Source organism: Ceratotherium simum, chromosome 13 (assembly GCF_057802395.1).
Source record: "Ceratotherium simum simum isolate JZ-2026a chromosome 13, ASM5780239v1, whole genome shotgun sequence".
Lineage (NCBI taxonomy): Eukaryota > Metazoa > Chordata > Mammalia > Perissodactyla > Rhinocerotidae > Ceratotherium > Ceratotherium simum.
This window is the reverse complement of record NC_141912.1, coordinates 22940431-23194294: the sequence shown is the minus strand read 5'-3', so window position 1 is coordinate 23194294 and position 253864 is coordinate 22940431. Positions and strand designations below refer to the sequence as shown.

General features: G+C 41.3%; 4 protein-coding genes across 11 annotated transcripts in view; 3 read left to right on the top strand and 1 right to left on the bottom strand.

Moving 5' to 3' along the window:
• Nucleotides 1–14332: 14332 nt before the first annotated feature.
• RIPOR2 (RHO family interacting cell polarization regulator 2) lies at nucleotides 14333–234091 on the top strand. 7 transcript variants are annotated; one of them, XM_087438101.1, is made up of 22 exons: nucleotides 14333–14436; nucleotides 177884–178010; nucleotides 179343–179498; nucleotides 180224–180302; nucleotides 182109–182132; nucleotides 183214–183267; nucleotides 186729–186878; nucleotides 190864–190927; nucleotides 198440–198483; nucleotides 199703–199828; nucleotides 200141–200289; nucleotides 202854–202983; nucleotides 206652–207320; nucleotides 210306–210490; nucleotides 213028–213196; nucleotides 216270–216405; nucleotides 217675–217836; nucleotides 219326–219484; nucleotides 221709–221911; nucleotides 224296–224379; nucleotides 227868–227958; nucleotides 232013–234091. In XM_087438101.1, exons 1-22 carry the CDS (start codon nucleotides 14361–14363, stop codon nucleotides 232111–232113), a joined length of 3138 nt encoding a protein of 1045 aa, XP_087294227.1. In that variant the 5' UTR covers nucleotides 14333–14360; the 3' UTR covers nucleotides 232114–234091. The 7 variants fall into 7 exon arrangements, with proteins under 7 accessions (XP_087294227.1, XP_087294230.1, XP_014644197.2 ...); XM_087438102.1 differs by lacking the exon at nucleotides 14333–14436 and adding an exon at nucleotides 126321–126501; XM_014788710.2 differs by lacking the exon at nucleotides 14333–14436 and adding an exon at nucleotides 148432–148593.
• On the top strand, nucleotides 35940–38166 carry LOC106802123 (uncharacterized). Its single transcript, XM_087437890.1, is given in 1 exon segment — nucleotides 35940–38166. A coding segment is annotated over 1 exon segment (1968 nt). The 3' UTR covers nucleotides 37908–38166.
• Nucleotides 234092–237396: 3305 nt separating the features above from the next.
• Nucleotides 237397–240065, top strand: ARMH2 (armadillo like helical domain containing 2). Its single transcript, XM_014788712.2, has 2 exons — nucleotides 237397–237669; nucleotides 239638–240065. Exons 1-2 carry the CDS (start codon nucleotides 237408–237410, stop codon nucleotides 240063–240065), a joined length of 690 nt encoding a protein of 229 aa, XP_014644198.2. The 5' UTR covers nucleotides 237397–237407.
• An 8700-nt stretch (nucleotides 240066–248765) lies between these two features.
• The window catches only part of GMNN (geminin DNA replication inhibitor), a 9429-nt gene continuing 4330 nt past the window's right edge, over nucleotides 248766–253864 (bottom strand). For both annotated transcript variants that reach the window (XM_087438100.1, XM_004432068.3), the window contains exons 3-7: nucleotides 253103–253180; nucleotides 251910–252057; nucleotides 251012–251094; nucleotides 250592–250702; nucleotides 248766–249206 (exon numbers count right to left, since the gene is read on the bottom strand). In XM_087438100.1, the coding sequence (XP_087294226.1) occupies nucleotides 249045–249206; nucleotides 250592–250702; nucleotides 251012–251094; nucleotides 251910–252057; nucleotides 253103–253180 (582 nt within the window). In that variant the 3' untranslated portion in view covers nucleotides 248766–249044. The remainder of the gene's footprint in view (nucleotides 249207–250591; nucleotides 250703–251011; nucleotides 251095–251909; nucleotides 252058–253102; nucleotides 253181–253864) is intronic.

The following is a 253864-nucleotide window of genomic DNA, read 5'->3' as shown; positions in this document are numbered from 1 at the left end:
GGCTTTCTATTGGCTTTCAGTCAATATGCTAAGACTTTAATAAGCATTGTTTCGTTTAATCACCAAAAACAATCCCCATAAGATAGATATTTATTAATTTTGTGGCCTGGAGAAGTTACTTAACCTCACTGAGCTGCAGTGAATGCAGTGTTACAGATAGTACCTGCCTCATAAGGTTGTAATGACGATGGAATTAAATAATCCATGTAAAGAGCTTAGCCCAGTGCCTATGACAAAGTAAGAGCTCAGACAGTGGGTGCTCTCATCCCCACTTTACAGATCAGGAAGCTGAAGCCCAAAGAAATCTTACCTAAGGTCACATAGCTGAGATCTAAACTTCAAAGTGAAATCCGTTAACCACTCTGCTATACTGCCTTGCTTAGTTAATTGTTGGTTTAATTAAATAAGTTAATAACTTAAACTGTGTCTTTTGTCCCCTGACTATACTATGTCTGGAGATAAACTTGGTTGGACAGAGAACAGGGCTGCAAAGATCAAGGCCAGTTGGTACATCCCTCACCGGCCGTCCTGCAACCCACAGAAGGATGGATGGAAGGGCTGAGGGGCTCTGGATGAATCTACGCATATCCATTACCGCTGTTAGGATAAAGCCAGGCTCTACAGTTAGTAGGTCCAGTTAGGGTGACCCTGTGTCCTGTTTGCCCAAGCTGCTCTTGATTTATTACAGTTTCCTGGTATAATTATTAACAGTGCCCTCTCACTCTCAAAAAGTCTTGGTTTAGACAATCAAATCTGTGGTCACCTTACCCATAGTGGTCTCATCGTTAGCAAATAACGGGCAGCATGTTCTCATAAACTGTTGGCTCTGTGCCACTGTTCACAGACTGTCAGCAGCCATGTGTTATACACCTGGATTTTTTCTCTACCCCTGATTGCTGATTGCTTTAAACTTCAGTCTTTTCTCCTTGTAGTTCTTCCCTCCGTACTTCCCCAACTCTTCCTGGTTTCCAGTTCTTGGTTGTGGCGTGGGGTTTAAGGATGTAGGCTCTGAGGTCCCATGACCAAGGTCTCTATCCTGGCCCCAACAGTCACCGGCTGGCAAATCACTTCACCTTTCTCCAAGTCCTGGTTCCTCACCTGTAAAGTGGACCACTAGGCTAGACCTCATGGGGTTGTTATAAGATGGTGCTCCGTAAATCTTAGCTGCCTGTTAGTCATATTATTATCCCTTTATGGGAACAACAAAAAGAGATGATGAGATAGTCCTGCAAATAGGACAGAATGCCCTTCCTAGTTTTATCCCAGCTGTCCCTGCCAGGCACCAATACACCGCATGAAGCATGATGAAGGATCTTTGGATTAAGATAGAGAAATCTTTAGTAGATTACTTCATTCCTGTTAAACAAGGCTGAAGGCTGAGCTTACAAATCAGAGGAAGCCTATTGGTATGAATTGTGAGCTGCAATGCTGGCCCCTGCCCAATACCTGTCAAGCTATCTGGAACTCTGTTGCTACTTTTTGCATGGTCTTGAAATTCTCTCAGCCTCTAAGAGTGTACCATTAAAATCTCAGAGCCCCTGGGTTGCCCCCTAGCTCCTCAAGGAGCCCTAATGCAATACAGTGCCGCTTGCTCTAGACTTGTCTTTACAATGTCTGCTATGCCTCACATTGTTGGAAGCTGCTCTCTGCTAGTTATTACCGTGGAGGTATGAAAACTGATAATAAGTGTGGTGGACAGGTGTTGGTTTACCTTCCTATTACCCATTCTCTCTTCTCTTGGCAAGAATGCATAAAGTTTTCTTTGTTCAACCACTCCCTCCCACTCTCTGGGCGGGGCTGTACCCTCTTCCCCACTCCAGCCATTGGCACATGACCGAGGCCTCATGTCAGAGTCACAGTGATTGGTTCATGGAGACAATGTGACTCAATTTGAGCCAATGAAAAGCAGTCCTGAGATGGGATGGCAAGGCAAGAGGCACTCCTTCCTTTGGGATTGCTAAGGGAGTAGGGAGCTGCTGGAGGCCATCTTTGCCACTAGAGAATGAAGCCAACACAGAGGAAAGCAAAGGTCACGAATGGAAAAAAGATAGTTTTCCGATGACATTGTTTTGCCACCTGATCTAGCTGTGCTTGAAGCCAGTCTACTCTGGTTACTGAGCCAATTAAGTCCTGTTTTATGCTTATGCCATTTCAAGTTAAGTTTTGGTCACTTGCGGCCCAAAAAGTCCTGGTTAATACAACAAGGAAATGTGTTATACCTCTTGAAAGGTTTACATTTCTACAACAGACATGTTTTCAGCCCGAAGAGATGAATTTGTGCGGTAGAATTTCAGTCATCAGTGTCAAGCTGAGGTGGCCAGAATATTTTGAAGTGGGGTTAGGAACTAGAGACACTCAAATTCCACCCCACCAATGGCTGTCTCATCTGCCTGACATTGAGACTGTCCCAGCTCAAAGGACTGACGCTGTTGGTCCAAAGGAGCTCCTTGGTTGGCTTCAGGCCCGAGGAAATAGCCAGCCCCATGTGATCCCTCATTGTGAGAACATTTCTCATTGAAATCCACTCCAAGTGCTCGTCCTTATAATCAGCAGTAACAACCCCAAGGATAAGAATTGGGAGTATTACTCCGTGAGAATCAGCCAAGGTGGCAGCTTATCCTAGAAATGTCATCTCTGATCCTGCCTCCATTTACTGGCCTTCCCATGTTTAGCTTTCAGACAGGCAGCCAGACTTGGCAGGAAGAGTCTATTTTTCTGAAAGTTAAAACTGTTCTCCCAGCTGGTGTGGGGAAAGGGGGCAGCAAAGAAGATCAGGTCACATACCAGACCAAGCTTCTTTTTTTTTCTTATAAGAGTGGCTGTCTTCCTTGTTTTCTTTGAAAGAAGATCATTTTCTGAAGGCAGAGAGATCAGCCTCTCAGTGGGTGGGTCCCACCGAAGAATGCAAGGGTGAGACAAGAAATCAAATCTCAGAGGATTGAAAGAATCCCTCTCACATGGACATCAATTACATTCATTAATGGCTCACAAATGAGTGCAGGCTCATTTTTTGATCCGTGGGATTGTTTTAAATTCAGCTGCGGAAACAGACCCTGAGAGCAGGATTCATGTGTAAGTGGTTTATTAAGGAAGTGCTCTCGGGGAAGCCAGGAGGGTGGGGAAGCCCGAAAGAGAAGGGGAAGAACCCAAGCAAAGTGCCATCTCCGGGAACTCCCCACCTCAGCCTGATCGCCCAGGGGAGCTCTGGAGGGCAAATGATGTCTCAGAGTGCTTCCCCACTCAGGGCAAGGGACCTGGACTTTTAGACTCCCTCTGTGGCAGTTGACAGTTCCCGGCTAAGGGCCACCCTGGAGGAAGGGAGGACACAAACTCCCTGGCCCTTCTGGCTCTCCGCACTTGTGAGCAAAGTGACTCAGTAACTCAAGGACAGTTAGGAGCAAAGACGCACAGAGGAGTCGGGGGAAGCAACACACAGATGCGGCAAAAGGATGCAAGGTATGGGCACCAACAGTGTTTATCAAAGACATCACAAAAGCCTACAATATGTAGAGTTGCTGGGCTCACCCCTTTGAGGAGGATTCACCAGCCATACAGACACTCTTTCTTTCTTTAAGAACTACCACCATCACCTCCACTCCCCATCCCTCCACCTCCATGCCCACACACACGACATCATCCTCCACAGCTGAGCTCATCTGCCTCCATGACCACAGCTGAGCCAAGGAGATTCTTTCTCCTAAGCTTTGGTTTGGGGGCTGAGAGAATCACACGCAGCCTGGCTGTTGGCCTGGATGGGGGTGGTATGGACTTCGAAGTGAGGTCGCCACTGTGGGGTGGCCAGGCTTGGACATAGGCCCAGCGAAACAGAGAAGACCAATCCACAGAGACAAAGAAGAGGATATAACCAGATTAATAGCAAATAAATATTAAACGCTGGCTATGCACCAGACACTGTTTTCCCACGGATCAGCTCATCTGATCCTCACTACAACCCTATGGGGTAGGGACTGCAGTTGTTCTCATCAAAGGTTGAGGACACTCAAGTCTCAGGTGGTTTAGTAAATTATCCAAGGTCACACAGCTTGAAAGGGTGCAGTCAGGCTTCAATCCTGTGCTTTACCTCCAGAGCCGTGCACTGCCCAGAAGGCCAGGAGGGCAGCTGAACACTCAGAAGCCCAGAGGAGATTGTTGTGACTCCTGAGAGTAAGTGAAGGGCAGGCAGTGTCTGCCCAGGTTGCTGCCCAGGTTCCCAGCGGCGGTTCTCTCCCTCAGATCCTGCTTGAAACCTTTGCCCTATCATCTTACAATGAATACCCTCCCCTCACTTTAAAAAAGAAACAAAAAACTCAGCTTATGTTTATGGTGTATTTCAATTGCTTGCAACTAAAAGACTCTTAGAGAGGACACCTGCTCTTGATGAAATGAGAAAAAACCCTGAATTTGTTTTCAGTTTCTTGCAACTCCAAAAGTTCCTTTTCCTGTGCTCGTGTCCTAGGTTGGATGCACGGGGCTTCCCCCAGGCTAGACCATAGGATGTCAGAAGAGGCAATGCCTGGGCAATGTGATCTCAGCAGGTGGACCGCCTATGACATCTCCATTGCAGCCTCATCTTTGGACCCTCTGAGTGTGAAAATGAAAAACCCCCTGGAAGACAAAATTCTCGCAGGACAGATGAGCCTTTTCACATGGAGGCTGTGCGAGGGAGAGACGAGGAGCTACCTCCAACGCGAAGAATTGTCAAAGAAATCATGCTTTGCATTGCGTTTGGATTAAGTCAGAGGGGCTTTATTTCATTTCTACAGCTGTAAGAAGAGCCAGCCAAAGTGCTTTCTGTCTGACAAGAGAATCTGAGCACTGTGTATAGCGGAAGAGATAATCACACATGGCTGATAACGTCATTTATAGTGTAAGCGAGAAGATTCAGTTTCCTGTAAGTCACATTCTACAGCCAATGGAACAAATATAAATTTCCTATTACAAGCACATATTACAACCTTTATAAAGGATTAAACAAAATTTTATTCTGAACTATTGAATAGTAAAGGGAAGTTATAATAATGATTATAAGAAATAGGATATATAGATGTAAATTTGAGTAAGATCACTCCTTCTCGGTAGTCACTTTGTTTACAAAACTCCTTAGATGTAATATATACATACTGTAATATATAGATATATATAGACAATGTGTAATACTCACTAGAATGTAAATATTCTTTAATCATCTTTTCTTTATCTTTGCTGAGCAAGAGACGCTCAACAGAGTATTTACATTCTTTGGGAACTTATATCAACAATTATTCAACCCTTGATATCAAAGACAATTATAGCTTATATTTCTAAAATTAAAGTTAAAGAAACATGTCTAAAATTTCTGATTTCCAGAGTTAAGCTCACAAAATCAACACCTTAGCAAAAGATACCTTAAAAATGACAATGTGGTTCTAAAACAAAAGAAGAAAGACACGGTTTTGTCAATAGTCTTAAACACAGATGGCCGAAGTCTGGCAAAACAGCATTTGTTCTCTCTCCGGTACCATAACAGAGATCCCCAAACCGTCAGAGCAGTCTTGCTCCCTGAGCCTGGATGAGATCTCAGAATTCTTTCCAATACAGCATTCCAGGAAGCCACTATTAAGCTGTTGGTGATGGCATCCTATTTACCCTCGGTATCAGAATGTTTTGGTTGCAAATGACAGGACCCTCTGGCTAATTTATGCAAAAGGAGACTTATGAATTGTTACTAACAGCTCATAAAATCATTGGGAGGGCTGATGGTACACAATCCGGCCTGAACTCCTCAAATGAGCTGTCCTGCTAAGGGAGCTGTTGCCAGCGGGGCCTCGGAAGCAGCATGCGTCTGCCATGATCAGGAAGACTCTCAGTCCAAAGCTGCCCTGCCCTTGCTGGCTTCAGAAGAAGAAAAGCCACTGCGCTTGCCAGAATGTCCACTCTCACTGCACAAGGCCAACAACTTGCTTTGCCCACTTGCTCCTTCAAGACTCACATCAGGGCACCAGCTTGGCAGAGGCTGTCACGTGAAAAGCTCTAGCTGTAGGTGAGTCTGCAGAATGCTTGTAGCTTTTCACCACCTCAGAGCAGGAAGGCACACTGGAAGAGGCAATGGTACTGAGTGAGCCCATCTGTAGGTCTGCTTCACCATCTCAAGACGAGTATTTGGTGTTAGATATAGGAAGAAAGCATGGGATACTTGGAAAGCACTGTAGGATACAAGAATTGGAAATTGGCAGTGTTCATCCAATGCTGTCCACGAGACAAGGTGCCTTGATGAGACAGATGTCTGGCCCTCTCTCCAATGAAACCCTAAAAGGAGGAGAGAGAAACTCCAGGCCATTGTAACTTGATGTAGGGTGATCAACCATCCCAGTTTCCCCAGATGTGAAACTTTCAGTGCTAAAACTGGGAAAGTCTCCAGCAAACCAGGATGAATGGGTTACCCTACCTAGAGGACACTAACCATTGGCATCAGCCACCTAACTCACTTCATTCAGATTCTACTCTCACCAAACAAATTTCTAATTATAATTTGGCTTTCCAGGTGTGTGGGAGATAATGCCCCCCCCCCCACAAAACATTTAGCACAATGTCTGGCATACAGTAAGCACTCAATAAGTGCTTATATTTTTGTATTTTAAAAGTTTATTTCAGTTTTAAATATGTTGACCAGTTAACCCAAATGTTTCATTTTTCTTAGCAGTTTTTCTTCCTCTTCGTACATTAACGCATTTCCTTTCTGATTTATATCTACCTTTCTGTTGAGATTTTGCTTGGTGTGAGGTAGTTCCCAGAGACAGGTCTTCCGTTGATGTCTTGCTTCTCCGTTAGGCTCGGAACCTCAACACCACGCCTTAGAACACGATGACTCCATGAAGGCTGATGGCCCTTCTCTGAGGCTCTGAGAGGGGCAGCTGCTGGTCTGCCCAGATATCACCTTACTCTGACTCCTTCACATGGCAACACCCTGTGGTATAAATGAGCATCTTTGATACTTCCTTGTCAGGCCAGCTCTGGGGAAGGGAGGGAGCGTGAGAACTATAGACTCCTGAGGAGGAGGCAGAACTCCTAAGTGGTGAGGGAGGTCCATGGGTGCCAGACCAAGTTCCCCTTCTTTAGTGCAACTAGAAGGGCCTGTTCTACCCCCGGCTGTGGAACCTCCCCTCAGCCCTACCTTTTCAGGCTGCACCCTCTGCTCGCACCCTTCCCTCTTCCTTTCACTCCTTTCACAACGTACCTGTCATTTACTGCCATGCCTTTGCTCATGTGAGTCTGTGGCCTACAGTGTTTATTTTCTCATTTTTCTCCACCCCATGACATCCGGCCCATCTTTCAAGGCACAGCTCAAATGCCACCTCCTCCCCAAACCCGTCTTGGTTTTCCTCTTCCTGTCAGAATTGGTTCTCTATCATCCAGGCTCCCAAATGACTTAATGCTGCTGCTCTCACACCCATCACATTGGGTCTGGTATAGTTATTTATACGTCTGTCTACATTCCGCACTGGATTTTAAGCTTTCCAGGGCAAATCCACATATTATTCATCTTTGTATGGACAACCTCCCTCAAGAAGGCTGGACAAATTCCCGTGAATCCAGGACCCTTGGCAGAGACGTCAAGGAGACAAGATTCCCTCACTCTTTCTTTCTTTCTCTCTCTTCAATCTCTTCCCCCTCCATCCTAAAAACATATAGAAATACACATTACACCAGTCAGATAAATATCCTTTGGGAGCAAGCTGCATGAAACTTTTGAGAATCTCTAGTTTCATAGCACAATTTTAAAATATAGTCCCTGCTGTGCTGTTTGCTCACACATAAAGTATAATGTTTAAAACATTGCTGAAAAACACATATATCTAAGAGGTCTTTGTAATGGCTCGTGAATATGGAAAAAGCCCTAAAGTATAAATCAGAACAACAACTGAGTATTAATATTGCCTCAGGAACTTACTAGTTTTGTGCCATTGACAAGATGTGTATGACATACATGAAATGAAGAGGTAGGGCAGTGATATTTGAGGTCTCTCTATCTCTGAAGTTCTGGGAGATTCTGATTCTATGATTTACTTAAGGTATAAAGAAGCTGCCTTCGAATCATGGAGTCCTTTACCCCTTTCTCTTTTGACAAGGCTGGAAAGAGTCCAAATCCAATGACATTATGATCAAAGAAGAGTTGAATCTTCTAAAACTAAATATAATACGGAAATATTTCTCCTCCACATCTTGAGTATCCCCAGAGGAAGCCACCACAAAGATTACACAGATGACTGCTTTAGCATTTGTCTTCTGTCTCGGTCAAGGCTGGTCCATTGGGCTGGTATAGTCAGCTGAGGAAACTGAGCTTGCTATTGTCTGTACTGTGCCATGTAAAGGCAACTCTGCTCCGCTGATGTCAATCAGTCACTATTTGCATAATAAATTAGTTTAAGACTTAAAATATCTGGGCCCTTAATCACAGAAGAAAAGAAGACTCTTCAGTGAGGCCTCACAGGCATTGTAAATTTAGAGGGCTATTGCGACAGACATTGAGTAGCGAAATTAACAAGCTCACACCCAGCTGCTGTCATAGTTATTCCTGTATCTGCTTCTCCGGGCCTTGTCTGGGTCTCCGCCTTCTGAAGCTTAACCTCAATGCAGTGGCACTTCCTCTCTTCTGCGCCTAGGTGGTGACTCCTTCAAACCAGACTCCTGGACGTCATCTCCCAGACGGCTCCTTTGTCTCTCTCCTCCAACAAATCAATCATCAATTCCATTGGTTTAGCATCTTCATGACCTATCTCGTCTTCTCCTCTCTCACAGGAGTAGTTAGCTTGTAAGTGAGGTTAAGGAATTTGGATTTTATCCTGAGAGTAATGTACCTTACTGAAAAGTTTTAAGTGGTGGCAGTATATAGTCATACCTGCATTTTCAAAAGATTACTCTGGCTGTAAATAGCAAATGGATTGGTGTGGGTGGCAAAAATGGGACATGAGGACACCAATTAGGAGATTGTCAAGGCAGGTCATGTGACAGGTGATGGTAGTTTGGGCCAGGATCGTGACTGTGGGGATAGCTAGAGAGAAGATCTAAGAGGTAACCAGGAGGTAGAAGCCACTGGGTCAGCTGTTGGCTTGAATGTGGAGCATGAGGGCTAGGGAGCAAGGAGGATCAGCTGTGGAGACGCTGGCTCGAGAGGGAAGGAGAGGAGGAGCGAGGGAGGGCAGTGATGGGCAGCGTCTGACTAGAAGAGAGCCCATAAAATGCAGGCACTGTCCTCTCTCTTTAGCATCACTGCCTGTCTTTCATAGTCTGAATCAAAATTCTATCTCTACTCCACAAAAACCATCCTCCAAAAATGTTCTAGGCCTGGAAACTCCTGTGAAATCTGATCTCAGCAGCAGTGGAAAGAACACTGTATTGAGGTTTGGGGATGGAGTGTGTTAAGATTTGGCCCTAATCCACCAACCTGCTGTGCAAACTTGGATGTTGTCCCCTAACCTCTCTGAGTCTCAGTTTAATTTTCTCAAAAATTAGACTTTTGGATGTGATGTCTAAAATAATTCTCTAATAGTTGTCAAATGTTCTAATTCTTTATTATTCACTAATCGTCTTTGCCAAGGCTACATGGTGCATATTTCAAAAATGAAACCAGTATTGCCAAACAGAAGAAGCACTGACTATGTAGAGCATAGTATGTAATTATACTGTAATGTTTCTTAATTACTTAATTTGAAGAGTTAATATAGGTTGTGATTAAACATAGAGCCAGGTTGTCTGAATTCAAATCCCATTTCAGTCACTTGCTAGGTGTTTGACCTTGGCAAATAACTGAACTTCTCTGTGCCTCAGTTATCCCATCTGAAAAATGGGCACAGGACTATCATGACAATAATATGAATTAATATATGTAAAGTACTGTATGTATTAGACAATTACTATTTAGAGCAACTACTCTTTTGCTTTTTTTTTTTTTGGTAAGGAAAATTGGCCCTGAGCTAACATCTATTGCCAACCTTCCTCTTTTTGCTTGAGGAAAATTGTTGTTGAGCTAATATCTGTGCTAATCTTCCTCTATTTTGTATATGGGACGCCGCCACAGCATGGCTTGATGAGTGGTGTAGGTCCACGCCCAGGATCTGAACCTGCGAAACTCAGGCTGCTGAAGCGAAGCATGCGAACTTAATCACGACGCCACCGGGCTGGCCCCTAGAGTAACTACTCTTTAGCCTTCACTTTTTTGTCTGTAAAATGGGATTACTGATAACTACTTAAGAGTATGGGAAAAATTAAATAAAATCGTATATCTACTTAAAGCAAGCAACACAAAGCCTATCTCTTCGTAAGTGTGATCGATGTTTCGAGTAAGATCACACTTACTCGATCAATGTGAGTGGATAGACCGCCAGAGAGCCACAGCTAGAACCTGGGTCCCAATGCCATTTTAGTTTCCAAAGAATACACTGAGCCTTTATGTCCTTTCTGCATGTGTTTGTGGCAGGAGAGAAAGAAGTCAGGGGCTGTGCTGTTGTTTTCCTCCTGGTGTTTGATAAGCTTTTATTTTAAAATAATACCAAGTTTTCCTGAGTGGCTTTCTTTGAAAGCAGCACAGTGCGCCTTGGCTCAGGAGCTTTCATCCTCCGCTGAGTCATTGAAGGTCTGTTTCTCCCCAGGACCGTTGGAAAGCAGAAACAGACGTGCTGGTGCTCTTTCTCCTGAACCTAACATCTAGCTTCCATTCATTGAAAATGAGTCGCAGGAAACATGGAGAAAGGATCACATAATTATGCTTTTTTCCATATTCTTTGTAACACGTTGATCCTAGCAGAATCTCTGCATTTTGCCGTGAAATTCTGTAACTTATGAAAATTTAATAGCAACATAAGCCCAAAGAAGAGTAAAAATTGATATTCGACACTTCACACAAATGAAAATGTTCCTTGGGAGAATAACGCTCCACAGACAATTTATTCCAGGCATTTGTGAGTGTGTGCTTGAGAAAAGAAAAGATAAGTCTTGAAGAGTCAGGAAAGCGAACCATATGGTGTGAGCCACGGGTCTGCAGCATTGCTATCTGACCCGAAAGTTCAACAGTAAAAGATGGTGGCGAGTCCTCTGCTTTTCTTTACATCCTCCCACCCCCGCATCTCTCCATGATTATAATGAGTAAACTATCAAGATTTGTATTTAAATTCACAAGAGAAGAGGAAATGCAAACTTTTCAACTGCCTCTCATTTTGGACCTAACTACTTTCCGCCCCCTCTGGCCTACTGTTCCCTCTCATCTGCTGCTGTAAATTATGTACAGCAAAAAAGCGGTGACTCATGCAGCAAAGACTTGAGGAAATGTGTGGCTTAATGAGGAAGAAAGAAGGTCTGATATTGATTGAAATAGAAAGAACTTCATTTTGTATCACATTCTCCACGTTCAAGTTCATTGCGGGCACAGACTTTGGAGAGCCAAACAGTGAAAGACAGTGTCAGAAGGGAGCCTGGCGACACTCCCTTGCAGCCTCTCTGACTTTCCCCTCATTTCTAATTTGCCTAGTTGGCGGCTACCTGATTTGATTTATGGTAAGTGCCACGTGGAGCAGAGACGTGTTGCAATTAATGATTATAGAAGTCAAGAACAGATGAGACTGTTAGAACATGCATTCCTCGGTTTCTCAAATATATGGTTTTCATGCTGTATTTGCCATTCTAGGGAATTGTGTCCAGTTGCAACAATCAATAAAACCTTGTCAATGGCTACCTTACATGGATTTTGTCCTAATCTTGGTCTCTACCCTCCCCTGCTTCAGAAAACGAAACTTGGGGAACAGGCACATCAGTGAGGGGTCAGGGTCCAGCAGTGATTGTCTAGACCAGGAAAGCCCCATGTGACCCACAATGGCCAAGTCACTACACTTGGTGTGAAGGCCCAGGGTGTAAAGGTCCTCAGGCTAACAAAGATAACCTGGAAATAGATTCAAGGGATACGAGCAGCCTCTAGAAGCTGCTCTAGGGGAGGGTCTAGGGACCCTCCCCTAGAGCCTCCAGAAGGAATGTAGCCCTGCGGGCACCTTGATTTTAGCCCTGTAAGTCCCCTTTCAGACATCAACCTCCAGAACTGTAAGAAAACACATTTGTGTTGTTTTCTGCCACTAAATTTGTGGCAATTTGTTATAGCAGCAATAGGAAACTAATACCCAGGACTCTTGATATAATGTATCCCAGACCCCCTCATTTTGCAAATAAGGAAACGGAGGCCTAAGGAATTTCCCAACTTTCATGGAATCGCATGGTCAGTTAATAAAAGCCGCTGACAACACGGAGCAATCCTCTACGCTAAACGTAATTCTAAATCCTTTGCATGTGTTAACTCCTGAAATCATCAGCATAACCCTAAGACAGCAGCTTTCATCTCCACTTACAGACAACGTACAGTGAGGTTCAAGTCATGAAGCTACAAAGCAGCCTACTAAGAGTTTGCACCCAGATATTTCGGCTCTGGAATGTACTCTCTTCACTACCAGGCATAGTGCTAGTTGGAAGAGGAGCCTGAGCTCCTGGGGACCAGTCCAATACTCTACCAAGCCCTACAGAGTTATTTTACCTTTATCTCATTTCTTCTTGATGGCCCTGTGAGGTCTGTAGGTTATTTCCATTTTAAGATGAAGAAAACAAGGCACAGAGTAAGAGATGTACCTAAAGCCCACCTCTGGTTAGTTGTGATTATGACACTCCCCACTCCCATCTCTCAGCAGGGTGCCACCAGTCCGTCTGTTCATGGCACCATGAGAGACACAAAAGATAGGTGACAGAGTATCTGCCTTCATCAAGCTTATGGATTATCTTGGGCTAAATATGGTAGGTTGAGTATCACTTTTTCCAGCTCTGACCTCATGGCAAGGGTATTCCTGAGGCCTGATCCATAACTGCTGTCTGGAGCAATCTGACCTTGCATGGGGAAGAGCTTGGAATGAAGTAAGCAATCAATAGATAGAGCGTCCCCTCCCAGGCGCAGCTCTAGAATGTCTATATAAGGGGGCTTCGAGACGGCCATCTGTTTGGGGGGTGGGGCGCAGCAAGTAGGGGTCGTGTATTGATGCTGTGTTTTTATAGCCAATACAATGTATTTCGCTAGACTGTATATGGTTTATATACATATATGGTTTAAAGAGGGGCTGATGGAATTTGGGGGGCACAGACTAAAGCTGCCCCAGCCACTTCTTTTTTTTAAATATATATATATTTTTTTAATTTTTTGTTTATTGCAGTAACTGGTTTATAACATTGTAAAAATTTCAGGTGTACATCATTATACTTCTATTTCTGCATAGATTACATCATGTTCACCACCAAAATACTAATTATAACCCATCACCACACACATGTGCCGAATTATCCCTTTCACCCTCCTCCCTCCCCCCTTCCCCTCTGGTAACCCAGCCACTTCTTGATGCCACCAATTTCCCGTGCAAACCACTGGACTTGGCAGCTTGAGGAGAGGGATGCACAGTTCCTGCCACCCAAGAGGAGTACTTACTATTTAGACATACACATTAAAACAAACCAGCAAGCAAACCAAAGCTCTAAAAAATTAGGGCCGTCCAGGCATGAGCCAGAGGAATGTCAGAGGCACAGGTGCATGGGGACCAGCCCATCAACGTGGGTTCAGAAAAGTTTCACAGGAAAATGGGACTTTGAAGCATGAATGGGTGGGTGAGGAGGGTCAAATAAGCATATTTGAAGACAGTGAATTGAGCAGATTAACTAGTGTAAAGGACTCGTGGGCGCAGTCAAGTCCTTATGTTGGTTATCACCATTCATTCATTCAACAAATATTCATTGTTCGCCTACCCTGTGCCAGGCACTATCCTAGGTGCTAGGGACCAGCAGTCAATAAATCACGTGCCCTGAAGTATGAGGGCTGTTGCCCTGATTTGGGCTCCAGCAGCCCTGCCCCATGGTCCTGGCAGCCAGGCTCCCGTCTTCAATTCTGCCTGCAGAGAGGGATTCCCATTTCAGGCCGTTCTTCGCGCAGACAGATCCACCTGCCCTCCCCCAGCCCTGGTCCGGCTCCTCTGACGTGGGGCAGACACAGGAGCCCGGTGATCGGCTCCGCTGGAATAAATTACCGCCCCATCATCTTCATGCATAAAACATGGCCCAGGAGCCCGGGAGAGACTCGCTGGGCAGCCCAGGACGGCACTGCCTTCGGGCCAGGCGGGAGTTAAGGGAAGAAAAGGAAAGGCAAGTTACAAGATAAAAGAAGTCGACGGAAGCCTCGGATATAAAAAAGGGAAGAGGGTTTTTTTTTTTTTTTTTTTTTACATTTTTATACGTCTGGACTTGACTTCCGGCATCGCTGCGAGACTTTTTGTTCCTCTACCATGAGAAGGTTTTAGACAGCTCACGTTGGGACCATGGTGTTACCTTCGCGATTACACTGGATCAGAAACAGGCCATGGAGGGACAGGATCCGGAGGCGACAGCTCAACCGTGAGTGTCCCACGGATGTAGCCCGCTCCTCTCTCCTCGCTGCCTTCCTCCTCCACACCTTCTGCTTACACACTCATTTCTGCCCTCAGGCAAATCCGCTCCAAGCATCCCCCCTTGGTCCCCTCCTTCACTGCCCTGGGCACCGTCTTCCAATGGGCTTTTCTTAATTTTCATCCACTCCTTTCTCTCACCCTGTTTCCTTCCTACAGCTCTATCCTAATTAGAGGTAACTAAATATGCTTTGTTTCACGTTGCCAGCCAGAGAGGGCCTCTTTTCTTTATTTCTCCATCAAATGGAAAATACAAACAAATATTTACAGCAGTCAAGGAGTTGTGTGAATCGGAACTTTCGTTTATGACAGCAGGGAAAAATATAATGTTTGCATCAAACAGGTGTCAGCAGTGTAGCTAGAATTGGTGAAACTCAAGAATCAGTGAGTCATAATTCCTTTAAAGGACCCAATCATATGTTTCTTAAATTATCACACTTGCTAAGGTTCCCCTTGAGTTGATGCGAACTCTAACCAAAAGGGAGATTTTAGTGTTGACGTAATCTGAGAAAGAAAAAGCATTCCAAGTATATGCCAAGGCTATTACTTACCAATAAGTAACGTATTGGTGGGTGTCTGTAGCTGGAAAGGTTAATTTAACTCCAATGTCAGCAAATTCAAATAGTTAGAGGGGTGAGGCCGCTGAGGTCAATGTGAAAGGGCTGTTTTCACCGCTGTAAGGAATAGCTTACTTTCTTCTTATCTCTATCATGAGAAAAACAACAGTAAAAGCATGATGATAAATTACAACTGACATTTGGCCTCAGAGTGAGTAGGCAATAGGGGATGGGAGAGACTGTGGTAAATGGGAAAGCACTTGTCCCACCATAGAAGGACACTCACCATTTCATGTCATCAGATTGTTTTCATGAGAATGGGGATCTGACATGTTGCTTGGTTTCCCAACTTTTTGAGGAAAGCAAAAAAAATGCCAATTTCTAAGTGAAAGCTCTCAAGTTTAAACATTGGAGGTTAATTCTTTAAATTTAAAATACTATAATAATCAATAGTGTGCTCTGATGCAAAATGTGACAGCTGTGGACCACTAAGCCCTGGTTTGAGTGCTGGTGTTGTTCTCATTAGAGGCCCATCACACGATGTTATTTAAGCCTAGTTATATGTTGGTGAGTCTTTCTTGTGTGTTAAAAGCCCCTGGTGAAGACAGTTAAATTAAGATGAATGAGTGGTTTAGGAAAATAAATAACAAACATAGGCATGGTCTATTAGCTTAGGAGGCCAAGCTGGGCTGGCTGGATTCCAAATGGCACCCCACATACAAGGAATTGCACCCTGCAAAATTTTCCTTTAATATAACTGCAGAAGCCTTTAGTAATTTTCTCAAAGCCTTCACCTTCTTATTCCTCTGCTGCTTTCAGTTGAGCCTAGCTTGGGTTCAAATTCCAGTTTTTGTGACACCTCATTCTGTGTCCATAGGAAAATAGTTGTGGCCCCACAGATTTAGGACGGCACCTGTGCTGTGGGATGTGTCAGTGAGAAAGGATGGAGTATGATCTGCGTCGTTGCATACTGATGGGGAGTCGGCCTACCCTCTAAAAACAGTAACTTAGGGGAAAGTCATGCTTCATTACAGAGACTTTACTTAAATTATGAGACTAACATCTGGGTACTGTGATATGATTCCTGCGTGGTTTTAATATGAAATGACGATGTGTTAATAAATGTTTAATCCAAGCTTGGCATTCAGCAGGCTAGTCCTGAACTCTTTGGCCTAAGTGTTTGAGGGAGGAGGGGATTCTGACATTCCTCCAGGATGGTCAAGAGCCTGCTGTATTAGAGTCAGAGTGAGTTAGAAGTAGCAGTGGGATCAAGTAACATTGTTTTGGATGGATTTTTCCAACTCATGGAACACCTGCGCATGTTTGAAGGCAGAGAATTAGAGGCAGTGGAAAGGGAGAAAGAGTGAAGACGCTGAAGAGGGAAGGAACAATGGAGAACTTCTCACTGCAAATGCCAGCCTGTAAAGCTAGCCCTGGATGTTGCTTTCCAATTGCTATAATCTGCCTTCGATAACTTTTCCTCTCCTCTTTCTGAGGCTTTTCTTACAGGTCAGCCTCCCCTCTGACTTGGAGACCTAAGCATTGTTGCCCCTTAGGGTCATTCTGTCATTGAGAAAAATAAGTTATAACCCTTTTTTCCTCAAATATACAAAGGGACCTTGAGTGGCAATAGGAGGTACACATGGCACCACTCTCCTCTTCCATGCCCGTGCAGACATTGCTAATCAATCACAGCTCTCTCTATATCTTTCTCTCTCAAGAAGGCCAGGCCCAGTCTTATAATCCTTTCCACTATAGTGCTGCTATTTCTAGTCAATTAGAATTGCCTCAACAGTTGAAAGCTGTGTTTGTTTTCTATTGCTTCATAACAAATTACCACAAGCTTATTGTCTTAAAACAACATACATTTATTATCTCACAGTTTCCCTGGGTCAGGAGGCTGGGCATGAATTAGCTGGGTCTTCTGCTCACAGTCTCTCAACACTGCAGTCAAGGTGTCAGTCAGGACTGTGATCTCCTCTGAGGCTCGAGGTCTTCTTCCAAGCTTGATGGTTGTTGGCAGAATTCAGTTAATTGTGGTTGTAGGACTGAGGCCCTCCGCAGCTAAAGGCTACTCGTTCTTCCCTGCCACCTGGCCCTGTCTACAACATGGCAGTACCACTTCCTCAAGGCCAACTGGAAAGCGTCTGTTGCTGCTTGTAGTCTCTCCTTTAAAGGGTTCAGCTGATTAGATCAGGCCCACCCAACATAATCTCTCTTTTGATTAGTTCAAAAGCAACTGATCAGGGACCTTAACTACACCTGCAAAATCTTTACTCTTTGCCGTATAACATAACCTAATCATGGAAGTAAAATCTCATCATATTCGCAAGTCTTGCCCACAATCTAGATGAGGAAATAATACACAGCATGTATACCAAGGGGCAGGGTTCATGGGGCCATCTTAGAATTCTACTTACCACAAAACACAGTTGTCATCCTTGCAACAAAACCTGGATTTTGAGCTACTAGAAATCTTTGTTTTTCATTTCTACTTTTTATTATGAAAATGTTCAAACACACAGAAAAGTAGAAACAACAACAAACAATCACAAAGAGACAGAGATTGGATTGGTGGTTACCAGGGGGAAGGGGGTGGGAAGAGGGTGAAAAGGGTGATTAGGCACATGTGTATGGTGATGGATTGTAACTAGTCTTTGGGTGGTGAACATGATGCAGTCTACTCAGAAATCGAAATATAATGATGTACACCTGAAATTTACATAATGTTATAAACCAATGTTACTGCAATTAAAAAAAAGTAGAGAAAATAGCATAATGAATCCCATATACCCATCACCCAAATTTAACAATTGTTAACGTTTTCCATATTTGCTTCATCTACTTTCCTGCTGAAATATTTTAAAATAAATTGCAGACATTCTGACATCTCAACCCCAAATATTTTAGTAAGAGCATCTTTAAAAAATAAGGACCTTTTTCTACATAACTGCCTAATTAAATTAACAATAATCCCCTAATATTATTTGATACACAGTCCATATTCAAATCTCCCCAGGTAGAAACCAGTTCTTAATGTGCTCTGTATGCCTATAACCCTTAGCAAAATGCCTGGCACCTACCGTACTCACTAAAGTTTTGAATTCAATCAAAAGTATATTCATATTAGAGCAATGACTCCCAAAGTCCATCTTCCCTTTGTCCTCCTCACTTCTGTTCACTCCCAGAGTCTGTAATGAGATATTTACATTATTTACAGTCTATAGTAGTATGGGGTGGAGAATAATGGAACCAAGGTATGAGAGCTGTAATGTGTTACCCTTCCTAGGGATATTTGCATTTAAAAGAGGCCATCAGAGGGACTGGCCCCCTGGCTTGGTGGTTGAGTGCGCACGCTCCCCTGCTGGCAGCCCGGGTTCGGATCCTGGGCGCGCACCACTTCTCCGGCCATGCTGGGGCCGCGTCCCACATACAGCAACTAGAATGATGTGCAGCTATGACATGCAGCTATCTACTGGGGCTTTGGGGGGAAAAAAGTAAATAGATAAAATCTTTAAAAAAAAAAGAATAAAAGAGGCCGTCAGAGAAAGATCCAAATACATGACGGTGGGCAGACATTTTGAGGAGGGGCCCATCTGACACCCTGAAAACCGTGTCAAGCGGCTTATCTGAGAGCTCCCTATGTAAAGAGGGGTACAGACACAGCAGTAGCTCAGAGGGTCCCTGGACATTCTGAATGATGACAGCAGCGTCAGGGCAGGGCATGGCAGTCGGGGGGAGCACAGATAAGAGGGTACCCTGTGTCCCTCTTTTCCTCTGGTCTGCCACAATTCAGGGAGGTTAGAGGACAGGCCTGGAAAGTGTATAAACTTTGATAACAGGGAGATTTGGCTTCAAATCCTACCTCTACAACTTCTTAGCTATTGGCCTGTGAGCAAGTCACTCCCTCTCCCTGAATGTCCACTTCCTTAAGCATAAAATGGTTGTTATAATGATACCAACCTCACAGTGTTATTGGGGGGATTAAAAGACATAAAATATATTGGGATCTGAGAGACTAGAAGTGGTGATGGTGACATTTGGGGCAGTATGAAAGGGCTACCATTTGCACTACTACATTTTTGGTCTGGGAGGAAATGCCATGCTGAAGAAAGTAGCCCCCTCTTCATCAGCCTCTAAGATCACCCCACCCCACCTCCATATCCAGCCAGTTTTCACCATACCAGGCAGGCGGCAGCCCAGCCATACCAGGGAAAACCCACTCTGGCCCAATGAGGTGCAACTAACTCCTGTTCTGGGAAGCTAGGGTGAGTGTGTTTCCCCCACTGTGGGTCCCTAGGCTGTTTCCAGTTTAAGTAAATGCGTCCAGATGACACAGCCCAAGTGAAACTTATTGCTTCAGCTCCTTAAAAGGTTGAATCCATGTCTAGGTTGAGCTTTGATGGAAGAGGCCTCAGGATGACACCCTCGAAGGAACAGAAACAAGTTCTCTCTGCCCCTGGAAAGACAACAGTGACAAAGCTGATCCACGTTTGAGATGAGGGAATGCTGCTGTCCCAAAGATAACCAACCGCTGGTGACTTCCTTCCTAGTGTTAATGGGACCTTGTTGTCTTCTTCTGCTGCTTTGGCCATTCTCCTGACTCAGTGTGGTGCTATTCATAATTGTGACTGGGCGAGAAGGGGACCTGTAGGCAGCTGAGTTCCACAGACCTATCCCTGGACTATGGTTAGGAGCGCAGGTGTGATTTCGAGGAGGCGCGCTCCTGTCTGAGGCTGTCCTGGACTGACAGCTCTACCCAAGGAGGTAAGAACTCAGCCAGTTATTCCTTACCCCGTGTGGCTTTGGAGGGCACTCTGGTTCATAGAAAGGTCTTGGAATCTCTTCTAAATACCTCTGTGTCTCCAAGTGAAGATGAGGCCAAGGGCCAGTGCTGGGCAGCCCCAGGGAGCCAGAGGGACCTGTGGAAGGGGCAGTGTGCAGGGAGCCTTTCCCAGCAGCCTCCATCCACACAGGGCCACCCACTCTGCAGATGGCCCCTGCTTGATGAGAGACCCAGCATCATCTTACAGAGCAGCCCAGCATACTATCAGCTTTCTGCACTGGCTTACCTGTTATCTGGCCAGGGTCGGCAGACGCATTGTCAGGCCTGGGCGACTCACATTTCTCCCTAGGGCTCCTCCCCTCTGGGATTTTGCACTGGCCTGGGGAAGCCATATGGCTGCAGATTGAGGTTTTCAGCATGGATACAGACACCCAAATGTCCTAGACCAGAGCAGAAGTCATGTCGCTGCCTTTCCCAGCTTGCTGCCTTGGTATCTTGCTGCTGTTCTGACTTCATCAGAATTGCTCCCAAATGTCAAATTCCTTGTGCCGCAGTGGCTGCTCAGGCTGGGTTTCTCTGTTCTATCTTACGCCAGGCAAATTCCTCTCTTGGTTTCTGTTTCCTTTAAAGCCAAAGCTTAAAGATTTGGGAAGAGGTAAGCAAGGAGGTCACCCCAAATATAAAAAACAAAGAAAGAAGCCTTATAGAACATTCTCTATAATCCGCGGGTCACGTGCTTTCCTACGCTCCAGCCTAACCACCTGCTAAAAGTTGTCCATTAACAGCCTCAGTCCAGACAGCCAGCAGGCCAGCACCCCAGGGCCTCAGTTTCTTCCCAGTTCCACATCTTGTTTACCAGCAGTTCTGCCAATTACAGAGAACTGGACTGTATTTTGTCTTAGGGAACCTGGTATTCATATTGGTGTAAGAATTACCTACAAACATGGCATTGCCTATTTTCTCGTCATCCAGAAGAAGAATTGCTTCCATAGAAGCCTTACCCTCCTCCTTCTTGCCTGAATGATTGTGTCTGGGAGTGCCGCTGCCAAATGCCCCATTCCAGCTTGTACTGTCAAGGAAAAAAAGATGGGAAACTCGAGAAAGGGAGATACTTTGAATAATTCAACGGGGTTCTGCTGGTTGAGAAAGTGCTTTCTTTGTATGTACATTGATCTGGACAGATATTTTAGCTGTCTCCAGCCAAAGACAGACAAAAAAGAGGGTGTGGAGGGGAAAGGGAAGGAGAAGAAGAAACAAATACAACTAACCAAAATTAAAAAGAATGAAAGCAACAGCGCTTGGTGACGGGTCCCGAAGCCTTTTATTCTCGGGTTGTAGAATATAGACAGATCTAAAGATCCCAAAAGTTAATCACTAGAATAACAACTTGGTCTCTGGTTGGAAGCAGAAAATTACCAAAATAACAAATTTACTCAGTAGCATTAAGCTAGTCTATTAATTTGGAGGGGAAAAAGGTCTTAGGGCATGGAAACCATCTTGACATATGTTAGCCCTAAATACAACACACTATGTGAGAGCCAGTTTTTCCTATGAAATATCAAGATGCAAGAAATTGTTTAACTGCATAAGGGTATGTGTATATACACACACACATACACACACACACACACATACACACACACACACACACCTCAGTTGTAAAGACTGTGAGCTTAGGAAGTGGCACTAAAAAATAAATGTCTTTGTTTTGGTCTAATACAAAGCTGTTACATCTTTGTTGGATAAAAATCAAACAATACAGATACATATAACAGAAGGAAAGTCATCTAGAATTCCCAGTCCCCCTACCATACAGCATAGTGCTCCCATTTCTTTCTAAAGTATACTAAATATATGATTTTCATAGGATGTATTCTGAAACTTGCTTGTTTCGTTTAACAACATTAACTTGAATACCTTTCTATGTCAGTCGATAGCCATAAATATCTTTAGACGGGATCCATACAGCCAGAACCAAATGAAGGCTTGCAGAATTTGGGCAGTTTAAGTGTATCTAATCTGATTCACTTAAACATATAAAAAAAATTTTATAATTGTAAAAATGGATTGTATTGGATGGGGACTGAAATGCCCACTTAATTTTTCATGTAGCCTGGATGTCTCTGACTCTCCAGCCATGCTGTGCTGCCCTCTCTGTCCCCAGATGGTACCACTGAGTGTTTAAAAGGTCAGGGTGTTCGGGAGAGGGTTTGTGTGTCTATTTTCAGAAAACTGCCTCACACACACTCCTTGAGGGGTAAATCTTTCCAGGTGATTTGGAAACAAGACCATTCCCTGTGGCAGGTTGGTCCCCATCGGTGCCTGGTTTCCAAGGCACCAGAGATGTTCTTGTGCTAGGAGGGGGTGGCTTGGCACTTGTCTCTATCATAGAATGGAATGGAAAGAGGCGACTAAGGTTTGAGCCTACAGAAAGAAGAACCAGGCAAGATCAAGAAAAACAGAGTCCGGGATATTTGCTAACTCTGAATTGCTGCTACCCAAAGCTTTGTTCCCTGAGGATGTTACGAATAGAGTCAAATTAATCCAATCCTTCAATTTTCAAGCAAGTGACAAAAAGCCATAAAAGATTTGCCTGTTAATACTATGCCAAAGGGAGGATGATAAATACATGTGAATGAGCCTGCAAAGAACCTCAAGAGATTTTCCTCCTCTGGACCAAGAGGAAGCTTTGCTTCTGTCAGTATGGTTTCAAAGGGAGAGAAAGGATGCTCTTTTGAGCTTATCAGAGAGTATGAAAGCAATATTGTGTGTGGGGCTGCAAGCTCCCCTCTAAATGGTACAGATGATGAAGGAAATGTTAGATGTATTTTTTAAATGTTTTCCCAGATTTCAGTAGTAACAATTTTCACATACAGAAGAGTTGAAACAATTATAGAGGGACCATCCATATAACTACCACCTAGATCCCATCACTAATATTTTTCTATACTTGCTTTATCTCATATCCATCCATATATCCATCCCTCCATTAATCTGTCAATAAATCTTATTTTTAATGCTTTCAAAGTAAGTTACAGACATCCATACACTACACTCTAAACACTTCAACATATATATCATTTAATCTTTGTTCATAGTTCTTAAAAAAATTTGAGTCAGGTTTATTGATGTTTAACTTACACAGAGTATTTTTTTGTAGAGAGTACTTTTACTTTTTAGTGTAGAGTCCCATGAGTCTTGACAAATGCCCATGGTCATGTAACTACCACAACAATCAAGATACAGAATTTCCACCACCCCAGACATTCCCTCATGCCTGTTTGTAGTCAACTCCTCTCCCCAGCCTTTGTCAACCAATGATCTGTTTTCTGTTCTTACAGTTTTGTCTTTTCCTGAATATCTTATAAATTGAATCATATAGTCTATAGCCTTTTGAGTCTGGCTTCTTTCATTTAGCATAATATATTTGAGGTTCATCCATATTTTTGCATGCATGTGTGTTCCTCTTCATTGCAGAGGAATATCCCATTATTAGATGTATTTTTATAATTGTTTGCAGGTGGTAAGATCTGTAATCACCAAAAAGCAAGGGGAAACAGCGATCATCAGAGTGGACAACCTCTGAGGTCTCAGTGGTCTTCATGGCTCTGTTCCCCTCTCAGGGGAAGCTCTAGGCACATCACGGACCATGAACCTCTCTGGAGTCTCACTATGCCTCATCTGTACCCTGGGAATATCAGTGGTAACTACTCAGGGACACCTCATTCAATCTGCAGTAAATGCTATGGTTCAGAATGTATCAGACCTGTTGTCAACCCTACATTTTTTTCTTTCACACTATATGTGATTGCAGAGCCTGTACACAGGACAGGATTGTTTTCCCCAATGTGAGACCTAGAGCCAGGCTGACATAGAAGAGCAGAGACAAAGGGATGCAGGAGAACCGGGACAGGAGAGAGGGAAGAGCCGTTCTCTAGTGGAGGCTGTGCTGGCCCTGACAAGCTGACGCACTTGCAGAGGATCCAGGAGTCTGGCTGGGGTTGAAGAGCTTTCTGGCTGCCCAGTTCTCCCTCTCCATTGTCTTTCCCTAACTCAAGTTAAAATTCTGTGTTTTGCATCTAAAACAACAACATCCTTCACACGGAAGCAAAAGAGTGAAAGAATGTCTTGATTTCTTCAGGAAATCATGTAGTTTAGCTTTCTGCTTTTAATTCTGCTTTTAACTGAGTAGCCCAGACATTGTTATAATTCCCCCAAAGGACAAAAAATCGATTTCCTTCTATTTCCTCCACAGTTAAAATGAAGTTGTTTGGTTTTTAAGATGAGAAACGGAATCTTCAGGGTTAGACTACATATTTTTTTCTTCACTCTCACTCCTAATGCAGTCTCCATTTCTGTATCATCTGAGAAGGTGATGGGGGCTGGGGGGCTGTGAGAGTCCTGGCCAAGGCCATGGGACATGTTTCTCCATCTTGCCTCTGGTCATCTGTTAGACAGAGTCAGACCTCTTACCCTCTCAGCACACTCAATACACAAACATTCTTTTTCGCCCAGGCCAGAAGTTTCTTCAGCACCCCTTCTTTCATCACTTTTTTGAGGGTAACCTCTTCCAGTACTCTGCTACCTCCAGTTGTATTAATAAATGGTGTCTCCCTCAGTCCTAGACAAACCCAATTCTCAGGGCCTTGCCTTACTTCTTCCCACGTCAAGTCAAATGCACTCGTCTCCATAGCTTCCTGACACTGTGTGGCCCAGATGATGGGTCTTAATGTGTAAACTTGATAAAAACGATTCAAACCTTACATTCTTATGGGTAGAGGTGACTTCACATACATTGTCTCACTGGAGACTCACAACTACCCTGTGAGGTTTGAAGGATTTGTATTATTATCCTCTTTTTACTCATGTGGAAACTGAGGCTCAGAGAGAAAGGAATAAGAGGGAACATCTATCGTGTTGGGGACAGAACCTGTGCCGGGCACTGTCCCAGGTGCTTACTCAGGCGTGCTTTCAATTCATCCTCAGCCCAACCTATGAGGTTGGTCATTGTACCCATTTTGCAGGTGGAGACTTGGAGGCTCAGAGAAGTTAAAGGACTTACTAAAAGTCACACAGCTAAGTGGCAGAACAGAGCCAAGATTCGAAGTCACTTCTGTACAAGTCCAGAGCAGTTTTCACTGCTAGAATTGGTATCGCCGGGACTCCATCTCAAATCAACTGACTCCCAATCTAGCAGTTTTCCCAGCCGTCTGAGTTGTCTATTCAGAAAGTCCATCTTAGCATGCCTCCCCGGGTCTCAAAGGCTGGGCCCAGCTGAAATGCACATGGCTCTGGGAGTCTCCTAAAGATGGACTGCAGGGCTGGCGATGTCCGATGGCAGTAAAAGAGCTATTTGGTGTCTTTCCATGCTGTGCTAAATGCTCAGGTGCCTGAAACATACGCACAAGGAAACCCTAACCAAATGTCAAAATCTTTATGGAATATCTACCCTGAGTCTCTGAATTCTTTTCTATGCTAAACAAGGGTGGCGAGGCCCACTCAGAAAGAAACTTGAGCACCCAGCACCCTTGGGCGTAAAGCTGATGCTTATCTTGGGCAACCAGACAACTTCCGGCACACAGGTCCCTGTGTCTCCTCCAGAAGCAAGTGAAAGCCGCAAGGCTCCACCTCCCCACTGCCTCTAGGGTTCCGGCCCAGTTCCGTGATCCCCTGACCCACAGAACCTGCCTCTTCCCACTTGTTCAGTTGGTTTCCCATCCTGGTGGTAGCTTCTGACCACTGTGTCCCCCCCTACCATGGCCGCAGAGGCTGAGTTGAGGTGCAGAATAGGGCAGGGCAAGAACTCAAATTGCACCAGGATGTGGTGACCCATATCTAGGGGGCCTCTTTCCTCCTCAGCACAAACTTGGTTCAGGGCTGCTCCCACGCTCACCAGAAGATGCCTCCCTCCAAACCCAAAAGGGGCCCAGCCCCTAGTTTGCTATTGGTAACATGGGCACCGTGAGGCTGGTGACCTGTTTACTGGCAGAGCTGGGACGATGAATACTTTCCCTTCTGCCGCCCAGCATGGAGAAACAGAAACCACGCACAGCACATCTGTCTTTATAGCCAGGGCACTGACCCTCCCGCAGAGGTCGTGCTCGTAGACATCCTTTCTGACCTTGGGGATGAGTTTGTACTTCACCCTCGAGCTCCTCCCCTTCCCAACCCACAGTAGGCTCCGCCACTGATTAGCTCTGACACCGTGTGCTTCCTTTAACTTCTCTAGGCTCGTCCACAGAACCGAGCCAATCGAATCTACCTCCTGCAATAGTGAGCATCAAGTAAGAGAATGCACGTGACAATATTTTGTCAGCTGTGCAGAACCATACAAATGTCTCTGTACTTAGTCTAGCGGTTTAGATTATATCTTTAAAACTTATTTTTTTATTTTAAAAATATAATTTATCAGAAAGTTCTTAGTGGGCTTACTCTTTTTTTTTGTTTTAATATTTGAAAAATTGGACAATTGCTTATAAGAGACTTGTAGATCCAAAAAATGCCATTTGGCGAAGTGGTTCCTTTTGGCCTTGCTGTGTCAGGTCTTGGGGGGCCCCCTGGATGTCAGCAAACCGACCTTGACCCACAGCTCAGCAGCCATGGAATGGCTGAGGGGCTACAGAGCAAGGACAGACAGACCTGCCTCCCCCTGCCCTCAGCTTCCACTGGAGAACACTGTTATTTATTTCCTCCTGGCCTTCAGCCTCTTATCTCCTGCCAGCATCCTTTCAGAGGGAATTCCTGCTCCATACCTCCTGATTTTCCTGTTTACTTTCTTTAAAATTGTCATGATTTTGCAGTTAAGACCACTGTAATCTTCATTATATCGTGAACAGTCACCAATTCAAAGAAATCTCAGGAGAATTCGTATTCTAAATTCATACAAATGATTTCTTATAAAGTATACATTAATTTTTTTATTTTTAAAATGTACAGGAAAAGAAAAAATGTACAGCAACTCAAAATAGAGTAACAAAAGTATTGCCTTCTAGAAATTCTCAGGCTTCTTGTTTTCAAAGAGAAAGAAGGATTTATAGTTAGTGTCTTCACTTTTCGATCTGCCCTTCAGACCTTTATTTTTTATCTGCTAAGGAAGGGTACACTTTAGCCTATCTTTATGTGAATTATCATAAATCTGAATTAGTGAAACCTCAAACAATGACACTAGGCTCTCCTTTATACATGTGACAAAATGCATACCGATATAAAGACCTAATAAAAGCGCACTAACAGCCAATACAACAAATGGAAGCAATTTCCCTCTCTCCTGCACACAATAGCCCTGATTAATCAGCACTGAAAAATAAAACACCTTTTTAGTGGTTTTTGTTCACCTTTAGTTTTACCTGTAAGTAGTACTCATTTATGAAACTGTCTTTCTGAACACAATGCTTTCAAAAATGACTCACCTGTGACTCAGAAAAACCGGCAATCTCTGTAACTTGTAATCCCATGCAATTTCTTCATTTTCTCTTGTTCCTGAACACACTTACAATTTGGTTTCAAAATACCATGTGTTAAAGCACAAACAAAACATCACTTAGAATCATAAAGAAGCTCATCAATGCATCACAGTCCTTCCGTTCAAACCTATAATTCCGTCTCCTAAGGCTCTGATTCTTGACCTCTAGGAAATTCAACCTTTCTCTTCTTGAACAATTACTCATTAGAGGGACTAAGTGAATGATTGCTCCTTGAAGTCCAAAAACAATTTCCAAAGCCGTGTTGGAATATTCGTATTCATCACATCACAGAAAACATCTTTTGAAAACCCTGCGTGCATTTTCTTTAGTTTAATTTGTATAGTCTTCTCACTTCCAGCAACAAATTTTTATTTTAATCAATTATATTCTGAAAAGAGTTTTTAATGAATTTTTTGTCCTCAGAAATTCAGTTTAAATTCAAAAGATCTTTTGCTTTTCCCTTCTTTTAAGGCACAGCTATTGCTGGGCGGGTGGGGAGGGTGGACAGAATAAGCTTCCTTATCTGTTCCTGTCATTTTTTAAAGGCCCCGTTACTTTACATTTCTAACCCTAAAAAAGTCTCATTGTCGTGAGACCCAGTGTCCCCCCAGCTCTGGCCTTCCAGAGTACTGTTGTCCAATAGGTAGTTTCTGTGTAAATCCAAGGTATTATCTTCAAAATTTAAACCCCGCTGGCACTTATTTGAATTTCTTTGTCTAGAAGAACCCTGGAGAAATAAATAAGTAGAAGCTTTTAAGTTACCTTTTTTCTCCTTTGACTGTACCTGAGATCAAATTCTTAGCGCTCTCACCACCACATGAACACCAGGACCTGTGGGTGGGAGTGCACACGAGGTATGCTGGGCTTCCCATGACAGTTGAATAGATAAATAAATACCTCTACACGTCACCTCTATCCACCCTCTCCCTCCTCCTGCTCCTTTCCCCCATCTTTCATTCTTGGCTCTTCTTCCCTCCGTTTAGTGTGAATATTTGGAGATTAACTGAGCATGATCACACATGTCTAATTACTCACCTAATGATATCAACCCAGAGTCACAAATTTGGCCTCCGAGAGTGTTGTGGGGCTGAAAAGAGGGCAACTTCGTTTTTTGAATTAGTAACTAGAAACCAAAAAAACAATGGCTTTCCATGTCATCAAAGGACACTGTGGTAGGAAGGATATCAATGGATTACAATGAGCAAAACAGGTACTGAAGACAAAGCATTGGCAGGATCTAGAAACAACATCAGCCTTAGCTAACTGAATCCAGTGCTGCTTTGGCTCTGTGGGATCATGAAGCAGAAGAGGCAGCTCTATAGGATCCTCGTGGGGGATCAAAGTCAAAGGCTGTCCTTCCTCTCTGAGGCTCTGTTGTCAGTGTGGGGCCGGATACTCCAGGACACAGAACTGGAGACCTTCAACCATTCTCTTTCTCAGACTGCTCTGAAAGTGAATCTACTGGATAGTGACATTCATATTTCTAAAATTAATTTATACTGTGATATATTTATATCTCTTTTTCCTGTCTTCACCTGTCTTTGACAATTAGTGAATAAATCTTTAAACCTTAGAAATCCTCTCTTGGCTGATCGAAGGTACAATATTAGTTATATGTGTTACATTAAAAAGAAATATATTGCCCTAAATTGTGGGTGATAAAACAAACGGTGGTACATCTACACACTGAGGTACTACTCAGCAATGAAAAGAAATAAACTAGTGATGCAGGCAACCACATGGATTATTCTCAAATGCATTATGCTAAGTGAAGGAAGGCAGACTCAAAAGGCTACATACCATGTGATTCAACTTACGTGACATTTTGGGAAAGGCAAAACCATAAGGACAAAACACATATCCTTGGTTGCCAAGGGCTGGATAGAGAGGTTGACTACAAAGAGGTCTAAGGGACCTTTTTTTGTATGATGGAACTCTTCTATATCTTGATTGTGACAGGGATTACACTATTGTATGCATTTGTCAAAACTCATAGAATGGTACACTAAAAAGGGTAAATTTTACTCTATGTAAATTACACCTAAAAAAAAGAAAAGAAAGAAAGAAAGAAATTTATCTAATCCATCAAATTTATGGGTTTATTTCTATATAATTACAGAACTTTTTTGTTTTGTTTTGTTTTTTGCTGAGGAAGATTTGCCCTGAGCTAACATCTGTTGCCAATCTTCCTCTTTTTTTGTATGTGAGCCGCCATCACAGCATGGCCACTGACAGATGAGTGGTGTAGGTCCATGCCCAGGGACTAAACCCAGGCCACTGAGGCAGAGCATGCCAAAGTTAACCACTAGGCCACTGGGGCTGGCCCATGAGCATTTTCTTTTTAAGTCTAATATTTAGGTCCCCTTGCCACCAACCTTCATTATAAACCAATTATTCGATTCAAAGAATTAAGGAATTAGGGGCCGGCCTGGTGGCGCAAGCGGTTAAGTGTGCATGCTCTGCTGCGGCGGCCCAGGGTTCGCCGGTTCAGATCCCGGGCGCGCACTGACACACCGCTTGTCAAGCCATGCTGTGGCGGCGTCCCATATAAAGTGGAGGAAGATGGCCACAGATGTTAGCCCAGGGCCAGTCTTCCTCAGCAAAAAAAAGAGGAGGATTGGCAGATGTTAGCACAGGGCTGATCACCTCACACACACACACACAAAAAAGTCAAAGAATTAAGGAATTTAAGGCTATTTTATATAATAATAGGATAGATTTCAGTCTGGTCCCTTACCAACTCATGCTATTAACAAACTCCGCAGTCAAATATTGGGACCCTCCACAGTCTTGCCACATTTGCCACACCTTTCTCCCCTAATTCCCCCACAGGATCCCTCTTATCAGGTGGAGCTGGTCTAATACTCAGAGCTCCTTCCTCCATCCATGCATTTTTCCATGTAGTCGCCCTGTCCAGGAATGCTTTCCTTTTCCCTCCCTTCTTCTTCCTCTTCACCTCACTTCTATCATCAGTAAACACCCAGGATATGAGCATTGTCCTCTGTGCAAAAGAAACAAAGAATAAACTAGATGTAAATCTTTTCTCCAAAGAGCTTACAGACTAGTCATATAGATCTAGGAAATAGGATTTATGCCAACATTTTAAAATTGTTTTGACAGAATTATTTCTGAATTTTATTTTCTTTTAATTCATTGGGGTTATCTAATTTGTTGACATTGAATACTTATTACTTTGTTAATAAGAAGGGAAAGCAGAAATTAAGGGCTTAATAAATGGTTTGGACCAGAAGTTGTCAGACTTTTGGAAGTGACAGCTAGGCGTTAGGATGTCAAAAATTAGAAATTGTCAGTATCAGAAAGGAACTGGTGGGAGGGAGATGCCCTGTGGAATCCCATTACAAATGGCAGACACATCCATCTCACTCCATGTGGATGCTCTCATTCACAGTGAGAATCAAGCTGAAATATCAGATCAACTTATTGGATAGCACAGGGGAAGTTTACTTTTGGAGAAGCGTAATCAATTGCAATGAGAAGATCCTAGGAGGGAAAATATAACGTATCTCAAGAAGGCTTCTGTATGTTTCATTTCAAATCCAGCTCAGTTTATTTTCATTCTTTAAGTCAGACAATCGCTTGGTTGAGGAAAAAATGTTCTTTGTTTCTTACACAATTTCCACTAACACAAAAGGAGACATTTACTTAGGTTTATTATTCAACGAATAACAAATCAACATTGCTCACAAACAAATTTCAATACTAGCTGCTTTTTAATAAGATCTATTGTGATACATATTATTGGAGATAACTTGTAAAATAAAGAAAAATACAAAGGAGACATAAAAAATAACCTATTTTCCCACCATCTAAATATATCTATTAACATTTTGGAGTATATCTTCCTGTCTTTTGTTTATATACATATTATATATAATAATTGGGATCATATTATATATAAGATTTTGGTAATCTGCTTCTTTCAATTAATATAATATCATAAAAATGTCCCCATGGTAATTAAAATTCTTCAAAAGCTGGACTTTTAATATGGTAGCTATAGTATTTCATGATACAAATGTATCAAAGCCTATTGACATCTCTTTCTAATGGTTCACTAGAAATAATATTTTTGTACAATTATTGTCTACATCTCTGATTATTTTCATAGAAAATATTTCTTTAAGTATGATATTAGGGTATAAATCAAAGGGTATAAATATTTTTAAGACTTCTGATACATGTTGCCAAATTGCCCTTCTTGAAAGTTGTAACAGTTTGTCCTGAGAGTGTAGGAGTGTGCCTGGTTCTTTAACAGCTTTGCTGCATATTAGAGTATTTATGTTAAAAAAGATACATTTTGGTCAAAGGTGGGACAATTTGGACATCAAAAAGAAAAATGTTTGCTATCAGTTATAATACATCAAATACATAGCAATCTATGAATTCCTAAAGAAACACACACAAAACATCATTTGTCACCTTTTGGGGATTGCTAGGACACTTAACTTATTATCCTAAAAATATTTTTTAAAGAGATAAATCACATATTTGTTCTTTCTTTCCTCTATGAACTGTATTTCAAGCCATCTAAATAGATTATGGAGGAATCCCAGGTAATAAATGTAGAAGGGATAGTGGAATTTACAAAATCATCATTTTGCAATGCTCATGAAATAATGGGTGGAGACAATGATCATCAGTGGATGTTCCAAATTCTCAATAAGAAGTTATTGGGGAACTTCATAGTGCAGGGATCCAACTGACATCATGTGAACCCACCAATAGATCTTAGTAAGTCTCATCAGTAAGATGGGACAGCTAGACACATATGCCATGGGAGTTGATGAATAGGAAGTATACAGCATCACCTATGAGTAGTCTTACCAAAAAAATTGAACTGGAATCTAATCAACATCTCATCTAATCTAGATCTTACTACCAGTTTATAGAAAATGCAAGGAATAGAGGAACAAGTTAAGCAACACCATGAGGGAGTAATCAGCCCAAACCCAGGATGTGGAAAATTCTGTAGGACAAATTTCAACAAATAGTATTTGTGGGCTGAAGTGCTGGGGGGTATGGTGTAATCAAACAATTGATGAAAGAAAATTCTGTGTAGAAGAATCCCCGCTTTCTAAAAAAATGGAGAAAGAATAACAGAATAAGAAATTCTTATTTATTATATAATGGAAATACAATATCATCCAATGAATATTATATGCAAACTCTCTTTTTTGATGGTAGATTATTCTGGATATTACTGGGTTTGCTTCAGCCAGAATTTTAAATGTTTTCTCTATGTTTTTGATTTTCTAGTATTAGTTTGCTACTTTAATGTAAAGCATTAATAAGAAGTCTTCTTGAAATAGTCAAGATCACTGCTTGTATTTGAAATTGCAAGGCTAATTCAAGCACTTTGGGTAGTAACCACCAGATGGCACCACTTTATAGCTTTTCTAAATCCAACATTAAACAGTTCTTCAGGCTTTAGTAGAAAGAAGCAAGAATATAACACATTATCTGCTCATATCATTTTTCTATAAAAGCATAGCTCCTTATTAAGTAATTTTCTATAATGATCAACTTTTAACTTTTATTGGCAAACCTAAATCCTGGTTATGAGCTCTTGTCACTAAACACAGCTGTCATCAAGGATTGTTCAACTAAACTTATTTTTCTTAAGAACATTTAGCGTTCTCTCACTTTTGAGATTTTCCCAGGATGTATGTATATTTGACAACTCTATTTCATATTGCACAGTAGTGAAACTACATTTCTTTTTTCCCTCTTAGATTGTGACCTTCTTGGGGACAAATATAACTTTATTTCTCTTTGTAATCTTGTGCTTGGCAATGTGGGTTCATGGTAGACACTTGGCACATGTCTACAGAGAGAAACAGTAGAATCAGGAAGGGTATGAAGTGCATCCCTAACTTTACATTTCACAAATCCGAGCTCTTCCTGCCATTGCTGTCTTTCTTGCCGAGATGTGACTTTTTTTTCATTAATGCAAGTAATAGCTCTTCTGGCTAAATCAATTATAATTGTCCTCCACGTGGTGGTCTGCAGAGAAAAGCAAAAAGTAAACACGACTGCATACATGTATCTGTACCTTAATTTGTTTTTCAGTACCAATAAGTCTTTATGCATTCATTGTATTTTTTTCAGGGAAAAAAGAGAGGAGAGGGAGAGAGTTGGCATGTGTTACAAAATGACAGAAAGAGGGGCTGGGCCCGTGGCATAGTGGTTAAGTTTGGCATACTCCACTTTGGAGGCCCAGGTTCGCAGGCTCAGATCCCGGCGCAGACCTATACCACTCGTCAGCCATGCTGTGGCAGCAACCCACATACAAAATAGAGGAAGATTGGCATAGATATTAGCTCAGGGCGAATCTTACTCAAGCAAAAAAAGGGGAAGATTGGCAACAGATGTTAGCTCAGGGTGAATCTTCCTCAGCAAAAAAAAAAAAAGACAGAAAGGAAAGGAAGTTCCCAGTAGAGCAAAAGCAACCGTTTAACAAATACCCTCCAGTAATGGGGTCACTAAAGCCCAAGTTCAGTAATGAGGGGAAGGGGAAGAGGAAGGGATCCGAGAATGAACAGACAGGCTTTCCCGTTCTCTCTACATCTCTCTGCCTCCCTCCCCCATAAATTCAAGATTTTCCACAAAGCTTTCGTTTCAAGTAGTAAACACGGTTTTACATTCATTTGCCTCCTATTGAACAATTTTATGGCCACTTTGACCTAAGTTTCTTGCAACCACATAAATATGAATGACATAGATATACATTCATCTTCCTTTTGTCAGTCTCCCACAAGCACTTTATATGTGGAAAGCCCTGCCACCCCCCTGCCCCCACTTCTCTCTACCCTAGATTGGAGAGTAAATAGATTTGGTCCATCCATACAGTAGTATGTGTGTTTCATGTGAATTGCAGCAAGAAATGGGCTTAACCAGCAGGATTGGGAATGAGGGATGGAGTGGTCCTAGTTTTTTCAGGTTTTCCATACAAATTGTTCAAGAGTTATGGAGTCACAACAACACTTAAATGTGTATGAGTGTGTAGATTGGGGCAAAGGGGACACACCTTGATTTTTGAAGTTTTAGGTCTTTCTAATCAGTGGTTTCTCTGGCAATACACTTCTATCTCACTGTCATATCCTTTCTTAAAAAATAATTGATCTTCATGTTCAAAACCAAATGCTGCTTTGCTGTGGCAACTTCTTATCAGATTCCTTAATTCTATAAATAATTTTAGAATATCAGTAAATAGAACACAACTGTTTTTTTTTTTTTTGGTAAGGAAGATCAGCCCTGAGCTAACATCCATGCCAACCCTCCTCTTTTTGCTGAGGAAGACTGGCCCTGAGCTAACATCCATGCCAACCTTCCTCCACTTTATGTGGGACGCCACCACAGCACAGCCTGACAAGCAGTGCGTGCCCAGGATCCGAACCCGGGCTGCCAGCAGCAGAGCGCAGGCACTTACCCGCTGTGCCACAGGGAGGCCCCAGAACACAACTGTTTTAAAACAGAATTATATGGTAGCTTCCTTACCTACTCCAAGAAAACCAGTCATTTTCTTGGGTGTTGAATTATTACATTTCTGTTCACTTGGTAGTCAGAATAATGCCCCCCACCCCAAAGAAGTCTACTCCAATGCCTGGAACCGTGAATAAGTTAGGTTACATGGTAAGTGGGAATTAAGGTTGCAGATGGAATTAATGTTGCTCATCAACTAACTTTAAAATAGAAAGATTATTCTGGATTATGTTGGTGGGTCCAATGTAATTGTAAGGGTCTTGATAAAAGAGAGGCTGGAGAATCAGAGTCAAAGAGAAATACTGAAGATGCTACTTGGCTGGCTTTGAAGATGGAGGATGGGGCCACAAGCCAAGGAATGCAAGTGGCCTCTAGAAACTAGGAGAGGCAAAGAGAAGATTTCCCCTTAGAGCTTCCAGGAAAACAGCAGCCCTGCTGACACCTTGATTTTAGGATTTCTGCCCTCCAGAATAAATTTGTATTGTTTAAGCCTCTAAATTTGTGGTAATTTGTTACAGCAGCCATAGGTAACTGATACAGGTACCAAATACTTGACTTCAATCCCACGGCTTCCCTAAGTGATATCATGAAATTACCTCTATGTGTATGCTCATCCTACTTATCCACAACACTTATTACTTACAGATTTTAAGGAGAAACATGTATTTTAAGTATTCTAATGACCAAAATATCAATCTCAATCCCCAAAAGAACTATTCTTGTCATGAGGACCTCTAAATACTTTATAATAATTGTAGTTTTTCTTTCGAAACCAGTGCAAATCCACGGGATTGTGCCAGGGCCCACACTCCCTCACTCTGTTGGTTCCTGTATTCCCATCCATCAGTAAGCTGACCAGGGTTTACTGGGCTCACACTGCAACTACCACTATCCTGGGTTAAAACACCAGACAGGCAAATCACAACGTCAGCCCTCCAGGAGTATACTATTTGGTTACTATTAAGCATCATGACCAAATTAGAGAACCAATAAGAACTAAAACCCACGGCACTGGGTAGGGGTGATAGGCATAGCCCGGTGAGACCAGTGGACCAGAAAAGAGGGCACCTGAGTTTAGTCTTGAATAAAGGACTTAATGTGAATGCACACCAAAGAGAAGAAAAGCTGAAGAGCATCCACGAATATGTGCATGGACTGCAAACTCAAAGCCTTTGAGGCCGCCGCCAGCGCGCTCCTGGGGGCGGGGGCGGGGGCGGGGACCGGACAGGAGTCGCCGCAGCCGCTCCTCTGTCGCCTGGCTCCGCGCCTCAGCCCGGCTCTGCCGCAGCGGCCGCGACGAAGGGCCGCCGGAGCGCGACTCCGGAGCCCCAGGTCACCGCCCGGCCGCCGGAGCCACCACCAGGCCTCCCCGAGCGGCGCCCACGCTCCCGCCGCCCGGACGCCGGGACCCTCCGCCAACCCGCAGCCACCTGCTCCGGGCCCGAAGCCAGGGCACCATGCGCTCCGCGCTGGCGCTCTTGCGCTGCTGCCGCTGCCGCCGCCGGCGTCGCTCTCCCACAATATGCAGTCCTCTCCTGGCACGTCGTCGTCCTCTGGGAATGCAGGCCCGCCCAGTCATACCTCAGCTAATTCAAACACATCTGCAACATCTGGCAGTACAATGGTGACTTCAAACACAGTCAAACAAAGTGAAAGTATAGCATCCAGTGATAGACTGGGGACTTCAGCTGTGGTGAGAGGAAGCACAGCTGCAGCCCCCAGCAGCTCGGGGGTGACTTCCACCCTAGCCCAGCAGAAAACAACGGCAACACCCAGTGTCACAGGTGGGAAACTAACCTCAAACAACTCGATTACAACTACTAGTGACCCCAAGGCCACACTTATACCAGCCTCTACCCCAGCAAAGCCTGAAACCACCAGCAGCCAGAATGGAACTAAAGACACAACTGGACCTGGAGCCCAAAGTAGCCACGAGGTTACCACTAAGGCAGAGAGCGTGAGCCTGAAGGGAGAAAGTCAGGTGACCTCTAAACCTTCTACTCTGAGTAAAGTCTTACACACCACTTCTGCTCTTCCTTCCTTGACGGTCTTAACAAGCACTGACCGACTGACTACAGGCTCTGTTACTACGAAGCGTGCAGAGAGCTCTTCCGAGGAACCAGACAAAATTACTACAGCTTCAAGTAGTGCAGGCATGACAGCAGGTCCCACCTTCACATCTCAGGGGATAACTACCACACTAACTACTGAATCATTAACAACAGATCCACAGACCTCCAGCAAAATGCCAGCCGTCCCTGAGACCTCCTTCTCCGTCCCTGAGACCTCCTCCTCCGTCCCTGAGACCTCTGCAACCAAGGCTTTGCAAACTATAGCCTCTTCACTGAGACCCATGGCCACATCCCCTGTCAGGGGACCCACAAGCTCCAGCAGTCAGATGGCTTCAACTGCCTCCACAGGCTCCAATGTCCCTTCTTCCGCCTCAGCTCCTTGAGATAACAGGGTACAGTGCAGATCTGATGAAGAGCTGAATGATGAGAGGCTCATCCTGAACCTCACGAAAACCGGCCTCTGTGGGGAGAGCCCTTCAGATGACAGACTGATCACAATTCTGTGCCGAGCAGCAAAAGCCACCTACAACTCAGCTCAAGATCAGTGCATTATATACCTGGTACCCATTCCAGAAACCCAGGCAGTGGCAATCAAAAACATCACTATACGCACACACCTCCTTCCCAAGGACCTGTATCTACTTCTGAAAGACAAATGGGATGACCTACAAGAGGTGGGAGTCAGTGACATGAAGTTTGGGCATCAAAGACCACCAGAAGAGACTGAGGACCGGTTCAGTATGCCTCTCATCATCACTATTGTCTGCATGGCATCCTTCCTGCTCCTCGTTGCGGCCCTCTATGGCTGTTGCCACCAGCACCTCTCCCAGAGGAAGGACCAGCAACGACTAACAGAGGAGCTACAGACAGTGGAGAATGGTTACCATGACAATCCAACACTGGAAGTGATGGAGACCTCATCAGAAATGCAGGAGAAAAAGGTGGTCAACCTTAATGGGGAGCTGGGGGACAGCTGGATCGTCCCTCTGGACAACCTGACCAAGGATGACCTAGATGAGGAGGAAGACACACACCTCTAATCAGGTCTGCTGGCGGCCTCCAACAGTGCCACAGAGCTCCAGACTGAACCACCTCAAGTGCCATTTGGACAGGGGAGGAAAATCCTTCCCATTTGAGGGAAAGACTGGGGAGGAAGAGCAGACTTAGAAGGTTCCCTCCTCCCAATCCCCACAGGGCCTTACTTTTTCCCTTTTCAAGCTGAACAAATCACATTCTGTCTAGATTCCTCTTGTAAAATAACCCACTAGTGCCTGAGCTCATTGCTGCTGGAAGATGAGAGGAAGAGAGATCAAGAAAGAGCCATATAAGGGCCTCATATGATCATCTGGTAGAATCTCTTCATTTCACAGATGAGAGGACTGAGGCCAAAAGAGGGTAAGGTCAAGGGCACATAGCCATTTGGTGAGAGTCAGGATGAAATCAGACTCCTTCATTCAGTCCAGTGCTCATTTCCACCATGCCACACTGCTGGAATCACCTGCGCCCTCCCTCCTGAGGGGCCTCCCTGAGCTGCCCTGGGCAGGGGTTGGAGTCAACAGATGGGATGGAAGGAAGAGCAGGGCCAGATCCTGTCTCAGTGGGATCTGATGACTTGAAAGTACAGGTCCTGAGTTTTCTATCTTCTACCCCAGCCTCGTCTGCCAGTGTTCTTGTCCCCTTTGTTTTTCCTTCTTCCTTTCACTCAATTTTTATTCCCACTCTGTCCCTGGGCCCCTGGGACCAACACAGGGCATTCATGACCTTGAACCCCTTGTTCTGCATTCTGGTTTCATCGGATTTGCTTAGTGAGATTGGGACTTAACCCACACAAGACTCCCAGTGTGAAACAGGTCTGCTTAAGGGATCCATCTCCAGGTGAAGAGCGAAGGGGAAGCCCTTCCTCCCAGGATAGGTCCTGGCCCATCACCCAAGGCACTCCTTGAAGAGACTCCCCAAGAGCTCCTTTGGCCTCCCATTCCCATTGGGGACTAAAATCTGCAGCAGCTGCTGAAGGCAGAGTGTTCCTACTTTGTTGTTCACTGCTCAGCCGATGGAGGTGAAGACTCAAGCTGGGGAATCCCCCGAGATCCAGCATGAAAGAGCAGCTTTAGGACAGACCTTCCCCAGGCCCCGGTCAGCAGAGAAGTAGCTTAATAGACAATTGATTGAAACAGCCAGGAAGGATAGGCTTTACTCTCAATTCCATAGGAAACTCAGGGACTTTTCAAGTTGCTGAGAGTTTTGTTATATTTGTTTGTCTGTTTAATCCAGCCCTTTACTGCCAAAGGCCAAAGCTCAAGTTGTTGGGAGACTTTCAGTTAGCTCATCTCACTGATTCCGATTCTCCTGTGCATAGGGTAAGGAAGGCCTAGACCGTGCGATGCCTTTTAAGGTGCATAAGGGGCAGCCTGGGGACTAGCTGTCTATCCCAGTAACCATCCACTGTTCTGGCGTGTCCTCTTCTCTGTATTCCTGGTGCAGCTGCCCAGTTCTCCTGCAGTTTCTGGTGGCATCTCAGGGAAACAAAATACTGTAGAGGGGTTTTGAGGGGGCTTAGCAATTAGCTGCCAGGTAGAAGGCACCTGAGGACTGGGCATAGTGGGGTTTAATCTGATTTTCTGGGAAGAGGGAATCCTGTGTGGAATTTTGAACTTTGCCCATGGTGTCTATTGTTTCTGGGCATAAATTTCCTGGAACCAACTAGGAAGATGGGTGGAACTGCTTAGGAGAATGAAAATTGTCATTTCAGGGCAAAAAGCCAGAACCCCAGAACCTAGAGGCCCAGGCTGTGATAGTTCTGATGAAACAGGCTATCTGCTCAGGATAGCTTCTTTTTAGGGGAGGAGTTTAGGGGGAAGATCTATGTCCTTCCCTGGCTGCCTGATTCCTTCTTCATAGCCTTTGGCCTTTGACATCCTAGGGGAAAAGGAAGGCCAGGGGTTCAAATAGGGGCAGAAAAGGAAGGCCAGGGGTTCAAATAGGGCCCCCAGTGAGCTTCCCAAGAGTTAGATGCTAGGTTAACAAGGATCCAAAAGTATTTGCCCTGATTCTCTAGCACATGGAGGTTGGCAGGATGAAGAACAATGCCAGTTTGGGGGAAAATAAATAGAGGAAATCTTGTTATGCTGGGAGGAGAGCTGTTTGCCTCCTTCCTGCCCAACATTTGTTTCTTTCGACCCAGTGAGTTTCTATCGTGGCCTCTGTGGGAGAGACCAGACTGGATTACTACTCCTTTGCTGACTCTGAGTCACGTTTCACCAGCCAGGCTTTTAGACAGACACAGCAAATATGCCTCTGCAAATGGATCAAAGGCTGCAGCCCCAAGGCCTCTTGGGGAGAGAGATGATGACTGGCAAGGACTAGAGAGTAAAAATTATGCTTGGTCAAGAGTAATGAGTGTGGCTCTGTCCAAGGAGAACCTTGAGAAGCTTTGGGCTGGTTCAGAGGTTCTTTTTTCTGGTGCACCCAAACTGTGTTATTCTAGCCTTTTAGGGCCACTTCAGAATCCATTACCTTGCTTTGGCTTGCTCCTGCCACTAGACATCTATGTCAGAGGCCATACAGCCATATATTGGAAAAGGTCACCTTCTTCCCACATCTTTACTGGGTTCTAAATGCTATCTGGTAATAAAGATTCTGGGGCTGAGAAGATAGAAGAGGGACACCAGGAACTCAGCATGACTTTTAAAAAGTTGTGCCAAAGAGAGATTATAAACTCTTTAATTCAAGGGCACACTGGTTTCCTGAAGCTGCATAAAAGGCCAGAAACCATGGTTCTGATGATTGGACAAAATCCAGTGGGAAGCATACAGTCATGTGCGTGGGGAGAGAAGCAGCAGTGCTTATGAAGGAGGTACAGAATATTCTCTGCATCATAGACAGAATACAGGTGTACTCTAGTCTAGACACAAGATCCCTTTTTCCCCTTTTGATAAGGAAAACTAGCAGAAAGTTTATTTAAACCACTTCTTGAGCTTTATCCTTCATGACAATATACTGGAGAAACTTTGAAAAACAAATTCAAGCTGATACATATATACATATTTTTTGATAATGTAAATACAATGACCACATGTTAATCTACCCTGCACTGATTTAAGTGAATATACTTTGAAAAAACATTTGTTAGCTAAGAGAGATGGCTTCTTTTTTTTCTCTGAACAGGAATGTAAGTGTCTATTTTACTAGAAATAGGTTTTTGTTTGTTTAATTTTTCTTTAATGAAAAATAAGGCTGATGACAAAGTATTTTTCTTGCAGATCAGGCATTTTAATTTTTAAATATGGTTCTCACCCCCTCCCCAGCAAAGCCCCAGCCTATTACAGTAAGGGCTGGAGTCAATATGCGCTGGTTGGAAAGCGACACTCTAGTCATAGGAAAGGGTTTTAGAGACCGAGTCCAATCTTTTTTTTGTTTTTATGGAAAAATAACCTGAAACCCAGAAAGATAAAGTGACTTGGCCAAAATCACATGGTTAGTGACAGAAATGTGATTAAAACCTGGGTTGGAAGACTGTCCAGTGCTGTGTGCCTTGGAAGGAATCAATAAATTAAGGACTGCTAATTAAGGACAGGCACCAGAATAACACAAAGGACAGAATTCCCTTCTTGAATCTTATCCTGCAGCCAGGCTAGGGAGGGCATGGAGACAAAAGTAGGAACCTTACTGATCTAATACACTTCCTCTGATTTGTTTTGGTCTAAGATTTAAATGAGCAATTCTTTTCTGCCAAGAAACAGTTTTGAATGAGCTTTTACATATGGGTCTTCTCCTAGCGGGACTAAGGATCAAAGGGAACAAGATAGAGGAAAGCAGAGTGGGCAGGAGGAAAGCAGTGGTATCTTTCATCATTGTTACTAGCATTGTTACTAGGTGAAAATCCAACACTGAGTGAAAGCAGGAGATTACTGTTTGGTGGGGGTCTTTTTGTTATTAGTGAATGTTAAACAGTTTGCCCAGGAGACTAGGGGACCATGTATGTCTTAGTGGACAGGGGTCTGAAGTACACTGGAATTTACTGAGAAACTTGTTTGTGAAGACTATACTTAATTATTGCCATATTGCCATTTTCTTACAAAAATATGTTTTGGAAAATTGTATACCATCAATTAAAGTGCTTTTGTGTAAGCTGGTTCAAGCGCTGGTAGAAAAAAAAAAAAAAGCCTTTGAGCAGGCAACATAAATAAGTTGGCAGTCCAGGTGTAAGACATTAGAGAATGGGGAGGACTGTGGCAAACTACAGAGCTTTTACTCTGTAAAAGACCTCATAAAAGGTCTTTATGTCATTTCTTTTAACACTGTGCTAGCCCCTATTCCCCCCCAAAAATATCTGCCAGCTGACTGGATACTAGTTTGAAATCTCTGGGAGAGGCAGGCTAATTTCTTTAGCTCTTTTAGTCTTTACAGCCTATCAATCTACCCTGTCGAAATGTAATACCTAGAAGGTGAATCCCCAAGAAGATGTGTAGAATGAGGGGATCTTTATCCCTAGGTTTTTTCTGGAATTATTTTTTAAAGACCCAGAATTAAAATTGGAATTAGTCAATATTTTTTCAATTACAAGATAGAAAAGCAGAACTAAAAGGAGATAGCTTGAAAATTTAAAATGTAAGGTCAGAGCTTATTTGATGAATGTTCATCATTATAGGAAGGAAATAAGTGATGAATCAGTTGAGGAAACTTTATCATCATCAGACCTGGCACTTTGAGTCATGTGTTGCTTATGAGGCTCACTCCATCTCTAGTCACTAAGTGTTCCTGGATTCGTGACTGTTTTGTCATTCAACCATCAAACACTTTATTTTCCTTCCTCCTCTTTCCTCTGAGGTGTTTCAGAGGCAATTAAGTCTTGCTGTGGAATTCTTATTGCAATAACAAATGTCATGAAAATTGAACATACAGCTAATTTTACTTCTCATGAATAGAGCTCCCGTGGTTTCCCTTCAAGACTAATGGAGGGGATACATTCCATCCTTGTTCTCCACTTTCAGTTGCTGAGATTTACCTTCAGGGATCTAGCTTCCAGTCAGTCTAAATTTTTCATCATTGTGGGTTTATTTCATACGGCTCCGTTCTATTGTTGATGGTTGATGCCTCGGGAAACACTGGAGTGAATGGCTATTTTTTTACTTATTTTTGGAACTGCATGTTCAAGAGAAGGTTTTCAAACCGTGATTAACCTCACTTTCTATAGGCCTATAAAAGTCCTCCCCCTCCTCCTCCTCCAGCTCCCTCTCCAGTGTATCAGTGCCCCATAAAACCTCCATGGAAAATCAGGGAAATTTCTTTCCAGGAGGAATAAGCAAGACAGACACCTCCTTTTTTCACCCAATTACTATAATGCTGTTTGGCATCAATTAACAAACAGAGTTTGAAAAGGAAATGAGAATTTGGTGAAAGTGACGGACTGAATTGTCGTGAAGTTTACACAGACGAGAGAAGATCCTATGAATTTTCCACTGGGTTACAAATACCATGCAATCAAAGCGGGCAGCGTGCCCACTAGAGCCCCTTAGAAGACAGAAACCACCATTTCGTTAGGCTGCGTGGATGCTGCTGCTCTTAACATCCCATTCTGTCAAAAAGGTTTTGTTATTTTGTGCTCATTTCAGAAGCTGATGTGTAAATGGTGTGTATGTCTGTTGCCATGACGACCCAGCAGCAGTTGGCCTGGGCCTCTTAACAGAGTACAAATGTGCTCTTGAAGAGATGCTTGTCAGAATTTGCCAGACGATTTTCCCTCCTGGATTCACACAAAAGGTTTAGAAGGTTTCTAACTGCATTTAGAGGAGAGACAGGCTGAAATTTAGCATTTGGCTAACATGAATGATGAAGCTCAAAGGCTCTGATCCCCTGCTGAAATAATCGCGTTCCAGTCTATCATTTCAATACTTTGGGGGGGCAACTCTGTATAATTAAAGAGAAAGACCAAGTATAAATGCAGCAAAAAACCTCGATGATTACCGGAACTGAGGCTTTTGTTGACTTTTAATGTGACTCATAACTATCTCTGCATTTAATAAGAGGTCATTGTTACTCCCTGTGTTCTTGTTCCTATTTTGGCGTGTCAAATTTGTGTGTAGGTGCTGTACCAAGAGGAAAAAAACAACAATGCAAGCCAAGTGCGTGATCCCACAGGCCCCTTCTCCACACACTTTCTGGGCCCTGTTTTTCCTTGTCTCTGGTGACCAAAGAATTCAACTCATAGTCTTTTGTGCCAACTTATATACAATTTTCAATGACTTAGGGGTGGACTGACAATTTTGGGGCTGTTTGAGGCATTCATTTCTCCTCCTTGTCCTTCCCGCCATCTGCCAAATCTCCTTCAGAGGGCAAAGAAAGGAAGAGAAACACCAATTGATTAGTTCAACACTTATCAGCAGCTCTCAAAAGGGTTTTATTAGAAAGATGGGGACTAGTGAAATGAGTTGTGGGGATTATCTGTGCTTCATGCCAACTGTTCTTCAGAATCATGAGTCATCTCTAGTTGGCTCTATTTATGGATAACTTCTGTTAGTTATCCCAGTATTCCATTAGCGTAGCTCAGAAAGTCAAATAAATGACAGCTTTTTTTTTTTTAATCTTTGTATGTCTCAAAAAGTGAGTGCTACCCAGAAAGTCAGGTTCAAAAGGCTCCAGGAAATTTCCAGGTGATCATAGTTTCATCTGAATCCTAGTTATGAGTTGCAACTTGACCTGTTGAAAGAAATATTAACTACAGTGGGATTCAGCCGCAAATGTCTGACATGTCTTTACGCAGTTTAAACCTTATGGTTCTTAGTTCCATCATCTGTAAAATGAGGGAGTTGAACAATAGTTCTGAGATCTGTTCCAGGTCTAAAATTCTGTTTGCCTCTGGGAATTCTGGAAAACCTAAGCCTCAAATGTGCTGATACATTTTAGTGAATTAGGATTAAAAAAAATACTGGAGTTAGCCATGAGAGAATCATCAAAAAAAAAAAAAAAAAATTAGCATTGAAGCCCCTTCCAGCCCCATATCTTAGGCATCTAAACCAACTTCTACTTCCACCTCCTTACCTAACCTGCACTCCACAATTTTTTTTTTTTTTTTGAGGAAGATGAGCCCTGAGCTAATATCTGATGCCAATCCTCCTCTTTTTGCTGAGGAAGACTGGCCCTGGGCTAACATCCGTGCCCATCTTCCTCCACTTTATATGGGACGCCGCCACAGCATGGCTTGCCAAGCCGTGCGTCGGTGCACGCCCAGGATCTGAACCTGCGAACCTTGGGCCCCCGCAGCCAGCGTGCGCGCTTAACCGCTACGCCACCAGGCCAGCCCCTGCACTCCACAATTTTTAAAATGAAAAGCCAATGAAGAAACTGCAAGTTTCTGGCTTGAATTATTAGCTTACTTAAATTCAGGGTGACTATCTGTTGTAGAGGGATTTTAACATGGAGTGAGAGATTGAACTAGATGAACTCCGAGTACGTTTTAACACTCATTTTCTGACTTAAAATTTCAATGTTACTTGTACAAGAGAACCAGTACAGGGACCACCTACAGGCAAGGTCACACACTTGTGGCCTATGGTTGGAACTCAGCCCACAAATGCTTTGTTTGGCCTGCACAAGTGATTTAGATTTTTTAAAACTTTCGTTACCAGCTTTTAAAAAGTGAAGATTTTATGTTAAAAACATCCAGATTTCCAGCTCCTATTACCTCCTGATAACAGTCCCCTGGTGCTGAAGTGGCTGCCCCTTTAGATAGGGTGGGTGCTGTGCACCTCATTCTCCACCATCCCCACCCAGCTGTGGCCTCATCCACCCTCCCTGCCCTGCCCCTTTGACAGAGGAGTTGTAGACACTTGACTTACTAGCTAGTCAAGGACCACCTGCTGTCTTCAGACCACCATGGAAGAATCACTGTTCCAGGGAAAAGTTATTGAGGTTTCAGAGAATATGACTTGAGTATTAGCCAATCAAAAGTTAGAACTTCCTTTGGGGATCTATACTTTTTAAATGATTTTTTAAAGAGAGAGAGAAAGAAAAAAGCAATTTGAACATAGATGACAGATATTCAGTAGGTGGGATGCTATTTTCACGTATTCTAATGAACACCGCCCTCTGTGCCCGAGAGCATTCATTCTGCTGCTGCTCACTTCTCTGGAACAAAAGGAGAGAAGTAAATCAAGGGCTTAACAATGGAGTGCAACTTAACCAGATCACCCTCTGCTGATAAGAGAATAACTGGTGGTCCTGGATCTCCCCTCTATGTTTTAAACAGATTTATTGAGATACAAAACTTTCCCTTTTAAAGTGGACAATTCAGTGATTTTTAGCATATTCACAAAATTGTGTAGCCATCACCACTATCTAATTGCAGAATATTTTCATCACCCCAAAAAGAAACCCCTTTCCCATTAGCAGTCACCCCCTTTTTCTCCCTCCCTCTCCCCTAGCCCTAGGCAACCACTAATCTGCTTTCTATCTCTATGGATTTGCATAGTCCAGACATTTCACATAAATGGAATTATACAATATGTAGCCTTTTGTGTCTGGGTTCTTTCACTTAGCGTAATATTTTCAAGGTTCATCTCTGTTGTAGCATGTATCAGGACTTCCTTTTTATGGCTAAATAATATTCATGGTATGGATATACCACATTATGTTTATCCATTTCTCAGTTGATGGACATTTGAGTTGTTTTCACTTTTTGGCTAATATGAAAAATGCTGCTAATGAACATTTGTGTACAAGTCTTTATGTGTGCATATGTTTTCATTTCTCTTGGGTATATACCTAAAAGTGGAATTTCTAGATCATATGGTAATTCTATATTTAACTTTCTGAGGAACTACCAAATTGATTTCCCCAGTGGCTGTAGCATTTTAGATTCCCACCAGCAATGTATGAGGATTCCAATTTCTTCACATCCTTACCTACACTTGTTATTGTCTGTCTTTTTTAGTTTAGCCATCTTAGTGGGTGTGAGCTAGTATCTCATTGTGGTTTTAATTTGCATTTCCCCAACAACATATGACTTTGAACATCTTTTCATGTCTGTATTGGCCATTTGTATATCTTCTTTGGACAAATGTCTATTCAAACTTTTCCCATTTTTCAAGTTGGGTTATTTGTCTTTTTGTTGTTAGTTGCAAGAGTTCTCTCTATATTCTAAACACAAGTCCCTTGTCAAATATATGATTTGTAAATATTTGTCCCATACTGTAGGGTCATCTTCTATTTTCTTAATAATGTCCTTTGAAGCAAAAAAGTTTTTAACTTTGATGAAATCCAATTTATTTACTTTTTCTCTTTTCATTTACACTTTCAGTGTCATATATAAGAAAGCATTACCTAATCCCAGGTCACAAAGAATTACTCCTATGTTTTCTTCTAAGAGTTTTATAGTTTCTACTTTAACATTTAGGTCTATGGTCCATTTTAAGTTAATTTTTTTACATGGTGTGAGATAGGGGCATGTAATCTGCTTTTGATAGTTAAGAACTTGTTTCATTTGACTTATGCTCCAGGCTGTGCTTTATTAAGGAACACAAAATATGAAAATGTAATGTGCATGTGGATTCTATCCTAAGGGAAAAAGCTTTGCTTGGATTCTCAGTGTGATAAAGAATGATACTATGCAATTAACCTCATGCCTTATAGTGTAGCATAGGTCCACCAGAGTTCCTTGAGAAACTTTTGCTTTGCAGAAGAGCAGATTAAAATGTGGCTCTATGACTATGTGATATATTCGAGAGTTCAGATAAAAGATCCAAAGTAATGTGGCCATGATGCATGGAGTCCTGGCCATCCCTGTCTCATCCCCAGTATGGCACCCAAAGACTCAAAGTCTGGATCGTGGAAACTACTCCTCTCTGAGAGATCCTTTTGACCCCTAAATCTCTCTGTGGGTAATTATGTATATATGTGTATTCATATGTATATACATATTCATATATGTATGGTGCCCTGCATGTATACATGCACATACATGTGTATATATACATATATGTAACGTGTATGCATACATATATACATGCGTGTGTTTGTATACACTCAGTTCCTAACATAAAATAGTGTAACCACCATTTCTATTGGCATTTCCATCCAGCCTTGGACAGCAAAAGTCTGTGTCCCCCTTGTTCCTCGTTTGCTTGGAGACAATTGAGCAGGGCCCCCTAGGAAGTATAGCTCTTTCCTTAATCTGTATTTTCTCCCAGAAAATGACCTATTTTCTCCCAGAAAGTGATCTATTTTCTCCCAGAAAGTAATCATGGGGAATTTCTGGAATTCTCCACTCTGTTAATATTCCTTGTTATCTCATAAGTTAGATAAATTTTATGGGAGAGCTTGAGAATGATACCACTCTCTAAAACATGGTTTCTGTGGGAAAATCTATTGTGCCTTCTGAACAACCGATTTACAAACATTTGGAACACAACTTATTCACGATCTAGGGGCTGTCTGGGTGGTGACTAGTTTTATGGTTTCTTACTCTTCTTTTAGTTTCATGGTTTTGAACAAAGTTCAATCACAGTTAAAATTGAGGAACTATTCCTTCTAATTCATTGGTATTTTTGTGAACCTTGGAATCTGGCAGAAGTGAATGTTTCTTGGGAAATTTGGCCTTCAGAGCCTTAAGATGACTTCTGAGATTAGATTCCTTTTATTTAATCGACCAAATTAACACCTCAGGTTGGAGTATCTAGGAGTGAGTCACTGGAAGAGGGCAAGTGAATTCAGAGAAACCATTAATCACGATAAAGGTTGACAGGCAAAGCATGAGGTAAAGAATGCGGTATTTTGTATGACCTGCCACAAGGAAGCAGGTCTTTTTTTATTTTTGACACTGGCCATAGTGAGCTACCCTTCCCTTTGGGCTCCCTACTGCTGATGGTGTGCCTTCTCTCATAAGGCCAACGTCACTGGTGCTTTCTAAGCCAACAGCAGCAGGATGCCGCCAGCAGGACCCTGTACATTAATCAGAGCTCCATTCACTGCTTTTGCTTCCTTCCCCGAGGTGAGGCAGCAGCAAGCATGGACCAGAGCCATCGTGAATCAGTGTCCTGGTTCCATCCTCAGCAAGCTGCATGAGCTCAAGCGAGTTATTTAACCTCTCCCTGCCTCGGTGTCCCCACATACTAAGTGGAGGTAGTTAGTACCTGCTCCACTGCCAAGAGCAGTGCTTTTCGAGCCTCGCTGCATGGTGGAATCATTGAGAGGATTGTTTTTTTTAAAATTATGATGCCTAAGCCCACATCAGAGTAATTACATCAGCATCTCTGGGGGTGGGAACTGGGGAATAGTTTTTTGTGTGTGTGAGGAAGAACCAGCCCTGAGCTAATATCCATTGCCAATCCTCCTCTTTTTGCTGAGGAAAATTTGCCCTGGGCTAACATCCATGCCCATCTTCCTCTACTATATATGGGATGCCGCCACAGCATGGCTTGACAAGCAGTGCATTGGTCTGCGCCCAGGGTCCAAACCTGCGAACCTCTGGCCACCAAAGTGGAGCGCGTGAACCCAACCGCTACGCCACCGGGCCAGCCCCGAGGGAATAGTATTTTTTAAAAGCAGGCAAGCTTGAGAATCACTGTCCTGGAGGAGTAAATTAGATGGGCATGTGAAAAGTGCTTTGATGCCTATAAATACACTAATTAAAGGTGGAATTATCATCTTTTACTCCTGTTAAACTGACCCTCGTGGAGCGCCTACTGTGTGCAAGGTACTGTCCGAGAGGAGGCAAAGGGGACTGAAACCTGATCCTTGCCCTTGGGAATGTCCCTGCCCAGAGGCTCGCCATATGGTGGAGGAGATGTGTGTACTCTGTTATCTTAGTTGTGTATTATAAAAGTATAACACAAGTTGGGTTGTGGTTGAGGGCCCGCCCTTATCACTGCTGCTATCATTGTACCTCTCTGCTTGTCAGTGTCTCAGCAGACTGAGCGTCCTGAAGGTCTTCAGGACAAAGGCCATGTCCTATCTACTCTGGTGTCCCAGCATCGAGCAGTGTCCTTCGCTGGGAATGAATCAAGTGCTAGTGGGGCCCGAAGGAGGAAGGGAGGGAGGGTCATGTTCTGCCCGGGAAGATTGGCCATGGCTTCATAGAGGAATTGACATTTCCACTGGGCCTTCAAAGGATGATATAGGACTTGCACAAGGAAAGGGATATGATGGGGTGGGGAGGAGATGAGCTAGCGAAGAGGAGGAACACAGGTACCAAGGTGCGTGATTTGTTCAGAGAGTGGCAAGCAATCCCAGTGGCTAGAGGACAGGGAACATGGTGTGAGTGACAGGAAGTAGGGTTGTGAAGGGCCCTGAATGCCACCCACAGCAGCTGGAACCTCATTCTCTAGGCTGGAGAGTGGGGAGCTACCAGGAAGTTTTGAGCAACTTGTGACAGAGTTCTAGAGAGTTGTGGAAGAGGGCAGTAGGGAAGGTGGACGGGCAGCGGGAGATGGAAGCAGAGAGACCAAGTAGTGCATAAAAGAGCTGCCGCGGGTCTGAGAGCAGGCGCGGGGGGAGAGGACGGACCGCGGGAGAGGTAGCACTCGGGCCAAGGGTAAAGAATATCCAAGGGTGGCACAGGTCTGTCGAACAAGCAAGAGCTTTGTGTCACAGTGCAACTTAGTTTTCTCCTGTTGTCTCTTTGAACTTTATTGGGGGTGGAAGGAGGGAGTTTTTCTTCACTTCTGGATAAAGATTGGGCAGCCCATGCGTGGCTTCTGTTCACCCTCAGACAGATCCCCTAGTCACGTATAGTTATAAAAATAGGCTCGATTCAGGAAGTAAAATGTCTAGTCTCATGGAGTCATCAAAACTCGGAAGAGCTAAGGGGCTGGGGCATTCTTATTTGGCTTCACCTCCTGCAGGCTGGCGCAGGAGTCGAGCTCTCTTTGGGCTGCTCATTCACGAGCACTTCCGGGGTTCCCTGAGGGCCTCTCTCTGCAGCCCCTGCATCTCCTTCCTCAACCCCTGGCATTCGGCAGCATCTTCCACTCTCTGCCTTGCCCTCCAGGTGTCTCTCTTAGACAGATGACCCCACACTTTCTCTCTCTCCTGGGTGACGCATCCAGGTCCAAGGGAAACCCTGATGTACCTCTGTCCCCACTGTCTCTGGGAGGGAAGGTCCTGCAGCAGCCCTCTCCTGCCTTGCCTCCAAATCCATTCTGTGAGTCCTTCACTTGCCCCAGGATATCGGGACCCTCGGGCTCTCCTCAGTGGGATCAGACCCAGTCCTCAGTCAGCCTCAGCCTTTGCAGGGGCAGGTCAAGCACTAGTCATCCACGTGTCCCAACGCAAGAAACACATTCCAGGGCTCTCCAGTGGGTACCCTTGAAACCTCTTTCACCAGGCTGCAGTTGGGAAGTTGCACCCAACCCCTCCCCTAAGATGGGGAAGGGAAGGAGACCCACAAATGCCAACAGCTTCCCCAGAGCCATCACCTTGCCCATCTCCTCACCAAATCCCCTCTGTGCCCTGACCCATTTCTGTCACCTTGGTCCTTGAACAGACATCAGAGAGGTCTAGTTTCCTACGTACTAATTTCCTATGGCTGCTGTAACAAATTATCACAAATTTAGTGGCTTAAAACAACATAATTTTATTATCTTGCAGTTTTGGAGGTCAGAAGTCTGAATGGGTCTTACGGGGCTAAAATCAAAGGCTACATTCTTCTGCAGATTCTAGGGAAGTCTGTCTCCTGGCTTTTTCCAGCTTCTAGAACCACCTTGGCTCATGGCTACATCATTCCAACCTCTGTTTCTGTCCTCACATCTCCTGCCCTGACTGACCTCTCGTGTAAAGGCCCTTGTGATGACATTCGTCCCACCAGAATAAGCCAGGGTAGTCTCCCCATCTCAAGATCTTTAACTTAACCGCATTCACAAAGTCCTTTTTGCCATATAAGGTAACATATTCACAGGTTCTAGACTTTAGGGTGCGGACATCTCTGGGGAGACCATTATTCAGCCTACACACTTGTCTCGGCACCTCAATAGAAAATGAGGCAGAAACAGTCCCATTTGACCCTCCTGTGGGAGGATTTCCAGTGTTTTCAGCTTTGGTTGCCTGAAGTGATGCCACCGAATACCACAGGGAACAGAGGTGGCAGAGTAGATGGGGGTGAGGCGGGTGGGGACATAATGAGCTCACTTGTGGTATGTTATATTTGACGTCCTTCCAGGAGATCAGTGTGGAAACATCTCCAAGGCAGTTGGGAGAACAGGTCTGGGATCCAGGAGAAAAGGTTGGGCATAGATGTCGATTTAGGAGTCACGGACAGACAGGTCGTAGTTGAAGCCATGGGGTGCCAGGATCACCAAGAAGGGAGACCAAGAAGGGAGATAGGAGTGAGCTGGGAGGAAGGGGCAATGGATAAAAGGTGTGTGGGGAAGAGAAATAAGTTTAGAAAGCAGAGGGCTTTTAGAGAGGTAAAAAGAGAATGAAATAATAATTACAAAAATAATTGCCTTGGAAGTAAAGTGAAATGTTGTCTGATCATGGCTCTTTTCTTATGTGTATAGGAGAAACCCACTCTCTTCATCCATGGTAACAGTTTTCAGTATGTCACCTTCACAGTTTATCAAGTAAGGATTTGTCATAGTATTGAGTGCCTACAATGGACCAGACACTGTGTCAGTGCTGAGGTTGTGAAAATGAACAGAAGGTCCTCTGTGCTCAGTCCTTCAACCCAAAGGGAAAGACAAATGTTATCAAATAAATGACATCTTCTGTGCAGACCGTGACTCAGATGGACTATAAGGTCCAGCTTACCATGCAAACATGGAACATCCTCTGTTCATGGTGTTTTGCATTTGATAGTCTTTTCATATGTACTGAAAATTTTAAGATATTGACCATTTTCCTCAGCAGTGTTAGGAAGACATTAAAAAAAAAAAGTTCCCCGTAGCCAAAACAGAATAGAAACTTGGGTGAAGTTAGTCAAATTATTTCCCCATGCTCTTGGCTCTGGAGAACCCTACCCAGCTTCTGTTTGAGCAAGCAGCCCGCTCAGAACCTGGAGCTAAAACTCACAAAGCATCCCGTTCCAGGGCCACAGAGCATGGGGCAGCAGAACCATACGGCATTTGAGTTCCAGTTCCTCTAGGCTTTCAGCCATGGCAAAATTTGTTTGTTTTTCCCCAAAGCAAAGTGCTGCCTGGCAGCCAAAAAGGAGAGTGATTGTTGCCTCTTTTTTTGTCCAGCTTCTTAGATAGCTGTGCTATATTCAACAGCTCTATCTGACTTTCTGTTCCAAACACCTCCCCTTCCTGTCGGTAGAATTCTCAGAACTCTCATAGCTCTTGTAGGTGTTATCAGAAACTTTTGGAAGGCTACTGAGTGGTACAGTCCGTGCTCTAAAGAGCTGCCTCCAAGCTCGGTGACTCACCTGCCCTTGGAGGACACAGTGGATGAAATGTGCAACAAGGAATGGAGAGTTCCCAGGAATCTCTCACTTGAACTGTGATGATGATTTTTTGAAGAACAAAAAGTAGAGGGAGATTGAAATTTGTGGGGAAAGATAATCGGAGAGGTTTGAAAGGGAGATGAAACTTTAAGGCCAATAAACAAATACAATTTATTTCTCAAAGATAAACTAGTAATTGGTAGGGCCCGCCCATGGCGTACTGGTTGAGTTTGGCACACTCCACTTTGGTGGCCCGGGTTTACGGGTTCACATCCTGGGCATGGACCTACACCACTTGTCAGCCATTCTGTGGTGACGACCCACATACAAAAAAAGAGGAGGATTGGCACAGATGTTAGCTTAGGGCTAATCTTCCTCAAGCAAAAAAGGAGGAGGCTTGGCAACAGATGTTCGCTCAGGGCGAATCTTCCTCAGCAAAAATAATAATAGCAATAAATAAATAAATAAATAAATTAGTAATTGTTTAAGATCTATCTTCTCCTTTATGTTATTAGCATCGTGAGAACCATGAGGGGCTACGGCACTTTTGTACTTAGTTTTAACTCCAGTAAAGTGCTGTCTAGTACATAGTAGGTGCTCAATAAATGTTTATTGAATGACTGAGCAAATGAATGAAGGCAGAATAGGGGCATAAGAACATTGAGAAATAAGAACATTGAGAGATCTGTTTAAAAATATATATTCGATTATGAAGAGAGAAAGAAAAACTGGATTTATGCATGTTAATAGTGTTTATCTCTGGGTAGAGGAACTAGCGATTATTCTAATTGTTTTCCTTTTATGATTTTCTGTGATGTTCTCGTTTTTCTATGATTAACTCTCATGTTTGTTTAATAGAGATACTTTTAAGTAAGCATTCAAAACTTTAAAAGTCTAGAAAGGAATATATAAAACTTACAGCAGTTTTGTGTTGAGCATGGGATTAGAGTTTCATTTTATTCATTTTCTGAATGTTCTACTGCTTTTATCATCTGAAAACATTTTTCTAATGAACAACATGTGTCTTAGTCTATTTGGGCTGCTATAACAAAATACCATAGACTGGGTGGTTTATAAACAACAAAAATTTATTTCTCACAGTTCTGGAGGCTGGAAGTCTAAGATCAAGTTGGAGTCCAAGGACTTCTGGTTCATAGGTGTCTCATTGTGTCCTCACATGGAAAAAGGGGTGAGAGATCTCCCTGGGGTCTCCTTTATAAGGGCACTAATCCCACTCATGAGGGCTTTGCCCTTATGACCTGAACACTTCCCAAAGGCTGCTCCTCCTAATACCATCTCATTTGGGATTAGGGTTTCAACATATGAATTTTGGGAAACACAGATATTCAGACCATAGCACCAGGTTAGTGAGTCGCCATGGTAGGAAAACTATCTTGTACAAGGGCTAGGATCCCTGAGTTCACTAACCATAAAGAAAATATCAAATTAAAGAGGAGATGCAGGTGAAGAGCCCTATTATGGCATATTTTTCAATTGCTGAAAACACACGTCCATAGAGATTTTGTTTTTTAAATCCCCCTTGGAAATACCTGCCACATTCACCAGAAGCTAACTTGGTCCTGCGTGGTTTCTTCATCCCGTCTTCTGAGAGGCTGTGTGTTCTGACTCTCTGTTCATGGTTAAGATAATTTTTTTTTCTTTGACTAAGATAAGACATAGATTTCTTATGCATCTTTCAAATGAAAAATGGTTATTTGAAGATGTTTTGCAAATGGACAGTAGGAAAATGAGAGCACAAAATATCATTGGTGTGTAAATTCTATGAAGACCCATGCAGGTAGGTGGCCCTATGACACTTTACAGATGAATGAGTTGTGTGTGTGTGTGTGAGGAAGATCCGCCCTGAGCTGACATCTGTTGCCAATCCTCCTCTTTTTGCTGAGGAAGATTGGTCCTGGGCTAACATCCGTCCCCATCTTCCTCTACTTTACATGGGACGCTGCCACAGCATGGTTTGATAAGTGGTGCGTATGTCCGTGCCCGGGATCTGAACCTGCGAACCCCAGGCCACCAAAGCACAGCGCGCGAACTTAACCACTACGCCACCAGGCCAGCCCCACTGATGAATGAGTTTTGTCTAATAAATTGATTTGTAATCTGGTACAAGTTAATTTTACTAGATTAATTGGTAATTAATTAATCTGGTAAAATTTTTAAAAATTGTATTTCCACCAGGAACACTTTAAGCTATATCTGGTTTGATTGAGGCAGAACCTGGCCTGAGTCCAGGGACAACCTACGCAGGCTCAGCCTTCGAGGATGAGAATCTCAGGACCTCCCTCAACCTCTGGTGACCAGACACCAGATCAACTCTGGTATAACAGAGTTGCTGCAGAAGTAGTCATTCCAAGTCCTTTTGGCTCTACCAAATGGGGAAATGAGCATGGAAATTCTCTTGGTGCAAGCTATCAGCTATGGCTTAAGAGGGGAAGAGTTCACTAATGAATACCGTGGTGTTGGATTTAATGAAGTAGATGATACAGAAGTAAGTGCGTGTGTGTAGGCTATTGGAATATGTAAAAGATTCAAATGGTAGTTATACTACCCTAAAGGGGGAAATTAAAATGTGAGAATACTAAAGCACCTTAAGGAAAGTACTGGAAACATTTTTGTCTCCTTTTGAAGACAGAAGATTCACACACATACACACATTAGGTGTCAGTCAAACAGTCAAAATTGGCATGGCTTCTCTCTGAAAACAACCCATGCAAACTCGAAAAGGGCATCCCTGAGCTTTCTGCCTCCACTCTGGGGGGAACAGGCCCTTGGTGGCCCTTGCCTAATGGGATCTCTCTGATTGGCTGGCTGAGAAGGAATGCAGGCAATTTTCCTCAAGTCCTGAGAACTTCTATCAAACCAGTGCTGTTTGCAGGCACTCATCTCCCTTCCCGGCAGGAGAAAACCTGGAGGGGGGACAGGGAGGTGGAGAAAAGCCCACCGTGAGTGGTGAGTGGTTGGACGTAGAGCGGAAGCTATTATCCTTTCCAGGCCAAACAGAACTGCTACGGAAATGCTGCATTGGAACCAAGAGGCAGGTTTTCTGCAGTATAAAGAGACTTTTTTTGCTCGCCTCTCATTTTGTGGTGTTTAGTTACATGACTTTGGTTGTCTAACGCCTGTCTGTGCTCATCAACTAGTTCATTCTTTCTTCTTCATCTCCATCATTCAATGACCAGAGCCTATTAGTTGTTCCATTTTGATTTCCGTCTTTCATTTCTTTTCACTGGTCTGGGTATCACTGTGTGGTTTTAGCTATCTGACAGATTTATTGCTTTTTTGAGATATTCAGAAACTGTCTATAAGCCTTGGGTGGTTGAGACAGTGAACATGCGACTACCTTGATTTCCCTTGGCTGGGTTCTACTCAGTTACTCCTCTTCACTGTGCGCTACTCACGGGCCTGAGAAGTGCACTTCTGTGCACTTGGAACTTAGAAGATACAGCTGCAGCTGCTTCCATTTGTTTCTGTTCTTACAGATGAAAGAATAGTGGTAAAGGGCCATCACTGCTCTGAGGTCAGATGTATTAGAATGTTTTTAACGTGAATTCAGAAATACTGTTTGAACAAATAAGCATCTAAAGTTTACACTTACCTATTGGAACGATCTGAGACTGGAGAAAGAACGAGTTCTAATGAAGGTATGAAAGAATTTAGACTTGGAATGAGAGGTAACGCTTCCTTTAATTAACATGGTATGTTAATTCTGAAAAATTGATAGTTGATGTAGACTAAAGTGGAGGGAAGAGCTGAATACAAATAAATCTTGAGATACCTCTTACTCAATGATACTCTCAAAGTCTAAAGTCAAAATATAATCCCTTGGATTTTCTTCTTTATTTTTTTATTTTATTTTTTTTAAATTTTTTGTTTATTGCAGTAACATTGGTCTATAACATTGTATAAATTTCAGGTGTACATCATTATACTTCTATTTCTGCATAGATTACATCATGTTCACCACCAAAATACTAATTACAACCCATCACCACACACATGTGCTGAATTATCCCTTTCAACTTCCTCCCTCCCCTCTTCCCCTCTGGTAACCACCAATCCAATCTCTGTCTCTATGTGTTTGTTTATTGTTGTTATTATCTATTACTTAATGAAGGAACTCATACAGTATTTGACCTTCTCCCTCTGACTTATTTCACTTTGCATTATACCCTCAATGTCCATCCATGTTGTCACAAATGGCTGGAGTTCATCGTTTCTTATGGCTGAGTAGTATTCCATTGTGTATATATACCACATCTTCTTTATCCATTCGTCCCTTGATGGGCACTTAGGTTGCTTCCAAGTCTTGACTATTGTGAATAACGCTACAATGAACACAGGGGTGCATGTACCTTTACAAATTGGTGTTGTCAAGTTCTTTGGACTGGATTTTCTTCTTTAATTGCTGAATGGTTGGTATTGTGCTTTAGAAATGCACGTTCTGGGAAAAATTATTTAGAATGTTTTAAAGACTCAACCCTATGGAAAAGGTCAAGAAGTGACTCACCAATCTTTCTTCTCTCCAATCAGATCTGCTCGGTGAAAATAAAAGTAAATGGCGAAGAGGTCTGAATGTTCCACGTCTTAAGCATAGAGGAATTCACAGGAGCTATGATCCATGTGAAGTTGTCTTAAACCATTTTTGTCCTTGAATTTTTTATAAATTGCAAAAGGCAGTGCTGGCTGTAAGTGCAAAAAACCACAACTTCATTTCCAGATGGCTGTCTAATCTTTCTCAGACTTGCCAATGCTCGGTCATTTCTCACCATGACATTTCGTTCCCCTCAGGCACACAGGAGAGGTTACTGTGACTGCCGTCACTTCTGTGTGGTATTCCTGATTGAGATTGTGCCAAGTAGAGCCAAGTCCTCTGCTTTCAGGGGATGGTGTGGCAAAAATTGAATGTGACCTGGAAAGGATCAGAATGTCATATGTCTAAAAGTTTTGGTTGTCTTTAAAGGGCACTGTTGCTTCTGCAGGTTCTTTCAGTTCTTATCAAGAGAAAACATGAGATGTAGATTTTGTTCCCTATGAGAGAGTGCAGGAAATCAGAAATCCTCCATTTTCTGAGAGCTTGCTGAACGGATGAGGAAATAATGGATGACTCACAGTGGACCTCACTTCCTAGAGCACTTTAAAGGGCTGATACCTGCCAACTTTATTATAGTTATGATGAGAAAGATGAAAAATGAAGAATACATACAATTTGGATAAATCCTTTTGTAACAGATGGTTGTTGTTCTCGTAATTTTTATGGATTTAAATTCTACTAGCCAGAGGACACACTTTATGTTCCTGTCCATAGAATTTGTACTTTGCCACAGTATTCGATATGAGAATAGCCCATAATAACTACATTATATGGTTATCTTAAACCTTAGGTAATTTTGTGTTAAGTGCCATTTACTGAATGTTCCAATCATATCTATAATCTAAGAAGAGGGTTGGCAAACTATGGCTGGTGGGCCTAATCCAGCCCACTCCTGTTTTGTAAATACCATTTTATTGGAACACAGCCAAGCTCATTTGTTTACTTATTGTCCGTGGCTGTTTTCACAGTATAACGGCAGAGCTGAATAGTTGTACCAGAGATGGTATCACCCACAGAACCTAAAATATTTACTATCTGACCCTTTACAGGAAAAGTTTGCTGACCCCTGACCTAAATTATTAAAATTTTACAAGACTATAAATATGTATATAATCTTTGTATTTGTATATATAAATACATATATATGCATATCTCTGTGTGGCTATATATGCATATAAACACATGTATACGTAGACATACATATGTAATATATACACATAACTATGTATATAAGCATAAATAGATATGCACAAGTGTACATGGATTTACATGTATATATGTGCATGTACATGTACAGGTATGTCCATGCATGTGCACATGCTCAGAATTAATTGAATTCTAGGTGAGCCATCACTAGGGAATATCTTTAATTACATCTGAAAAAAAATCAATGTCAGCAGCCCCTTTCCTCATCACGTGGTACTGGTTGTCCTCCACAGAAGGTAAATAATGCCTGATGTAGATATAGAATGTGTCCTTCTGGTCTCTTTCACTCATGGGTCTGTCCCCGGAGAAAGCATTTCTCCAAGAGTGTTTGACGGCCAGGACTCAAGTCCGTGTTTCTTTGCTGCTGGTGCAGGAGGCTGGAAAACAATGAAAGCAGCAATTCTGGGGGACTCCAGCACAGCAGGCTCGGTGCGGGCTTCCTTGGTGATGTCCTATCATTCTCCCACAGTGGGACTCAAAGCCCCACAAAGAGCAGAGAAGAAAAGACAGCACAGGAAGAAAACAAAGGTGGATGTATTTAAAACACAAATAATGTAGCGCACCATTGCTAACTAATTTTAGTTTGGAGGGAAGAAGTATGGTATTATATTTTTTGCCGAGGAAGGTTTGCCCTGAGCTAACATCTGTGCCAATCTTCCTCTATTTTGTATGTGGGTTGCCATGACAGCGTGGCCACCGACAAGAGGGTAGGTCCACACCCAGGAACTGAACCTGGGCTGCCAAAGGGGAACACACCGAACTTAACCACTAGGCCACGGGGCTGACCCAAGAAGTATGGTATTTATTGTTGATTAAAAGTCCCTCAACCCAGGTATTCATTCATTTCTTTATTCATTTAGTGAATGGCTAATTGAGCGTTAACTATGTGTCAGGCACTGGCTGGGCTCAGGGGATACATGAGTACACAGGATGCAGTCCCTGCCCTTAAGGACCTGACAGTCCAGTCGGGGAGAGAGGCAGAGAGTGGCAGAGCGATGAGTGAGCACTTACCATGAAGGAGCTGTGAGTGATTCCCTGTGGTCAGCATGGAGTGCTGAGGAGCAGACAGGAGGGACACCTAACGTAGTCTTGAAGCCTTTGAGGGTCAGGGAAGAGTTTCTGGAGGAAGCAACGTCTAATCAAGAGTGAAGTGAAAGTAGATGTTAGCCGGGCAAAAAGACACCAGTAAGAACCTTCTCAGCAGGAGAAGCAACTTGTACAAAGGACTAGAATGGAGAGAGACCATCGTGTTGGGGATATGCAGATGGTCTGGAGGGCTAGAGCAGAGAAGACTATGAGTGAGTGATGGTGAGTGGGGGTGGGGGTGGTGCGAGGCACACTTAGAGCTAGAAATCAAAGAGTCAGCTGGTTGACCTTCTCTGCCCGCCATCCATGTCACTGTCCCCAAATTTCCCTGATCCGCCTTCATTGGATCTCCCAGATCACATAGGAGGGTGGGACACTGATTCAGTGCCGTGTGGAGCCATACTGGAGCCTGAAGCAAAAGGAAAACTAGGTATCCCTATATACACTTACCAAAAACTGCTCCCGTAGGTTGAATCAAGTGGAAATAGTTAATAAAAGCTCTACCACCAAAAACCATGACTACATACGAAGTCCCACATTGACCAATCTGGTCACATCCTCTGTCAACCCTCATAAAACCACCTGGCCTGGCCAACCCTGGCCTGATTAGAATTCCCATTGCACAATAACACAGGGTCATAAAACAAACAACAGATAGCCCGTCTGTATCTAAATTTTTGATATTTTGTTCATCATGGATTCTTTTACCCATTATTTGATCTATAGATGAGACTAGAAAGATAAATAGGAGTCAGGTAGTAAAAGACCTTGTGAAAAATGATAAGGAGATTGGACTTTGTCCTGAGGGCCATAGGGAACCCTTGAAAGACTTGAAGTAAGGGAATGAAGGGATTGGATTTTTTGGTTTAGAAATATCACTCCAGCTGCAGTTTTGAGGGTAGATTTGAGAAGTTAGATCTGCCATAGAAACATCTGGACTTACAAAAACCCACCAAAAATATCAATTAAAGTGGTTGTTATCGACTTTATAAAAATGATTCACAATACAAAATCCCTGTAAATGAGAAATACATATGCAAATATGTATTGGATTTGTACATATGTCTGATAGTAAATATTTGATTATGCACAACTTTTCAAAACACACTCCTGTGTTTTGCAAGTGATCATTTGTTTTGTTGAGATTCTCAGAGAATTACTTGAGCCAGTTGATGAACACATCACAGGGTATAAATTGCAGAGGAAATAGTTTTCTATCCAAAACACAAGAAAGTAAACAGATTGGGTAAGTTAAGAAAAAAATTAAGGGAGAGGGGGCCGGCCCTGTGGCGTAGTGGTTAAGTTTGCGTGCTCTGCCTCGACAGCTGGGGGTTCGCAGACTCGGATGCCAGGTGCAGACCTACGCACCACTTATCAAGCCATGCTGTGGCAGCGTCCCATATAAAGTAGAGGAAGATGGGCATGGATGTTAGTCCAGGGCCAATCTTCCTCAGCAAAAAGAAGATTGGCAAAGATGTTAGCTCAGGGCTACTCTTCCTTACCAAAAAAAAAAAAAAAATTAAGGGAGAAAAAGAGAGATTTGGTAGTTTATAAGTCTAATTTACACCTGAAAATCCTTCTCTGATGCTGTTTCTTTCACCCACCCGTCCACGTATTACATTTCAAGGCCCAAATCAAGCTCTACTCCTGAAATTTTCTGGTTGCTCCAAAGCATCCAATCCTCCTGTTCTCTCTACACGTTTAGTGACCCTGAAAATTGAACGTGCGTGAGAATCACCCAGAGGACCTATTAAAACAGAATTTGGGGTTCAGTGGGTCTGAGGTGGGGCCCAAGAATAGAGGTTTCCAACAAGTTCCCAGGTGATGCTGCTGGTCGGGGGCCACACTTTGAGAACCACTGCTCTAGACCAGTGCTTGTTTTTCACTTTAAAGTACGTACAGATCACCTGGGGGTCTTGTTCAAATACAACACCGAAATCAAACTCAGGTGTTCTCAACAAGGGAAGATTTTAGTCCCAGGGGACATTTGGCCCTGTCCGGAGACAGTTTTAATCTTTATAAATGGTTATGGTGACAGGGGTGTTGATCTAGTGGGTACAGCCCAGAGATGCTTCTAAACATCCTACAATGCACAGGAGGGGCCCCCACAACAAAGAATTATCTAACCCCAAATGCCACTGTTGGGAAACTCTGGTCCAAACCATACAATTTAGATACCATCTTAGACCATTTGCTGTTGCTTCTTGCAATTGTAAGGGCTGCAATTTCTTCAGGGCAAGCACTATGTATAATACAGAAATTCTGAGACTTCTCCTTAGGGACAAACACTACCTCCCACCCCACCCCACCTCCGAATGCCTAACACAGTGCTTACGACATAGTAGGCACACAGGAAAAGCCTTTTTTTAATTAACTGCTCAGGATCATTTAAACTAGTCGTTCTCAGCTTAAGGCTGCATATTAGAATTACGGGGGAGTCTTTAAAACACAAATGCCTGTGTCCCACCAGCAGTGATTCGATTTAATTGTTCTGAGCTGTGGCCTGCCTATCGGGAGGTTTGTAAGCTCCACAGGTGAATCCAATGGGCAGCCAAGGTTGAGAACCACTGGAATCCAACCTTGCTAGAGATCCGGCAACTGGAGCTAGGACACTGAGAAGGGACCTTTGTAGCCTCTTCATCATGTATGATTGCAGCTGAAGAAGGACTCTATCCCAAAACAATTAGACTCATAAAATGTTAATCTAGCAAGCATTTGTTGTGTACCACCTGTGGGTTGTGCATTATGCTATGTGCTAGGAATACAAGGTTGAAAAGTTTGGAGGATCTGCCTTGCATGTATATACGGTATAATATGTGCCATACAGAAGTATGTACACAGTGCCAGGGTCACACAGGGGAAGTATCACAAGGGAGGAAGTGGCTTGCTCTTCCCTGGGGCACTGGGGAAGTCAAGGAAAGTGTTCCCAGAGAAGGCAACCTCTGAGCTGGGTGTTAAATGTCAACGGCCCTGTTTGGGATTGTCAAGTGTATCAGCATGGTTGGACTGGCTGATGTTAAAGGAAGCAGAAAAAGTGGTGGAGAGGAGAGGAAAGTGGCACAGAGCTGGGGAGTCAGTGGGGCCACTTCACAAAGGGCCTTATGCTCTGGGGCTTGGACTGTATAGACAAGAGGGAGCCAGTGGTGATTTTTTTTTAATTGATGTTTTAATAGTTTTTAACATTGTGAAATTTTGGGTTGTACATTTTTGTTTGTCCATCACCATATATATGACTCCCTTCACCCCTTGTGCCCACCCCCCACCCCCATTGCCCCTGGTAACCACAATACGGTTTTCTCTGTCCATGTGTTGGTTTATATTCCATATATGAGTGAGGTCATACAGTGTTTGTCTTTCTCTTTCTGGCTTACTTCACTTAGCATAATACCCTTCAGGCCCATCCATGTTGTTGCAAATGGGACGATTTTGTCTTTTTTTATGGCTGAGTAGTATTCCATTGTGTGTATATACCACATTTTCTTGATCCAATCGTGAGTCGAGGGACACTTAGGTTGCTTCCACTTCTTGGCTATGGTGAATAATGCTGCAATGAACATAGGGGTACATAAGCCTCTTTGGATTGTTGATTTCAGGTTTGTTGGATAGATTTCCAGTAGTGGGATGGCTGGGTCATAGGGCATCTCTATTTTTAATTCTTTGAGGAATCTCCATACCGTTTTCCATAGAGGCTGCACCAGTTTGCATTCCCACCAGCTGTGTATGAGGGTTCCTGTTTCTCCACATCCTCTCCAACATTTGTTGTTTTTTGTCTTGGTGATTATAGCCATTCTAACAGGCAAGAGGTGATATCTTAGTGTTGTTTTGATTTGAATTTCCCTGATGATTAGTGATGTTGAACATCTTTTCATGTGCCTATTAGCGATCTGTATATCTTCTTTGGAGAAGTGTCTGTTCATTTCCTCTGCCCATTTTTTGATCAGGTTGTTTTTTTGTTGTTCAGTTGTGTGAGTTCTTTATATATTATGGAGATCAACGCCTTGTCAGATGTATGTTTTGCAAATATTCTCTCCCAGCTGGTGGGTTGTCTGTTCATCTTGATTCTGATTTTGTTTGTCTTACAGAAGCTTTTTAAGCTGATAAAGTCCCACTTGTTTATTTTTTCTTTAGTTTCCCTAGTCTGGGTAGGCATGTCATCCAAACAGATTCCTTTATGACCAATGTCAAATAGTGTGTTGCCTATATTTTCTTCTATGAGTTTTATAGTTTCAGGTCTCACCTTCAGGTCTTTGATCCATTTTGAGTTAATTTTTGTGAACGAGCCAGTGGTGATTTTTAAGCAGAAAAGTGATGTGAGATGAGCTCGCTAATTACCCACATCCTTGTTATACTTGGGACCTGTTACTGAACTGATCGAGGGGTGTTTTGGGTATTGTAGTCTATGTGAATAGAGCCCCTAGTTTGTGCCTCACTGTGGCCCCGAGACCTTCATCCCCAAGCTTGCTTAGCTCACCGTCCTTGGGCACAGAGTCTAGAGGATGACAAACTCTACAAAGGGGTGGATTGGGCTTTAGGGATTGGCACTTTCCCAGACTAGGCCTGGCTGACTAGAGCCCTCCCTCACCATGGCTGCCCACCCGCATGCTGCTTTCGCTTTGCCTCATGGACTCATTTGGACTGTTCATTGTCTCTTCAGCAGATCCTGCTGCTGGGGCCCCCAGCCTCCTCAGCAGCCACAATCAGCACCAGGGAAGGTCTCTATGCACTCCCAGACCATGGTCCCCTTTAGAGGGAAGCCAAACAGCAGAGCTGGGAGGCCTTTTAAGGCTGGAATCCTGTTCTCCAGCACAAGCCCTTATAATAAAATGAGAAGATGATGCAGAGAGGGAAGAAAAAGCCTACGTATTCACAGACAGCTTTGGCCTAGTTCTTTCACACAATTCACTGACTTTTTCCTATTAAAACTGAGCTATTAATTAAAGCAAACTTGAAGAAGCATGTTATACATAACAAATCGGCCAGAAAATAACGGCAATACCCATTGCTGATGAAATTATTGTGAATTAATTTATTTGTATAGTGTTGGAGGCATTGTACATTTATACAACCCTTCTGAAAAGCAATTTTGCAACACAATTTAAGAACCATCAAGATGTTCATAGCCTTTACTACAGTATTGATAAAAACAAAAAGCTAAATGCCCAAAGATGCTACTTGAAACATTGTCTATAACATCAAATGATTAAAAATAACCTAAATCTTCAACAATAAAATAGCTTAGTTAAATTATGGCATATAAACAAAATTAAATGTTATGACCCATTGTAAAGAATAATTGACAAATCAAGTAAAAACAAAATGCTTTAATCAACTAGGATTATATTCAGCTGCGAGTAACAGACGCTCTAACCATAGTGACTCAAATAGAGTTTTTCTCATGAATCAAGAAACCTAGTTTCAGTGTTATTTCAAGGCCCACATCTCTGTGATTATCCTGAGCTTTTCCTCTTGGTCACAAGATGGCTGCCAAAGCTCCAGCCATCATATCTATGATCAATGCAGGAAGAAGGGGAAGTGAATTCCTTTTTATGATGAGAGTGCGATCGTTCTCAGAAGCACGCCCAGCAGGCACTCTTTATGTCTCTTTGGCCAAAACTGGTTCACAGATTATCCTCTAGCTGTAAGGACGATGGGGAAGAGGATGATCATAATTGGTTTACCAAACTTGATTCATCACCTGGGGCTGGGCACATCCCACTTGGAGGCAAGATCAGGATTTTATTAAGAGGAAAGCAGGGGGAAATGAACTGTTAGGAAAAAAGTGATAATCTTCCACAAAATCAAATGATATGAACACTTTGATGTGTAAAACTATGTATGCATTCAAGAGAGGGTTGGTCAGGAAGAAAGATGCAAAAGGAAAAGTGTGTTTGTGTATAGAATTATGCATGTTTTTCCTAAATTTTCTGTAATATTGTTAATATAATTTCTAAAAAGAAACAATGCTTTGGTGTGGAGTTTGCAAATATTCTATTCTCATTTAGCAAGATGGTGGTCATACCCTTGGCTTAGCATCTCTCTCGTTCTTGCATGTCAGAAGTATGTATGTGAGGATGCTGAGTGGATTTACTGAAGGTGAAGCAAGTCCCTGGAGTGTTGCAGGCGGAAGCCCACTGGTCTCTGGCCAAGAGTTTTGAGGAGAAATTCCTGCTTTGGTTGAAGGACTGGCTAAGTGGCCTCGAGGATTTCTTCCAACCCAGAGTCCTCATTTATATGAGCTGAAGTTGCTATAACTTATCTAAATAGACATTCCAGATGGCTAATCATCTTCGAATATCTAAGGATGGTTATAAAAATCAATTTGACAACTTCTAGTCTTATTTAAAAATTTGAGCTGTAGAGCCGGCCCCATGGCTTAGTGGTTAAATGTGGGCGCTCCGCTATTGGCGGCCTGGGTTTGGATCCTGGGCGTGCACCGACACACCACTTCTCTGGCTATGCTCAGGCCGCGTCCCACATACAGCAACTAGAAGGATGTGCAACTATGACATACAACTATCTACTGGTGCTTTGGGGTGGGGGAAGAGGAGGATTGGCAATAGATGTTAGCTCAGACTGGTCTTCCTCAGCAAAAAGAGGAGGATTAGCATGGATGTTAGTTCAGGGCTGATCGTCCTCACAAAAAAAAAAAAAAAATTTTAGCTGTAGTTTGCCAAGTCTATGGGCAAACAGAAGCAGTTCAGGGGCTCCATATACAACCTAATAAATATAAAACAGAAGAGGGGAAAAAAACTCACAATGAGGCAGTGGAGGAAGTTTGCCTTTGTGCTCTGACTCTTCACTCCTACCAGCGCGTTCGGTCTTCCATCGTGGTGGCACTTTCGGGGGACATCCGCACCCCCGCAGCCCTCCACTTCACTCCCAGCGGCAGCCATTTATGTTATGTGCCTTCTATTTCATATACCCAGCAAACCTCCCTACTTCCTATCCTTTAAGAAGTCTGCTTTCTTCTTCATGACCCTTAGTTAACATGATAACAACAAACCTGTGCTGAAGTGTTCCCCGTTTCAGGTGCCCTACATGCATTCCAACAGTGAACTGTCTTCCAGAAATGCAATGGTGGGAATCTCAGGCTTACTTTGCCAACAGATAAAACAAGGAAATTGGAGGAAGCATTAACGCTTCTTGATCATCTGACTTATTCTTCCTAGTATTGAGCCTCTGACAGCTGTCTTCCATTGGATAATGTGCTATTGCAGGCATTTTAAAATAAAGGCCATCACCTGGTGGCATTTTGTTTGGTTCACAGGATGTTTCAAGTTTGAATCAATGTCATTGTTTAAAAATTGTGAGGTTTTCAAATACAACAGGACATTAAAAGGATCATATACCATGATCAAGTGGGATTCATTCCAGGGATGCAAGGATGGTTCAACATCTGCAAATCCACACAATACACCACCTCAACAAATTAAAGGATAAAAATCATATTGAATATATATATATATAAGGGAGTGAAAGATCTGTACACTGAAAATTACAAGACATTGTTGAAAGAAATTGAAGAAGACACAAACAAATGGAAAGATATTCTATGCCCAAGGATTGGGAGAATTAACATTGTTAAAATGTCATATTAACTAAAGCAATCTACAGAGTCAATGCAATCCCTATCAAAATCTCAATGAAGTTTTTCACAGAAACAGAACAAAAAAATCCTAAAATTTGTATGGAACTACAAAAGACCCCGAATAGCCAAAGGAATCTTGACAAAAAAGAACAAAGCTGGAGGAATCACAGTCCCTGATCTCAAATTATACTACAAGGCTGTAATATCAAAACAGCATGCTACTGGCAGAAAAACCAACACACAGATCAATGGAACAGAATTGAGAGTCCAGAAATAAAACCACACATCTATAGACAACTAATTTACAACAAGGAGACAAGAATACAATGGAGAAAGGAAAGTGTCTTCAACAAATGGTATTGGGAAAACTGGGCTGCCACATGCAAAAGAGGGAAACTAGACCATTACCTTACACCTTACACAAAAATTAACTCAAAACGGACTAAATACTTGAATACAAGATCTGAAGCCATAAAACTCCTAGAAGAAAACACAGGCAGTACACTCTTTGACATCAGTCTTAGCAGTATCTTTTTGAATATCACGTCTCCTCAGGCAAGGGAAACAAAAGAAAAAATAAACAAATGGGACTACATCAAACTAAAAAGCTTCTGCATGGCAAAGGAAACCATCAACAAGGGGGTGGCCCGGTGGCATAGTGGTTAAGTTCACATGCTCCACTGCAGCAGCCCAAGGTTCACAGGTTCGGATCCTGGGTGCGGACCGATGCACCACTTATCAAGCCATGCTGTGGCAGGTGTCCCCCATATAAAGTAGAGGAAGATGGGCGTGGATGTTAGCCCAGGGCCAATCTTCCTCAGCAAAAGAGGACTGGCAACAGATGTTAACTCAGGGCTAATCTTCCTCAGCAAAAAAGAAAGAAAGAAAGAAAGAAACCATCAACAAAACAAAAAGACAACCTACTGAATGGGAGAAGATATTTGCAAATCATGTATCTGATAAGGTGTTAGTATCCAAAATATATAAGGAACTCATCCAACTCACAACACAAAATCAAACAATCCAATTAAAAAATGGGCAGAGGGTCTGAATAGACATTTTTTCAAAGATATACAGATAGCCAACAGGTACATGAAAAGGTGCTCAACACTAATCATCAGGGAAATGCAAATCAAAACCACAATGAGATGTCACCTCATGCCCATTAGAATGGCTATTATCCAAAAGACAGGCAATAACAAGTGTTGGTGAGGATGTGAGAAAAGAGAACCCTCATACACTGTTGGTGGGAACGTAAATTGGTGCAGCCACTATGGAAAACAGTATGGTGATTCCTCAAAAAATTAAGAACAGAACTGCCATATGATCCAGCTATTCCACTTCTGGATATTTATCCAAAGAACATGAAAACACTAATTCAAAAATGTATATGCATCCCTATGTTCATTGCAGCATTATTTACAATAGCCAAGATATGGAAACAACCTATGTGCCCACTGATGGATGAATAGATAAATAAGATGTGATATAAATATATATACACAATGGAATACTACTCAGCCATAAAAAAAAATTAAATCTTGCCATTTGCAACAATGTGAATGAACCTTGAGGGTATCATACAAATCAAAACAAGTCAGAGAAAGCCAAATACCATATGATTTTACTCATATGTGGAAGATAAACAACAAAATAAATGAACAAACAAAACCAACACATAGATACACAAACAAATTGGTGGTTACCAGAGAGGAAGGGAGGTGGGGGGAGGGCAAAATGGGTAACGGGGATCTATTGTACGGTGACAGATGGAAACTAGATTTCAGCGGTGAGCACGCTGTAGCATATCCAGAAGTTTAATTATAATGTTGTACACATGAAACTTATATACTGTTACAAACTAGTGTTAGCTCAATAAAATAAGAAGAAGAAGAAAATTCAGAAAAAGCAAAAAAAATTGCAAGGTTTCACATATAAAGCCAGGTTTCAAGTAGTTCTTGAAGAATCAGAAGACCTGGCAACCCTGAGCCGGCATTTCTTCTGGCTGCCTCCATATGGTTGAGTAGAGGCTGCCGTCCTTAGACAGGATACAGCTTTCTAACGCTTCACCATTCCCCATGAAGGCCAAGGAGTTTGCGACCATATATCATCTTATACCTTGCCTGCTTCTCTCATTTACCTTACCTTCCTGGCTCTTGAAGGCATTTGAGTTTGCAATGCTGCTTTAAAGATTACAGACAGTGTTCACTTTGCATAGTTGTGCAGGACCGTGAAAATGACCGTGCAAGCTGAAACTATGCAAAGTTATGTTAATAATCAACAGGAAAATGATGATTGTTCCATAAACTTTAAAAATGTTTGTCAAAACATTAAAATCTCTCTTACTGCCAGTTATAAATATAGAGGGAAATGAAAAAAATTGTAAAACTAATATTTATTTAGTACACAGTAATTTAAACGTTGGAAATATTGAGAATTAAAGTATTTTATTTCTTTGTAAAAACTTATCAAAAGTAGTTTAAATTGTGCTGACCTTCAGTATAATTTACAGTACAGAGCAAGCATCTTTTCTATACCTTGGCAAATCGTCATACTCCTTTCTAAGTATGGATCAGCTTCCAACATTTTATCCTTTGTGCTTTCAGTGTCATGAAATATATCTGAGAGTTTTTTTAATGAAAAGTTTATGCTGATATAATTTCCCCTGGGACATCCTCATCCTTTTCCTCATTTATGTCAGCAAGTTTGCCTTCATGAAGTTCCTCTGGCTGCATATCTAGGGTCTCTCCAATGTGGTAGTGTCAATATTCCCACAGTCAGTTACTACCTCTATATTCCACTTACATTCAGTAGGAGTTTCACTTATTGTGTTATCACTTTTTGTTTCTTTGCTGCATTTTCATCTTTGTTGGCTAACTCCCTCTTTCAATTATTCGGTTTTGTAAAATGTCACGTGCATTTATCACTGGGAGATAAGGAGGCAAAAAGACTACACACTTTGCTGTCTGTGCGCACGCCGTCTGACGTGACCGGTTGTTGATCATAATGCACATCTGTCACTTCTGTAAGTGATTGTGGATTGAAGAGCTAGAAGTGAGGTTTGTACTTTATGCAATCACTCACGGTTGATATACTGTGGTAACTGAAATTGGCACCATGTAGTTGAGTGGCTGGTGTTACTTAACTAAATCATGGAAACTGAAATTTGTGCATATTGAACCCTGTGAAGTGAGGGCTGCTTGTAATGTCTCTTGTGTGACAAGACAAATTATGAAAGCTTCATAAGATCTAAGATTTAGGATGGACTTTAGAGGTCAGCCAAGCAAACCGACCTCCAAAGGAAGGGTCTCCTTGTCTAGGATCGTATCTTGTGACCATTTGCAGAGCCCTTGAGAAAACAAAAAATTATCAAGTGCTTTCGTAACCCTTAGCACACTGATTCTTAGCAAAAACCTGTTAATACAACACTCTAACCACCAGGTGGAGTGCCAGGCTCCCTGTCTTGCCCCTCAGGGTCTTGGTGCCGAGAGCCAGAGCTTTCAAATGTGGTGGTGGACACAAAAGGAATGGAACTCTGAGTCCACGTGGTGAACTCTCTCTGTGGAATCCTCTCTTACCCCAGAGATCAGGTACAGGAGAGGGACATAGCTTCCCTGGGAAGGCCTGGGCTGAGCAGATTAGACTAGCTCCCCTTGGCCCACTGCCTCCAGGACACTATTTTCTTTCCCTTGACCCTTTGAGCTGAAGTTTGGTTATGGGCCTGGGGGATAAGGAGGCTCTTAGTTGGCTTTGGTGGACACCTAATCTAAGCAGAGGGACTTCTCGTGGTTCCAAGTGGCCCAGAGCACTGGGAGCCCATAGTAAGGGTTCATTGTGAATTCCATGGGCCTAAATCCACAGATGGGTCCCCATGGGTGGTCCTCAGCCACTGTGTATAGATGTCCCTTGGGAACCTATCAGGGGACATGATCACAATAGGTAGCTAGTTAAGGTTTCCAGAATCCTGGATCCCGTCTGTCTTGTGGAAAATTACCTTGATGCAGTTGGTACCTCTAGTACACTACCAGGTGAGCTATCTTAGAGATCACAAAACAGAAAGGCTCACCAATGAAATTAAAATGCTCAAATCACATGGGTTATAAAGTCAATTTAAAATACATAGCGAGAAGCAAGTGGGAAGAGATCTGGTATGGTAACAGAAAATAGGGTGCAAGTGGGGTAGAAGGACCATAATCCTGAATCCTAGGGTGTGCCCAGCTCATCTGTCCTCTGTCTCTCTCTTTCTCTGCCACATCAGCCTTCACTGCTGATGTTATGATTTGTAAAGACCACAATTGAGCTTTGAGCAAGGGGTGCCCAGAGGCAGAGGGTGCCCAGAGCTAAAGACACATACTTGTCAGAGAGACACAGAGACACAGACAAGTATGCTTGGTCGCAGCTGCAGCTCACTGATTAGCCTATTGAACAACCATCGGTTTTATTTCTATTTCTTGGAGAGAGGATGCATAGGCCATGATGGGTAACACCAATGGTTGCCAAATTAAGGCCTTATGAACATTGAGTGTTCATGCATATTTGTATATCCTGAGTATTTGGGTTTCCTTGTATATTTGGTGCTACATACGTCTCAGGTATATTTATTACTTCATGAATATTAGGATGACTTGTCCACTTTTTTCTATCTACGTTTAACATACACATGCTCTACTTACTAACTACTTATGTTTACTTAGCACATCTTATGAGTTTCATCCATCCTATCTGGGTTTTTTCTTCTACAGTATAACTGAATGTTCTCAACAATGCAACAAATGCACATTACCAGTCACCCCTAGAATATTTAGTTCTCTTATTCTAACACATCATACAGATAAGTTAAAACTATAAACCATCATTATCATCGTAAACAATATGGAAATAGCATCTCTTAAACACTTCACCTGTGTCAACATCAGTCCCATCAGTCCAGTGTTTTCAGAAGCCCCAGGGCTGTGACTTGCTGCTAGCTTCTCCAGACCATGAGGCCACATGAAGCTCCAAACATACACATATCACATCTTTGTCATCTGCTCTGTTGTCTTTGCAATGTCGAAGTTCCCCTTTGGGTGTTGACTTCTTATTTGTTGATTAATCTTTTGTGCATTCTCATCAGAAGTATTGTTTGTGATGTTTTTGTAAATATCCACCTATTAAAGTTGATTTGGTCTTGTCCTCTGGCAGGTCCAGAAGATAAGACTTTTATCGTTTGAGCACATTGAGACCTCGTCTAAAAGCACATATTACAGTATGACCACAAACCGTTGATTTTTGGATAAGCCAACCCTTTCATTGTGAGAAAATGTGCAGAAACCAAGACTGAGAATTTTATTTCTGATAGTATGTTTTGTTATCTTCGCCTGTTTTATTTATGCAAGTATAAGAGATATTGAGTATTGAACCTATGCAAATAACTACATCACAACAAAAAGTAAAGAATCTTAGTAAATGTACTTTGCATAGTATTTAACTACTGTTCTAAGTAGTAAGATCAATCCATATATGACATCTTTTCTACAGAATCATTATTGGGTTTTCTTGATAATTTATCAGAAGAGCTATTATAGGATATTTTTCTGAAATTGGAGGGATCAGTTGGAACAAGCTACCAATTGAAAGTGTGTTTAATGTTCAGCTGAGAGATAAAGACAGATTAAGAAGCAATTCACAATGGAACATTAACCACAGTCAAATCCATTATTTCAGTCCTAGGTAATTAGTTCTTGTTTTATTAACATTGGGTTAAGCTCTACTTCCATGAAGTCTACTTTGGGACTAAAAGAGTCCTGAAAATCCCAATTCAGTCCATGGGTAGAGTCTGGCAGGTGTCAGGTACCATCTGTTATTGAGATTCTTTGATACTTCCTCTAAAACACTCAATTTCAGAGCTGTAGTTTGTAGCAAGGGCCTTTAGAAGAGTGTGAGGGAGAAACAGGAACCATCTGTTGATGACAAGACAATATAGGTCTGGTTAATTTATTATATTAATCAACATTATCAGTATGGGGAAGGATAGAATTATCTATTTAGGAATGATACTATGAATAGTGAGGACATTGACAAACCTCCAGGGCCTTCTAATTTATCCTGTAAGTTGTGTGCTATACTTGCCACCAAATGACATGGACATTTGTACCTGGGGACAGAAGCATTTTGTTGGCAGGTTGATGTCAGTCTTTGTTTTGTGAACACTGTGTACCCCATGCTTTACATAGTATGGTCCTTCCACCCTGCTTGTAACCTTATTGTAAGTGCAGTAATGGACTCCATCTTATTCCCTTTTCATCTGTTTGTGTTTTAAAATGATTTAATCAGAGCCAGCCCTAATGGCCTAGTGGTTAAAGTTCAGCACGCTCTGCTTTGGCAGCCCGGGTTTGGTTCCTGATCATGGAACCACACCACTCATCTGTCAGTAGCCATGCTGTGGTAGTGGCTCACATAGAAGAACTAGAAGGACCTAAAAGTAGAAGATACAACTATGTACTGGGGCTTTGGGGAGAAAAAAAAAACAAGATGGTACATACTCGGAAACTTCCGTTGCATCAAAGCAATTTCCCACATGACACCACCCATTAGTCCCTCCATCATTAAACCCCTTTCTACGCTCCCAGTTTACAGAACCCTGTGAACTGTGTGTCCTTACCTCTATCTGACTGCTGAGGAAACTGAGACTGGCTGGAATGTAGGTCCTGTAGCTATGGTCCTCTGACCACGCTCTTCCCACCATGCCACAGCTGTCTCCCTGGCCATGCCAGCCAGCCTTGACTCCTGCTTCGCCATCCCAGAGAGTCAGGTACTAAAGACTTCACAATAAAGCATGGTATGTTCCAGAAAATTCTCCTTCATTCTGAGTGGAAATTTATTTTTTTGAAACTTTTACTTGTTGATCCCATTTCTATCCCCTAAAGGAGAACACAGAAGTCCTTCAAAAAGAAGGAGAATCATATCTTTAAAGAAGTTAATCATATCTTCTCCTTCTCCCCTCTCCAGAGTACACGCCCCCAGCAACGTCAGCTATTCCTCCTATAACAGTGATGTTCAGACCCTTGGTCGTCTTTGGTTCTCTCATAAACCATTTCTCATTATGAGAAAAGACAATGCCCAGCACTGAGCAAAATGCTCCAGGTGAGGTTGGATAAGCACAGAGCACACAGTAGGACAACTACATCTCTTGAACAAAATACTTCTTTTGTTGCTACAAAGCATTATTTCAGTTTTTGGGCAACTACTGTTTTGTTGGTCTTCATTAGGGTCAACTAACCTTCTTAGCACTAGTTCCCAAATAGTTGTTTCAAGAAACACTAGTCTATGAGATACAATTGGGGTGCCTTAAAAAAAAGTATTCAGGGCTCAAACAAGTATGTGAAATTCTAATTCAAAATTAAACCAGTTTCTTTACTTATGAGTCCTCTGAGAGGCATTATGACAGAGTGGTTAAGAGGATGGGCAGTGGTTTAAATTCCTCTTATGCCCGCTGTGTGACCTTGGGCAAGTTACTTAACCACTCTGTGCTTCAGTTTCCCCATAGGTAGACTGGGACAGTAATAACAGTATATACCACAGAGGGTTGTTATGAGGATTAAATGGGTGAATATAGATAAAGGCCTTACGACAATGCCCAGTATAGAATAAGCGATTACAAAAATATGAATTAATATCATGCACTGCACACTTTGAATCTCGTGAAAGAGATTTCTTTTTTTGTTTGTTTGTTTTTGTTTTTGTGAGGAAGATCAGCCCTGAGCTAACATCTGTGCTAATCCTCCTCTTTTTTTTGCTGAGGAAGACCGGCTCTGAGCTAACATCTATTGCCAATCCTCCTCCTTTTTTTTTCCCCCCAAAGCCCCGGTAGATAGCTGTATGTCATAGTTGCACATCCTTCTAGTTGCTGTGTGTGGGACGCGGCCTCAGCATGGCTGGAGAAGCGGTGCCTCGGTGCGCGCCCGGGATCCGAACCCGGGCCACCAGTAGCGGAGCGAGAGCACTTAACCGCTAAGCCGCTGGGCCAGCCGGAGAAAGAGATTTCTATGAAAGAGGGTTTGAACAGTGCTTCCCGTGGTCTTTATCATGTTGAAATATCGAGATTTTTCCCATTCTCTGTCCGTGCAATTGATATCTGGAACTTAAATATAGGACTTTATAATCTGTAGCTATTATATTTTGCCCTGTTTTTGGTACGTTATTCCAGCCTTTCTTCAGCCCTTGAATGTTGATTCTGTCATTGTTTCTATTAACTACCACTCCAAATCATGTAAAATAAAATAGAAGTTTCCCAGAGTGACTTACTGCTGTTAACAAGACTATTTTGCAGATAGTTATCTACAGTTACCTTCTGTATCAGCCCAGACACTTCTTTGTGGAGGACCCGTGAACAGCTACTGGGTTTCTGTTAACCAGGGACCTGTGCTCCCAGAATTCCCTACTTCTCATTCCCGCGTCATCTCTAATGGGAAGTGCGTGTGTGGTGGGGGTGGGGCTGGGGGATACAAAGTCGTCTTGTCAATGGCCTGTCATCACCATCACGCAGTGAAGAGCATGTCAGGGCTGGAGGTGCGTGAGCAGCTTGGATGTCCTGAGTAACCGCCTTCCATTCTCAGGTTTATAATCCTCTCGGGTTAGGATTTCCTGGGACAGTGTGCTCCCGCTGAGATATTCAGGCCAGTCAGCACCTTGTTATTGTCAAGAGATTTTGCTCACTTACAGCCTTCTCTTTCATTTCAGTGCTTTGTTTCTTTAATCACTTGGCCTGTGGAACCCCTGGTCCCACCTCCTGCCTTTCAGAATCTAGTTTACGTAAGGCTGCTGCTCCTGGCCATTTTCTGGCGGTGTCAGAAGAGAGGAAGCTCTTGAATTCCAAGCAGTAACTAATTCTTTTTCTCCCAGCAAAGTTGCCCTCTGTCCTTTTAAACCAGCACAGCCGAGTTTACTGAATTGAAGATTAACGTGTCCATGGACTTGATGCCCCAGCTGAAAATACTGAGAGGATGATAACGGCTCAAGTTACAGTATTTCCTCTTGGTTTTTAGTCAATTCTCCACTCCCAACTGGAAAAAATTAAGGTCCCCCTAGTATGGAATTGTTCACAACCAAGAAGGCTGGTGCCAGTCATGTATGTTGTGCACAAGGAGCGCTTCCTGGGGGTGGGACACCAAGTCCAGTGCTCTCTCGTCTCATTCAGAGTTGTGTTCATTTAGTTCATCAGATCAGGTGGCCAAGTGGCTGGAGGGCTTCCCCAGGCCCAGTGCCAGCCTCAGTAGCAGCAGTGGGATACACAGAGCACGAGGAAGAACTCCATCAAGCTTCCTGGTTGGGGCACCAGCGTACCAGGGCAAAGAGGATGGCCACGATGCCCCCTTTCCCTCTTTTATTCCACAATAGTCCCTGAGTTGAGACCTTGGGGCTTATTTTATTTCCTAAGTCATGGATGAGTTTGTGTAAACAATAATCATCATCAAAGCTTATATTTTATTGAGCATTTACTATGGGGACAGACACAATGCCAAGTGTTTTAAATGTATTGTCTCATTTGGTCCTCACAATAACTCTTTAAGGTATGAACTATTATAAAGTTATTCAAATGTTATAGATTATAAAGTTGTGAGTACTTTGTCCAATATATCAGTTAGGGTTAGGCCCAGCTGTAAATGTTAGAAAACAGGGAGACTTAAACAAAATGTAGAAGTTTATTTCTTTTTCTCTCTTATATATAAAATGGTGGGAAGTAAATAGTATAGGGCTGATATGGGGCTTCAAGGTGTCAAGATCTGGGACTCCTTCCATGTTGTCACCCTTTATTGTTCGCATATGGCTTCTTCCTCATGGTCCTTGAAGGCCTCTTGGGTTCCAGCCATCACATCCTCATTCCAGCTAGCAGCAAGGAGGAAATCCAAAGAAGTCAGTGCCTCATCCTTTAAAGACACTTCTCAGAAGTCACACATAATGTTTCTACTTATATTTCATTGGCTAAAACTTAATCATGGCCACACCCAGCTGCAAAGAGGGTCAGAAAAGTGTAGTAGTCTTTATTCCAGGGAGCCATGTGCTTAGCTAAGACTCAAGGGTTCTAATATTAAAGAATAAGAAGAGAATGGGTGTTAGAAAATAATTAGCTGTCTTTGCCATAATTAGAACCCAAGTCAATCAGATTCCAAAGTTTATATGCATATTTGCATCATTGCTTTATTTTGGCATATATATACCTCACTACTGGGCATCTGGCCTCTAAGTAGAAAAATTAGGGAGAAATTTCATGAGGGCACCAGAAACAAGAAGTAGTGCTACTATGGAACTCTGAGGATATATTTCCAGAACTTCATTATCTTTTTAAATAGCTTTATTGAAGTAGAATTGACTAATTGACATACAATAAACCGCACATATTTAAAATGTACAATTTGATAAGTTTGACATACGTGTACACCCCTGAAAACACTACCAAAGTCAAGATAGCGAACGTATCCATCATCCTCAAAAGTTTCCACATGCCTCTTTATAATACATTCCTCCTGCCTCTCTTCGACCTCCTCCCCAAGCAATCACTGATCTGCTTTCTGTCACTATAGATTATTTATGTTTTCTAGAGTTTTACATAAATGGGATGAAATACAATGTACTCTTTTTTGGTCTGGCTTTAGTCGCTCAGCATAATTATTTTGAGATTAATTTATGTTGTGTATATCCATCATTCGTTCCTTTTAATTACTGAGTTGTATTCCATTGTATGGATATACCACAATTTGTTTATCCATTCATCTGTTGATGAATATTTGGGTCATTTCCAGTTTTTGGCTATTACAAATAAAGCTGCTATGATCATTTATGTAGAAGTCTTCGTATAGACATATGTTGTCATTTTTCTTGGATAAATACCTATTCCTGGAAAGGCTGGGTTGTATGGTAAGTGTATGTTTAGCTTTTTAAGAAACTGCCAAACCATTTTCCAAAGAGGTTGTACTATTGTACATTCCTACCAGCAGTGTATGAGAGTTCCAATTCCTCCACATCCTCGCCAACACTTGTTATGGTCAGTCTGCTTAATTTCACCCATTCTAATCGATGTATAGTAACATCTCATTGTGGTTTTAATTTGATTTTTCTAGTTACTAACGACATTGAGTATCTTTTCATGTGCTTATTTGACATCTGTATATCTTCTTTGGTAAAGTGTCTGCTGGAGTCTTTTGCTCATTGTTATTGGTTTTTTCTTATTGTTGAGATTTGAGAGCTCTTTATGTATTCCAGACACAAGTTTTTCAACATATATATGCTTTGCAAAGATTTTCTCTCAGTCTGTGCCTTGTCTTTTCATTCTCTTAACAATGTCTTTCGAACGGCATAAGTTTTTAATTTTGATGAAGTCTAATTTAACAATTTGCAGAAGTCTAATTTCTTAACTAGTTTTGAATGGACGTATTTCACACTTATTAGATCCTTATTATGACCATCTTGCAAACTAATATATAGTATGCATTTCATATGTAGAGAAACACAGGAACGTCAGCCAACTGCTTTATTTGATTCTCAGAAAGTCAGACAGTAAGCAAGTCATTGAGCTCAAGTGTTCTTTTTAATGCCTAAAGAAATTTAGACACTAAGAAATTTTTTTTTCTGAAATAAATATTTAGTGCCTGAATACATGATAAGGCCACTTGGCCTCAGAAATATGCGATTAGCAAAATGCAACACTAATCGAGAATGAGTCTTACTAGGGCCATAGTAACAAGGCAAGTTGAGTCACTTAGAAATGGAATTTAAAAAAAAAACCCTTCACTAAATGAGTTTTGTTCTCATTGGCAGTGTTCGTCACACTAACTATTGAATAATTCATTCTGCATGAATAGACAGCAGAACTAAAAGAATTTGGATCCTGGAAGGACCAACAACCAAACAAAACTATTATTCTTTTTATTTATTCCTTTATTTTGGAACAAAGCCAATAATTGTAAACAGTCTTTGGAAAATGGGTTTTGTGGAGGAATGCTTTTAGTTTTCATTTTCTATACTTTAGAATTATATGAATTTTTACCACAAATGTTTTTCTTTTGTTACTCAAAAAAGGAAAGAAAGAAAGATAAAAAAGATCTTTTGGGAGTGAGCAATTGCTAAGACAATATTAACCTTTGGAAGGTTGATACTGAGGCAGATACTCTGGATTAGGGTCATTTTTCATAGCTCATTCCTCCTAAGTCAAACAGTTGAGGCCCAGCCCCAGGGGCCACGTCTAGAGCCAGGTGTGCCAAACTCTCTGTTTCAGTAACGCAGGCACAAGGTGAGCCCTTTCCTTGGGTTTAGAGAATAATAATTAGAATTTATTGAGCATGTCGTGGTGCCAGAAAACCTTCTAAGCATTTTACAAGCATTACCTCTCACTGAATCCTCTCAACCACCCTAGGAGGTGGGTGCTACTATAACCTCTGTTTTACAAAGGACAACACTGTGGCGCAGAGAGGTTAAGTGACTTGCTCAAGCTTGCACGGTTAGCAAGTGGTGGAGACAGGGATTAGACCCCAGGTAATATGGCTCCAGTCTATGATTATCCGCTAAGGCCAAACTATACCAGTTGGCAGGTGGCACGAGGCTGAGCTGGGGTTGGTGGCTGGCCAGAAGACCCTGGGCCTGCTCAGTTCAGATTCATACTACCAGTCTGCGACCAGAGCAAGCTCAATAAGGGCCCAACTGGCTAGCGCGGGGTCAAAGGCAAGGAAATGTTCCCTCTAGAGAGAGAAAGCAAGCTCTTCCCTCTATTATGTTTCGTGCTTGGTCCTTCAACTTTATCTCCTTCCTTCCTAAATTCGGAATTCCTTCTGCTTTAGAGGAGAAAAAGTGTGCGGGGTAAGCAAGAATTTGTGCTGACTGTTTTCATTTTAGAATCCAGTGTGGCTCCACGGGGAAGGGAAACCTGGGAAAATATTTGTCTGGGTTGATAAGTGCTTTCTCCTTACCCACGAGGCAACTCTAAGCTCTCAGGACACAGAAAGCAGCCATTGAAAGCCTTATCCAAAGATAAAATTCTTTAGAACCCTGTTGGTTTTCATCCAAACTCTACACCCTTTTGTTCAAATGGAGGAGAGCAAACGCAGTGGAAAAGTAGAAAAGAATTTCAACTATTTGAGACCCACCCCTGTTTTTGTATCTCATACAGAGGTGGAGAAAGTTACCCCACAGAGAAGCGAGGCAGAGGAATTTGGGATAGAAGCCTGGGACAATGAATGAATGTGCTCATTCAGAGAACCAGAGAAAGGGTGTGCGTGCGCCCCATCCCCTGGTGCAGCGTCACTCTGCTTCTCTGCTCTGATCCTGAGTAACCTCACTTACCTCCCCAGAGCTCAGCTCCAGCAGGCCAAGCAAAGCCTCTGAGGCACTGGGGGCAGGGAGATGGGCTAAAGAAATGGAGCAAGGCGTCAATGCCCATAACCCCCCATGACTCCATGGCACCCTGGCCTCTACCCCGCATGCACCTGCGGATTAACAGGTGCTTCTGTGCACTTGGAGAGCTACAGAGCTGTGTACCCACTACATTCACCCTTTACCTTACAGGTGTGAGGGGCCAACTGCTTCCCTAATTTACAAACCATAGCTGCACCTATGGTTTGTAAATATAAGCAGAGAAGGAAAGGAAGAAAAAACCACAGCTTAGCCATGATCTTATGTTCACATCAGGGAAGCACACAATTCTATTTTTTTAAATCCATTTATATAAAAATGCATATATTTGTAAAACATTCTGTTGTTGGGTCACATTTAAGATGACCAGGTGTCCTGATTTGGCTCACTGTTAGTGACGTGTAAAATGTGTACAGATGTCCGAGGAAACATTCCCGCTGTAACAGACTCAACTCATAGTGCTCCAGTAGACAAATGCAGAAGCACTTTCCTTGCTTTGTTAATTTCTGAATCTGGGCAAAGCTGATGAGAGAGTAATTCAAAGTAGTTCACGGTGTCTATTGAGATTCTTAGCAGCTTCTCAGTAGCTCTAGGATCAACAATGCTGAGACTGTGGAATAGCAAAGAGAAGATTTGGATTGCATTAAACATTCAAGGTGAAGGAGCCTATCTAGGATGGGATTTTCCGATGCCTCCCAGAAGAGAGATTTAACTTGGGGATATAGTTTCTTATAGACTATTCCTCTTGCACCAGCTCTGCTACCTCCAGTGCTATATTTGGTGGTCAAAAACATGGTCCATCCAACCAGCAGCAATAAAAATGTTTACTACCATTTATTGAGTTCCTACTATGTGCCGGACACATAACTTCATTTAATGTCCATGAAAGATATATTTCTAGTCCCACTATGCAGCAGAGGAAAGTGTAGCTGTAAGACTGGTAGCTCACAAAGCTAATAAGTGGCTAAATGGAAATTTGAACCCAGATCTGTCAGTTTTAAAACCTGTGCTTTTAATAACCATGCTATACTACCAACTTACTTCCAGTGCTCAAACTAGGCTTGTCATTTTCCAAATTAAAACTAGTCATATGGATGACAGATGGACCTGGGTCCCATCGGGGTGTGGAGGAAGTCTTGAGAACCAGCCTTTCCCTCTGCCAGCAAAGCAGAACTGGAGGCTTCCTGTCAACCTACAAGTTTTGTGGGTTTTTTTTTTTTAAACACCAGGTAGTTGGTTACAGAAAGAAGAATAAAATCTAATTCACATTAATCTCATCAGGATCTTTTCAAAATGGGAAGCTCCTCTGTCCAGTTTGTAGAAAACGTGTTTCTGCTGGTATGGTGTGGCTTGGGGATGACTTGGAAGAGGGCATGGTCCCTCCCATAGGACAGTAGATGTACAGTGTGACTTTTTTTTTTTTTTTTTTTTGGTGAGGAAGATCAGCCCTGAGCTAACATCCATGCTAATCCTCCTCTCTTTGCTGAGGAAGACCGGCTCTGAGCTAACATCTATTGCCAATCCTCCTCCCTTTTTTTCTTCCCCCAAAGCCCCAGTAGATAGTTGTATGTCATAGTTGCACATCCTTCTAGTTGCTGTATGTGGGACGTGGCCTCAGCATGGCCGGAGAAGCAGTGCGTCGGTGCGCGCCCGGGATCAAAACCTGGGCCGCCAGTAGCGGAGCACGCGCACTTAACCGCTAAGCCACCGGGCCGGCCCCACAGTGTGACTTTTAAAAACAAGAAAAAGAATGTTGTGTTAGGGTTAAAAAACAAGCAAAAAAAAAAAATCTGTATCTTTGCAAATAACTAGCCCACCATGGCGGTTTCCTTCTATGATCCTTGGTTCACCCGGGTATAGAGCCAGCAGAAGTGGAACAGAGAGGGGGATCTGTGCAACCCATAGACAAGAGGCATGACACTTGAAAGAGGAAAATTAAGCCCATTGTTTTAAATTATTCTATAAGGAACAATAGAAAATATTGAAAGGTCAATCACAGAAGGGAGTTGGGGATGGGAAGGAACTAGTTCACAAATTAGAGACAACCATGTTAAACCCTTATCCGAAAATATATAAATTTCAATAGGGAGCACTTCAGGCCCAAGCAAGTGTATCCAATAGGTGAGGCTTATGTCAGCTTTGTTCCATCACCATTTCCACCCTGGGCCCTTTTACGTCCTGCCCTGAGATATTCACATCGGTCTGAAATTCTCCCACCAGAAAAAATAATGATGAACAGTTATTGAGAATTTACGTGTCATCCTATTTAATTTTTATAACAACCCTATGAGAAAGGTACTAATATTAACACCATTTTATGAATGAGAACACTGAAGGATAGAGTCATTATTAATAGTCTGCCCAAGGGCACACAACTAAGCGGAATTTGGGATTCAAACCCAGAGCACATGCGCCTAACCTTCCTTCACCGTGCAGCGTTAGTGACAACAAATGGATGAAACTTACTTCTAAATAATAAACCTCCTCTAAAGGTGGAATTTCAGATACTGTGCTATCTGGTATGAGAAGATACTTGGAGCTTGGGAAGGCCATTTTTTTCATGGCTGTTTGGTTGAGCCAATTGGCATTTATCTTCAGAGAAGATCTTTGGTATAAATAAGACTGATTCGAAACTAGTCATTTAAAATATTATATATTTATATATTCATGTGAAGTGTATGTGTTTATGAATAAAGGTGGTGGTTGCAGTGAATTATAAAATTTTAAAATTTGAAAGCAATCTCATATTGAAAACGAGGAAATTCAGGATCAGAAAAGTTAAGGGAGGTGCCTAAAACCATACAGGTGGGGACTTGCAGCTTAACAAAAATAGTTCTGAAACTGCAATAAGCTGACCTGGAAAACAGAGCACAGATAGAAAGGAAAAGACTCCTTCACGCTAGGTTCGTATTTGGGCAGTGTGGTTGTTTTGAAAGCATTTCTCACTTCAAAGGGTTTTGTTACTTATGCTAATGAGATGTCAAAACCTCACTCTGGCAGTTGCAGGGAAGCTTCTATTCTCACAGCTTAACAGGCTGAGTGTGGCTTTTCCTTCATGGGTTCATTTCAAAGTAAACAGGTAGCTCTGACCGACCTTATGTTATCCATGTGTCCATGGAGTGTTGACTGACATTCAGGCTGGTTATCCAAAATCCACTGTTGATTATATAGCTTTAGATTATAAATGGAGGTGGGGAGAGAAGCTTTGTATGCAGCTGAATGAATACTTCTTACTTTTTTTTTTTGAGATGCTGATGACTTTAGTTCTCAAAACATTTACTTGCTGAATAATTAGGCTTTCAAAGAACAAGATGTTTCTGGAAACCACCAAAAAATCAGGGCAACCTTTCAACATGAGCAACAGCTACCCTCCCACCACTGATATGCCAGTGGCTGGACCTCACTATTTCCTTCCATCGTTGAGATTTTTATCAAAATTAGAAGGTATTTATTACATATGATTCTCCTGAGTTTTCTTATATTTGAACAATACGATGTGAAACTACCGTGTTTTATTTTTGAGATAAATATTTGGTCTCAATTTCCTCTAATGTTCTAAACAGACCTTACCCTTAAACAAGGATTAGTGGTTTGCTTCATGTTCCAAATTTCTTTGTTTTAATTTAAACATTTATCTTTATTAAGATTAAAAATCAATAAAAAAAAAAAGACTACACGTTCATTGTAGACCTTCTAGAATGTTCAGAGAAGTTTCAAGCAAAAATAGAAAACATTAGTAATCCCACCATGCTTTGCTGTATTTTTTCTATATGTATGGCTTATTTCCCACAAAACTGATATCATAGTACATATGCAGTGGGTTTTTTCTTTATCTTAACACTGTGAGCATTTCCTAGTATAATTTAGACTTCTTCAAAAACATAATTTAAATGGTTGCACAATATTTCAACATATGAATGTACCATACTGTATGTAACTATTTCCTTATTGTCATACATTTGGTTGTCAGTAATTTTTTTTGTCATTGTAAATAATGCCCTAGTAGTATGGTTGCATATGTTCTTTGATTGTTTCCTTATTCTATTCTAGATGTAAAATTGTCAACAGGGATGAGTATTTTTGAGATTCTTTTAGCATGTTGCCAATTTGCCCTCCAAAAAGACTAGACCAGTTAACCCCTCCACTAGCATTTCTTTAGCAGTTCCTGTGTTTGATGCTTTTCTGAGTTTACTGTTCATCTGTACTTCTCTTGCATATTGTGTCCCTTGCCCAGCATTTTACTGTGTTGTTCTTTTTCTTTTTTATTTGTTTTTATTTTATTTGGAAGGGTTCTTTATTCAAGGATATTTCCCATTCTCTGTAATACTTGCCTTAAATATTTCTAACCTCTTTATGTTTGGTGGAACTATTACAGTTAAAAGTTAGTAGTTTGGTAGAATTTCCAAATGAATATATATTATTAATTATATGTCAATAAAGTTATATTATATATTTATTTATTGTATCTCAATGTTATATGTAATAGCTTTATTGGGATATAATTCACATACCATACGATTCACCAATTTGTGTATAATTCAATGCAATTCAATGGTTTTTACTATATTCAGAGTTTTGGTATATTCAGAGTCGTACAACCATCATCACAATCAATTTTAGAATATTTTCATCCCTCCCGAAAGAAACCTCATGCCTACTAGCAGTCACTACCTATTTCCCCTTTCTCCCCAGCCACCGGCAATTACTAATCTACTTTCTGTCTCTATAGATTGGCTTATTCTGGACATTGTATATCAGTAGGATCATGCAAAATGTAGCCTTTTGTGACTGGCTTCCTTCACTTAACATAATGTTTTGAAGGTTCATCCATGCTGTAGCATATATCCATACTTCATTCCTTTTTATTGTCGAATAATCTTGCACTGTATGACTATACTACATTTTGTTTGTCCATTCATTAATTGATGGACATTTGAGTTGTTTCCATTTTTTGGCTGTTATGCATAATGCTGCTATGAACATTTGTACACAAGTTTTTGTGTGCACATATGTTTTTATTTCTCTTTTTTTTTTTAACTTGAATGTAGTTGAGCCGCAACCTGACAGCTCATTGCTTTCTTTCTTTTTTTTTGCTGTGAGAGATTAGCCCTGAGCTAACATCTGTTGCCAATCTTCCTCTATTTTTTTTTCTCCCCAAAGCCCCAGTACATAGTTGTATATTCTAGTTGTAGGTCATTCTACCTCTTCTACGTGAGCCGCCTCCACAGCATGGCTACTGACAGACAAATGGTGTGGTTCCCTGCCCGGAAACTGGGCCCCGGCAGCTGAAGCAGAGGGTGACAAACGTTCACCACTAGGCCATCAGGGCTGGCTCTGTTTTTATTTCTCTTGAGTATATACCTAGCAATAAAATTGGTGGGTCATACGGAAACTTTTGAGGAACAGCCAAACTGTTTTCCAAAGCTGCTGCACCATTTTACATTCTCACGAGAAATGTATGGGGGTTCCAGCTTCTCCACATCCTACTCAATGCTTGTTATTATCTGTCTTTTTGATATAGCCATCCTAGTGGGTATGAAGTGGTATCTCATTGTAGGCATCTTTTCATGTGCTAATTGGCTATTTAAATATCTTATATCTATTCAGATCAAATGAATATATTTTGACAGATGCCTCCCTCGCTCGCTCGCTCGCTCCCTCCCTCCTTTCTTTTCTTCCTTCTTTCATTCCTTCCTCTCTTTCTGTTGCTTATTCTCAAATTTGTGCCTAAGACAGTCAAAAGAGCTGAAATGTGCTTATGTCCCTTAGCAGTTGAGCAAGCCCACTTCCAGCATGGGTACTGGTCCAGGATTCACATTAACAGATGTTTTCTATAAAAAGATCCTATCCCTGTCCCCACCCATAAAATAAAGTCACTAGTCAGCATTTCGTAATTTATTAGCAAAACATAGAATTTTCAAGTTTGAAAGGGCTTTTAAAAATTATCCAGTCTAACCACTCATGAGCTCCTTCTGTAATATACCCTGCCAAATTATGCACACATCCAGGGACAGGCAATTTGTTACCTCCTGAGGCAGTTCATTGTGTTGCTGGCAAAGAACTTTATTCCTGGAGAGTTCTTTGTTTTGCTGAGCTTAATCTACCTCTGAAGCTTCCATGATCTAGTTCTACCCTTTGAGCGGTTATTAAATCCCTGAGGCACACTCACATATCTGAAAACCTGTATTCTATTACCCTCCTCTGAGATTTCTCTCCCTCAAGGTAAATACCATAATTCCTCCAACTGTTCGTCAATCATTGTGGTTCCTGTGTAGGGCCTTCACCAACCCTCTCTGAATGGTCCAATTCTCTTATTTTTCTGTGAGACTGTAACTCCCAGGATGGGAGGGATGAATTGACCAGGAACAAGTTAGATAGAAATTTTCTAAATTATGCAATTTAAGGTCGCATTAGTGCTTTTTTATTATTGTTGTGGCTATCATATGGTTGACTTTACACTGAGTTTCGTTATCAACTAAAATGCCTACATTTTTTTTCCTACATGAACTGCTAATGAACTTCATTTCTGTGTTTCTGCATATCTCTGTAGGATTCAAATATAGAATTTTATCTTTACCCTGTTAAATGTCATCTTGCTGAATTTGGTTCCATCAAGTAAAGATAATTAATGATAATATTAATAATAATAATATATCCAAATCTCTATGTCCATTATAATTCCATTTTGAATCTCACAAATACCGTAGGAGGTAGGTACAATTACTATTCTGATTTTATAGTTAAAGAGTTTGAGGCTTGGCATGGCTAATTTACTTGCTCAAAGTCACACTCATATTTGCTGACTTAAGAGGCCAAGCTCTTAGGCAATTCACCCTATTGCCTCCTACAGCTTTGGAGCCCAGTGCTCTCAGCCAGTGGAGTCGCTGCCTTCTAGCGATTTGATTTGCAAATCTGGTGAGCGTGGCCTCCATGGTTCCACCTAGCTCAGAAGTTTTCAAACCACAGAGCCCTAAAGGTTCCATAGCTGCTTCAGGAGACGAAGGGCACCCTCCCTGGTGTCATGTGACCCTTTAATCAGAGCAGCTCTGCTTTCATCTGTTTTATACACTGGGCTTTTTATTAACAATGCATAGGAAGAAAAATAATGCTGCTGAAAATAAACTTGCAAAACACTCATTCTAAACTATTGATTAAAATTTTGAAAGGGCCAGTGATGGTAGAGAGCCACAGCAGGCCACCAGAGCACTCCTGCCAGGCAGGCATTCAGCTCATTAGTCATAACCAGCTCAATCATCCCTCTATCCAGCACGTATGTCTCCATCTTGTCCATGGGGGTATCCTAAAAGTGCTTGTCAGTGACTTGCTGAATCCAGATACAGTCACTTTGAACTCCTTGATCTAAGTCTCCCAGGCAAATAAAGCAATGACGTCAGGCTGGCTTGTTGTTGGTGAACCCATGTCATTGCTTATGGCCAGCGTCCACTCTAAATGGAAAGAGTCGAGCCAGCCCTAATGGCCTAGTGGTTAAAGTTCAGTGCTCACCGCTTTGGTCGCCTGGGTTTGCTTCCCAGTCACCAAACCACATCACCCATCTGTCAGTTGCCGTGCTGTGGCAGCGGCTCACATAGAAGAGCTAGAGTGACTTACAACTAGGATATACAACCATGCACTGGGGCTTTGGGGAGGAAAAAGAAAAGAGGAAGATTGGGAACAGATGTTAGGGTGACTCTTTCCCTGCAAAACATACATACATACATACATACATACATACATACATAAATAAATGGAAAGTGTCTGTGCCAAAACCGTTATTAAATATGGTCAATGCCACCCTTGCTCCTGGTCTTTTCTTTTTCTTCTAAGTCACTATGAATCATTCCTCTAGTAGCCCATTTTAGTATTTTGTGCAACAACCACTGCCACAATGCTAATGACAACAACAACAACAATAATGTCATAGCTGGCCTTGACCATGTTCCAGGTCATAGACCATGACCTGTTCTAGGGGCTTTTCGAGGATTATCTCATCTAGCTCTCACACTAGCACAATGAGGTGAGTACTCTCATTATCCCCATTTTCAGATGGGGAAACTGGAGCTTTGAGAAGTTAAGCAATTTGCCCAAGATCACACAGCTAGTTGATGATGACACCAGAATTCAAACCCAGGCGATCTGACTGCAGAGCGCGGGCTCCTAACCACTATACAATAACACCATAAACTCAATTAAAATCTACCATTTTTTCCCTTATTGAAAATCAGCACAATACTTCAGAATTTCTGCCCTTCTCCCCACCCTACCGTTCTTTAAATATGCACCCACAAGGGCTTACCAGTCCCTCTTCTGATCTCACTCACTACACTGGGATGGTATTCATGGGGGCCTGCAGGCTATAAACTGAGTGACCTGTGATTCCCCACAGATTGTTAGTATAACTTTTGGTTACACGTGTTTTTGGGCTCCTCCCCAAGAAGGCCCAACTCAGTACTTGGAGTGAGAGAAAGTGCTGGAATTATATTTGAAAAGTAACCTAGCTATCAGCCATCCCTCTTCTTACTCTTGCTTCCTAAAATCTGTCCCTTCATTTTCAGCCCTGTGCCAACCTGTATGCAGAATCAAGAACCTCTTTGAGTTCCCCCTAAATAATCCTCTGCCCCCCAAAATTATTAGTGGGTAATGTGGACTTTACTGAATGTTTTGTAGGGGACAAGGAGGAAGGTGTTTCCAACACATACCTCACAAGATAAAAGTCCAAATTAGGTGTCTCTGTCTTTTATGGTCCCTTCTGCTCTTACTGACAACAGGACCTTTTGCTCTTTCCTTTTCCCCCCCAACTTCCATGCAGCGCTCAGCCCCCCAGCTCTTTCTTCCCCTTTCCCAAACTTCCCACCCAGGAACTTCAAAGTTCTCTTCCCTCTCTTAGAAAAAGCACTTGAACTCTGCCCCCTAAAACTATCCCCAAACTAATTTATTTTTTTAGTCAAAAATATTTATTGAGTACCTGTTATGTGGAGCAGTGAATAGTCAAAGTTCCTGCTGGCTTTGGTGGCAGAGGTAGATGATAAACACGTAAACCAATGGATAATTTCATACGGTACGAGTAAAGAGTGCTTTGAAGAAGAGAAAACAGGGCAATGAGACAGAAGGAGTGGATCAGGGAGCCATCCTGGGTTGGTGGGAGGGGAGTCTGGGAAAGTCTCTCCAGGAGGTGACATCTAGGCTGAGTCTGAAATATCACTGAGGAACCAGCCAGGTGAAGATTGGGAGAGGAGAGCATCAGGTGTAAATGTCCTGAGATGTGTGAGCTCAGGAGGTTGGAAGAACAGAAGCGGGGAGGGCCAGTGGCTATGTACCTGGCTCAGCAAATAAGAGACAGAGTGGAAGGAGGTGAGTCTGGACAAGGGGGAAGGACCAATCATGAAGAACCTTATCAGCAAAACCCATCCTGGCACTGGTCCAGGGCCTATCCACCTTGGATTGCAGCCTAAGTGGGCACCTTGGCAATTCGAGTGTGCACTTGGGGTCTCACTGCCCCCTAAGTGATTCATGAAAGTGCCCTCTTCATGAAGAATAGTGAATAAAAGTTCTTCAACTTAGTAAGTCAAAGAGCTTCCTCTGGTTGTTCTAATGTGCGACCAGAATGGAGAACTGCTGATTCAGAGCCCAGCTCCTCAAAATATAATGTGCACATGAATCCCCTGTGGATCTGGTTAAATGGAATTCTGATTCTCACCCACAGTAGCTCAGCAGGGGTGAGCCTGAGATTCTGCATTTCTCCCAGGTGATCAGGTACTGCTGGTCCCTGGGCCACTCTTTGAATAGCCAGGCTCTACAACAGTGGTTCTCAGTGTGTGGTTCTTGGGCCAGCAGTGACAGTATCACCTGGGAGCATGTGCAAAATGCACAGTTCCAAGCCCTTCCCCAGACCTACTGAATCAGAGACACTGGGGTGGGGCCCAGAGATCTGCGGTTTAACAAGCCCTCTAGGTGATTCCGATGCAAGCTAAAATTTGAGAACCATTGCCCTAGAGCACCTACGTGCTCTCTCAAAGCGCTTTATACAACGTGTCTGATGGAAAAGTGGTTGAAGGTAATGAAAAGAGAAGGGAAAGCAAATGAGCTGGTTAAACTAGCCACCTGCAGAAACAGCCGGGCATCAAAGGCACAGTCTCTGAGAGGTATAGCCAGTTCAATATTGTTCAGGCAACTGACGTGATGTAGTGCAGTTTCTTAACCTGGGCACTATTGACGTGTTGGGCTAGATAATACTTTGTTGCTGAAGGCTTTCCTGTGCATTGTAAGATATTTATAGCAGTCCAGAGACTGGGGTGAGGCAAGTGAGGCATCTAGGGAACACCATTTAAGGAGGCACTCACTCTCAGGGACCTGCAAGTGTGGATTCAGTGTTTGCGTAACGCTGAGAGTAAGTGCCTCTTTAAATCGTGCACCCTAGGTGCCTGACTTGCCTCACCCTAGTCCTGGCTGTTTTGCAGCATCCCTGCCCTCTACCTACCAGATGCCAGTAGCAACCTCCCAGTCCCCACCTCCTATTATGTGTGTGTGTGTGTGTGTGTGAGGAAGACTGGCTCTGAGCTAATATCCATTGCCAATCCTCCTCTTTTTGCTGAGGAAGATTAGCTCTGACCTAACATCTGTGCCCATCTTCCTCTATTTTGTATATGGGATACTGCCACAGCATGGCTTGGTGAGAAGTGCGTTGGTCCATGCCCGGATCCGAACCTGCAAACCCCTGGCTGCTGAAGCAGAGCGCGTGCACTTAACCACTATGCCACTGGGCCAGTTCCCCTACCCCCTACTTTTGACCATGAAAAATGTCTCCGGACATTGCCAAATGTCCCTTGGGGAACACAGTTGCCCCAGCTGAGATTGAGTGATATGGTGGAAGGCACAGCACAAGGATTTGTTACAGACTGAGGTCCTAATCCATGGATACTCTGGCTGGAGGCCAGATGTAGATGGTGCTTCCACTCAGCAGGGACACTATCAAGAGCAGACACTGAAAATACCCCCTAAAGATGCTCCCTCAGGTGAGAGAGGCCTCACCTGCCCTCTCACTGGCAGCAATATCTCAAAATCCTTGATTTATTGCTTGATAGATGAATATAAATCCTTGATAAATGAAAGGCAATTGGAGTCTGCCTTTGATGCAGAGGGGTCAAGGTGTAACATGCAAGTTTGCTGCTATAGCAGGATTGGGGTCTTGCAGCTGAGATGTGTGGCCCAAGGTTTTGGGGTCTGAAGACCTGGGCTCCGATTCAAGTCCCAACCACTTAGTCTCTAAATCACATAACTTGTCTTAAACCTCAATCTCCTCATCCATAAAAGAAAATACCTCCTGTACAGGGCTATTTTGAGGATTAAATTAGATCACATATTGTCTCGCAAGAAAACAACTAGTACATTCTTTAGTTCATCCAGTAAATGCTGCCCTAATGTAAGCTTTATGCCAGTTAGAAGAGGGGCCAATTATATGTTATAAACGGATTTGTAAATGCAGTGAGTCACCTGGGAAACGTGCACAAGATGAGTCAGGAGACCCGAGTTGCAGGAAGCACTTCTCACCAGCTGTGTGATCTTGGTCATGCTCCCCAGGTCTCAATTCCCTCATCAGCAAAACGAAGGAGTTGGAGCAGATGGTCTCCAAAGTCCTCCTTCCTTCTACCATGCTGTGATTCTGTGCATGGTGGCAGCGGACAATATGTCTTTGTCCTTTATTATTCTGCATTTGGGCAATATCTTAGACCAAACTTTCCCCAAATCCTCTCTCTTCTTGTTTCCCACACTCCCACACACAGCCGCCTTCCAATTCGCACCTCCAGAACTCTGTGAAAATGAGCCGATTTCCCAAGCTGCAGTGTGATCCTTCCCTAGCCAGCGTTCTGCGATTCAATAATGATGAGAATGGCTTAGGCTCTGCTGGGTTTCTTCAAAGCCTTCCCCAAAGATTGACTCGCTCCCCTAATTATGGACCACTTCCCAATGAGGAAACACTCCTTTTTTGGTCAGCAACTTGAATCAGTCTGTAGAACCAGTTGGGAGGAAAGCCTTCTTGCTCCCCTCCAGCCCACCTCCAGGGTTTTTAAGGTAGTTACAAGGGAGGGTGATGATCTGAGGTAGCTCCACCCTTCCACAGCTCCCTAGACCCCCTTGAAGGACTTGTGATGGAGAGAAAAACTCCTATCTATGGAGCTTCTACCATGTGCCAGATACTCTGCCTGTTAATCATCTTTGAGGGATAATGGCATAAGTCTATATTTAATTAAATACAAATTCTTTGCCATGGTCAAGTCTAGAGGGAGTCAGGTAGAGCACAGTAACTTCATTAAGCTCATTACTTGACCTTATCTTTCCCTGGCTGCATAATGCAGGTTCACCCAGCATTGCTGACCCCTGGGTCATGCCTTGCTCTCCATCCTTCTTCCCATTTAGACAGAAATAAACACAGAGCTGAGCCTCCCCCATAATGTGACTTCATCGTGTGTAATTGTTGGAATGAAAACCTCCCGGTTGCATATCTGCACAATGCCAATGATTACAGTGATTAAATCAATCAAGCCCAATTTCATAATCATCAAATGTATAATTTCCCAACTCGGCAGGGCCCCAACACGTGGCATCCCAGCTGTCTGATACAGGAATCAAAAACACAGTATTAAACAAAACATTTTGGGCTACGATTAGGTAATTTTGTAAACTTAATACAATATTAATAATTTTGATGAGACTCAATAAAACTCCACGCTAATGTGGTTTGTGATTTCCCCAGAGGGGAAACTACTTATATTTTAGCTACTTCAGTAGCTACTTCAGTAGCTAAAATATGAAAAATACTCTCACTCCCCCCAAGAAATTGTCTCACTGAATGTTGTATTCTCGGAAAGAATCCTTCAGTCAAGTACATGTATACCTTAATTATCTTATTGTTGTTACTGTTATATACAGAGCTTTGCAAGATGCATTAGCTCAGGTCTGCAGAGAGCTTAATGGCAATCTGTCCATCTGATTTTCTGTGCTGATTGATGCTTCTGGGGTCCCAGGTTAAGATCTTGAGCATCACATTTAAAGCAAAGAGAGCTTCAAACGGGAAGCATGGTTTCACAGCCTCTGCTCCTTCTCTATAGCTAAAGAAATTGGATAAATGTCAGAGGAATCTGTAAGATTCTCTACTCCCTTCTATGCTTTTCACCCAATCCCATTCTGTTTCTCTACATGAGGCAATCGTTTCATTTCCTGCTGCAGTTGATTTTGTAGAAATGTCAAGGTATTCAGTTCATTGAATTGTGATAATCAGAGATCCTACAAATTTCTAGGGTTTGAAACTCTTGCAAAACATAGGAAAATTAATTTATCCAGAGTTGTGTCCACCATGTGATAAGTAATTTTGGAAGTTACTGATTGGGATAGAGATAGGGCACATGGAGGTGCTTCTGCAGGGGCCATCAACGTTTAACTTCTGGACCTAGGTGAAAGTTACAATAGTTCATGAGCCATATATTTGTTTTGTGTGTTTTTCTTTGTGTTTTATTTTACAATAAAACATTGTTAAAAAATCATTGATATGCAGCTAACTTGTAAAAGCATTCACCATCTTAATTGGACCAAATGATCCAAAGACTTTTCCCTCTAATGTAGGCAGAATAATGGCCTCCCAGAGATGTTTGCGTCCTAATCCACAAAACATGTGAATATGTTTCGTTATATGGTACGTGGGAATTACAATTGGAGATAGAATTAAGGATGTTAATCGGCTGACCTTGAGATGGGGAGATTATCCTGGAATGTCCTGTTAGGCCCAGTGTAATTATGAGTGTCCTTAAATGTGAAAGAGGGATGCAGAAATGTTAGTGTTAGAGCAATGCAGCGTGGGAAAGGCTTGACTGGCCACTGGTAGATTTGAAGCTGGAAGAAGGTCATGAGCCAAGGAAAGCAGGCAGCCTCTAGAAGCTGGAAAAGGCAAAAGAACTGATTCTCCTCTAGAATTCTCTCCCCTCCCCCTAGAAAGAATGCAGCCCTGCTGACACCTTGATTTCAGCCCAGTGAGATCCATTTCAGACTTCTGGCTGACCTCTAGATATGTAAAAAAATAAATTTGTGTTGTTTTAAGCCACCAAATTTGTGGTGATTTTTTTACAGCAGCCATAGAAAACTGATACACACTTTTCCTTGATAAGTAGCTATGCTCATCAGTCTACCACCAGCACTCCCTTTCCTTCCTCTAAAGAAAGACTTCAGGTTTTCTCTATTCCTTAACAGAAACATTTACCAAAAGAAGATTTCTTATCTTTTAGAACTGCTCGGCTCTGCCCTACTTATTGCTGTTTATTAAGTAGTGAATTTAAATACACACAGTTGGATATATAACCATCTTTTTCTCATTAACGTTAGCCTTTTTTTGAAGCATTTCCGATTTGTTTTGTTTATTTTAGCATTTCATTTTATTTTCATATTTTTGATAAATTTTTAAAATTTAAAGTTGAAATTTTTAAAATATAAAAGGAAAGTTAAATCCCCATAATCTCGTGATTGAAAAAATTATCTAAGGAAAAAATATATTCACACAGCAGACAAAACCCCAGGCCTGGCCAAGGTTTAATTTTCTCCCTCCCCACTTTCAATATAAGAGTGAATTGGAAATAAACCAGGTCCCACACCCCCATCTCCATCCCTACACCCATCCCTGCTGGGGATACTAGGAACTATGTTGAACCTTAGAACTGAGAGGAGAAAAGAAAAAAAAACAAGAATTTGGAACCAGAAGCTGGTCCGAATAAGGATGGACAGGAAAAATTCACAGCACCTAGCTGTACTGAAATACCTCAAGCCAAGAATTTAATTCAGAAGAGTCCCCCAATGATTGTGACTCCAGGTACCTGGCAGAAACAACATTCTGAGCCTCCTTTGTCCAGAGCCTCAAGTAATTTCCATAAATAAAATCCCAAGGAAAACCAGTAGTTCCAGGGTAAAAAAATAAATAAACACACATGTAAGGAAGGCATCATGACCTCAACAAAATATTAGCAAATCAAATCCAACAGTGTATAAAAAGAATTACACACCACAATCAAGTGAGATTTGTTCCAGGTATGCAAGGCTGGTTCAACATTCAAAAATCAATTAATATAATCCATTACATGTATAGACTAAAGAAAAAAAATCATACAATCATATCAATAGATATAGAAAAAGCATTTGACGAAATCTAACACTCATTTGTGATAGGAAGGCGTCATGAGTCAACAGAAACCACAGATGGCAGAGAAGGACCCACAAAGACTTCAAATAATAAAATTATCAGACACAGACTATAAAACAGTTATGTTTAATATATTTAAAGAAATACACAAGTTTGAAAATATGTACAGGAAACAGAGAACTATAAAGAACCAAGCAAATTTGAAAAAGAACCACATAGTACTTCTGGAAATGAAAACTATAATAATAGAATTAATAACTCCCTGGATATGTTTATCAGCAGAATAGGTACTGCTGAAAAAAGAATATGAAAGGAAAGTAGATTTCTACACAATGTTAAGAATGCAGGCCAGGGAGCCAAAGAAATGGAAAATATGAAAGAGAAGTTAAAAGCCATGGAGGATAAAGGAAGAAGCAAAAGAGAATAGGTCAAAGACAATATCCAGAATATATAAGGAAGTCTCAAATCTTAAAAATAAGAAAATAAAAGCTCAATTAAAAATTAGCAAAAACTTGAACAGATACTTCACCAAAGAAAATTTACAGATGGCAAATAAACACACAAAAAGATGTTCAACATCATTTGTCATTAGGAAAATGCAAACTAAGACTAAGATGAGATATCACTACACACCTATTAGAATAGCTAAAATAAAAAATACTGACTATACCAAATGTTGGTGAAGATGTAGAGAAACTTAATATTTCATATATTGCTGGTGGGAATGTAAAATGGTACAGCCGTTCTAGAAATTAATTTGGCATTTTCTTAAAAAACTAAACATATACTTACCATATGACCCAGAAATCATACTCCTTAGTATTTATTCCACAGAAATTAAAATTTACATCCATAAAAAACCTGTACACAAATGTTCATAGCAGTTTTGTTTGTAATAGCCAAGAACTGGGAACAACCAAAATGTCTCTCTATGGGAATGGTTAAACAAACTGTGGTACATCCAATCATGGAACACCACTCAACAATGAAAAGGAAGGAAATATTGATACACACAATGCCTTGGATGGACCTCAAGGACATCATGCTGAGTGAAAAAAGCCACTGTGGGTCCATTGAGATAACATTCTCAAATGTAGAACATTTCATACCAGATTAGTGGTTGCCAGGGATTTAGGGATAGTGATTGGAGCGGGGAGGGTGGTGGATGTGACCATAAAGGAGTAGTGGGCAGGAGATCTTTGTGGATGGATTTTGAGTGTAATGGTTGTTACAGGAATCTACACATCTGACAAAATGGCATAAAACTACACACACACTTTGTACCAATGTCCATTTCCTGGTGTTCATACTTTGCTATAGTTATGCAAAGTGTAACCATTGGGGGAAGTTGGGTGAAGGGTACATAGGACCTCTTTGTACTATTTTTGCAACTCCCTGTGAATCTATAATTATTTCAAAATAAAAATTTAGAAAAAGAAAACATAAGGTATGAGAATTTCCTACAAGAGATGACTACTTTACCCAAGAAGCTAAATGAATTCCAAAGAGGATAAATACACACACATTCCCTTATGTGCACAAACACACAAGGGATTTTTTTTTTAAACTGAAATAGGATTGTGCTATACAAAACTCTAATGCAGCTTGCTTTTTCTCTTACCAGTGCACGTTCCATGAGAGATCTTTTTTATCCTTGTCTTCCCAGCAAAATGCCTTGCAGATGAGTATGTCCATATTGGTGTGTACATATGCACACCTACATACATACATACGTGAATGTGTTTTAAACATGGCTGAAAAGTATTCCATTTTATTTTATTTTACATTTGTTCTTAGGACTTTTCTGGAGATTTAAGATTATATTGAAATTTTTATGAAAAGAGAGAGCGTTATCTTTTTCTCGAGTTGCTGGATGTAGAGTATTTCCTAATTATCAACCTGTGTGGTAGAGGTTTGGAAAGTGAGGTGAAGACCATGAGCATTGTCTGCTGAGAATTGAATTGGCCACAGCCAATCAAAGAAAGAATTAGCTGCAGGAGGACTAGATAAATCCTGCCCCAGTGGGATTTGGAGCTCAAATTCTTTCCCACCTGGCCTCAATCAGAACAAAGATATTTTGAGTCATTCTTCCATTTCCGGACCATTGAATCCTAAGTAAGACCACAAGCAAATTCACCTACTGACTTCCTAATATCGCTCTTGAAGATTAGCAGGTGTACATCATTCTCTGAATTGTGAGATTTTTCACAGAAAAATCTACAATCTTCTGTTTTAGCTCTAAGGTACCCTCTTTCAAATGCTATTCTTTAAGCAGCTAAAAACTCAAAACCAGGGGCTGGCTCCATGGTGTGGCGGTTGGGTTTGTGCGATTGGCTTCCGCAGCCCGGGGTTGGCAGGTTCGGATCCTAAGAGCGGACCTACGCACCGCTCGTCAAGCTGTGTTGTGGCGGCGTCCCATATACATAGTGGAGGAGGATTGGCACCGATGTTAGCTCAGGGACAATCTTCCTCACCAAAAAAAAAAAAAAACCTTAAAACTGACCACAGTAAACAAACATGAAGTTTCTTTTCTCCCGCCTCTCCCAGGCGATACACAATACCATGAAAACCAAATAAAAAGATAGACTATGAAAGTATGCATCGTTGAGAGCAATTGCCTCCTTTTAATGATAATTGTGCCTCTCAGCACTTTCAATGGATTAATTAATAGTGATTGTAGAGTCCTTTACAAACCACAGCTCTGTGTATCCATGGTATTAAATACCGAGGTAGACTAGTATATTAAACATTTTTAAATGGAGCAAATATTCTTCCTTTTAGTATCTTTCAAATCTGCTTCGTCCTTTTCATTCCCACTGCCTCTGCCCTAGATCCAGGCCTTATCATCCCCTTCTAATTAGTGCCCCCTACCTCCAAACTCTCTCCTCCCCAAACCCTAAAATTTATGTCACGGGAAGAAAAATCTTAAAATAGTTTTTTTTACTTGTCTCTCCTGCAAGGCCTTCGATCGCCACATGGAACCTATAATTTTAAGTCCAAACAACTTGTTCAAGCATCAAAGCAGTAAACTGGAAAGAATTCTAGTTGCAACATATTCTTATTTTCCTTATTCTGCTGCTCAAGGTCATCACCACACTGTACAATCACATATCCTGCTGCCACACTCTTCTTGGACCCTCAGCTCAAAGTCCAGTTAGCACAATGATGGAGAGCATAGATTCTGGCACCAGATGGCTTGGGTGTGCATCCTGCCTCTGCCACTGGCTAGCTGTGAGACCTACAGCAAGGTGCTTAGCCTCTCTGAACCACACTTTCTTCATTTGTAAAGTGAAGGTAATAAATGTACTCACCTCACTGGGTTACTCTGTGGATTCAGTAAGTTAACATTTATAAAGTGCTTAGAACAGCTCCTGCACCCTAGAGTAAGCACAAAATACGTAGGGACTTTTCTTACTTACTACTGTATCTTCAGTGCCTATGACAGCGCCCAGCACATAAGGGAAACTGAGGCTTGCAGAGGTTAAGTGACTTGCCCCAGAGCACATTGATAATAAGCGTCTGAGCTTGAATTCCAGCCTACACGGTTGGCTTTAGAGCTCGCCCTCTTGACGACCACATTACACTGTATCCACCTCATCCCCTGGCTTTTCACACACAGAGACTGCTTAAGTATTGCTCAAATTATTTACTAAAATATCTCGAACATTCTAACTTTGGGCCCTTTTCACATACTGTGCCCCTGGCCTGGAATACTCTCTTCTCCAACAAGTACCACCCCCCACTCCCCCGCCCCAGCAATTTCTTATCAGTTCAAACTGTTCCAAAGAGTTCTCTTCCTCCTCTGAATTTTTATGGCACTTTAACTGCCTATAAAACTCGCTGGCACTGACCACATCCTGTCTTGTACTGTAACTTGTCTTTTTTATGTGCCTTGTTTCTCCAACAAGACTATAAATCCGTTGAGGATGGACCATGTTTGCCTTACGGTTCTTTGTGTTCCCAGCGGGGACTACGATGGCGCCTTGCCCGGAGCACACTCTCTTTGAATGTTTGCTGATAAATGGGCACAAAAGCAGCTAGAAATGGACAAAGTATTCTCTTATTCTCACCACTGCCTCTTTTCCTGCTACAGCACATCCTGGCCCTCACTCATGACTGTAGGGAGACGAAGAGCTTGGGAGTTGGAGGTTAATAATATGCACCCCCCATATCTTTCCTTTGTGTCAGCCACATCTGGTACTTACGCTGTAGAGGGCGTATCTGAAAATGAGTTAATTGCGTCCTTTTCTGGAGCTTCAAGGAAACCTAGAGAGGCATCCTTTTTTTCTCCCTGAACTTGGAACCAACTGAGACTTTGATACAGGAGTAGGCAGAAGAAAATCAAAATATCACCTGTATTACAGGAAATGCAGACACATTTCCAATGTAGATAAAGGCCAAGTTGGAGAGTGTGGTTTAGATCTGTTGGTCAAGTGATGGGCTAATCCTGACCTCCCAGAATTAGGCAGACTTACCCACCCAGTCATGAGCAGCACTAGACAATCACTGGCCTCCCCCATGGGGCATTGCCCTAGTACAATTTAGCATATGGAAGAACAGAGAACATGCAGGCAACTGGCTCCAAAGAGGAGACGAAGGGGCTGGTTGGAGCATGCTCAGAGCCGTCTTCCAAATTCACCAATCAGTTACATCATCCTTCCTCCACTGAGGAAGGTGAGTGAGGGAGTGATGAGGACAGAAGCATTTCTCTAATGTGTTCCTCCATGTGGAAACATAAAATCAAGGAGAGAGAAGTTCCCCCACAGCAACCTCCATCTGTCTTCACCCAATGGGCTTAACCATCACTTCCACGGTCAACAAGAAGTGAGGCCACCTTCTCAGGGAAAAACGTCAGCAGTCTATTAGAACAATCCATCCCATTTTCTTGAGACCATTACTTCATTACCAATCACTTTTCTTGAGTGGATACTCCTAGGACCTGTCATGGGCAACCTAGGCTTCGCTCTGAGAAAATTCTGAAATGAATCAGAACCATATATTAATTAAATTAACTCCAAGGCCAGCTGATATGAGTTGCATTTTGTCTCCCTAAAAAGATATGTTGAAGTCCTAGCACACAGTACCTCAGATCGCAACCATATTTGAAAATAGGTTTATTATAAATGTGATTAGTTGAATTAAAATGAGGTCATACTAGAGTAGGGTGGGCCTATAATCCAATATGACTGGTATCCTTATAAAAAGACAGACACACAGGGAGAATGCCATGTGAAGACAGAGGAAGAGACTGGAGTCTACAAGCCAAGAAACACCAAGGATTGATGGCAGTCACCAGAAGCTAGGAAGAAGCATGGAACAGATTCTCCCTCAGAGTCCTCCGAAGGAACCAACCCTGCTGACACCTTGATTTCAGACCTCTAGCCTCCAGCACTGTGAGAGAATAAATTTCTGTGGTCTAAAGCCACCCAGTTTGTGGGGGGGGACCACAAGCAGCCCGAGGAATTTAATATACCACCCTGTACCCAAGACTGAAAGTTCACTCTATTTCTCCCCACCCGCCATGTTATATGTAGACACATTATTAATGTAACTCACCAAGCATCAGAGAAATAACGCTTCATTAAGACATGGGTTACCCTTCTCAGGAATAATAATTTCAATAGCTAATTTCTGAGAAATCTTTCCTTTCTTCTTTCCAAGTGTTTATTCTTTTCTTCCTAGATATCAAAATAAGGATTCAATGAGTTGGGAAATAACTAAGAAAAAGATGTGTTGAAGAAATATAAAGATGTGTATTTTGACTTTCAGAAAGAACTTATTTTAGCTTCCATGTTACATTTAAGCAGGCTTTTGGCAGGGGGAGGCGTGGAAATAGATCTAATGGATATTAATGTTCTGCTAAATTAATTTTGAGCTTTGTCAGCATACATCATCCATCCTTAGTCCATTTTCAATTAAGGTATATATGCATATTCTTTTGCTCACTTCGACATTCGTCAGTATATGCATTTATACATATTACCATACCACACTACAATAACCAGTTATTATTTAGGGTTCTATAGCATTTCACTATAAAGCACAATTTGTTTATCCATCCTCTGCATTTTGGGCATTGGGACATTTTTCTACTTTTGCCTATTATCAATAAAACATCTTTGTATATGTATATTTTTTATTTCTCTTAGATTATTTCCTTAGATTATTTTCCAAAAGATATTATTGGTTCAAACTATTAATAGTATGTTACATGTTGTTGTGGTCCTCTTAAAAAAGGGTGATACAGTTGACAGTACTACCAACAGTGTCATCAGAAGCATTTAAGTATTTTTAAAGTTTCATTTGGCAAATGTATAATATCAAATATTACGTATTTCTTCATTAACCTTGAAAACATTTTTAAAAATTGGCATTATAACCAAATAACTTATGCAGCTGAGCTACATTTATTTCCTGCCCCAGCTGCAGAGTAACTTCTTCCACATATCTGACATGTAACATCCTTAGGAAAATTGTTAGCTATTTTTATGGGGCTTTCAGTTTACTCGTACAGCTAAAATTCACCAAATGGTTCTGCTGTCACAAACTCTAAAACGGTGGACTTAAGAGGAGACTGGCTATTTTAACACTGAGCAAAAGATAAAGGGATGGTTTGATCTGGTGTCAGACAAGATAACCCAACTAAATCCAACTCAACTGAAACCTTTGGTGCACACACATGCTGTTTCTAATAATCTGCTGCTTCTTCCATTAAAAAAAAGAAATGGGGCTGGCTCCGAGGCATAGTGGTTAAGTCCGACGCACTCCGCGTCAGCGGCCGGGGTTCGTGGGTTCGGATCCATGTTCAGAACTACACCATTCGTCAAGCCATGCTGTGGCAGCGATCCATATACAAAATAGAGAAAGACTGCACAGATATTAGCTCAGGGCTAATCTTCATCACCAAAAAAAAATTGTGGATTTGGTTTTTTCTTTCCTTCTTCTTTTCTTTCTTTCATTCTTACTTTCTTTCCTTTTTTTGGTAACTTTGGAAAAAAAGGAAAGCGTAAAGAACAAAATTTAATTTATGCATGCCAAGACAATTCAATTGGGAAATTTTTCAACTAATGGTGCTGGGACAACTGGATATCCACATACAAAAGAGTGAATTTTGACCTGTTCCTCACACCATATGCAAAAATTAACTCAAAATGGATCATAACTTAAATGTAAGAACTAAAACCATAAAATTCCTAGCAGATAGCATTAGGAGTAAATCTCCATGACTTTGGTTTAGGCAATGGTTTCTTAAAAAGCACAAGTAACAAAAATAAATAAATTGGATTTCATGAAAATTTTAAATGTTTGTGTGTCAAAGGACATCATCAAGAAAACACAACCTGCAGAATGGGAGAAAATATTTGCAAGTCACATATCTCACAAGGGGCTTGTATGCACAATATATAAAGAACTCTTACAAAGATAAATAACCCAATTTAAAAATGAGCAAAGAATTTGTATAGACATTTACCCAAAAAAGATATACAAATGGCCAATAATCACGTGCAAAATTACTCAACATCATTAGTCATTAGAGAAATGCAAACCAAAACTACAAAATGAGATACCACTTCACACCCACTAGGATGGCTAAAGTAAAAAAGATAGAAAATAACAGGTGTTAAAGAGGATGCAGAGACATTGAAACCCTCACACGTTGCTGGTGGAAATGTAAAATGGTGCAGCTGCTTTGGAAAACACATGTCCACACAAAATCTTGTACATGAGTGTTCGTGGCAGCATTATTCATAATAGCCAAAAGGTAGACAAAACCCAAATGTCCATTTACTGATGAAAGTATAAACAAAACATGGTATATCCATACAATGGAATGTCCTCAACCACTAAAAGGAATGAAGTAGTGTCACATGCTTTAACGAGGATGGACCTTGAAAACATTACGCAAAATGAAAGAAGCAAGACATGAAAGACTGCATATGATATGACGTTATTTATGTGAAATGTTCAGAACAGGCAAATCCAAGACAGACAGTAGATTAATGGTTGCCTGGGGCTGGGATGAGGTGGGGAAACTGGAGTAGGGAGTGACTACCAATGGGGATAGGGTTTCTTTTTGAGGTATTGAATATGTTCTAAAATTAGACTGTGGAAATGGTTGTACAACTCTGAATATACTAAAAACTGAACTATATGCTTTAAATCGGTGAATTCTATAGTATATGAAATATATCTCAGTAAAGGTGCAAAAAAAAAATATTTTTTAATTGTGCCTAATTCCACCACCGGAGACAATACTCTTAACATTTGCCATATTTATAAACTTTGCAGACCTCCCTTGATGAGGGTTCAGTGAGTGGTGAAGGGGAAAGTCGTGGGAATGTTATAATTAGACCAAAGGCAGGGTATCTTTTCTCCTCTGCATATTAAGTCTGGTCTATTTATTATCCACATTTTTATCAAAGACATAGATGGTAATAGGGGAGACTTACTAGTTAAGCCAAAAACCAGGTCATAATCACTGACTACCCTTCTTTTCACCTTCTGTCCAATCAACCTCCTTCAAAGGAACACCAGAATCCATTTGTTTCTCTCCATCCCATTTCTACTGCTCTAAAGGCAACACCATTTCTTACCTAGATTGTCGAAAGAGCCCCTCTAACAGTTGACTCTGCCCATTTCTTGCCCCCTGGATATCCATCCTCCACTCAGCAGCTGGAGCACTCTCAAAACCCTTTAGTGTCTCCTTTTACATTTAGACTTCAGTTGAAATTCTTTAAAGTGACTCATGAGATGATAGGCTTCTGTTGACCCTTCCAACTCTAGGACTTTGCACCTCCCATCCTCTTTACCCCACCCTTGTTCCAACCACACTTCATTTCTTTCACCTTCTAGTACATGACGCTCTCTCATTCTTTCTTTTCTACTGTTTTCTCCAGCTTAGCTATGTCTGCCCCTACCTCCCACTCCCCACTCACAGTTCCCTTCACCAGTCTATGTCCAGCCTACTCCTCATTCTTTAGGAATCATCTGGACACCACTCCCTCCAAAACTCTTTCCTGACCCTCATGGCCCCATCAAGTGCCCTTGCTAAGAGCTCCCACGGAACCCTGTATTTCACCTTTGATAAATAACATCGATTGCTTTAAATTGGAATTGCCTGTTAGTTTTCTCCCAACTTCCCCTTTACCAGCTAAGTGACTTTGGGCCAGTTACTTAACTTCTCTTGCCTTCATTTCCTCACAGGAAAAATGGAGATAAAAATAACACCTAACTTATAGTCTTGCTGTGAGGATTAAATGAAATAATATTTGTAAATCACTAAGAACAGTGCCTGGCACATTGTAAGTGTAACATAAGTGTTTTTTTAAAGTGTCGTATACATCTCTAGACTCATTCACTGTTGCATCCCCTATAAATGTTATTGAATAAATAAGCACATCAATCAATTAATCAAGCAAATGTACAGATAACTCAAAGCTAGATCATACTTTCAAGATCCAGGAGAGATGATGGATATGAAATGAAACAAGTTTCCAAAGAAGTCAAGAGAAGCTAGAAGCAAAATAAATGTAGCAGTTTAAATTAGTAGAGAAAGGATAGGTTATTCTCTAAATAAAACTTGGATCATTGATTAACTATTCGGAAAAAGCTGAAGTGAGAATCCACTCACAGCATAAAAGTAATTCCACATGCAACTATTAATTGAAAAAGAAAATTTTAAAAAGAACCACAAGAAAACAAAACTCAGTATTTGTCTGATCCTGGGGTGTGGTAGCATGGCACAGAGAGTATTATTTATCGACGTGGAAAGATGTTCTCTATAAGTTGAGAGCTCTATAGGTGAGCTGTTAAGAATCCAGCCTCTTGGGGCCGGCCCGGTGGCAGCGCAGCAGTTAAGTTCATGGGTTCTGCTTCAGTGGCCCAGGGTTCACCAGCTCGGATCCTGGGCACGGACATACTCACGGCTCATCAAGCCATGCTGAGGTGGCGTCTCACATAGAGCAACTAGAAGGATGTACAACTATCACATACAACTATCTCGTGGGGCTTTGGGGAGAAAAAAGGAGGAAGATTGGCAACAGATGTTAGCTCAGGGCCAATCTTCCTCTAAAAAAAAAAAAAGGAATCCAGCCTCTAGAGGCAGACTGCCTGGTCCATATCCCAGTGCTACCACTTATTGTTATGTAACTTTGGACAGGTTACTTAGCTTCTCTGGGCCTCGGTTTCCTCATCTAGAAAATGGAGATCGTCAACTACACAATGTGTTATAAAGATTAAATGAAATAATATTTGTATATCACAAATGATATAGAATGATGCCTGACTAAGCCTATTTTTATAACATAGATTTATATAAAATTATGTCAGCTGGTTATATCTCAGAGGTGGGACTATAGATATTTAAGTTTTTCTTCCTTTTAACTACATTTTCTAATTGTTCTACAATGAGCATGCACTGATTTTTTTTTTTTTTTAATTTTATTTATTTTTTCCCCCAAAGCCCCAGTAGATAGTTGTATGTCATAGTTGCACATCCTTCTAGTTGCTGTATGTGGGATGCAGCCTCAGCATGGCCGGAGAAGCGGTGCGTCGGTGCACGCCCGGGATCCGAACCCGGGCCGCCAGCAGCGGAGCGCACACACTTAACCGCTAAGCCATGGGGCTGGCCCAGCATGCACTGATTTTAAAATAAGAAAAAAGAACAAAAGTTATCTTTAACTTTTAAAAATTTTTAAATCTCCTTGTAGGAAAATATTTGCAGTCATGCAAAAAATATTCATGACCTATTGTAAGACGAAAAAAGAGATTTATGAAATAGTATATACAGATTAATTTCCATTGTGTAAAAAATATTTCATGTATGAATATATACAATCACACATGGAAAAAACAAAAAATTTACAATGTTAGCAGTGATGGTCTCTTAGTGTTTGAATGACATATGATTTTTGTTTTCTCCCTTTATTTCTAAATTTTTCGATATGGATATGATTACCTGTGAAGCCAGAAAAAAAATGTTATTTTTTTTTTTTTGAAGTAGCAGCATGGACCTTGGTCAGGGTAAAAGATAGATTTTCATCTGAAACAGAAAGGAAGAAAGGATGGGTATGGAGTTAAAGGTGGAAAGGAAGGAAGTGAAGAATTGCATATGGTGGTCTATAATTTCTCTGAAATAGGAGGTAAGATACAGAGAATGGTTTAAGCTTTGAAGCAGCTGTGGGGAATGAAAAAGGGCTAATTAGAGATTGGTAAAAAAAAAAAAATTTGTGACCTGGGTTGAAAGGCCTACTGTGTTGCAAAACCTAACTTAATAGTCTGCTGTCAGCATTTCACCACCAGTGCTCAGAAGCACAGGTCAGGAAGTGGAGACAGATTGACCTACGGCTGATGAGAGGTAACAGGAAATACATCATGCATAGCAGAAGGGCTAGGTTGTACACCAAAATACTGACAGTGGTTATTTCTGGCTGTTGGGATTATGGTTGGATTTTTAGTTTCCTAAAAACTAATTTTTTTTTTTAGTTTTAACCTTACTAGCCATTTTTACCATTGTCAGATATTATTTATTGATTAATTTTTTGGCAAAAAAAGATGGAATTATTAAACATTGCAAGAAAATATATAAAAGTAAACCCTCCCTCTAAAACTTATCATCTAGAATAACCACTTGTTAACATTTTGGCTGACTAAAATGTTTTTCTCTAAGCGCATATACATATACACATGTGGCACATTATTGCACCTATGACCTGCTCTGCAAATCAGAACATAAATGATCACGACTCATAATTTTTTTACTATTTGCCCTAGTCCACATATGCCACATTAGGAGGAACTCCCTTAAGTTCTTGCCAGCCTCCAAACTGTCTAAAAGTATCAGAGACTTTCTCATTTCAAAGGGTGTAAGTTTTGCTGTCAATGCCAGGAATCATGGGAATTGGAAAAAGGTCATCAATCCAATTTATGCTGTTCACTTCGTTGCCACAGATGTTGCTGTTGAAGACTGGGCCTGCACAGCTCAAGTGTGACTCTTCTGTTCCACTGAGTGGTCCCTGTTCACCCTAGTCCTCACCTGCCCTGCTGATGTCTCTCGGCTTGAGCCCCAAAGTTAGAGTTTTCCCTCGCCCAGTCAACACTCAGCCAAGGATGACAATTGGGCCAGGAAGTTTGGGTCTGAAGACACTGACTAGAGATAAAAAATATCTCTAGGGAATAGGGAAGGACCACATGCTGAGTTCAAACCAGTTCCCCTCTGTGTATTCACAGGTGCTTGTGTTGAGTCCAAGTCACCACCTTCTCCTCAAGGTAATTTTATTTGGGGGGGGGGTCTCACTGTACTTCCCTACTAATTCTATACTCAGCACTTTCCCCTATTGCACTATCACATCACCTGTAGGACTACTACTTATTTACATATGTAAATGTAATCTTCCTTTCTAGATAAAAAATGTTCATAAAGCAGACAGCACACATTATTTATCTCTGTCCAGGGGTGTGCTGGAGCCAGATCATACCTGCTCACAAGAGCCAATTGTTAAATTTTCGGAAATGTTGTGAGCTGATTGTTAAAACAGCCATTATTTAAAATTAAATTATATAAATGTACAGTTAAATAAATTATATTGACCACAAACTTAATAAACACTCAAAACTCATCACTTCCTAATTACCATATTTAACTATTATCTGTGCACTTGAAGTTATTTGCATCTGTTGTATCTGTATGGTGGAAACACTATATAGTGGTGGGCCACTGTGCATCTCTTTCCAACTTTGTGTGTAGTGGTGTCATGTTGGTATCTTGAAATCAGCTGTGGTGGGAGTATTTGCACTATGAAAATCAACAAACACTGCAAATCAGCTCCCCCACCCAAGAGCTAGTTGTTTAACCTTTACCAGCATACCACTGACAGTCTATTCCCAGCAGCTGGAATGACAAGGTACCCAATAAATGTTAAATGGATGGATGAGTGGATGGATGGGTGGGTGGATGGGTAGGTGGGTGGTGGGAAAGAATAATGGAAGAGAGGAGAGTTAAAGAGCCTTGAAGACAGGAATAACAGGCAAGAGAGGATGTTAGTTAGGTGGGGTATTTAATATTCTGCCCTTTACCTTGCAGCCTGCCCAGCCAACAACCTCAATTGTTCTATTTCCTTCTTTTGTAGGTTTCTCATGTTGTGTTCTTACATATTGTGCAAAAGAGTGAAATATAGTACAGAAAATGTGGTCATCCTATTTCTGAATTCTATGTTGCTTCATCACATTTCAAAAGAGGTGTAAATTTTGTATTCTTGTTCGTTCCACTGAAGATAGTGGTGTGGCAATGCACACTGCAGAACACAGGAAGCCCCACATTTACCATTCACGACATATTTACAACTAGATCCAGCGGAAGGTAAGCAGGGGTGGAGTCCTTTTGTGGCAAAGTTATCTTTACCACAAGTTCCGTTCCCATATGCCATCTTTTCCCAGTGAGTATAAAGAATAGGGAACTAAATATTACTACTAAAGCTAAGTATACTGTGAAAATCTTATCCAGAAAATGCCAGAAGCCAGGTCTGAACTTTTTTTCTCACCACATCTTCATAACGTTCCCTACCGTGAAATTTCCCTTATACGAGCTTTTAATGTTTCTATTAAGTGTCTTTCATATAGTTCTCTTTTAGTGCATTAAAAAGAGGAGAGAAATTAGGAAAAAGAACTACTGGGGCAGAAGCCTGGGGCAAAATGGTGGAGAAATGTTTGTTATTGTTGTAAGTGCATTGCTTTGGAATTCCTTATTGAATAGCTTTCAAGGGGATCCTTTTGTGGAAGTCTTATCTTTGTCAATAAAAGTTGAAGATCTCTATTCTGGTAGTTGGCAGAGAAAATCATGTAAAGACTCCTATTCCACTGCAAAACTCATGATTAGCTGATTAATTCACATGAGAAAATGCCTATTTGCCCTTTTCTCACCAGGGCCTGGGGTCTGAAGTGCTTGGAAGACAACACAAATCCTTCCCAACATAAAAACCATCATCAGGCCCTGTGTAATTATTGTTCTCCCTCCCATAGTGGGAGGTGGGATCAGATTCACAATAGGGCAAAGCTTTGTTCCCAACCATCCCAATACCGTGTGACTCGGTGACCACCCGCTGTCCCTCGGGTGTCATTCCATCACTTCCATATTCATAGGAACCTTCTAACGTCTCTGACCCCGATGAGATGAGAGAACTGCTGGGAATCCATTACTCATTCATTTAGAAAATGTCTCTGGAACACTGGTTTCCATCAGGTCTGAAGGTCTTACTTGATCTTTGCCTTCTAAGATCTCAATGTCTAGCAGGACACACTGGCCTAAAAACTGGTACATATGCCCTAGATCCTGCAGCCTCAAGTCGTATGCCTGGACTGTCTTCCATGAGACTGCAGAGTCCAGCGCAGAGAAGAAAAGATTTGATAAATCAGCCCCAACACAGCAAACCCTACACCCAACGCTGTCCCCGTTGCCTGTTAGATAGCCGCACTTAGGGATTTTTTTTTTAACATGATTATATTTTCTTTTCATTTATGGAGCAGTTCGGTCATCCCTGTAAGAACTTTCTGGCGTAGGTTCCCACAATCTTGACTCACTTGCTCTTTGAAAGTGTTTCGGCTTGCTCCAGTGACTCTGCCACGTTACGTGTGTGTATACATGAATATCACACTTCATACATACGTATGCCTATCCACCTAGTTTCTTTGTCCTTAACCTCCCCATCAATAAAGTGAGGACAGTCACACTGAACTCCCTTTCTTCCCCCCAGAAAGAACTCAGAACAAGTGACATACATTCCTAAGTTTCTCAGGAGAAATGTGCCTTTCTTGGTATTAATATTATCATCATAAAGGAAACCATTTGATCCTAGGGTGCACAAGAGCTCATGGGCCCAGATTTTCCTGAGGGTGAGGAAAGGATTGTTGGAGAGGTGGGTGGAGGGAAGGAAAGAGAACCTTGCCTTTAAGACAAGCATTACCAACTTTTTCCCCTCACCGTTATCTGGTCGAAGCAGGAACCTCACAGCATTATTATCATCAGATAATATCTATAATCAACAATAGCACGTTACTTTTGCATAAAGCTTTTATTAGATATAGTCCAGTGAAAGAAACACTACTAGATGCTAGTCCAGGAATACTGGGTGCTCTGCTCAGCACCCTGTTCCACACTAGCACCAGGGACATTTATACTAGTCTATAAATGACAACGGCACCACGTGGGTGTGACAGGCAGCTGGTTGCGTTCACAGAGCTTTTACATTAGGTCATATCTAGGTTGAGGGGTGAGGACAGAGAGGACTTCCCTTTGCCCCCACCCTCACCCCCTCCATCTCACCCACATGCAATACTTGACGCCTCCCCTTTTTGTACTTTGTTAAAACATTAGAAGAAATTTTATAAGAATATAATTCTCCCATCATTCTAACGTTTCTTCAGGGGTTGCCCATTCCATGGGGTGAGCTGGTGGACCCCGAGGGCTTCCCCTGAGGGGAAAGGAGTCCTGCCCTCCCGAACTCTTGCTAACCAGCATCTGATCTCTGGGGAACTCTTGCACCCAGGTGGTTAGTGACCCCCTACCCCATCACCACCACGGGTTTCCATGATATTAGAAGATGGGAAGTTGACATTTATACTGCTTTCGGCTTCTGCCAAGTCCACACTGGAAGATGCCCACCCACTTGCCTAAATTTACCCCTGACTGATTTTCTCCAAATTTGCTTGCTTATTCCCTGGCAGAACTGAGAGCCCCCAGAAAGCTGGCCCAACTAAACCATTTCACAAAACCTGACCATAAGGGTATCCTGAGAAGCACTGAAACCCCTCACATGCAGAGACTGAGAGACAATCTCACACTTCCCCTGTACCCTATACCTTAATGCTGAACTCTTGAGGAGTTGGGTTAATAACTCTTGGGTAACTCTTGGGTGCCTCAGGCTAATGGAAGAAGTCTCTAAAATCTGCAGTAGAAACAACTTGTAAAACCTTCAACCTCATGATAGTTTTGTGGGGTTTGAGTTTTGTTTTTTGATTCTTGTTTTTTTAGAGGGTTGGCTGCTTTCTGCTCACCTCCCACTTTAAATAACAGAGCTTTTTCCCTTTTGCTTTCTCCCTCCTCCACTGGCCCCCTCACGTTCTCTGGTCCACGCCCTTGTTTATAAGTCTTGGTTCACTGGTTCAGCTCTGTTTGTGGTCTCGGAAAGGATGGGTGGCACTTTTCAATCTGTTATCACACCAGTTATAGTTCTAGGAAAAGAAAAAAAGGCCTCGTTTTGAAGAGGTTAGTAGGGGATGAAACGAACCATAGATTGTTTTCTACACTTCTCAGCTGAAGAGACATCCGAGAGCAGGGACCAGAAGGAGCATAACAGAGAGAAGAGAGAAGGGGAAACCCAGTGCCTCAAAATAAAGACCCTTTGGTAACACAAAGTTTCTCCACGGGCAGCCTGAGCTCACACTTAGAGGGGGAAAATTTTTTTTGAAATATGCAGGCTGATTAATAACTACAAATTCCCATGTGCAATCATTTGAGAGAGACAGAGAGAGCTGCCCTGGAGAGGAAGGTGAGCCCATCACCTCACTGGCTCCCAGCTTATCTCCACTGTCAAGTATTGCCTTTAGGATCAAGGCAGCGCCGCCTTTTTTTTTTTTCTTTCCTCCCTGTGTCTCTTTCTTTCCTTTCTTCCTCCCTTCCTTTCCCCACTCCCTCTTCCTTCCCCGCCCCCTCCTTCTTCTCCTTCAGCTAGCTTTTTCTTTTAGTTAGAGGCAAGAGAGGAAACGGTAGCTCCCTTTTCCCACTGAAGTTCCAGGCTGTTCACTGAACTGTAAAGAATCGGGGCAGAGTTGGATCCTCGTCTTTCTCCAGCAGCGTGGTGGTGTGCTTTGGTCACACTGTTGTCAGGGAGGGAAACAGCTTTTGCTACTCCAGTTCTTTAGAGGTAAAAGCTTAAAACCCACTGTCAAGCTGATAGATTGGGAATAGTGGAAAACCAGAGTCATGGAAATATGGGAACTTAGTCCTTCCCGGGCAGGCCTGGGCCCTAATTCAGTACATGAGACACAATGTGGCTCTTCTACTCTAGGTGTTGATTCTCACTGATGCTCTTTATTATGATTTACACTTCACAACAAAAATCTTAAAGGAGGAAGGGGACTTCAGGGTCTAGCCTGCCAGGAAACGAAGGAGCAATGGTGATTTCTTAGTCTATAAATCTCCGTTTTCTCCATCCAAATGCACTCAAATACATTTAGATGTTCCTGGGTGCCTGGCAAAGAAGGTATGAAGCTCATCTAAGGTGAGCCAGGAACCTGGGAATGAGAGTTTCAGTGTGTTAAGTGTTTGCCCAGGGCCCACCTCTGCCCTGCAGCATTCACACAGCACCCAGAGCTGAATTTCTGAGTTTCTAGGAGGGCTGAAATTTCAAATCAAAGAGTGTCTCTGGATATCCTCCCACAGAAGCTTTAAAAAAATAAACAAAAAAAAAACAGGTGCCATCTGGAAGTATTTTTCCTCCAAAAGGGAAATATTCTGCCCTTCCCTCATGCTTCCCTCTCTTTCTCCTACTTTCCTTCCTTCCCTCCTTCCTTCCTTCAGAGGTTACCAAGACATATATATTGAAAAGAAGCCACACTAAGAAGAGTTTTCAAAAACATTTGGCCAAAATCAGAACATAACAAGTTCCAAATTCCAAATCCTTGCTTTCATTGCTATCCCTGAGAAGAAGTTCTGAGGCCAAGAAGAAACAGGTTAGGAGATGAATGGGTCCCAACTCACAAAGCTAGTACATGCAAAGGGATGGAACTACTAGGCCTTCCCTCTGCATTGCCCAGAAGCCAAGGGCCCACAGCTTCCATATGCTTTCCCAGGGTCCCTCTGATCATGGTCCCTGGCCTACAGGGCCTAACACAGTCCTGCTCCACTCAACGTAGGATCTGCACCAGTGGCCTTTAACTGTGTAGTTTTTGAAACTCAAAGTAAATTTTGGAAAACTATGTACCTTTGCATATCTAAAGTTTTTCATCATAAGTTTTAAAAGTTACAAAGCACGTACTTAATGGAGTAATAGATATATACCTCCATTGTCCATGTAAAAAAATACATGAACATGCTCTTTGAGATTTGGAAATATTTTATGTCATTCCATTTTCTTATTGAATTCATATTTCCATTCCGTTCTCCCCCAACAGAATTTTATCCTAATTGTTAAGGCAACTTCTCAGATAAGTTGTCAAAGTTTTATTTTATACTTGTCACAAAAGAATAATTCCTGAGAGAGCTACCGTAACTATTCTCTATTGATAGAGACATTTAATAAGAAAAAAAAGATATTTAGATGATCATTAACGTATTGGACTTTTTTTTTTTAAGAATTTCTAGTTTAAGGGCCGGCCCTGTGGCTTAGCGGTTAAGTGCGCGCGCTCCGCTGCTGGCGGCCCGGGTTCGGATCCCAGGCGCGCACCGACGCACCGCTTCTCCAGCCATGCTGAGGCCGCGTCCCATATACAGCAACTAGAGGGATGTGCAGCAATGACATACAACTATCTACTGGGGCTTTGGGGGAAAAAAATAAATAAATAAAATTATAAAAAAAAAAAAAAGAATTTCTAGTTTAAGATCATTAGGCTCAGTGTAAGACTGTAAGTCAGGCAGGTAGGATAAATCAGTATTCCAGAAGGACTCTTATCTCATTAAATTCTATCAGAAAATTGATGGCACACTTTATTAGGAATGCTAGATACATCCCAGAAGGTGCTGCTGATCCTACCACACCACAAAGTTCTACTTCAGCCCCAGTTTGGGACAATTTCTCTTCTTATAATATAATGTATTTTTATACCTGAAAGTCTTTTTTTTTTTTTTTTGGATGTTGATGAAGTTGGGTTTATTTTTTATTTTTTATTTTTTTAATTTTTTGTTTATTGCAGTAACATTGGTTTATAATGAAAGTCTTTTTTGATCATGTTATCACATTTCTCTGTTAAAAATAAATATGTTTGTGTATATATATACATATATATATGTATATGTATATGTGTATATATATAATTTTCTTGTGGCTAAATGCTTTAAGTATTAAAATTTTTGTCTGGATAGAGTTATCATTATAATTCTTATTGATACACAATTGATCAAAACAACATAAATATATTACATATATTGATAAATAAGTATCATCTTTCAAGATGAAATCAAAATTTTATTGGAAACATATCTCCCAATGAGAAGGATGGAGTTGACTTTTTTCCAATTAGTTCATTTATCCATGGATGAATATTACTTTTTGCTGTAGTGAAACAGGAATTAGTTATATATTCATATGTTTTGTTTCTATGTAAGCACTAAGAAGCCAAGTTCACATACATAAATAATTAAGAATGAAGGGAATTTTGTTATAGCAGTGTTACTCTATTCTTTGTGTTAAATAGATATTCTTTAGTGTACAATTTTAATTTCCTTGTCACTTCTTTTACTATACTTTTTATTTCTCTTCTTAATGTCCTGGGGATTATAATTAACATCTTAATTTATAAGAATTTAGCTTGGATTAATATCACCTTAATTTCAATAGTATAGAAAAACTTTGATCCTGTATAGCCCCACTCACACCCCCTCCTTTGTGCTGTTACTGTCACACACATGACATCTTTACATATTGTGTGCCCATCAACACAGATTTATAATTATTACTTTATGCAGTTTTCTTTTAAATAAGATGGGGGAAAGTTACAAACAAAAAATACATTTATACTGTCCTTTACATTTAGCTTTGCAATTACCTTTGCCAGTGTTCCTTATCTTTTCTTATGGCTTCAAGTTACTGTCTCGTGTCCTTTCATTTCAACCTGAAGGACTCCCTTTAGCATTTCTCATAAGGCAAGTCTATATTATATATCTACTATAAATGAAATTCCTCAGCTTTGGTATATCTGGAAATATATTAATTTCTCCTGTATTCGTGAACATAGTTTTGCCAGATATAGAATTCTTGGTTGACAGTTTTTTTCTTTCAAGACTTTAAATACGGTATCCACTGTCTTCTGCCCTCCATGGTTTCTAATGAGAAATCACTTGTTAGTCTTATCGAGGACCCCGTGTATGTGCTGAGTCATTTCTCTCTTTCTGCTTTATGATTTCTCTTTGTTTTTGGTTTTTGACAGTTTAATTATGATGTGTATAGTAGTAGATTTCTTTGAGTTTATCTTAGTTGGAGTTTGTTGAGCTTGTTGGATGTATAGATTAATGCTTTTCATCAAATCTTGGAACCTTTTGACCATTGTTTTTTCAAATATTCTTTCTGCTCCCTTTTCTCTCGCTTCTCCTTATGAGAGTTCTATGATACATATATATATATATATATATGTATTCTTGATGGTGTCTCACAGTTCTCTGAGGCTCTGATCATTTTTCTTAAGTCTTTTTTTCTTCTGTTCTTCAGTCAAGATAACCTCAATTGACCTCTCTTAAGTTTTCTGATTCTTTCTTCTACTGGTCATATCTTATGTTGAGCCTCTCTAGTGATTTTTCATTTCAGCTATTATACTTTTAATCTCCAGGATTTCTCTTTGTTTTTTATTTTATAAGGTCTGTTGTCTTGTTGATATTCTCTATTGTTGAGACATTGTTCTCATATTTAGTTTTCTTCAGTTCTTTGAATGTATTTTAAATAGAGAATTTAAAGTCTTTGTCCTAATAAGTCCAATATCTGGGGTTCTTCAGGGACAGTCTCTATTAACTGGTTTGTTTTGTTTTGTTTTCTGTGTATGGGCCATGCTTCTTGTTTCTTTGCATGTCTCATAATTTTTTGTTGAAAACTGGACAATTTAAATAACATTTCATGGGAACACTGGAAATCAGATTCTTCCCCTCCCTAGGGTTTGTTGTTGTTGTTGTTGTTTAGTGGCTTTTCTGAACCAGTTCTGAAAGCTTGTATTCTTTGTCATGTGTGGTCACTGAAATCTCTGCTTAGTTGCTTGGTGGTCAGCTAATGTTGGACAGAGATGTCTTCAGATGCTTAGAACCAATAAGTCTTAGTCTTTGCAAAGGGGCTTTGTATGTAAGCTGGGACACACCTGCAACACTCAGCTAGGCACTTTACAACTCCGCCTTAACCTTTACTTCCTGCTTCTGCAGAACCTCAAGATTAGCCAGAGGTGAGAGTTTATGGCCTTTTCTAAGCATGTGCACAGCCCTACACGTATTTGGCCTTCTAGATTCCCAGGAATATGTCAGAGTTTTTCAAAGCCCCCTGTGACCATCTCTTTCCCTAGCTTTTCCTTTTTAAGATTTTGGCTCAGCTATTATTTGCCCCCAATTCTTACCATTGCTTCAGGCAGCTTCATTGTTCACCAATTGCCTCTGATTGTTTTTGACAAGCAGGCCCAGGGAAAAGGCTGTTCAAAATGGGCAACTCTGAGTCAGGTTAAATAAAGACAGCCTTGCAAATGAGGTCTTCCAAGGAACCAGCAGACAGGTCGAATCATGACAATTTTCCGAGAATAAGGCTTTGAAGAAGCTCCAGTCCCATTCTCCAACCACTCCAATGACTGCCCGTCAGCTGGTTTTCACTGTGATTGCAAGCTCATGGTTTTCAAGGCTACCACAGAACTGGGGAGGAGGACATGGGAATAGGGCAAGTTAAAATGCCACAAAACTCACTATTCTTATGAAAATTAAGTTGTTTTTCTTGAATAAATGTTCCCTGGATTGTTGCAAACCTTTGTTTAATTTCCAGAGTTCTGAAAAAGCTAATACTCACCACTTTTTCTGGTATTTATTATTGCTTTTACAGAAGAGAGGGTTTTTAAAAGTCCTTGCTCCACCATTTTCTCTGATATCCCAGCTGATTCTTTGAACTTTTTCTCGATCATATGCCAAAACCACATAATGATTTATCATCAAAAATTAAGCTCACTGGTCTTTTGGCAATAATTCAATGAGATCCTCTTTCAATTCTTTGAAAACAAAGAATTGGAAAACCTGTGATTTGCCAGAGGATTAAGTACCAGTCATTTAATGTCATTCACTTTTTCAACAACAACATTTCATATTGTCCTGTGGTTTATGTACCAAAGAGCAATCTCCCATTATAGGACTTAGGATGGTGAGAGGTATGCCTTGCTTTCAAAGTTGAGAAAGTTATACCTTCTTCTCTGGCCTCCCTTCTGTGGACAGAGATGTCCTCTTGGGTCTAGAGTCACAGTCTAGAAGGGAGGGTTGCAATTTTCCCTAAAGTCTCCCCTAAATCTCTCACAGACACAAAGGACTGTTTCTTTCCACCTTCTCAAAGTTTCTTTCCCTGACCACTTCTGCTGCTTTCTGTAGCTCCCATACCAAGAAAGAGGTCCTGAGGTTAATCTAAAGTTGGTGATAGGGCCACAGGGAAGGATTCCTGTCTCAATTCATGTCACCAAACCCTAGGAGGTAAATTTTATTATCAGTGGAAGTCACAGGATCTCTATACTGGAAAGGCTTTGGGATTACATTCTGGTTGGGATAGGGGCTGTAGGCCAGGGACTGGGTCTTGAAGTTGTGTTTCTACAGCTAGCACAAGATATCAACAAAGATTTTAATTTGGGGCAACTTGAGGGAGGAGGGCTGAACCAATGATTATTATTTCATTTTACAGATTCTGAGTCAGATTCAATAACTTTAGTCAAAGATCTGGGGAATAGCAAAGCCAGGATTAAAACTCAGTTCTGTCAAATCCCAGAACCAGTGCCTTTTATGCCATTAAAAAAAGTCACTAGTTGTAGGTTTAACCACTCCCAGCAGTTATACCCATAGCCCAAGGCTATGACTTTGCAAACTATACCCAATGCAAGTCTTTCCATAGAGACCATTTTTGCTGGGCTATTCTCCCTCCTTTCAGAGCAGAGTGAGCAGATTTGTTTGCTGGGCAATTACCCTCATTGTCTTTAGTCCTATTGAAGAGGATCATCCAGGGCTTCGGTCAGCCTGTCCTGCAGGCTTCCCCAGTACCTGCAGTAAGTGACCCTGAGTATGGCTCCAACAGCAGAGAGATACCCCTAAAACTGGGGAAGATGAGCAGGAGTACTTCCAAAGCCTCTGTGAGGGCTGTCATCCCACGAGGTGGGTATCTCCTTTTTGCAACGTGAAAACAGGAACATCATTAAAAATCATGTTCCTTTAGTCCCAGCTCCTTGGCCGTGGCATTTTGCAGTTAGACACATTTTATGTGCATGGCACATAAGTTACCCAAAGATAAGGTTATTTTTGGCTCTGTGGTTTTTTTTACCTTCTTTTTCTTTCTCGATTCCAACCACTCCTCACAGTTTCAATTCCTCTCTCCTACTTTGTTCTCCTTTCTGTTTCTGGACATTTTACCCCTAATTATTTCAGATTCTTTTCCCTGCTCTGAAGTTTTTGTATCTGAAAATTAAGTATTTAAATACACTTTCTGGAGGGAGTGGGAAATTCTCCAGAAGTGGGTACAGAGAGAAAATTGTGAAGTTCGTCCTCTATTGAAAGGAAAGCCCATGTTGGATGATGACATTTTCTCACCAGTGTGGCTTCCCCCTCTAAGCACTTCACAGAGGGTATTTTTTTTTTTTCAAAACAGCAAACCATGTGGAAATGTTTAAAATTAATAAGTAAATAGCTGATCGTTATAACTGAAATTTGAATACCACAAAGTAGTAATACTGTGTTGATTTTCATATGTTCAACACAACACATGCGCAGTCACTTACACATTTATTTAAATTTTTCCCCTTGCGCCTGAAATTTAGTAGTCATTCATTACTATTTTTCAAGTGGATGGATGGATGGATGGATGGATGGATGGATGGATGGATGAATGGATGCATGAATAAACACAGGAATAGGTGAGTAAAGTTCCTCAAAGCAAGGACTAGGCCTTGCATCTCTTTAAAATTTGCACACCTAGTACAGCACAAAGTGCGTACCAACTGTTTAGAATCTAAAAGCTTTGCCATGTTTTTGTGCTTTTGACCTTGACGTTCTGTTGTTAAACTTAGCCCAGATTGTCACAAATCAGCCTTTGATCAAAATAGTTGTCTCATACTTGCTCATCCTTTCTTTTGTTCTCTTCCCCAGATCCAATTATCAGAGCTGTTTGCCTCAATCACTGAAAAGCAAAGTCCTTTTTGTTGCTGCAGACTCACCTCTCACTGCTCAGTCAAAACTACTCTCTGTAACTTACATTCCCTTAACTTCGCTTCACTGGCTTGCCCAGCTCTTAGCACTGAGTTTCCCGAGCTTTAGTCTTTCTTTTCTAGTATAGATTTGAAGAGGATCAAAATATGTCCCCCCAAAATATGCCACATGGGCATTAGGATTATTTTTAGCTGAAGGCAATGGAGAAACAGCAGATGCAGGAGATCTCTCTGCCTTTTCCCTTTCTGCCTAAAAGCAGGACATAAATTTCCCTTTGTAAAGATGTTCCCCTCTCCCATACCAGGAAGAGGAGAAGGACTCTTCTTTACTGAAGACCACTTTTATCGCCAGAGACGACAAGATGAGTCTATGTAACAAATCTTATTAAACAATCATACATTTGCTAGTCACCTTTTTATAATTTACCACCCCTAGGAATGAGCCCAAACATCCCCCCCTCATCCTTTGTCTAGTCACTACTCCACAACTTATCGCTCTTTGTTAAAATGCGATATAGCCCCCCGAATCTAACCACTTCTTTGGGATTTTTACTTCTTTTCTGTGAAGCCCCCATGCATATAAAAATGTTAATAAAATTTGTATGCCTTTTCTCCTATTAATCTGTCTCAGGTCAGTTTAATTCACAGGCCCCAGTTAAAGACCTAAAAGCAAAGAGGAAAAGTTTTTCCTCCCCTACAGATTCTAGGACCAATTCCCAAGTAAGAATTCTTGCTCCCTCATATTCAATTCACACTAGAGCTTTCTGCCATTCACTTAGTCATTATTTACTCATTTCAAAAATGCCTATTGATCAATGACTTTCTTCCTGGCACTGTCCTAGGGAATGGAAATACAAAGTTTAGGAAGAAATGGCCCCTACCCTTCAGAAGTGAAGGGCAGGGTGAAATAGAGATGTAAATAAGTGGATCAAGGGAGTAGGGCAAGCATTTCCACCTGGGGATATCAGAAAAGGCTTCATGGAGGCAATAGCCCTTAGATCAAACCCTAAGAGATGAGTGAATGTTTCCCAAGTTGGTAGGACAAACCAGAGAAGGGGGAGCCATGTGAGCAAAGGCTTGGAGTGCCTGCAGTTGGGGAGCTGCAGATAGCTCAGCATTCCTTTACCCTTCACACGTATGAGAGACAGTGTAACGTGGTGATTAAGTGTGGACTCTGGGGCTTGAGTCTCAGCTCCGCCACTTATTGGATGCATGACCTTGGGTGGATCATTTTACCTCTTGGGCCTTAAACTAAAAGGGAGATGATAATACCTATCATACGGTTGGTGTGAGAATTAAGTGAATCAAAGCACTTAGACCTATGCCTGGCACTACGTCAGTGTTAGTCGTTATTTATATATACTTTTTATTTTGCCATTTTGGACACTTATATAAATAGAATCATACTATTTGTATTTTTATGAGACTTTTCTAGTCAACATTATGTTTTTGAAATTTATCCATATTGATGCATACACCTGTAGTTCATTAATTTTCCTTCTTAGCTAACACATCATGCATATACGCCTTATCTCTCTAAGGTGATTGTGGATTTTGGAAAACAAGGACCATGTTTTTTATATTCTCTGCTTTCAAGGCATTCTTAGTGGCATTTGTGATTTGTTCTTTGAGATTGTTAGCTGTGTTTTTAAAATATCTAAATTGGAGGAGAAGACTGAGGGGAACTTACCAAGGGTTGTTGAGATTTTGTACCAAGCATGGTGACTGCCCATTTTCTATCCCTACTGAGGCTTCAATCAGAGAAATGGCCCTAAGCTGCCCTGTGAGAGATGTAAGTTGGATAATTACAACTGGGTATGTGCGGTGTGCCATGTGCTATGTCAGTTCCTTTACATGAGTTATCCTGTTTAATCCTCAAAACAAACCAGATGAGGAAGTGTGTTAGTTTCCTAGGGTTGCCACAACAAAGAACCCTGAACTGAGTTGCTTAAATAACTGAAGTTTGTTGTTTCACAGTTCTGGAGGCTAGAAGTCCAAGATCAAAGGGTCAGCAGGGTTGGCTCCCTCTGAGACGGTGAGGGAGAATCTGTCCAAGCCTCTCCCCTAGCTTCTGCTGGTTTCCTGGTAATCCTTGGCATTCTGTGGCTTATAGATCTCTGCCTTCATCTTCACATGGCATTCTCCCTGTGAGCATGTCTGTGTGCAATCCCTTCTTTTTATAAAGACAAGCATTGGATTAAGGACCCACCACACTGGAGTATGACCTCATCTTAACCAATTACATCTGCGATGACCCTATTTCCAAATAATGTTACATTCTGAGTACTGGGGATTAGGACTTCAACATATGAATTGGGAGTTCAACAATTCAATCCATAACAAGAAGATATTATTTTCTCCATTTAAAGATGAGGAAATAGGCCTAGAGAGGTTATGCTAACTTGCTGAAGTGGAATGGCTGGGGACCCCAGGGTTAATGTGGTAAGCTGGTAGTTCTGAGATGGGAGGGGATGGAGGTTGTACAGATTCCCAAGAGTCACCAGGTTGCTGTGGTGACCCATATCATCTGCATTCACTCCATAAAGCTGTTTAGATGAGAGGTAATGGAGCGAGCTCTGGAGTTAGTCCAGTCTGTCACTCACTAGCTACCTGCTCTTAGCAAAGTTATGTAATCTCTCAGAGTCCCATTGCTTCATCTGTAAAATGAGATAATAGCATCCATCTCATGAGGTTGTGAAGGGTAAAGGACACAGGACAATGGGTGAGAAATGCAGTAATGATCAAAATTTATACCCATCCTTTCATCCCAGCCACAGCAAATGGAGCTCCAGTCCGCATCCAGATTTCCTACATAGGGGCCCATTTTTTTTTATATGTTAAAAAACATATAACATAAATCTACCCTCTTAACAATTTTTAAGTCTACATTACAGTATTGTTAACGACATGCACACTGTTATACAACAGATCTCTAGAACTTTTTCGTCTTGCATGACTGAAACTCCATATCCATTGAACAATTCTCCATTTTCCCCTCCCCCTAGCTCTTGGCAACCACCATTCTGCTTTCTGTTTCTATGAATTTGACTATTTTAGATACATTGTATAAGGGGAATCATATAGTCTTTGTCTTTTTGTGAATGGCTTATTTCCTTTAGTATATTGTCCTCAAGGTTCATCCATGTTGTAGCAAATGACAGGACTTCCTTCTTTTTTAAGGCTGAATAATATTCCATTGTATGTATATACCATATTTTCTTTATCCATTCATCTGTCAGTGGACATTTAGATTGCTTTCACATCTGACTATCATGAATAATGCTGCAATGAACATGGCAGTGGAACTATCAATTCAAGATCCTGCTTTCAATTCTTTTGGGTATATGCCCAGAAGTGAGATTGCTGAATCATATGGTAATTCAATTTTCAATTTTTTGAGGAACCTCCATATTGTATTCTATAGTGGCTGCATCATCTTACAATTCAGGCCCATTTTAATTAATTTAATTTAGATAATTAACTGCAACCCTTGACCGAAAAAAGTCATTTGAGTGGGAATCAGGGTGGGGGATGGTGGTGGAAGGATCAGAAAGGAGGGAAGCAAAGGAGATCTAGAGAAAGGCATCAGCACCAGCTGTCTGCTTCTCAAGGTATTTCTCAAGGAGGGAGGGGAATTATTGGCATTTGGGGCTGGACAGTTCTTCCTCTTGAGCCACTGTCCCATGCATTCAGGAAGATTACCAAGACACTAAATACCAGTAACAGCCCCAGTCATTGTGCAACTCCAAATACCCACACGTTTCCAAACTCTCCCCTAAAGATTGTCCCAGCCCTGATTGAGGGTGACTGGAGGTCCCAGCAGTCCCCAGGCTGCATACGGTCTTTGGGAACCCCACGGCAAACAACGCAAGGGTAAGCCCACTGCTGGTGCTCAAGTAGCCCTTCGTGACTGACTGATTCGAGAATTGATCTGTCCTCATCCTTTCTCCTGGCTGGACTTTTCCAACCCCAATTTCCACACTCTCCCCTGGGAGAAGCTGGTTTAATTTCAAAAGTGCAGTTAAAGGAGGAGGGGACAGGTTCTTAGCTTGGGGAATAGCACCAGGAGTCTCTTTAAAAGCACTTAGTACTACAATGAGATACCACTACACACCTATTAAAATGGCCAAAATCCAGAATACTGACAACACCAAATGCTGGAACATCAAATGTAAGGAACTCTCATTCATTACTGATGGGAATGCAAAATGGTACAGCCATTTTGGAAGACAGTTTGGCAGTTTCTTACGAAACTTAACATACTCTTACCATTCAATCAGACAATCCCGCTCCTTAGCATGTACTTGAAGGAGTTGAAAACTTGTGTCCACACATAAACCTGAACACAGATGTTTATAGCAGCTTTATTCATAATTGCTAAAACTTGGAATCAACCAAGATGTCCTTCAGTAGGTGAATGGTTAAATAAACTGTGGTACATCCAGACAATGGAGTATTATTCAGTGCTAAGAAGAAATGAGCTATCACGTCATGAAAAGACAAGGAGGAACCTTAAATGCATATTACTAAGTGAAAGAAACCAATCTCAAAAGTCTGCATTCTGTATGATTCTAACTATGACATTCTGGAAAAGAAAAAACTATGGAGACAGTAAGAAGATCAGTGGTTGCCAGGGGTTGCAGGGAGGGAGGGATGAATAGGCAGAGCACAGAGGATTTTAAGGGCAGTGAAACTCCTTTGTATGATACTATAGGGATAGATACATGTCATCATATATTTGTCCAAACCTGTAGAATGTTCAACACCAAGAGTGAACCCTAATGTAAATCATGGGCTCTGGGTAATAACACTGTGTTAATGTGGGTTCATCAGTTGTAACAAATGTACCACTCTGGTGAGGATGGTGATAATGGAAGAGGCTATCCATGTGTGGGGGTTGGGGGTATATGGGAAATCTCTGTACATTCCTCTCAATTTTGCTGTGAACCTAAAACTGCTCTAAAAATAAAGTCTATTAAAAATATATTAATATTTAAACAAAAAAACAAAAAAACATACTCAGTAAATAAAGTTGCCAGAAGTAAACACCTTAGGTTAACAACTCCTTGCCATCATCTCTTTTTGCATTTTCTGAGCTTGTGACTGCCTGAGGTCACACAACAGAGGACACTGGGAAACTCCCAAATGAAGTTGCGATATCACTCAGAGATTTGTGTTTGAACAGCCATACAGAATTTAGCACACTTTGGGTGGTTCGATACGGTGATGCCAGCCACTGGTACTCATGTGAAATTTACTCATCTCTCTGGCAGGAACTGCCTTTCGAGTTACATTTTCTCCTTTCTCCTTTAGTGATAAAGTCTGAAGTATCAGACTGAGTAAATAGTGTGAAATATTTACTAATTATATAAATATAGTAATAGACCTAAACTAATTATGTATTTATTGACCATAGATTTAATTGGGCCAGTAAGAGCCTAGATGTGTGTTAAATTTGGTTCAAGTATTGTAAAGTTTCTAATTGTCAAATGAAGAGCTTTGCAAAAATGCAACTATTACTGAGTGAAATAAAAACTCGGTCCCTACAAATGCCTGCTTTGGTCTTGCATAGTGGCTTGCTTTTCTTTCAGATAAATTGTCATTGAAGCAAAACCAAGATATGAGAAATGTGAACCCGTTTTCTTTCAACACATCCCATTGTGTTCAAAGTCATAAGTAAGAAAGTTAAAAGTCCACCTTCCTGTTTAACAAAATATGAAAGTTGTCGCTTTGAAATAGAATTCATTGCGCCCAAATTTTAAGGGATGTCTGTATTCAGATCCAACTAGATCTCTAGCCCCCTTCCAAAAAAATTCTTTCTTCTCAGTGGTGAGAATAACCCCACCTGGAATGCACTCTTCAAAAGGCTCCTGATGCCAATTCATATGAATGAAGCTGCTCTCTCCAGGGCAGATGCGGAAGCTGCCCTCCCCAAGGTCTGAGGCAACCCTGGTAAAGGAAATCACCTCGGGAGGCAGTGTGGCAGCTGAGACTGCATGGGCTGTGTGCCTCCAGCTGCAGCACCCTGACCACTCTCTCCAAGATGCAGTACCTGGACCCTGAGGAGCTCCCGGTCGATAACGAGGATGATGTTTTTGGTGAAGGTAAACACGACTTTCTGGCAGGAGCCACTCTGGTCTGCTTTGCTTAGCTTTGACACTACTGGAAACTTTGGCCCGGCTTGGGCAAGGACTTGAGTACTTCGAAAGCATTCTGGATGGGATGGTGGTTGTGGATATCAATGTAGACACCCAAGGCAAGGCAGAGGACAAGGGAGTTAAATGGCTCCTCCAAATCCTTTTTTTTTTAAAGTCGTGACTAGATAAAGGCTGAGTTTAGGTTGGAAAATAGTACTGAATCTTTCCTCTTGTCCCTCTTCTGTGCTCTCTCGTCTAACCCCTTAAGGGAAACCTGTCACAGTGCTTTGCACACAGCAAGGCTGCTAGAGTAGCAGTTGGACGCATGGGCCAGGGATGGTTCTCCATGGTACCATGTTGTCTTGATCTGCACTACCCTCCTCTCTCTTTTGTCTCTCTCCCTTTGGATCTTGCTCTCTCTCACTCTTCCTTGGACTTATTTGGCACTCCAATTCTCCATGCCCTTTTCCTTTCTTCAGGCTGGGATGCTGCAGCCATGCTAGCTTCTGACACCACTAGCACCACTCAGTTTTCCACAAGTAAACCTATAGAGTGGGATTTGGCTGTAAGGGTTGTGATTTTAAATGGCCAATCTAGTAATCTACAGATGTCTTGTTGAAATACTGCCTGTGAGATTGGGTGTAGGCAAGAGCTTTTCTAGAATTTGGAACTGTCTAAATAAATGGTAATCTGGATTCAGGGACCTCATAAATTTGATTGTTTTCCATGAGAAACTATCTAGTGATTTTTTTAAAACTCTATCAAGTAATTTCTTTTAAGGAACATTAGTAAGTTTTTTTGTGATTACCCAAGTAATACAAATTCACTGAAGAAAAATTGAAGGGTATAGCATAATAAGACTCCCGTGTAATCTAATCATCTAGAATGTAACCACTATTAATGTTGTGATGATTTTCCATTATTTTATTCTGGCATCAGAAATATTTAACATCATAATTTGGATTTTTATCACAACCTGAATCAGTTTGAAGAGTATCTACTCAAGCTTCGTTGCTGTTTGCCAAATTCTCAGTCTGTTGCTTTACTTTGATGCCAGGCATTTAGAGCCACTTACCTGAAGTTTAGGCTCCATTCTGCAGCTTTCACTTCTGCTTGAAGATGTTTTCTCTGGTTATGCCTACTTAGGTGTGTATTCCCTCCAAGACTTAAAAAATGTTCACAACTAGGAAGATAAGCCTAGACTGGACAATTTGGAAATTATTCACCCAGCCTCCAAAATGCCCAGGCCACATCCCTTTCCCCACAGGGATTTGTCTCTTTTACATCAGGCTACGGTGCTAAAGAGCGCCATCTATAGACAGATGCACGGCACTATGGATTATGTGCGGCCCCACCCTGAAGGAGATACAGACCTCAACCAAGCAAGGCTTTAAGGAGCCTGCAGGATCTCTCTCCTGAGCCCTCAGGATTAAGGTGATTATTTCAACCTCAACAGGCATGGTGAAGACTCAAGTTGGGAGTCAGACAAGATTCAGATTCAAATCCTCATTTTGCCTCATGCTACCCGTGCGACTTAAGCAAGTTATTTAACTTGCCAAACTAAACCTCAGTTTCCTCAGTGGTGAAATGGGACAGTAATACCTTTTGGGTTGTACAGATTATCTTCATAATAGACCATAATATTTGCATTCCACTTCACCTGTGATGTGCTTTATACTTTCCAGACTGAATGATTATCTCATTTAACTTCATCTCCAAAGATTAGAGAGAGGATGTAAATCCAATATGTAATATATAAGCATATTTTTATTTGGTTTTCAGAGTCGTGGCTCATGTTTGCTAATTAACTTGAAAGCTTGTCCAGCCGGTGCCTCGTTTTAAGCAAGCTCTGTGGGGGGTGATAGTCAAGCCCTTCAGCTCTGGAGTTACCCTGCCTGGGCTTCGCCACTTAATTCACTCTGTGACTTTGAGCAGGTTACTTAATCTCTCTGTGCCTCAGTTTACCCACTTATAAAATGGAGTACAAACCTCATACGGTAGTGTACAGATTAAATGTTGTTACAGGGGAAGTGCTTAGAATAGTGCCTAAAACGTGGTAAGCATTCAATAAATACTAATGCCTACTAAGTATTCACTTAAATGGGTTTATAGACTAGGTTAGAAAGGGATGTTTAAAGGGGATTCAGCACAGAGTTTTTTCACATACCTAATTGACCTAGTATGTTCAAAATAGGACTTCTTTACAGAACTTCAGTTTATAAACCACTTTTCAGAGGTATGATATGGTGGAAACAGCACCAGACAAGTTGTTAGGAGCCTGAATTGTTGCCCTGCATCTGCTGTTATATAGGTGTAGGGTCTTGGGCAAGTCATTTCACCTCCTTGTGCCTCATTCCTCGTCTAAAACAAGAGCACTAATTACACATTCTCTAAGATCTCGCTTTAAAAACTCCAGCAATCTACTACTTAATCTTTTCCGCACAGTGACATACATCTACCTAGAAGAATTCATGCTTACTCTAGGTTTCCTCCATGCTTTCAGCTCACTGGCCATGCCTAAGAAAGCAGAAAGCTTTTGGTATAATGACTTCCCTCTAACATAAAGAAAGGAAAATGCCCAGGAGCTTGTTACTAAGGCAACCATCTTTCCTTGCAATGGACACATTTTTAAAGGACCCTTTCCCCCCAAAGGAACACAAATTTAGAATTTAGATCCATTTGGTTAGAAGTATATATAAATCCATTTAGATTTATGAACCACATAAAGATCTGGGAAGAAAAAAATGTCATGCTCACAATATCTACTTTTTTAACTATCCTTCTGAGATCCTGTTTGCTTCAGCTATTGTTTCTGTGGTTGAAGAAAATGTTAAGGTTCACAGAATTGAGAAGCATTGGTGTGTAAGCATTTTGTTCTACGAGAGAGCTGCATATGGTTAGTGAGAGAGAGAAGCAGTCATCCACCTACCCACCAGAAACCCCAATATTTATTCCCCACCCTACCACCTTCCTTCCTCTGTCTCTCTCTCTCTCTCTCTCTCTCACACACACACACACACACACACAGTGCCTCAGGTTTGCTTTCCAAACAACACCAACATCATCATGCCATTTAGAAAATGGATACTCTCAGGTAGACTTTATTCTTTCTTGGGAGAATGCTTGATTTGATTATCAAGGTATTGAAATACCAGTAATTGGAATTAGAGGCTCCTTTCCCATTGTTTCAAATTTACCAAATTAAAGGGCTTTCATCTGTTTTGTGACTATGCCTTCTTGACAGCCAGTGTGGTCTATGTTAGTAGAAATAGCTGGATGGATAATAATAGTAATGATAACTATAACAATTATGATGATGATAATAATAATAGAAAAAAGGAAAACAGTGTCATGCACAGTGGAGGCCCTTGGCCAGCTTTCAAGAACAGAACAGAATTCATGTGTGGGAGGAAACAGTTCCCCAGGTGATGGTCAGTCAGTAGTTTCACAGCCAAAATTACTCCTTAGTACAAATTAAAGCTGCAATTGCTTGCTTTCCTTAGAAGCACAAGCCCTAACCCCCTCCATTTTCAGCGCTGCTCAGTAATCTGTTGTCAAGTGCAGTGATGAGAATAATAAAACACCACTAGTTCACAATTATATGTGCAAAGTATTTCTCAGGCTCATATATACCCAGGACACTTACATGCCTTTTAAAATCTCACTTCTAGAAAGATCACAGGAAACTGCAAAGCTTTTGCCAGATCTTCACATGTTCCCTGGAGCTGGTACAGTGCAGTATAGCATGAGAATTCTTCTCCTAGCCTAGATTACTGTATCTAGGAAAGTTGTTTCAACCTTCCCAAAGGAGGAGAACTCTCCCAAATGGAGATGCACTGGCAAAAGGAAGTCCACTCTACCATTAGCTGCCTGTTGCTCTTAAAGAGACCAACAGATGCTTGGGAAAAAATGCCACTTACTTTTGAACCAAACCTCTCTCCTTTCCCCAAGCCAAGTACGTTAGCACTTTTTCCCTTTCAAAGGGAACTTCAGCTCAGAGAAAGCAAGAGAACTGCAAAAGATTTATCAAAAAAAGAATTGTAAGTAGAATAGATGCCCACTTTCTGTCTTTCTGTGTAGACTGCTTATGAAGCCAAGGTAAATATTTTTTTAAAGGTAAACAATTAGTCAATCTGTTGTAATCTGGTGTATTTTGATGTTGTTTACTGAATTACATTTGCCCTTTCCAAAATTAAAAGAACAGAAGAAGAGATTAAATTAAGGTTATGCACAAAGCCAATATATCTTGAAAGTTCAGACTGGTTAAGTCATACTCTCTACGGAAAAAGTATTGAGAAACAGAACATGCAAGTGTACGTGCCTTGGCTAGGAAGAGTGGGAGCTTTTTGTTTGATTATGCCACATTTTGTATCATATAAATATAACAATTATTATTTAGCTGTGTTGGACCTGTCTCAAAAACAACCATATCTGGGGTTCTCAAGTGGACCCAAGAAATGGGATTGGAAGGGATAGGAAGAGGCTGCCCTAGTTTCCTAGGTTGAAAAAGAGTTGGTCACTCTTTGCTTTTGCAATTTGCCGAGATTGCCTGGATCAATTTTCCATCCTGGATTCCTAGATAAATGCTTTGGTTGGCAGTCATTTTTCTACTTTGTCTGTCACAAAGTCTGGAGCAGACAAGACCTCCCCACGGTAATTCATGCCTGTGTGACCGAGGCCTTGGAATACTGCAAAACATTCGCTTCCCATAGATGTCTAGGAAGCTTTCTTTGGCTGGTGCCAAAGAGATGGTGTCATTTCAGGTTCACAAACTAAAATAGCACATTGCACTAAAGCCATGCAGGCTGTCTTAGCCACCAGTCTACCCCTTCTGATTTATGGCCTCCAGTGACCTCAGAATGACCTATTTAGATCAGGCCAAAGCTAAAAGGGGCCCGATATTAAAATAAAGCATTTTAAATGCTCATTTAATATCTCTATGAGCAGCCAGCCAAGTCTTTTTAGGAATGGTATGAGACATATTTGAGTGTGTATTCTATGGGACTTGAGTTGAAAATCAAAACAAGTATATGCATACCCATTGTATGTGTAGCAAAACACACACACACACACACACACACACACACACACAAAACAGAAAGCTTTTTAAAGAAAAATAAATGTGTTGTTGTTATGACCAAAAGAGTGAAATAAATTGGAAGCATTGCCCTTCCTCCTTGATAGAAGTCACTTCACTTACTCAGGTCAACATATTGACTCAAGAGATGTAATTTACCCAGCTAACTGTGCCTCACGTGTTTTATTGTGCTTAGCAAGTGTCAGCTTATTCAACCTCTCGTTTATTTTTGGATGACTCAATTTCGCCTGTGGATTGTTTGCCAAAGAGCTGGGATGTTTAATGAAGATATTTACAATTCAGTGGATTTCAGAAGAGATTTTAAAGAAGGAAAAGATATTAGTTGAGTCAAATTGAAATGACTTTTCAAGTACCAGAAGAAAGACAGAGAAGAGTTGGAGAGGAAGAAAAAAAATAGTGACTGGTCCTAGCAAGTGAAAATGGAGAAAAGAAACTGAAACCAGAAATGCACGTGCTGGTGGGATATTGAACATTCTCGTACTTCCTCAATATTCAGTATGTTCTAGGCTGCACTGGGGACTGGTTTCTGGGGAGCTTGAAACGTCAGCCTGGCTGATTAGGAGGGTGATGATTCTACCGCATCTTTATACCCCAGAGTGAAGGAGGAATTTGTTGGGTATCTGAACTATTCAATCTGTTGATAACCAAACCAGGTCATTTAAGCTGAAAAACCACTTCACTTTGTGCTGTGTAGACAGAGTATATCTCATCAGTCATCTAGAATTTTCACTTCAAGAAAAACAGAATAGTCAACTTGATCGTTTTTAGATATTTTTAAGAGAAAGATTTTGAACTATGCTGGGATAGCAATCAAAAGGCAGATATAATGACCAGTTTTACTCCAGAAGGCAAATTAATAATAATTTATATTATCATCATTCCTTCACATGTGGACTTTCCATACCTTATGATTTTTCATGCCTCAACTTGCTTAACAGGCAGAAGACACTTAAAGATCAATGATGGATACAGAGTAAAAATTTGGACCTTAAAATATAAAAGTGAGGAAAATGTGAACTTTTGGAGGGGAGAGATGTCTCTTTTCTCAATTGAGGGAAAGGGAAAACACTTGCGTCAAGCTTTGTAAAGATTTTCATTAATAGAGAACCTGGTAAACAGAGAAAAGATCCTGAGAGTATTTTGTCTTCTCCTGTATTATGAGGTTTAACCCTAGGAAATAATCATTCCTAAATGAAATAAATAGAAAAAGAACAAGTTGCTGACTTCTGGAAAGTGAGGTTATGGTGCCATCTTTTCACTGCAAATTTTTCCTTCCTAGTCTTTGGATCATTGGGAGTTAAAAGTTTAAATATTTATACTATATAACTCAAACAGCAACAGAGGAAGACCAGCTGGTCATTCTCCATCTTGACTTCATTCTAAACTGTCCACTCAGAGTAAGAAGGAGTGAGCTGAGAAACAGGAAGGAGATAACTTGACTTTCAGATCACACATTGAGTCAGCTGGCTGAGCAGTTGAGTATAATTTTTTTTTCTCTATAAATTGGCATTTAGAAAACTCTGAGGTGGAATAAATAAGAAAACATATTTTATGGTGAGATTTTTCTTCCTATTTATAACAGCACAATGAAGTGAAAGAATAGTTTTTGGAGAAAAGCATGTCAAAGAATCAAATATGCAGACATGATTTGTAGAAGGCACTCAACCACATTCAGAGATATTACATGACTGAAATATTAGGAAAAACAAACTCTTTTCCTTCAACTTCTGGTTTAGATGCTGAGGGGTACCAAGGATATCTTTAGGGGGATGTCCTCAGTCCTCCATTAATCTCAATTAGCATCTCTAAAAACTGAAAAATAAATTAAAATTTTAAATTTTAATATAAAGCATGATAAAAAAAACTTCTTCAGAAAACATTGCTATTTTGAATGATCTGCACTCTACAATCTGAGTAAAAAATCGTATGCTTGCTCTGCAAACAGCTTCCAGAGGAGGGGCAGACCCCTTTTCTGACCATATTGTATGAAATACTTTGCATATTAAAATTCTGGAGCCACAAATTAAATTGTTTTTAAATTTATTTTATTTTTACCACTCAGATTTCCAAACTGAGGGAAGGTAGCATAGTAGAAAGAGCGAAATATTTGGACTCAAAAGACGTAGTTCAACTTACTAATAGTTTGACTTTAGGCAAGTTACCTAACCTTTCAGAAGTTTTACTTTCCTTCTTCTACATGAGGATGATGATAATTATAGTGATGATGATGATGGCGATAATGATGGTGGTGGTGGTAGTGGTGGTGATAATGGTGATAGTAATGATGATGGTGGTTGGTGGTGGTGGCGGCAGTGGTGATGGTGGTGGTGATGGTGGTGATGGTGGTGGTGGTCATCTCCTCAAAAAATTGCTGTGAAGTTAAAGCAGAAAAGGTATGAGGTAATAGAAAACAATTAAGAGTATACAATATAGGGCCGGCCCCGTGGCTTAGCGGTTAAGTGTGTGTGCTCCGCTGCTGGCGGCCCGGGTTCGGATCCCGGGCGCGCACCGACACACAGTTTCTCCGGCCATGCTGAGGCCGCGTCCCACATACAGCAGCTAGAAGGATGTGCAGCTATGACATACAACTATCTACTGGGGCTTTGGGGGAAAAATAAATAAATAAAATTATAAAAAAAAAGAGTGTACAATATAAATGTCAGTTATTATTTCACTGTGATTTCTGACCTGTCCCAGCCTCCCTAATCTGTACAATTCCACTCTTCTACTTCTGGCCTTTGATTAACAAAGACACAGGCTGATTAGAGCAGAGCTATTGAGACTGCTCACTTCAAATGCTTTCCTGGGAATATAGAGGTGCCTCTGGCTCATGACTTAGCAAGCCTGGCTGCGGTCTGATCTCCACCATGTGACCAAGGCAGGGCTCAGAAAAACCCCATTGCTTGGCACAGAATAAGTATATGATTTCCTACTCATTTTCTATTGCTTTAACCAATCTGATCTCCCTCTGAAAATACTTTGGGTATCAGCAATATAAGATATGGCAGTTTTCTTGTGGAGAGAGTCCCCTTGTCTTGGTCAGAAGTGCTGAAAGTGAAGAATCATACCTTTAACAGTATCTTTAACAATACACAGACCCTATTTCCTGAGTAAATATTTACTTGCAGTAAACACATCACAGTTACTGCCTCCCCCATCACCATTTTACAGAGTTCTTTTGAAAAGGTAATCTGAGAAAGGCTGGACTTTAAGATTTGTTAAAGCATTTCTACTTTAAAGATAGCACCTACTGAAATTTGAATTATATACATGTTGCATTTTAGGACAGTAATTAAGATTTTAAATGAAGCCTCTACTCCTCTCTAGTGGTGTGTTTTTTTTGTTTTGTTTTTACTTCCATTGCCTTTTAAATATTTTCTATGGTAAACCTCCCGGAGAAAATCATGATAGCCTGTTTATGTGTCTTTGCGTGTAAAAATATTAATGTGCATACACATGTACAGGAGGACAAACATTAGTTCAATTGCTTAATAATAATACAAATGGGGCAGAGAGCAAGTTAATAGGATCAACCCACTGGGAACTAATCAACATTCAATAGAAGTTATGATCAGGGCACATAACTGGTCAGTTAGGTCAGAAATGGTACCAGCTGCAGGAGGGTAGACTAGGAATGAACCAACCCAAATCCTCCCCACTCCTGGAAAGACAACTGATGGTGGGTCAGAGCATCATCTTCTGTATGAGAGAAGACAACACATATTGTTATTTACAACATGGACTGCAGTGCACAGGACAGAAAAAAGCCCTGTGCATCTTCCTAACATTGATGATACACCAGAAAGACAGATGTTTGTGCCTTTATAACCTACAAGGCAACACTGAGGATTGCACACACTGAGTCGGTAGCTCTCCGCCCTCCTCTTGGCCTAGACAGGAGTGAGCAAACCATGGCCTGCAGGCCAAACCCAGCCCACTGCCTGCTTTTGTACAGCCTGCCAGGTAAGAAAAGTTTTTACAGATGAACATTTGCAATCAATTTGATGATAGGGAACACTAACCTTGAACTCCAATTAAGCAAAATGTTATCCCAAAGAAAGAGAATTCCATTCTCCTCCTTAGTAGACTGGTATTACAAAAAAAAAAAAAAAAAAAAAAAAAAAAATGCTCAATTATTATTGTATTTTTAATTTTGTCAATAAAAAATATGTGAAATTTTGTTTTCTCTCTTGTTATATGTAAGTACATAATTTCCTCATTTTTACCTCTTGGCTTCCAAAGCCTAAAATACTTGCTATCTGGCTCTTTACAGAAAAAGCTTGCTGTCCTCTGGTCTAGGTCATCAACTTCCAAATCATTTTGCCTCTTAAGGCCATTGGGAGTTTCTTAACCATCTCACCCACTAGCTGTTCCCCTTTTCACGTCTGCTAGGAGGGTCTTATTGTTTTTAAATCCCCATTTAAGAGGGGCTTCATCCTCTCTTATTGTTATTTAAATATTGTTTTAAGAGAATATATGTTACCATATTACAATCCTCTGTAATACCAACTGGAAGGATAATGAAAAATTATTGGTCCAAGACAAAAACCAAGTGAGAACGCCCTGGGTTGGGGGAGTAGAGGGCAGAGAAGGCAACATCACATAAGGGAGAAACACAGTAGGACTGAGGATCTATTCTCTCAGCCCATCAGTGAATCAGATGAGAGGAGGTTGCACACAGGAGGTGTGCAGTGTCCTTCCCACTTACACCTCTGCATCATTTCAAAGGACTCTCCTCGCCATTTGACTCTGGTTTCACATGTCTCGGAGATCTAAAGCCCTTGGATCTCCTTGTAAGGAATGACTGATGCTTGTGCATGATTCAAGGCTGTCTCCTTGGCTTTTCCATACACACACACACACCACGTCTCCTAATTCACCAAGGAATGATGGTGCCAGGCCTCAGGGGGCATCACCCAAAGAAACCACCAATTGGAAATACGTCACCTTTACGTTAGGAGATTACATGGGATTAGCAGAGCTTTGATGGTTCCAAAACAGTGCTGGCTCTTGCCCACTGCCCTTCATCTATAAGGCAGACCAGCGTGTGTCCACTCAGTCTGCATGTTAATTCGAGGACAAGGAAACCTTTTCAAAACAGGCATGAAGGAGAGAATGAAAAGCACCGCCACACACACCCATGCGCATTTGGTGGGGGCCAGCCAGCTCCTGGTTGCTAAGCATTAGAAAAAGCAGGAATGTTTAGCTCTATTAGGCATCTCTAATCAGTTCTAACTTGCTGGAAGGGAAAAATATCTTGTTATTAAACAGAGTTAGGGAGCCATTGTCCATTATTGGTAAGAATAGAAAATGGGTGCAGCTCCTATGGAAAACGACATGGAAGTTCCTCAAAAAATTAAAAATAGAATTACCATATCATCCAGGAATTCCTCTTCTGGCTATATACCCAAAAGAATTGAAAGCAAGATCTTGAAGAGATATTTGTACACTCATGTTCATAGCAGCATCATTCACAATAGCCAAAATGTGGAAGCAATCCAAGTGTCCATCAACAGATAAATGGACAAACAAAATGTGGTATATACATACAATAAAATATTACTCAGCCTTAAAAAGGAAGGAAATTCTCACACATGCTATAACATGGAGGAACCTAAGGACATTAAGCTAGGTGAAGGAAGCCAATCACAAGAAAACAAATACTGTAGGATTCCACTTATATGAGATATCTAGAGTCGTCAGATTCACAGAGACAGAAAACAGAGTGGTGGTTGCCAGAGGTTGGAGAGAGGGGAAAATGGGGAGTTTTTGTTTAATGGGCATAGTGTTTCAGTTTTGTAAGATGAAAAGAGTTCTAGAGATGAGTTGTACAGCAATGTGAATGTACTTGATGCTACACACTTAAAAATTATTACAATGGTAAATCTTATGTTGTATGTATTTTACAATTTTACATATATCTACACACACACACACACCCCCCTCCATATTTTTTTTAAAAAAGAGTTAGGAATGAGTACACTGAAAACCAGGAAAGTACCGGGCAGTTCCTGAAAGTCTGCAGGGCAGTTGCTTTTTCTTGAGCCATGTCAATCTAACAGAAGGGAACCAGATCTCCATGTGAGATAGAAGTGGTTCCAGGGAGCTGATCTGACCAAGGCTGAGCATATCTGACACAATCTTAGAAAGACTGTTTTCTTCATAACAGGGTGTGTAAGAGTTAGATATGAGAATTCTTTCTACCAATTTCTACCTAGTTGGGAATCAGTTTTAGACTCGCTGCATAAATACTTTGAGATTAGCGCTCACTGAGGCTCCTCTAGAAAGGAGTAGCATAATTAGAAGATGCAGCCCCCTCAGGAGCTTATGAACCATTTAGGGATATAAGATTTATTTTTTTCATTTGTTCAAAGAATATCTGTTGAATGTCTACTATGTGCTAGGTTTAGTTCTATTTAGCTCTTGGGATCAGCAGTGACTATAACAAAGCCCCAGCCCTTGTGAAGTTATATTACAGTGGAGGAAGACAGACAGTAGAAAAACAAGTGAAAATATGATGTGTCAGATGGAGAGAAGTATTATGGAGAAAAATTAAGTGCAGGATGAGAAGAATAGGGCACAGAGTTCGGGGAAGGCTTTAATGACAAATGCCCAGAGGCTTGAAGGAACTGCAGGTCTGACCTGGACGTCTGGAGGAGAACGTTCCAGGAAGAACCAAGAGGCCAGTGCGGTTGCAGCACAAAGTGAGCAAGGCGGAGAGCAGAAGATGAGATCCAAGAGGTTTCTGGGGGGTCCAGCTCTCGTAAAGCATTATAGGCTGTTGTAACGATTTGAGTTATTGCTCTATGGGGGATGGGGAGCCATTGGCAGGTGTTGAGCAAAGTAACGTAATGTGATTAGCCTTTCAAAAGGATCAGTCTGACTGTTGTCTTGAAAATAAAGATGGGGGCATTAAAGGCAAAAGCAGGGAGGCTAGTTAGGTGAGTATTGCAATAATCCAGAAGAGAGTTGATGGGGACCTTACCAGGCCTGATACTGATTGAATTATGGAGGTAAGGGGGAAAAATGCGGCAAGGATTACTCCAAGGCTTTGGCCCAAGCATCTGAAAGGATGACGCTGCTCTTTACTGAGATGAGGAAAGCTACTGGAGGATTAGGCTGGGGAGTGGGGAGAAATATTGCCGTGATGGGGAATCAGGAGTCCAGTTTTGAACAGCTGGGTTTACAATAGAGATATAAATAGTGGAAGATTTCATGAAGTCCCACTCCAAGTACCCAGCGTAGTGGGCACTCAGGAAATATCTGTTGAAATGTTGATGATAAAGCAGTATATACATAAGTGAAAATTATTGATAGATTTATCTCTAGGTTATGGGTATTGGGCTATATAACCTATAAGGGCTGTTCCATAAGACCAGACGTTCAAGGATGCAATACAAATTGTTCACAAACGCTCAAGGGAGATTAAAGGAAAGATCAGAGGGGCAGGGCTGGAATAACCCAGGCAGACTTCTTGGAGATGAATATGTGAAGGAGAGAGCTTGACATCCTTGGGAGCACTATGATGATAAATATGATAATCGTGGAAATGCATCCGTGAACTCTTCATCGTCACATGGCCTCCTGCATTTGGTGCTATGCCCACCAAGTTCAAATGCTTGCATTGCTCCAAGGCTGTACATCCATGGCATCTCAGTTGAAAGAGACCTAAAGAAGTTTTTGGTCTTCTCTTCCTGATAGAAGTCAGGCAAGGGGTCCCTTTTCTCCCTTCCCTCAGGAGATTTATCAGCCTCCCTCAGTCACACGTCTGTCCATTTCACAGTCAAGAGCCAGCACATTCGCTTTTATTTTAACTCAAATCCCACAAGCCATGTCTTCAGTCACTTCTCTTTACTCCTAGAGAAAATTGTTCTTCCGCCTGTAAGATAGTCTTTCGTATCCTCAAAAACCATTACAAGAACATATCAACACGCCAGTAACTCTCCAAACACTGAAATAGCCAGTCAAATATTTGTATTCCACCAGGCACTTGAGTTGAATAATGTATCTATGCCGACAAGAGGGCAAGTGTGTTCTGAGTGGTGAAGAGGCCAAATGTCTGTGAATTAGGGTATGAAACGCAGGGGCACATGGCCTACAGCTGTTGAACTTGAATTCCTCTTTGAATGCGGTTCCCAGGGCTGAGAGGCACTTCTCAGAGAGGCCTGTGTACATTCACTCTTCTAAAACCTTCCAGTGCCTGGTGGCTATATCCTCATTCTGACTTGGCCACCATTTTGGGTGCAGACAACAAACAAGAGCAGGTGTTCACATTTATCTTTCTCAAGTAGCCTCTTGAGGCTCATTGAGGAAGGGTCAAAGAAGGAAGACGCTGAAATAAAGCCTTCCCTCCCCCAACTCTCGTGCCTGCCAGCAGACAGCTGTTTCAGCCTCTTCCTGCTGCCGCTAATGAAAACATAGCTGGGATTCAACGAAAGATATTATCAGGGTATTGCTTAGAGAAGCCACTTTCTTTGGAGATCTGCTTAAACCAAAGCACTTGGATTTGTTACCATGGCTGGGAAATTTTCTCCTCCAGCAGCCTTCTCATGAATGACCTATTTTGAATGTGACAGCCGATTACACTTTGGTGGCGTGAATAATTTATTAGGTGCAAGAACACTGTCTATGTAGTGATATTACAGCAGCCTTGCTTGCCTGGCTAATTATGGAGGGTGACAGAGCTCTGGCCCGTGGTCACAGCTCCTATCCGAAGTTGCCGGGGACGTGGATTGTGTGCGAGCAGAGAAGGAAAGAGGGGAAATGGGGCCAGAGCCTGGATCCTGCTACCAAAGAAGGCTTTGTGGGTTGAGCAAGCTGTGCTGCGGGAGTCAGATTTCCACTTTCACTTCTGCAAAGTGAAACTGTGCAGGGCCCACGGGGATGGATCTTGTGTCCAGCATCCCGATTTTGCATAAAATGTATGTTAGTAGGGGGAGGTGTGGACTGTGAAACGGTGATTTAGGAAGGAAAGGAACGCTAGACTCTGAAGCTAGCAAGGATATCGAATGGTTTCCAGGCCTTATCGAGGAGGCACGGGCCTTTTAAACATGGAGCTGGATTCACAGCCCAGGAGCAGGGCTAGGAGAGCTGCTGCAGAGAGGAAAAGAGTGCCCAGCCAGGAGGAACCTCGGTCACGGCTTCGCAATTATTTCCCCTGTGTTCTAAGCTGCCTTGATACTCTAGCTCTGCTTGAATTGTAGTGACAGCTTATTTAACCTCACAGAGATGTTTCAGATGTTAATTGGACTCCAAAATAACATCCACGGGGGGCCAGCCCGGTGGCGTAGTGGTTCGGTTCGGTGTCTGCTTAGGGATTTGCAAGTTCTGATCCCGGTTGCTGACATAGGCACAGCTCATCAAGCCATGCTGTGGTGACATCCCACATACAGAAAATAGAGGAAGATGGACACAGATGTTAGCTCAGGGCGCATCTTCCTCACCTAAATAAATAAATAAATAATGTCCATGGAGATTGTGGAGATTAACAACCAGCGACAAAGATTTAAGTAATATGGCTTTTGGGCTCGTCATTCTTCCAAAAATCACCTCCTGAAGTGAACCATCTCAACTTTATGAATTAGGGAAGGATCAACTTTGGAAAAATTTTTGCATAGTTGGGGGCAGTGAAAAGGAAAGAAATTAAACAAGAAATCAAACAAACATAATATTATGTGCAACAAGAGCTCTGGCCTAATATTGAAAGAGAAATGAAAATAATTAAAGGAGTTACCTGAAGAAGAAATATTTTTAAAATATGAATGGATAAAAGCAGCTTTTAAAATTTTTTCAATAATCAATAGGTGATGATTCATGTGTACCAGTCAAGGTACTATTAGGAAACTGATGGCTCCCTTAAATTAGAATAATTCGAGGAAGGTTTATTTTCAAAGAGATGACTTACAAAGGTGTGGGTTGAGTGCCACTGCTGAGTCCAAAAGATGGGAGAGGAAAAGGTTGTAGGACCTGCAAGGAGAGAGCTGTGTAGAGAGGGCTGCCTGGAGGGGAGCAGTCATATTTTATGAAGGGACACAGCCAGCCCGATGTGACCTCACAAGGAGAAGCCAGGGAATTAATAGACTTACCTCAAGCCCTTCCCTTTTTCCTTTCTCCTGTTGGGGCTCCCCATTGGTCAAACCCAACTGGACATCAGAGGGCAGGGCAGCCGTTGATGTCCAGCTCAGGGGAACCCCCAGAGTAGAGAGCAAGAGAGAGAGAGGTGGAGAATGGACAGGAAGGGGCAACGTGGGATAACCTACAAGCTAGGGACTGCACTGGGCCTGGGGGCATAATATAAATAAATCATTTTGGTGAACCTTACAGACAAAGCTCTTCTTTTATGTTTCCCCTGATAATGAGAGAAAGGGAAGGGATTTATTATGAAATGAAAATCAATTTAGAATCTTAAAAAAAGACTACACATCAAGTACTTAGCATTGTGTTTACACATACATATCGATAGTTCCAATCACTTCTACATTCATTTTGAATTATTTTATACTTATTTTAATATCTTTGTGCAATAATACTTATTGAATTAAATTTATACTGTTTACCTGTAAGATCATAACTATAGGAATTTGTAAAGTTAACGTTCTGCCAAAGTGTTTGTCAGTCTAGAGCAGAGGTTCTCAAAATGTGGTCTGAGGACCCCTGAGGTTTCCCAAGACTCTTTCAGAGGGTCCCCTAGGTCCTCAATAATTTTTAAAAATACAAAGGGGTTTAGTCTTGATTATGTTATATATATATACGTATATATATATATAAAACAACTCCTATAACATATATATAAACATGATTAGGGGCTGGCCCCGTGGCCTAGTGGTTAAGTTCGGCGTGCTCCGCTTTGGCGGTCCTGGTTCAGTTCCCAGGCACAGCCCTATACCACTCGTCAGCGGCCATGCTGTGGTGACCTACATGCAAAATAGAGGAAGATCGGCACAGATGTTAGCTCAGGGCGAATCTTCCTCAGCAAAAAAAATAATAAATAAATAAATAAATAAGTAAATAAATAAGCCTTTATATATATATAACACATATATGTCATATAAAATATAAAATCGCTAGTCTGGATTATGTTATTGTGTAATGGGTCTTGAGACCAAAAAATTGGGAACTGCTGGTCTAAAGTATATTACAGAAAATGACCTCTACTTGCAATATAATAATAATAATGTATGAGAAAGCCAATCTCAAGTTTCTGGATAGAAGGGGATTGTTTGCTACATTTAGGGCATATTTTATTTCCCGTCGGCTTTGAACATTTTGCTGACTATCCTCTACCCATGCCGCCTTCCAGGTCACTTGGTGCAGAAGCTAGAAGTAGAGGTGGAGGTGGGATTTAGGATTGGGGTAATTTGGCCAAGTGCGTAAGCCTGATTTCAACACCCCTGAGACATTCATTCCTGGGACATATTGAAATGCTAAGGCGGTTGGCCAAACAAATTTCCCATTGTGCAAGCAGATATGCGTGACAATGGTAAGGAAACAATAGCTTGAGATGTCTACTCCCTTGAGGACCTTATCACTAGTACCAGACACAGGCAAAGGAAGATGGGGTCTTGCTCTCAGCAGTTCAGAAAGCAGTAAGCAAGACCCAGCTATCACTTCTTAGGTTGAAACATACGTCTGTGTGGCTCTGATGTCAATAAATGCAGGCTTGTTGTGCTCTTTTCCTCATTTAGTCAAAATTTATTGACTCTCCTCTACTCTCATTAATATAGAGGTTACAGTAGTGTAACTGGCACTAAGCATAGTTCCTGACATCAAGGAGCTTATAAACTAATGAGGAGAAGTGTACCAAATATCTATGACAGAAGGAAGGTATGTGTGGGTCTGTGTTCAGGGTACAGTACCTACAGGAGGAGGCAGGTAGAGCATGGAAGGCTAAGGAAGACTTCATGAAGGAGGTGGTATTTGAACAGGGCTTTATCGGCTAGGCAGGATTTTTAGAGACAAACGTCAGAGGTAAGAGAAAAAACGATGGGCAATTCTCTGCAGAAAATTTCCAGGCAGTGGAAATGGCCTGAGCAAAAAGGTGGAAGAAAGAATTGTCAAATGTCAGAGCCAAAAGGAAGTATGGTGATCAAATTGGCCAAACTCTTCATTTGATGGGTGAGGCCACTGAGATCACAAAGGTCAAGATTGGCCCTCAGTTTTCTATTGGCAGAACCAAAATAGAACCCAAGTGTCTCAACTCGAAGTCCAAGACTCTTTCCAGGGCTGTTTCCTGGACACTGAGCATAGTAGGAAGAGCCAGAGCTTAGGGCTGGCATTGCAGAGTGTTAGGGGTGCAGCTGAAAAGGCTTCTGGAACCAGGTTGTAGTGCCAAGGCGGCTGGGCGCCCTGTTTGGATCTTTTCCAGACCAGTGTTTCCCAAAGTGTGTTCTGAGATGACTGCAGCAGAACCGTCAGTGTGCTTGTTAAAACAACTGAATTAGAATGGGAGAGGAGGGTGAGTTGAAAATCTGCATTTTAAACTCCTTCCCAGAGTGATTCTTATGTACTTCATATATTAGATAATTAAAAATAAAGAGAAATAGAGAAAGATTGGTGAGAGCAGCAAATGAAGCATTCAGTAGATGTAAGCAAGGTGGAGGATAGAGTTACAGTATGAGAAAGGAGTTCAAGAATCTTAGAACTGGCAGCATTCCAAGCCATGATGTGGCCATGCATTTGGGTGGCCAAATGCCTATAGTGGTAGGTCATAAGAGTAGAGAAGGAATTTCAAAATCAGGGTGTTAGACCTGCTGTCCACATGAATATTAAATATATAGTTATGAAGAGAGATTAGATCTCAGTTATATCTGGCTATCTCTCTCCAGGACTAGTCAACTAGACCAAGAATAAAAGCCAGAATGCACCAGCATCATAGGCAGAAGGAATATGTAGAAGTATAAATGGATAGGGGTCACTAGATATAACCAAATGTCTGGGACCTTCCAGTTAGAGCATCATCTTCACTTGGCAGTGGGTCTTTAGGCATTGTTCTGAATTCTGTATTGAATATCTGAAGCTCTAAATCAGGAAAGTAAATTGGTTGCATTTTGGATGCTCTTCTGCTTCCTTCTGATAAATTGTGTATTCACTAGCATTGATTGGTAGCAGAAAGAACAATCAAGCTGGCATGGCCAATTCTGTTCCCTGACCAAAAAGAGGCTTTAAAAATGCCTATGAATGATGCAGTCTGTACGAAAGTCAAAATATAATGATGTACACCTGAAATTTATATAATGTTATAAACCAAATTGACCTCAATAAAAAAAAATGCCCATGAGAGAAGAGCAGGATAAAATTAATTGAAAGAGAGCATTACAGTGCTGCTGGAGTTCAAACACCCTGTTTTATGATACCAAAAATAATCACAGTTCCCACAGCACCTATAGTGCTTCCTCTTTCGTAACACCCACCTCAGTTATTCACAGCCGTCCTCACCACCAGGCTCCACGAGATGGGTTCCACGACTTTTGTGTTTACCTCTGTGTCTCCTGCCCTTAGCAGAGTGCTGGCACCTGAGTTGAAATAATATCTTGTTGAAATAATAGCTATCATTTTTACCTGGTGTTTTCATTTAAGACTGACACCAGGCAGGAGTCCAGGCACAGCTTAGCTTCAGATCTCTCATTAGGCTGCAATCAAGTGTCAGCCAGGACTGGGTCTCATCTGAAGGCTCAACTGAGGAAAGATCCACTTCCAAGCTCACATGGTTGTTGGCAGGATTCAGTCCTTTGTGAACTATTGGACAGAAGGCCTCAGTTCCTTGTCATGTGGGCTTCTCCAACATGGCAGCTTGCTCCATCAAAGCCAGCAAGGGAGAGAGTCAGCTAGTGAGATGGAAGTCAAAATCTTTTATAATCTAATCACAGAAGTGACATCTGAGCACATTTACCATATTCTGTTGGTTAGAAGTGAGTCACTAGGTGCACACACACTAATGGGGAAGGGATTACACATGAGTGTGAATACTAGGAGGCAGGAATCATTGAGGACCATCTTAAAGTTGGCCTGCCACAGTGGAGAATGGATTTTAGGGAAGGACAAAGTGGAGGCAAGGAGATAAGGGATATATACAAGAGATGAAGGATGTTAGAGAAGGATGATGGTAGTAGAGCTGGAGAGAGATAACCAAGAATGAGAAGTGTCTTGGAGACACAGTCAACAGGTCTTCTTGATGAATTGAGTGTGGGAGGTAAAGGAAAAGGAGGAATCAGTGATGACTTCCAGATTTCTGGCCCTCTAGCAACTGGTTGGATATTGGTGCCGTTTATTTTACTGAGATGGTTAAGCATAGGGGAGGACCAGGTTTCGCATATAGGAAAGAGAATCAAGAATTGGCCTGCAAGTAATGAATGGGAATTTAGATAGATGCTTGGATAGCTGACCTTAGAGGAGAGTTCTGAGTTGGAAATGTAAATCTGGGAATCTTTAGCATATGACCATGACTTGAAGCCCTGAATGAGTAGATGAGACCACACTATGCAAGGCCTTGAATGTAGTGTAAGGTGTTTATTTGCACACCAACCCTAGAACCCCATGTAGTCCCCTGAAAAGTGCCCCAACCTATCTTTAGAACTCTCTTTCCACTTGCCCCAATTCTAACTGTCTGCTAAGGGCAGTATCCAGGTTCCATCCTCTCTCTCCTGCTGATTTTGCTTACTTTTGGGGGAGAGGGGCAGTGTAACATTTGGCTTAATCCTACTTTGCCTTGTGATCTATTTTACCATTGTCTTAAACAATATCATTCAACTCCCACACTGTTAATCTTTTGAACTCCATTTAGGTTGTAAAGTCTTTGAGTGGGGGAGGAGTGTTCTTTCTTTTATACCTTGTCCCTTCCTCAGTTCTCCACAAACATTTATTGTTATGAATGAATGTTTCAATAGCAGTTTTATTTATGACCATCTTAGTGGCTGCCAAGAGGCAAAGGGATGCTGTGGGAGACTTGCAGCAGTTCATATCTTTGTGACTATCAGATTTATTTACCCTGGAAAGAACTGGGGCATCATTGGAGAGGTGAAAGGAAATGAGAAAGAGGGTAGAAGGAAACACTCGAGAAACCTGGGCTCAACAGAGACACAACTGGGATGAACCTAGGTCCAGCCTGAAGAGAAGAGTGAGGATCTACGACAGACAGGCTAATAGAGCCACCATGGCCCATGTTTTGCAGGTGCCAAAAACCAGTTTCTGCACCTGTATCTAAAGTTGATTAAATTGTGTCACCTTGGACAAATCATGTTAACTCTCTTGCATGTTGGTTTTCTCATCCATGAAATGGAAGTAATGGTATCTACTACAGGATTATAGTCAGGAATAGATGATACAATGCTTGTAAAGTGTCTGTTCCAGAGCCTAGGAGGCAAGAAGATAATCAATAAACTGTAGCATTCAGCGTTGTAAGGACTGGCTCAAGAAGTCAATCAAACTCACTAGGGACTCAAGCATTGACCAGAATAACCAATATTGAAAACACATGAAGAATGACTTGCCAGGCAGATTGGAATGTTTCATATCATGTGGTCAACACATTTTCTCCTCTGAAGGAATGTCTCTACAGGGGAAGACTAAGTGCTGTCAGAAACTATTTTCTAAGTTGGATGAAGGGCAGAGGAAAGTGGGTATCTGGAAAAATCCAGCTGCAATGAAGGACTCAGACTCTCAAGGCACTCACTGCTCAGGCTGCCCTTCGTGGTCTAAGATAGAGACACAGTGACCAGTGCTTGCTCTGGGGTGTCCTTTCTGGCACCAAGAACACTTTGTTCCTATTGTTGTATCTTTAGGTGAGTTATCACTTATGACGTAGTTGCTTAAGCTATGGTTTGGGCTGCTCATATTCCGGGCCTGAGGAGGCAGTCTCCTTATCACAACTGGATGTGGGTGTTTTCCATGTTGACATGGTCTCCTAGGATGTTCCCTTGTGGTCAATGTCTAAGCTCACTCACAAAGTGACTGAATCCCAAGTTGGGGAGGCGATGCATCTTGCAGTCCCGTTCTATTTAAAATATTCTAAATACACAATTTATTCAGTATGGTGGCTTTACAGTCTCATACAGTTTCCACTCCAAAAAATTCTTTTTTATGGAATGTTTCTGTCTGTCAGACAGACCCACACTTTCCTAAAGGAAAGCTGTATGTATAGTTCAAATCCACCAAAATAAAATTAAAAAACAACTCTTTCTCCCCAACATTTATATGATCTCCCTGCACAAATAAGCCCTAGTGGAGAGCCCATACAAAGCAGACCTCCCCAGGGGGGCTAACACAACTCACGTCTTGAGCAACCAACCTTACCCCACCCCATACCCCACCCCCACCCCTGCGCCCCCCACCCCCCACCCCGGCATTGTTTTCAATGCACAGCCTCTATTTGAAATCCCAAAAAGTTATTTGAAAGGGCCTTTCCATGCCTCGACTGGTTCCCCTGCCCTCTCCCTCCAATGCACTCTATCCTCTCGGCTCGCTCCGCAGCGCGAATTCCACGAATAACTCCAAAGCTGCAGCACCAGCTAGTGCAGAGGAGCTCGGCGTGCCCGCGATCAGCTGGAGGCAGACAGCGAAGCGCAGCCTCCTGGAGTTGGGCTGAAGTAACTGTCAAGCAGCTGTCTCCCCAGCCCTCCCCTCCCTGCGCGAGTGACGCCGCCAGCCCCCGCGGCCGCGCCTCCCCCTCGGCCCGCCCCCCGCCCCTCCGCGCGCTCTGCCGCCCGCGCGCCCGCCGGCCCGGCAACTTCACCCGCGCCTCCGCCGCTGCGAGCGCACGCGGGAGGGCAGCCGGCGCTGGGCACCGGGCGCCGGGACCCCACTGCTTCCCGCGGCCCTTTGTCCCTTCACCCCAGCGAGCGAGCTCAGGCTGTCTGCAAAGCCGGAGGTGCGGGAGCTGGGCCATTGCATTGGTACGGAGGCTATTATATGCCAGAGAGCCTCAAGTGTCCCCTTGTCATGACAAGGAGCTTGCGTCTATAGTATAGGTACGTGCACCTTTTTATTTGTTCCTTTTTGCCTCTGATTTTGCTTAACAACCCGGGTGAGGTCTGTGTGGTGAGGGGCGTCCTCAGCTTGAAAGAGCGTTGCGTGTTAAGGAGCGGCTGAGAATGGAGTGTCCTCGGCTTTCTCTGCCTCGGAGGGTTCGGGTCTCTGATGCCCACAGCATAGAGATGCGAAGTTGCTCAGCGAAAAGGGCACACGCACTTTTGCAGGCAGAATCGAGGGATGCCCAGGAGAGTGGAGGGACTGGCCGAGAAATGGTAAGGAGCCCGCGGCAGCGCCCCCGGGGGTTGGGACATTTCTGGGGTGGGGACGCGCAGGGCCCGAGGATCGGTGCCCTGGGGGGTGGGGGATGCGAGCCCCCTCGGATGGGGGTCCTCGGTGGCCAGCTGCCGCCGAACGACTTCCAGCACTCTTAGCGCCTATGGGCAGTCCAGCTCAGGGCTGTGATCGTGGTCTCCAGGGTCTTAACTTGCCCCCAGGCTACCCAGATTGAGCTTGACTATGAACTAGCCCCTTCCCCGCCTGTCTGAATTCCAAATTGGCGGTGTAGGGTGGGGGGAGATGAGAATTGGGAAGAGGGGCAAGAAGGAGAAATGTGTTGCATTGATGCCTACCTGTGTCTGGAAAGAGGGGGGAGGGGCGATGCACCTGAGGACAGGAGCACCCCTGCAAGTTTGTGTGGCTTTGTTGGGGAGCGGGGTGGGAGGGATGTCTGGAAAAAGGAAGCATCTGCAACTCTGTTACCGCGAGATTATAACCTCCTATCCCCCTCCTCCAGGGTAGTGGGGAGCAGATAGAGAACCTCATTTTAGAGGGGAGTAGGTGCTGTTTGAAATTAGACAAGCGGAAGCCATCCAGGTGATAAGGTGGCAGAAGTGCTGGGCAAGTCCCTGGTGCGAAGTGACTGCTCCCTCAGGAGCAAGAGAGCAAGAGGAAAAGAGAACCAGGCTGATGATGTTGGGGGGCGGGGGTGGTGCAGAGCCGAGATTGGTTTTTAGCCTGGAGATACCCACATGTTGCTTGAGTGACTGAGAGGAAATGTTTAAGCGTTTGGTCAGGGGGAAACAATCATGGTGGTCTTAGAAAATATTGGGGCTGTCTTTCCTCCCTGCTTCCCACTTCCTCCATGCTCATATCCATGCAACTTGGTTGAAGTTCTAGGACTGTAACTAATCATTGCCCCCATTCCCAAAGAAATTGTACTTGGCCCTCTCTGTGGGACTGGGGCTGGGCATCTTGTGTGAGCAGTCACCCCTTTGTTATCTGACACACAATCATTTCTTCCTTTTTGTTTTCTGTCTGATTTATCTGACTCTGAGAATGTTCCTCTCCTCCTTCCCACCCCCACCCCAGTATTTCTACTCGCTTATTTCTACACTTCCTCTTGCTCTTCTAGCCTTTTTGGACCAGCCTCTGAATTAGCCCACTAACACCCACCGTCTACCCGCCTTGTGTCTCCATCAAACTGTGTTTAGCTGCTGTCACAAGCAGGGGATGTCAGCTGTGAGCTCTCTAAGAACCAGCATCATCAGGCTATTCTCCAGTGGTTAATTAGGAAGCAGCCAGTAGCTATCTTCCTTCTGTAGGAACAAATTGCAGGAGTGTGTCTACTCATGGTAACAGCAGCTAGAGGAAAGGGCCTCCCCCCTCTTCACTACTTCCTCCCAGCCCCAGCGCTCAGGGTCAGCCTCCTGTGCCCAGCTCCCCCTTCAGCTGAGATATTGCCAAATCATGGCTTTTCCCAGGAAGATAGTGCATTTGTCCAAAAATCTGCTGCCTGCAAACATCTGAAAATCTGAACATTGGAGACTCTGTTTAGTAAAAACATTCTGCATATGTTGCTTTTCCAGAAGACCCCCAATTGGTGTTGCTTCTCTCTTCCTCTGACACTCCAATGTGAGATTTTGCTTTGAATATTTTATCTTCAGTATAAATGTAAAGAAATACCAAGCTAGAGCGAGGAAAAACTGGAAGCATGCATTAGGGACTTGCATAGAATTCTGAGTACCCAAACACGAATTCCAGAAATGGCTCTCCTTCCTTTTGTTGACTGCAAAGTAAAATTATTTCCAGCAGAAAAGGGACCCATCCCCTTTTGAGGGTGATCTGGAGAAACCAAGGGAGCTGGAAAGGAGATATTTATATCTATATATGTTGGTAGCTAAACTCACATAGAAATTTCACTCTTTAGTGTTGAAATCCATTGACTTGGGGCCCTGCTGATGACTGCCAAGCGTCCCACTCTAAATCTGAGGTCACTAAATGGAAACATCCCTGCCATGGGAAAACCGCACAGCCTAGCTGTGATACCAACCACATGCCCACTTCTAAATGTAACCAAGTCACTTCTGCGTTATATGTTGGTGCAATTCCTCGGATTATTGGCTCACCCCTGGTGTCAAGAGACTAATACACGGACAAAGGCAGTTGTGGAGAGTGAGCTGTGCAGCTTGTACATTTCATATTAAACACGCAGATCACACAAACGATAGTCCCTTGGGCTGATGAGTTTGCAAACCAGTGTTTTATTTTACTGTTCTCTGCATTCAGTGGGTTGGGGAAAAAAATAAAAAGCTGTCTTGTTTTCATTCTGCAAAAGAAGTCAGAAGTCTAAACCCAGTTTCTCGCTTTCCTTGGGAGGAAGTGGTGGTAGAAGCGAAAGTCCATTTTATTTACACAGTGGGTGCTCCTCCCGGCAGTGGCAGATTTGACTTTCCACTTGGGCTTCCTCTGCACTGGTGGCCTGAGCAGGGCCTCGTGCTGGTGAACAGCTCCTTTACCAAGGTTATTTTCATCTGCCAAGCTGAACTCCAGGAGCTGGAGGAGATAGACAGCTTGTGTTTGTGGCCATTCAACCAGAAAAGAATACCAGCTGAAAACACACAATGAAGGAAGGGAATTGGGGGTGGGGGTGGGGAGAGGAGGTACAGATAGGCCAACAGCACATAACTGGTTCCCCAAAGACAAACCTAGATGTGGGATGGTGTCATAAATCCGTTGTCACATAAACACCCTACAATGTGATTATTAGAAAGATCTGTCCAGAAAAGAAAAATGATTATGAGTATGTGCCTTTTCGTCTGGAAAGAACCCTCCTTTGGCTTCATTTCTCTATACTTTCGAAATCATATCCTTATAGGCCTTTTCTTGAGACAACATTTTCTCCCTGAAAATCAAAACCTCACCATTGTGCACATGGAAGCCTTCAAGTCGATTCAACTGAACAGAATCACTCAACATGTATAATTCAAGAATGAATTGGGCCGGCCCCGTGGCTTAGTGGTTAAGTGCGTGCGCTCCGCTGCTGGCGGCCCGGGTTCGGATCCCGGGCGCGCACCGACGCACCGCTTGTCGGGCCATGCTGAGGCCGCGTCCCACATACAGCAACTAGAAGGATGTGCAACTATGACGTACAACTATCCACTGGGGCTTTGGGGGAAAAAATAAATAAATAAAATTATAAAAAAAAAAAAAAAGAATGAATTAATATGGAAACACCCACACATCCTCCTCCCCCTTCCCATCTCCTCTCCGAGGCCACCAAGCTCCTCTCTGGATTAATGGCCAAGGTTTGGTCACGGTACACTCATCGCACTTTGGATGTGTTGGAAACATTCCCTAGAAATAATAGATGTTTTTCTCAGACTATGGCAGACTATCTAGAAAAGATCATTTTACATGTGGCCCGATCCTGGGTGGCCCTCCCTTAGAGGAAACCCTGGACACCATCAAGAAAAGAAGGCACTCCAATTTATTGTATTGGGCATTGTTTACGTGACACTGATGAGTACTGTGTGGAGATGAATGTTTTCACACGTTCATTACACTAATTAAAAAGGAAATTAGATTTTTTCCAACAGTGAAAGCAAATGAGGTGCAATATTATGTTGTGTTCCATAAGATCAACATGAGCTGTCTGACCAGGGAGGGAGGAGTCTTAGACAAAGGGAATATTTTTCACACTGCTTAGCATTCTAAAATATAATAAAATGATTAACAATCATTTTTGTTTCTGAAGTGGATTGGAAGTCCAAGTCCGCAGTGTTATTTAATTTAGAGGAGTACTAATTTTTTCCCACTTAAACACGTGTTGACTGAGCAACTAGTTAGATTTTTCATTCAATATAAAAGTGACAGATATTGATTATACCTTCTAGGAAGTGCACAGTCTGGTAGAGAAGTAGAAAGAACTCAGTCGTGGTGGACAATGTGCTGTCCACACGTGTCTTGGTTTGCCCTGTCTATATCTGTTGTTGCAACATAATTATTAACAGCACCCCCTTTATCCCGGAAGTGTTCCGGTTTGGATGATAAGTTGCATGGTCACCCTAGAAACAAGGGCTATGGGAGGTCAGAGGAAGGAGAAGAAGGCTGTGATGGGAGTAGTCAGTGAAGGTTTCATGTGAGTGCCTATTGTAAGATTACAGAAAAATGGAAGGGAAAAGGGAGGACTTACCAGACGAGAAGACTAGAAAGATTGTGAGCTGCCTGAGGGCACAGAGTCGGTTTTGTTCATTCCTGTATCCTCAGGACTTGCATGCTGCCTAGCAAACAGTAGGCATCAAATGTTAACTAATTGCCTGTGACCTAGATTTAAGATCAAGAGTGAAGGTAGGAAAGTTCAGGACAGTGAGGAGGCGTGCCTGGCAAGAAAGGTCAGATGGGAACGATGATGAAATAAGGCTATTAATAATGGTGATGGTGCTGAGACAAGGCTGGCAATGACCGTACCAAAAAACAACCTTCGTACAGGAAAACTATGTCTTGCAACTCTTTCTTCTCTATGTCACTTATCTTTCGGGTTTAATGCTATTGGCCTGCACCTCTAGCCCCAGAGGTGATCTCTTCCTTCTCAAGCAAATTGTTCAGGAAGGAACTGAAGGAACAATGACTCCATTCTCTTCAAGCTTGTCTCCTTCTGTCCTTGTCCTCTCGGAGGACTTTTGAAGGAAGGAATGGGCAGGAGGAGGGAAGGGTACCTTACAAATGCAAAAGCAATGCAGATGAACACAAAGAGCACGTGGTTTTTTCCTTCTCCTAATAGGGGGAATAAATTCAAAGTGACAGTTTCCTGGAGCTAGTGCAACTCCCAAGAGGTTATTCCCAGTATAACACTTGACTTCCGCACTTTTTACTACATATGACGGCCTGGAGTGACCCGGCCTTGGCCTTCACTGAGACAGTCTACCTTCTAATTAACCTGACCCACACTAGGTGCCCTGCTGATATGTGGAGGTTCAAGGTTAACTACCCTAAATGAAGATTCCACGATAACTACCAGCTGGTAACTCTTGAATGGCAATGCCATACTCTTGGTTTATAAGGCTACTGGGAGCATTTTAACCACTTTGAAATGATCCATCCATATCTTCCCAAGTTCTAATCTAATTTATTGTTGTCTTGGTGATGCTTCATCCTCAGAAATAATTGCAGCTTAGAAAAGAGAGAGATGGACACACACAAGGATATAGCCCTGAGAACATACATCAGGGTTCAATTGCAGACAACAGAATCCACTCAGCGGAAAGGCTATAAAATAAAATGACTTACAGAATTGTTGGGTCAGGAAGGCCACAGAAACACATTCCAGGTCAAGCTTTCCAGAACAACGTTGAAAGTCACAGTAAAATTAGGCCAATAATGGAGCCGCTACCTGGTCAGTAATCAAGAAGCTGCCTGCTGCTTTAAGAAGCTACTGCCTCCAGAATGAGTCTGCCCATAGTCAAGAAACAGCCAGCCAGGAAGCCACCACAGAAAAACCAGGTAGTTCATGATGGTGGTTGCTAGCAGTGACAATAAAAGAAGCAGAAGTCTAGCACAATAGGCAAAATAATGTACCCCCCAACCCACAAAGATGTCCTCATGCTCATCTCCAGAACCAGTGCATATGTTACCTTACATAGCAAAAGGGACTTTGCAGAAATGATGAAGTTAAGCTCTTTGAGATTATCCTGGATTCCCCAGGTGGGCCCAGTCTAATTACATCTGTCCTTAAAAGCAGAGGACCTTTCCCGGCTGTGGTCGTGTGACTATGGAAGAAGGGTCAGAGAAGTGTCACATTGCTGTCTTTGAAGATGGAGCAAGGGCTGTGGGTGGTCTCTAGAAACTAGAAAAAAGCAAGGAAGTGGATTCTCCCCTAGAGCCTCCAGAAAGGAACACAGTATTCTGACACCTTGATTTTAGCCCGGTGAGAGCCATTTCAGACTTCTGACCTCCTGAACTGTAAGATAATAAATGTGTGTTGTCTTGAGCCACTAAATTTGTAGTAATTTATTACAGCAGCTGTAGAAAACTAAAACACACAGTCTCTCCATCACTTCTGCCTTCAAGTCTTGCACAAGTGCACCTGGTGGAGGCCCCTTGCATCACATGCAGAACCCTAGCTGCAGGGGATTCTGGGAAATGTTGCTTTCAGCTTCCCAGCTTCAGTACTGGAAGGCACCCTAGAAAGGGGTTGGATTGATGTTGAGTGCCAATCATGTATATCCAGTGCAGCTGCCGTGGGAAGGTATGGGGGAGCCTGGGGAGCCACAGGTGTATATGCATGGCATTCCTAACTATCCTGCTCTGAAGGACAGCGGCATGTAGCAGAACAAAAGTGGATGCCTGAGATTTTTAGGAAGTTTAGCAAGTGTTATTAAGTCATCAAGGCACAAGGAGGAGGGGAGGAGAAGGCATCAGAATAGTTGCCTCTTTTACTGCTCTAGAAGTTACTATCTGGTCTGTGGTATTAAGGGTGAAATTGGGTGGTATTAAGGAGAAATTGTACGTATCAGTATCAGGGGTAAATATTGGCTTTCTAAGGCTTAATGTTTAACTATATACAGTCAGTCTATATGGCAGATTATATTTTCCAAAGATGGCCTCAACTGTATCTCCCATCCCACCTGCCCTTCCTACAAAGTGACTCTGATAACTCTTTCCATTGAGAAATGAGGTCCACGTTCCCTCCCCTCAAAATTGTGACTCTCTCGACTAATAGAGAAGGTGACTTCCAAGGCTAGACCATAAAAGATAACTCAGCTTCTATCTTATTGGTGGGAATACTCGCTCTTGAAGCCATCAGCTGCCGTGTAATCTGTCTAATTATCCTGAGGCTGCCATGGTGTGGGGAAGCCCAAACAGGCCCACCACAAGGAAAGGCCTGAGGCTGTAAGAAGAGAGAAAGATGTCTGACCAGCCCACAGCTCCTCCAGTCCCTGCCCCTCCATGTCTAGCCACCATCTGGCTGCATCAGAGACCCTGAACCAGAACTATCCAGCAGAGCCCTTTCCAATTCCTGACTCACTGTTGTTGTTTTAGGCCACTACATTTGGGGATGATTTGTCACGCAGCAATAAATAACTGGATTGGTCTCCATAGTCAGATGCAGAGAAAAGGTCAATTAAAGCCACAGTCTTGTGTTATTCCTAGCTAATTTCTTCACCGTGAGGTAAATAACATGAGTTGTCAGTAGTGGAATAACCAAGTCTAACGCCTACCTTTTCCTCCTGTAGAATATTAGCCTATGAAACTCCTTCTTAAAGTACATATCAGAAGCCACACATTGTGGTTTGTTTGTTGGACAAGGACTTAGGAAAGGAATTGGTAACATTGAGAAGGAGTTTCAAATTGGCTAATCCCACGCGTGAAAAAGCAAGAAACCAAATAACTTTTTTTTAAGTAGAGCTGTCTCAGTGTGGTAGAGGTGTTGCAAAACTTTACTTTGGGGAGTGACCTCAAATTAGGGACCCACTTAGGAGATGGAGAAAAGAGAAATAGTTACTGGACTAATGCACACTGATCTGGCACCTGAAGTACAGGTAGCCACGCTGGCAGTCCCTTCTTCCCCATCAGGCTGACTGCTCTTTTTTCTTGTACCAGTTCTTTTCTGTACATGCCTCCTTCCTTGATACTTAAATTTTGCTGTTCCTGAAGTTCAGGGTCCCCTTGAGAATAGTACATAATAGTATGTTTGACTAGGTGATAGTATCTCGTGTTTCTGTGGATTTTTGCAATTTTCAACAACTTGCATCACATTCATTGTCCTATTTAAACCACAGAACCCTGTGTTATAGGCAGAACTAACCTTAATGTCCCTGGTTTCACAAATTAGGAAACAAACAAAAGGACTAACTAGCTCGTCCAAGATCACAGTGCTAGTGTGTAGGAGAGGTTAGTGCTGAGGTGCTCTCACTCCTTACTGGAGTCTCTCCACCCCAGGACGTCCACTCAAGTAGCCTTTGCACAAAAACAATGTTAAGCTGGAGAGAGGGAGGGGTGATTTGTTCTGCCTGTCTGCCGCCTTCAGTCACCAAAATATGGCCTATTTGAAGCCAAATTCGTTGGAAGCCTGAAGTCTATTTTCTCTTATTACCTGACTAATGCTCTCAGTTTGGTACTGTATTTTGCAAGTGAAAACCTGCTCCCATAATGACCTAAGAAAGGTCAGGAACTGCTCCCTGTTCAAGCTCCCATGACGTCCCAAAAAAAGTTTGCCCTTTGAATTTTGTCATATGGTCTTTGGCCTAAAATAGGATAGAAATGACACGTGGAGTTTCTTTTTCAAGGGTTGTTTTGTTTTTTTGGGTTTTTTTTTTTTTTTTAGATCCTCAAAGTATGTTTCTTCACATTAAGATATTTTCCAGATGTAATTTTTTTTTGGCTCTCTGATTGTTGCAAAATGGCTCTTTCCTCATTGATGGAAGAAAATAGCCAAAGCAAGAAGAGGCTAAGGGACTACATTAACTCAAGATGTTTTCCTATATGTGAATATACAGTTATCAAGCTAGAGGTACCGAAAAAAACCATATTGAGGGAATGTGTAGTTTTCATTTAAGGAGCTAGTCTCACTCCTTTACAATCTAATTGGGGGAAAATCAACCCAGCTAGACCCTGCACATAGATTCTACATATGGCAAAAAAGACCTTCCTTGCATCACCTCCCTTTAAGTAAATCATGCGATCCTGAATGTGGGTACAGAGTCAAGGCCTTCCTGGGCACAGGGGAGTCTGAAGCCCTTGCAATTTTTAAAAATAAATGCAAATTCTAAATTGCAGATGTGTGTACGTGTACCCCATATTGCATGTTGACATAAAGCTCCTCTTTTGTAATAAAACACCCAATCTAAATAAAAACTGCATGTAAAAATAATATTAATAATAATAGCTATCATTTAATAGCATTTCCAGTGTGCCAGGCACATGTATTAATTCACTGAGTTCTCACAATAACCCCAAGGTTATTATCTCATAATTACCCCTATCATCATCTCCAGTTTATGGATGAGAGAACTAGGGCCCAGCAAAGTTAGTAAGGGCAGAGCACAGTTTTAAGGCTGGACTGTCTGGCATCAGAGTCTGGGCTGTGGCTGTGGATGTAAATACACAAAGACCCCAAATTCAGCGTTCCCACAGCAACTGCCAGTTAGGAGCATATTCAATAAGCCTGAGTTCTCCCATGTAACTGAGCCCGGTTGCGGTGTCCAGACCACTTGTCTTAGCAACTCAGTACATAGACAGTCCATGCGGTTTGCAGGCTGAGGGTCTCTGTTGATATCAAGGCACTAATGAGACTCTTCAGGATTCTATTGTAATCACTGAGAAGCTTTTTTACATTATCCAGCAAAAAGATTCATTATTCCAGCTAAGTAAGCAGTGTGTCTGCAAAGGTGCCCAATCACAGGGAAATGAAACAGGCACTTTTCCTCTGAGTAAGCAAGGCATCCTGAAAAATGCCCTCTGTGTCAGTGGCAAGCCTTCTCCTTCCACATGGCAAACAACTGTCCCTCACAATCCCTCAGAGATCTGAACAACTCCACAAAAGGGGAGGAATGTGGAAAAAAAGCAAATTTGAGAGAAAAAAGGACTCATTCCTTCCCTTTTATGAGGACTATTGTCTAATCCATACCCACATGTAAAGTATCCCTTGATCAATTTTGTCTTAATTACTGAATGTAGGAAAACAAGATCATTGTTAATTCATGCAGTTTTAATTTATGCATAGGAGAATTATACAGGATAATTACCTGCAGTTGAAGAAAAATGAATAGTGTCAAATCTGGTTAATCCATGCATGGTTTACCCTTCTATCTCTCTATCAGAAAAGATTTAAAGTGGTAACTAATGAGTGTGATATACAAAATTGCATTGGTTTGTTAAACAGAAGTATTTTTTTCCCTTTGATTTGCATCACAAATAGAGTTCTCAGATTTGGACTGACTAAATTTGAATATAATTTCCAGAACAATAGGTTTGATTCTCTGACTTAACTCCTGCATGATCTTTTCCAGAAGTGCCCATTTTTCAAATCAGTGCAAGAGAAATTATCTTCATGGGCCCTATGTTAGCCTGAGTATAATTTCTTTTATGGGAATAATTCAGTGGGAATGATGATTATTTCCTTTATCAAGATTTATGGGGGTTTATAGTAATGATCACTAACTTCCACATTGTCCTTGAACCTCTGTGATCCAGTGGCTTCCAAAAACGAAAACTAAAACAAGCAGCTGGAATGAATTATGGGGCAATGAGCAGACATGGATGGAAATATCCTCGTGACTTCTGTCAAGCAACAGATAGCTGCTGAAGCCTCTTTGAATTCATATATGATAACACTGGGAGAAGAGTAACACTTAGTTAAAATTCACCAAAAAAAGTATACTCCATGAATTTTCAAAAATTTAAGACAGGTTACAATAATGTACAATAAATAAAGAGAAAATAGGTATCCAAGAGAGAAGTAAATAGTCTAACTTGAAAGAATCAATGTTCATGCTATGATTGAGCAGCAAGTTTTGCTCTGACCTTCCTTTGCTTTGACCTTCCAGGCAACCGGGGAACGTAGTGAGTTATGACTTAAGTTATTGCTATCAGAAAGATGGACATACAAAATACAGCAGATCCTCGGAGGGCAAATTCTCCTAGCGATGAGTTATAAAAGAAATGTCTAATGTGGGAACTTACTCAGGGGAGGTTAAGTTGAGGTAGCCAAACCAAAACATTGCAGTGAAATTCAAAAGGCAACACTTTGCATGTTGAGCTTCACTGTTATTTTCTTATCCCTCCATCAGGTTCTCCTAAAGATCCAAAAGGAACAATCAAAGAAAATGTCATGAAGAGAAAAAGAAATGTGTATATTTGGCCCTCAATTGCTCTTTTTTGGGAAAAAAGGATCCAACTTTTCTAAGGCAAAGTTACATGCCATAATCGGATTTTGTCTTCAATGTCAGGAGAGGGAGTTGAGGGTGACTCATCCCTTAGCTTAGACGCCCTCACACCCAGCTTAGACAATTGAGTCGAAACTTCATAATAATCTTATTACCATGGCAGAATTTATCAATTGAGATTTTAGGTTCTAGCGAGACCAACTTGCTTAGCAAAATAAGGGAGAGCAAAAAAACATAAAACTTTCATTGTTTAGATAAGGCCTTTCGTCTTTTTATTCTTGACCTTGTTGACAATAATGATGATGATGATGATGATAATAATAGGCATCAGTTTTACTGAAGTACATACTTTGTGCCTGCCATTATACTTTACAGCCTAATGCCCCTTAATCCTCACAATAACTTTAAGACGTAAATGTTAGGATCCCTATTTTACAGAAGAGGAAACCGAGCAAAGGTCATTGTTCCAAGGAGGAGATTCATACCAACTGTGTGACTATAGACAGCTTATCTAAACAACATTCCGCAAAACTTGTATCTACGTGTGTATGTGTGTGTTTAAGCTTCTGGATCCTGCTGCTTCCTTGATCTTACTTGCAGCTTCTCTCTACCTCTTACAAAGACACCGGCTGTGACAATCTCTAAGACCCTACATAACTTAAGACCCTCTATTAACTAGACCTGTGATGGCATGAAACTGTCTCTGAGTTGACTCCCAGGAAGTAAATAATATGTACATGTGTAAAGTTTCAGTGTTCTCCCATATGCCAAGACAAATGGTCTCCCTTAAACCATTTTCCTTGACTCTGAAGTACTAACAGAAACATAACTGGTAAATTTGATACCGCCCTTTCCTGCTGTGAATATTAATTGTGGCACTCGGTGTAATGCGCAGACCAACTCTGGAGAGCGGCAGGAGGGTAGGGGTTGCGGGGACTGGCTGTGTCCCGCCACCTGTCCACGCTGTCCTTTTCTCTTCACTCGGAATACGCTGGGCTGAACAGTTGGAGGGCATCTGCTCTCGGGGCTGGAACACCCGCGCTGCTGACTCGGAAACAGTAGACCCATCCTGCCAAATGATATATTTTTGGTGCAGAGAAAAATTCTATCCCTCCTAGGGATCAAAATACATCCTTATGTGAATTCATGTCATTTTTGAAAGACATTGCCTAGTTCACATTCCAAATTCTGCTCATCCCATTTGATTGTACTCAACACCCACATCCAATGTTCTCTGTACTTTCAAATCCAAAGTCTTGCGATGAGATTTGAGAAACATACAGTGTGAATGACATCCTTCGGAGAAGAAAATGTTCAGAGCGGCTGATTATCTGAAGAGTGTTCACAGAAAAGCTAACAAATCATACCATAGAAAATCAACTCTTAAAAATGCCTGCTTAGTGGTAAAATATCCTAGGACCCTGCACCATATGTAAAACCAATTGTATTTTTTAAATAGAGAAAATCAACTATTTTTGACCTCCTCTGCAGATATTATATAGTCCTTTTAACTGAAGACTGACTCAATTTACTAATTCAACTTTCAAGAGACTTGAGAATGCCTAGTACCTATAAATGAGTATCTAAGTAAATTATAAAACTCATGAAATCAACCTCCTTTAAAGATTTTTCCTCTGGGAGATGCACAAGAAGCCTCAATCTAGACCTTATGAAACTGGAAATGACTTGCTAATACATCCTCGTCACTGTAATGATAAAAATAGCGAACACTTATTCACTGTTCTAAGCACTTTACATTCATTAACCTATTTAATTTTGACAGCCACCTGTGAGTTTGGTCCTTTTATCATCCCCATTTTACAGATAAGGTCATTGAGGTCTGGAGAGGTTAAGCAGCCTGTAACGACTACACATATAAAGATTCCTTCCTCTCAACAGCCCTGAGATGGAAGGCACTTGTTTTGTAAACACCGCGTTGGAAAACAGAGGAACAGATGACCACGAGTTCCAATCCTGACACGTGATTACTTTTAAGTCTTCACAAGAGTGGAAAAGTTTTTCCCTTAAATCCTGAGATTCCCAGAACCATTCCTTTCTTGCCATTAAATAAGAGAAACAATTTTATCCTGTTTTTCTGGTAAAGATTTGCGATGCCTTTTTCGAATATTTTTTGTAGTGGAGTTGGAATCAGGTGGCTAGAGAACATTAATGACTCAATTTTTTACATATGGAAAGAATGGAAGGCAAATGTGATCAATGATTACTGCATATTGTGTGCACAGAGAATATTTAAACCTTGGGAAGATTTTTTTTTAAATACCTATCCCCAGGCCCCACCCTAGATCAACTAAATCGAAATCTCTGGGGATAAGGCTCAGACAATGACATTTTTTTAAAAGCTCTCCAGGTGATTCTAATATGCAGCCAGGTTTGAAAATCTCTAAATTAGATGTTGCATTATATTAGGCTCTTTCTAGAGGTTATTGATAGTTATATCAATAGGAAGATACAGAGGCTGGGATGTAGGTTAAATATTTATTTTAGTTAATAGATGTCTTCAAATAAACCCAGTAACTCATTTCTTAACAGTAGGCATGACTTTCTGGATTTTACCACGAGAGTATAAGGTACAGGGCATTACCCCTGAATAGCAAAGACGACTCATTTGTTTTTGTTGAATCTGAAATGCTGTTATTATTGTTATACTGTGTCGTTAACCCATAATAAGCACCTCATTGTGGGAAATGGTTATGAAATAAGAAAATGAAAAGCAAGGAGGGTGATGGTGAGACAAGCATCAATTGTACTTGAGCCATCTGAGCACCCGACTAGTACTGATGGAGGATGTTTGTGGGGCCACAGGGCATTGTGAGCACTGATGAGCCTCCACTCCGGGTTGATGGAAAGTCACATTAAGAAACAGGCGAAAAAAAAACCAGAGGAGGATTTCTGCTTTCTCAGCTAAAGGAAAATGGAGATGGGTAGAAACAAGACCACATCTGGGAGGTAGACACTCTGATTCTAGTTCCAGCTCTGCCAACAATCTGTTGGAACAGTTGCCTACAGGTCAGTTTCCTCACCTATACAACAGGAATCATGATAACGGTCCTACCTCATCTACAGGGTTGCTGTCAGTATACAGAGCAGATGTCAAAGCATTTGGAAAAGAGGATTCTGCAAATGTAATTATGAGTGTCCTCACCAATAAAGGTGTTTCTTTGAGGCCCCTAGGTGATCCTAGAGATACCAACAGCTATGTAACTGCCAGAAGATTAACCATTCGGTTTGTTTTTATTTCCAAAGGGTCACCTATTCTAAATTCTTCTAAATTTAGCACTTGTTACTAAATTCTTTGGAAGCTCCATATGGTGGAGAAGGCCTCTGTCAATTGGCTTGAATGCCTCACTTCCCTCCACGGAGATTATTTCATCTTTTCATTTTTGCATGGTTAGTGTTACCCAGCTCAATGCTGCCAGTTTGCTCAAAATATGCATTTGTTTCTGCAAGTACTGACAGCCTTAGACCTCTTTATCCCCTTGTCTATGGTGAAAGTCTCAGAATATTCCCACAAGCTTCTTCCTACAAGCCAGAGGACAGAGGCAAAATCTGAGGCTCCCTGACCACACAACTCCCTTTCCTTGTTGGCCTGTTCCATGTCCAAGAGAGATGTTCCCAGTTTGGAGTTTCTCTGTTTACACAGATGTTGGCCTGACTGGAGTGGAAAATTAGGTGGATCTGGAACTCATTAAAGCCTGTTAATTTGACCACGAGTGTGGTCAAATTATAGGCTTCTTGTTTGCTTTGAAGTGGGATAGGTTAGAACCACCAAGCTACAAAGCCAAACCAAATCTCCTTCTCTTTCTAGAGAAAATAGACAAATTTCCTTTCTTGATGACCGTGTCTTTATCTTCACCAAGATCTGAGGAGGACAGGGATTGTCATGTATTGCATTCATCCTACATTCACCATTCTTCCATTCACTGTGTCCTAAAGTGCTCCATAAAGGGAGTAAAGGTTAAGAATTATCAGCTCCGAGATTATATCTGCCTGCTTTATGCTAGATGAGGGCCCTGACACCCGTATGCTATTTGGGATTGCCTTCTTTTGTCAGCACTGAGCTAGCAGACACCCAGTAAATTACTAACATATTCAAATATACACATAAATAGAGCAAATGAGATAACAAATTCCTGAATACCCATCACCCAGTGCAACAGTTGTCAAGAATTTTCCACACTTGCTTCATCTATCCCTTTTGTTATTGTTGTTGTGGAAGCATTTTTAAGCAAATCTAGACCTTATGCCTTCTCACTCCTACACGCTTCAGTATGCATCTCTTTCTTGCATAATCCTAATTCCATTTCACACTAATAAAATGAGCAATATTTCCTTAATATCATCTAATATCTAGTCCATATTAAAATGTCCCAAATGTCTCAAAAATGACTTTTTTAAGTAGGTTTGTCATCATGATCAAAACAGGGTACACACGTTGCATCTGGTTGATATGTCTCTTGAGTCTCTTCTTGTCCCTCTCTCTTCCTTTTTTCCCATGAATAAATTATTTGATCAGTAAGGAGTCTGAGGTCCTGTGAAGATCTGTCCAGAGAAAGTCTGTTCCCTGCTTCGTTTCTCCCAGGCTGTCCAAAGAATCACCAGCTCTCACTCTGCTGTTTATAACTTCACCCAGACTGATGGGATGGGGCAAATGGAGACGGTGGGTAAGGACCCAAGAAAATGAGTGAAAACCACTTTCTCGCCAGTGAACCAGAGAAAACATCTAAAAGACAAGGGCAGAAAGAAGGCCAACCATTGCAGAGTGAGATTCAAGTCCCCAGAAAATAAAAAGAAGCCCTTCAAACAATTCTGGTGTGACCCAGAGGATGGAGTGATTTCTGTGAGTGATGGTAGGGAATGGCCTAAGAGAGAACAGGGTTTAGAGCTGGTGAGAGTGAGGTGATTGAGGGGTGCACAGGTAGTTTGGAAGATTCTCCCAACCCCTCATTTTCCCACTCTATAAAAATGGATCTGACTCCCCTCTAGGTAAAGTGGCAAAGGACAATGAACGGGCAGAAGGGTCCTCGGCAGCTAAGAGTGGAAGTTAACGTACTAGCCTGAGTGAGAGCTTGGTGTGATTATAGGAGTCACGTGGGCACCGGAGAGGGGAAGCATCCTGACATGTCTTTTGGGCTCAGAAGCCAAGTAATATGGCATTTCACATGTGTACAAATGAGCCTATAATGTATTCTTTTGTCTTTGATGCTGGGAATTTGCCATATGTTGATGGATCCCGTTCTTTGGTATAGATCTTTCTTTGGTAGAAAAAAGCCATAAATATTTGTTCTTTCTTTGCACTAAATTTTTCCTTAAACTAAGGATTAGATGGGCTTTTTGCTTCATTACTGTTTTTACAGCTTCAAATCCTTTGGATAAAGCAAGGGATAATAAGAAATTATTAAACACCCTTGGTATACCATAAAAAGGAACATAATTCTGCTTTGTTGATCATCTAGGTGTTTGCACAGAGCTGTACATAACTGCTTTGCATTCTGATCATAAATTATTTGCTTTTGGCAACCAAAAATAACTCAGCAGATGTTATTCATATGGCCACCTTCTTGGTATGCAGCAGCAAGGACCAGTAATGAAACCACTATCCCTATTATAGCAATTTAATTTGCTAAAATTACCATGCAGAGAACATGTGTACAGGCCTCTGGGAAGCTACTCAACTTTGAAACTGCTGGCATGTGATGGCACATTCATACACAGCCTGACTCTGTTAGAATCCTGGAATAACTTTTTGACACAGGGTTCCTACGACATGAATCTACTTGTCATAGTTTTCTTCCTCCTTTTGTGTTTATCAGCTATACTTGGATTAGTAATAATTCACATGACTTCATACAAAATGCTACAGATTTTGGAAGACCTAGGGAAAATTATCAGAGAAATTCACTTCAAGGCAGAGAGAATTAAACACAACAGATAAATTTCTCCCTGTTCATACACAATGACTGGAAAGTGCCAACATTCAGCTGGCTCATTTCCTCAGTAAAAATATCTTTCTATTTATATGTTGCTTAAAAAAAAATTATAGCAAAGTTTAACAAACATTTCTACACTTTTAACAAACATTTACACTTTGCACTGTAGTGCAAATACAATGGGTCATTGTCATGTGACAGATTCACTCCAACACCCATATCCCTTTATCAATTATTAATTTTCATAATAAGTCTGTGTTATGAGAAGTCTTTCTATAAAGGGATCATTCCAATAGCTAACTATAAGCAACTGAAGTTGATCAGAACACACCATCATTTACAGACTTCTAAAAACTTCATGACGCAGGTTGTAATCAAGAGAATGAAATATATAAGGTCCTGAAAGAAGGTCTTGTTCACAAATGCAACTACCGAATAAAGACTGTGAATAATAATGCACATCTTCCCACATAAACCCTTTAAGCTTCCTTCCCCTGGAAGATCCCTCACTACTTTTTTTGGTAGAAAAGAAGCAAGTTAAGGAACTCTAGGGGCCAAAGCAAAGAAGGAGTCCAGGTGTTCTAACTTCATCTCTTCGTGATCAACAGGCGCCTTTTAAAGCCCCTAGGAGCCTCACTTCATTCCCTCATGTATTATTTTCAAGTCTATAATAAGATGCCTGAATGCTAAGCATTTGAAGTGCTGCTTTTAAAAGTGTTGTCATAACAACAGGAATAAAATGACGAATGTAACTCGAGTTTGAAAGGACTGCCTTAGTTTTAAGACCATTGTGTTACCTTTGTGTTGCAAGGGCTTAACTGTAACCTCCTAGCTCTGGTGAAGGCCATGGTCATGACATTACCATCATTGAGTCCATGTTTTTAGCTATATTTTCCATCACATAATTGTCACTCAATTCTCCATCAATTCAATTTACTTATTCGGATGGCCAGAAATAAGTTAATTGACCATATGAAATATGTATTAGTTTGACTATATAGGCCATATCTGAAAAACTTTAAGATAATTTCTTATCCTTTCTCTGAGATGAACTATACCAGGTAGCTTTATTTGTAAGGCTCAATTCTATTTTCTACCTGATTCTCATGCCCATTAATGAACACCAGTGTTAGTGACACATGTTGGGCAAGAGAATAGGCACATGGTGCATAATTATACTTCCCAGCACACTGTTGGGTACATTCTCCTAGAAGCTAATGATTTTTTCTGTTTAGGATTTCCAAAGATGTAGCTCACTTGTAGTAAAAACAAGAAAAAATATGAACTTTTGAAAAGGGTAATTTCAGTAAAGTCAAATAGCAATAGAAGATGTCAGTATCATGTTGATGCTGTTTTGAAGTAAAGAAGCAACAGTCACCATTAGCTAGAAATGAGTTGCCAAGCTCTAGGGATAAACAGGCTGGAGGCAAGAACGCCTGAAGGAGTTGATAATGCCAGGCATGGGGCCATTTTCTTCTATATCAGGACGTTGTTTTTGAATCTGGCAATCAAAAAATGAGGATTTGTGGTGGGTGTATTTTTCTCTCAGCAGAATCAGCCAAGCTGTCTATCAGGACCATGTTCCCAAGAGATTTTTCCCTTTTGATGTACATGGGTTTTACTTGGTTTAAAAAAATGTATAAGTACATTTACTTATTATTGCTAATAGTTTCAGCCTTCATTTCAGTGCAAAATGCTTTTTCTTTCGAACCAGGAAACAGTTGGTCCTGTTTTGATGTGTAGTATGCACCAAATAAAGGTCTATGAGTGTTCTAGATTTTGCATTTTAAAATAAGTTTTGACAACATTAGTCAAAATCCACTCAACCCCTCGTGAGATTTAAGCAAGTTTTATGTCCTGAATCATTTCTCTTCTAATTATCATGAGGCCAGCTGCTACTCCCTGCATTTATTTAATCCACCAGAATGGAAGAAGAAACAGTTTTTATTTTCCCTAGGCTGAAACGATCTCAATTATCTAGAAATTTCTATAATTCACTGTCCCAGTGAATAGACATGCTATTAACATTTCTTCTTTACTCTTCAAATGATTTGGTCAGACCCTTAAAATAGCTTCACCGTGCTCTGCTGTCATTGCTTTGAGAGGGAATAAAAGAGAGAGAAAGAGGGGAGCAGTAACGTCAAATTACTTTATTTCTCTATATTTCTTCACCTGTAGAATGTGTATGGTTTTATAATTAGTACGTTCCATTTGATCGATGAAAGTCAGGTATATCTTCAAAGGGCAAGTTCTAGTCAGTAGGAAAGACTATTACTCCAAACTAAGTCCTTTACATATGTTATCTCATTTTCTCCTTGCCACAACCTCTGTGACTTAAGTATTATTATCCTCATTTTATTGTCAAGAAAAGTTGGGTCTTAGAGAGGACCAGCAACTTGGGTGAAACCTGGGTCCGCCTGGCTCTAGAGCCAATGCTTTTCTACCCTACCTTGTACTAAGCGTCGAAGTAGTTGGTACAGACAGGTGGTGCCTACCCTCAAGAAGTTTGCAGCTTGGTTAAAGAGATGAGATATTAGGGAAAATAATTATAATACAAGTGAGTCCCTGAATATGTTAATTCCCACCAGTAATGCAAAGTTTTGTAGTTCACAAGGCAAGATCGCTCTGGCTGAGCTGCTCAGAAAATGCTTCAAGAAACAGTTGACTTTTGCATCAAGTGATAGTAATGGATTAAACCCATTGAATAAAATAAGAATCCATGAGTCCATCATGACGATTCTGACAACAAAGAAATAAACAAATAAAGAAAAAGGTTAAAGAAAGCTCTTTCTTACAATAGAAAAAAATGATTGAGTTCAACGAGTACCATTTTGCCACCAACACAGTAATAATTGATTTGGCCAAGAATCGGCGATGGATGCTAAAACTCCTGGGTTAAAGAAACAAGATATTTGCATAGCCTTAGAGTACCTCCTTACCACCATTTATCAATTACAAAGGCAAAAATAGTAACTTTCCAGGGGAGAAATTGGCCAACAATACCTTAACCAAGTGATTCAGGTTAACGTCACCAGTAACGGGACCAACTGACTCCTGTGCCTTCTGATGCAATGCTTTGAAAAGCACACCAATATCACTTATGTGATGTTACTGCCAAAAATGCATAGCCTGAATCTAATTATAAGAAAACATCAGACAAACCCAAACTAAGGAACATTTTACAAAACAACTGGTCTATACGCTATGAAAACGTCAGTGTTATGAAAGACAAAGAAAGGCCAAGGAATCATCCCAGATTAAAGGAAACTAAAGACACATGACAAGAGAGGCAGCGCATGATCTTGGAGTGGCTCCTGGCATTGGGGTGGGGGGGACTATCTATGAAACATTACTGGAACAATTGGTGAAATTTAAATAAGATCTGTATATTAGATAATAGCATTGTATTTATGTTATATTTCCTGATATTGATAATTATACTGTAGTTATGTAAGTGAATGTCCATGTTCTTAGGAAATACACATTGATGTATTTAAGAGTAAATTTGCATCATATTTGCAAATTTCTCAATGAGGAGGAGCAAATATATATATAAATATGTATATGCAAATTGCTCTCAAATGATTCAGGAAATAATGTGTGTGTGTGTGTGTGTATATGGGGAGGATGACAAAGTAAAATGTGGCAGATGTCAACAAAAGGTGAATCTGGGTGAAGGATATATGAGAGCTTTTTGTGCTTTTCTTGCAACTTTTCTGTAAGTTCCAAATTTTAAAAATCAAATATGTTTTTAAAAATTGACTTTTGAACTGGGCTTCCAAAGTACCCATGTTTTTAGTCCTTATCAGTATTTTAAGTAGTTTGGCTTTGTAATTACCTAAAAAGTGCTGTCTTCAAAAAGGTGCTAGTTTCCAGTTTCCCTTGCTTTCATCTATTCAGATGACACTCATTCTTCTGGATGTAGCCAGTTCTATCTTCTTCATTAGCTTCCTGGCTGCTCCTGTCTCACTTATCTCCCTCTTTTTATTTTTATTTTTTTTTTTTTTTGGTTAGGAAGGTTCACTCTGAGCTAACATCTGTGCCAGTCTTCCTCTATTTTTTGTATATGGGTTGCCACCACAGCATGGCTGACGAGTGATGTAGGTCCACGCCAAGGATCCAAACCCACGAACCCGGGCCGCTGAAGTGGAGTGCACCGGGCTTAACCACTACACCACAGGGCAGGCCCCTTATCTCCCTCTTTTTTTTAAGAGAACTCTATTATTTTAAATTGTTAATTAACAGCTAGTCTTATTAAGCACTTACTACGTACCAGGCATTGTGTATATATTTGCACCTCACAAAAATCCTCTGAAATGCTAGTCCTTTTATACAAACGAGGAAACTAGGATTCAGAGAAGTTAAGTAACTTGCATAAGTTCAAACAGCTGTAAACTGTAGAACCCAAATAGAGCCCAGATTTGTCTGACTTGAGAGTCCACATTCTTATGGTGCATTGGGAAGAAGGTACCACTTAAAATTTTACTTTATGTTATTTCTTACATCAAAAATTATCTGCCATCTGCATACATACAGTCATATTTTCTTCTCCAATTAAATCATTAAAACTGTTTAAAGCAAAGATCAGTCTTTGGTTCTCTTTGGATCTTGGACAACATGTAGCATCCTGCCGGTGTTGAGCATATAATGTGTACTCAATAACTATGTATTGATGATAGTCTTAGAAAACATGAGAAGAAAACCATTGATATCAGTTTCCAGAGATTCCGGAAATGAGTTTCTTTTTCTTCCACGTTAGTTGAACCTAAGTCTTCATTATCACAATCTTTGTGTTTCTCAAGTACTTTATCTTTTGTAAAGCACTTCCTCATTTTCTATATGTTTCTAAGCAGAAGTCCTACCAATTCTACAGAGATGTTGAGAAGTCAGGTTAGAAGACGTCCAAGTAGCCTTGTGATTGAAAGATTGAATGATGCTTTGATCTCAGTTGAACTTTACAATGCTTGTCTGTTAAAATAGGGAAGAGATACTCCTCTCATTTTACAGATACCAGATTTGAGGTTCAGCAAGTTTAGTACGTGCCCAAGAGGCCAATAGGAACACCTGACCTTGATTCTTCCATCTCCTTGCTGAGGAGTGAGGCTATATTGAGTTGTTCTATAAATGTTTTCATTCATTCAGATTACTTGTCATAGTCAATCAGTGTAATGTATCTTGCATGCGTTTATCATTTGGTTAGCAAACAATGTTGACAAGTGAGAAGCAAATATTAGCATTGCCTTGATTTATTTTAAAGCAGTACATTAAAAAAAGATAGCCAATGACTTAAAAATATCTATTTCTTTTAAGATTAGTCAACTGTTCTGTAATAGGTACCTTCCAACCATATAATAAGCAGACACCTATTTTTAGGATTCATCTTAAATAATCATTCAGCATAGCAGGCTATTTGCATCTGGCCACATGCTCCTTTCAGACAACTGAATTATACTTCTGCTTTTGACCAAGATGTGGGGGAGCATAAACAGGATGGCATTGTTAGGAAAGGCGAGCAGGGGAACACAAATCGGGCATGAAGCAATGACTCAGAAAGTGCAGCGAGGCCAGCGTGCTGCATCTTACGTGGCCTCCTTGGAGAAAAGGATCAATTCACGAAAGCATTCAACTCGCAGGCGGTTGCTTATTGATTCAGCTTTTCCTTTTCAAGTCCTGATTTCTTGGCACTTCCTCTCACAAAAGGAACGATGACATTTTCTAGAAATTGATAGTGATTTTTTAACAGCTTCATTAATGTAAAATTCACATACCATAAAATTAACTCATCTTAAGTGTACAGTTTGAGTTTTAGTGAATGTATACAGTTGTGCATCCATCACCACAGCACAATTTTAGAATACTGCCACCCCCCCCCCCAAAAAGTTCTCTCATGCTCCTTCATCTGTTGCCATCCTTGGCACCAGGCAAACACTTGAATTTTTTACCTTTACCTGTATGTCACCCCAGCAACCTACCAACTGACCTACTAATCATTGCCTTATCTCAGAGGGTTGGTCTCCATCTAGCTTGAGGAGATAGCATAGCTTGGTAACTGCAGCAACTATTGGTCTCTAAGTTGACATTCTCCCCCCATGAGAAATGCTTTGTCAAGAACTGAGAGAACCTTACTAACGTCATTCAGAGATCACAGATGTCTCTTATATTTTCTATCATCAGTGGGGATCTTCCAGAATTACCTGTGTGTGTTCTTAATTAGATAGAGGACTTTATTAAATAAAAAGAGGAAAACACCATAAAAATCTTACTCTTCAAGGTTAAGGCAATGACGCCCGGCTATTGTGTTGTTGCTTTTTAAATTTCTTAGTGTTTGATGTCCTGCAGCTCAAGTACAGATGCTAACGTGTGCCCTCATTTCCCATGCAGAAGCCCTGAGATCATCCTTGCGGGGATTCACTGCCTTTGGCCAAACCTCACCTTTGGCCATACCTCACCTTTGGCCGTATCTTAAGATCAGAAATAAAAAGCATATATAAAGTAGACTAGTTGGACTGCCTTTATTATCCAAAGGCACATGTGGAAAATGGGGTAAAGCTAAGTACCCTTTTAAAGATGGTTTAGGAAAAAAGCTAATTTATAAACCCCTTGACATAACTCTAAAAAAAGAATCTGATACAAAAAGCAGGATACAAAATTTAGCATGCGTTCTGCTCAAAATTATTGTTTTAAATGGAAAGGGAAGAGTTGAAGAAAATGAAATACACCAAAATTCTACTGGTGGTTGTTGTTGGGTAATGGAAACAGTATGGTTCTTCTCTCCTCCTCCCTGCCCTGCATTCTTTCTACTTTTCTGGTTTTTCCTAATATAAGAGAGTGCTTTTATGCTTGGGAAAACCAAAAATCATCTAATTACTTCTATTTCCTTTAATGAGCCTCAGAATACTTAACTCTAACAGTCAATACTAACACTCCTAGCTGACTAGTCGGTTTGTCTAGTTACTTTATAGTTAATCAATGCCTCCAACACTTCCACTCTGAACTAATCAGTTTGGAGATTCATGCCTGACAGGTGTTGAAAAGAGGTCGGCCTGTAGCTAGGCTATCAGGATCCTTACCCTAGCATATCTACCTCATGGGTCCCCTAGTGGAACTGTTCAAATTTGGGGAGAGAGGCTTGCCAACTCTGGCTAATCAAACTCACAGGAAAGTATAAGCCAGAATACCAGTTTATAAAAATGTAATGGGAAATGGAACTGTCACTTAAACTGAATTTTCCAAACATTTTTCTTCCACTTTTACTACTTCTACTGGTAGCACTGCCATGAGCTGCAGTTTGGGGCCTGCTGTAGAGTCCTGCTAGGTGATCTGTGCCCTTCATTGCCCATCCTCCAAGCAACCCTCCCAGGTTGATTTCTATCATTCATTCATTTATTCTTGAGGGTCAGCTTATCTCTAAGTTCTCCAGATAGCTGGCTATTTCCTTCTCTGAATTGCCTTCATATTCTACCTTTTATTTCTGGTTCGAACAGGGCATGAGACCTGCTGGGATGAGGGGGGGTCTCTGATCTCTTGATCTCTTTTTATCTGCCTCAGCCCCACCCCAGACCGTGCCGTCTCCAGGGTCAGTGCTCTTCTCCAAAAACTGCCTGCTGATTTGATGAGCTACCTTCTAATTTAAACAGACTCAAGGTCTTCATGTCAGATAGTGGCTCATTGCCCCCACCAAGGCCCAGTGTTCCTGTATCATTGTGTTAGAACGGAACATGTAAAATCCTATGCTCATTTTAATTTCAAAAGACCCTGGTGTGTGTTCAGATGGATCTCAGCGCTGCATAGCAGGGGAGAAGGCAACGGTTTTCATTGCGTGAAGAGTCAAGAAGAGAAACAACTGTGGCTTTCTGGCTTCTGTGCCAAGAGGCTCAGCGCAGAATGGTGGGATTTGTTTAACTCTTCGTCAAGGTGTTTGGAATTCTTTCCAGAAACATTCCGTTCTTCCCGTGGATTGTTCAGGTGACAGGGCAGCGGTGGCTGCCCGGCTTCCTGGGACAAAGTAAAGTAAGGAGCAAACCATAGCAGCTTCACCGTTTGCTTAAGATTTGAAACTTATCTGGGATTTAACACACAAACAAATGTCAGCTTTGCTGGCATTTTCAGAAAGTTACCTTTGGCCATATCTTAAGATCAGAAATAAAAAGCATATATAAAGTAGACTAGTTGGACTGACTTTATTGGTGAAGACTCAATAACTTGGGGACTAGAAACATATTCCAAAGCCCTGGCAGTTTTAAGTACCAGCATCCAAAGAAGAGTTTGTTGTTTTATGTGGAATTTCTTGTTTATTAGATATGGTATTTGGTGAAATTTAGCAATATGTGTTGGTAAAGTGCAGACTACCAGAACAGTCCCATCTCCAAAACGTTCTGCAGATGAAAATAAAGTTGGTCCATAGCTCATAATAAGGACTTCACTGGGGAATCTGAATTGTTTTGGTGTAGTCAGAATTTATGAAACCAAATACATTATTTATCAGAAATCATATTTCTGCTCTGCAAGACTCATAAATATAAACAGCTATATAAATATAGCTGTTACTCATCAGAATTATCTTATATGCTCTTGTATGTGAGCCCTCTTTCCTCTCCAGTCCCAACTGTGGACAACTCCAAATGTCTGCAATTTCAAAAAAGAATTTCTCATCATACAAATAACACATAAATACATTTCTGTTATACAAATTAATACAATGCAGAAAAAATTAAAATATTCCTGACTACCATTCAAGCCCACCTCTCCATAGACTGTCTGTTTACTTTCAGAACTTTTTCTATTCACATACATTATTTTATATTGTTTTGTTTTTAACATTCCTGGTATCATACTCTGTTTCATTCTGCCATTTGTCCCGGGGATCTTTCTATGTGGGCATCTTGTTTTTAACTGCTCCTTAGTACTCTGTCCCATGGTTATGTCATAACATATTAATCATTCCTGTAATGATTAACATTTCTATCATTTCCATTTTTCCGCTATTACATTGCCTGTCATGAACATCCCCGTAGACGCCTCTTTGTGAACTTGAGTACATCTCTACAGGAGATACCAAAAGTAGATGTGACTCATTAAAGGATATGTCTTACATCTTCACTAGATACTGCCAAATTGTCCTGCAAACTTTGGGTACCACTGAACATTCCTACCAGCAGTGATACAGCAATTCTGCTGTAGTTCTTTCTGTAGGTGAAGGCTTTTGGTTCAAAGAGACATCTGCTATGAAAATGCAAATTAAGCTGGCAGGGGGGTAACCGGTTTTAAGTCCTTACAGCCTAAAAATGAGTAGTGTAGTGTAGCTTTAGGGGTAGTTTGCTGGAATCTGGGAAGAGAGCTGGTCTGTGGGACTTCTAGGAAGCCAGGGAGCAGCCTGACAACTTAGGGCAACAAGAGGGGGGAGTGGCATCGTCAAAAAGATGTTAGAGAGTTGCAGGGCAACTAGCAACCGGGAAGGGCTGAGGAAGCTGGCAGACTAATAGCAAAGAACTAAACCCCCTACTTCAGTTAGGGGTGTGGGCGGGGCCGGTGTTTTGTATACTCCTGTCCCTAATACCTCGTACTCCCCTGTCCCAACCTACTCCTTCTTTTCTCCAAGAGCCTCACTTGGTGTGGGAGGTGCACACTCCTGTTTTATGACTCTCCTTAGGCAGTGTGTCAGCCTTTAGGGGACGCAGGATAGAGATCTCAGCCTAAACCAGCTCTCAGCCAAATTCTTTCTTCATCGATAGTGATCATTTCTAAGACCAGAAGGGCAAAACAGAATATTAACAAAACCTCGTCCTGTTCCTAGTGGTCATCCATTCGACTTGTAAATGCACTGAAAAGTTTCTGAGGATCCCAAAGCATTTTACAATCTGGGACAAACGTTTACTTTGTTCTCAAGAAACTTCCTTACCTATTACTGGAAAAGAGGAAGAAGAAAGGTTATTTCACAATCCAGTTCATATGTTTTCCTCTCTAATCTTTAATTTATTTAAAGAGACATTTAAACTTTGCAAAAAGAGGTTTGTTTAAGACTGAATAGCATTTTTTAAAAGTTGGATGTGAGAAATTATAGCAGATTATTTTAATTGAAGTTTTAAAATTTCAACCAACTTAGTATCATCTTTTATTACTCTGCTTTGCTGAGCATCAGAATTCACCTGGGGACCTTTTCAAAATCCTGATACCCAGGTCATACTCCATATTAATTAAATCAGAATGCCTGGGAGTGGGAGCCAGGGTTGGGAGTCAAAACTACTGATCCAATGGCTAAGAGAAAAAAATCTTTTTGGTTTAAAAATATAATTTCTAGGAAGTACAAGACAATCATACAGTTAAAATATTTCTAATAGGTTGTCTTTTCCTGTGATCAAAGAATTCCGTGATGCAATACACCTATTAAACAGTAATTTAGAAAATGAAATACAATGCTAATAAAATTTGCCAAATTGAGCCTTTAAGTTGGGTTTTTGGTTATAAAATTATTGAGTACAGAAAGAACATAAACTACAGTGTTTTCTTGACATTTATTATGAGTTTGCATGTGATACAAAGATAGTATAAGCATGTTTTATGAACCTAAGATGATGTTTTTAATGAAAAGTGGACAAACCTCTTAGTAAGCAGCAGACACACAGCAGCAAAAGAGCACTTAGGAGAACTTCATTAAGGATTTAAGTGAATCATGGTTATTTTTGAACCTTGGGCGTGGGGAGAAGTAACTAGAGAGAGTCTTCTTTGCACCTGCATCTCGTCCTGCTATTCAGGCACTAGATATTAATTTTACCGCACACACATACTTCCACTTAATGACTCTCAAAATTCTAGAGAATGCTCCAAAATTTAAGCTCCCCCTCCCCACCCCAGCTGGAATGGGATTCAAGTCCCACCCAGATCAAAGAGCAGGGCCGTTGTCTATTGGAGTGAGGCAGCACCTGTACGCTGCAAGAATGCCTACAAACCCCAGAGCTGCTTTCTTCTGAAGAGGGAGGGGCGAAGGGAGGGAACTTAAAAACCTGCAGCCCGCATGGGGGAGGGGGCTGTTTGTCCTTCTCTCTCTGGGGAAGCAACTCACTCAAACCTCCTTCCTTGGCTGAGCTCCTTCTATAGCTTTGAGTAGGACCTAGCGAAGTTGGCTTTTCCATTACATCTAGGTGGACCACAGGAGACTTCTGCTGTTGTTTTTTTAGCTTTTCTTGCTTGCTTGCTGGATCTTTAAAGGGCAGTTGTTGCCATTCAAACTCACCAATTTGGTGTCTGTCAACTTTGGCAGTCTTCATTCTGGACAGTAGTTGCCTCCCCTTTCTCCTGCCAGCCCCTTCCCTTCTCTGGACTGAGGCTGCCTGCTGAGACCATGGTATGTGCTTCAACTCTTCCTGATCCAAAGGGAATAGAATTACCTGAGAGTCCTGGGGCAGTCCTTTGGGGGAGCTAACGTTGGGCTTCTGTCCAGCTGAAGTTGTGTCTTGACAGTGCCTCGTGGTCAGGCGTGGTGAGTCTTTACGAAAGCAGAGCAAGCAACTGAAATGAGGTGTGTGCTGTCTGCTCTTACCTGTCTTCCCTCTTCTCTCGTGTTCTTATCATAACCTAGATTATCGCTACTTTTGTGAGTGCTCTCTTTCCTCTTCTTGTTTTGCACTGCCACAATAGTGGCCCGATCCTATCTTTCAAAATATACTTTAGAAAAGAGAAGAATGAGTTTAAGTTCAACTCTAAAGAAACCTAGTGTTTTTAGCCTTATGACTTCTAAGTGTAGAAGTCCACCCTAAGATCTGGCTGTGTTTTGAATGTGATGCAGACCCTGTCTGAAACTTGGACTTGGCCTATTTATGTGTTTTTGCTGCTGTTGTTGAATGGAGGGAAACATTCCAAAGTTTTCGTGTTTTGGAAAATATGGTTGAACTTTGTTTAGAAAAAAAAGAGAGAATCCCTGAAGAAAACCTGAAGTGACTGATAATTGTGTGTAATTTATGTCTCAGTAGGTGGGCATCTTTTTTTCTTCATCTGAGAGACGAACCCTTTGGCTTAAAAAGAATATGTATAGGAAAGAAGCCTTATAAGCATCTAACGGCCTCATGACTTACTTCACCTCACCTCACCTCGTGTCACACCTTTTATCATTGTTGACGAGCTTAGTGTGTTTATGTCTGAACCTGCCTTTAATTTGCCATAATCTTTCCACTGTCTTACAGGACTACCAGCCAGACTTCCAGAAATCATGTTGGTAGGATCCCAGTCCTTCTCTCCCGGAGGGCCCAATGGGATCATTAGAAGCCAGTCCTTCGCGGGGTTCAGCGGTCTTCAGGAGAGGCGATCCAGGCAAGTCGTGTGTGGTTCTCTCCTGAGATGCAGCTTGAGAAGGCCACGGGCTTTGATCCTCTGAAGAGGGTCTGTGTGCATGCAGCCTTGTCAAAACACACACGTATGTGTTATTTTAATGTCTTTCAGGAAAAAGATGTAATGTACTAAAAACTAAGTGCTGTAGTTTCTTTTCTATCTTTTAGATTTCCTCCTGCCAAGAAGATGGCTGAAGATTTAGGATAAGCTAGCAATATATGTGTATAGCTCTCCCTACCCCCACCCCTTTTTGAAGCACATTTTCCATTACATCCAGATTTTGGAGACTATGTTTGGTATGAAGTTATGCAGTGGATCAAGATTGATTCTGGGGAACAGATGTCATTCAGACACAGGCTTAAGAAAGTTAATCTTCTGGTTTTCCTGGAATTTCCCTTATCTAAAATAGGACTTAGGGAACTCAAGAAAGAAAACACAGGTAGTGAAATAGGTAACATGGAGTCAGGTTTGTCTTCAGTTTTTCTGACATGGTAAAGGTCTTACACTCTGAAGGGCCATATGTGCTTTGCCCTGTGTTGTCCCCTTTGGTACACACAGTGATGGCAGAGGAAAATAACTAATAACTAACCTGGGAGGCATACAACAGGCACCTGCCAGATGTGGAGCTCACGGCTTTCCAGTTGACAGCTGGGTCAGTGAGTGGTCTGGCCTCTTGGTCTCCTAATCAGATCTGTAGTTTGGGTTTAAGTTATCAGCCACTGCAGGCTGCCACCCTGCCACTAACAGAGATGTTGAGTTGTATGTTATATCGAAACGTAATTTACTCCGTTAAAAGAAAGCTTTAAAAAAAGCTGTCAGTCCAGCTATGTGTGCTTTTCTTTACTACAATGCTATATAGAAAGCCGTTTGTCATGCTTATGGCCCTTTATCCAAAAAGTATTCATTCACATTCTAGTCTAATTTAATAGATGCTTGTACCTGATATTGCACATATTTTTTTAGTTGGATTATATCCTTCTGCCTGTTCATTATTTCCACCAGAAGTGTTTGTCCTTGGCTTCCTATGAAGTTTCAATGGCATAATATGTTTTCACTCAGAGAGTAGCATTATCTGAAGCCAGGCTTTGACTCTGAGTCGCCACACGCACAGCAAAGCTTCCAGATTTCAGCAATTAAATCTAATACCAAGAAATTAAATGTAGGATAGTTCAGATCTATTAATATATAAGGGAACATTACCTCCCCCAAAAGATACTAATACAAACACAGGATGATTAAAAAGGCATTTCTTTGGTCAAATCCTTTTGGATGCCCAGAACTCACAATTTCTTCTTTTCTTTTCTCTTTCCATAGATGTAACTCCTTCATTGAAAATCCCTCCACTCTCAAGAAGCCTCAGGCCAAACTGAAGAAAATGCATAATTTAGGACACAAAAATAACAGCCATCCCAAAGAGCCTCAGCCTACAAGGGTGGAAGAGGTCTACAGGGCCTTGAAAAATGGACTTGAGTAAGAACATCGAACTAATACTGCACTGAAACCTTTTTCCTTTCTAATATGCTCAGGGGGTCAGAGAAAAGCTGGTCTTAGGAGATAATTTAAAAATGTCTTCTTCTGTAATAGATATTTTATTCTTGCACCATCATCGAGGAAGCCTTGAATGAGTCCCAAAGATGTGAAATATGTTGGTTTCCACATCACATCCATAACATTGAAGGAGACCTCAAATAGTAGTGTGTTTATATTTAACTCTGTATAGTATTAGATTTCCCTTAAACAATGGTAGACAGGCGTGTCCATTTTAGATTGCTGAAGAAGTGTTCTGAAACCTTCCCGAGTAGATTATAGGGATTGTTTGCTGAAAATAAAACTTCCGTGTGTGGTGAGACACCTACAGTCAACGTCGTAGTGAACTAGATAGGATACTGTGAGCCCAACCCAGGGCTGACTCCATAGTGTCTTGCTCCTTCCCTCCCCATTGGTTTTTCTTTTCTGGACTTTCAGCCTCACAGGGGTTCTCCTTTTGACCATCTGGATAGTATCCGATGCAACTGCTAGAGTTTTAAAAATGTTGAGAGATTGGGAAAATACAGAGCCTCTTCCCTGCCAACTCTGCCCTCCACAGAGCAAGGTTCAGATTCTTAATCCCCCTTCAGAAGGGAGGGTCAGCAACAGCCCCAGATTCCTCTTGATGGTCACAGAGTTCACGATTATGTCTCATCTTATCTTTGCAGTGAATATCTGGAGGTTCACCAGACAGAGTTGGACAAGTTGACAGCTCAGTTAAAAGATATGAAAAGAAACTCTCGCCTGGTGGGTACCATCCAGTCATTAGGATGTTAACACAGTGTTCCTTTTTTTTTTTTTTTTTGGCTAAGTATCTTCTTTTACTGGATGGGGATGGGGATGAGGAAGAATCTTTAAGAAAAGCAGATCCAAGGGGCAGAGTACTATGTGCCTCCTGATGTATATTTGAGAAGGAGGTTCAATTTCTTCTTAATGCTTTATCCTTAATACTTTTCAGTATTTTCCAAGCATGTTTATGCAGATAAACTTTATAATCAGGAAAAAACACTTAAAAAAAAAACCTCCCTATACCTCTCCCCCAAATAATATAAGGAAATGAAAAGTAGGAGTTTTTCTAGCATATTATTAGTACAGAATTTGGAACCCAGAACTTTGCTTTATCTCCAGTTTTTAAATGTAATAGATCAGTGATGTCAGGGAGGGAAAGGAGGCTCTAGAGGTAACCTTTGGGAGAAGTTGGAGGAGTCCTTGAGCCGGTTCTATTGCACATGGTATTGTTTGAGATGCTTGCAAATTTCCTCTACCCTGATGAATTTGTGAGGGCTTGTCTGGTTGAAGAGGTGTTTCTAATGTATACACTATTTTAATTATTTTGTTTAGTTCTAAATAAATACACCTTAATGTTTCAGAGCATCAAAAAGCCCAAAAAAAGCCTACATAGACCTAGGAGGTACAGCTATTCCTTAATAGCTGTCACCTTTTTCTTTTTTAGGAGATGCGCTAAAATGTATATTGTCTTTTTCGAAGGCTTAGAGGTTAAAGCCTTTATAGAAGTTAAAGGTTTCATATTCTAATGATGTTAGAGCATAAATCACCCCTGTCTATGTGGAACTCCTTGTGGAATGGCCTTCAGAGCTTTTGAGCGCCCTTGACCGTCCTCAATGGCAGCAAACCTTTCTCCTTGGAGAACAATGGCGAATCAGTGGAGGGGCTTCTGCCAGGACCTAGTGTTCCATAAAAGCCCTCCTGATGGGGGATGTGGGGAGAGTGTACCGGTTCTACTGTGATGTTGTGAGCACACAGGAAATGAACTTGCTTTAAAAACAATTTGTGAAAACCCTATCACCACCCTCAAGGACTCTTCTTAAATACCAATTTTATGTATTTAAACAGGAAGGCAAGTATTTTTTTAACACATATATCACTGCTACATTTTATGTTGACAACATTTATTTTGAAAAAAATTAAAAAGTTGGGGCCGGCCCAGTGGCATAGTGGTTAAGTTTGCTCACTCTGCTTTGGCGGCCCTGGGGGTTCACGGGTTTGGCTCCTGGGTGCGGACCTACACACCACTTATCAAGCCATGCTGTAGTGGGCATCCCACATATAAAGTAGAGGAAGGTGGGCACGGATGTTAGCCCAGGGCCAATCTTCCTCAGCAAAAAGAGGAGGATTGGCAACAGATGTTAGCTCAGGGCTAATCTTCCTCACAAAAATAAATAAATACATAAAGAAAATTTTTAAAAAATAAATAAATAAGTGAACATGCACTTCTGTGCCCCTCAATATGTAGGAAAGGAAAGCTCAAAGCAAGTGAAAACTTTAAAGCTCCCAAGGAGCCAAGAGGACTGGGTGGAATTCTGGAGACACAGAGTATGAATAAATATTGACTCTTAAAAGTACTCTTACTGGTATTTAAAATAACCCAGATTTTTACTGTTTTAAAGCAAATGTCAAAAAATCCAGCAGAACTTTATGGGGCTGATCATTATTTCACTGATAATGCAGAAATGCAGCTTAAATCCCCCTGTTAATATCATAACAATTTTGAGGAAGTTATGTTTTAATCCAGATATTCCTTTTTTATTTTAGGGTGTGCTGTATGACCTAGACAAGGTAAGTTATTGCTCTGTGTTGGGGTGTGGCTGAAAAATAAAACCCTGAATCCTTACGTAGAAGGCAGTAATCTCCCCTTAGGTATAACAAGATCCTAGAGAACTGATTTTTCTAATCCTGGAAAAATTCACACTCTTGTCTAATGATGATGAGTAAGTACTATGATCTACAGATCCAATAACCTGTTTAAGGTCACTTCCATAAAAATGCCACCCAGTCGTAGGGTTTCTCGGTGTGCTGATAAGTTGAAGAATTCCCAAGTGTTTAGAGGTCCTTACCTGTGTTCTCTCTAAACATTAACTATATATTTCATCAAATTGAAAACATCCTTGATTGGAAAGCACACCATTAATTTATATGCCACTAAGAAAAAAATGCTTTTAAGTTAAACTCGGACACGTTCTTTTCATTTTAAGTTTGTATCTTATATACTTAATGACAAAACCTTTTAGGCCTATTGTAAATGTAGATTTTTTTTTTTTAGTTATATATGATGCTGTCTCTTTCCATGCCTTTCTGTATAGATAATAACTTTCATGCTGAATCATAAAATAATCTGTTTCCAAACATTTTAAAGGGTAATTAAATTTAATGCATGTAATAATATTTATAACCCAAATGAAGAGATGACACATAAATAATTATGATTATCTTTGAGCATGCACAGGCAGTAGCAATTGTAAAATGCACCCCAATTTCAGAGGCACTAAAATGTGGGAGGAAAAAAGTTCATCTTCGAGCTGATAAAATATGTTATTATGAAGGAATGTAAGTATACTCCAAGACGATATCGTCCTGCCAGAAATCCAATGAATTCCATTTGATTGGCCTCCCTTGGTGTTAAACACAAGGATTCCAGTAACTAACTTGAATTCATCTCTCAGAATATTTATTCAATATTTTAAAAAGTACTTTCCAAATTGATACTAGAGAATCTCTAAAATAGCCACAAAGGAGGAAAGGGCAACTATGTAGCATTGTCTGGTACTGTTGAGTATGAGATAGTAAAGATATCCTCACAAGTCTACATTAATTAAACTGTAAATGGCTGTACTTTTCAAACTTCTTCTTTTAATTCCAGCAAATTAAAACGACTGAAAGATACATGAGGCGCCTGGAGTTTCACATTAGTAAGGTAATTGAAGTTCCTGTTGTCTTTGCCCCTGTTTTTCGGTTCTCAGTTACTGATCAATACACTTGTGGCTTGAGAATAGCATCGAGCCCGTGGAGAATTTCCTGTCTAATTGACTCCTAATTTGATTAGCAATTAAGTCCTCCAACAGGCAGTAGAGATGGAGGAAAAGTGAGAATGGAAAGCCTGATAATCTGGCACAGTTTTGACTCCCCTTCAGTTCAACAGCATTCTTGAAGTTCTTCCTATGTAGTGTGCACAGTGCCTGCTAGAGGGCTGACAGTCTCAGTGTAGTCTGGTTGGCGATAAGATTGAACCAAACTGACCCTACAAAAAACTTCATGCTTGCCTAACTTTACACTCTGGTCCCACATACAACTTGGTACCCCATAAACTTCTTCCCTAAGGCCTGTAAAGCACTTCAAGACAGCTGTCACATACCTCCCTAAATCTTTCTCAAGCTCTTAGTTCCTTCTACTTCTCCTCACATGGCGTGGTTTCCAGGTGCCTGTCATCCTCATCGCCCCCCTAGACATGCACCAGTTTGTCAGGGTCCCTGACATCCAGCCCTGAACCATATAAATAGTTCACTGATGGTCCAATCAGCCTAGTGGGGAGTGGACTATCAGCATCTTGTTCTGGACACTATCAAGAGATACCAGGGCAACCTGGAAAAAATTTCCCTTTGGCGGGCAGCTAAATCACCCCATTAGCAATTCCTGTTCACATCCATACTCATCCGCCTCTCTTCCAAGTGGAGAGACTGGAGGTTTTAATACATCTCTCTACTAGGAGTCAAAAGCTTTAGGTTCTAGTCTCAGCTCTGCCATGTACTCACTGAGCTGTATCATCTACATGGACTTTGGCTTTCCACTCTGTGAAATAGGGCTGGGGAGGTGTACATACTCATAGATGCTCCTAAGAATCCTTTCCAGTTTAAAATTCTATGATGACTTATATGTATGTAAACACATGTATATGCTACTGTCTTTGTACATTCCCACTTTGAAAGATATTTATTACCTGGGAAAATCTAAAATTGCCCCTATTTCTGCTAAACTCAATAAATAAAACAACGACACCTATTAGAAGGTGTTGATGGGGGAGGCAAGCTTTGACAAATTACTCTGTTTCGTCTGAAAAACAGCAAGAAAACAAAATCAGTATTAGATAGGAGTATATTTATCCATCTTGTATCCATCATTGTTAGATACAACAATCCTAGTGGTTATTAAAGGTTGGTAGCATTCTATTTGCAGCACCTTGTACACAGGATGCCTAACGAATTATATTTAATTGAATGAGTCAGTGGGTTTATTTGATAGGAGCCACTACTGACTTATAGGTAAGACCAATGCTTGCCTACAGATGGGCCTGTTTCTGCTCAGATGAGTACATAGTTATCCTTGATCCTAAAGTTTAACTCCATTTCACTAGGATAGGTTGATATTTAAATGAAAACAAAGAATAGACTTTTCATTAAAGGCAAAGTAATAGACTAAGTCATTTGGGCTATACCAGTCATCCAGTGAGGATTTTCCTTACTGAGAAGATTATAATCTCAGAGACTTCAGCATACCCAGTAGTGGGGAAAAGGGTTGAAGTTAGTATCCCAGGAGACCACATGGATGAAATAGCCTGGCCTGCATTTGGAAGCGGTATCAGCTTTTGTGTTTCTAAAAGTTTTCTGGGGATCTCCCACATTAGAATGATCTGCACTGTTTATTTAAAATTTTAGATTCCTGGCCCAGCCCTAACCTACTGAATCAGCATCTTAGAGTGGGGCCTGGGCATCAGCATTTTAACAAGCTCATCGAATGAGTCTTAGCTTAGTTTTAAAGTATTGAAACCACCCTCTATGCCAATCACCAACCAAAAGATTTTGTCAGCAGATATGCTACCCTTTGAGCCTCCATCTTAATCAGAGAAAAGTCCATTGACTCTAAAGACAAAGGACTGTTCTTTCCAGATTTGGCAATTCCTGTCAGCAAAGTAGAGTGAGTTGTTGAACCAAAGAGCAACAAAGAATCCGTTAACCAAGAGAATCACTTTCAGTCTCTCAATGTTCATATTTTAAGCTAAGTGTGGTTGACATCTTTATAGGGAAAGCAACTGTGGAAAATTATCCTACTCTAACAGGTAGTAGTAATGCCTTTTGGTGAGCAGCCAAAAGTTTGCCTTCAGAAGAAATGGGGAATTGTCAATTCTGAAATCCATTATATTCATCTCCACCTTCTTCTGGATCTATGTTTAAGACTCCTTTTGAGGGAACAAGTTTGTCCTGTAATGAAAAATTCAAGTAGTCCTAGGTAGATAATTGCCTCCTAGAAGTAATAGGTTTCATTTGCTTTTGCTAATGCCTGGTGATATTTCCTTTTTATCTGCCTGAAAATTCCTGTAGTTAACTGTAGTTAGTATGTTGATAATTGAAGATCCCACAAGACTATAGAGATAAACATCATCAGAAATAACTTTAGAATAGCTTTTCTCAACCTGTTGATATTTGGGGATAATTCTTTGTTGTAGGGGGCTGTCCTCTGCATTATAGGTTGTGTAGCAGCATCCCTGGCCTCTACCCACTAGACACCAGTAGTACCTCCCAGCTATGACACTGAAAAATGTCTCCAGATCTTGTCAAATGTCCCCTGGGTGTCAAAATAGCCTTAGGTTGATTGAGAATCACTGTTTTAGAAGCATTAAGTGATTACCAGGCTTATATAATGGGTAAGATCAATAAGTCATTTGCAAAGGGTATATTATTGTTGAGAAGCATAAGTATAGAGGTGTAACTGAGAAAACATTCATTTCCATTGCTTCTATTTATTTTTTTAGTTGTGGTATAATTTACCTACCAAAATTTCACAGTTCTTAATTGTTCGGTTTGATAAGTTTTGACAGTTATGCTTCACCCTAATTTTGACAATTGTGCTTCACCCAATTTTAATAACTTCATTTTCTCTCTTTATTGTTGAGCCAAGACTTTACAAAAATCATTTTCAATACATAGCCTCAAGTTCTTCTTTTAAAAAAATGCTAAATCTGGATGTGTGAATATCACCTTCTGACAGTATCTCTTAAAATAAACTGATAATAACCTAGTACACTACAAAGTTTTCACCTTGGTGTAAAACTGTATAAACTCTTTCAGTGTTTGTTCCATATATAGAAGACTCTTGTCTTCATCATCCAATATTTGTCTCATACAGTCCACCCAGGTTAAGTTTACATTCATTTTGTGTAATTTGAAAAGAAGTCTCAGAGAAAAATCTGTTTTGAAATGGAAAATGCATCATAGTGGCTAAAACAAATATGATTGGTCGCTATCTAAAAGGATGACATTCTACAAGATTCTCCTTTGAGGTCAGAAACATAAAGTATTTAAGCACCTAACAGTGGCCTAAGTGACTTCTTTCAAGTGTGATAAATATTTACATCCCTGGTGTTCCCTCTTTTGATTCTGGCAGGTAGATGAACTCTATGAAGCTTATTGTATCCAAAGACGCCTCCAAGATGGTGCCAGCAAAATGAAGCAAGCCTTTGCAACTTCCCCTGCCAGCAAAGCTGCCCGGGAGAGTCTGGTCGAGATCAATCGGAGCTATAAAGAGTACACAGAGGTATGTACTAACCTGCTCAGCCGCTGAACCCCGCCTGGCCTGCTCTGAATATTGGTAACTGCCAAGAACAAGGAGGATGGCAGCCTGCAACCTCATTCCACTCCTCAGAGAGATAAGTTTTACTTTTTGCCTCTCTTTGCTTTTTTTTTTTGAGGCTGTCAGTGGAATTGTTTAAAATGACTCTTGGTTGGTTTTGTTGGTTGTATTTTGGTTTAGAGCTTTCATTGGACTCCAGAGCATGTGCCTCTCTCATTCCCTGAGCATCACCTGTCAGGCACTCATCTCCTAGTGCCTTGTAAAACCACAAGATTTTAGATGCTATGAAGCCATTCACTGGCCAACCCTTATACTTCTTTCTGTGCTCCATCCTGACTTGACAGTCTCTGCACAAGTAGACTACAAATGCTTGTCGAAAATTTCAGTGAATGAATGAGTAAGCCACAATGCCCTGGTTTTGGTCATTTAAATGCACTTCCAAATTCTCTAGTGTACAGTCTAATCTAGCTTTATCCCTGGGAGTAGAACACTTTGTGATTAAAATGGCTACCCTGGATGCTGAGTATCACTAACCCTCCCACCCACAATAATTTTATTGTAAGAAATTTCCTTTCTATCTTAAAAGAGACAAGATAAAGAACCATGACCAGAAGTGTGCTTTCCTGGTCTCTGACTGTCTCTGGGGCCTAAGCATATGACACAGGGAGGTCTTCGCCCCTCCTGGGGTCACCTGATACCAAAGTCTTTGATGAAATGAATGAATTATTAAAGCAGCACTTCTCACTATCCCCTGAGTCTTTGTTCAGAGATCAGATTTCATGAATGAAGTCATCGGGCTGATGAGGGTCTGTTGGACAAGTCCCAGTGCTGAGCATCTGTCTCAGCCCCGGGGATGGGAGGGACCTCTTGGATGACTTACAGCAGGATCGCTTCTCATGTACACTCCAGCATCGCCTCTTGTCTGAACCAATTTTATTTCTTTTCATGGTATAAAACAGAGCTTCCTTACCTAAGTTCCCCTTTCAGAATAATGCTTTTAAAATGTATTTTTAAAAATAAGGGGCCGGCCCCGTGGCTTAGCGGTTAAGTGCGTGCACTCTGCTACTGGTGGCCCGGGTTCGGATCCTGGGCGCGCACTGACGCACCGCTTCTCGGGCCATGCTGAGGCCGCATCCCACATACAGCAACTAGAAGGATGTGCAACTATGACATACAACTATCTACTGGGGCTTTGGGAAAAATAAAAAGGAGGAGGATTGGCAATAGATATTAGCTCAGAGCCGGTCTTCCTCAGCAAAAAGAGGAGAATTAGCATGGATGTTAGCTCAGGGCTGATCTTCCTCACAAAAAAAATTAAAAACTAAAAATAAAATAAATAAATAAATAAAGAATTCAAAGGAAACAAATTATATTGAAATACAGTATTTCAATATTGTCAGAACAGTTAACAAAATATTTTAAAAATCAAATGTGTGATATAGTGCTATGCTGCTGTTTTATCAACACATCAAATTATTAGCAATAGCTCTAATAACTACTGAAATTTCAAAGTAGTGAAAAATATAAATGATTTTTCAAAGTATCTGCAACAAATGATGTGACACGGACATGTACATGATTTCTATCAGTGTCAAGGTCACAGGTGGTAATAATGCTGCTGTGGCTTGTTTTCTACATTCATGATATATGTTATCATGTTAAATTTCAGTTATAGGTTAGTGGAAATAACAATGTGACTTTCTTTTTTCCCCATCCAAATTTATGGACCCGCAGGTTGAGAATCTCTGTCTTAGAAGCAGCCCTAATTTATGGGACCTCATTTCTACATGTCTCTGAAATCAAAAGAGCAGTTGCCAATTATAGAGGCTATTCACAGGGCACGAGCAGATAACTGACTGGCAGCCTAAAGGAGCTGCCTGTCCTAGAACATTTGCAGGTCATTTCAGAAATACCCACCTTGGTCAAGTGCCAAGACATGACATCAGACTTTGCTCACAAACTCAAAGATGTGGAGCACAAGTTCAGCAAGAGGAAGGGTGCCTTAGAGAAGAAAGGAGTCCAGGACTTCTGTAGCTTCATTCCTCATTTGCATCAGGTGGTTTTGTGTCTTCACATAACCACAAAAGCCGGGATTTTATCACCAAGCCTTTAGGGTGCAGCAGTATTCATCAATGGCTACATGGGCGAGAAGGAAGAAAATTCTGACCATGGGTTCCTCAACCATTAAACTAGCTGCCCCCAAGTTTTTCGAAGACACTAGTAGCAATCCTGACATGCATGATAACATCATTGATATTTCTGGAAACTGTAATGCGTTCCTTCACAGAAACGCCCAATGCTCTGAGGAAGAAAATTGATTTATAATACTGAGACTTTGTTTTCAAAGCTTTCAAGCTGCACAGAGATCAAACTTCAGGAAGATTCCCCCAGCTTTGCTAAGCTATTTGAAGTACTAAGAGCTTACAAGGGGAGAGGCAATGCCATTCTCTTTGCATCCCATCTGGGCACCAGTTCAGGAAAGGGATTTTTTAGAGCAGAACAAAGGAACAAGTAAGATCAGAACCTCTAGCCTTACAAATCAACCTCGAAGTCCTCAGCAAACAAAATTCAAATGGAAGCAATCCGTGGCAGTGCTCTCTGAGCTGGCCAGGCATTAGTAGGAGTGGCTACCCCAAGCCCCCAGCCTTGATGAGGCTGACTATGGAGGGAGAAGCCTGCAGATGCTGCCCTGGGGGCTGGGATGGGGACTGCTGCTTAGTGTGGCAAGAGGTGGCATCAAAAGCTTAAAGTGGCCACCCTGCAGAAGGGCCCCACTGAGGACAGCCGCTGGCCACAGCACTTTTCCTTTTGATTTCTAACTCTGATTGCTCTGTTTGGTCCTCAGATACTGAGAAGGTAGGGTGGGGTAGTTACGTATCTAAATACAGGCACAGATGGTGTCACTCCAACTGCCTTGACTGTTCCCTCAGCGTTAAGAGTGGGGAGAGAACAGCAACTAGAAGGATGTGCAGCTGTGACATACAACTATCTGCTGGGGCTTTGGGGGAAAATAAATAAATAAATAAAATTATTTAAAAAAAAAAAAGAGTGAGGAGAGGACTCTTGTCAGACCCAGGAATCATTTTTGGGGTGCCGTGGTATTGTAGCAGGAGATCTGCCTCACTCACTGTGAGTAGAATTGAACTCCTGGACTCTTTTTGCCTCAAATTTTTTTTTAGAAGAATTTCAAACAGAAAAGTCAAGACTAGTATAATGAACATCATATACCTTTACCTAGATTTACCTATTGGCAACATTTTGCCATATTTACTTTCCTTCTCTCGCACACGCTCAATTTTTTCTTTTTCTTTTGTTGCTGAGTCATTTGACAGTAAGTGGTAGACATCATGACATTTCACCCTATAAATATTTTAGCACGGATCCCTTCATGGTCCCCTGTGTAACGCATGTATCCCTTGCATAACCACATACCATTATCACAGCTAAGAAAATTAACAGTCATCCTGTAGAATTATCTAATATCCTGTGCATTTTCATATTTCCCCTATTTGGCCTGAAAATATCTTTTATAACTTTTTTAGTTTATTTACTTTCAAATCAGGAAGTAATCAAAGTTAACACACACATTTGGTTATGTCTCTTTAATTTCTTTTATCTAGAATTTTTTTCCGTGATACTGCCTTTTTGTAGAATCCAGGCTGGTTGTTATAGAATATCCCACATTCTGGATTCATCTGAGTGTTCATGACATAATTTAACTTGTTCACCTATGCTCTAAATTTCCTGTGCACTGGAACGCTTGCTTAGACTTAGATTAAACATCTTGTCAAGAGTGCTTCATAGGCAGTGCTCTGTAGCTCACTGCAAACAGGTAAATGCCTCTTATTGTTCAAGCAGTGGTTGTCCGCAGCTATTAGAACATCATGTGCTTTGAGCTGTGCTGTAAAGGAAGCCTTGCTCTAATGCCAGTCTCCTGGACTCTTCACAGAATATGTGCACCATTGAAGCGGAGCTGGAGAATCTGCTGGGGGAATTCTCCATCAAGATGAAAGGTATTCTTTTCCCTTTTCAGAGACAGTAAGGAGCCATCTCCACAGAGCTCCTTGAAGTTTGGGAGCACACACTATTTTTATTTTCCTTTCAAAGGCACTATGTCGCCCACTCTCAAACCTCCCCATTTTTGTTAATTTATTGATGCTCTTCTCATCCTGAGACTTGCCTATACACATATATTTATTATGACAGAATCTCAAACATCACAAAATTGGAGAGAATATTACAATGAACCCCCATAAACCCATCACCTAGATTTAATAATAGCAGGATTTTACCATATTTGCCTCATCTGATTTCTTTCTTTTTCCCTTAATGAAATAGAAGTCCTTTGATGAATAAAACCTAGACATGTGAGTCTACCCCTGTATACTTCAGTGTGCATCTCTTAAAGAATAAGGACATCTTACATAACCACAATGCCAAGTATTACCACATCTAATAAAATGAATAAGCCTTTGTTATTAATCCATTCCATTATCAGATTTCCCAAGTTGTCTCAGAAATGCTTTGTACAGTTGGTTTGTTCAAATCAGGATCCAAACAAGGTCCATGCATTGTAATTGGTCATTAGCTATCTCTTTTAGGTTACTTTTCATCTAAAACAGACCCTTCCCTGTTTTTTTCCTACTATTGACTTCTCATAGAAACCCTTGTTATCTAGAATGTTCCATATTCTAGACTTGTATGGTGGCTTCTTCCTGGTGTTATTTACATTGTTCCTTTACCCTCCATGTTTCCTGCAAACTACCTACTAAATTTTTTTTTAGTGTTAAACCCGCAGAGGACTGTGCATTTTCCTCTTTTTGCCCAGTGCCTTTCCACTGTTTACTCGAGAAAGTTCCAGTCTAGAAACGTTATTGATTTATACCACAGCATTCTTCAGAACAAAAAGAGGCTAGTTTTAGAAAATGGAGCATCCCCCAGGTGTTGTCAGATTTACAGCTCAGCAGCCAGGCAGGGCTGTCGACTAAGCAGCCATCACAGCAAGTCCATTTTTCTTCTGAGTTTTGGCCTCTTGGACTGCAGCAAAGAGGGCTGGTGCTTATGCATTTCTTTTTCTAAGGTTTCTTAGCAGCTGGATCCCTGGGTTGCTAATGGGGGTTTAATCACCCTCTTGTCTCCTTTTTGCAATTAAGGGAGTAAAGAAGGGGGACTTTTTTTTTTCCAAAGTGCTCAACAGGAGAGATTTATTTTTGAATGAATCATCTAACTCAGGAGGGAAATTCTTCTGTCAAGTACAATGTAGGACATGTGAGAGCACCTCTGAATGAGAACACCTGGAATCAAAATTACCTTGACCTTCAGCTTCCCAAATGGCTGCTTTCTCCAGCAGATCTGACAGCAAATCAGTTTGTTATTCAGGGTTAAATCTCAACACTTATTTTACTACTGAGGTTGGGCATCTGTGCTTTTTCTGTTTTTTTAGGTCCATTCTCTTCATTTTGGGTCCTCACCAGAGTCAGTGGTTCCAAAACCACTCAGGCCCTGAGCCCATCCCAGCAAGTCAGGGAATATTATTTTTCACCTCTCAGGATGATTCTGTCAGCAGCCTGATTCTGGAAAACAACTGCCCTGAACCAGTGTTTAGCAGAAAACACTTCCCTCTCCTTCCCCAATGCTCAGGCACCATCTACCAGACCACCACGGTTGTAGAGTCTCGCAGCCAAGAGAATTTCAGATCACGCACATCTTCTCACTGTTAGTACAAGGAGTATTAAGTGACTTGTCCCAGAAGTCACACAGTAAGGTGGGGTCAAACTTTACACTGAATTCCAGGGCTCTTGGCTCCTAGAGTATTCCCACCCCCAGCCCTGTATTAGGAGGAAAGTTCTACCAGAACTGAGCAGATACTGTAGACTGTTGCTCAAAGAATGGTCTCTTCTATGGGATGGTCTTCCCCAACCTAACACACAGGCACCCTGGGAGCGGGGTGGGAGGAAAGGGTCACCCTACCCACCAGATCTGGAGCTTCGGGCCTTCAGGTAAGAACATGGTGCTGGGGGCCCTGGCCACACAGCTAAATAATAGCACCAGGTTATAATGGGTGTTCAAGACGGACTGACAGAACTTTCTGTTGCTTCTGCTCTTCTATCTCTACCTCTCAGGGTTGTTGTCTCTCTCCTGCCTGATCAGCTTCCTTAGCTTCTATCTGGACTCAGGGTTTCTCCCAGAGGGTCTCTCAGGCCTGAAACTGATTCTCCTTTTTCGTTATAGGTTTATCTCACTTCCACTTTCCTAAGCTAACACGAAAACTCAGAAACTACATCTATGAAGCCTTTCAAGAGTAATGCTCCCATGGAAATCTTTCTCTCCCTTGATAAAGGGAAGCCCTCTCATGCTGCCAAGAAATCTTATATCTTTGCAATTAGCTACTTTCTTATCTGTTGTTCGTTCTGCTAGAAATAACCACCCCAAGATACATATTGACATAAATTAAGAATATTTCATAATATTCTCAGACCTGGTAACCCAACTTCCTCCTGCCACACCCTTCCACACTTCCCTTTTTGCCCCACCCCAACACGTAGACAACAACTATTTTTGGTGGGGGGAGGGGGGAGGCGCAGAGGCAATGATGATGATGATAAGGACAATTGATGAAGCACTTATCCGGCTCCTGCTGTTGGCCAAGCACAGGCTGCATCCTGATGAATGGGCTCTGGCCTTGAGTTCCACACAATCGACTGGGGAAAATGGAAGAATGAGCCAGTGCGTTCTAATTCAATGGAATAAATGAGCTCCCAGACCAGTAGTGTGACCAGATTGCTTCAGGAGCCTGAGGGGTGGGCGGAGAAGCTGCCACTCACCTGTGGAGGTGGGGGGCAGGGTGGAGGGAAGGCTCCCCAATGTAACCTTTGAATTAGAATGAGAAAGACTGTTCTGGGCAGATGAATGGCACTGGAATAGCATTCACCAAAGAGGGAAAAGCATGTTCAAAATGCCAGGTAGTCTGGTGAGGCTGAAGTGCTGGTTGGGAGAAGAGTGTGGAGAATTAGTTGGGGCCAGATTTTGAAGAGACTCGAATGCCAGACTAGAGAGGGCACCCTAGACCCATGAACTGACAGCCGGGATGGAGATTAAAAGATGTGATCTCTTAGGCAAAACTAGTTCTTCTTCCAATTATGACTCAATTCAAATTAAGTTCCAGGCAGTGTGCATATCCAAAAGTCTGTGCTGGCCCCTACAGCTTTCAGGGTAGTCAGGCCTCTGGAGAGGGAAGAACTTCCAGTGAGATCTAAACCTGCATGATTTACACCTGTCAATAAATCAGTCAGGCCTGGAACGGGAGCTCCTGGCTGGTCAGCTGCTAGGCTGTTCAGGCTGTTTTCCTTGGAGTAGAGAGTATGACTCTTGGAAAGGAAGATCATCATAGAACTAGAAGAAATGGGGAGCGTTCTTCTGACAGAATGGTCCCCGAGCAAAGGAAGAAAAGAGTGGACGGCTGCATACTGTAGCATCTGGGCCTTCCAGACAAGCCGTGGAAGAACTGTTTTATCAGTAGTATGTGTTTACCGTTAAAACATCCGAAAGGTACAGGGAGATGCACCACGGAAATCAAAGTCCCCTGACCCCCACCACCTCCCCACACCCATCCCCAGGTTGGTTTTTTGAGTGGCCATAATGACAGCTTTGTAGACAGCGCAACAGTAATCACAAAACTGCTGAAGAAACATTAAGGTTTCCCCAACTGTGAAAATCCCAGCAGGCGTCAGACCAGCGTCTGAAAGAAACCCAGCCAGGTTTAAAAGACATGAGGCTGGAACTCGAATTGCCCCACCGTTAGTTTCAGTTCTGCAACCAGTACCGTGAGTGGCTTACCCAAGCAGATAGAAGTTGAGGAAGCACAGCGCCGGACTTGTTTTTGCCCGCCTGTTGCCATTTGCTACCTTATTTTTATAATCAGGGTATCCGTGTGATACCACTTATAAGCAACCAAAAAAAAAAAAAAAAGGAAATTTTGCTTTAATAACATGGGCTGAGAAGCTCAAAAGCATCGCTACCAAGTGTCTTTCTCCCATTCGGATATGTTATTTAGATGCAAAATTTCTGGTAATTTTGAAAGGAAAAAAAAAAGCTTCAAAGGTTTTTTCCCTTTACTCCCCTTTATCCAGCACCAATTCCAGAAAAGTTTGTATTTTGCCAGGCTTCCGTTGTAATTGTACAGGTAAACAAGCGATGGATGAATCCTGAACTAATTTGCAGAGGTTTTTAAAGAGCACTTTCAATTTTATTAGAATTGGCATGTCCAGCCAATTGTGATTTATAAAAACCAGTCAATTGTGCTTTCTTTCAGAAGTTTAAAAAAAAAAAAAGACTAAATCCTCCAGAAAATTATTAGTGAAAATTGGCTTCTTTAATTCGGCTCTTATTTCAGTAAATCGTTTTAAGTGGCTTGTTATGTTCTAATTGTTGGTGAAAACTGGTCCTAAATGGACTGGCTCCGTGGGTGGGGAGGGGTGACGAGCTGGTGAGTTGCTGCCATCTACTGACAGACATTGGTAACAGCAGTGCTTTTTAAGCTTGCCTGGACCTTCTCCATCATCTTGACCCTGGCAATTGACATCAGACAGGTGGAGAGCAGACTCATTCGCTCAGTAGTTTCACAACTTAACAGGGCTATTCATAGAAGGGAAAACACATTGTATGATACTATCCCCATCATCTTTATGTGGGTTAAATTGTGTTTCAACTAATATAAAAACAAAGAGCTCAAAGGTCATAAAGGGTTTTTGAGGAGGCTGAGTAACCAAGGAGTCAGTTTGTCATGTGGAGGTCTGTGCGAGTGAGGGAATCTAAGAACCACAGGGCTGTTTCTGTACCAGCTAATCAAAATTATTTCCTCTTAGGCCACCTCTGTGAAAAGAGAAAGATTGTTTTTCTCTTCTCAAATCTCTGTTTTAACTTTTTTAAAGTGTTACCTTCTCATTTTTTTAAATATTGGGAAACATACCAAAAAATTTACAATCATACATAATCGTTCCACCCAGTGCTAAACTTCGTTGAAATTGTCGTGAATATCCAACCAGCCTTTTCTCTGTGTGTATGCTGCCTATCAGCATGTGTTCTTTTTTATATCTTTTTTCTTACAAAATAAGTACATGATATTTGAAAAAAAATCAAATAAAAATTACTGCTTAATGTCAAACATTTCACTTTCTCCATAATCCCACCCTACCAGAGATATTTTTAACAGTTTGGTATGTTTTTCCAGATCTTTTTTCCTCTGGATACATTTTTATTTAGTGGGGATCACACTCTTCATAAGGTTTTGTATCCTGCCTTTTTTTTTTTCCCCTTAATATTACATTATAAATATTGTCTTTTATTAAAAGTTCACTCTAAACATTTGTACTGAATTCTTAACTGGAAATTTTTATCATAAAATTGTATTGGTTATTTTCACCAGAAAATGAAAATGTGCTAAAGATTTTGCCCATTTTTATTAAATTTGTTTCATTCCTTCATTAAAAATTTGTCTTCCAGTCCCTATCAGGGTAAAGGACTTTGCTTTGTGATTGACATGGAAACAGGTATTAAAGCCGGAAACAACTGATTCAAGTACAGCAAGGATTACTGACAAACCTCTATTGACCAGCTTAGTCCCCTGTATTCACTGTGCGCGTATGATTTGCATGCTTTCTTCCCCACAGCTTTATTCATGCTTGACACACAGTAGGCCTTCAGGAAATATTGTTGAATGGATACATCCCACTCACTCGGCCTGGAAGTATCTTCTCCCCCATGCCCTCATTTTACTGAGATGAAATTCTGTTATTCAAATGCTACCTCCCCCCATGAAATTATCCTACATTAAATGAGATAGAGATTCTTCATTTTAATTGTATAAGTAATATTCTTATAAAATGTCAAAGTACAGAAAAAATCAAAGATCTCTTACTGTCTCTCCATTGCTGTTCTCCTCCTTCGTGTGTGTCAATTTGCTGTATCTTTCCACGTAGATTACATCTTGTAAATGAACCATATATGGCACGTGCTCAATAAATAGTATCATCGCACTCCTGGATATATAATCATTACCACTTATTAAGCACCCACTATATGCCAGATGCCATCTATTGTCCTTACAAACAATTCTATGAGGTGGACATTGTTATCCCTGTTTTAAAGGTGAAGAAACTGGAGTTAAGTAAATTATTTAGAGTAAGTAGGCTAGCTGGTATATAAGACAGAAATCAACCTCAGGTTTAATTCCATCTTACTACCTACAGGTCCTTGTCTGTTTCATTCCTGTGGGCTTTAACGATATTTTGTTCTGTATTATGGGTATCTGTAAAGTCTTTCTTAATCTCCAGATTGTTACCCCAAATTATAGATCCTCACACACAGTGAGCTCTCAGTAAATATCTATAGAAAGAAAGAGAAAGACCGATCAGATCAGGGTTCGGGATGTCCCAAGACAGTGGCCACCTAGTCTGACAAGATTTGGTTTTGCTGCTATGCCAGATATCATATTGGATCTCAGAATGAGCAGATCCAGTTAGAAATGACCTGCTGGATGGCACAGTAGCAGAGAAGCCCAATCTTCATTTTGGGGGTCCAGGTTGCTGTCATTTGCTTGGTTGGTTTGATGTTGTTTTCTTAGTCACTAGTTTTGTGTAGATGATAATACATCTTCAGTGATTTCATAACACAGTAGGTAGTGGTATCATTACCCTGGATAAAAAGGATAAGACAAACAGGAGTAGTGAACTGAGGAGAGGCAAGGGAAGTAAGGCCGTGGACTCTTAGCCAAGTGGGAGACACTCATCAGAAATCACGGGGGCCGGCCCCGTGGCTTAGCGGTTAAGTGCGCACGCTCCACTACTGGCGGCCCGGGTTTGGATCCCGGGCGCGCACCGACACACTGCTTGTCCACCATGCTGGGGCGGCGTCCCAGCATACAGCAACTAGAAGGATGTGCAACTATGACATACAACTATCTACTGGGGCTTTGGGGAGAAAAAGGGGAAAAAAAAAAAAAAAAGGACGAGGATTGGCAATAGATGTTAGCTCAAGGCCAGTCTTCCTCAGCAAAACGAGGAGGATTGGCATGGATGTTAGCTCAGGGCTGATCTTCCTCACAAAAAAATAAAATAAAAAATAAAAAAAGAAATCACAAATCTTGGAACAAAAAGAAAAACAAGGGAGCAGTTTATTTTCACGGGAATATGTTGGGTAAATAAATGAATATATCTTCCTCGTCCTAATTCCCTGATCCTGGAATCTGCTTGGACCTTCAATCGGCCAAAGGTACACTGAGCTCTAACACCCCCAAACAGCCTTCTCTGCCCCAGAAAGCACCTCTTTGTCCCCCTACCCAAGGAATGTCCTCTCTAACAGCCATAGATGGAATTCCCAACAATAGCTGTTCCCACAGATGGTCCCCAAAATTACTGCATGAGTTTTCACAAAGGTCTGACACTTTAGTTGAGTTTTATCAGTGTACCAGTATGGGTTTGTAAAGGGGGGGCATATATTCTGACCTCAACTCAATTGCTTGCTTACAGGTCTGGCTGGCTTCGCTCGCCTCTGTCCTGGAGATCAATATGAAGTAAGTATTTTGTTGGTGTGGGTGTCGGCATTGAGGATTTGATGGGGGGGTATCAGTTGTCAATATTTTGCTTCTTAAATTGTCTTTTGTGTTTTTTTTTTTACATTTTTTTATTTTAAAAAAAATTTAAGCCAATAAGAAAGTTTAGAGAATGAAGAAGGAGGTACAAGACCTCCCTATACCCTTCATCTAGACTTACGAATTTTTAACATTATGACACATTTGCTTTATTGTTGTTATTATTACTGTTATTGTTGTTGTTGTTATTTTGCTGAACCATTTTATACTAATATGCAAACATCATGACACTTCACCCCTAAATTCTTCTCCCAAGAATGGAAGGACGTTCTCTCATATAAGCATTGTACAATTCTCAACACGGTAAATTTAACAGTGGCACTTTAGCTAATGGCATTTGATATACAGTCTATATTCATATTTTGCCAAGTGTCCCAATATTATACTTTATAGCAGTTTTTTTTCCTGATCCAAAATCCAATTCAAGATTATGGATGCTCATAAGTATCGTGATTGAAGAATAATAGTATCTAGATCTTTATAAAAATATACTCTATAAAGTAAAAAACCTTTTTATTTTTTCCCCCTTCAAAAGGGAACTTATCATGTAACTATCTCCTCCAAAACCCTCTATCATCTACTTCTTGGGGGAGTGGCGGTGTTGTGTCTTCCCCTAAATAGTAAAGCTGTCTGGCCAAGGAGAGACTGCACACCCTCTCCCCAGAGTATATCAGATTTCAAAATCCTGGTCCAGCTCCATGTCCCTCATCCAGAAGGAAGATGTCTTATTTCTGAGTAGATTTTAGCTGATTCTCTAGTCTCTGTAAAGGAGCTGGGGATTGTGGAGAATTAATCCAATGGCTGCTCTATTGACGTAGAACTACCGGGAAAGAAGTGCTTGACCTGAGTAAGCAGAAGGGCGTGGAGGGATGACCTTTTACTAAATAAAGCCCTCCACACCCTCTGTCTTAGAGATACAGAGCTTACTCCGTTTCGAAAGTCTCTTCCCCACTCATCATCTGCTCCACCCCCAGAGCCTGGGAAATCGGGCAGAATGGGTACTAAGCGGATGGAGTGAGGATGCTGGAGGAGGGGGAGGGGCAGCTGCTTTATTGACTGGCCATTTTTGAGCCTGGTGTTTGGGAAGGGAAGGCGGGCGAGGGCGGTGGAACGTGAGGGCCGTTTGGTGTGTTCTCCCCAGATTTTTATGAAGTATGGCCGACAGAGGTGGAAACTGAAAGGTAAAATAGAAGTCAACGGCAAACAGAGCTGGGATGGAGAGGAAGTGGTGTTCCTGCCCCTGATCGTTGGATTCATTTCCATCAAGGTACAGTATTGTCATTGCCTTTTGTTGTCTTTGCTGCTGCCACAGCTGCATGACCCATTGGAGGGGACCTTTGCCCGTCGCTTCTGCCTGCTGCCCCTCTGACCCATAGACTAGACTTGTCTCTGCGCTGCAAGTGCATCGCAAAGACCGCTGCTCTCGTATGAGAGCGGGCAAAGGAAATGTAAGACGGGCTTTGGAAACATCCACCTCAGATATGATTCTGAAAGAAACGACTGAACTGGCTAAGGAAAATAGTCTCCTACCTTTCTCCTCTGCTGTCCTCTAAGGCCTTCTCCCTCACTCTCTTACTAGGTCACCGAGCTCAAAGGACTAGCAACTCACCTCCTGGTCGGCAGCGTGACCTGCGAGACCAAAGATCTGTTTGCAGCCCGACCTCAGGTGGTGGCTGTTGACATCAATGACCTTGGCACCATCAAACTGAACCTGGAAATCACCTGGTAGTAAGTCGCCCTTTTTCGATTTCATCGTGTAGACATACATGCTACAGACTGATGCTGTTCAAAGGGTGGTGCGTGGACCATCAGAACCACCAGGGAGCTCGTTACAGAAGCAGACTCTCAGGCCCCACCCTAGACTTACTATGTCAGACTCTCTCAAGGCCCAAGAATCTGCTTAACAAGCTCACCAGGTGATGTTCACACATGCCAACGTTGGAGAAGCCTCTGTCTTGTCACTGCTCTCCTTTTCTACTTCCTATTTTAAAATATTTTATTCTGCCTCCTTCCCTCCTTTTCTACCTTTAAATACATGTAAAGAAATATGTCTCAGGGGGCCGGCCTGGTGGCATAGCGGTTAAGTGTGCACCCACTACTTCGGCAGCCCAGGGTTCGCAGGTTCGGATCCCGGGCACACACTGATGCACTGCTTGTCAAGCCATGCTGTGGCGGCGTCCCGTATAAAGTAGAGGAACATGGGCACGGATGTTAGCCCAGGGCCAATCTGCCTCAGCAAAAAGAGGAGGAGTGGCATCAGATGTTAGCTCACGGCTAATCTTCCTCGGAAAAAAAAAAAGAAAGAAATACGTCTCTGGGCTAGTCCTGAGGCATAGTGGTTAAGTTCAACACATTGCACTTTGGCGGCCTGGGTTCGCAGGTTCAGATCCTGGGCACGGACCTACACCACTCGTCAGCCATGCTGCAGCAGCAACCCACATACAAAATAGAGGAAGGTTGGCACAGACGTTAGCTCAAGGCTAATCTTCCTCAAGCAAAAAGAGGAAGATTGGCAACAGATGTAAGCTCAGGGCCAATCTTCCTCACAAAAAAGAAAAAGAAAAAAATAGAAATATGTCACTCAGATAAGTTAATTTAAAAGAGAATAACTGTCCAATAAGAGATTTTGCCTTCAGAAAGATCCTAATGCTCGCTGTGCTTATCCTCCTATATCTCATATACCTTACAGTGCCCTCGAAATTTTTAAATATCCTTAGTCCCTCCACACTCTATTTACTGAAATAGAATTTTTCCAAAGGGCAAGAGGTACCTTTTGTCAAAGCAATGAACTTAGAAGTTGTTTTCTAAAGTCACCCCATGAGAAAGGCCGTGATAAGTTATTAAATGCTAGTTGCTCACAACATTTCATATTATGCCCCCAATGTATTATCAAGTAAAGACGGCATGTTGAGTATTTTTTTGGGGGGGCGGGGGGTTAATATCCCTTATCTATTTATTTATTTATTTATTTATTTATTTTGTTTATTGCAGTAACATTGGTTTATAACATTGTATAAATTTCAGGTGTACATCATTATACTTCTATTTCTGCATAGATTACATCATGTTCACCACCCAAACACTAATTACAACCCATCATCACACACATGTGCCGAATTATCCCTTTGGCCCTCCTCCCTCCCCCCTTCCCCTCTGGTAACCACCAATCCAATCTCTGTCTCTGTGTGTTTGTTTGTTGTTGTTATTATCTACTACTTAATGAGGGAAATCATATGGTATTTGACCTTCTTCCTCTGACTTATTTCACTTTGCATAATACCCTCAATGTCCATCCATGTTGTCACAAATGGCTGGATTTCATCGTTTCTTATGGCTGAGTAGTATTCCATTGTGTATATATATGCATGTTGAGTATTAACATTCAGGGTCTCCTTTACAATCTAGAGGGTCAGGCACGGAAGCAGCAAGGACGCTGTTGCTGTGTCACTGAAACAGTGTCATCACCTTATGCCCAGCCCTCCCCTCCTCATAATTTGTAGTCACTGACATCTCCAATGCAGGATCATTCCTCTTGCTGGTGAACCGGAGGTCGTGATGATAAGTGGTGTCATTGTGAACAGACTCAATCACGCAAGAGTCTCTGTGTCACCTGAGATGAACGGGATTCTATTTTTGAGTGCTTTCTTTAGAACTGAACAATAATCGATTACTCTCTTGTATTGTTACAGTGTCTATCCCTACAAAATTCAAAGAATTTTTTTTTTATAATTTTATTTATTTATTTATTTTTCCACCAAAGCCCCAGTAGATAGTTGTATGTCATAGCTGCACATCCTTCTAGTTGGTGTATGTGGGACGCGGCCTCAGCATGGCCAGAGAAGTGGTGCGTCGGTGTGTGCCCGGGATCTGATCCTGGGCCGCCAGGAGCGGAGCGCACGCACTTAACCGCTAAGCTAAGCCACGGGGCAGGCCCAAAACTCAAAGAATTTTTACAGACTCCCTTAACATCTTGTGTTGGGGCAAGAATTAATGTGTTTATGTTTCTTATGTTAATGAGGAAACAGATTTATCTAGTATCTAGGTGTATAGATAAATTGTGTTTAAAACTGTGATAATAATCTGGTACCTTGGGTGGGTCTAGACTCGGTTTTCTGCTCCACTTTCTTTAATCTTGGTTGATTTTCTGACAAACCAATTTGGCCAAAACCAGCCCAGTGCCCACTGGTTTGAGTTTACTTTAGTGTAATGAGGTGCTTTCTTGGCCCACAGTCCTGTGATTATATGTAGGCGACTTTAACAACATGCATTCATTGGGACCTGTTGTTTTGTAGTCCATTTGACGTGGAGGATGTGACCCCATCCTCAGGCGCTGGGAACAAGACGGCAGCCCTCCAGAGGAGAATGTCCATGTACAGCCAGGGCACCCCGGAAACACCCCCCTTCAAGGATCACTCCTTCTTCGTAAGTTCAGTGCAATTTTTAGAGTAGAGGTGATGAGCCTGAGGCAATGCTCACACCCAGTATTTGAAATGCTTAACATAAGGCATTAGGGATTCTCAATAATTGCTAATAATGTTATTCGTAAAGTTCACCCTAATCAAGTAGTGCCTTAGGAAAGCACATTCTAGGATGCTTTTGGCCACATGCGCACAGGTGGTAAACCTCTGTACTTCCTCTTCCCTCCCCAGCTTACCTATTGCTGTGGTACAACATGTAGACTTTTCTGAACCTTCTCTAAGATCAGCCTTTTAAAGAAATAGATGTAAATAAATAATGGCCTCCTTGTTTTAATCAGAAATGCTTTCTAAAAAGCTAACAAAACACGGTAACCTGATGCCTTCCACTAACTCCCCCATGTTGCTTTGACTTCTGAAGAGATGGTTGCACCCTTCACCAGACAAGCCAAGGCGGCTGTCTGTGTTGAGTGCCTTGCAAGACACTCTCTTTGCCAAGCTGCACCGCAGCCGCTCTTTCAGCGACCTGCCCTCCCTCAGGCTGAGACCCAAGGCCGTGCTAGAGTTTTATGTGAGTGTGGGTGGCCTGCCCGGGTGTGAAGTGCTTGACTTCGGGGGCTCGTGGCATGTATGCTTTGGCATGGCTCTTATCTTCTTCTCTGTCTTGGTCGTGGGGTAACAGTTACTGCCGTCCTGTCCCTGGGGATGGGAGCTTGGTCACGCATGCACCTTGGTTAGAGAGGCAGTTTGTCCTTCTCTTCTAATCGTCCCTGCTTTTGTGCTGTGATTTTTCTCTACTGTGGCAAAGATATCCGTGGTAACAAGATTTTCACTTTTAAAAAATGCAATTACACTGAAGGTCAAAGAAGATTTTCCTTCACAAGTTAAACTAGTTTATCACTGATATTAATCTTTATGCACCCTTTTAGCATTCAAACACTGGCATTCGAGGAACTCAGCAGGATTTAAACCAATTTTACTAGCGCTATTTTTATTTAAAGAGGTTCTTAGTCTTAGTTTATTGTAATGTTTGTTAATTTTGTGCTAACTTAGTAAAAGAAACTCTTTATTCACAATCAGGAATGCAATAGGTAACCTACATTATATGTGTTATACTTTATGTCACAAGAGAAGACACATACACACACATATGCATACATGGAATACTCTGCTCTTTACGGACATACAAAGGTAATCTTTGAATGTCCAGAGAGGGAAGGATTAAAAGTTTTCTGGTTTAATATAATAATAATTGACTCATATTCACTGAATTTAAAAACACAGGTGAAAAGGACCAGGCTAACCTCTAGTGGAGTTTCCAAGGAAAATGGGAAGACTGTACGGGGGAAATACGGGTGAAAACATGTACCAAAAAACAATACAGCTGGTAGTTGTATATGTAACTATCAACGGAATTTGTGTATTCATGCTCATGTACTGCAAGTTGGAGGGTCATGGAGGGAGTTGGTAGAGGTTTTAATAGCGTAATTTAAACGAGAGCAAGATTGGGAAAAACTTGATGGCTTCCTATAACCTTTTGGATAAATGCAAAGGTCCTCAGAGCAGCCATTCCCGTGTGATCACAGCCCAGCTTTCCAAGCCCACCTCTCACCTCTCCACTCTTCTTCCTCTGCTCGAGCTCCCCTGAGCTCCCCACTGTCCTCCAACCGTACCACACCCTTTCAGGATCTCCTGTCTTTGCACACACACTGTTCCTTCTAGAATGCGCTTCCTCCTCCTCTTCCTCTCCTGCACCTCCCCATCCTCCAAGGCTGAGTAGCAGGACCATCTCTTTCCCAGGCGGCAGCCATCCCCTTGCTGGGGTTCCTACCTCCTTATATCATTCCTCAGTTATAACACGCATTCCCTTGTACATTGTGCGCCTGTTTATAGGCTCATCCCCTTAGGAGACTGTAAGTCCGTTTGGGCAGGGCATCTCAACTTCTTCTAACTCAACATTTACCACTTAAGTAGGTGCAAATTGGGTTTGGGAATGTGAGACCAAGAGAAAATGCTGGAGGTAACTTTAGAATTTGAATAAGAGTTTTAACTACCCAGTCCCCCAGCTACAGCCAATACCTCTCACCTCCCTTAGAGCTGCCACGACCTGTGTGTCCTGAAGATGAGACGAGGCTGGACAGGACCACTTGGAGGACCCAAGGGTTCTGTGAGAGATGCAGGAGGGACCCCCACAGAGAAAGTCCAGGGAGTAGGACTCCTTCCCCCATCCCTCCCCAGCAGTTCCCCCTTTTATCTCTCCTAGAGGCAGAAAGTGTGTAAGGGGGAGGGGAGTATGCAAATAGAGGGGGAGGAAACAAGCTGGAGGTGCAGGAGAGGAGCACCGGGACCCACCCCACCCCCACTTTTGCAGTCCAGAGGAGGTTCCCTGGAACTCCACCCCCAGGACTCAAAGGAGCACAGCTCGATAGTCGCTAATAGAGGAAAACATTCTCAGTCTTAGAGGCAAAGACCCTGAGCCTGCAGAGGTCACTTGAGTGCCCCGGTGACATATCCTCTTACTCACCCTGTGGTTAAAGCTAACCACCTTACATCCAGGGGGAAATGGAGAGTTTGGGTTGGGATCTAGTGGCCCCGGATCCAGCAGTGATGGAACCAGGGACACTGCTGGAGGAGGACAAGGAGGTTCTGTCTTTCTGTCTGCTCCCCATTTCACTGGCTGTGACATTTTTGTTTCCTGGGCTTATTCCCAGCACTATTGTGATAATTTGTTGCTTTATATATAGTTAAAATAGGCATTAGCTTGGTCCTTACCGTTTACTTAAAAAATCAAATCTGGAATCCAAGAGAAATTATCCATTTTGAAGGAGTTGATCTCAAATAACTAGAAAACTTTTTTCACAGAGCAACATTTGGCACTTAGACACTATACACAGACCACAGTGTAAGGAAAGATGACTTAGAAATTGTTTAATGCCTGCATAAACGAATTATCTTGGTTACCTGGATATTTCTGACCTCTCTCTTCCAAGTTCAGCTTCATGAATCACAGTGCATAGCTGACCCAGCCTGTGGCTGCTTGACAGAGGACTCAGTCTTTCTAGATATCCTGAGAGTTCTGGGGTTTACACTTCTGGAAGAGAGATGTTCAGTTTATTAGTCTTTTTTTCTTATTTTTATAGAAGCTATGCAAATGTGTTTCTGGCCTTGAACTATTTGTGGCATGGTTACTAAATTAATAAAACATTTTCAAGGGCTTGGGGATTTGTGGGTAGAGATTTTTTTTAATTTATGAGAACTAAAGCAGAACAAAGCATCACATCTTTTGCGTAAAATAGCATGAATGTTGGAAAGTCTTTTAAGACAGATACCAAAAAAAACAAATTGGTAGTGTGATACATAACTATGGCTGCCAAATATTGTGAGACGCTGGGATTTAGGAACTAAGCACTATCCTCCCCCAACCTTCTTTTGAGAAATGTCAAACCTAAGAATAGTACAATGAACTTTCACCTAGATTCAACAATGGACATAGGGTTTTTAAGGGCTTGTTTTCTTTTGCTGGACATAAACACATACATAATCACCAAAGAAAATGCTAATATTATGAAAGTTCTGGTTTTTTAGTTTCAATTGCCTTACATTTTGTCTGGAAATAAACCATGCCAAATGCATCATTCATATTTAAAATAATAATGAGATGCCTTTTATCCACAGTCTAATCTACCTGATGACATCTTTGACAATGGAAAGGCGGCTGAGGAGAAAACGCCACTGTCTCTCAGCTTCAACGACCTGCCCAATGGAGACTGTGCCCACACCCCCAACCCAGCTGGCTCTCTCTCCAACGGGTGCTCAGCAAATCCAGAAATTACCGTCACCCCTGCCGAGCTGAACTACAGCAGCCTGTCCTCCCAGAATGAGGGCATGAACAACACCAGCTCAGCGTCCTCCAGAAACTCCTTGGGAGAAGGTCGAGAGCCAAAGCCACGCCTGGAGGAAGATGCAGAGGGGCCCAAAAAACCCGAGGCCTGCCGAGTATCTGCAGGTGCAGAGCGCCTGTTCCTTGAGAAGGATGTCACAGAGGCACTTCTGCAAGAGTCTGATGAAGGCTCTGAACTCAAGCCTGTGGAACTGGACACTTTCGAAGGAAACATCACGAAGCAACTGGTCAAGAGGCTCACCTCAGCAGAGGTGCCGGTGGCCACAGAGAGGCCCTTTGAGGGCTCTGTCAGTGGAGAATCCGAAGGCTGTAGATCCTTTCTAGATGGAAGCTTAGAGGATGCCTTTAATGGGCTTTTCCTTGCATTAGAACCACATAAAGAGCAGTATAAAGAGTTTCAGGATCTGAACCAAGAAGTCATGCATTTGGATGATATTCTAAAAGTAAGTACCTTTTCAGAGAAATTGGACTAGGTTTGGAGAGGAGAGAGAACATTCCATTTAAGATAGCGTTTTTTTTATCTTGTCCCATCACAGGATCAATAGATAATCATCATTTAAATGGCATTGATTTTTAATGCCAGTAGTGCATATTAATTTTTACTTTCCTGACAATAGATCAACTTAACTAAAATGATTAGGAGTTAAAATAACAGCTCTAAAGAATGTCTAAACTCCTCCAGTCCCAGAGTTAATCATTCTAATCCCAAATGTGAAATGGTGGCATTTTGATCATCATAATCTCATAGAGGTGTTCCTGGATAGGGTGCCTCTCGGGGTCCCAGGAAAGCAGAAAATCCCTTCTCTGATTGAAGTCAGAGTTAGCCAGCCCTGATGTGAGAGCCAAGGGCATCTCCTCTCCCCATGGAAGAATTCTGGAAGATTCTGTTCTCTGGACTTGGCCCAAATCAGTGAGTCAGAACCTCAGATTAATCATCCACAAATAACCATCAGTCACACACTAGAAGCCAGGGAACCCCTGACTCCACCAGAGATATCTCCCTCCATTCTCTTCTTGATCAGACGGCTCAGGGTAGACATGGGAGGGTAGGAGTGAGAGGGACGACTTTCTCTCAGGCAGGAGGTCCTAATAATGAGATCATCATTGCTACCCCAGAATGTATCTGTCTCCACTTGGCATACAGATTAGATTTTTAAAAACACTGCACAAGGAGACAGAACTTGAATTTTTGTCGCAAATCCCACTGCCAATTCTTGTATTCTCTGCTGCTCTGATTTATTTTACCATGTAGAAGAGAACTTGGATCCTTTTTCTCGAAAGAGCAATTCTTTGAGGACCTGTTCTCTAAAACAGTGTTGAAAATAAGGTGCCAGTGGTGAGCTGAGAATCAATCCACAGAAGGCTGTTTCGTCCCTTTGTATGACTGTTTTAAAATGTGGCCTTCCCACTGGCATCTGGAACTACATTTCCAAGGCTTTTCTGACCATCTTAGCCCTCTCAGTCACGTTGACCTAGCTCTGGAAGGGATTTGTGCCCAGGCAAACGATAATTCATGCTCTGACTCTCCAGGTCCTCTAATGCTCATGACAGATTAATTCCGCTGTAGGCATAGCCTCTGAGAAGCAGGGAAGGGCTCTCTGAATCTGCTTTCTGTAAAACATAACTCAAAGCATCAGCTCAGGGCTCATGCATGAAGGCTGCTTATCTAAGATTCCAGTGAGAACATCTTTTATCCCCTCAAACAAGCTCTGGTTTGTGCAGTTGACCAGATTTGCTTAGTGGGCAAAAAGTGTTAAATTTAAAGAGCTAAGACACAATTGACCCCCCAAAGCAAATGCCTTCAAGAAAGCCAGTGGTGATGGCAGCTCCAGTTTCCAGGCATCTAGGGTGCCCATAACTAGCTCAACCCACCAGGAAACACTCAACAAGTCATCCGTTAGTCTTATAAAAACCTGGTGGGCACTGATTTCTTTCCAAAGTGTTATTTCAATCTGCTGTGGTTCCAAAATGATCCTGCTACTAAAATCCTTAACTCTCCGTTTTTTTGTTATGATCCATATTTAAATACATCCATACTGTGCAAGATCAAGTTCTGCGGATAGCTGCGGATGGCTTAGGAGGGAAGACCCTAGAAGTGGGTTGAGTCTGGTCTGGCTCCATCTCTCCCTCTGAGATGGAAAAATGGTGTTAGAGTTTAGGTCTGGGGCAAGTGGCTTTGTGTCCAGCCAGACTTAAAGCATCAGCTGGACAAAGCTTTCTCTTTTTTTCCCCTTCACATTCCTAGGATGCTAAACACCTTGAGGATCAGAAACTAAATGATGCTGCCTCTTGGACGGAGATCACTGAGGGTGAATGAAACTACTCTGATTTAAAAGACTGAAAGACGATTTCCCATGCGCTTTTGTGCCATCTTGAGTGTCAGAGACAGATCCCTGCAAGGCCCTTCCTGCCTTGCATTAAGAATTCAGCAAGGAGTGCCACCTAACTGGATGGAGGATGTTTAGTTCTTACTTGCAGGACTTGTCCCGTTCAATCCACCCCAGCGTCCTCTTGAATATTTGGAAGTACTTCTCTCCATCTCTGTGCCCATAGCAACTGGCATTATTCTGTTTGTAATGTTTCTGTTTATGTCTAGCAACGTACAATCCTCCAGGCCATAGAATGGGTTTCCTCACTTAATTCCAGTGCCGAGTCAGGGAAGTGACGGAACTTGTTCCTTCAAAGACAGAGCTGTAGGGGAAGGAGGGCTACTTATTGTTGCGCCTGGGGCCATTCATTTTCTCCTAGATGCTCAAAGAAAAAGTATATGCTGTGAATGTAAAATTAGTATTTAAGTCTACTTACCTAGGGAGTGTGGGCTAGGTGAACAGGAGCAGTGTTCTGTTTCTGGGATTTGTTTTGTTAACCCCTTAGCACAGGTGCCTGAGATAGCTAGCTCCTGTCTCAGGACACTGAAGACGTTGCCGCGTGGAATTAGACATTGGTTAGTATCCAGCATTGACTCAATGACTCTTTAGATTTGTCTGCTATTTGTATTTTATTTGGAGTCGAGCACTAGGCAGAGGGAGTGTAGCCCTTCTGTTCCCCAAGGCTTTCTGGTTGTAGTAGTTTTTTTAACTTTTTATTATAAAAATTTCAAACAGAAGTAGAGAGAATCATATAATGGATCCCAATGTGCCCATCCCTCGGCTTCCAGAATGCTCAACTCGTGGCCAATCTCGTTTCACCTTTTCTTCTACCTGCTGACTTCCCTCTGGATTATTTTGGAACAAATCCCAGATATTGTGTCATTTTATCCATGATTGTACTTTTTTTAATATGAAGGTTTTAAACGCATTTTTTTAAATGCCAACAAAAAAATAAAAGCCTGAAAAAAAGAAAGTGTCGCATCTCAAATTTGGTGTCGTGTGTTCTGTTTCTCCTTCTGAATATGTTGATATTCTCCTTGGTGCCTTCTACCTTTGCAGTGCAAGCCAGCAGTAAGCCGCAGCAGGTCTTCCAGTTTAAGTCTTACAGTTGAAAGTGCTTTAGAAAGCTTTGATTTCCTGAACACCTCCGATTTTGACGAGGAGGAGGAGGATTGTGATGAGGTTTGTAACGTTGGAGGAGTTCCTGACTCAGTCTTTTCAGACACTGAGACTGAGAAAAATAGGTAAGTCTGAAGTTAGTACCTGCTTATATTTCTCCTGTCATAGATGGTACAGTAGTTCTTTGTTACTATCAGACGCGACCTGGTACACATTTCCAAGAAGATCAAACTCCCTACATGAATGACCAATTGGCTTACAGTTCCTTTTTATTGTCGAGTACAACTTTTATATAGTGTTCACTTCTTTTGTGTTGTTTAAGGGAAAATAAATTGCTCCTCTTCATTATAAATGAAGGGGAAATTTTTGTGTAAGTGTGTGTGTATACATTTACATTTGTGGACGTCTTATAGGCTTCAGTGTCTACAACTTGACCCCAAGATAATTAATTCCAAATTAATAGATAGACTGATTCTGGAGAAGTCTTTCAGGATGATCAGTTCAGACCTGGTTCTCCTTGGCTGGCATCTTATTTCTAATCTCTTTGTTTTGTTGTGCTTTGTTTTCCCCATCACGTTATCTCTCTGTTCCCTTTAGCCCAGGGGGTCTTTGCAGTAGATTAAGCTTATCAGTGCACATGCCAAAGCCAGGTTTAAGCCCCAATGAGACATATTTCCCTTAGAATGTAAGAAGGAATGACTGATAACTGCCACTGGATCTGCAGCCCTCTGGATGGAGAATGTGGCCTTCTCTAGGGTGGGGGTGGGGCGGGGCAGTGGGAAAGGAGGATGAAGGTGAAATATTGTCACCTTCTCCACCAGGCTTTCTTGTACACAAAAAAGCTGGAGCCTGGAGTCCGTTTTGTAAATTCAGGGGAAGCAAAACCAGCGCTGTGAAACATGCTTACCTCCATCAGTGGCTGCAAAAAAATACACAGACGCCTTCCCAGAGGAAAGGCTGGATTTCTCACCCATCTTTACTTTTGACGTGTTATGTAAACAGGTTTTCAAGTTACAACACGCTGTGGCTCTTCAACCTTCACAAACCTCTCTGTGGGTGGTGGTAATATTTAGGGATTTTGTTGTTCCTGGAGGGTTTCGTCTTCCAATATAAATGCAGGAAAAGAAAAAGTGAAATATTGAATTTATCCCTTGAGCAAACCGGGGGCATAGCAAAGAAAATTTATTAAATGAATGTAATGTTTAAGTGATACTTTTATATTCTACACTGAAATTTTTCTAACTTGATGGAATTTGTGAAATGCTTTTTTTTTTTTTAATTTTTTTTTTAATTTTTCCCCCCAAAGCCCCAGTAGATAGTTGTATGTCATAGTTGCACATCCTTCTAGTTGCTGTATGTGGGACACGGCCTCAGCATGGCCAGAGAAGCGGTGCCTCGGTGCGCGCCCGGGATCCGAACCCTGGGCCGCCAGCAGCGGAGTGCGCACACTTAACCGCTAAGCCACGAGGCTGGCCCAATGTGAAATGCTTCTTTAACCAAAAATCTTTCTATACACTTGTCAACTTAAGCTATTACATGACGTATCAAGGTCAGGTATCAATCTAAATTTTTTTCCTTCTTGCTATAAGAAGCATTTTAACAACAAAAACATCACAGCTTTTGTACGTGTTACAGAACGTTGATATTAAATATGTCTAATTTGATCAATCTTACTGTATCTCATTTGAGGTGTTAGGGAAAATTGTGAAAATTGTGCATGTGTTTTAAATATGTATTGACTGCCATGTGTTGACTGCCAGGACACAAGCTGACTGCTTTCTCCTTGGAGGCAAATGTGACTCAGAGGAAAGCATTCAATGCCTCTAAGCTCTGGTGCATGATCTTTTTAAATGGTAGAGACTGGGGAGCGTGAGACTAGAAGCCAAAAGCTGCCCTGTCACTGCCTAGCGTGTGAACCAGGATACTCTGCTTAACATCGCTGCCCGTCAGTCCCTGCATGTGTGAAATGAGACAACCATTCCCTCCCTCTGCAGCACACACATTCATTTTAAGAATAAAATTAAATAATACATGCAACTGATTTATTTTTAAATGTAAGTGCCCATCGTGATATACCTTTAGACAGTAGGGTTAAACAAAGCCTGAGAGGCATAAATGAGCTAGGCTCCTAAAGAGTCTACTGGCCCTTTTAGCTTTTGTCTGGAATGGAACATCATGTCTCTTCTTGGCAGCTTTTCTTTTTCCTTTTCTTTAACTAGCAATTGATCTGAGGCCAGAAAAAAAGACTTGACAGATTATTTCTTAATGGTCCTGCTCTTGGGAAACCACAAATATAGAGGACAGTTTAATCCCAGAAAATTTGGCAAATCACCCTGTCAACAGAGCAGGAAAGTGCAACAAGTGCAGAACGAGGGCACGTTTCAAAGACTCCTGGGTGAGACTACTTTACAATGGTTCATTGTGCTTAAGAAACAAACAGAGAACTCTGGATGCAGTTTGTTTGCATGATCTTTTAACATTAGGCAAATTGGCGACCAGGCTGAATTAAGAAAAAGTATTTTGATTTTTCAAGGTAGGCAAGCAAAAGACTCTGTTCTCAGTGGGTGCCATTGGGGGCCTTATGTGAGCCATGTTGAGTTGATCTGTGGTTTCCACACAGAAAGAAATAGCTAATGTTCTGCTCACTTTCCTGCTTCAACAGTTACAGATCAGTACACCCGGAAGCCAGGGGGCATCTTAGTGAAGCTCTGACTGAAGATACAGGAGTTGGGACTAGTGTGGCCGGAAGCCCCCTCCCACTGACCACAGGAAATGAAAGCCTGGACATCACCATTGTTAGGCACCTACAGTACTGCACCCAACTCGTTCAGGTAGGATTGGTGACTGCATTTGTTTTTTAGAGCCCAGGTTGTTTATGCACCAAGAATGTGTGCTTCTTTTTTTTTAGTTTTGCCAGAGAAATGAGATTTCAGAAATCAGAGAACGGTCCTGCTCTGATTTGAGCCAACTCAAAAACTCTGATAGGCATGGCTATCCTTCCTCAACCCTGCGTTTTCCTTCTTTTTTTTTTTTTAATTTTATTTTATTTTTTCCCCCAAAGCCCCAGTAGATAGTTGTATGTCATAGCTGCACATCCTTCTAGTTGCTGTACGTGGGACGCGGCCTCAGCATGGCCGGAGAAGCAGTGCGTCGGTGTGAGCCCGGGATCCGAACCCGGGCCGCCAGCAGCGGAGCGCGCGCACTCAGCCACGAGGCCGGCCCATGGGTTTTCCTTCTTAAAACCTAGATCTCCAGACCTTAAAAGGTTGTAGGTGAAATAATAGTTCTCTCTTTCAAATCATTTGATAATAGATGAGAGTAATGTGATTAAGAAAAAACAAAAAGGAATTTGCATTCTGCCATCTACAAATGGACTTTGAAAACCAGTATTAGTGAACATATGCTAATATGAATACATCACATGAATTAGTTTCCCACCACCTGGATAGCTAAAAGCAAAATGCTACAGAATATAATCATGGCTTCCCAGATCTTGAATAAGTAGTTATTAGCACCAGGAAAGAATACTTTCATAGGCCATTATCATCGCCAGTTACCTCTCATTCTGGGACAGCATGGAGCATATTTTTCTTCTATTTCAATCTGTTTACCACTTACGATTTTGCAACAGTGGAGCAAATATATTGAAATGCTTCTGTTGCAGGAAAGGTTTCAGCTATCTTGAACACAGCATTTTCCCCCAAAGCATCTACTTAAATGCTTCTTCCTTGCCTGGTCGCTTATCTTCTCCCGATCTCGTTCTTCTCCAGCTTGCTTGGATGTGTGGGGAACAGGAAACGAGTGTGAAAGCAAATGTGTAATAGTTTCAGGGGGATGGGCCAGGGAGGAAGGGTGCAAAAAGAGGAGGAATCATGCTCCTAAGAGCACGGGACCAACCGGAAGACAAGAGGCAAGGTGAGGAGCAGGGGTCCCAGGGAGGCCAGGAGTAGGGTAGTGTTGCTTCTTCAGTAGCACACTCGTGATGAGATGTAGAAGATGCTTCTCCTCCACAAATAAAGAACGCCAAGTAGCCTCAGACACCTTATGTGCTGTAGGAAACTGGTTGGCAGTTATGCCTCTTGCCACTAGGTTGGCCAACACCCTACTTGATCTCTTCTGTTGACTGTTGAATTGACAAGCCATGATACTGACAACTATCTGGCAGAAGGTGCGATTTTTTTTTTCTGACCCAGATGGGCAAGGATTGTTGTATATTTAGCCATTCTTTATTCTCCAACCATTTGAATGAGATGATTTGCACAGCTCTTTGTCCTCGCTGAGCCTGATTCTGTGCTGAGCAAACCACCCATTCACCTTTTAGAGGTAAAGTCATTATTTTGTGAGACATAAGAGAATCCTCTTCCATGAAGGGGTGATCGTTTTCTCCCAAAGACTGATTGGCATGCAATATTCAGTGCAGTGTTTCTCCCTACAATAAGGCCATGATATAACAGTTCAATTCTTCTGTGATGAAAATCAACAAAAGAGGCAGATACAAAGACATAGAATGAAGGAGTAAGGACTAGAAACTTAATTTCTAACTCACATTCACTCCTGAATCAGTAAGTTTATTTATTCATTTGGTATATAATTGCAGAGAGATAAAAATGAGCATTCTATAAGAATCATAATAGCTATAGTTATGTTTAAAATAAAGTAGTTCATGGGCCGGCCCCGTGGCTTAGCGGTTAAGTGCACGCGCTCTGCTACTGGTGCCCCAGGTTCGGATCCCGGGCGCGCACCGACGCACTGCTTCTCCGGCCATGCTGAGGCCGCATCCCACATGCAGCAACTAGAAGTATGTGCAACTATGACATACAACTACGGGGACTTTGGGGAAAAAAAGGAGGAGGATTGGCAATGGATGTTAGCTCAGAGCCAGTCCTCCTCAACAAAAAAAAAAAAAAAAGAGGAGGATTAGCATGGATGTTAGCTCAGGGCTGATCTTCCTCACAAAAATAAAATAAAATAAAATAAAGTAGTTCATTTCTGATGTATTTACTTACATGAAAGGCATTAGTACATAATTACTGCACTAGATCTTTACGTTTGCAAATCCTATTTGTTGTAGAATCCAAATGCTTTAGATGGGACAGGATGGTGGTACAGGTCTGCATCCTGCATCCATGCCTACCAGGTGACCTGGACAGGCCTCTGAGAGACACAGAAAGGACTAGAACATTCAGGCAGCAACAGACTACTGTCCTTTCCTCTCTCCGGCCCTTCCTCATTCTTGTGACCTGCACGCAAGTGAAATCACTTACTATTTATGTGACTTTGGGCGGTTTACTTAACCTCTCTGTGCCTCAGTTTCCTCATCAGTAAAATGGAATATCAATAGTACCCACCTCACTGGGGTGTTGTGAGCAATAACATGAGCTAATACATGTATAGGCCTCAGACCAGTGCCTGGTACATAATAAGCACTCGTTAATTGTAATGAGATAGCTTTGATTATAATTATGATTATTATACAACATGCTCTTAATTTTCAGCTTGAAGACAAGAAAATAAATCCATGCTGTGAAAAATTACTACACTTGTAAAATAAGTCTTTTTTCTGCTTGCACACCAATAGGCAGCCTAAATATGCCCTCCAAGTTTCAAAGAGGATTTACAGATTTACAGTCCATAAAAGGAAAGGCAACTCTGTAGTAACTTTGCAGCTCTACTACTGAGAAAGTTCCAGATTTATAAGGCATGAGAAAGCTTAAAGCAACAAAAACATGTCTGATTTCATTGATGCTGTAATCGGCATGGAATGAGGAACATTGTCAAACTGGAACAAAAACACTGTATGAGTTTATTTAATGTCACCACTCCATTCAAGAAGGATGAGGTTGGGTGGGGAAAGCCCTATTGATAACAACATAATTGACACAGTGGTTTTGTTTGTTTTATCAGCAAATTGTTTTCTCAAGCAAAACCCCATTTGTGGCCAGAAATCTCTTAGAGAAGCTTTCTAGGCAAATCCAGGTGATGGAGAAACTCTCAGCTGTCAGTGATGAGAACATAGGAAACATCAGTTCTGTCATCGAAGGTGAGCACCTGCAAATTACACCACCATTCATGTAAACGGTGACACCGCTGGCCCACTCCTCTGCCTGCATCTTATTCATTGCTTTATCAGGAGCAGAAAAGCATTCTTGGGCCACAGAATAGAGGAATGTCTCCGTGCTAGTTCAGTCTCATTAACACACTTCAGCCTTGGGAGTCAAACCTGCAGACACATAGCTTTTCCTATAGGGGGCTCCACCTCCAAAAGTCAGATACTAATGTATAAACAGAACCAGCATCCAACTCATAGTTTCACAAAAGTTTTGGACTTTTTCTGCTGGTGTGGTTTCATTTGGGGACAGATGATCAGGATTGTTCTGGCTAAGACAACTCCCATAGCGGCCAGCTATCAAATACAAGATGCCCCCAAACTCTACTTGGAAAAGGTAGAAATACATGGATTCAAAGGCCTTCAGAAGAGTCCCTGCTTCAGAGTTTTAGGTGGAGAATTTGACATGGGGAAGATGACTTTGTATTTGTGTGGTCTGGCAACAGGGCTCTTTTGTAAACACAACAATCTTTGTCTTTTTTTCACATCAGATATTCAGTGGAAATAATGGCACACTAGGATCTTCTAGGTTATCTCTGATTAAGCCTAAATTCCCTGTAGGTTCTCGCTATACATTTCTGCCTCCTGCATCCAGTCCTACCAGGAGCAAGTGACCTTGGCAGGTCTCTGAGAGGCATGAAAAGGGATGGGACATTCAGGCTGTGAGTGACTCGTGTCCTCGCCTCTCCCAGGCCCCTCTTCATGGTCACAACCACACACAAGGGAGATGTTGACCATGTGCTACCTGGCACAGTGCTCTTCAATCATTTCAGTCTGAGAGCCACCTGGGCAGGGTAAAAAACTCATCCAGCCACCTACTCTTCTGTTCCATCGCCTTCAGAAAAATCTCCTGAGGTCTGATTCTCTGATCCTGTACTTTTTTTTGCTGTAAAGTTACAGGAGATGAGATGATTGGAACATCTCCCAAGAGTAGAGCTACTGTGTTTTCTATCACTGAAAGCAAATAGCATTGCTTTTGCTGTATTTTCTTTGCTGCCCGGGCTGGATGAGTTCCTCATGGTAACTTCTTTGCCCTTTGAACCACCTGCCAACTACAGAGGGATCTTGTAGTTCTGATTAAAAACCACAGTCTTTAAAAAAAAAGCCCCTGGTGATACCTGCCCCACCCCCAGCCCAGTACATCTCTTCATCTGCTTTATTCAAAACGTGTGATGTGGGATGGGGGTTGCTCTTCTTTTCCAGCCATACCAGAATTTCACAAAAAGCTGTCTTTGCTGTCATTCTGGACCAAGTGCTGCAGTCCAGTTGGTGTCTACCACAGCTCAGCTGACAGAGTGATTAAGCAGCTAGAAGCCAGCTTTGCCAGAACCGTCAACAGAGAATATCCAGGACTTGCAGACCCAGGTACAGGGCAGCAGTAGCCGGGGAAAGGGTATCTGTCATTCAGTCTCAGAGTGAGTGCTGGTGGGGTTCCCTCGCCACTTGCCCCACAGCTAGTTCTGAAAAAAGCCTTACTCTCCAGAGAAAACATCATCTACTCAGTAAGATCTGAGAAAAGAAAGGCATTGAGGGGCCGGCCCGGTGGCGCAAGCGGTTAAGTGTGCGCACTCCGCTGTGGCAGCCCAGGGTTCGCAGGTTCGGATCCCGGGCGCACACTGACACACCACTTGTCAGGCCATGCTGTGGCAGCGTCCCATATAAAGTGGAGGAAGATGGGCACGGATGTTAGCCCAGGGCCAGTCTTCCTCAGCAAAAAGAGGAGGATTGGCAGATGTTAGCTCAGGGCTGATCTTCCTCACACAAAAAAAATAAATAAATAAAATAGGTTTAAAAATAAAAAACAAAAGGCATTGAACATGTTTTAATTCAGAATATCAGCAGTGACTTTTAAAAGCACTATAGTTCTGTATTGCTATTTAAGTATGTATATTTTTTTCATTAAAATGTCACCAGGGGCCGGCCCCGTGGCTTGGCGGTTAAGTGCGCGCGCTCTGATGCTGGCGGCCCGGGTTCGGATCCCGGGGGCGCCCCGAGGCACCGCTTCTCCGTCCAACGCGAGGCCGAGTCCCACGTACAGCAACTGGAGGGATGTGAACCTATGACGTACAGCTATCTACTGGGGCTTTGGGGGGAAAAGCTGAATAAATAAAATCTTTAAAAAAAAAAAAAAAAATGTCACCAGTACAGGATAGTAGAATGGTATAACCACTCTGGAAAAACTGTTTGGCAGTTTTTACTAAGGCTAAATATACCCCTACCCTATGATCCAGCAATTCCACTCCTAAATATATCAAGAGAAACGCATGCTTACGCTCACAAGGAAAGAACATGTATAAGAGGGGTCATAGCAGCTTTATTCACAAAAGCCAAAAATTGGAAACTCAAATGCCCGTGAACAAGGGAATGGACAAATTGTAATATATTCATACAACAGGGTATTACAGTAGCAATTTTCAAAAAGAATAAATTATTGCTACCAGCAACAATTTGGATGAATCTCACAGATATTTTGTTGAGTAAAAAGAGCCAGATACAAAAAGTACGTACTATATAATTCCATTTATATGAAGTTCAAGAACAGGTAAACCTAATTTATGTTGGTAGAAGTCAGAGTATTAGTTACCTACAGGGGGCGGTTAGACTGGGAAAGGGCACAAGAAAACCTTATGGGGTGCGAGCAGTGTTCTGTATCTTGATCTAAATGGCAGTTACACAGCTGTATAGATATGCAAAAATCATCCGCCTGTATATATGTAAAGCGAACTGAAGATTAGTTCATTGCACATATTTCACTCTATCATATACCACAATGAAAAGATAGATGGATGGATGAATGAGTGAGTGAATGGTCATGTTTCTTAAAAGCTGCTTCGTATCTTCCCCTTCCAAATAGTGTTTCGAACCCTGGTGTCCCAAATCCTGGACCGGGCTGAGCCTCTGCCCTCCCCCAGCCTCTCCTCAGAAGTCATCACTGTTTTCCAGTATTACAGCTACTTGACCAGCCACGGTGTTAGCGACCTAGAGAGTTACTTGAACCAGCTGGCCAAGCAAGGTGGGACGTGTTCTTTTGTCACACTGTGTGGTGGCTCAATTTGAAGTTATCTCTGTTTTTTTTAGTCATAGTTTTTAGTGATAGTAATCTTTTTTTCCCAAGTCAACAGCTGGGCTGAGATTTGCCTTTTAAATGACTCTGGACTTTTAATATTAGTAAGCCTCTTGGCAATGAACCAGGAATTTACTAAAATCATCCCAATCATCTAGCAGGGATGTACCATTAACATGAAGCTGGTAAATGATTTAAGACTCCACTGTAATTTCTTTCCTTCATTAATGTATTTGCCACTTGTAGGATCAAGCCTACAGGCAATACTATTTTACGTTGCCCTTTTTGGCACTTGCATAATACTAAGCAGAAATGGGATTCAAAAGATGGCAAATAGGATGACATATTGGGAAGGAAAATGAGGGAAAGATGGAAAACCAAATTTAGGGCTGCATATCCAGGGGATGAGGAGAATGGGCACCAATGTTGGGGTGTGCGATGAAGCTCATTATTTCCTTCTCATACGGCACTTCAAATATTAGAAATAAACTAAGTATCTGCAATGATGAAAACCTCTCTGGAGTGGAGCCAGGCAGTGAAGAGCTGGTTTCTGGTTCCCAAGTTCGTGCTGTGTAAATCCACTGAGGCTTGACAATACGGGTGAAAAGGGATGGGAATGAGGTGTGTTCTTTGGGAGCAGACAGTTTGGCCCAGCACCAGCCAGCAACCACACGTCTGGCCCAGACCCAGGCTTAGACCTTTTGTTTCCAGAAGATTAAACCCTGCGACACATCCAGTACTGTGGTTGGCATCACAGTGAGAGGAAGGAAATCTTCCTCCACCCAGCGCCACACCAGCCTGAACACGGGGGAGTCTGTGCATAGCCCCTCGTGAAAAGCGAATGCCAGCAAGAGAAAGGCTGGGCAGGAGACACTGGTTTAGGACACAGGGTATCACTTTATTATAGTCTTCATTTCTTGATACTAACTTGTCACAGTCTAAATCAATTTTCTCAGTAAATTTCTATATTACATCAGTGGCAATTGACATCTCTAAGTCTCTTATTACATATTCTTGGAGAAGGCCTGCTCATTTATCAGTAGGAAAGAATGAAATGAAAAAAGCACTAACTTTTACATGTCTTTTTTTTCTTTCTTTATAAAAGAAAAAGGCCTTCATTATAAAAAAAAATTTAGAAAACATGAAGTATAAAGGAAAAAGTTAAAATTACCCATTCTCCTACTTTTGGAATTTAATGTATTTTTCAATTGAATGTGCATGGGGTTTAAATTTCAAAATTGTGATTACTCATTATAGAGTATTACATTCTGTTTTTTTATTTGGCATTATATCCCATGTTATTAATTCTTTGAAACATTTCTTTTAGTTTTACAATATCTCTGCATTTGGATTTATACTAATATATTTGATTATTGTTGAACATTTAGGTTATTTTCCATTATGTTTTTTTAGCTGTTATACATAATGCTATCTCGAGACTTTTAATTAGGGTATTTATTTATAAAGCAGCAAAATTATCAGAATATGCATGGGAGGAGAAATAAGAAATTAAAGCAAAAAAAATCTTGATAATTCACAAACTTCTCCATTGTGTAGAGAATGCTGCTCTATCGACGGAACATGAATTTTAGCTTATATTTTCCTATCTGTACTGACCAGACACACTCCCATCCTAATGTTTTTGTGGCTAATGAATGCCCATGCTGGATATCTAGTTAGGGATTTGAGTACATTCCTTAGTCATGGAATGTGGTCAATTTGTCCAAATGGGACTCAAAATCCTATATTTTATCATATTGTCTCCATATTCCAACCAACCAACTGGGTTTCTCCATTAGGGCCCAGTTGCCTGAGTGCAGACAGAGAGGATGAAGAGTTGGGGTCACTCACGGGTGTGAGCCAGACGGGTCTGACTGGAAGACAGGGACAGCAGAGATTGCTCTATCAGGAAGACTGTAAAAAGTGTTTCCTTGTATTTTCTTCACTATGTATTTTCACATTTGACGATTTATGAGGTGGAGATTTGCCTTAACATAGTTATTTGAATTATCGGTCCTTTTTTTGCTAGTTGGAAACTTCACCTTTATTATCTGCTAATTTTTCACGTATACACTTGGTCTGTTGTTATGTATATACTTGAGTCTTATTTATATTTTTAAAGAGCATGTTACTTTAATGTCAGAAGTTGAACTCTTTTCTTTCTACTCTCTAGTTTCCGTGAGTCAGACTCTACAATCACTAAGAGATGAAAAACTGCTACAGGCCATGAGTGACCTTGCGCCGGTCAGCCTCCCCGCCCAGCAGGAAGTTCTCAGGACGCTGGCTCTGCTGTTAACTGGGGACAACAGTGGAGTCCGGGAGGCTGTGATGCTTTACTTGACAGCAGCCTCCAGAAACGAGCATTTCAGGGAAAAGGTAGGACACAAAATCACGGACATCAAGCTAAAAGCTTGTTTAATTTTCTGTCATTTACTATGAATATTTTGTCATCTATTTTTTTATAAAAATAGTTTTCTTCTGCTTATTAATAATATATACTCTGTAAAACAATTTAAACTGCAAAAATATTCTATAAATAGTTAAGTGCCTGTAAGTCCAGCCCCCAGAAAAAACTGTTAATAACTTAGTGTCTATTCCTTCAGATTTCTTTTCTATGTATATGCTAACATATGTAATTATTTTTTCTTAAATGAGATCACACTATTCTGTTGTGTGTTGATTTTTTAAGTGTAATATATCATGGTTATTTTCTTTCCATGTCAGAACATATTGATCTACTCCATTCTATTTGATGGATTAATGGCATCTCAGTGCATGGATATCCCATAATTTATTATCTTATTCAATATTGATGGGCATTTGTGTAGTTTCCAACTCTGAAAAATATTATGGTGAACATAACGTGTGTGTGTGTTTACAGACACATCTATTTTATGAGTAGTTTGGAGTCAAGTCATCAAGCTATTGGGTCAAAGAGCTAGAATGTTTTTAATTTTAAAAGCCATCACTCCTGTTGCTAGGAAAGAGGCGATTTACCTCTCCCTTGGCTTTAATTCAATAGCCATCCAGGCGTAACAGGCATCTACAATTCAAGCACATTGGGGCTGGTACAAGGGGGCTTGGTCCTCTGGGTGTCCTTTACAATTTGGGCGCCCAAAACTAAACTAACTCACGTCTAAAAACTTAACTCGCATCAACCTTCAGATCAGCTCAAGAAAATTAAACTCGGCCCTTTCTTGTCCTTGGAAAGGTCAAATGTTGAACTCTGAGAAGAGTCTGTTTAACTTTTCTAAGGTATTACCTGAGCTAGTGTGGTGGGATGTTTGTGTACTTACAAGAAGATATTCCATTCTAATGCTATTTGGGCCCAAGAGCATGAACTTCATATTGTTCTTTCCTACAAAGTTCTGGACTTTTAGTAGAACTTGCTCAAAAGGCTGTTCTATGAGCCAATCGTCCTTACCACCATTGAATGAGAGGAAGAAAATTAAAGAAGTTAAGCACTATGAGTGGGTCTCATTATTAAAACCATTTTGCAGATTAGCAGACTGAGGTACAGGGAGTTAAGTAAAATGCCCAAAATTACATGTGAGGAAGTTGAGAGACATATTAGAAATATATATACTTATAAATACAGATGCAGATAAATAATGACAGTTAGCTTAATACAAACGAAGGAAAATGTAAGTTATAGGAAATCGGAGAGAAGAATACTAGAGAGCTGGCCACACAGTGGTTAATGAAGTGGGGCCTGGGTCTTGAGCCAGTTTTGAAGATAATCAGGAATGAGGCCTGTCAAGAGGAGAACAGAGCACATGGAGTTCTCTGTGGGGAGCACAGCAACTGGGTCTATCAGTGAGTCTGGTAGGAAAAGCAGGCAGTTAGAGAGAGAGTGGGGAGCGAACTGGTTTAGGACATTGAAAAGCTCATAATGAGGAGTTCCAATTTGATGCTAGGCCAAAACAAAAAAGAAAAGGGAGGCACTCTACTATTCTAAGAGAGGGGGAGAGGGTCTGCTCATGAGGGACATAATACACACTTGAGAAAGGGGTCCCTCATCATTAGGTGCTGGAAGCAGAAATGCTGTGGTGGTGATCCAGGCATGAAATTAAGACCTTGAGAAGACATGTGGCCATTCAAAAGAGATAAATCTAAGAATTATAAGCTATTTAGAAAGAAATTAGCTTGATAAAAATAAGAAAAAAATTTTTTTTTTAGAGATTTTTATACAGACACCCATATGCCATGTATCAAACACAGCACCACCTTCTAACTGGAACTTCCTGCCTCCTCCTGTCTTCCCTTTGGCTGGAATGCCATTTTCTCCCCCAGCTTCCCTACTGAAATCTAACCCACCCTTTCTGGTCCAGTTCAAACATCATTTTTATGAAACCTGACCCAGCACTCCAGGAGGTGACTCTTTTCCATGTGACTGACTTAGCATCTTGTAGCTTTATCGTGGCACCTAGAACGTTTCTTCTCTGCAGTTCCTTCTAATTAGTCTTAGCATTTCTTCTAGAACTGAGCATCCCTGGAAAGCCAGAATCATACTTTATATCTTCCAACTTCCTATTCCCCAGAGGCTGTGTCCTGGTAGAATATAAGATCAGTGGCTTGAATAGAGAGACCGCTCTTTTAATAAACATGAATTTTAATGGATTTTTTTTTTATGTGCTCTGAAGGTAGTGCAAAATGTCTTGTTTCACGCTATCGTTTATCTCAGGGAGTAAAAATGATATATACCTCTAAAACTACAAACACGTCAAAATGTCTTCACGGTGTCCATCCTTCTCTTTCAGGCCTTGCTCTATTACTGTGAAGCACTAACAAAGACAGACCCTCAGCTCCAGAAGGCAGCTTGCCTGGCCCTGAAAAGCCTGGAGGTAAAGCCCAGCCTTAGAGCCCCCTGGCAGTTCAGCTTCGAGCACGACTCAGCCAAGTGTATATAACAGCTTTCCTTCCATATTTAGAAGTACCTGTTTTGGCCGCATTTCTTATCTCCTTTGCACTGTATCTTAGCTTGGGGGTTCCTTTTATCTTTAAACAGTAACTAAATGTGATTTTGTTTTATTAAAGTCACTAAGTTTTAGAAAACAATTATGTTTTTCAATAGCCCACAGGAATCAGTTTGCCTCTGGGTCAGTATTAAAAAAGTATATCTTATCCCAAAAGAGAGATGATATGATGGTTTCACCAATTTTTATTGTATACAAAAAATGGCAGGGATAAATAAAATTTGCAAAGAAGTGCTAAAATTCAATGTGCCAATAAATTTCTAGATCATTCCCCATGAACTGTTTTTACTAAACAGCTCACCAATCTTAACTGGGTCAGAGGAAGGTGTTAGTGAGCACTGAGAGAGCTAAAATGTAAATGGAAAAAAGGGGCTGAGAATTCCCAACGTTAAAGAGTTTGCCCTTTCAATAGTCAAGATTTAATATTTGACCTACTTTAATCACAAAAAATAAGACTAATTGCTCTTGAGAAAAGAATGAGAAGGCCACACCTTAGAACTTGCTGGAACCTTGGATGGGTGCGTAGGACAAGGGGCAGGGACTTGCAGGCCTGATGGGACATGAAGAAAGGGATTAACACCTCAAAAGAAAAAGTTAATGACCTGTGAAAGAAAGCAGTTCTGGGAAATTTTGCCTTCCTTGTTACTTGGTCAAAAAAATGACCTTTAGGTGGCAAAAAAAAAAAGCCCACAGTGACTGCTATTTATTTGGGTGCTCTCCTGATATACAGTGACACATCAGTGATGATGGCTGTGATATGGAGTCCACGTAAATAGACGTGAGGATACAGTGATCTGCATTAGTTTTTGTGGATTTACATGCTTCGAAGGTTACAGTAGAGGCTCCAGTTTTTTTGGTTTTTTTGTGTGTGTGTGAGGAAGATCAGCCCTGAGCTCACATCCATGCCAATCCTCCTCTTTTTGCTGAGGAAGACCAGCCCTGAGCTAACATCTATTGCCAATCCTCCTCCTTTTTTTTCCCCAAAGCCCCAGTAGATAGTTGTACGTCATAGTTGCACATCCTTCTAGTTGCTGTATGTGGGACGCGGCCTCAGCATGGCCAGAGAAGCGGTGCGTCGGTGCGCGCCGGGGATCCGAACCCAGGCCGCCAGTAGCGGAGCGCGCGCACTTAACCACTAAGCCACGGGGCCGGCCCCGAAGCTCTAGTTTTAAACTCGAGCATATCCCAAGTTTGGGAGCACGGATTCCTCTCCTTTTCCCTTTTCTCCTAGAGGATAGGATTCTTTGTGCAGAATAAAAGACCTCTTTCTAAACCATCCCCAGGCCCCCAGCTCCCAAAAGGGGCTCTATGCAGCATGGTGTGAAACATGCGTAAAAAATAGTGCAGACTCATGATTTCCTCCATCCACTCATGATTTCCCTAACTCTAGCTAACTTATCAGGAAAAATAATTTTTTTTAATTAATGATAGCAAGCAGACACCCCATTTTTTTCCTATTCTTTTCTATTTTTCTCTTCTATTATCAAACTGGAAACAACGTTGAGAGATGAAGTTCCTCAAATCAAATGGCCCTCCAATTTTAGGTCCCCCGTCTGTCTCATTGAGCTAAAATAACCCATAGTCTACCCATGCTGCTCACCCCAGTTTGCCATATTCTGGCACCCAGCACCACCACCACCACTTCATAAACCTAGCTTTCTTCTAAGAAAGAAAACCCCAATTTATTATCTGTTATCAACTCCTCAAAATCTCAGCAAGAGCATTTTTGTTTTGTAGCAGGCAGGCTGCCTTTCTTGTACCTGCCCTAAATAGTGGTGTTCGTAAAGACCCTATGCTAGGCCCTCTTCTCCCTCCACGGGTTCTCCCTGGGTAAACATCTACCCCCATGTCCTCTGTTATCATCTATATGCTAATAACTCCCAATATTTCCAGTCCAGGTCTTCCCTTCCCACCTATTATCCAGCTTGCCGTTAGATATCTCAGAAGATACCACAAACTCCACCGATCTCTCCCTGTCCTCTAGTCTTCTGTATCTTAGTGGATCGTACAGTCACCTCCCAGTAGCCCATGCCAGAAACCTAGGAGCTGCTAGTGACCCCTCCCTCACGCTCATCCTCCACCTCCAACCAGCCTCCCCATCCTGTTGATCCCACTTCCTCAGTAGCCTGAATCTGTCCACTCTTTATTCCCACTCTCTTCACATGGATTCGAGCAACCTACCTAGCAGTCGCTTTGCCTCCTTCGAGTCTGGACTCCCTTCATTCCGTCCTCTTTACTGCAATTAGAATGCTCATAATAAAATACAAATTCTGCCTAAAACTCTTCCATGGGCACTGGCCCCATGGCTTAGTGGTTAAATTCAGCACGCTCCACTTCAAGTGGCCCAGGTTTGGTTCCCGGGTGCTGACCTACACCATTCATCAGTGGCCGTGCTGTGGTGGTGACCCACATACAAAATAGAGGAAAATTGGCACAGATGTTAGCTCAGGGCACATCTTCCTCAGCAAAAACAAAACAAAACTCTTCCTTGGCTTTCCATGTTCTTAGAATGAAGTCCAAAACCTTTAACGTGACTTGTAAGGCCGTCTTTGATTTGGCCCTGTCTGGAATTTGTTTCCCCCTCCACACCCCCAAACACACACACTCACACACACACCCCTACCCCGTACCCAAACCTGGCTAACTCCTCTAAGATATCACTTCCTCCATGAAGACTTCCCTGATCACACCAGGTTATGTTTCCCAGACATGTTCTGCCCTAGTACCCTGACTCAGCCTATTATTCATTATAACAATTACTTTACTTGTTTAACAATCTGTCTTTCCACTAGACTGTAAACTCTGGAGGGCCAGGACCATGTCTTGTTCATTGCTAAACCACCTGTGCCTTGTGAACTGCCTGGTTCATAGAGTGCTCAATAAATGTTTGTGGAATAAACCAATAGAGGAATTCCCATCCTTGACCTTTATTCTTTTCCTCTCTTTTAGCATATAAGCTAAATATTAGGAATTCTTAAATTAGAGCTGTTTTGGAAGGAGTGGGATACAGTGGAAAGAACTAGGAGAAGTAAATTCTATTCTAGAAAAGCCGGCTAGTCACTTCACTGCTCTAGGCCTGGAGTCCTCTGTGGAATGAGGAATTCAGCTGATCATCAGAGCTCCTACAAGGACGAATCCTGGGCTCCATCCCAGGAAATTCTAATATAGTCCGTCTGGAGTGGTGCCCAGGAATCTGTACTTAAAAGAGCTCGCTAAAGTGATCCTGACACTCAGCTAGGTTGGGGAACCCCTGAGTAGGATGGTTTTTAAAGTCCCGACCAGCTTTGAAATGCTAAGTCTCATGTAATCCGAGACATAAGTAACAGAATGCTATTTTACCTGTTTTCTCCTTGTAGGCTACTGAAAGCATTAAAATGCTGGTGACACTGTGTCAGTCTGACACTGAAGAAATCAGAAATGTGGCCTCAGAAACCCTCTTGTCTCTTGGTGAGTTTTTTTTTTTACATGATTGTTTACTTTTGATACCCTCAAAGGGAACGGTAAGGAAAAGTTTCGTGTGCCCTGTTTTAGCAGTTTTCCCCCTATAGGCTATCTGCTCACACTTCTACACACACAGACACACAGACACACAGACACACACACAGACACACACAGTATAAGGAACTGATCAATTTCCATCTCCCCCCAACTCCTTGTTCTAACTGTCTGGGTGTTGAGGGTGAGGGTTGCTTTCAGGAGCCTGTGTAGATGGGTTAACCAGTCTGTGCACTGTTTGGAATCAAGAACATAAAAGTCAAACTATAGAGCAGAAGCAATAGTCAGGAGTCCAGGTTGGAAGGCCAGGTTGGGGTCGGCACTACGTGGAGGACAATGATTGGCTGAGGTTCCAGGGTGCATTCCCCAGGGAATGCCATCATTCCCCAGGTACCTTAGCCTCTCCTGACTCTCAGGTTAACCTCTGATTGCCCTACTGGCCTATGCCCTCCTGAGCCCCAACACCAAAGAAAAGAATTGAGGTATTTATTTTATTCTGGAATAACAAGATAAACCTTCCCCTTCACTCCACTTTATAAAGGTTCATGCCTAGCAGGTTTCATACTTTTATTCTTTTGGAGGAGTTGGGAGGGTAGAGAGAGGCTTTTTTAACTCTGCATAAAAAAATATAAATGTTATAAATAATTTTACTACTACAACACACTCTTCAAGTGCAAAAGCTATCCACGTGAAAGTACTCATATATAATCCGGTCAATAATACTAGTTGGAACAAAGCCACCCTAGTTTGACTTTAGTAGCTTAATACCGTAAGGGGAAATCTCATGGTATTTTTAATCACTGTGAAAATCACATTCTTTGTTAGATGTTCTTTCTTACAGTTACTGGTTTAATAAGGCTTTGTTCTGCTATTGAATATATCATTCGATGCACAGAAATCTTAGCCAGCATACGTTTGTTTAGAGGATAAAACAGTTATTCCTTGTGGCTGTTTTAGGCATAGAAATTATTTAAATCCCTTAAACTGTGCCCGGGGTATTATTAGTTTGAACTTTTATCCCTTCATGTTCTGAAATAATGATGAAGGTGAGCCCGATGTTTGTAAAGCATAGCCCACAATGCTTCTCTTTCCAGTGTAAGCTCAGGAAGTTTATCCCTGTTGACTGTGCCCCAAGATTCACTTCAGCTGCACAAATACTAGCATCTCCAGGACTGCTTATCACACCTGCTTCATCTTAGCTCTTTATGGACATGGCTCCCCCCAGCCCCCTGCCCTTTCACACCACCAGTTCATGGTTCTCAACGCTAGCTGCACATTGGAATCACCAAGGAAGCTTTAAAATATACCCATGCCTGGGTTCCACTTCCAAAGATTCTGCTTTCATTGGGCTGAGATGTGGCTCGACATTGGGATTTTTAAATTGCTCCCAAGTGATTCTAATATGCAACAAAATTTGAGAACCTCTGAACTCAATGTTATGAATCTCTTTTGACCCTACTACACAAATACTGGTGCATTTTTATCCCACACAGATGACTGAATTAATATAGTGAAAATAGTATTTTCAATGGGAATTGATAAAAGCTACCCTATGATGAAGGGCTGAGGGTGGTCGCAGGGCATTTGAGGGACTCAAGGCAGCAGCTCTGTACCAACCAGTATGGAATTATTTCAATATTTTAACCTAGAGCTGCCCAATAGATCTCTCTGTGATGATCGGGATGTTCTCTATGTGCACTGTCCCATGCGGCAGCCAGGATTCACATGTGGCTATTGAGCAGTGCAACGTGGCTACTATGAATGAGGAACTAAAGGTTCAACTTTATTTAATTTTGAGTGTTAACATTCAAATATAAATAGCCACATGTGGCTGGTGGCCACTATATTGAACAGAGCAGTTTTCACCGTGGCTACGGACATTCCATTGCCTCCTGGCTGGACCTCAGTCCAGTTTGGAACCACACTGCCTGACGCCCCAAAGCTCAGGCTTTTTGTCCTCCAACACCCCACCTGCTTCACAGGGCTGTTAAAGGACTAGCCAACACAGATCAAAGCCCACTGAAAACTGAATGTTAGTAAGAGTGAGATGCCGTTAGAGCCGGGCCCTGGTTGTGTCACTAAATAATATTGAGTAACACCTGTAGAGGAATTGCTGTATAGGTGCCAGGCACTGTTTTGAGGGCTCTGCATGGGTTAGCTCATTTAATCCTCCCAAGAACTCCATGAAGGAGGAAGTAGGGTTAGTCTCATTTTAAAGAGGGGCACATTGAGATGTGCTGAAGTTGCATAATCCACCATGGACACCCAGACCCAGTAGGGCACTGCAATGGAATCCTGACCGTCTAGGCCACCTAAATTCTGTGGGACTCTGGGGGAAGAAGTGAACATCTCTAAATTGGACTATATCCATGATCAAAATGGGAATTGGCCTGGTATTAGCTGTTTTTAAACCAGCATTCGTTAGCCAAGGCATCCACAGGGGTGTGTGTGAGTGGGCAAGGAGCATGGTATGAATGGGCCTAACTCGGGCCCTCTGTATCTCCATCTCCTCCTCCTGTCATCAATGGAAAAGGTGCTGTTTTATATATCAGGGCTTTGCATAAATATTTAGTTTCAAATAAAGGGTTCTACTCCAAAGTAATAAAAAATTGAAAACTACTGAATTAGGAAAAAAAAAAATAGGATTTGCCTCAGAAAAGTCAAGGCATGCAGGAAAAAATCAACAAAAATCTCTAAAAATTGGTGGCTTTTGCTTGTAGAAGAGTTCACTACAAAGTTCTCTTAAATACAGGCAAATCTCTACTTTTGTATCTAATGTGTTACTGAAAATGTTAAATGTATCAAAAAAAAAAAAAAAAAGAACAGACTTTTGGTTTATTGAAAGGCTTCTGTTTCCAGAGACTATGGTATATTATAAAATACATGATTAGAGTCCTTTTCTAAAACCCACTAATATCAGTATATTTCCAGCATTCATGAATCTTTTTTTACTTTTGTTTTTCTTTACAATGAACTTCTGATTGAACACAACTAATTATTTCCATCTTTGTCTCATTTGTTAAATGTATGAAAGCCTGCTTCTTATTACTAGTATCTGTACTTTTACAAAATTTAGAAAATTTTCCCATTTTCTAAATAATAGGAAAAATGGAACAAAATATTCAAATAATTTGCAAATACATGTTGGCTATTCAAGATGATACACTACTGACAAAACTGAACTAGCTGTTGGCTGGTAGATGGCATCACCACATGTTTATATGGCAAAGTAATTTTTTAGCTGAAGTTTGAAAGCCTAAATTTGACTTTTATGAAAGATCATTTAGAGGTACCAATATATAAAAGTAAAAGTTATGTAAAGGTCCAACGCACTGAAGTCAAGGACCAGACATATGGAAATCCCTAATGCTTTTAAAATATAATCCATATGATTTCTCAGGAGTAAATCTACTATGTGAGGGCCGGCCCGTGGCTTAGCGGTTAAGTGCGCGCGCTCCGCTGCTGGCGGCCCAGGTTTGGATCCCGGGCGCGCACCAACGCACCGCTTGTCCAGCCATGCTGAGGCCACGTCCCACATACAGCAACTAGAGGGATGTGCACCTATGACATACAACTATCTATTGGGGCTTTGGGGGGAAAAAAAGGAGGAGGATTGGCAGTAGATGTTAGCTCAGAGCTGGTCTTCCTCAGCAAAAAGAGGAGGATTAGCACGGATGTTAGCTCAGGGCTGATCGTCCTCACAAAAAAAACCTATTATGTGAAAATATCTACATCAAATGCCCATAGGACTTCCTCTCTGTTTCACACTCTGGCATTTTTTAGTCTCTGGCATTAGCTCAAAAGTTCTTGGTTGTTCTAAATGTTACCTAACAAACAATATAATTAAGAGTAACAGATGATTTTTCCTTCCCTAAAGTTAACATCAGCAAAATATAGCAATCCGTACCTAAACAACTGGTATTAATTTATCAGAATTAATTATTCTGAGTGATGAATAAAAAAGTTAAGTTCAAACTGGTATTCATTTTGAATATTCTATATCCAGGAGAAGACGGGCGGCTTGCCTATGAACAGTTGGACAGATTTCCTCGAGACTGTGTTAAAGTCGGAGGTCGTCATGGAACTGAAGTTGCCACCACCTTTTAATTACAAGTTAACTCTGCCTAACAGCTGTCTTAATAAAATGGCCCTGTTAAAAAAAAAAAAAAAATGGCCCTGTTAATCAAGATGGTGCTGTGATTTAGCTGGAATGTATTTAAGACTTGAAGAGTTCTGTTGAGGTTGTCTGGAAATGTAACATGTTACAGAAAGAATTCAAAGTCCAGTTTCACAGTACCTATCCACTTTTCCTTTGGCCAACAGAATAGGGCTATGTATAATTTAGTACATTACATTGTTGATTGCGTCTGACAATAGTAAAAGAGTCCATCTTATCATATTAGTATGGAATTTTAAAACAGCCATCTTTGTACTTTTTTGGAAGTTCTTCTATAAGCTCGAAATAGTCATGTGATACTTTGATAAATATCATACGCCTTGCAGTGTTTCTGTCATGTTCTCAGGGTTGAGGGGCCCTCTTAGCTACCTAATTTTACCTTAAATGCAAAGCACAAAAAAGAATTTCTTCAAGTAAAAGTTTGCCTGCAGAACCTGGTAAAATGACACATTGTAAGAGTTTAATTGTTTCTAACTTCATTTTTTCAAGCCTCCACTGATTTATTTTGTTTCTTTTCTCCATCCTGGCAATTCCAAAGTATGTTTTCATTGTGGTAAAAAGACAGGTAGATGACTAAGAACTACCTTATTGAGATTATACCCATGCTTATTAAAAAACAGACACTCAAAACTTAAACTTTTTTTAATAAACAAAAGCCATTTTTTTAATAATACTTTGCTGCTAGAACAAATCAAAACCAAAAGTCATGGAGGCAGAAAGCCGCGATGCTTTTTGAGATACAAGAACTTGGAAGTTGGAGGAATCCCAATGGGGTGGGAGCAGAGGGACTTTAAAAGTGGTCCTTGCTTCTATAAAAATCACCATGAGTTTAGGAAGAAGAAGAACACCCTCGGCCGGCCCCGTGGCTTAGTGGTTGAGTGCGTGCGCTCCACTGCTGGCGGCCCGGGTTCGGATCCCGGGCGCGCACCGACGCACCGCTTCTCCGGCCATGCTGAGGCCGCGTCCCACATACAGCAACTAGAAGGATGTGCAACTATGACATACAACTATCTACTGGGGCTTTGGGGAGAAAAAGGAGGAGGATTGGCAATAGATGTTAGCTCAGAGCCGGTCTTCAGCAAAAAGAGGAGGATTAGCATGAATGTTAGCTCAGGGCTGATCTTCCTCACAAAAAAAAAAAGAAGAAGAAGAACACCCTGAGGAATGGTTACTGCCCCAGAGAAATCATTCACCACTGGATAGAGTCCTTGGCCAAACAGTTAAAACAACAGCTCCCATTCATTATTGCTTTCATATCAGGGTAGCAAGTCCATTAAATAACGTACAAGACTATTCAGTAGCTCTTATTAAATAATTTTTCTTCCTCTTAAGAGGATACAAGGTGGGATATGCCAAGATATCAAAATAATATGTGTGAGTGTAATTTAAACTGTGGAATATCAACTGTGTTCTGAATGTGTTTGTATAAAATATCATTTAGATGTCATTTTAAATATTTACATTTTAGCAAGACCTTTAAAAACAACTCATTTCATTTTAAAGTAAAAATCGTTCGCCAGGCTTCCTGGCAAATAGTTCTTACAACTGTGAAGTTATAATGTGTATATATATTTGTATATTTATAAATATTATATATATGCATATATCCTTCATTTTAAAGGTACACTGTACAGTCTAATTAGTATGTATAGTCTATAGTCTCTGTTCAATGGTCAAGATGATTCTTTTTATAGAAATTCAAATCACGAATGTTATAGGGTTTTTTGTTTGGTTTGGGTTTTTTTATTTTTTGAATTTTGCACGAGTAATTAATTCCATATCTTTTGTATTCACTTCTGCATTTTATTTTTGGTTGAAGGGGGTGCTTTTAGTTTTGTGGCATTTGTATTCATCACTCTTTCAATCATGTAAGTTAAAATAAAAATTATTTTTGAATTACTAGTCTCATGTACAGAGTCGAGTGTATTTTTTTCACATGCCTTTCTTGAGTTGGTATTTACACAACATACTACACCTTGTTCTCAATTTGAATTTATTCTTATGTTGAAATTCCTTCATCTATAAATGTAGATAATAATATTAACTTCTCAGATTTGTCGTAAAGCTAATTGGAGAAAAAGAGCTGCATTTCAGACTTATGATATCTATGAGCAGAGACTATGCGCTCCTCGAGGATAAAAAGAGCCTTCATTTATTTGTGTATGTTCCCAGACCGAACTCCCACCAGCATCATCACAGAGGGGCCCCTAACATTCAACTCTGAGAGTAAGTATTTACCAAGCGCCTCATTAAATACCAGTGATTGCTTTTACTGAGCAGCAGTAAAAACAATTTCCCCTATAAGGTGTATTGCTGTACTGTTGGAATTGCCTTATTTACTTTACAAATTATAAAGTAAAATTGTAAACCCAAATTTGGCAGAAAACACCAGCACTTCTCACTATATCAGAAAAGCAAATTAGTCAGATAGAAAAATAAATATATTTATCCCTGAAATTTTCCTAGAGACAGTATCTCTCTTATTAAACAAATCTTATTTTTTGATTTTGAGAAAGTTCTAAGTATACCTTGTGCAGAGAACAATAGTTGTTTGCTAAAAACCAGATCTCTAACTTCTCGTTTATTCAACACATATTTGTTGCATACTTACTTTGGATACGGTATATGCAGGGGACTGTTCTTGGCATTGGAGATAACAGCAATGAAGAAAAACAGAAAAAAACCTGTGCTCTCACAGGACTCATATCCTGACAAGGGGAGTCAATAAAACAGAGAAGGGGAATAATAATTGCACAGGTTGGGGTTGGGAGATGCCATATCACAAAGATCACACGTTTAAAAGAGAGTGGTCAGGGGAGGCCCAGGAGCAAATTACATCAGGAACTGATGGGGTGAGCCACGTGCATATCTCTGGAAAGAACATTCCAGGCAGAGGCAATAATAAGCACAAAGGCCTTGAAACAGGGCCATGCTTGGTGTTTTAGATTTTCTAGTAGCCTCATTTAAAAAAGTAAAAAGATGGGGCCGGCCCGGTGGTGGAGCGGTTAAGTTCGTGCGCTTCACTTTGGCAGCCCAGGGTTCACAGGTTCGGATCCCAGGCGCACACCGACACACCACTTGTCAAGCCATGCTGTGGTGGTGTCCCATATAAAGAAGAGGAAAATAGGCACGGATGTTAGCCCAGGGCCAATCGTCCTCAGTAAAAAGAGGAGGATTGGCAATGGATGTTAGCTCAGGGCTAATCTTCCTCACACACACACAAAAAAAGTAAAAAGAACAGGGGGAAGTTAACTTTAATATATTTTATATATAATCCAATATATCCAAATATATCCAAACCCTAATATATCCAAAATATTTCAACTTATAACCAATAAAAAAATTAATATTTTACATTCTTTTTTTCATAGTCTTTGAAATCCAGTATGTATTTTATAGCACATCTCAATTCAGACTAATCACATTTCAAGGGCTCCATAGCCACATGTGGCTAGTGGCTACCATATTGGACGATACAAGTCTATGTTTCCCCAACTGTCCCCGTAATATCCTTTATAGCAAATACACACATGCTCACGCACATGCATGCACACACGTGTGGATACGGGATCCAACATGGATTACATGTTTAATTTAGTTGTAATGTCTCTTCAGGCTCTTTTAATCTAGAACACTAGCTGCCCCCCTGCCCCCCGCTTTTTTAACTCCTGCACCTTAATATATTTGAAGAGTACAGGCAAGTACATTTTGTAGAATGTCCCGAATTTGGACAGGGAGTCCAAATTTCCACTTTGAAAGTAGAGCTAAAATGATTTATTGATAAGTTGGAAATGAGATGTAAGACAGATAAAAGCCCAGGATAAATCCAAAAATTTCAACCTGAACAACTGTAAGGATGGAATGCCATCTTCCAAGATAGAGAAACTGAGAGGCGGCAGGTTTAGAGAAGACCAGGAATTCTGTTTTGACATTTGAAGTTTGAAAAGCCTCTTAGACAACCAAATAGAGAGACCAAGTGGCAATTGAATGTGAGTGATGTGTTTGGAGTTCAGGTGAGAAATCCAGTTAAAAATATAAAATTGGGAGTCTTCAGCATATGGATGGTATCTAAAGCCATGACACTGGTTTATTTCATCTGGAAGTATAGATAGAAAAAAAGAAGAGATACAAGGATTGAGCCTTGGGACGTTCCAATATTTAAAGGTCATAAAGAAAAGGGGGAACCAGCAAAGGAAAATGAAGAGCAACCAGTAGGAGAAAAATCAAGAGAGTATGCCATCTTAGAAGCTAGGTGAAAAACATGTTTCAAGGAGAAAGGAGTGTCAAATGCTGAGGACTGAGATTCAGTAAAACAAAGGTCATCGTGACCCTGACAAGCAATCTCAGTAAACTCGTGGGGTTGAAATCCTATTTGGAGTACATCCAAGAGAGAGCGAAGGAATACATACAATGGGAAGTATGGCAACTCTTTGAAGAGTTGTTGTATAAAGGGGAGCAGAGAAAGGAATGTGCAATACTAGGGGGAGGGGCTATATGAGATCAAGAGAATGTTTTATTTTTTTCATGAGAAAAAGTATAGCATGCTTGTTGATGATGCAAAGGATCCAGCTGAGATGGAAAAATTAGTAAGGCAAGAAAAGAATGGCAGAGCAAGCTCCTTGAGTGGGGTGAGAAGGGTTGGTTGAAATCTACTATATAAATGGAGACGGCATCCATAATAACAGGAGGAAAGTCAGAGTGTATGGGCACAGATGCAGACAGGTCACTGGATGAGATGGTAAGAGCTGCGGAAGTTCTCTTTTGGTTGCTTCTATTTTCTCAGCAAAATAGGATAAATATAGGAAATCTATGACGTAGAGAAAAACACTGATTACCTAACAAATAAGCAGAATAGGCATAATACTATGAAAGATCAATGGAAAGAAGTTCAGTATGTGTAAGAATAGTCAAAGTAGAATGGGCAAGTTTCTGGCAGGCCTTGAGGAGCAAAGGTGCAAAGACAGGAATGAGTTTCGTGTGTGTTAGGGGAAACCAGTTTAGTTTAAGCTGAGATTTTGTGCACCAGAGAAGCAAAAGTAACTTGGTTTAGTCAAATTGCAGAAGGCCTTCGATGCCAGGATCAAGGATTTAGGCACACATCGCTTCCCCCTGACTTGTGTATTCCATTCTACAGTGTTGCTAAGTGATGAATTCCAGAGTTCTCGCCTATTAACTTCTGTTAGTGCCAGTGGTGTTACTGAAGCACCACTGGCTTTTTTACACAATGGCTAGGACCCCTGTTCATATGCAATTTTGTACTCAGATTTATCAGTATTTTCTGGGGCTGTATCGGCACCTCCAGAAATTCTTGAGTGTCACTGTTAAGGGCCTTTTCATTAAGAAGGAGGAAGAACATATCCCTCCAGCTGAGTGTATTTTTCATAAAGAAAAAATTGTAGCACTTGGCCATATGTTGAAGGATAAATCTCTGACCATTGAGAAGAGAGCTCAAGCTGCCTATAGAATTGGACTGTTGGCCTTCACAGGTACTGATTTAACCAGCTGTGCTAAAATAGGTGTTTCAAAATCTTTGTGCTTATTCTAACACTTAAGTTAGTGATTTTCATAGTTCTAGTCTTAAAATTCCAAGAACATTTCCTTTGCCTAAATTATTTGTTTTTTGTCTTCACACCACCAAAGATATTACTAGTTATTTTCTCCTCAAGGACCTCATGTTTTAAAAGGATACGTCCATGAAATAAATTACTAATTATTTTCCTCCTTTTATTAATTAAATATATATACATATATACTGAAATTGCCTATCAAAGTTCTCATGATCATAAAAAAAAATCAAAGAATCTATAGTGAGTTGATATAATTCCAACCTAGTGATGTGATTCCAACACAGAGTAAAACTACTTGATATTTTATTTTTTATCTTGTAAAAATGCATTACACATAAAATAGCTTAGAAAAATCAACAAGAGCTTAATGCTCTTAAAACACCTACCAGGAAAGCCAATATGTGCCTCAGTGAAAGCAACTGTTAATGTATATTTGGCTAGAAAATTAAGTGGTAAACAATTTAAATACACACCACTCTAACAACTGTCAAATCCAAACTCTCTCCAATTTTTTTGTCTAATAAATTTCAGAATACGTAATTAAATTTTATAGGTGGCCCTCAACAACACGTCTCCTAATTAGAAGCTCTGGCTGGTAGCTATAAGTGTCAGAGATAGACCAATTTTTTTTTAATGGGAAAATGAGTTACTTAGATGTGGTTTGATAGACTAAATCTTTCAAAGAATGGTGTTCACAAGAAAAAAAAAACACTTACTGTTTTCAAGGACCGAGAGGTCTTAGGTGCCAGAATGGTTGAGAACCACTGGCATAGAGCTGGAGAGAAGACAGGAAGTTCAGGAGAATTCCCGTGTGAAGGAAGGATAAATGGCACCCACCACGTGAGGCAAGCTCAGTTCCTCGTATAGCTGTTTTCACCACTTGGGGGAAGAGCTAGCTAATTATAAAAGGATTAGAATCCTTTAATTTGATGTTATTTAGCCTTAGCTGTACTGGTGGGAAGCAAGGGAAAGGGCTTTTGCCCAGGCTTCAGCTAAAGCTTTAACATTGAATAGAATATTCTTGGTTGCAACTATGACATACAACTATCTACTGGGGCTTTGGGGGAACAATAAATAAATAAAATTATTAAAAAAAAAAAAAAAAAAAAAAAAGAATATTCTTGGGACCATGGGACTGTGGTTGTGCAGGTAAGAGAAATCCAAGCTGGGTCAAAACTTCAGTGGCTAGAATCCAATCAACTATGTCAGCTGCTCCTCACCATCTAGTCTTCACCCAATGCCTTTTTGGCTAGTACTTTCTTGGAGTTTGAGATTTGAACCAGGAAGATCTGGGGTTCAGGTATATGATGAAAGTAGAGCCTGAGATCAGATTGGGTCAGTAATCAAAGCAAGGAAAACTTTGTAAGGTCACATTGGTCCCAGAACCGCAAAAGAGCTGGGCTAAGAAATGTGTAAGGGGAACGGGATAGCAATGGACAACTCACGAAAAACTTCTCTTACCACTTAGACCCTGGCTTTGCAGCTCAGTCTTTTGGTTTTCTGTTTGCTCTAATGTGCTGGCATTTTCTCAAGTACTGAAGACAGAGAATCAGGAATGAGATCATGAGGGAGATTTGCTAGGTGTACACAGCCAAGTTTTGTTCACCTTGAAATACTGATTCCCAGGTGCCTGATTAAAGGAACCAGAGAGGAGCCTGTTGCAGACAGGAACCTTCCAGTGCTTTTCATATTATTCCTGCTTTCACATTACTACACACACTTTCTTATCTTCACAGCAACACACGAGGTGGGGTAAAAGAAAGAGGAAAATTCAAAGTATCCAAAGTGTCACATATATAGCAACAGGAATGAACACATGGGTTCTCGAATGTCACTAGCTACTAGATATACCAAATACTTCTGGAAATGCAAACACTTGTCTTACAGGAGGACCAACTGCTGGGAAATTTGCAGCTGAGTACATGAAAGAAGTAGCCCACTTGTTGCAAAATCATGAGATGGCACCAAAAATAAAGATCCTGCTGCTCCAGAGTGTAGCATGTTGGTGTTACTTAAACCCTGTCAGCCAGAGAAGAGCCAAATATTTGCAGTTTATCCCTATTCTCATCGGTTTTTTGGAAAACAGACTTGAGTACACCATCGAAAGTGAAATAAATAGCAACCTCCTTGTGAAATTTTGGACTTGCTATGTTCTCTCTGTCATGACATGCAATAACTTGTCTTGCGTGAAGGAGCTTAAAGACCACAGTACTCTAAAACATCATTTGCAAATGTTGGCTACTGAAAATTGGTCTGGATGGCCTGAGAATTTTGCAGAGGTGCTATATTTCCTAACTGGTTTTCACAAGAATTAATTTCTCTAAATCCAGTCATGTGATGCAGCTGTCAGCATTACTGTATTACTCTGGAAAACTGAAATAAATAGTAAAAGTCAATACATTATTCTTCAGTGTTTTCTTTTAGGTAGTCGAAAAATTATATATAAATTTTCATAGTTACTGCAATAACCGAACTTATGAAAAGCACTGCTGTTTAAAATGACCTCATAAAAATTAAGTTCAGGGGCCAGCCCCATGGTGTAGTGAAGTTTGTGCACTACACTTTGGTGGCCCAGGGTTCGCAGGTTCGGATCTCGGGCAAGGACCTACACACTGCTCATAAAGCCATGCTGTGGTGGCGTCCCACATACAAAATAGAGGAAGATTGGCACAGATGTTAGCTCAGGGCCAATCTTCCTCAAGCAAAAAGAGGAAGATTGGCAATAGATGTTAGCTCAGGGCCAATCTTCCTCACCAAAAATAAATAAATAAGTTCATAAAACGGGAATCCATTGGAAAATGCATTACCTTATAACTGTCAGGAGCAATGATGCATTTTGGGGGTTATTAGATGACATTAAGCCAAGGCATCCGGAAATGCCAAATCCTAACCCAACCCCCAGCCACCCCCTGTAGCGGACACTGTTGCCCCACCTGTATCCTTGCAGCCGTAACTATTTCAGTGCCAGCCTTCCAGCACGTCTTTGGCCGAGACTGTTTTCTGACTACCAGAACTTTATCTTGTTGCACCAGGCCCAATGGAAGTGCAGGTAATGAACACTCAGTAGCACCAGCCCTCAACTCCATTGACACAACTCTGGATGAAGATGGAGTGCCACGTGTTCAGACACCTAAAGACAGCCTAAAGTTAGGCTCTTGGGTTTTCATACAAATTTTCACTCTCCTTATTTCGTCCGTTAGAGAATACGTAACAGAAAACCCACATTTGACTTTTGTGTTGCCCAGCCTCAACAAAAGCTTTATTACAAAAAATGATATTTACGAAAAAGTGCCTACAGGATACGTACCTGTTTGTTTCTCTAACTACACTAACATTTGCCTCTAGCTTATGTTCCAGCCATCATAGGTTGAACTTTCATCTTTCACAGACTTGCTTTGACTGAGCTGTGCTTTGGTGTAATGCTTCCATCTTTCACTGAGGGGCCCATAAAAAAAAGTAGCATAGTTCCATGATCCTCGCTTGTATTTATTATAGGAATGTTGTTACCGATGTAATCACATCACATGGTTTCATGAGGATCTCAGGAGAAATTTTCTCAGAACTTAAACCAGGAAAAACCGTGTTCTGCTGAGCAACCATATATTTTCATCCTCTGTGAGTTTTGTGAATTGTGTAACACAGAGTTTCTCAAACTAGAATCCAGTTTATAGTGGTAGATTAAGGGTTTGACCCCAGAAGTCCTATTTAGAGACTGGGTCATGGTCAGAAAATACTTTTTGAAAATGCTTTTTAAATTACATTTTAATTTTTTCCTCAAAGTAATACATGAACATAGTTTAAAATGTCAAATAATACAAGGCCTCTAATGAGAAACAGCAGGCCCTGAGCCCCCTCTTGATTCACACTCCCAGAGGTAACCATCTGAATTCTTTTGGCTGTTTCTTCTATTTATTTACCTCCATATTTCTAAGCAGTTCACATACATCGCTAATTTTTTTTTTCAATTTTAGGTATTTCTCTTTTTACTTAATACGACAGATAAGGACCTAGGATTTTAACACTCCCCCTTACCTACATCCACTTGCCCTCCTCTTCCTCTCTCAATATAATTGTGCCACAATTGTTGATTAAAATGATATGAGTATTTCAATAGTTTTCATGGCTAAGTCATATCATGTAGTCTAATTCCTTTCTTTGTCAACTCTTCGTTTTCCCTGGAGTTTTTTGTTTTGTTTTGTTTTGTTTTTGCTTAGTTTTCTATATACCTATCACTAATTTTTTCCCACACTTTCCTCTGTAGCTGTTTAACAACTCTCAATTCAGTTACACATTAAGTATGTAATTGTCAGCTCACCACCATGGAGCCCACCATCCTCTTGTTCCGCTCGGGGCCTGCCACACACCTAACAAACATTTTAGGGGTTCCCTTCAACACCCAGGAATCCCCTTACCCCTCCCGTGTTGGACCCTCTGTTTCCTGTATACTATCACTTTGCTTTTCCTGGTTCACTGCCACATTTCAATTTGAAGCAGGTTTTCCAGTAGTTTCCTGAGAAAGAACAAACAGGAGGTAAATTTCTGGACATCTCACATGTCCAACGATGTCTCTATTCTTCGCTTAAGTGATCATTTGACTTCGGCCTGTCCAGGCCCCTGGAGGGGCCGCAGAGGACATTAACGCCCTGGGTGCGCCCTCCTTACCCAGAAGGAAGGAAAAGCTGGGGTGAGCACATTCAGTTCTGTTTTTCCCAAAGCCACCCATCAGGCAAGTCACTCACCTCTGCTGAAACTATTGGAACTTCCTACTCCTGGAAAAGAACATCAGATTTGGAAAAGCAGCAGCTTCTTCCATATCTTTCCAGAGGTATTCTATCTATATGCAAGAAAATATACATATATCCCTTTTCTTGGTCCTTTTTGTTTTTTGGGTTTTTTTTATTAAAGATTTTTATTTATTTTATTTATTTTATTTTTTCCCCCCAAAGCCCCAGTAGATAGTTGTATGTCATAGCTGCACATCCTTCTAGTTACTGCATGTGGGACTCGGCCTCAGGATGGACGGAGAAGTGGTGCCTCGATGCGCACCCGGGATCCGAACCCGGGCCACCAGCATTGCAGCGCGTGCACTTAACCACCAAGCCACAGGGCCGGCCCCCTTTTTGTTTTAAAATGTAGTAGCATTTTGTACACACCAATACTTTATCTTGGTTTCGGTTTTATATCTTAAACAGTTTATTCATTCTTTTCTACTGCTTTGGAGTATTCCATTGTATGACTATAATTTATATAACCAGTCCTATAGTGTGGACATTTAGATTATTTCCAGTCTTTTGATAGCTCAAAGTTGTAATGAATAACCTTAAATATATATCATTTCACACACGTGTGAATATATCCGTGGAGTAAATTTCTATTAATGGAATTGTTGAGCAATACTCATGTTTTTGTTTAAGTTTTCTTCTGGGCCCTGCATTGTCACTTTTCCCTAATCTTCTCTTGATTCTTCAGCTTTCTTCATCAGCGTGGGATTATGTCTTTCATTGTTTACTATCATTTTAATGGGGTCTAGAGGGAGAGAGAACTAAATGGCTGTGTTCAATTAACATGTTTAACCAGAAATTGCTACGGCCTCTCTTCTGACAATGCTCAGAGAACCTTTGGTTAACATTTTAACTACAGAACAGTAGCTTGTAAGGCAGCCTGGCTATATTACTCTACTCAAATTCCTTTTTGGTCTCTGGCACATCTTTAAATCGAAGGTGGTACAATATAAGGTTCAGATTTGGGCCTTGAGGCATTTTTATGCTAAGCTTTGAATTTAAGACTGGTTTATTAAAGTTTTAACAATAAACGGCTACTTTATTTTCCTTTGTTGTCCCTTATAACTTCATCTCTCCCCAACATTTGGGTTCTCCCAGAAGCAAATTCCAGATAAGAATTTGAGCGCCAGCCTGGTGGCGTAGCCGTTAAGTTCGAGTGTTCCACTTCAGTGGCACGGGGTTCGCGGGTCCGGATCCTGGGCACGGACCGCTCATCAAGCCATGCTGAGGCGGTGTCCCATATAGAAGAACTACAACTCTACAACTATGATACACAACTATGTGCTGGGGCTTTGGGGAGAAAAACGAAAAAGAAGATTGACAACAGATGTTAGCTCAGGGCCAATCTTCCTCAAAAAAACATAAAAAAGAATTTGAGTGCAAGGACTTTATTTGGGAGGTAATCTCAGGAACTAGCAACAGGGAAGGGAAGAAAGCCAATAAAAGATGTTTTGTCAAGAAAGTTACCACTGTAGGTAAATGGAATTTGTAATCCTGCTGAGGAACTGTTCTGGTAAATATACAACACACACACCTCAGTTATCCCACCCAGAGGTCCCAGGAGCTCAGATATTTATACACCAATTCCTATCCTTCTTGGTTGACCTGACGACCTAAACCTAAAATTCAACTGAGATATCTTGAAGGGGGCAGGGCAGGCAGGGAGCAGTTTTCTAAACAAAACAAACATTGCAAGGGCCCTACAGCAGTATAGTTGACATTTGTTGCTTTCTGGCTAACTAGAATCTATTTTTTCTTCTGATAACACTTCAATTTCTCTTGAGGGGCTATCTCGCCCATGGTGTAGTCTTAAGGAGACTGTCAATCAAGGTATTGTGCCGTCCCAAGGAGTGGTAACAAACCAGGCTACACCAATCTTGCTATCTCAGGGAACTTGGAATCTTGTGCAAAATGATGAAAGGAGAGAAAATTATTTCAGAGACAGCACTAAGACAATGTTGACGAGCACCTGTTAGGGGATCCCCAGAGCTGCTCTGGTTTCTGCTCCCTCAGAACCATCATATTCTTCCAATGAACTCCATTTTTGCTTATGTTAGCCAGAGTTAGTTTCTATTTCTTACAAAGAACCCTCAGAAAGGCAGGAAGAAACAGGAGATGTTCAAGAATTTTTTTTTAGAAGTAAATATTTGCTTTACATATTTTAGTAAGGTTTGTTTTCCATATCCTCTCATCATCCCCCACACACCATTTTTAAACTTGTTTGATACATAGAAAAGCAATTAATTTAGGGTTTTTTTTTTTAATTCGACCACTTAATTTGTTTCTAGTTGCTCTTGGATTTTCTTACGTAAATGAGTTGTCTTTCCTTCCCATAATTATTGTCATTTGGTTTTATTGCACCAGCCTGAGACGTCAAAAAAAATTTACATTACTTGTGGTCCATCCTTCTCTAGTTCCCGACTTTACAACTATTTCTAAAGCTTCACCATTAAGTATTATGTTAGGCATAGGTACATAGCTTTTATCAGGTTAAAATTTCTCTTCCCAGCTTAGGTGTTGAATTTTATCAATACTATTTTATTATCTATTAAGATTATGTGCTTTCCCCTCCTTCAATGTAAAGAATTTCAAGTGTTTACAAATATAGAAACAGTCTTGCATTTTTGGGATAAACCCCAACTCAGTCATCATGTTTTCTCTTTTAATAGATAACTGGATTATACTTGCCATTTTATTTAGGATTTTTTCATCTGTATTAATAGGGTTCTAGTTCCCCACTCCACCCTACCCCACCCTGCCCTCTTACAGGCCCTCCTGGTTATTTTGGTATGTCATGCTAACCTTATATATATATATATATATATATTTTTTTTTTTTTTTCCCAAGGAAGATCAGCCCTGAGCTAACATCCATGCCAATCCTCCTCTTTTTGCTGAGGAAGACCGGCTCTGAGCTAACATCTATTGCCAATCCTCCTCTTTTTTTTCCCCCAAAGCCCTAGCAGATAGTTGTATGTCATTGTTGCACATCCTTCTAGTTGCTGTATGTGGGATGCCGCCTCAGCATGGCCGGAGAAGCGGTGCGTCAGTGGGTGCCCGGGATCCGAACCAGGGCCGCCAGTAGCGGAGCGCGTGCACTTAACCGCTAAGCCACAGGGCCGGCCCCACGCTAACCTTATAAAACATACTGAACAAGTTAGTTCAGTCCAATTCGGGCTTCACACAACATTTTTCCAACTGATTCTTAACCTTCGGCCATTTTCCTTAAAAAAGCTCAACTGTATCTTTTTAAACCAACTTCAAAGAACTCCTTATTATAACTTGCCAGGCTTGACTGACGTCTGACCCTGTCTCCAAGCCATTTTCATTGAGATGTTCTGACATTTGATACCTAACGAAAATCAGACTCATCTAAAAGAAATTCTTCCAAATTCTCCACCAACTAGGGTCACAGTTCCCAGGTGCTAGACACTTAAAATCATCCCAAATTTCCTCTTGAAATCCATTCCTAAAACCACCTGGACAAGATCTCTAGGCAACTAATCCTTTTTCTCAAACTATAAAGTTTTACAATTTTATTTAAATGTAAGCATACAGTAGGTACTCCTACCTGGCTCTTTCACTCAACATCACTGAGATTTATCCATGTTGTGTATACAAATTATTTACTTTTTTATTGCTGAGTAGTATTCCAGTATATGGATACACCACAATTTGTTTATTTACTTGCTGATGGACATTTTGGCTATTATAAATAAAACTAAAAATTTGCAGATTAGTCTTCATGTGGACATATACTTTCATTTCTCTTAGGTAAATATCTAGGAGTGGAATGGCTGGATCATATGTAATGTGCACATTTCACTTGTAAGAAATCGCCGAACACTTACATAGCATTTAATATTGCCACCAAAATTACAGGAGAGTTCCAGCTGTTTCATATTTTTAACACTTGGTATGGTCAAGTTTTTGTTTTTCACACTTTAGTCATTCTGATAGGCACATAGCAGTATCTCACTGTAGGTTTAATTTGCAATTCCCCAATGACTAATAATGTTGATATCTTTTTGTGTACTTCTTTACTACCTGTATATATTCTTTGGTGAAGTGTCCAAATTTTTCCCCCATTTTTAAAATTAAGTTCTCTACTTATTGAGTTGTAAGAGTTCTTAGAAACAAATCCTTCATTGGATGTTTTGCAAATATTTTCTCGCAGTCTGTAGCTTGTCTTTTCATTCTCTAAGAGTCTTTCAAGGCTTATGCACCTCTATGTTTGTTGCAGCATTATTCACTATAGCCAAGGAGTGGAAGCAACCCAAGTGTCCCTCGACATATGATCGGATAAAGAAGATGTGGTATATATATATACAATGGAATACTACTCAGCCATAAAAAAAAGACAAAATCGTCCCATTTGCAACAACATGGATGGACCTGGAGAGTGTTATGTTAAGTGAAATAAGCCAGACAAAGACAAACACTGTTATGACTTCACTCATATGTGGAATATAAACTAACACACACACACAGAGAACAGTTTGGTGGTTACCAGGAGGAATGGGGTTGAGGGGTGGGCACAAGGGGTGAAGGGGTGCATTTATATGGTGAGTGACAAATAACAGTGTACAACTGAAATCTCACAATGTTATAAACTATTATGACATCAATTAAAAAAAAAGAAAAAATAAGTTAGGTTGAACCTTATAAAATTTAAATGTATATGCATAAGAGAAAAGATGAAGATTATAAAGTGTGTCTCAATAAATAAATACTTCTGAGCTCCCCCCCCAAAAAAAAATCACACTAAAAAAAAAAAAAAGAATCTTTCAAAGAGAAGTTTTGGATTTTTATGAAGTCTGATTTACTGATATAATTTGTGCTTTTTGCATCCTATTTGAGAAATCTTTGCCAAATCCAAGGTCACTAAGATTTTTTTCTATATGTTCTTTTTACAAGATTAATAGTTTTAGCTCTTAAATTTTAAAATCCTCTTCAATTCCCTCTCCACTTTTCCTCTCCATAACTAAATCCTGGCAACCCACTTTTATTTAGCATTTTTCAGAAATACTTTCTATTTGCCAAGTCATCCTGTTCTATTTAGCTGTCCTCTTTCTAACTCATTCCAACAGCCTCCCAGCTGATTTCCCTCTCCCCCTAACCCAGAATATTCTTAATTCTTCTTTTAAGTTATTTTTTATTGTGGTAAAAAAACACATAAAATTTATCTGTTCTTCTTTAATTCTATCTTTAGGCTAGTGGCCCACACCTAAAACATATAGAGCTACACTGTCTAATACAGTAGCCACTAACCTCATGTAGCTATTTAAATATAAATTAAAATTTCATCATTCACACTAGCCACATTTCAAGTGCTCAATAACCACATACAGCTACCTGGTTATCACCCTGGACAGCACAGATATTTCCAACTTCTCAGAAAGTTTTACTGGACAATGTTGCTATAGATTAATAATAGTTTCCATTTTCAAGAATTTAGTTCAGGCACTTCAGTAAAGGTTTTAATCCTCACAATAACACCAAGGAAAACTTTAACTTTCTTAACTCTAATATTGAGATAAAGTTCTACAAGGTAAATAACTTGCCTAAAGTAATCCTTTAAAGCTTGACATTGCTCTTTATTGCCAGTTTATACAAAGGTACTTGTATGCTTCTCAAAGAATATACTCAATCCTAATGCTGTATACTTCGCAAATAATTTCCCTTTATTTTGTCATTTTCTTCCTTCAACACAGTACGTATGGGAAACCTCTAATTAATTTCCCCCTACTTTTACTTCTTATTCCTTCAATATATATACTTTGTCCTATACCATATGTGAAATGTGTGAATAGCAAGTTTCAGAACCCTTAGCTATTCCTTTGTCTCTTAAATGGACTTTCACCTGCCCCCGACTTTGCTTCTCTAGAGGATTACCACCATCATCCATCTTTTTCAGCCTCCAAGACAACTCTGATCACACCAGCCAGCCAAGCCTTTACATGGCTAACCAGATTCACTCGGGAAGCTTTTGAAACTAGATTCTCACACTCCACTACAAAAACTACTCAGTAAAAATATCTGGACACGGGGATCTGAAAATCAATAGTCCCTACAAGGAGCTTGAGGTACCGTCAGGTTTGGGAGTAGAGAAATCTCAACTATCTCAGTCTAAAGAAGGATAAATTCATTTTCTCCTTGTTTCCTCCAAGTTAGCAGAGGAAAACAATATAAAACCATAGAAATAGACAAATTTTCTACGAAGACTCCTTGTACCTCATTCTTCCAAGATACACACAACGTTCAACAGGAGACTGAAGTTTATTTATCATATATGCAAGTCATATCTGACAACTGAGGAAACGCTATTTACATAAAACACTATAGATTAAAAATACATAGTATTTGTATTTTAATACAATTATAGGGTCCCAGAATTCAAACAAGGAAGTATGATTCCAAGTTTGCATTACATAGTTATTTGCTCTGCTACAAAGAACTAGAATGGAGGTAAATTTTGGCAGTATATTTCTCAAGAGTCAAACATTAATGAATTTCATATACTTGGTTTTGCATCTGTAGAGGAAGATACAATTTTTTCAGCACATGTACCAATTTCTGAGTCTTCCACTTCAGAATCCTCACCAGTTTCCTCTTCAGAATCAAATTCCTGACTATCGGGTGATTCCAAGTTATCCAGAGGTTCATCACTCAGTCTCTTTTAAAGAATAAAAACAATAACTTATTGTAAAAACTTTAAAACCCAAGTCCATTATCAGTGTGCTGACATAATTGACCCCAATGTTGTAATGAGGTTCTTTTCATGATGTCTCCAAATTCACTTCTAATCAAATGTTATATCAAAGTCTCCACCATACTAGATCCTATTTTAGCAAAGTGAGTGCTTAATAATTTGCCCATTTGTTAAAGCACCAACATGCATTCAGAGTACAACTGAGATCAGTACTTCTCAAATTATCTAAACTGAAAAAACAGGTTTTCTAATTTCCAATCTGCTATGGACCAACACTTTCATGGCAGTTAGGAGAGCTATTATAGTACTTTCCAGTCAAAACTTCAAACATTAATTCTGCCATGGCTCTAAAATGTAAGCAATTCGTTACAAGAAAAGTTTTGATTTGAAAAACTTTCTGCCCATCAGCAAGATGACTTTTTACAAACATTAGTAAGTTTAGGATCTATTTTTTAGGGTGAGAGTGGTAAAATAACAGTCATCAGGATAATTCTTTTTTTTTTTTTTTAACATTTATGTATGTATGTATGTATGTATGTATTTATGTATGTGAGGAAGATCAGCCCTGAGCTAACATCTGATGCCAACCTCTTCTTTTTTCTGAGTAAGACTGGCCCTGAGCTAACATCCATGCCCATCTTCCTCCACTTTATATGGGACGCCGCCACAGCATGGCTCAACAAGCAGTGCGTCGGTGCGCGCCCGGGATCCAAACTAGCGAATCCCGGGCCGCCACAGCAGAGCGCACACACTTAACCACTTACGCCACTGGGCCGGCCCCTAGGATAATTCTTATAAACACATTAACTACTTCCAATTTTTTTTTAAAAAGTCAGATAAGACCACCAAATTTATTTAGTGCATCAATTAACAGTTATATAAATAAAAGTAATGTCACGCTGGCATTAAAGTTAAATTAAAAACTGTTTAAAAATTTGTCAATTGTGAAATATAATAACTTTCCATATATTTTTCAGATGTTAATTCCTTTTTATATCTCTACAAGAAAACAGATGTTCTTTTGCTTCATAATTATAAACAATATCTAACAGTTATTGGGCTCTTACTATGTGCAGGCACTTCTCTCAACTCTCATCTACTATAACTCAATATTCTCATAACAAGCCTACGAGGTAGGTGCCATTACTCCCATTGTGGATGAAGAAAACGAAGCCCTGACAGGAGAAATAACCTGCTTGACTCAACAAATCTACTGGGGCTAGGCAGGGAGCTAAGACTCAAACCCAGGAAATCTGACTCCAGAGCCAAAACACTTACTGATCACACGACTGCCTCAATATTATAGAAAAGGGAATGATTTTGAATCAGGTGAATGTTAAAATACCTACCTCTATTACCTCTGCCATATACTGTACATGTTCTGCTACTTCTGCCAATTCTTTATTCTCCTTTTTCAGGCGGGCAATTTCATTGTCCTTTTGTTCAATTTCTTTATGAAGCTGTACAACATAAATAAAGTTCAGTTTTCCATAGATCTGCTATGCTATAAACCAAATTACATGCCTCCAAGTATACAACTGATAGACACATTTAGCACAAAGTTCCTAACAAAGGTGCTATCTTTGGCTCATAGCACAATAGGCTTCTTTTTGTACAATAATTCTGGTAAAAGAGTTGCCTTTCTAATTAAACTTTTCTTAGGCCAACAGCAAAGCTAGTTTATATTGCTCTAACTAAATATTCTAAGCAGCAGAAGGAAAATAATCTTGGAATGTTAAAAAATGCCACAAATTATATTCAGTACATACTTTCTCATTTTCCTTAAGTGTTTCAAAGAGAGCCTTCCTCCGTTTCTCTGCCACTTCTTTCCAATATTGAGAGGATGGATGTTCTAAAATAAATTAATGTTTTACATGTCACTTTGAAAATCATTACTGTTACATGCTGCTGTAAAAACCCAGTAATTTTTTCTATTTAAAAAAATTTACAATCTTTTTCAGTACTACCTATATTACTTAGTAATACCCATTTTTATTTATTTATTTTTTTTGTGAGGAAGATCAGCCCTGAGCTAAATTCCATGCTAATCCTCCATTTTTTTGCTGAGGAAGACTGGCTCTGAGCTAACATCTATTGCCAATCTTCCTCCTTTTTTTCCCCCAAAGCCCCAGTAGACAGCTGTATGTCATAGTTGCACATGCTTCTAGTTGTTGTATGTGGGACGCGGCCTCAGCATGGCCAGAGAAGCGGTGCGTCGGTGTGCGCCCGGGATCCGAACCCGGCCCGCCAGTAGCGGAGCATGTGCACTTTAACCGCTAAGCCATGGGGACGGCCCGTAATACCCATTTTTAAAAGATTAAAGTTAGAAAACCAAATCAACTTTTTTTCTATTTTTTCCAACATTTTAAAGATTTCAATCCTTCAAAAGACTTGTAACACAAATACAATAAGTACACATATATCTTTCAGCTAGACTGTTAAAGACGTTTGCAATATTTGCTTTGTGTGTTTCTGTTTTTTATTTGTTTAACATTGACATTTTTGAAAAGTACAGATCAGTTATTCTGTACAATGTCCTTAAACTTGGATTTGTCTGTTTCCACAATTATATTCAAGCTCAATAGTTTTAACAGGAATATTGTGTACGTTGTATCCTTCTCAGTATATTAACTTTAATATAAAAGTTATATATGTATTTTTTCATACCTGTAATCATAAGATCAAATGCTTCTTGGGTAACTCCTCCAGGATTTTTATTTTCATTATGTTCTGGGACAATAACAACTCCAGAGCTGGAAGTCTTAGATGTTAACTGGTCATTCCATTGTTTCCTTTTGGACAAGCCTTTAACCAACTATAATGGAAATGCGTACATTAATCTCATTTATTTTGATTTAATGAACAAGGAAGCTGGATGGGTTTGTCATTTATGTATTAAAAATAGAGCACTCATATGTCTATACCATTTCAACATCTTTGGATCTTTTAAAAAGTTCCAAACACAATTCAAAACTCTACCAAAACGTATAGTTATACTTTAGGAATTTTATTTGCAGCAACTATTTTGGATTAGACTTGGGTCTAAGGCTTAGCTGAAACTATTTTTATTGTTTAAATAATTCAGTACCATGGAAAGGCAATATTTTCAACCTGCAAAAGTCTAGACAGCCTCATCCATGATTTCATCATTTACATACAGGAGTAAATGAATGAATCTAACATTCTATTCTCAAAACATCAAATATTACTCCCATAGGTTAATTCAGAACTCACTACATCATCCCAGTTCTACTACATGTATTTATATCAACTTGGTTTTTTTTTTTTTTTTTGCTGAGGAAGACGGCCCTGGGCTAACATCTGTGCCCATCTTCCTCCACTTTATATGGGACGCCGCCACAGCATGGCTTGCCAAGCAGTGCATCGGTGCACGCCCGGGATCCGAACCAGCGAACCCCGGGCCGCCGCAGCGGAGCTTCCTAAATTGAAGAATTAAAACAAAAATCACTTCTGTGGGGAATATGCAATTGTTCTTCTTTTTTTTTTTTTTGTAAGGAGGATCAGCCCTGAGCTAACATCCACACCAATCCTCCTCCTTTTGCTGAGGAAGACAGGCCCTGGGCTAACATCTGTGCCCTTCTTCCTCCACTTTATATGGGACACCGCCACAGGATGGCCTGATAAGCAGTGCGTCGGTGCACGCCCAGGATCCGAACCCGGGCTGCCAGCAGCGGGGTGCGCGCACTTAACCGCTATGCCACAGGGCCGGCCCCTGCAATTGTTATTAAATTATTTCCAAATTTCAATGATTTAGGTATTTCAGACCAAGGAAATCTTGGAAATGTTTTTAACGTAAAAGTAGTATCATCTGTACCCCATTCTAGCCCAATAATACACACCTCATTTTCTCTTCCAACAAGAGATCCAGCTGCAGAAGGCTGAATCATCTTCAGAGTTCTTCTTGGGACAGGACTATTCTGAAAGTCAAGACAATTCATTATCTGGTTACTGAGTTTCTTTACGATTATCTGGTTCCTGAGTTGCTATATGGATTGTTACTCTCTTAGTCCTACTATAATTTAGAAAAAAAGAAACACTAAAACCACTAGCATTTGGTCTGCTATATAATTTTATGTAACATATGACCAAGACATTGGTTTAATCAACTAGCAACATTATTTCCCTAAAATTATAATAAAGTTTGAAGACATTCTGAGAATGGATCATATCACCCAAACCTGACATGAAGAAGTAGTTTTTCTCCTCCCATTTCAATATATGCTCTTGTTATACTCATTTTGTCAACTAACTGCATCTAGTTAAAACAAAAATATAACAAAATTTCTAAGCTCTAATACTGCAAACCATATGTAATGAAATTCCAGTACAAGAGGAATATTTGTATTCTCTCTTAAAAAGACCTTCCACACAGAAACTAGAAATTTACCAAACATCATAACATTTATGGTAGAAACCCAAAAGAGAGGTAAATTGGGGGAAAAGGTTAATTATTTACATTGAAAATACTTCTTCCCCAATCAAAAGGATTCGTCTCCGATTTCCCTTAAATTGTAAATACCCCCTAACACATTTATATGTATTCACCAAAGAAATATAATTTTCAAGAACAGACTTTACACAAAATCAAATACACATGTAAC

Coding starts and splice junctions, on each gene's coding strand:
- RIPOR2 (XM_087438101.1), top strand. CDS start 14,361: ATGGTGTTACCTTCGCGATTACACTGGATCAGAAACAGGCCATGGAGG. Junction 178,011..179,342: donor CTTCAGGAGAGGCGATCCAG/GCAAGTCGTGTG, acceptor CTCTTTCCATAG/ATGTAACTCCTTCATTGAAA. Junction 190,928..198,439: donor ATTCTCCATCAAGATGAAAG/GTATTCTTTTCC, acceptor GCTTGCTTACAG/GTCTGGCTGGCTTCGCTCGC.
- ARMH2 (XM_014788712.2), top strand. CDS start 237,408: ATGGCTAGGACCCCTGTTCATATGCAATTTTGTACTCAGATTTATCAG. Junction 237,670..239,637: donor TGGACTGTTGGCCTTCACAG/GTACTGATTTAA, acceptor CTTGTCTTACAG/GAGGACCAACTGCTGGGAAA.